Source organism: Toxotes jaculatrix, chromosome 8 (assembly GCF_017976425.1).
Source record: "Toxotes jaculatrix isolate fToxJac2 chromosome 8, fToxJac2.pri, whole genome shotgun sequence".
Taxonomy (NCBI): Eukaryota; Metazoa; Chordata; class Actinopteri; family Toxotidae; genus Toxotes; species Toxotes jaculatrix.
The window spans coordinates 23,906,132-24,149,317 of NC_054401.1; the positions used below are offsets into that span (position 1 = coordinate 23,906,132).

At 40.1% G+C, this 243,186-nt stretch overlaps 2 protein-coding genes across 3 annotated transcripts; one reads left to right on the forward strand and one right to left on the reverse strand.

Annotated features, from left to right (window-relative positions):
• The first annotated feature begins 49,548 nt into the window (after positions 1-49,548).
• LOC121185948 (low-density lipoprotein receptor class A domain-containing protein 4-like) lies at positions 49,549-172,867 on the forward strand. Of its 2 annotated transcripts, XM_041044488.1 has the most exons (5): positions 49,549-49,721; positions 80,191-80,331; positions 160,078-160,232; positions 162,614-162,664; positions 165,762-172,867. In XM_041044488.1, exons 1-5 carry the CDS (start codon positions 49,682-49,684, stop codon positions 166,353-166,355), a joined length of 981 nt encoding a protein of 326 aa, XP_040900422.1. In that variant the 5' UTR covers positions 49,549-49,681; the 3' UTR covers positions 166,356-172,867. The 2 variants fall into 2 exon arrangements, with proteins under 2 accessions (XP_040900422.1, XP_040900423.1); XM_041044489.1 differs by lacking the exons at positions 49,549-49,721; positions 80,191-80,331 and adding an exon at positions 130,498-130,863.
• A 52,300-nt stretch (positions 172,868-225,167) lies between these two features.
• On the reverse strand, positions 225,168-232,796 carry LOC121186523 (uncharacterized protein C18orf19 homolog A-like). The gene is made up of 4 exons (XM_041045275.1): positions 232,654-232,796; positions 227,694-228,171; positions 226,694-226,805; positions 225,168-226,396 (listed from the first exon to the last, which is right to left on the reverse strand). Exons 2-4 carry the CDS (start codon positions 228,116-228,118, stop codon positions 226,115-226,117), a joined length of 819 nt encoding a protein of 272 aa, XP_040901209.1. The 5' UTR covers positions 228,119-228,171; positions 232,654-232,796; the 3' UTR covers positions 225,168-226,114.
• Positions 232,797-243,186: the final 10,390 nt, after the last annotated feature.

Consider the following 243,186-nt stretch of genomic DNA (forward strand, 5'->3'; position numbering starts at 1 on the left):
CTGTAGTCTGTCATATCAAACAGACAAGTCACAGCAAGAATGACTCTGTAATCACCTAATTTTACACACTGTCCATCTTATCAAGACAAAAATATTATGTAGTCTGAAGCCAGCATTAGACGGACTTCTTCAGCGTGAGTACATAACCAGTTGTAGGTATTTGTACTGTTTTTCATTGCTGTTTGCTTTGAGGTTCTCGCCTCTGTTACAGAAATGTTTACTACTCTTCCTGTCTTGCCTTCACATGTGATCAGCGCTAACAGGGCTTTCAAGCCATGGGTGCAAGAGAAAGAGAACAGAACAAGGTCGTTACTCTCAACTAAATTACTTTCACCTGAACTGAAACCTTGATGCCAGATACACTGACCTCCACAGCACGTGTCCAAAGGGGACTTTGGAACAGGCGCCGGTTACAGGTTATGACAGTGATAATTTAGCTGTAGAAAAGAACGTGAAAAGTAAGTTCTGGGCGTCTGTAATTTGTATTGTTGAGTTATGTAACACTCCTCTCTGATCCCACAGGGACATTAGTAAAAAATCTCAGTCATGTCAGAAAACATTAGAGGATTGGAAAAATGAGTCTCGTGCTTGTTTACGTTCTGATGTGGTTTGTAGGATCATTTGTTGCTTTTCATTTTCTTTCTTCTCTAGGCGACGTGGAGTACAGGCAATGTGCTCAGTGTATCTCTTTCTCTGGCATTTTCTGTCCTGCAAATCCGACCACACCAGATGAGGTCAGCTCAGTGTGGTGCCGACCAGACCATACCATCCCATGCCATTTTCAGCCATGCCAGTTTGTGCGTGTACATGCTCTAGCAGCATATGGCGGTAACTGTCAGGGGAGCTTGTCTCCTGGCCTGGCCTCCCCAGCCCTGGGACAGATGGCGGCTCACTGGGCCCTGAAGAGCAACTGTGTTGCTTTGAGATACTCAGGCTCGCTCTGTCCTCTTACCTTGGCATTTCCTGTCTGCCTAGCGGATGATTTTTTTTTTTTTCTTTCCCCAACAGTGCCTCTTCACGTGCCAAGACTCCTCTGTATGCAGGTGGATTTAGCTGGGTCTCCATCCGAGCAGAATGGAAAGGGCAAATTTCAATGAACGAAAGTTACCTATTCTCACAGTTTCATAACTCACCTGCGGCTGATGATACGCAGACTCAGTATTCTGCTAACACGTATATAATATCATTTATCCATCATGAAAAATATTCTTAATAAGATCATGATAATTAATCTCAGCCTCATCTTCCACACCAAACATGTTACTTGTGAGCTTGTGTTGTTCTTGTTTACAATCCCTGTCTTTCCTGGTGACGGGCCAACGTGAACCTACTGCTGTGATCACACCCTCAGTACCTTCCAAACACAGACGGGGCCTGTCTGTGTTGTCTCATATATTTAAATCTGTCCTCTCAGTTGACTGGTTGTTATAGCTGTGCTGTGAAGACTATATAATTCACTGTATTTTTCGTAATGCCACCATGTTCCCTTGATGAATATGCACTGTCACTGCCACTGTACAGCCAGTGGACTGGGTGAAGCTGCATGTTTCAGGCATAAGTCCTCACCAGCTGATGGTCCATATAGACATGGAAATAAAGCAACAGCATTGTTCTTGTTTCACTCTAACATAACCCTGATTAATTTACACACTTGGACAAGTAAGACAGAGATTAGATTTATGTTTGTTTAATGTTTAACTAAACTCTGATTGTGTCCATGACTGGCTTCCGTACACATATTACGTAGTGACATGTTGTAGTTGTGAACAGGGGTTTGTAATGTAGTATCAAATGCTGCTGGTCTTGGAGATAAATTGAAGTTTTCTGGTTGTTCAGCTCCTTGAGAATTTGTACAAGTAGCTTTACTCACCATGCCTCCTTATCTTTATTAGGCCTGTGCTACAAATATAGTTCGGTTGTAGGATCCATGCTTTTTAAAGCATAATGTAAGTGCTCTCATCATGTCTTGTGGAGACACACAAAGCACGTCCAAGGTCAGCTTTGGTTTTGACACATAGTTCAGGACAGCAGGCAGTAGATGGTTCCATGGTGCAGAGTACATGATGAGCGCCAGTCCAAGGACTCCTCCACTGTAAAGAGAAAAAAAGAAAAAAAAGAAAAAAAAAAAAAGACCGGAGCGAATCCTCAGCAATGTCAAGTCACCGCTCGCCTCTCTTGCTCTGTGTTGTCAGGCAGCAACACAAAGACTTTGTCTTTGAACTCGACAGAGGAGCAGAATCAGTCTTAAAGTTCAAGTCTGACTGCACACATACATTTTACAGATGTGCCACACACTGCTACAGTCTCACACACACACACACACACACACACACACACACACACACTTCTGTAGCTACTGAACTTTCTCCCATACACAGATATTTTTTTTCTGTTTTCGCCCTGTAGCAGAACTGATCCGTTTGATTCATGTGTGATTGAGCGGTGTAACCTGCCTTCACCTTGTGCGCTCTATAAGAAATGTACTGTTTTCTCCCCCTCGCTTCTTCCTTTTCCTTCTTCTTCTCTCTGCTTGCTTTTCCCTGGTCGTGGCTTTTACGGCTCCTCACTCGCTTTCCTCTTTCTTGGTAAATGAGCGTATCGATAGCTGCCTGCTCTGTCTGGTGTTTCAATTCAGTAAGAAGGGATAGTGAGGGAGAGTAAAAGTCCTGTATCTTTTTTTTTTTTCTTTTTCTCTTTTGGAGAATATTTCTGAATGTATGAGTGGAATCTCAATGTGTTTATTTGGCACAGCGAATTGAAATTCAGATTCAGACTCCAGTCAGCTCTGTAGCTTGTCATCGAGACACACACACATTCACAGACTTTGCGTACGCACACAGGGCTCCCTGCTCATTACCCTATCTCCATTGCTACCCATCAGTAGCGCCACCTCGAGTAGCATGCATACATCACTAGCATACAGCACACTCTGTCATGTGTGAAATGGGCTGTGGTTGATCCCTGCCCTGGGAGAGTGTTTCAGCAGACGAGATGAGAGTGGCTCTCTGAAGAGGAGGAGAGGGGAAAAAAAAAAAGAAAGAGAGGATTTGCAGAAGGGGACATGAGGGGAAGAAAGGGGAGTGGGAAGACGAGGCAACGGAGAGGACGGAATAACAGGGTATGATAGATGAGTGGGCAAATTTTTTAAAGAGTAATGAGAAGGAGATGAGATGAAAAGAAGTAAACAGAAAGTTGATGTCCAACTATTTTGATAATTGGTCATTTATTAGGAAAAAAAGCCAAAATCTGTGGTGTCCAGCTTCTTAAATGTGAGGATTTTCTGCTTTTCTTTCTTTAACATCTCTGAAACCTGAGTGTCTTTAGGTTGAGGACAGTTGGTTGACATGTCTAATTATTCTGAACTATTTTCTGACATGTTATAGACCAAATGATTGATTGATTATTGAATGCATTATCCTCTAGTTTGGTGTTGTACTCATTTAAGGCTGTTTTGTAATGGAAAATTGAGCTGAGTCAGGTTTGCATCTGAGCATAGCACGGTTTTTAAGTTAATTTCCAGAAAATAAAAGGACATCTGAATGAATGCGCATTTCTGTCCACTACTGTCCCGTCAGGTGCCGTCCCATCCCGTCAGGTGGCCATTAAAGCACTGCAGGAGAAGAGGATGCATTGAGACGACGTAATTAAAAGAGTGTCGGTCAAAGCTCAAGTGGTGATTTAGACAACATAATGGGGAAATAACATTTAGATTTATTTTCTGTATTAATCTGAGTGATGTTGCTTTCATCGATACATCAACTTTTCCACCTCAGCCAAGCATAAAACATATTTTACGATTTTATTTTTATTTTTGAGCAAATTGAAAATGTACATAGAAACAGGTGCATTTTAACACCTGTCTCAAAGAACAAGATATTTTCAACACAGTTGTTCATCTTCTGTACAAATGGTTCAGCTGGTTAGAGTTTCATGTGCGTCCAATGCCTGGAAGCTCTCCAGCTCTGAGTCACAATGAAGGAAACTTTAACTTCCAGAACCAGGTGCACCAAAAAAAAACTCCTCCCACCTTACAACTCTGTGCCAAAGCCAAAAATCTCAATCTGCATGACAAAGCACAAAAAGAAAAAAGAATGAAACGGCACTTCAGTTTGATTATCAGGCTGCAAAAAAAGAGGTGGACTTAAATATATGGGCAGAAGAAAGGAGGAGTGGAAGAGGGTAGATGAGACGGGGGGAGAGACGAGGAATTTGACAGGAACTGGGAGGATGACAGGAACAGAATAGCAAAGCCAGGAGAAAATTTCAGATGAAAGCAAATCAAAAGAGGAAAAGGAGGAGGAGTGCAGGACAGATGTGGGAACGAAGGAGAGAAGCAGTGTGGATGTAGAGGAGATGAGAGCAGCTGAAGGTGGGATGGGGAAGAAAAAGGACATGAATATGAAGAAGGAGGAGGAAGACGGGAGTGTGTTAAAGAGAAGAGGGGAGTTTTCAGAGGGGTGCGAGGGGATGGAGAGAGTACGACGGAGAGGACGGCTCGAGAGGAGGGGACGGATGTGGAGGAGAAGAGAGCGAGCGAGTGAGCGAGCACTGAGAACAGCACAGACAGACAGAGAGAGAGAGAGAGGGGGAGAGTGTGTGGCACTGCGCCACTCTGCCGCAGCAGCACTGACTGACTGACTGACTGACTGACTGACTGCCTGTCTATCTGTGCTGGCTGGCTGATTGACTCGCTGACTGGTTGGCTGGCTGAATGGATGCAGCAGTGTCCCCACAGCTTTGCCCTTCTCCCCACCTCCCTCCTCCTCCCCCCCATGTCTCTGTCTGTCTCCCTCCCCTCTCCACGTCTCTCAGCAATGCAGCATGAAGTTAGAGAGAGCACTTATGAATCGACTTTTTTTTAAATAGCTGTTAGTGATGCTGTTTTTCAGGCCATGTAGTAGTAAACAACATCTCTCTGCTGAATGTCTCAGCAGTGCAGCACAGGAAGTAAAATGTAAGCTGGAGAGGTCTCAGCATTGTCTTTTCTCAGCCTTTATATTATAGACTGTAATATCAAATCCGTGCCTGTAATTTCTCGCTGCTGCCTGCTTCTTTTACTCGTCTAACCTTGAGCCTGTGTCCTTTTGTTCTCTCCCAGCACTCTGTAAACTTTGTCAATTAACGTGATACAAATAAAGTTACCACCATCGCCTCCGACGCTCGATTCGCCACTGACGAGATTAAAACACATTTCATCGCAGCTGGAAAGCAACGCTGCTCTCAGAGTGACAGATAACCCGTAAACGCACGTCTCCTCGTTCCCCTTTGCTCGTGCATTGTTATCCTCTGCGGTGAAGGGAAAGATAAATGACGCTGATGATGCGACGGCAGACTTACAGACTGATAAAGAGGCCGTAATGTGTCTGACCATGTGTCCTTCTTCCTCCACTGGGGCATACATTATCATCCTCAGAGTGAAGGGACCTTTAGATCATTCTCAGGACCGTCACAGCAAGCAGGGCCCCAGCTTCACAAAGTACTAACATTTGTTGGTCCTACTACTGCAATGCAGCACTATGTCACCCTCTCCGCTCCTCTGCTCTCTCTCTCTCTCTCTCTCTCTCTCTCTCTCTCTCTCTCTCTCTCTCTCTCTCTCTCTCTCTTCTTCTTCTTCTCTCCCTCACACTGTCTCTCACCCTTATCTCCCTGCCATAACACACCACTACTGCTTTACTTTCTTTGTTCAAGGGAGACCCATGTATAGAACTGACTCTAACATTAACCGCAACTGGAACCTGTTGTGGTGTTTCATGTAAATAGCAGTGTAATGTCTGTGTGTGTGTGTCTGTGTGTGTGTGTGTGTGTAGGAGGGATGTTGGAGAAACGCAAAGCCTGCAGAGATAAGCCGGGTTAAATTGTGCGTATAAGCCGACTTTGGTCTTTGAGCGAATGCACTTTTGTCATGGTCTTTCTCTTTGGGCATCTCCTCCATGCGGTCTGTCATGTTAAATCAATGGACTCGAGACTCCTACACAACTTTGTCTTTACGTGGGAGTTTATTAAATACAGTGCAGTTAATCAGTGATCGGTCACAGACAGTGGCTACAATAATCTTGAATCAGAAAGAAGGGTGCAGGCATCTCCATGCACGTAACTACAAACAACTGTAGAAGCCTCGACTAAGGGGCGAGAGTTGAAAATTAGCAATAGCTATAAACACTCTCTCTGTGCAGCTCATCATGTGCTATATTAAATTGCATCGTCCATATTAAATAAAATAAAATTCAGATTCATTTCAAAGTCTCTGCTTAATCATTTTGATGCCATGGGCTCTTTACTAAAGGTGTCGCTGGCATATCATCATCTACTAAATGTCAGAATGTTTCTCTGACTAAGTGAATGTCTGCTTTTCTGCGTGTCTCACTGCGTCTCACTGTCAGTCTCTTCTGTCCATCTGTCTGTCAGGAACAAGAGGCAGCCTCCATGGCAGAGTGCTGAAGACAGACATCACTTTAGCCTCACTTTAGCTGCTAAAAACTCTCGGGTGGCATTAAATTCTGATCTAAAAGTCCCCAAACTCTATCAAGAAAGGGACAAAAAAACTTTTTCCTCACAGCAGTGGTTCATTTGATCATTTTAGCATTGTCTTGGTGGCAAAAAGACAGTTCACAGGCTCGATCTGCTTGATTGACAGATGTCTCATCGTATGATTATTAACTGTAGCGGTTGTCACTTGCATATTCATCCTCACAATAACCATTCAAGCCTTTGTCCAGATTAGAAGGTTTTTTGTTCCAGTTACTGACAGAGGTGGTGGAGAGCAGTGAGCCCAAATTCAAACTTCCAAACACACCAGTCAGGGCATGTGTTTCCACGACAAAGAGGACAGAGACAAATATAAAGAAGTTACCAGACTGAAAAACAGTAACAAATACTACATCATTGGACATATTTTCTAAAAGCTTTATTTTACTGTCCTAGCTGAAGTTTGAACCTACAGAACAGCTTTAAATGTTTATAATTCATGTTATTAAAGGTCCCAGTATTCATTGTTGAGCTACATGTGTATGTGTACAGACTCCAGTAAGCTCCATAGACTGCCCACAATATACAACCGTCCACCCAGGCACACAAACCCTATATAATTTAGTAAGGTGAGATTAATTGGAAGAGAAGAACATGCATGTATTGAAGCAAGCAGCAGAGTTTTGGTGATTAGACTGTCGATGTGAAGCATCTTCATTACGTGTAGGCCCAAATTAAGATAAGAGACAGCACAAGATCCCCCAGAGTCTAGAGGCTGGTGTTGGTGCAGTAGAGCCAGCGGGTGGCTGATGCCTTTGGATATTGTGGAGGTTGTGGTGGTGATGGGGAGGAGGGAGGCAGTGGGTCTGGAAGGCACAGCAGCAGAATCGCAATTACATGTAAAGAACAGCATCCAGTGATTTATTGGCTCGAGGAACGTGGGCAGAAAGATCAGATACAGTGACGTCGGGATTATGAATGGAGGGATTTTACAGAGTGGGAAAGAGGAATTGACGGAGAGAATCAGATCGGGCGCGTAAAGCCGGCACTGACCCACCGAGGAACGAGATCCTCCTTACTGAACCTTTGCCAAAGCTTTATTTACTATTCACCTTATTTATTGTTGTAGGACTCTACAGCTGTCAGTGTTGACAAAGAAAACTTCTCTGCTGTTTCTTTTTAGTCTTTAATGTCACAAACATGCCATTTTCAAACTTCGGCGAGTTTTTCCAAAATGTTGTGCTTCTCTTTGTCACTAACCGCCTGGCTGCACTCGCTCATGAGCCGAACAGTCTCGGGTTTTGGTCCGTCCTTCAAAGAACCATTTTAATAACACAGTTTTTAACCTTTGGCCTTGGGGAGTTGCTGAAGAAGTTGCGAGTCAAAAAGCCAGCGTCCAGCTGAAGTCACAGAGCAGTGCGTGGGTATTCAAGTCAAAGTCATTTTTGATGCTATCACATAAAAGGTCTTCAGGTTCTTCTCTGGAAGTCTTAAACTCCAGCTCCTGTGAGTCGAGTCCACACCTCTGCACACAGCACACACGCCTGCTCGGTATCTTCCTTAATGATAGCCTTAGGTCACGCTGGCTGCGAGAGCTCGCTTTCCGCCCTATCTGTCCATTCCCACCCACCTCTGTCTGCCCGTCCCTCCCCTCCTCTCTGTTTGCCACCATCCTCACTCCCTTTTTTTATTCTCATTATCTCTTCCTCTGTCTCAGTCCCTCTTTTTCTCACTGTGTCACTTTCCCTCTGCCTTCTTCTGTCATTATTCTGCCCACATGTCTAGACTGAAGAGAAAACTTTTGCCGCTTGCATGTGTGATATCTGTGTGTGGCAGTGTACATCTGACACTTACTGTGTGTGTGTGTGTGTGTGTGTCGTGCTTTGTTTGTGAGCACAAGTTCAGTCTTCTTTTCACTCTGACTGATATTCAGTCTGTATGGAGCTGAACACTCGCGCTATATGAAGGATTCTCATAATCGCTTGTAGCTAAATGACCATCAAGGCTGTTTCTATTACAGCAGCAGAGATAAATTAAAGCCTGTCAGTTAGTGTGAGGTACTTAATGATTCTATAGCTGTACATGGTTTAAAACACACACAGCCATTTTCACAAATGATTGGTCTTTTATACAGATGGATATGCTTGATGCTTATTGAGGAAAATAAAAGCATGAACAATTTTCACTCAGGCTATGATTTTAAAACGGTTTTCTATGTTCTGAATATGTGAGTGCTGATACAGGATCATATGGAAGGATTTGTGTTCTGGACACACTGAGCCTGGTCTGACAGACTGTCCCACTATGGGTGAAGCTCAAATGAATCATGATAGGGTGGATCCCCTGCTGAGCTGCCAGAGCAGTGTTGTCGTGTGAATCCAGATACAAAGGCCACTGTTTTCTTGTTGTCCATGTTACATGGGCAGTAAGATTAGTAAGATAATTTAAGATATTAAACCTTATTTTTTTTTTAGCACCAAGAAATTATGTGGCAACAGGGTTTGGCTGTTTGATTAGACTTTAACCAACACTGGATATTAGAGCTGATATTGATATCGATATTGAGAGTAAGAAAAATCTGAGTGTCACAGCAACAACAGTGTTCTACTTTTTACATAAATATATGTGACACAGCCACTTACCCAGTGGGCAAACCCAGCCCACTGGGTGAAAGGCAGGGTACACCCTGAGCAGATCACCAGTCTGTCACAGGGCTGACAAACAACCAATCACTCTCACTTTCACACCTATGGACAACTTAGAGTCCCCAGTTAACCTAATCTGCATGTCTTTGGACTGGAGGGAGGAAGCTGCAGAACCCAGAGGGAACCCACACAGGCACAGGGAGAACATGCATCAAGACTCAAAGATGACAGTAGAGCTGTACTGATAAATTGGCCAGGCCAGTATATGGGCTATTATTATATTACAGATATATTGGTATTGTTGTTCAGTGATGCCAGTATATCAGCACTTTGGGTGTTTAGATTCTCATCCTTCACCATCAGGGAGGATGATGGAGGATGACCTCTGAACGGTTCCAAATTCATTCTGCAGCAAGACAACAACCCCAAACATACCGCCAGTGTCTGAACTGTCTTAAGAGACAAGAAGAAGTCCAGCAACAGATGGCCTGGCCCCCAGAGAGCCCTGATCTCAAAAGCATGGAGTCAGTCTGGGACTCCATGAAGAGACAGAAGACACTGAGTCAGCCTCAATCCACAGAAGAACTGTGGCAAGTTCTCAGAGATGCTTGGAACCACCGACCTGCCAAGTATCTGCAAAACTGTTTTCAGCGGCTGTAGTGACTGTGACGGGAGCAAAGGAGGAAGTTTGGTGATGCAGTGAATAGAGCGAGGTCCACGTTAGGTAGAGGGTTGGGGTGGAAAGATGGGTCAGCGAAACACCATCACACAGAAGACTGCTGTTCAATTCCCACGTGAATGCAGTAGTTGATATTGTTTCGTTTATATAGGACAGTTTGACAACCTTGACCAGGTGTTTTATTATTGTAACCATGACAACAAGGATCCTCTGACCTTGAGGAAGTGCTTATTTTAACCCAAAGCACAATCTTTTCCAGACTAACTAAACTAACCAAACTGTGGCTGTTCCACAACCTTAATCACATGTTTACGACGATTATCATGACAACAACCACAGGTGCAGTTCCAGCTAGCTGCGTGAACATGTTGTAAATAATACAGCCCACAAAGTGGCTCGGCACTAACCTGTGAGCTGTGATACGTAACACTGTAAAACTCTCTCTCTCTCTCTCTCTCTCTCTGTTGTTGTGTCATGTTACCAGTACATTACATGACTCCCAGCTCGTGTGTTCCCCAGACTGTTACTGCTCAAGAAATGCAGGTGTGATCATTTGAGCTAATGGATTGTTGTTGATAATTACATGTCGCTGTCACCTGCGGAGCATCAGAAAGCCCATACTGTGTGACCAAACTGAGTCAGGGCATCTGCTTACCAGGATAAAAGTCCATCTGTAATGTGGGGGGTTATTTCATACACTGAAGACAGAGACAGAGAGTGTGCAGCTAAAATAGCCAAGTAATGCTTTGGTACTGAACCGGTGCGCTTGTGTGCAAGGACATAAAGATGATAAAAATAATAGTGACTTTCTTAAATAGAAGATCCTTAACAGAAGTCTTACTCTCGTGCAGTAATACAGAAAAACCCTTTTCTGCTTTGTAGCAGTGCATTGTGTGTGTCGTCATATCCAGCACAATACACCTCAGAGACCAAGTTAAACACAAAGAGTTGCATGTCAGAAAGCATTAAATGAAGTTGAAGATAAGGTGAAACAATTCTACATCCATTAAAATAGCAAGAAAAAAAAACCAAACCAGTCTGAGCCAACAGTGCTGCGTGAAAAATGCATTCATCTGATGCCTTATTCATTTGAATGGGACCTCTGTGGAAGCAACAGGTGTGCTGTAGCACAGCAAAACACAGACTCGCCTGGCAAACAGGTTGAACCTGGCTCAACTTTTACCGCAGCGCGGTGCGATGTCGAGCAGGCAGGACACTGTCGCTGCCAATTAAAACTGTGCCAGCACGCATTCCCTGTAGATTACTGTGTAGGGCGGCGTCTGCACAGGAGGTGTTTCAGCTGCATCTGACAGAACAGATATGCTTCTATTTATATCCATCCAGCTGTCTGCAGAGACTTGTGCAACATCTTCTGTTTACATGTGTATAGTGGGAGTTAATGCAAGACGTTGAGCTTCAGGTGTATCTTCTTCCATTTTATGCACATGACAGCGGGGGTGGAGGGGGGGGGGGGGGGGGGGGGTTGGGTCTTCAGTCAGGCGAGAGGCGGGGTACACCGGCCTGAACAGGTCTCCAGTCTGTCACATTCACACCTATAGACAATTTACCAGTCACCAGTGAACCCAATCTGCATGTCTTTGGACTGTGGGAGGGAGCTGGAGAACCCAGAGGGAACCCACACAGGCACAGGGAGAACATGCAGACTCCACACAGAAAAGCCCCGACTGGCGGATTCAAACCCAGAACCTTCTTGCGGTGAGGCTACAGTGCTATAACCACTGAAATCCTTCCCTGTAACATTAGAAACCACTGTGCAGCTTTTTCACGTCTTATAAACCTTCAGCTCTTGGGTTTGTTTTCACTCAGACTTCATGGATTGTTTTTCATGTCTCAGCAGTGCCTCAAACAACATTCCTGCATCAACGCAGGGCTCTTCTTGGTCTGAATTTCCTTTTAATAAATAGCTAAAGCAGGAACCGAAGTCCTCACTCCACCTCCGACCGGTACACAAAACACAACTTTCTGTACTACAGTATGTATTATTCTGCCCCGAGATAGGTTTTGGCATCGGCGATCTCAGCGATTGCCTAAGGCGGCAGCAGCTGGAGGAGCTCCAAGTGGAGGAACAAATCCTTTGAAATTAATTTCAGATGCCCTTTCTACTTCTACAAGTTATTAGATTGTTAAAATAAAAACCCCACTTCTCACTCTGTAATAAACAGAGAAGCCTGTGTCCAGGGACACGATCAGGGGCTGATGCTTGCTGACAGATCATTAACCTTCCAGCTGCTTCTGTAAGGATCACGTATGAATAACCAGGTTTCTCAGGACCAGGTCAGGACCACTTCAGGCATTTCGATTAACAGTTTTAGGTTTTAAGTCTCCAGGTGTTTTTTTTTTCCCCCCCTTGAATGACAGCTGTCAAAAATACCCCCTTGCGCTGCGTTACAGCCCTGTCCATGTAGCTTTGGGAGCTGCAAAGACCTGAAATGTAAAATCGAAGTCCGTAGTTACTCAGTTACATTTTGTGCAAAAACACCTGTGACAAACCTCCACTGCTGTCACACGTTAGCAGCAAAGAGCAGGGTTATAATGAAGACAGCATGTGACCATGTTCATGAGGTGTGAAGTTTTCTCATAAAACTAATTGATGTGTTAGTGAATAAAGTTTGAAGGACAGTGAAACAACAAAACATGGAACAATAAGTTCTCTAAACTTGAAAGTGAACTGGTGTGACTTTTTTTTTTTTCACTTGCTCTGTTTTGAAGTTTAAAGCAATTTAGCCAAGTTCAGCAGGCATTGTGTTGCTGATTACAGGCTTTGAGTGACATTTTCAAGCAGACATTAATTTGGGATTTGTTATTTTGCTGAAATGTGCCACTGACATGTTTTGCTTGAAGGAATACCATGGCATTTTGGATTGAACCTGTTTTTTTTTTTTTGTTTTTTTTTTAGCTTTAGCTTTTGTTTTTTCTGTTTCCAGATTTCTTTACCCAACACGGTATAAAAGAAATCGTGTGCCTTGACACCTCAGTAGGGTCATACCATGAGTACTGCTAGCCTGCAGGCTAGCAGTATTGCTTTGAATGAGAAATGGTAGCAGTGGGTGCTGAGGGGTGTAGACACATTTTCCCTGCTTTATCAGAGACGCCTGAAAGCAAACTGACTTGTTTTGGTTGTGTATTGCTGCAATAGTTTGCCTACAGGTTGGAACTGCTGTTAAAAATTTGACTCCACACAAAATTAAACAAACTTTTTACCGAGTTATAAACGTGATGTGTATGATGCAGTGCTCTTACAAACAGCCTTTTCTTTTTCCTTCACACTATATTACCTGCAGCTCAAAGGCTAACTGTTGGCTTTTGTTATGGCCTTGTGAGAATCTTTTACTGCAGCTATAAAAGAGCTGATTTTAAAATGCATGCACCAAGAATAATTCATTTATTACAAGATTAAAGAAAAGAGCAAGTCATAATTAAGGAATTAAGGAGTTTACAACAAGACAAAATGTGTGTTCCGACTGTAGGTTAGGGCTCCAACAGCAGGGACATTATTATTATTGTTGTTATTATTATTTTTTGTGTCTTTGAAATGTTACCTGTTATATGTATTTTTTATAATCCTTATTTTTACTCATATTCTTCTTAGTACTAGATTTTTAGTACTAAACGGTCACAGTGCGTCACCACGGCATTGCACAGCACATACTGAAAGTATGAGTATATCTTTAAATCTTCCGTCTCTTTTTTTTTTTTTTGCTGTTACTTTATTAACTTGCAAATGTTGAAAGCTGAGCCTTATTAGATTTTATTAGGGATTTGAAGGGATTGAGTTTTGATAAGCAGATTTGTTTCTGGATTTGGATCCAATGAAGTACTCTCCACCTTTAACAGGGGTGAGGCAGATTTTAGAGACAGTGAAGTACCATAAAAGGTCAACGGAAATAGATGATGAGGACATGTCCATGTCATTTGTGGTGCTACTGAATTGTAATTGACAGGTGTTTAAAATATTTAGTTTGCCCTAATTGATGATATAAAGGGGGGTAGACAGAGATGCTAGAAACACAGATCGATATAATGCAGTTCAACAGCACCACAGCCTCCAAAGTGACCATAGAGATGAAGCAACACCTCTGTAAAACACGATCAACAAAAACTGAACATTACAACCTTCATGGTGGTAGGATTTATTACAGGCCTGTTATATGAGATTGTTTTCATTTTTAGTGAAATGTACCTAATAAACCTGCAAGTATAAATGACAAAATTTCATGGAAATCAATTCAGAGGTTGCTGTGATAATTCAGTACATGTGTTAAACAGCAGATCAGCTGATATTATCAGCCTTACACTGAAACACACTACCACACAGTTTTAATGGTAATAGTACTAGTGGACTCTTACATGAGGAGCAACAGCTTGAATGTAAACAAGGTCCAGTATATTTTTCCTCTGATAGCACACTTGACATGGTGGATTTTTGGCAAAACACTGCTTTTTTTTTTACATGAATGAACAGTAATGACATAACTCCCTCATCACATAGTATGGCTGCCACTTCACGGTGATAAACTCCACCAGCAGAGTGTCTCTGGACACAAACACAGCATCTGTGCAGCTCTCCTTGTGGATACAAACAGAAGACAGCGATGATACCCTGTCCTTTCAGTCGCTGGTCCATGTCTGTGTCTGAAATGTTGCAGTGTGGCCATGTTGCAGTGGTGTGTGTGGTGTGTGTGTTGTTGTGTGAGAGTGGCTGTGGCAGGATGACAGCACAGTGTGATATAGTACTTACTCTATGATACTAAAAGATATTGGGTGAGGGTGGGAATAGACTTTGTGTGTACTGGATGTGTGTGTGTGTGTGTCTGCCTGCTGGGCCTACAGGTGTGTTCTCTGGTCAGGGGGCTTAGTTGGGTTTTATTACACATGTCCGTGAGCACAGTCCTGTAACGCACACGCAGCACGATCACCCTGAATGACGGGGCAGACAGAGAGACAGTAAAAACTTTATGGATCTTTTGATGGCCCACATTATTTTGTAGGAAACTGCTGATCAGATTGATTTACTTATTAATGGAAGGTGCCGTTCTGGATCGTTCCGGCCCCTGGTTAGCACTGTGTCTTCACTTTAATGCTGTCACTGGGGGGAAAAAAAGCTTTTCTGAAATAAAAACAGAAATAAAAGTTTGAAATTTAGAAAGGAAAAATTCTATTGTGAAATGAAAATAAGCACCTATAAACTGTTATTAAAATAAGAATGACAAAATTACATTCATAGTACTGAACTGAGTGTTAGTAATTTGTGATTTATATATATTTTTTATGTGATTTTATGTTTAGTGTTTATTTATTTAACTCTGAACACTTTGGGGCTTCAGTAGCCATGGGCCATAAATCCAAGTGTCTTATTTTATAAGACAATTAGCGTCTAAGTATGTGTCATATAAAATATCAGACCTGCCTGACAAAGAAACACTCATTTTATTTCATTCTACTTGAGAGGCCTGATCAACCACCCAACAGATTCCATTCTGACATTCATGAATATTCATGAAAAGCCCTGCTGTGCGTGTGCGTACACATTTTTCTGTACGTCAGACACATTCACCCATTGGTGTGTTCCTGACTCAAGACATTTATGAATAAATAAGAGTTTATGTTGAGTCTGCCGATGAGGTCATACTCTAACATTTGAATGTTAAACACCAGAAACTGGACCACTGAGGTGCAACCAGATTCTTGCAACCCCCCCCGCTCGTTCAGATCTCCACTGCTCCAACACAATGCTGTCTTTAATTAGCACTTGTCAAAGTAGAACTCTTATGACATTTAACTACAGTAATATAGGATGATTTGTGACAGATACTGTCAATCCTGGAGTGTTGCCATAAACACATAGTTAATCATGTCATAGATGTTATGATTTACTGTGAGTCAGTTTGATTTATAGTTTTGCCTCCTGGCAATACATCTCCCAACTTTGTAATGACGGGTGTGTTAACTATGAGATTTGAAAAAGTTCTAAAAACAACCTCTGAACACACACTGAGCGTCTGTCTGCTGGCTCTTTCTCATGCAATACATGTGGGAAAAAAATAATTTGCTCATGGACTTTTTTGGACATTTCAAGTCCATAGGTGATTATCAGGCCTGTCAATCATATGTTTCCAGTTACATCTAAGAATGATAAGTGGGTGAACTGCTAGCCTTTGCCCTAAGTGAGCGTCTGATCTTCTCCAGCCCTAAAGACGTTAGCAGATCCAGTATCTAAATGGTGCAGGTGAGTTCCAAATTAGAAAAATAACACTTTCAAGGAGCATAGTCAGAGCCACTGACCCTCTGGAGACCCGTGAAGGGAGAATCAGTCGGCAAAACACCCTGGAAGGCGTTGTAAGAACTGAGTGAAACAGCGATGCCATATACTGTATATGCAAAAGACACTTTATTATTATGTCCCCAAATCTTTCTGCTTGGGGACAGGTCCAGAATTGGTGGGTTAAGGGAGGTCAGAGCAGTTTAGCATCTAGTGCAGATGGGGTCGACACTGGTTTGGCTTCAGACCAGTGCACCCAGTGGACAATTTTGAGCTGCATCAAACGATGTCTGGTGTTGAAGGAATGTGAAAATATCCTGTCCAGTCCAATCAGTCATGGTCTGAATGTCACAGTCTGAGTATTGTTGCTGACCATGTTCATCCCTTCATGGCCACAGTTCACCATCTTTTAATGGCTCCTTCCAGCAGGATAATGCTCCATGTCACAAAACTAAAGCCGTCTCAGACTGGTTTAATAATAGTGAGTTCAGTGAACTTCAGTGGCCTCCCCAGTCTCCAGATCTGAATCCAGTAGAACACCTTCAGGATGTGGTAGAACAGGAGATTGGCAGCTTGAATCAGAATCAGAATCAGATTTATTGGCCAAGTTTGTACATACAAACAAGGAATTTGACTCTGGTTTTTCTTGCTCTCATGCGGTACAACAACAACAACAACAACGCACAACCGACGGAACAACATTTTTTTTTTTTTTTTCCCAGTTACTAATCGTGCAATGGGACAGTCTGAATGTGGGTAGTGCAATTTTGTTTTTCCAGAAGATAACTATTTACATGTATATAAATATATATTCAGACTATTATACATGTATATGCGGCTGTGCAGAATGTGCAGCTGATAAATCTGCAGAGATGATGTGATGCAGTCATGTCAACATGGAGCAGAATCTTAACCCTGTGAGCCCGTACGTATCATATATGATACCCACATTTCTGGGACTCATTGCATCACCATCAAGCATAAACTTTGCATTTAACCCTTTTAGATGAACTCTTATGCTCGTATACTGACTCCTGGTAGACACTCCTCACTTTTCTAAATGTTTTGACATGTGTGATACAAACAAAAAATATACTTAGAATTTTTTTTTTTTTATTTTTTTTTTTTACATTTTGTCAAAGGGACAAATAAAGAGTTCATATTTGAAAAATTAGAATTTTCTGACCATTCTTTCATAGTTCAGGTCTCACAGGGTTAAAGGAATGTTCCTAATAAAGTGCTCAGTGAGGGTTTATTCCTGCACAGGGTGTGGACAGCCAGAAAGACCTGAGATGCTGGAAAAGGATGGAGACTTTGAGACTGTAGATTAAATCTGAGAACTGTGAAAGTCTTTGTTGTTGTTTTAATCTCTTATTTCTCTCACCAACCTACCCTACCACCCTTACTACACACACACACACACACACACACACAAAATCCCTACCTCTGTCTCCTATCCTTGTCCTCTTGTGTACTGACGAGTTGACAGGAGTCTTTATCAGCCTGTAATCAAACCCTCAGTAGTGGTTCATTTTCTCACACACGTACAGAAACGCTCACGCACATACATGCACGTGCGTAACTGCATACAAACCACAATACCTTACACAGTGGGTTTATTGTGGTAGTGGGTGTGCCCATGTTGTCAGGCGTGCTCGGTAAGCAAAACACAACAGGATCACACACACTTGTAAACACACGTACAAACACACAGTCTTAACGACTCGACAGCTGACTGTGTCATTTATTACAGTAGGTTTGTGTAAAGATCTGCTGGTTTTTAGTTCCTTACTCAAGTATTTCAACATAGGAACTGAATAAAGTAGAAAAACAAATGGAACTTTCATGTAAACTAGCAAATCCCTTGTTTTGAACTTTCACTTTTCTGTCCCCAAATCCAGCTGCATGCTGCTCTGGCTCTGAACACAAAACAAATGTGGTTACATGAATGCATGAGTTAACAGTGGTTAACACAGGCTACCAGCCCAGCGGGGCCAGGTACTGTTAGCATAGCTAACGTAATTCACATTACTAACTAACTAACTGCCTCCACTTCTGTGGTCGGGACACAAAGGGGAAAAACGCCCCCCAAAATGATTAAATAAACAATTATAAAATAAACATTTACTTACTGAAAAAAAACTGGATACAAGAATCCTCAGAGGGTCTGTCTGTACAAATCCTAAAGGATCATATTATAAGATATATACATATCTTAGCCCTTTAAGATAAATAACATTTACTTTCTGTTCCAATAAGTCATTTTTCAAAGCATCTGTTTTATATTGCTTAAAATATTCTTCCAATCCACCAGTGAACTGTTGGTTTTGATTTTACTTTATTGCAGTGTAAAAATAAAGTCTTCAAGGTGTAGGTTTGTGACACAAAGATATCAGCAAATTTCACGCATAAATAAACATTCTGAATACTGATACCTATTTAGTGAGTGATTCAAAGCTACACCTATAGTTAAGGTTAGTGGTGTAGTAAAAAAATGTTACAGCCATTTGTTGCCCTTTTTTTTTTTGACCAAAGGTCTGAGTCCCAGCTCTGCATCTCCTTTCAAACCAGTGCTGTGTTTTCTCTTGTCGTACCTAGTAAAGCTTGGACGAGCGTGATCGACATCAGCTTTCTTAGTCATAGTCTGCTCGATTCTTCCACGCAGCACTGTGCTGCTGCAGCTTCCCCCTCAACCCTGAAGTCCTCCTTGTGTGGTTAAATTTTCAGTATTGTTGATTTGCTGAGATCTAAATGTTGGTGTATGTAAATTTACATCTGTCTCTGATGGTGTCTCTTTGATATCCTGACTGATTCAGGAATAATTTTGAGGCTGATACTGATATCAGTATTGGGCAGTTTAAAATTTTTAAACACAAACAATCATGACACTAATTGCAACTAAGACACAGACTGAGCAGGACATTTGACCGGGTCAAAATAAATATGTAGATGGTCTCTCATGGACAAACTATGTAAAGATGACTGTTTCAAAATGACCTTAAACCTAGTTTGGCACTTCTGTCTTACAGTTTCTCGAAACCTACCTATCGGCGAGCATAAATGCCAATAACGATACATTGGTTTAACTCTACTATGGTTATGTGTTGATTCAGGGGATTAGTGCTGTTTGACATAGTAATGACACAATGCTGAGAGACCATACATAATAGCAGAAAAGAGTTTGTGTCACCATAAAATTAAATGAAGCTGTATTTCCCGTTGAGAATACAAGAAGGTCAATATCTCGTTGATTTCAACAAGTTGTAAAGTGTTTTTCACATTTCTCCCATCAAAGAGGTCAGAGATCAAAACTTGCTGCAGAGCTGCGAGTGGGTTGGGATTCATAATGACAGCTGAGCACAGAGAATGGTTTCAGTGGTAAACAGTAGGACTTGAACCTTCATCTACAAGGTCCCTCTGCTGTTAGCATTTGAGAGTATTAGAAGCCTTCAGTTAATTTGAGAGTATTAGAAGCTCTCTGTATTTAAAGTATTTCAAAATTCTGCCTAAAATGTTGAAAACAAGCCAATACATGCTGTATGCTGAATTCAGCTGCGTGTGCCTTGGGTATATAGAATAGATGTTGTACACTAAGCTTGTCTTTGATTTAGTTTATCTGACTCTGGACTTTCATGAGCCTCTCATTGTGAACAGCAACAGGCTGAAAGAATGGTTTGCCACTTGTCCGTCCATCGGTCCCATTCTCGTGAACGCAATACCTTGAAGGAATTAATTCAAATTTGGCACAGACGTTCACTTGGAATCAAGGATGAACAGATTAGAATTTGGTAGTTAAAGGTCAAAGGTCAAGGTCACTGTCATATCATAATTTTCTGCAAACACACTTTTCTGGCCATTCAACACATAACTCAGGAACAGAAGGCCGGATTGTGACCGGAGGCCAAACGTGAACTCATACAAGGAGTTTGGCTCTTTGACTCTTTTTTTGTTTCTTTCAATGAAAGAAAGCAAAACTTAACAAAGTCAAATCTATGTATATATGTGTGTGTGTGTGTGTGTGTATGTGTATATATGTATGTATGTATGTATATATGTATATGTATATGTATATATCTCTATACATCTCTATATATATCCCTACATCACACACAATGTTTTGTAACAGTGTTATTGTATTAAATGAGTTTGGACAGTCATGGATGTAAACTGCAGCTTGACTTGTCGGTGGAGGCACGCAGCTGTGAGGAGGCAATTCTCATTTTTTTGTTCTTTCACTTCTCGTGGTTTCACTTTTGTTCATCAGGGACGTTTTGTTGAATAGGCCATTCATCAGCCCTTCTGATGCTGTTAAACACACAAAGGCTGGAAACTGTGCATTCAGCCTTTGAGAACCACAGAAGTAAAGTAGCCCCTCAATCCCCAACCAACATAGCTAATCAGTTTCATTCTTCCAGACAGAATGTCTCCTACAGGCTATATCCCATGTCTTCCCCTCGCACCAATGAGCCGTATTGTCAGAGCTCACCTGGGACTGTATTGCATGTGGAAAACGTTTACGTCTGTTTACCAGACAATGGGTGCTCTTTAGGGGAGGATAGTCGGCATATATATGTTAAAGCTCTTCAGACTTAGATTGTTTACGATCTTATTAAGACTTTCCCTGAGTCGGGGTTTTTGTGTGTTTTCAGGGTCTGAGTGCAGTCCCACCTGAAACAAATTGCTAGACAGATGTCAAGAGAAATAAAAATACTCCAGATATACATACAGCACCATAGAGATGAGAGATGAAATGAAAAAATCTTGAATGTACCCCTGGAAACCGCAATCGTTGCAGAAAGCGTCTGAATCAAACATGGGCATAGAAAAGTTTAGGGCTTTTCAAAAGTGACTGGACAGAGATATATGAAGTCAAACAAAATCGTCATATTAACTATTTTGTGGAAAATCCTTTTCAGCCATTGACCTCCTAAAGTCTTCAGTGTGTCAGTTCCATTGGCAGCTGTACGTGCCCAAGCCAGAACCAGCACCATGTTTGACAGATGAGGTGGTGGCTTTAGGTCATGAAGTCTTCACTTGATCGTTGATAATATACATTTTTGTCTCAGGTTTATATTCATTTGATACAAGTCATTCTCTCCACGTGTGTATTTGTGTGTGCGCACATGTGCACATGAATGACAAAAGACAGGTGGAGAACAAATGCAGGTACTCCACTGTTTATTTTGGCTGGCAAAAAAAAAAAAAATGCCCCAACCAAAGATAAAACCAAGCCAAACACCTCCAATCAAAGTCGAGAGTCAACAGATGTAGACAGTAAAAGGAAGAGAGTAACACGTCCACATTCATGTGTTAAATAAACTGGAAAGATCAGTATTATCCTCAACCTGAAACCATGTCTTAGTTTGCAGTTACCTTGATCACTTTCCATAAATAAGCTGAGACAAAAGAAATGTTCCATTGAATTTTGACCAGCTGGTAATAATAACAGGTGGCCACTTGCTAAAGCCTCTGGGTAATTCATATTGTTTAACAGGAAACAGTGTTAAGGATTTCCTAAACCATTTCCAGTCTGTGCAGTGTGATTCAAATGGACAGACCAAAGACCTTTGCAGTATCAGAAAAAGATGTCCTGTGCTCTTCAGTGGCTTGGAAAAAGTCCCCTCAGAACAAATGGTGGAAGTCCAGTTGGGCAGCCTGGAAGTGCATTGGTCAGCACATCCTGTTTCTGTTCAGTCAGGTGGCTTAGTGCGTGGTCTCTAGTTCACATAATACCTTTAGAAGTGATATGATCACAGCCATAAATACAACAACATCAATTTAGTTGGGTGCTTTATCAAGTTTTAGGATTCGTGAGCTCTACCAGTCTCGGTTGTATCTTACAGCTTTGTTGTGGGATTTTTAGTGATGATAGTTGCATGGTTTTTGGGATGTTGGTCAGTCTATCACTGGCCCAGACAAAATGTCTCAATGGCCTGCCATGAAATTTGGCACAGATACCCATGGTGCCCAGAGGATGGGTCACATTCATGGTTGCCAGATGACGTATCCTGACAGCTTTGTTGATCCCCTCTTGAAATGTCTCAACAATGTTATGCTAAAAAGCAAATCTAAGATAGTAAACATCAGCATTTAGCACCGTCATTCTTAGCATGCAGATGGTAGCATATTGTGCTTATTATATAAGATGAAGGTGAACTCCTTATCGTACTGTAAGAATACACACATACTCGTTCTTCTACACACACTCACACACCCATCCTGACAGTGTGTCTGTTTTCTACCCAAGCCACGTTCTCCTGTACTGCAGATTTGCCTTCCTGACAACTCTGATAATACCAGGCTGCAAAAAGCTGGAGCAACACAAATCATTTCTCTCTCTCACACACACACACACTCAGGATTACTGTATGTAGGCCTGTCTGTGTGCGTGTAAATGTGTGTGTGCGTGTTTCATGATGACATTGATTGGCAAAAGCTTCTCCTTGCTCTGGCTTCCTGCCCGGCCCTATCAGATCTACATTTGAACCTGCCTGCCGTCGATGCATGCGACTGCTAGAAAAGGAAACCGAATGTCTGATAGTGATCCCTCTCTCCTTCTCGTGCTCTGTGGTTATCTTTCATAAATATGATGCATTTCTGTGCGAGGAGGAACAGATCCGCTCCTTAGCGGAGATGGCAGACAGTTCTGAGGCATTCCACCGTCCTAATCGTTATCATTGGGTGATTTATTCGGTCGTTCAGAATGCAGCTGTTCAGAGCAGGGTTAAGTTGAGCTGCTCTTTACTGCAGCAGAAGAGAAGAATCCGGGGTCTGGCTGCTGAAATGAGGCACGTCCTGTTCTGAACTCCTTGGTATGCAATGGCAGAATAAAGATGGAGAGGAGAGGACAGAGAGAGGGAGAGGCTGAAGATGATAGGTTGTTAAAAAAGAGCTGTACAGAAGGAATCCTGTCATTAGCCTCGTGCTGCAGGTTTAGTCATACTTTCAGATTTTGCAGAGGGCTTGTAGACAAAGAACACAGCGAGAAAGGACAAGATACACTTTGGCTGATTTGAGGAGCGATTGGCCTTGTTAGGATGAAAATCCTCCCTGACAGAATTTGCTGAGGATCAAAGCCGTCGCCACGAGTCCAAGGCTATATTAAACATTGTAAAACCATAGTTCGCTGCAAAACAAGACAGTGTGACCAAAGCTTGTGATTCACTTGTCCATCAGGCATGAGAACTGGGATTTAAGGAGGGGAGCCGGAGTATGTGTGATGCATGCAATTTAGAGGTCATGCTACTTTCAATCACTGCGAGGTTTCACACAAGGCTTACACACCACAGCACCGGGAAAGGTCAGTCGAACCCAATGCTTTGTTACGCTCTGCTAGTATTTCGGAGGTTACAAACGCAACACTCAGTAGAGTCAAACATACACGAGCTCTCAGAAAGCCTATGTGAAACACAGAGGTCTCCCTTTTTAAAGCGACCTGTTTGAAGTTTTCAGATCCGAGATGAAACATGAAGAGAGATAAAAAAGTGAGGGGTAGAGAAGAGACAGCAAGGTCTGAGTGGAGCGATAAGGTGTGGCGAGGTCAACGAGGCCCGTTTGAATCAGAGCAGGAAGAGGCTGTTCTTCAGGAGAGAACAGAGGGGTGAGCGTGGGAGAGAGGACTGGACTACAGATGACAAGTTCATACTGTTTTTCTTCTTCTTCTTCTTTGCAGCAGCAGCAGCAGCAGCAGCAAGCCAAGAACCATAAACATGGTCATGTCATCCTGCTCCAGCGACCCATTCAGGGAAATCAGATTCCACAGACTGATTGCAATGTATAAAGCACATTATGTCTACTTTTGTTAGTTGAAAACTGTACTAACTACACATTACTCACTGGTCAAGTAATTCAATTACTGATTACTCAGTGGCAAAAGTCAGCTGTCAGCTCTGTCAAAGGATCCTCACATGTATTTAACATGTAGAAATAGATAAGACGCTGCAGTTTGAAAAGCAGTCAGTCGTACAATTTGATCTGAGCATTTAGCAGCTAGCCTAGCTCCGGTGACTGCACACAGCTTTCCAGGAGTCCTGACCTCAGAAACGTGCTTGCACACCCTCCAAATCTGAAGAAGAGGTGACTCCTGAATTTAAGCGTACCTGTGGCATCCAACATTTGCTTTCCAAGAACGCACATGACAGTTTTAGGTACCACTCGTGATTTAGTGGCGAACAGTAAACTAGTAGAGTGAATGATTCTTCTGCCAAATCTGATGAGAGGCCGCCTTGTGAGCTGATCTGTTCTCAGCCAATCAGAGTGTTTTGCTGATGAATAGTGGGCAGTTACTTCTGCCTAGCAACAACGTCTGACTGTGTGCAGCCTGGACAGAAAGAGGTCCTCAGAAAAGTGAGGGAAAATCTAATCAGTGTTTTTTTTTCTTTTGTTTTAAATGGTACTAATTTAACTATAGGCCGAGTGTTACAGTATGGGACATTTAAGGTCAAATTCTACTTTCACATTCCATTTAGTCACAGTTTGTGTTTGATAATATCATTTTCATCAACGTCTTGTTTTCACTTTGGTAATAGAGTTTGTTCATGGATGTATTTCGTTACAGTTTTAATTAATGAAAACAACACCACAATGCAGCCCTGTGATGTGGGAAAATGGCTGCTAAATAACTGGAGACAGTGCGGCTTTCTGGTTAGGTGTAACAGCTGTGGGAAAGTTGGGCATCTGTCATCAGTATTGACTCAGACTCCACCCATCCTCACCTGATGACAGGGAGCCTCCACGTGACTGTGAGAAAGGGTGGGAAACATCCACAAACCACAAACTGCCTTTCAGCGTCCTTGTTTTTAATTTGATGTTTTTAAATGTGCTGAAAATGAGACAGGGACGCGCAGACCAGCCAGAGGTAAAGAGAAGAGCGCCTCAGGTAGTCATGAAACAACTGATGAATGCCAGGTCTCAGGCAAATGTTCATGAATGTTTAATTCAACTCTCAGGTTAATTGAATTAATCAGGAAAGGCTGAGAATTTCTCCTACACTTATGTTCTTGTAGGTTTACCACCACTCTCCCGAATAAACTGGACCCAATAAAATGTACACTCATCCCTGAGGTGTGGAGGAGGGGGGCAGAGTCATTTTTCATCCGGCCCTACCGAGGGATAAAATCATCTCTGATCTAAAGACGTGCTGTGTATGTGTGAGTTATGTGAGTGTTTGGGAGTCAGCTGTGGGTCTGGCAGACGACGACATTGTGTCAGGTAGCGGGATTCAATATCGAACACCTGTCGGAAGCCATAACGCGCACACGCATACACAGACAGGTACTCACACTGATGACAGGGTCATTGGCAGGGCAGGACCACAGTCAAGTGTGAAAGAGCTCCCCAGTTGCTCCATTACACGCCTCACACTCCTCAATTCTACCTTCTGCTCTTTTCCTCCTCTCTCCGCCCATGTCCTCCACATTCCCTCTCCATCCTCACACAGGTTCTCTGTCTCTTTTTTTTTACTTGCCACCACTTTTTCTTCCTCTCATTACCTCTGTCTGTTTCTCTGCACCATCCTCCTTCCACCAGGTGCTGTATCCAGCTCGCTGCAGCCTGTGCGGGGCTGATAAAGCCCGGTGAGGTTATAGGGAGAGTCAGTGGGGCAGAAACAAAACGCCGTGGCTGGGTTTTAAATCTGAGCGCTGTCACCCGGGCACCGCCAGGGAGACTGCTGCTCAGGGATACGCTGGCTGGCTGGTGGGGAGGGCGGCTCTGTGGTTGGGTGGGTGAATAGCTAACCTGCGTCATGCTGACAGGACAGAACTCTGCACCGAGGGCCTCATCACAGTTATATTTCTTTTGGAATAAAACAATTTGAAATATTATGTATTTATGTTCCAACATACAAACTGTGTATGACGCTGAATATTTAGGGGTTTACTATGCAGTGATATGTTATTGCAAATACAACTACTTACTATCTTCTTTTTTCTATTATCTTTTATTGTTGCATGCCATGTCCTCCTGTTCAACACCTTTCCATGTTTCTGACTAACCATACATGGCAGTGCAGAGTCCACATAAGGTTAATAGAAGATAAATGTTTTCAGGCTACAACCGATGAGTCTTTATTATCTATTATATGTCAGTTTAATAGGATGTTTTTCTTTAATCTACCTACATCGGCCACTAAATGTCCCTTAAGGTGTTAGCAGTTCACAGATCTCTTTCTTGGATGTCATTTGCGCTGAGTTTTAGCTCAACATTGTAAATGACCTTTCCTTTGCGAGTGCTCAGTCGCATCAATACCCGCTCTTACAGCTGTGGCAACAGCTTCGAGCACTCACACTCATTTCCTTCAGGAAATGCAAATGAGCCCAGTCTATCATTTAATCTATTAAAAATGTCCATCACAATTTCCCAGAGCCTATAGTGATGTCTACAGATGCTTTATCTGTCCAACTGTCCATAAAAACCCCACAAATACTCTGTTTACAGTTATACAAAACAGAGAAAAGCAGTAAATTCTCATATGGCAAAACTGTTGTTGATTAATTTTCTGTCATTTGATTATTAGGAGTGATTCAGACAGCAAGCCCTCCAATCCAAATGACCATAGGAGTTATATTAACCCACAGGAGTGGTCATTGCTTAAGAATACATAATTATGTTGGTGGTAAAGGTTTGAATGGATTTAGGGACAGATCATGGTTTGGGTTAATATAAGTGCTTCATTAAGACTGATGTTGTCTCATGTGACAGCTTCATGTCACTATGGGTCATAATAACCTGCTGACTGTTTGATTCACTCTCGCCACTTTCATCAGTGTTGTTTTCAGCAGCAGCAGCAGGTGAAACGCGACTGCAGTGGTATCATCCAGTGTTCTGACCTCATGATCAAATGTTGTCTTTCACATTAAATTAAATGCACACATGCAGCAACTGTGGTCTCCTGCATCATGTCCAGCTGTTTGCTATAAATCCCACGTGCATGGGTACATGGGACCCACACAGTGACTGATAATAACCCCCCAAAAAAACTGCTGTACAGAAAAGTAGAATGCTAATACACTGAATGGCTATTGCTGAAAACACTCTGTCCTTGGATAGCATAAAGGTTTGATGTAATAAAAATCTTAAAAAGCTCAGAAAAGATGATTTCTTCTTTCAAATCTTAAGTATTTCTCAGTAACATTAAACATTCATCACTAAATTTGCAATAATCAAAGCTCTGAATAAAGAAAAAAAAAAACACCCTCAGGAATTATTTATTAAAAGTTTAACGCTCAAAAATTCAGCTCATCTGCTTCTGTTTGAGTGTGCTTTTTATCAGAACTGACTGACAGCGCCGGCACGACATCGGCAAACAGCCACACAGCTGTCATCGCAATTTGTTTCAAATGTTGTTAAATATTGATCGCTACGCAGAGATTTCTGACATCACCTCTTCTCATTTGCGTCCCTCCCACTTCGAATGAGTGAGAAAAGCACAGATAAAAACATAAATGCAAACAATCTCTCCTGTGAAATGACAGGAAATGACAGAAGACTGTTTAAGGTTTAGCAGAAAATGTGTCCATTGCAGGACCCATCTTTCAGTAAGAAGCTGAATGAGAAAATGTGTTTTCAGGGCTTTTAAGAATAATAACTGTAACTAGTCTCGTAAGGCTTTATAATATACACTCACTGATTTATTAGGAATGCCATACTAACACTGGGTACCTCCTCCCTTTGCTCTCAAACAGCCTCAGTTCTTTGTAGCATTGATTCCACAAGATGTTGGAAACACTGACATGACTGCATCACATCATCTCTGCAGATTTATCAGCTGTACATTCAAGCTGCCAATCTCCTGTTCTACCACATCCCAGAGGTGTTACTACTGGATTCAAGTCTTAAGAAGTTCACTGAACTCACTGTCATGTTCATGAAACCAGTTTGAGACCAGTTTTGCTTTGTGACATGGAGCATTATCCTGCTTGAAGTATTAAGGGGTCTCTAGTATGACTCTTCCATCTGCTGCCTAATCAGAAATACAGGTTCATCAGACCAGGCTACATGTTTCCGGTCTTTGACTCTGTGTCCACTGCAGCGTCAGATGTCTGTTCTTGGCTGACAGGACTGGAACCTGATGTGGTGTCTGCTGTTGTAGTCCATCCACCTTAAGGTTTGCTTCCCTCTGCAGAGCTTCTGCTTCACTGGATGATTTTTGTTTTTGGGTCCATTCAGAGTTAAACTCTGGAGACTGTAGTGTGTGAAAATCTGAGGAGATCAGCAGCAAACACTATTATATTACATGGAAGTGGCTTATATAATGTTTCAACCACAGGTGGTATTCCTCAGGTAAGAGTGAAGAGGTGAACACACCTGATTCATGATCTAACGTGTCCTCATTATCTCCTAATGAGCCTACATGAGTCATGAGTTGTCTTCACTCTCGGTTTTCTTATTCGGTTAAGAGCTGTTTTAACGGCTATACCCTCTGTAATATGTTGGAATTATGCAGGCCATAAATGTGTGTCACACTGTTGTGCATTACATTGTGTTCACTAACATTGGAGACTGATTTCGCCACGTCAGTAATCTTACTGTCCTTACTGGAATTATGTGGAGGTCTAAGGACGCCGTAGAAAGTTGTTGACACTTTATATTTCCTTTTCTGACATTATAGACACTGTCCATGCATATCTGATTTGCAGATTAATTTCCAAATCATAATATAGGAGACAGCAAGTGAAAAAAATGTTGTCATAGATTATGACATTAATGTAATATTCTCATAGGAATGTTTTTGAGCGTATAGAAAAGACAAACACATGAAGACAGACTCATTTACTGACCAACAGGTGCTGAGGGGATAGCACAGACAGAACGACTGACACGCAGCTATTATAGCAGCACAGGGTGCCTTCGTATTAGAGGTGATTTACTTTTGTCTGGGAGGAAAATGAGGGGAGGGAGTGGAAAAGTAAAGAAACAGCAGACACAAAAACATCAATGTAAAGTGGGATCCCTGTCGTAAGAGGCGGCCAGACAGAAAATGACAGAGAGACTCAGACAACCCTCCCCGTTTGCCCTCACCCCTTCCTCCCCCTACTCGCTCTCTGCAGCCCCTCCCCTCCCTCATAAATGTTAACATGCTAAAGAAAACACAGACAAATGCTGAACCAGATGGTGTGTACGTGTGTGTATATATATCTGTGTGTGGTGAGAGTCTTCATATTTACACACACACACACACACACACACACACACACACAAACAGGAGCCAGACAGTGTGTATGAAGTGCAGCTTCAGTGAGTCCATCAAGTGTAATGATTGCAATAAAATCCCTCCTGGCTGCTTCTCTCAGCATCCTCTCCTCCGCTGCACCCCTTCATCAAACTCTCCTTCCTCTCCTACATCCACCCCCTCCACCCTTTTCTTTACTCTTCTTGCCTCTCCTCTCTTCACCTTTCCTTTACTTTTACTTTCCTCTCCTTTGTTCCCATTTCTTTCCTAAATTTCCTCTCCTTTCCTTTCCTCCTTCTCCTTTTCTTTTACTTTACTTTCATTTCTTTTCTTCTATTATCCTTTACACTCGTGTCCTTTCCTTTAATCTCCTCTCTCCTTCTCTTCCATCTTCTTCCCTGTCCTCTCTTTTACTCTCCTCTCATCCCTGGTTCATTACTTTCCTTTCCCTCACCTCCTATCCATTCTCCTCTCCTCCACTCCTCTTATTTCCCTTTTCTTTCCATCCCCTATTCTTCTTCCCCCTTCTCCTTTATCTTTTCCTCTCTCTTTTCCTCTTTTCCTTCTCTCTACTCTCACCTTTCCTTTCCTCTCCACTTCACTATCTTCTTCTTTCCTCCCCTCCTAACACTTGTCTGTTGCTTTTCAGTCCTGACAGTGTTAAAACCCACCAGTCACAGCAACATGTCTGATGTGTGACACTTTGCTGAACATTGGTTGTGTTGATGACGACACGTCCTCTGTAAGAGTGGAGAGAAGTCAGACAAAATCTTTCCACAGGTGCTGGGTAGAGAGAAAAAAAATCAAAATGGAAGAAAATAAAGTCTGATCTGTGTTTCTAAAATTTCTCTGGAAAATATTGAATTTATTTAAACCCCAGGGGTTCTTTGATGAATTAAATATTTGTTGGGAGCATTTTTCTCGACAGTCAACAGACTCTGGGATCCTCCATTTGAAAGAGTACCAGCAGGTTAGCTGCCTCTCCTCTAGTCTTCCCCCTACCTTCTGTCCTTCCCCCCTTCTCTTCATCTTTCACTCCTTTTTTTTTCCTTTTTAATGCCCCCCCACCCCTCTATCTGACTTACACACACACACACACACCTCCATCATTCCCATCCCTTCTTCCTTGTGGGCAGATAAATCATCTGCAGAGTGGCAAAAGCTGCAATGACTCACCTACCATCTAGACCACCTCAGTAAGGGAGAGAGACATAGAGAGAGACAGAGGGTGCCCAAATGGAAATTAATGGAGTGAGAGAGGAAAAGTCAAATGAGTAACAGCAGCTGTGAATACTAAAGTCAGCCAGAGAGAGACAGAAAGAAAGAGAGAGAAAACTAGAGTGGAGGGGGAAAAAAAATCTGAAGTCATGGTCATGGTGTGACAGATGAGGCTCAGAATGAAAAGGAGGAAAGGTGGAGAAAGGATGGAGAATGCCCACAGAGAGATGATAACACTGCAGCTTGTGTGTCTGTGTGTGAGAAGCAGTGTGTGAGGGAAAGATGGACAGACAGAAGGCAGGAGAATGAAAGCAGATGTATGAGAGGGGATGGAGGGTGAGGAGGGGGGGCGTCACCTCAGAGACAGACAGAGAATGGTGTGATTGACAGCTCTGCTTCTGACGGACTTCTACAACACGGCTGTCTGCTGCCTTACCTGAGAGCTGCAGTCTGTGTGTGGTTCAACACTCTCACACTCACATACACTCACCCAGCACTTTATTAGGAACACCTGTGCACCTGCTCATTCACACAATCATCCAGTCAGCCAATCATGTGGCAGTGATGCAATGAATACAGACACAGGTCAGGAGCTTCAGTTAATGTTCACATCAAACATCAGAGGGCTGAGGTGAAGGGATGTATAAAGGGGGGCCCACTGAGGCCTGCATAACATGCATCCTCATTCCTAGAGGAATAGAACTACAACATGAACACAGGCACACACACACACACACACACATACACACACAGCCACACACTGAGGTTATATGTGTTTGTGTCAGAGAAAGAGAGATGGAGGGCAGGCGAGAGAGTTAAAGTGGGGGTGTATCAACTCGTAAAAGTTGTAGAGAAGATGAAAAAGCGACGCAGGCGCCCAGGCTATTGCTCTGGAAGACATTTTTAGTCTGTTTTTCAATTTACAGTTAATGAGATTTTCAGCAGCCTCTCTCTATTCTGTTGTTAGTGTTTATCCTCTCCTGTCTCCACAGTCCCATCTTTTATACCTCTGCAGTTCACCCTGTCTGAGCTGGATTGGCTTGTTTGTATAAGTAGCTTACCGCCGCAAACCATGAGTGTGCCTCAGTGTGAATATTTTGTGTTGTGCAGATATACTTGTCTGTACATATGTGTATCTGTACTGTGCGATATGGGAATATGGGTTGCAGCCCTGCCTTTGGGTGTGTGTTTGTGTCTTGTAGCAGCATGCACTGAGGCATTTCCTTGTGTCCTCTTATCATTCTCCTCTCCTCTACAGCAGCCTGACATCCAGAAGGTTTTTTTCCCCATTTATCAACCACCCAGACTCCACTACAGCAGCTTGAAGTGGAATTTCCTACATTTATTCAACCCCTGCCCTTTAGGTTGGTTTCCTTTATAGCTACTCATTACTGTCGTAGTTTACATTAACAGAAATGAGGTAGTTATTGTGTTCTGGACCAAAAGTCTTTCATTTGCAAATAAGAAATCATATCTAGTGAAATATCCATATAGAAAGCATCAGAACTTCAAACTCAAAGAACAAGCAAAAAAACAAAGGTGTCAGATGTTTAGATTCTTGGCTCTGCGATACAACCTTAATCACTCAATCAGAATCAAGTGAATGTCAGGAGTAATTTATTATACTTTGACTCAACAGATGAAAGGTTGCTGTTTCCCAAAAGAAATGTCTACTGGGAAAACAATATTAGGATGGTTGTGCTACACGATTGGATCTCTGGAGTATCCTGTCAGTGTGTTCATGCATGGTAAAGGACCAGTGTGTAGGATTTAGTGGCATCTGGGGGTGAGGTTGCAGATTGCAACCAGCTGAATACCCCCTACCCTCACCTCTCCTTTCTGAGCGTGTAGGAGAACCTACGGTGGCCCTCAGGTGATGTAGAAACAAGAAAGGTCCTCTCCTGAGCCACTGTTTGGTTTGTCCACTTTGGGCTCCTGTAGAAACAATGGCCATACAACATGACAGGCTTCGTGGAAGAGGACCCACTCCTTGTGTAGACAAAAGCGCTCATGGTAAGGTGGAGAAGCCAAACCAGCCTGGACTGGTTAGTGTAATAAAAGATACGTTGTTAAGGTGAATGTTCAGGTAACAAGTGTCTGCACAGACAGTAGATAGTGATTAGACACCAGGACAATTGTGCAATCATACAGTTTGGTGAATAAAAAATAAATGCAGTAGACAATGCATGTATGCTTGTATCCACTACGCTAAGTGGATGTTAGGAGTTGGTTCTTCTAGAAAGAAAGGTGGTGGTGATTATACTCCAGTCATGTGCCATTAAACCGTGACAGAAGGGCACAAGGAGAGAGACAGTAAAACCTTAAATGGTGGAAAACAATGTAGAACTGTATGGGAGCATGAAAAACACACTCGTACATACCCATACTAGGTTGAGATCCTGTAACTGTAAAGACTATAGCATATGATCCACATATTTCCTCTGATTTGTCTGTACATACCCTAACATCCGACTCCTCTCCCATCCTGTTTGAGAGGTTTTTCCCCTGAGATCGGGAATGGTTCAAAATGTGATGGAGACACAACGGGTTCTGTGGCCCCTTCTAGCCCATGTAGTCTCCCAAATTAGTCATTCATCTTTACACCTGCAGAGGGTGTATTCTGCATACATCTTATACTACAGTGCACCTCTGAAGGCAGCGTCCCAGTGTTTCTTCACCTCATAGTTAACAATACAACAGCGACAAAAGTCTACTTGTTACTGTTTACAAGATATCAAATACAATGACAGACGTATTTAAGTTCTGAACAGAAATGTTAGTGCCACTGTTTGTAAAATGTGTTTCCTTTTTAAAAGACATGCTTAACACAGTAATTCCATGTCTTACACTCTCAATGTTCCTCTATGTTCAAACACACCTGCTCCTTCCTCTCCCATTCTATCTTCACTCTCTGGTGGATGTAAAAAAAAAATCTATAGCTGCGCATAGTGATGCCATAGCCTGCAGTGATCACTAATACATCTCTGAACCTTTGTTATGGTCACGTACGAGCCCTGTTTATGTATGTGAGATGAGTTGTATGACTCAGACTACTGGGAACAACCTGTGTTTTGTGTGTGTGCGTGGGCTTGTTTTACCATATTCATGGGGTCAAGCTTAAATGGTTGTTTGAGAGTTAAGACTTGGTTCAGGTTGTAATTAGATTTAGGGTTAGGGGTTAGGGAATGCATCCTCACAAAGATAGAAGTACCAGTTTGCGTGTGTAAATGAAGCCTTTCGCCACAGGCACATGAACGGACACACACTGCACACAGTCCCATTGAGGGATTTGTTACTGGGAAAGCATACTGTATCCTTACTAGGGTCCTAGGAAGGTAATGGGAAACAGAATAAGTCATCCCACAGGATGTGATATCTGTGTGATACAGTGTGACTGAGGCAGCAGTTTAGTTCAGATTTCTAATTTCTTAGTACAAGTATTAAAAAAATTAATACAATGACAAGAAAAAAGTGTTGGGAATTACACGGTTTTCTGCATTAACTGGTCATAAAATGTGATCTGATATTCATCTAAATCACACGTATAGACAAATACAGTGTTCTCCTCCTCCTCCTGTGGCTGTGGATCAGACCTGCACAACGTTCAGGAGAAATTTTGGACCATTCTTCCTACAGAGCTGCCTCAGCTCAGCCACGTTCTGGTCTGACGTCATTCCACAGCTTCTCTGTTTGGGTTAGAGACTGGGCTCTGACTGGACTGGTCCAAAAGGTGGACTTTCTTTGTTGAAGTCATTCTGTAGTGGATACAGAATAGCGGAGTCCAGAAGGGATTCATTTTGATTTGATTTGTGATGATGACCAATGCTGCATAAAGCTCTTCTCAGAATTTATCCTGCAAAGATTATTTTGATCTACATTCAGGAAGTGAGCAACACGGTTGTTTCCTTGAATGTAATAGTTGTGTAGCATGCATAGTATCATAAAACTGTGGACCATGGATTTATTTTCCTTGGCAGAATGACTAAAATGTGATTCATCTTTGTCTTTTAGGCCTTTGTGTGCAACAGTATTAGCAAGACTAATCAAAAAGCTGCACCCAGGTAGATGCAGTGATGTCATTTTTAATATGCTCTGTGTTCCAAAGCGTTCAACTCAGAATAAAAAAATAAACCAAAAATGAAAGTATCCTGGTGAACAGACAGCAGGTAGAGCGGCAGACAGGGGTAGAGAATCAGGCGGAGGCTAGTCTGTACAATTAGCCAGCGTGGTTGAATTAGATTACTGTGCTGAATAAAGCCTAGGGATATGCTGGCCTAGTTGGCACACAACCACACACACACACACAAACACACACACGCAAAGTACTACCACAGTTTTTAATACATGACAAGTAATCCGGACTTACGTAATTGTGTGCTCGTCACCGTGGACAGACAGGTTGTCTAACTGTCAGCTGTGTAATTGTTTCTACAGAATGACAACAGTAAACTGCGGTCAATCAGGACTCTAACGTCCAACAACAGTCGCCCTCATTAGTCATTAGCCGGTATTGTCATCCCAGACTTGACGACGGGAGAATCTCAAACGCTTGTCCAAAATAACTTCTTTCAAATAAATGAAGCGTGAATGATAAATTTCTCTGAGGATTAGATGCTAGGTCGTGATTTGTAGCTGAACATTTTCAACGTTTGTATTTTGCTTGAGAAATCAGGCACAATGACCTTGTCTGTTTTGATTAATTATATTTTTGGAGGCTACTGTTTTGTTTTTTTTTTTGTCCCTCAGTATAAAAGCCACTCTTTGGATTTTGACTGAATGATTGTTACGTCTTTGGCATTTTCAAAATTCCTTTGATTTTTCCCAACTGAGATGCTGCAATTACAGGTCAAAACAAAGTGAATTATTTGTTTCTGATTTTTTTTTTTAGGTGGGTGATAATGTTGCCTTGATTATCAACAGTCTGCTTTAATTGTTGATAGAATTGCAGTGGAAAAGCAGCTGCACAGAAGGGGGCAAAACTGTGTTTACATGTTCTGTCCCAGATAGCTGCATTTTAAGGTTTTATTCAGCATGAGCGGCACCAGGGATGAAACTCAGGATTCTTTTCATTACCAAATAATCTGTTTATTTTCTGATTAACTGATTGTAATTAAGTGTAATTTACTTTAGAAAATGTCAAACAGTAATGAAAATTCCCCCAGCACATTTTCCTACAGCCCACATTCAAATTGTTGACAAAACAATTTAAGCTAAAGGTCCATTTAGTAGCTGTCCTACAGCTTTCAGTCCTATCATGTGACCTTCGCCAGCACAAACACGTTTGCCCACTTGGAATGGATTTTTTTTTTTTTCTCCCCAAGCACTTTAGATGGTAGGTTCACATTTTTTCAAGTCCGCTATAAAACAACAGTCAGGTAAGTCAAGTAACAGGACAAAAATGTAAATAAATCAAATGGAATTAAAAATTGCTGTATAAATACAGAATACCTTACCTGAGCTTGGAGACTCAAAATATATTAACAGAAAGCCCTTGGTATAAATTTGCTGCATGGAGTGTTTACCAGGGAAAGTCTGACAAACAAAACTATGGAGCGGCATTATGGGATTCATGATTTTTGGATCTTGACCGATACTAATGATTGAAAGAGTGCGCTCCTAAATAATATTCTCAGACTCACAATGAACAAATTAGAGAATTAAAAAAAAAAAAAAAAAAAGATACCAAAGCAGAGATATTATTGACCAGAAAGAGTTTTTGGGGTACCTCAGGCACTTATGGTTTTTAATAACCAGGACAGGATTCTAACCCATGTGATTTGATTTTTACATATACCAAATCAGTGACAGGATACTGGCAGACATGCAACACGAGTCAGGATGAACTTAGCCCCAATAAAACTTTACAAAGAAACTTCCCTGAGTCCATTTTCCTACATAAAGATATGAGCATTATTCAAGCTTCCAGACATGACCTCAGTCTGTGCTCAGCACAGGACTGCAGCGATGCTTAAAAGGGGAGATTTTCAGTTATTGCATTTAATTTTCACTCTGCACATTATGCAGATACAGACACAAAGGCTTCAAACATGGAACAGACATTCAGAGCTGTCTCATAGGTTGCCTGAATTTCTCTTCAGTGTGTGAAAATGTTAAACGGTGTCTTATCCTTTGTGGTCTGGTGCTGATGTCAACATATGGTCAGAACTGGTGATATATTTAATGAGCCTGGGTCTCAGAACTACAGAGAATAACCCTGCTTATTAAATTGTACGATTTTTTAAATTTTTTTTTCGAATGTACAGTAACAGTGACCTTTGGTTGATTAATGCAGAGTGAGATCAGTGTGCAGTGACTGGGAAACTCCAAACGGACTCGGAGCTGAAGCACTTTAACTGCATTATTATCACACTCATTTTCCTTAGTCAGCTCCTTGCTTCACTGCGGTTTTATGGCTGCTGAGAGACTGAACTTGGAGATTAAGGACTCATAACAAGTTGTTTCATGTATAGTGTCACCTCTAATGTCATTTTAGAGCAGAATGGAATGAACCATTAGGCCTGACCTATTTACCCTGGTCTCTCTTACGATTCTGTTTGAAATGTCACTGTGGTCTGGTACAGTTTCTGGCATGAAGCAGAGGCTCAAGGGACCTCCAGGAACATGGGGGGATCCACGGGTCCCCCTATAAAATGAGGAACACTTGCATTTGATGCTGATTTTTCTCATATAAAGAGAAGCTTAACATGCTGAATGTTTATGTAACACATACCTTCACATATTCAAAATATGGACTCAAGTGCAGAGACCCCTGCAGTTACCCCACAACCACCGGCTTCTCCCACCAGGTCACAGATGTGACAGGACTGTGCTCCAGTATCCCTCTGTATCCCCTTTCAGCTGTTGGTTTCAGCCACGCTTTTCAATTGTCCTCAGTTTTAAGCACTACAGCTGTCTACACAGTGGTGGTGTAATGGCTTGTGTTTCACTTGTGTAACATAAGAACTATCAGCCATCACTCTTGATCTCTTTTCAAAGCCCAGCCCTGAATGATTGTTAGAGTGTGTTTGTAATATTTCTACTGTCTGGGGTAGATCTGACATAAAATGTTATAATATGGATAGTTTCACACAAAGACTCGACATACACAACCTTGGTTTCTGACATTTTAGCTTAGCTTTTCATGGCAAACTGTGGTATCTTGTTTGTTCAATCCACACACAAACTGAAGTGTAAAAATGACAAGCTGCAGTTTTGCAGGTGTTAAGTGTGGGGACTATTTCTTGGCCAGGCAGAGTGACTTCCTGTCTTTTTTTTTCCTGCAGTCTTTTTGAGTGTTATCTTTGCAGAAATCCAGGCTCACTGCATCCCACTGTTTTCAGTCTGAATGCTAAGCTACACTAACTGGCTGCAGCCTGTAGCCACAGATTAAATGGATGGATCTGACAAAATTCTCAAGTGTTGAGAGTTGGTGTGCATGTGGAGGCTTTTATCATGGGTGACCTATGTGTAACTTGAATGTGCATTCATATTGCATTCATATATATATATATAGGTTTGAGTGCAACACGGGTGTGTGTGTGTACATGTTAATATATGCACTGTATGTCTTAGCATCCTTCTTTGTGCTGGCGTGTGTTTGGTCTGAGGAACTCATCCTCTCCTCAGACAGTCAGTCAGAGCTCTCTCTGCTGAGGTGGGTTTGCTCTTTTTGACTGTGCTTTGCTGTCGGATTTTCTTTTTCACTCTTTTTTTTTTCCTTTTTTTGTATTTTATATTTTCCCCGGTCAGAGGGAACAAGATGAATTTTTGCCGCATGACTGCAGGATGTAATGTCTCTGCTGCCTCTACCTGCTGCTCCTGCACATGCTGTTCCTCTCTGTGTGATCTTTCTCTTGTGTGTCTCTGTATTCAAATATACCTGCAAATTTTCATGTTTACATTCTTCTTCGAAAGCCGTGCGAGGCTGGATCCATGTGTGTATTTTTATATGAAATCGTGTATTCACTGTAGAAGAAGGCCAAGTGTTTGCTCTTTTCAGAGGGGCCTTTTAAGACACTGGCGTTAGTGTAAAGGACAGTAGTTCCATTGTATTCAGCCTTTTTCCTTTTTTGTTCTTAATTTTATTTTCAGGTGCATTTGTCACAGTATTGGCTGGTTTAAATTGTGGTTTTGTCAAAACAAGCTTGATTTTCCATTTAATATTATGGGATAAGACTTTAGGAGGGTTAAAATATACAGTAGGGGCAGTGTGTTTAGTTTGTATAATGCCTACTGTCTCCTCTCAGCTTTTTCTGTGTTCCCAAACATGCATAAAAGTCAGTGAAAGTTCAAGAGGTAAAAAGTTCATGACCTGATAGTTTTTAGTTATTTTTTATGCAACTTCTTTTTCATAGTTAGGATTTGCCCTTTAGCTATAGAATTGGAAGTGAGACACTGGAGTTTTTTTCTGCACCATTTGGAAGTAAATTTGGAGTGAAAGGAGCATAAGAGATGTTAACATAACCACTTTAAAACTTCAATCACAGTCCATCCATGTAAACACTGTTCGAAGAAACTGTTTAAAAATGGTTAAAACTCTGAGCCCAGACACAATTTAAAGACCATAAACTTCACGCATTAAGTTCATGTTTACCAGCCCATCAGCTGTGTGTAACTCTATACAAGACTGTCAGGAAGAATGACCACATAGGTCATTTGTGCAAGCGCAACCTTTGTTGTTGAATGCCGTCTAACAGAGCCACGATACAGCGTGGATACAGTTTATATTTAAGTTACAGAGCGCTCTATTTTTGAGAGGAGCAAAGGAGAAAGTCATGTGACCTTGTCATAGTCCCACAAAGTCAGAGTAAGGAGGAGGTTGGAGTGGATGGATGGGTTGACTAAACATTGGACTTTAACACAGGGGTCTGCTGGTTTGTTTTAACCATCTATCAAGGTCCCATCTATCCCGGACGGTTTTGAACGCACAGAATGGAATATATTTGTCCATCAGACAGACCTGGAGGTGTACACTTCATCTGAATTACCATACATTAACTACTGCATGGACCATGTCTCTGTTAGCAAAATGATTCAAGAAAGTCAAACAGTTTCTCAGTCGTGTGCCGACAACAATTTGGTCTCAAACGCCAAAAAGACCAGGAGATTATTTGGGATTTTAGGACTACCAAGAAGATCACAGACAATCCTGTCACAAAGGCTGCAGAGACAGTCCCCATGCTCAGGCTCCTGGGAGCCCACCATCACAGAGGACCTCTCCTGTGCGGACAACATTTTTTCAGCGGTGGGTAAGGCAAAACAACGCCTTTATTTACCGAGGAGGCTAAGGACAGCCAACCTCCCACAAAAGCTGCTTGTCAACATTTCCAGATGCACCACAGAGAGCGTCCTAACAAACTGCGTGACAGCCTGGTGCAGCAGCTGTACCAGAGCTGACAAAACGGAAAAAAGCCCTCCAGTGTGTAGTGGATCCAGCACAGGACATTGTTGGCATTGAGCTGCCATCACTAGAACATCATCACAGCACTCACTGTGTGAGGAGGCCTAAGAACCTCAGTCAGACAAGACGTGCAGTAGTTATTTACATCTCTTTAAGCTGCAGATTATGTGCAGTATTTCTACACCGAACACACTTCATCTAACACCCCTATACATCAACAATCCAAATCTGTCACACCACACCACAGCTGAATGTTTTTGCACCCTCGTTAGTTGTATTTTTTATATTTATTGTTAATTGTATCTTATACTGCTTAGACTCTGTACTTTGTTTTATCTCTGATATCTTATATTTCTATCCCATTCCTGTATTATTTATTCTTATTTATTTTTTTTGTAAATAGTCTTAAATACAGTGCACAACGTTGTGTTTATTATTGTAACCTAGAGGATGGAGCTTCTCTGACCTTATGGAAGTACTTATCTGATCTCAAACCACAATCCCAAACCCTTCCTGCTGCCGTCGGGGCGCTAGAGTTGTATCAGAAGCTAGGGACAAACATGGTTGTATGGTCTTTTAGGCTTGAGCACTCGCTGCTCTATAACACGAGACACGCAACACACCAAACACCCGTCTACACTGGCCTGGCCATGCAGCGAAAGCCCGTTATGCTCAGCAGACTTTCAACTTCACACAGAGCGACACAAGCATCGCTCTTGACTTTAAACTTAAAAAGGCACTTCAGGTCTCAGCTTTGTGCGTTAGCAGCAGGACACTACACGGCCATTGTAGACACTGATCAAATAAATTCAGCTCTGACCCCAGGTTTGCTGACTTCTGTACGCCGTGTTCAGCGGCGTTCTGGCAGTCAGGTGGTGAAATTATATTGGTGCTAAATTTGACTTCAAAGAAGAAGAGAGATTTAAAGCCACAATGTGTAGGATTGTGACGCTGTGGTAGACAGCAGTGCATGGCAGCGATGCAGATCAGTGCAATGCATTTTCTCCTGACAGCAATGGCATTGAATCACACCCCACCCTCATTAGATTTCCATCATCATGCTTGTCTCCAAATAGGCATGTGTGTTGGTGTTGGCATGTTTCCATCTATCAGATGAGTGAAAACATTTTCTTTTGTCCTCCATTTTCACACAAAAGTCAAAATTCACACTCAGTTGATTAAAAAAACAGATAAATAGAAGGAGACACAGACTGTGATTATTACCCGGGTGAGGGTGAAAAATCACCCACGTACACATGCCAAAAAAATCACAGACCAGGGCAGGTAATGTTCAAATCCCCCCCCAAAAAATAAACTCAGTTCCATCTAAATGGGAGATCCAGGAAAGAACTCAATGGGAATATTCAAATATCCAAATATCAGCTATGCACCTGCGATCCAGGCAGATTCAGGAGATTGCCACCAGTTAACTTGAACACACGTTCATTTGAAATACTGGTCTGTTTGGTAGCGTTGAAGTTCGGTGCTTCACTATGTTAATATTCTGGTTATATTCCCAAATAATTAAATCCAAAATCCAAATCCACTCAAAACCCTTAGTCTAGTCTAGCCTTCTTAAACGGACTACTACGGAAACGATTTTGTATTCCCCTCCTCACGTTCAGGCAAGTGGCAAAGATTTCATGCAACAACAACAGAATTCACTTTGGACAAATGTGGTCAGTCTGCAGCCACACAGCAGGCCACTCTTCTCTTCTGTAGTCTTACTTTGCCTTTTAAAATAAGACAGATCACTTTTACATAAAGTCCTTTCAGTTGTTGCTATGGCAGTGGAAGTAGTTAACAGTATCGCCAGAAGCAAGCGTGTGCTGGTGGCTGTGTGTAACAGCCTCTGATGGTAGCCAGGTCCTCTGCAGCTCATCCCTTAATGCTGTTTATCTCAGTAGAATAACCTCATCTGTATGAGCACAGTGTTCATGCCTATAGACATTCTCTGTTTTGATTTTTCCCATCTTGTGTCTTGATTTGATGGCCGGGACAGTTAGCCAATCAGCCCGGTTACTAAACAGCGCATTAGGAGACATTGTCAAGAAATCCTTGGAGAGCCCTTGAGCAAAGGCCTTTGATCAGCTGTCTCTTGTGGACTAATTTCGCCAGATGGCTCTTGTTTCTTTATAGTCTTGCTGTCAGCCTGTCTGGCAGTATGGATTGTCAGATTAAGTCCTATAGATTTTGAACACATCTGCACTTGTTTATACCACACACCACACATTTACTAATTGTAGCCATTCACTCTGTGTTTAATGCTTTACTTCTTCACTATTTTCGTCATCAGTGTCTGTTCTCGCTCTTGATTTACGCAGCCTTTTTTTTTTGTTCTGTTTTTGGTTTTTTGTTTTTTTTTTTGCTCTGACTGTAAGAAGTCAAACATCCACATTAATGCAGCCACCTGTCAGATTTAAAGGAGCCCGAGTCCGTCAGTGCAGCAGCTGACACTGCCAAGCTTTTCCAACCTTCCAACGTTACAGACATTAACTGCCCCTCTGTCTCTTTGCCATCCTCTCTGCGGCGGATGTCGGTCAGTCTGTCAGCATCGCCGTCCCTCATCCTGTCTGTCTGTGCGTCCGGACTCTCGACACTAGAGTTGATGCATAGCCAGATTAAGCCTGTCAGATTTGTCACACTCGGCTGGCAGTCAGCGTGACACAGAGCCAGATCAGACGAGGATATGACAAATGATGCCTTCAGCCTACCTTTGTTTGCTTTTGCTTTGCCAGTCATTTTGTGCATCATTTCACACTTTCAGATGTTATTTTTTTCCCCTGCAGCGAATGATATATTAGATAATTCCTCCAAAAGGAAAAAAAAGCTTATTTTTTCCAGTCCTTTCTGCTTTATTACCTAAGAAAGGTAGAAGATCATATGCATCAGTGATGTTTTAAGCAGTGCTGGGCACGTTACGTAAAAACTGTAATCAACTGCTCATGACACATCACTCATTACTTTAATAATTACTCAGCAGCAAAAGTGATCAGTCACAGTTTGAATCTTTTGTGTTTAATGTGTATAAATAAAAAACAAGACACTGAGTTTTAATAACAATCTGTTGGGATTTACTGACCATCCTACAGCTAACTAAACCTCAGTGACTGCACACAGCTCTGCCAAAGTCCCAACCTCGGATGTATGGTTAAACTCCTCAGTGTACACGTACCTGTAGCTAATGTTTGGTACATCAGCCAGAAAAGAACACACACAGTTTATATAAGACACCTATAAGACACCATAAGACAGAGTTGCATTTCTAATGTTGGTAAAGACTGTTGTCTTTCCTGCATATTAATCATATCCCAGACCAGTCTGCCCACTGAACAAGATTTTTATAATGAGACCAACAAAACATCCCAGTAATGAACTATTCAGTCTGTTTAATTCACTCCAAAGTATGTTCTTTGCCAAGTCCAGGCTTACCAAACTAAGGGCCATAATAGATAGATAGATATACATATATATGGTACATACTGAATATTGAACAAAACATTTCAGTTCAACAAACAATCCAATGATGTTAAAAGGGAAAATTGCTCCATTGCTGTGATTTATCCACCTACAAACAGTAACTTCAAAATACTGTCCTTGGTTTCTGCCCTTGTTAAACAAATAGTGGGCTGAGTCCTCACCGAGGTGTGAGACAGTGGCTGCTGGGCTCGACCTTAAAAAGCCTTTGTTAACTGCAACCTGGCCACGAGCCAAGCTCGTCAAACTGGAGTACAGAGTGGGTGGGACTAATGAAGCAGGCTGAAGTGGATCTTCCATTAATCATTTGGGGCCTCGTATAATCTTCATCTATCCATGTGCGACAGAGTGACTGTGTCCTTAACCAACCTCTCATCTGCCACCAGCGCACACATACTGTACATTATCAGAAGGTTCTCATGAGCAAACGTTGCTCTTTAAGTACACACTCCTTGTCCTGACGTAGACCAAATATTACTTAAGGCTGCTATACGATCATGGAGTAACTCAAAGGTACGTTCACTGACTGAGCAATAATGGAAATAGCACGAAATTAGTCTTTTTAAAGCTTGTTAGACTCCATATTTAATCAAAACCAAGACATTTAAACTTAGTTTTACTCCCTACTCATAAAACATTATTGACTCTTGTGATGTAAAATACTGGACCATTTTAAAAGTGTGGCTGGTTTTCCCTGTGAATGACCTGAATCCAAGCGTACTGAACAGTGCCGTCCTAGGCCATATGTATGGTTTCAGAATTGGATCAGTTTATTTTTGATGATTATGAAACAGTTAAACTGGTTGTAGAATTAGGAAAAAAAAGCAGATACATTAAATTGCTGCATCATTAATACACTAAAGCTTTGAATGAGGTTAAAGTCGTTTTTGAGTGCTGAGTAATGCCTGCAGGCTGCACCACAAACCTCTGATAAGAAAATAGGATGGACTGTTTGTTCCCTGAGAGGCAAAATCTTGGGCAAAAAAAAGCTGGCAAAGCATTCACGCTTCTCTTTTCTCATCTGGGTTTTGGTGACTGGACAGATAGAAAACTCTATTTAGAGATATTTTAGTGAATAAATCAAACTGAAGCCGTAGGGGTGGGGGGGGCAAAAAAAGGGGTTTTGAAAAGTGTGGGGCAATGCGTCACCTCATCCTGAGTGGAAATTACATCTTCTGTGTGATTAATCTTGTACACTTTTGAGCTAACTCTAGCAGTGTCGTGTTTGAGGACTGTCACAGCTGTCAGGATGTGTGCTCAACCTGGTTAAAGTTTTACTCTTTTGGAAGGCAAGGGATCAAAACATTTTTTCAGCATCCAAATCAGATGACACTGCCTGTAGGGCTTATTCAGCAGTCTGTGTGTGTGTGTGTGTGTGTGTGTGTGTGTGTGTGTGTGTGTGTGTGTGTGTGTGTGTGTGTGTGTGTGTGTGTGTTTGGGTTTTTTTTCTCCGCACCATGTGAATGGAAACACATGCAGACACACACACTGTGTCCACACTTGCCCTCATATTTTGAATCCAAAGAAATAGAATTAAATATTACCCATAGCTGTTTATAATCCAGATACCTATGTTGTCTATCAGTGAGGTGTTGCATATTTCCTCTGACTGATACTCTTAGATAAACATCAGACCATGTGTGAACAGTCCATGAGATCTACGTTTTTATGTGAGTTTTTTCTCCTCCTCGGTTTCAGCAGAATTCTGAATCACGTCAGTGGCCCCCAGTTCTCGGTCTGTTATGCAATCACATTCTTAGCATGCTTGAATTTTCAGCGTAACAGATGCGACCAGCCCCATGGTTAAATAGTCTGTTCCCCAACCCGTGTTTGTCTGTCTGACTGCTGTCTCACTGATAAGCACATGTCCCTGTGTGACCCAGCGGAGGAGTCGGAGCTGGCTGTTAGAGCTGCTAGCTGTCCCCATATGTTACGGTGACAGGCAGATAATACACACAGATCTATACTCCAATTCTAGTGATGCTATAATGGAAACTTGCCTTCCTTTACCCTCTCCATGGAGGTCAGAGGTCAGAGGTCACATGCAGCTCCCTAACAGCAGGGCTGGAACTGGTAAAGCTTCAGTGCTCAGTTTAGGAACACTAACTGATAGAGTATATTATCATCATGAGGGTTTGTGTACTCAATTCTTCAAATGCAGACTCTCAGCTCTATAGCGGTCATAACATACGGTGCATGTCACAAACCTTCAGATAGAACAACATTAGAAATGGCCCAAAAAAGGCGATTGTTACCTGCTGTTTGACAATAAATACACAAACAGTATTGTGACTGTTGATCCTCAGATTCAGGAGGAACTCAGATTCTGCAGACTTGGAGAAGGCCATGTCCCTCTTAGAGTCTCATGGGGGGTAGTGCAGGAGTATGGGGTACCAGTGTCATTGCCACAGTCTGTCCAGTCCATGTATAACTGAAACAGAGTCTTTGCAGATGATGCAGGAGTCGTCTTTTTGCAGATGATGTGATTCTGTTGGCTTCACCAGACTGCGGCCTTCGGTATGCAGTGTGACGCTGCTGATATGAATTTGGGGCCCGGTCAGGGGTTAGGTTAAGATGGAGTTTGAGCTTGACAAGTGGAAAAGTGCAGCATCCGCAGTAATGCGGGTGTTGTAAAGGACCGTTGTGTTGAAGAGTGAGCTGAGCTAGAAAGGAGAAAAGCCTTTGATTTACCAGTTGATCTACTGTATGTTCCAACCGTCAACTATGGTTTTGAGTAGAGACTGAAAGAATGTGATTGCAAACATATAAGTGTCTGAAATGAATTTCCTCTGTAAGGTGGCCGGGCCCTGATATCCTGATATCTGGTGGAGCCCCAAGGGCAGTAGAGTCGTTGCTCCTTCATGTCAAAAGGAGCCAGCTGAGGTGGTTTGTGCATCTGATCAGGATGCCTCCTGGGTGCTGCCCATTGGAGGTTTTCTGGGCACATTCAACCGGTAGGAGACCCTGGGGTATACCCAGAACACACTGGAGAGATTATATATCTCATCTGACCTGGGAATACCTCGGTATCCCTCAGGAGGAGCTGGAAAATGTTGCTGGGGAAAAGGATGTCTGGATTGCCTTGTTTAGCCTGCTACCACGGCGACCAGAGAAAATGGATGGCTGGCTTTTAATCAGTAATTACTGATCCTAATTGCCTCCGCCTGTTTCCGGACAATATCTTTTCATTGATGTTTCAGAGATGCTGAAGTATAATGCAGCTGCTGTGAGTGAGCAAGTTGCACTATTTAAAATTAAATCTATAACACGTTAAAGTGTGCAAAAGGTGAAGGGGTCTGAATACTTTCTGAAGCTGTTTGTGTTAAACTTTAGTGGACGATGCAAAAACACTGGATTTTTAAATGATCTTTGGATCAATGTAAGAACAGACATACCTGTATTATTATTATGTCCATAAACCATTTCTGAATTGATCCTCCATTCAATGTTCTATTACTAAAATGTATGAATGTCATGTCTTGACATGCCAATATAAAATCACATATACTGTGATAGAAGATTTTATCCATATCCATGTTTTACTGCCTCCCCCACCTACCCATCTTCATCTCCATAATGCCAGACTCTATTTAGCAAGAAATAATGAAAAGTAAATCCTGTTAAGATGGTGGTTCCTGAGGACAGAATCTTATTTAACGTGGGTTTGAGGCTCACTATCCAACCATCCTCCATCCTTTTTAAATTTGAGCAGACCTGAAGAACACATTTTTCTGTCTGTTAGGATAAAAAAATTCTCTAAAACCTTTTGAATAATCTAGAATGTTCTTTATTATAAAACTTAAAACAGTTTAAATAATCAAAACACAGCCCCACATGGTTAAATACGATCTACTCAGATCAGATTAGACTTGACTAGAAAGAAAACAATTCCAGGTCAAAGCTTGAAGCAGTTTTTTCTTGTTTCATGAAAAGTTGACTGCTCCTCTCAATATCAAACACAGGATTAATCGGTGATAATTCTGCTCTAATGCTATAATTGGTCCTGTGTGGCGTCTTCTCCCTTCCTTTTCTTTCCTTTTTCTCCTCTTGTACTTCCTTTTATTCCATCTTCTGTCCTTCCTTTCCCTTCCTTTGCTTTCCTCTTTGCTCCTGTTATCTCCTTTCATCTTTCCTCTTATTTCCTTTTCTTTCCTTCAAACTCATTCACATGGGAGTAAATGAGTGGAACTGCTTTCTTCCTTTCCTTCTACCCTCTCCTCTACTTTGTGTTTTTTCCTTTCCTTTCCTTTCAGTCACAGGAGTACTTTGATTGGCTAATCTACAAAGCTCTACAAAGCCAAAGTGGCTAATTTGAGCTCATTCAAGGATTTGAAACTGTTACTCGTGTAACTTCCCCAGAATTATTTCAATCCATTTTCTTCTCCATGGACTCTGAAAGACTCTGGGCACTAATTTTGCTTAGTCACGAGCAGACAAAACGATGACTCATAAGAAGGGCACATAATCAAGTAAATATCCCTCTACGTCACGACAGCCTAGTCCTCCTTCTCTTTACTTTTCCATTTGTCGTGGCCCGAGCCGCTGTGTGTATCTTTGCCACGATAAGCCTCGATAAGAACAGGCAAACGGAGCAGAGATAAGACTAGCTAACTGAGATCTGTCGAGCCTTTCCAAACCTCAGACAGGGTGTGTGTTTGTTTACCGTCTGTCTGCTTTGTTCAACAGCAAATTCCTCCCGTCCTTCTCTCCTCCCGTGTCGCTTCTTTTCTTGAACTTTTTTAAACTTGCGTCTCCGTATCTCATGATTGATTTCTGCCTCCTCTCCTTTTCTTTTCATGTGTTTCATCTTTTTCTTTCTTTCTTTCTTTTTTTTGTTGCTTTTCATAGTTGTTGCTGTGGGTCGACTCCCTCCTTTATTCTGTTTCTTAACACATGCTGTTTTTGTGATTTCTCCATCTCCTCCCATCGCGCTCCATCCCTTTATGTGATCTATCTCTCCTACGCCCTCACTTTAACTTGTATGTTCTCGACAGCAACAAAAAACATAGTTATTGTTACTGTTTTATCAAAACTGGTCTTCCTCGGATCCCCTCGCCCTCCTCCCCCATCCTCTTTTTTGGATTTTATTCCTTTCCCAGACACAAAAAAGCAGCACTTGGCACTTTTGAAATGTAAATAAAGTTTTGTTGTTTCCTCAGCCGTAGCCTCCTCTAGCCCTGTTTATCAGGCAGACTTCAAAGTGGCACACTGACATGTGGCTCTATCTCTCCCCTGCTCTGTGAAATAGGGTCACAGGCGGTGCTTGGCTTTCAGAAAAACTTTTCTCTTTCATGTAAGAACCTAGTGGGTGAGAGGAACTAACGGGGGCCGTGCCAGCCAAACAGCCAGCCACTATCCAAAATGAGACACACACTGTGGCTGTGAGTGTGGGAGTGTGGGCGTGCGCGTGGGTGGATGTGGATGAGTGTTGTTTTTGTGCACTTTTTCTTTGTCATTGCAGGCCAGCAGTTAGCCCAGCCCTTGTTTTGCTTGGGTGTATTTATTTCGCCTGTTGTTTTTCGGTATCTCATGATTTTATTCACTGAGTTTCTGCCTCTGTCTGTGTTCTTCTCTCTTTTCTCTAGCTGTTGTGCGAATGTGAGAGCACCTCAGCAGCCCGTGCTGAGCTGGAGACTTCAGCAGGGGGACAAAAGACATAGAGGAAAGAGGAGGACGGGAGAAAAGAAGATACTGGGACCAAGCCAGAAAAAAAGAACAAGGACAATTCATGGAGACAGCATGTTGATCAGAGCTGGGTTTAAGAGACGAACCTGACTCTGGATGAGACAGAAAGACCAACATATAGATCATTCAAATGCTCACCTGCAGCAGACGGGTTAAGAAGTTCAGACACCTGGCAAAACTGGTCATGGCTGTAGGCCTGCACCTGGTAGGACAGAGTTCAGATTAAACACATCCACACTGCAACTCCCTCAACTTACATCTGTCCAAAACCCTGCATCTCCTCCCTTTATGCTCCTCTTCCTCTTTGCTATCACTTCACACCCTAAGTCTTGTACATTCACCAGTAGCGACACTGTCAAGACAGGTCAACCATCACTCTCAGTCTAGTAAACCAGGCAGCCGCGTACTAAGCGAACCACACGAGCCGTCGCCGTGGAGTAGAGAAACAATCGCCTGTTCCCAAGCCTGACAGGCAACAAACTTTTATCACCACACATGGACTGTTGATGAAGAAAGATGGCAGCGAGACTGGCAGGCACCACCCCTTCCTCTCGGCCACCCTCCCTCCCCCCAGTGGCCGCAGCTCGGACTGGTTAAGGTTTGGTCCATTGGCATCCATCGCAGCATCGGCAGCAGCTGACAGAGTGCGGGAAGGAGCAGTATGCAGGAAACTGACTTACCAGCCACAAATGCCTTCAAAGGTAAAAACTGATAATACACAGCAGTGTGTGTGTGTGTGTGTGTGTGTGTGTGTGTGTGTGTGTGTGTGTGTGTGTGTGTGTGTGTGTGTGTGTGTGTGTGTGTGTGTGTGCGTGTGCATCCAAGAAAAAAATGTGTGCCGATGTAAAACAGAAAATCATTTCCAGCTGGTGTCAGGTTTGAGTGCTCAGCCTGTGAGGGACTTCATCAGCCTCTAAGGTGTGTCTTAATAATAACATTTTAACACAAGCACCTTATACATTTGTATTGTGAGTGGGAGCGTTGCCCAATCCCATCTTGTTCTTATGGCCACACTATGGTCACCTCCTTGTGCAGCTTTATCCAACAATCTTTCGATACAGGATTTTAACAGGGAGGCCCCAATTTCAGCCAGTGACCACTGATTCCACCATCAGCAACTTTACTCAGCTGTAGCTAATAAATATTAATGCCAAGAGTTGGCCAAGCTACAGCTGTGTCTGAAATGACTCCCCATTACTAAATAGGGCACTATATTTACCCTCTGCCATTTTGGGTGTCCAGATTTTGTGTGTGAAATTAACGCTCTACATAGTGCCCTCAAAAACAAGAAGAAGTAGGGTCAACAGTACAAACTGACAATTATGTTTAGTGTTATATAGACCGTAAGTATCTGTGTTTTTTTTATTCCCCAGGCTCCAGTACATTCAGTTTGAAATAAAATGATGGATAGTACATTAAAGTACCAAGTCACAGCTTTAATATGAGTGGGTTTATGTCAATATTGGAAGAACTGTGTGTGAGATATGGCTCTTTAAACACACAGTGCCCTAATTGTAGGGTCCAAAAGTAATTGTACACTTTGTTACTCTATGTTCCTTTGGCAGCTGTTTGTTGTTTCAGCTTCACTAAAGTGCATGAGCTAACACTGATGAGCTCATGCTCACACGTGGCTTAGATTTCTATTTAGAGGAAAGAAATGACCAAGTGAAGAAGATACTAATGAAGCAAAAGTCTAACAAAAATCTGTTAGTTTGTTGGTTGGCAGGTGTGCACAGGATAACTAGAAAACAACAAACGGCCTGGTAGACCGAGAAGGCTTGTGGATGATCAGAAAATCATTTTCATGGTGAAGAAAAAGCCCTTTATGACTGCACAGCAAGTCAAGAGCACTCACCAGGATGCAGGGGTACATTTTTCTTTGTCGACAATTATGAGAAGACTTCATGACCATAACCTCAAAGGGTTCACCACAGGATGCAAACCCCTGTTAAGCCTCAAAAACAATGAAGCCACATTCCAAAAAGAAACTGGTAGAGTTTTGGAACAAAATTCTATGAATGTTGAAAGAAAAATAAAACTCTGTTAAAATGATTTAAAGTTTGGAGGGAAAACAAACAGCTCATGACCCAGAGCCACCACCTTATCATTTAGTTATTGATGATTTCACTGCTGCCAGAAGCAACAGGGTGAATGCAGAGGTCTACAGGAGCACTCTGTGCTCAGATTCAGCCAAATGCATCAAAACTCACTGGACAGCATTTCATCAGTCAGCAGCAGAACAGTCCTAAACACTTCAACCAAAGGGCTGTTTAGAGTGAAGGGGTGAAATAAATAAATATCTACCTAAAAACCTATATCTAGACCAAAGGCAGAGAGAGACGCCACAACAAGAGAGCTGGAGGTGGCTGCAGTGAAGGCCTGGCAGAGCATCAGCAGGTATGAGTGCGATGGACATACTGATCACACATGCATATAAATACATGCTTTTCCACAAAAAGTATGATGATTTTCTCTGAATACATGTGTGTTTGTCCACTTACTTTTGAACCCTTAAACCCTGAGCACTCTGTGTTAAAAGGGGCTACATCTCCCACACAGCTCTTTCTATATTGACCTAAGCCTGCCTATATTAAAGCCTGCCTTTATTAAAGCTGAAACTTCATGTACTATCCATTACTTTATTTCAAACTGAATGTGCTGTAGCACAGAGCCTGAAGAGCAGAACTGTCCAAATACAGGCCTGGAATATGATCACAGTCATACTATTAGTCATGTTCTTTGTCTTTTTTATGTGAACACTCCACAGTCCTGTTATTGAAAAAAAAAAGTTTAAGTAAAATGCTTCGCACATTAGAGTATTAATGAAAAGAGACTTCAAGCATAACCTCAGTACCCCAGAATGCAGTGCAGTCACAGCTCGCCAGATGCGTGGTGTATTGTGTGAAAAACCTTCTACAACAATTTTTTCTGTAACTAAACGCTCTTGTATGATTTGCTGATTCACCTGTATCCTCCTCTGTGTGCAAGAATGACTTTCAACTATTTCCGTGAGAGTGTGGACATTTATGAGGAAATCAGACAGGTCATTCTCTTTGAGGAGAATAGTTCAGAGCGCTGCAGAGGGAAAAGCCTTCCTCAGTGGGAATAAAAAGGCACCGTGCTGCTGATAGTATTAGCCTCTGTAGACTCTAGCTTAACGGTTTCTCATTAAAACATAATCACTTACCCTAATTATGATTGTTGTAATTGAAGTCCTATGGAGGCTTACAGAGGAAGCTGAGCTCTTCTACTGGGGAGGAGTATCCCTCCTTTTAGCTGAAGCACTACACAAACTAAATATCCAGCAGCACTGGTTAATGAAAGGGTTAAGACTTGCGACGCGCTGACTTGCCCCGGTCAAAGCACGACATGAAATCTGTTTCTTTTAGTCACATTGTAGTGCTTTAAGAAGAATTATGGAGAGCAATTCCACAGAGAAGAGCTGAAAAGGGGTGCCGCCTGCAGTAAACTGATGTTTATCTAGACATGAAGCAGATACAGCTATAAAAATCCCACTATTTTTAATTAAATCTACCAGAGCAACAGCACTAACAGAATTATCACAATGGATTACAGTGAATAAATAACTGAAGAGTACTGAGTCACAGGCAGTTGTCTTTGTTCTTCCCTTATGTTGAGATTTCTAGTGTCACAGTCTTTTTTTCCCCACTCACCCGATTTTTTATTTTTGTGATGAGACACGTTTAAAATTTGTATTTTTCCTGTTTAACAGACATAAACAGATAATGTGACATGTCACACTAGGAGAAGCACAGGTGTAAATCGAGACGCTTGAAAAGAACGGAGCCATTTAATGTGATTAGTAACACCTATACTTTTCCTACTAAGAGAAGTCAAAACGTGTTCTGTGCCAAAGGCCTATTGTAACCTGGTGTCACTCCCCCACATTGATTGGCAGGTCTGTTAAAGGCCCTGTGTACCTGCACAAGCTGTTACGGCTAATTAGGCCTCAGATATGCAATAATTTTGTGATTTAATCAAATTCCATGTGCCAGTGAGGAGAATAAAGGTGTAATTTGTCCAACCCTGCCAGGTATGACAGAGAGTGAGGGAGATGTCAGTCATGTGTAGTGTGTACACACCCACACAGTCCTGAAGTCTTATCAGCCAAAATAATTAAATCACCTGTTTGGATGTATAGGAACTTTGGAGGGTTGGTTCACCTCAATTACTAAAAAAGAAAAAACACTCTTAATTTGATGATAATTAATCATAATATTTTTGCATACTACTGATAGTGAAAGGTATCTGTGAAGCACGATTTAATAATATAAAGAATACTTTAGTAAAATGATTCTTTTGTTCAGATCATATAGAACCAAATCATAACAGGCATTACCTCTGGGCCCTTCAGTGCTTTTCAGTGCTCTCGTGTCGCTTTCTGTACAAGAAAGTGATAAGAAAGTATAAAACTTTGGGAAAGGGAAGAGGTCAAGGTAGTAACATATATTAATGGGATATGAATGAGTAGAGCTAGAGAGGGAGAGAAGAAGAGAGGAGCTCAGTGCATCATGGGAAGTCCCCCGGCAGTCTAGGCCTATAGCAGCATAAATAGGGGTTCAAGGCAAACCTGACCGCAGTCTATGAGCTTAATCAAAAAGGACAGTTTTTAGTCTACTCTTAAATGTAGAGAAATGTTAGGTGGGTAACAAAAAACAGGATAAATTAGATCATTATTGTTATTATTATTATTATTGTTGTTGTTATTATTATTTGCTAATGTGTTTCAGTGGTTCAGGGCCAATTACAGTTTTATCTCTGTTTAATAGCAGAAAAATAGTGGTCATCTGGGTCTTTTTGTCCTTATGGCATGACTGAAGTTTAGATAACCGATTTCATCTGGCTTCACTGACAAGTACAATTGAGTATCGTCCGTCTGCATATCAGTGAACGTTTATCGAGTGTTTCCTTATAATGTTTCCTAAGGGAAGCATATATAAGGTGACTAGAACAGGTCCAAGCACAGAGGCTTGTGGTACTACATGTCTAACTTTTCCATACATGGAGGATTTATCTTGTACAAGCTGAAATTGATCTGTTACGTAGGACTTAAACCAGCTTTGTGCGGTTGCTTTGATTCCAATTAAATGTTCCGGTCTCTGTAATAGGCTGTGATGGTCAGTTGTGGTGCTACTGCTTCCAAAGTGAAGTCATCCTCTATGTGTTTTCTCTCATACGAACAAACAGCTTCTTCTGACAAAGTTATAATATTGCCGTGAAGGTGACTGATTAAATACTCAGCAACATTCTCTTACGTCACCCCCAGTCCAAATTTTCAAGCCGCTGTGGCGAATTTCACATTTTTACCATTTACTCTTTTTGCTGTTTGCTGAGAGTTTGGAGTCCTGCTGGGATGTTTCCATTTGCTATGTTAAGCAGAGCACACACAGGAATGTGCCTCTTCCACTCACTACCAATATGTCAAAGCAATTGGACTTGCATCTGGAGTGTGCTCAATCGAACAATCGAGAGCATGGTGTGGCTGAAAGGGTCTTTATTCTGAGGAAGATGGGATCTCTGAGACAGACATCTCACTCTAACCCTAACCTTGTTTTCTGTTGTTCCCTATGAGTTAATTGACTTAACATAGACCCAGGAGGGGCTACCATGCAGTGTGTGTACTTTCTGGTTAAGCTTATCAGTAAATATGTGTATACATCCAACTGATACCTTTACTGTGGTCAGCTGCTGCAGATGTGGAGAAATCCCCCCAGAGCAGAGCCTTCTCTCTGTTCTCAAAGCAAATGTGTTGCATAATTCATCACCTGTGTGAATGAGCTTGTGTGTGTGTGTTTGTGGGTTGGCTCTGGTCAGTCTCCGCTGAGGCCTGGAGGCGGTGAGGAGGGGAATTAAGTCATCGAGCGGTAAGAAACAACAGCACGCTAACATTCAGATGTAGCCAGACACTGGTGGTTGAGCTGCAAGGTTAACGTAAGGTTTTATTTAATGCTGGGGTTCCTGTCAGGTAAAACACACACACAAACACACACACGTATGATCGCACACACAACCTGTTAGGTCTTCCACTCAGCCCAGTGGGGTCTGTCCGTCCGTCTGTCTGCATATGTGTTCAGTGAAAGTTAATCCACACTGATTTCCACAGTGAGCTTGTTACTGTATGTGTTGTGTTCTCAGGTGAAGTGTGTTCAGCTGCTCAGGCAGACTCAGGCCAAGGCCACGTTACCAACACTGGAAAATATTTTTTACTCCCATCACGCTCTTGCTTCTCACTTGTTTTCTTCCCGTCAGTATTGTTTTTCCCTTGTTGACTTCATCCTTGCAGCTAACCATGATTGCTTCATCTCTCCTTTTTTAATGCCTTCCTTCCCTCAATGTCCTCCCCACCATTTCTTTGAGGAGGTGTTTTCTACCTCCTTATCTTTTCATGTTATTTTTGTCATTCTTCCTTTTGCTCCTTCTTTCCCTTCTGCATTTTTTCTCCCATTTAATCCCTCATTCATTTTAACCTGATTTAACCTGATTTCCTCCTCTCCCACCCCCCATTCTTACCATCCTTTTCTTCAACCTTTTTCAACCTTGGCTTTCATTTATCACTCCTAAATAACCTTTTGTAATTTTCTTTCTTTCTTTGTAAATATTGTTCTTCCACTCTGCTTCTTCTTCTTTCTTCTTCAGACAGTCTTGCACTCCTTTTATGTCACCTCCTCATTCACCTCTTAAACTGTTCTCCCTCCTCTTCTTCTTTAGTAAACCTGCCCAAGAAAATAATACAGTATTACGAAATGTAATATTTGGAGTATAAAGCTAAAGGGAAAACCAGCAGTGATGTTAAACACCAAAGCACAGTAAAGCCATGGATCCTATGGACAGTGAGCTGAGATGAGTCAGCTTCTGTCTGATTTAGCTTAGCAGAAGATCGATTGATCATTTGCAACATACTTTGGCTATGTCATAATTAATATGAGCAACATATTACAATCAAAAAGTTGTGGTGGAAAGATGAACTGACAGGTAGCAGAAATGGGGCCACAAGAGTTTGGGATCCAGCTACACAACTATAGATCCAACTCAAATTCTGCATGAAATATGGGGGAAAAAATAACTGTCTAAGTCTTTCTAAATATTTCTCTCTGCTCTTCATGTCTGCTTTAAGCCATTCACAGCATTCGCACGCTTCCCCTGTCCTGTTGTCCTGGGGGAAACCTTGTATAGTCAACAACAGAGCTGACTATACAGAGTCTCTCTCAATCCCAGTCCACCTCCCTCTTTCTCATCCTCCTGTCTTCTCTCTGTCTGTATCTGACACATTTTCTCACTCGTCCTCTCTCTCTTGGTGTTCACCTTTTTCTGTCCCTCTCCATTTATCTCACTCTGTCTGTCATCCCTCTTTTCCTCCCTCCTCTGCTCCGTCTCTCGTAGTGTGGTCTCCCACCACAGTCAAGCTGTATTGAGCTGTACTAATGTGGATCCCTTTCCCATCCATAAAGTGACTGACAGCTCAGGGTTATTAGAGGAGGACCTGCTGCTCCTCTGACCACCTTCTGCCTGGGGCTGAGGCCTCACATGCATTGGACGTCTGTCTGCCTCTTTACCTGCCTATGCATTGGTGCACTTATACATACCTCATTCTAATGGAGACTGAGATGTAATATTGATTTTTTCTGATTGACTTTTAAAGATGTCAGACTGACTGAGGTGCAACCATTCGACCCAAATTAAGGCATGGCTTTTCTGAAATGATAATTCCAGTTTTTTACAACTTATGTCGTATGTTTGTACTCTAAATTGTTTCATGGGATTGTTAAAAAAGTCATGGGGCAAAACTCACAAGCAGTCAGACAGTCACACAGGTTTTAAACAAACGCCCAGCCCTACTTATTCTGAAGAGAAAACCAAGAAGATATTACTGATATTATTATTATTACACATATTACTGCCTGTTGAAATCATCCATCAGTTTACAGAACCACTCTGATCGAATGTACCATACTATAAGTGTGTGCGTGCAGTTTTCCTGCACAATTGAGGTGTTATGATGTTTTCATGTTATATAGAAGTTACTGTAATTACCACTTTCCAAGCTGTTAGTACAATTCAACATTCAAGTCATAATCATGATCAATAAACTATAAAAGCTCTATTATATCTGAATTTGCAGTTAAAACATACATAACTGCCTTTAAGCCAGGTGAACATAGATGCCTTATATCAGCTGATGCTTGTTGTTTAAAGTAATAAAAGCCAAATGTAGAGGTTATGGTGCTATATTGGCAATCCACTGTATTTTTAACCTTCACACAACCAGTTCTGCGGTTATTCAACTTGAGTTGTTTGATGACATGAACGGCAGCAAGTCATAAACATGGGATTGTTGCATCTCCAACATCTATCACTTGTATACAGAGTTATTACTAACATTTCTGGGACGCTCACTTTTAATTTTGTTCCCAGATAAAGTGCGAGTCTACCCAAACTGATGGTTTGTTTAAAACCTGTCTTATCATTTGACTGTTGTGTAGCAGTGTCGTCCTCTGCCCAGCAGTTACTTTGGTGAATACAGTGTTATAAAAAAACCAACAGCCTGTCCCTGGCAAGTAACACGTTATTATGTGTTACAGTAATGTGGCTGGCCACCATGGTTCGCTCAGCAGCTGCAGTAGTCCTGAAACTAGCCCTGCAAATGATCACGATGTCCCCAAGCTAACAACCACCTATTTTGTAAGGATGTTTTAGCTTAGTGGAGTGGAGTGGAAATAGAAGAAGCGTCGACGCTGACAAACATAACCAAAGATTTGACCCAAATTCTGCATGAAGGTTGTGGAGAGAAAAGTGATGTGATTATTTAAAGCTAAATCTTTCCAAATATCTCTCTCTGCACTTGTCTGGCCATGTTGCTCTGTCATCTGCTGTAAGCCACTCGCTTCCTGTGCTTACCACCTCTGCTGACTGTTGTCCTGGTGGAAACTGAGCACAGCCAAGAAATGAGATCTTTTGTGGACTCATGGTGCATTTTGTCGGGAAATCTACTGAATCAGAATGTGTCACAAGGAGAGAAGAGGGTGGTCTTCAAGTGCAGTCGTGAAAGAAAATAATGTCTAGCAGTTTATTGTCTTTGCAATAGAGGAAGAAGAGAAGCAAGGTCCTCTCAAAGACAAAAAGAGATACAGCCACTGTGCCATATACATGTGGGAATGTCAGTCTCTAAATCTGACCAGTGTGAATTCTTCTTCAAGAACACCTCCCCTGAGGCAGCTGATATACAGAGAGACAATACTGCAGTCTCTCTCAATCCCAGTCCACCTCCCTCTTTCTCATCCTCCTGTCTTCTCTCTGTCTGTATCTGACACATTTTCTCACTCGTCCTCTCTCTCTTGGTGTTCACCTTTTTCTGTCCATCTCCATTTATCTCACTCTGTCATCCCTCTTTTCCTCCCTCCTCTGCTCCGTCTCTCGTAGTGTGGTCTCCCACCACAGTCAAGCTGTATTGAGCTGTACTAATGTGGATCCCTTTCCCATCCATAAAGTGACTGACAGCTCAGGGTTATTAGAGGAGGACCTGCTGCTCCTCTGACCACCTTCTGCCTGGGGCTGAGGCCTCACATGCATTGGACGTCTGTCTGCCTCTTTACCTGCCTATGCATTGGTGCACTTATACATACCTCATTCTAATGGAGTCTAAAGAGAAAGAATACATCTTCCACTAACTCCACAGTTGTCTTTATCACATGTGGTGTCTTCTTAGCAAGCTCGCTCACTGCTGGTTAGCCTACATTCAGGAATCACATCTGCTTTGTCTCATTTTGGAAATTTTTGCACTGTGTACACTATGTACTTGTGTAGTGTGTGAATTTTGACAAGATAGTGAACGCAACCTTTGTGCACTTAAACATCTATGATTTTGCTTCTAGTTGATTAGTAGATTGTTCAGAGACAGTTCCCAGTGTCTTTAGGCTCCTTATATTCTCAGCACACCTGTTTTATAGCTCTGGAAAGAAAACTTGTTACCCAGTGTAAGCAGGTAGCTGAGGCTTGTGGGAGCCCACAGGTCATGAATGTTGAGAGGGAGGATAAGGTGTGATTCACGAACACAAACAAACTATTAAAAGACAATCAGGAGACAGCTTTCTACCACCACACACACAATCACACACATGCTTAAAGGTAATCGATTAAAACTGCATTATCTGCTGAACTATCTGAAGAAGAGGAAAACATTTTCCAGCATCTACTGTTGATACTGTGTACTAGTCTAAAGTCTGGATTCTCAAAAATGCAGTTACAGCATAGCACAAAATATATGAAACCTTTAATAAAAAGGTAAGTTTAGAGAAGAGTATAGTAGCTAAAAGGCAGATTTTGCGTGTGTGTGTGTGTGTGAGTTGCTATGCACTCTTGTATGAGAAATACACATCACACGTCCAAAGAATATGACAGAGCTAAAGCAGCTCTGTTCCTGGTAACCATAGCTTGACTCACTCTTCCAGAGTGGTACAGATAGTGTGTTTTATATTACGAAAGTAACTGTTGGTCACATTTCCCATTACTGAAAGTGGCTATCATTGATATATTTATGAATATGAATGAATCAAATGACAGTTTCAACAATGTGACAATGTGAAAGGAGTCACTTGTAGTGATGAACCCGCAAAGAGAAATTAATTGAATCTGCAGCTTCCCAGAGCTTTGCTGGGTCATTGTGCATTTCAGTTCATTGTTTAGCCCCCACCGCCACCACAGAGCTTTCTTTTTCAGTAAAGAAGCTTTAAAAATCCAGTGTATGCTACCTACTCCATACCAAACAGCAGACATACACACACGGTTTCATATTTAACAATGTCCAAACCTGGCTCTCCAGACATTGTCCGGAGTTTCTCTTTCACTCATGCAGCACACAACAGAAGATTATATTGGTTTAGGTTAGGGGTTAGGGGTGGCACCTGGGTAGAGCGTGCAGGAGGATGGACAGAAATGTCATCAACTCACTTGCTGTGGATTCGCCGAACAATGACCGGCTGTATTCACACATCAGTACACAGGCTTTGTACTAGGGAGCTGGCAGGGTGAAGTCCATTAAAAGTCAAATCCAACAGGTTTGGACATTTACATTCAAACATACAGCTTCTCTTGGTGATGTCTAGGAAGGTTCAAAGTTAAAGTGAATGTGTGAAAATGGCAGGTGAACAGAGTAGAGCATTAAACAGCTAAAGAGGAGGTGGTGGAAACCAAAAACAGAGCAAAAAGAAAGCGAACACAAGCAGGGCTCCAAACTAATGTTAGTGTATGTATGTAACTGCTGGATGTGTAAATGAATGCCTGATACTGTAGGTCAGTGCCAGGGGCCAAAAAATCATAAATTGCAGGTTAAAAGAATTTAAATTTATAACCAGGTTTTCAAAACATCAGTAGCACTGCACAGTGTAAGAGTCCAGGAGTGGATGAAACACTGCTCCATGATACTGGCTAGTGGTCGGGATCTGTGTGTGTGTGTGCGCGCATGCGTGACATGCAGATTGTGCATCCATATTAGTTTGATATAATTGCAAGATGTATGACAAGATAATTGCACGCATGTGTGTCCGTGCATGAGTGTATTTATGTTTGGCTCATATAATTACAAGATTTACGACATGATAATTGCAGGCATGTGTCTGTGAAAGTGCACATATGTGCATTCATATTTATTCATTATAATTACACGATTTGACACAAAACGTGTGTGTGTGTGTTAGTGTTTATGGCAGAAACACACTAAATCAGAGACACAGTGAGTCATCATCCCCACTGAATCTTTATTCTGTGATGTTTGTGTGTGTGTGTGTGTGTGTGTGTGTGTGTGTGTGTGTGTGTGTGTGTGTGTGAGTTGCTATGCACTCTTGTATGAGAAGTGTGTGTTTACTAAGGCCTCTCAATTATGGCTAAAACCATTATCAAGACTATTTTGGTAATTGTTGAGATCACAATTATTTAACACAATTACTCATTGACTTTGGAAACATAATGCATTTATTGACCTTTAAAAAAAACACTTCTCTTTTTAACAGATTTCCTTGAATTTTATATATAAATCAACTGAAAAACAAATTAAATAAATGTTAAACAAAACATAAATATATATACACATTAAAATAAATTATATAAAAATAATAAATAAAGGAGAAATAAGATCAAAATAAATAAGATCATCACCATGTTGTAGTGCACTGCCACAACTTATTGAAGAGGTCCTAAACATATATTCAACACATTCCAGTCAGTAACTCAGTCCAGGGAAATTACAGACTGGCCCGGTGTCTTGAGTTTCATGAGTCCCGTTTGCTAACAGTGTTAACTGGGCACACATCTTTTGTTAGGAAGAATGTGGTGACATCTGTTATTTCTTTATGTCTTTGAGATCTGGCTGAGTAGCCAGTTGCGTTATAAAGATGGTTTTACCTTTACTGTTGATCAGATACTCAGTTTCCATCAGCTCGGTGTGAGCTGATCTAAACATGCTGCAGTCTGGCTGAGAGGGCTTTTAGGGTGGAGCTAAAGAGCACCCCTGCAAAGGAAAGAGGTGTTCTCGATTTATAACAAAAGACAAAAATCAGATCATTGTGAAGTGGAATGCAGCACAGTAATCGTTTTATCTCGATTATCGTGTCTTCATAATCATTGAAAGCCAAACAGATTTGATTAATCACAAGCCCTGGTGTTTACCTTGTCTCTCTATGCATGGCTGCCTGTGGTCTGATTTGGTCTCCTTCATTTTCTTGTCATCCAGCTTATTTATTCATCAGTCAGACATTCACCCAACCCACATTTACACTGACCTAAATTGGCACATCAGTTGGGTGGTAGCGTGTGTCTGGTTATCTGTGATCATGTCTGTGTGTTTGACCTCCTCGTCTATTTGTACCTGTAACTACAAGAGTGAATGTATGTGTGGGTCAGAATGTGTGTGTGTGTGTTGCAGCTCAGTGTAGTCAGTAGCTGCATTGAGGCGGCTGTCATTGTCACTGTGTAGCAGCCTTCACATTAATGCTTCGGTCTCTGCTCCTCAGACAGCAGCGAGCCTCCATCGAGCTGCCTCCTCGCTCACGCTCCATTTTCTTCTGCTCCTGTTTGAGCCATGACACCAGGACAGTTTCCCTAAATCTGACAAATGTCAGCTGACATATAAGTAAACATGAGTGAGAAATAAATTCAGCTCCAGGTAACATGCTTCAGGGTTGCCCACCATCCAGAGAACACAGAAACTGAAGCTTAGGAGTTTTTTGTTGACTGAAATTATATTTTATTTTTGTTAATGAGTTATTGACTTTTTGGAATCAGTAGCCACTTTCCACACAAACCACAGTATTGGTTTGTGCAGTCATCAAGATAAAGTAGTGTTTGAGGTGTTTGCATATTGGTCGGCTGAACTTGGGTCAAGTCTGGTTGTGTTCTGAATACATGAGATTCTGTTTGTTGTCACCACAGTGGCAGGTTGGATAATAAGGACACCACACAAGCTTAAATGGTGGATTTAAAACTTGTTTTTCAGTTTCATGCCCGTCTGTATTGCAGAGCATGTGGAAAAAGATACAAAGAAGGGTCAAAAATCATGCTCCAAAACCCACACTTCCCATAATGCAACTTGATAGCATTTATTGTTAGACCTTCCCTGTCTGCTAATCACAAGTTTTTCAATAGTTTTTCCAAGCCTAAGCTAAAATAACCATGATTACATCAGTGGGTTTATATGCATTCAGGTAACCATAACATAACATAACCATAATAACTCAAATATTAATTTTCACAAAGTCTGCTGCCTCAGTTTTTATGATGGCAATTTGCATGTACTCCAAAATGTTATGAAGAGTGTCAGATGAATTGCAATTAATTGCAAACTCCCTCTTTGCCATGAAAATGAACTTAATCCCCCCAAAAAACCATTTCCACTGCATTTCAGCCCTGCCACAAAACGACCAGCAGACATCATGTCAGGGATTCTCTCGTTAGCACCGGTGAGAGTGTTGACAGGGACAAGGCTGGAGATCACTCTGTCATGCTGATTGAGTTAGAATAACAGACTGGAAGCTGTTCTTCTGTTGACCATGGTTACCTGCAAGGAAACACGTGCAGTCATCATTGCTTTGCACAAAAAGGGCTTCACAGGCAAGGATACTGCTGCTAGTAAGACTGCACCTAAATCAACCATTTATTGGATCATCAAGAACATCAAGGAGAGATGTTCAATTCTTGTGAAGAAGGCTTCAGGGCGCCCAAGAAAGTCCAGAAAGAGCCAGGACCATCTCCTAAAGTTGATTCAGCTGCAGGATTGGGGCGCCACCAGTGCAGAGCTTGCTCAGGACTGGCAGCAGGCAGACGTGAGTGCCTGCTTTTGGAGGATGGCTTGTTGTCAAGAAGGGCAGCAAAGAAGCCACTTTTCTCCAGGAAAATCATCAGGGGCAGACTGATATTCTGCAAAAGGTACAGGGACTGGACTGCTGAGGACCGGGGTAAACTCACACTCACAATTTTGCCTAAGAACACAGCCATGAATAAAGAATGGTAGCAAAACATCCTCCTAGAGCAACTTCTCCGAACCATCCAAGAACAGTTTGGGGATGAACAATGCCTTTTCCAGCCTGATGGAGCACCTTGCCATAAGGCAAAAGTGATAACTAAGTGGCTCAAGGAACCAAACATCGAAATTTTGGGTCCATGGCCAGGAAACTCCCCAGACCTCAAACCCATTGAGAACTTGTTGTCAATCCTCAAGAGGCAAGTGGACAAACAAAAACCCACAAACTTTGACAAACTCCAAGCATTGATTATGCAAGAGTGGGCTGCCATCATTCAGAATGTGGCTGAGAAGCTGACTGACAGCATGGCAGGATGAATTGCAGAGGTTTTGAAAAAGAAGGGTCAACACTGCAAATACTGCACTGTCAAGAAAAGCCTTTGACACTTATGAAATGCTTGTAATTATACTTCAGTATACCATAGTAACATCTGACAAAAAGCTAATTTCAATTTAGCTAATTTCAGATGATTGAACAAATTGGATGATGGTGGACAACAGTGTCTGAAAATGACTTACAACCTTTTCTAAACATCACCTGCCCAAACCGCTGTCTTCTTTGAGCATCAAGGACACATCTTTTTCATGCCATGCTTATTTAACCAGCTTTGATTTGTTTAGCTGAACAGCCAGTCAGACTACCTACCTGCTTTGATTCAGTTGTTGATATGATGGCTGAGGTTACTGAGTTCAAGATCTTATTTTGGTTCAGCCTGTCGGCACTGACTGCCTGCCTGCAGAGATCCTCTGCTAGCTTGGCTAGGTAGCGTGTGGGTGTGTGTGTGTGTGTAACTATGTGTGCATGGGTATTTCTTTGTGTGTGCCTTTGCGTGAGTGTGTGTGTGTGTGTGTTTCACGTGTATTTGTCTGTGTTGCGTGCACATGTGTGTCTGTCTGTACCTTATCCATGTGTGTGGGCGTATGCGTGGGCAGAGCGTTAAAGCTGACAGTGAGCAGGCAACCTGAGGACATATTTATGAGGTTTCTCACTGTCGACGCTAACCAGTGAATATTAACCTGATGCTCTCTCAGCACCTTAAGCTGCAGAGCACATAGAGCCAACATTTTCAAATCTTCTCTCTTGTGTGAGTAATGCTCTGATTTGTCTCTTACGGAGGAAGGTGCACAGAAAAAATGGGAAGAGGCCCAGGTCAAACTGTGCTATTGTTCCTGTCAAGTGATTTCATCATGACAAAGACATCATCCATCTTGTATCTAAATGGATGCAGAACCATGTATTTTCCATTATGTAGTACCTCAAGGCTTCATAAAGTGCTGCATGAGGCCATAAACTCAACAGAACTGTTGGATTTGTTCATTGTGTCAAGATTTTCAACTTATTCCCATCTAATTACAGCAAATGACAGATTGCCCCTGCAGCTTAGGCCCTGATGAAAGGGGTGAAAAAGACAGAAGGCAAGGCAAGGTTAGCTGTATAGCACATTTCAGCAACAAGGCAATTCAGACCTGCAGTTCTCTGGGAGATTGTTCCAGATATGTGGAGCATAAAAACTGAACTGCTTCTCCATGTTTAGCTTTGACTCTGAAAACTTGGGACAGATCTTTAAAGGTTCATAACGTAGCAGCAGGTCTAAAATGTATTTCAGTGCTTTATAAACCCACAGCAGTATTTGAAAGCAGTATTGAAATCAATTCTTTGGCAGACAGGAAGCCAGAGTAAAGATCTTTCTTGGTCTTAGTGAGGACTCGAATGACAGCATTCTGAATCAGTTTTTCCAAATCTTGCTGAGACTTCAGTCCTTTAATCCTCTATATGTCTCTTAAGGTGATTGTAAGCTAATTTTGTAATTGTCTTAAAGTGACCTAAAAATTCAGGTCTTGAGTCCATGACTAAATCAAGATTTATGCCATGGTTTGTGGTTTTTAACTTTACAGACTGAAGGTAAGCGCTGATTTTTTCAGTGTTCTTACTCTTTTTCAGTGATGTGGTTATGTATATTTGTGTATCATCTGCATAATTGTAGTAACATATTTTGCTGTTTTCCATAATCTGAGCTAGTGGGAGTATGTAAATGTTGAACAAAAGAGGCCCCAGGATGGAGCCTTGGGGAACTCCACATTTTATTTTTTGTCTACTCAGATGTGTAATTGCCTTTAGGTTAAAAGTAATCCCTTTAAGTGTGCCAGAAAGTCCCACCCAGTTTTCCAGTCAGTTTAGTAATGTGGTGTGGTCAATTGCGTCAAATACAGCGCAAATACATCACTACAACACAGTATTACAGACCCAGTAACACTAAGACTGAAATTCTGCTACTGTCTGTGTTTAAGTGGGTGTCATTGAAGACCTTAACCAGAGCAGTCTTAGTGCTGTTCATTAGTGGTGTCTAGACTGTTCTTTTTTAAGAGTGGCTTGATGACGGCAGATTTGAGGACCTATGGGGACACACCTGAGGAAAGAAACGTGTTGAATGTTTGTAGAAGATCTGAAGCAATGCAACTAGAAACATTATTGAAAAAGCCTGTTGGCAGAATATCAGAGCAGCAGGAGGAGGATGTCAGATGTTGTGTATATATGTTGTATATCCGAGTTTTTTGTGGTTGATAGGATTAAATTGTGTCATGCTACTTGAACTGATTTCAAGTGGACACAGGGGCAACATATATCCTATACCTGGTAGGGAGGTACTGACTGCTTCTAATTTTCAGGAGGGTTTATTGGCCTGTCGACAGTAGCAAATAATGTACGTGTGTCATTAATGTTTTTGGCAATGATGTCAGAGCCTTGCATTTCTCAGTTCCACACTATAAATGAACTTAAGCTAAGTCTGTCTTCATAGATGTCATAATGAACCTGGAGATTTGTTTTCCGGTGCCTGTGTCCAGCTTTTCAACACACTTTTATAGTTTTAGAACTGAAATGGTCTAGAAGCTCATTGTCCTGAGGGGTCATGAGGAAGAGGTTTACCTGGATGGGTTTGTAGGGGTGAAGAGGGTGAATCGTCACAGGTGGATGTTGGGGAGGGGGGTGCAGCATCCTCTTCCTCTTTGCTCTGATGTCTCACAGAATGGCACTCAGTACAGAGCATACCTCGACCAAGGCCAAACAATCCTACAAATGTCTCTCTAGCTTTTATAGTAGAAAAACAAAAGGAAAAAGGAAGTAGTCTGAAAATGATTTGTCATAAAACATAGTACAGCTCTGTGTGTAACCGCATCCCTCCACGAAGATTGGTGCAAATTGGTTCAGTACTTTCTGTGAAATCCTGCGAACAAATAAACCAACAAGAAAACAAACAAGGTGAAAACATAACTGAAGGCTGTAACATTTTACCTCCATAGGGCTGAAGTGATTATGCTCTTCTGCTCCATTTACGATATATGTACAAACTCAAGGCAGGTTGAAAGTAAGTGTACGTGATCACAGTGGAACAAACTCTCATTGTGCTGATACCATCTGTCTCATTTTACTCTGCCGTTCATTTTTACTTTATCATCATTACAACTGATGATTCAAATAAGCACCTAAATGTTTTGTCTTGTTTCGTATTGTTTGACACTTTGAAGGTGTTTTTAAAGCTACACTGTGGAGTTTCCATGAGAAACAAACACAGTTTTCTTTGCATTCAGTGTCTCTAAACAAACTGTATTCTATCTGTCCTCAAAGGTGCACTCACACAGTGAATGCATACATCTGCAGACTGTATTGTTTCCAGTGTAAATACATCTCTTCCTGTCCTCAGCATCTTTCTCTGTTAAGCCAGCCACCTGCCTGTCCTCTCTCACCACATCCATAAAACCCCCTCTCAGCCTTCCTCTTTTACCTCTTGCCTGGCAGCTCCATCTTCTGCATCCCTCTCTGAATATACCCTCCATCTCTCCTCCGCATTTGTCTAAACCATCTCAGTCTCACAAAAATAGTTTTATATTATATCTTGTATGTAATAGATTTATTTTGCTAAGTGCCATGAATGCAGCATGACACATGCTTTTATGGGATTTTCTACATAGTGTCAAAGTGACAAGAAATATAGTAAGAGAGCAACACGACCTTCTTTCCCACGATCCTTCCTTTGCATGTGGGGAAATTCAGGTGGAGTGTCCAGAGTGTGAGACCAGGCCAGCAGTAGGTAGGCCCCAGGACAAATTAGATGGAGAGGGTTCAAACACGGTGTAACTTTGCTGCCATATAGCATGACTACATCTCCCCGAGGCGTACACAAGTACATTCACTTCCTGCTCAGACTCACACACGCGTGCACACACAGCAGAGCAGCAGTGATGCATTGTCTGGACTGCAGAAAGGAGACACAGCCTGAAGGTCTCTCTCTATTTCTCTCCCTTGTTCTGTCACTGTTTCTCTCTCCCTTTCCCTCTCTCTCTCTCTCTCTCCCTCCCCTTCACTATGAGTGTCAATTGTGCCAAGTCAGCACAATTCTGACATGCTTAATTATCCTGGTAGTGCCAGTGAGAGGAGAGGGGAGGAGAGGAGAGGAGAGGAGAGGAGAGGGGAGGGTAGGAGAGAAGAGGAGAGGAGAAGAGAGGGGAGGAGAGGAGAAGAGAGGGGAGGAGAGGAGAGGGGAGGGAGGAGAGGAGAGGGGAGGGTAGGAGAGAAGAGGAGAGGAGAGTGGAGGAGAGGAGAGGAGACGGGAGGAGAGGAGAGGAGTTTAAATGGGTGAATAAAAAACCCAGACTGAAGCTGTCAGCTCTCCAAAGACAACAAGGAGAAGGGGAACTTGGTGTAGCTAACCTCCAGTGGTATCACTGGTCTTCTTGTGCGTCTCGTAGCCCAGTGGAAGAGAACACTGTGCCGCCTCTCAGCTTCCAGGGTCTGCTCTACTGTAACGCTTTCACTCAAACAATCAAGAAAGAAGTTTGGTTTAATTGTCACTGAAGTAACGTCCACCTGGCGTCTTGCCGAAAAGTGCTGCAAAATTTTGTCTAACTGGTGTCTTCACGCTCCCATTTTTCATAACAATAACCTCCGACTGGGAAGCCAACCAATTTCATTTCCTCAATGGAGCAGTAAAGGGGTGTACACCCTCTGTGACATTTACCGAACTGGCACATTTTTCTTTTTCTGTCTCCAATTCCACACAGCAGGAACACACAATACCTCTCTCCACACATCCATTTCATACAGCTCTGACCAACACCAGGGAATGAGGCTCGACAATATATTCCTTCTTGCATAAGACTTCCTGTGAGCTCCTGTCTGTTGACACTGTAGAAAGCTGACCTCTCCTCAAATAGCTTCAACCCAAATTGGAAACTATTCTGGCAGAACGTGCAACTGTTTTCCAGGAACCCCCGACCATAAAGCTGTTCATTTTAATTTCATACACAGGACAGACTTCACTCACAGCACAATGCATAAAATGAAAGCTTTACCGTCACCAAACTGCACCAAAATGTGCTGGGCGCAGTTTTTCATATGGTGTGGGAGCACCCAAGGGCTGCAGAGTTCTGGAGGAGGGAATCAAAGATGCTATCAAGTCTGTTGTCCGGAACAATTCTGTACTCGCCTGTTACTTAACAACAACTTGAAACTGTGTTAAGCAGAGACAACTCTGGCTAGCTGACCATACAGCTGCCAAGCAGCTAATGGACTGTAATGGGACAACTGCTCACTCTGCTCCTCAATGTACAGAGATGGCTTCTTGTTTTCAGACGTAGCAACAGAGACAGAATGGGACCCCATGATAGTGATATGATAATATGATCAAGAATACAGATGTGCACAGATGTGCACATTAAAACAGTGTTCTCTTGTAAAAGTCAACATGTGTGGGATGTGTAGTAGTGAACAGGTTCAAATGGACATTGTGGCAGTCCCATCCTTGTCTTCTTCCTTTTGAATCCATCTTGGAGGACAGTCCATTCTTGTGTATGTGGTTCCATGGGGGCTGAAAGACAGTTGCAGAGGTTAAAGCAGAGCAGCACAGCCGGGTGACTCCCTGCTGCCGGCAGAGCCTGTGTGAGTGCAGCCACGGCTCTCCAGGGCCGTTTGTTAATTTGTTCTTATCTTCTGCTCCCTCCAAGAGGTCTTTGATTGTCCTTGAATGTAGACAGTGTTCCAGGTTTGGTATCTGGTCCAGGCTCCCGGCTGGTCTCACAGTTAATTTACAGCTGTGAGAATGCATCACACCTCACGCACAGCTGTCTCCTGTGTTCTCCTGATTTCCTACATCCATGTCCATAAGATCCAGGGTGGGGTAGATTCGTCTGCTTTATTTGTGATCCATTAGCTTGCAACCCCCACCCCTAAATAATCATGTTTAAATACCAGTATAAAGCCTGGGCAGATGCAGAAGCAGAGTAGACAAAAGAAGAACCAGAGACAGAGGCAGGGAGGAGAGCAGAAAAGAGTTGTGAAGAGAAGAAAAAGAGGAGTGGAGCAGAGGGACAGCAGGTTGGAAAGATGCCCCAGTTCTTCATGGCTCACAGATGCATCTGCAGCACATTTATTACCTTACTGCCCTGCAAACCTGCTGCTGCCTCATATCAAGGATGCAGGCTGGAGGGCAGAGAGAGCATAGAGCAGGGAGGAAGGCTGAAATACAGAGCGTGATGAAGACCAAGGGACATTAAACACTCCAACACAGACAATTCACAGTTACCAGGGAAAGTGCAGAGCCCAGTGCCTGATGACTCTGCAGCATGGAGCAGCATTTTAATGTGCATGATACTCAAAGTAATACAAACAACCTTGATCAAATAATGAGGTAATATTTCAGTTTACAACACAGAACCCAGAAATATTTGACCAGGATTTCATTATCTCATCTAACAATACCTAAGTTAACTGAACAAGTTCAATAGACTTTTCAACAACCTTTCAGTCAACCTTACTGACAGGAAGTTTGGAAGTGGCTTAAAAATAAAAAACTAGAAATTTTAAGGTAAATTAACTTGAACTAATGTAGTTAATGACGAAAGATCAGTTGACTCGACTAAATTCCTATATTATCTTTTACAGTGCACCAGGGGACTAACAGTCAAGATATCTGGACATCTGGTGTTTTCATTTTGAACTTTTTTTTAAAAAATGTATCTGCTGCAAATCCACCAACTTTACAGCCTGTACATGCAAGACTGACCAAGTAACAAGAGCAGCCCTTTGAAAACAAGGTTAAAGCTGTGTCCTTAATCCCTCCATATTCTGTATGCTGCTGAATCAAATATGGATTTTTGCCAGTGTGTATTTAAGTGTGAAATTTATGTAAATGGTGCCCTCAGAGAGTGGTGTCTATAACTAGACTACCCCTGTGAGTGATTAGGAATCATAGGCTTTAATCTCAATCTGCTGCAGTAGAGTGGGAGAAGAAGTTACTGTATAAATGGTAGTGACCCTGTATGGTTGCATGCTAACAACCAAGTCATCCAGTTGTTTTTCATAATAAATTTCAGTCCAGACCAAAGTGATAGACCAATGAACTGATACTGATTCTGGCAAATGTGGCTAAAGATCCTTTAAGATCAAGCTCTGACAAGTGAAGGGTATCTCACAGGATAAAGAAAATGAACAAGGCTATTACAGCTTTGAGAGGAGGATAATGTAAAAATGATCATCTTCAACTCCTCATCTTCAACTCCTTCTGAAACACATGTATCACTTGAAGCGTTAGTCCCAACATTAATGTCAGCACTTCATTGAATGATGAAATGACTCAGTATAATTCTCTCCACATAGAAAATCAATAGCAGGACTCTTTCAGCCTGTCTGGTGAGATGGTGAAATAGACGGACTTGAGCATTAAGACTGGAGGACATAGAGGGGTCCGTGTGTCCTTTAATGGCCCTACTTATTGCCTTCATACAGTCTGTGCTGTTTGAGAAGTGTGCCACAGCATGCTAGGTCGTAAACAGCCTCTTTTTTTAACGCTTCATAATGCTGCTAGTCTGAGAGCGGCGGCTGCAGCAAAAGCAGTGAAAGCAGTGCGATGGCTCTCATTTACTCACACACACACTTAAACACACACACACACACACAAACGGACGCCCCAAGGACACTTGCATACCCAGAAACACACTGACAAACACGCACACAGCTAAGAAACAAGATTCTGGCCCCCGGTCTGTCACTGGCAAGTGACGACTATAACACTTTGTTATGTCACAGGCACAAACACACACACTTAGACACACACACACACAAGAGCAGTTCATGCATACATTTTCTGTTTGAGTCTGTGTGAGCCGTTTTCTTCCCCTCTGCAGGATTTGGTTTTGCTTTGTTAGAGAAGGATGCAGAGGTTGAAAATACCAAAAACAGACAAACCGAAGCCCTCTCTCTCTCTCCCTCTCTCTCTCTCTCTCTCTCTCTCTCTCTCTCTCTCTGTATCTCAGCGGTCAGGTCTTTGAAAGTGAAAACTCCAGTGCAGTGAATGAGCTGGTTGAAAGTCAGTATCACACGTCCTGTAGTTCTCCACTGGTGTCTTAAATATAAAGGTCACACCAGTGTGGTTTTAATGGTAATATCAGTAGTTTTACTTTTCCTCTCGCGCTCCATCGCCTCATACTTGTTCTCTTCCTCTTCCTTCTCCCTCTCCCACTCCTTATCATAACCTAATTATCACTTTCTTCGTCAGAGTTCTGATCACCCACAATCCTGTCGTCATCATCATCACCATCCTTCATCTCATCAGCTCCTTTCCAACTTCCTGTTCCTACTCTTCACTTCCCTTTCCTCTGTCCTCTTTCCGCTCTTCCTCTTCTTCCCTCACCTTTTCCTCCTCTTGCATAGCTTTTCACAGTCTTCTCTCTCACCACAGAGGATCAGCTGACTGAACGGACCAGGATCACAGCCGTTTGTTGTGTTTTGTTCCAATAGAAAGCGACACCAGAGAACTGGTTCAGTCTTATTGCACACTGCCTCAGGACTGGCTGCACATGCTCTTATTTTGGTGTTAATATGTTGCATGCTGTCAATCCCATGTTTTAGGAACTTGGGTGGGTGTTTGGCCAGTAACTGGTGAATCAGTTATTACCAAGTGCTTTGATGTTCAGACAGCATGAAATATGACACCAGCTGATAATAAAAACATCAATTTCTTTCAGAGTTCAAAAATAAATTCGGCTTGAAATTCCCTGAAATACTGTAAGCAGGGCTCTTTTATGTAGCTTCAAAAATGGGGCGAAATGTATTCGCTGCCAATGGTGAATCAACCTCATTCACCTCATTCACAGGAGTTCAACATGGGAAATCACAAGCCTCTCAGATCTCCCCGGTTTGACACAGGATGGTATCGCTGCTTGGCTGCATAGAATGCAAGTACAACACCTGAGGTTAATGATCACTGTGTCATTTCAATTTTTTGTTTAATTGAACATATAAACAAAAATGTATATTTTTGTTCTCATCAGTCTTTTAATGCCATTTCATTGCTACTCTCCCCCTCAGTTGCGCTGTTTCCAGTGCAGTTCATACAGATTAGAGCTTTCATCTAATCAGATTTTCCACCTGTGCTGTCTCTGGGTGAAAAATCTACCCTGAGGCCTTCGGTGTTGTAAGTGAATGCCCTCTGCTGTTGAGGCAAATGGTGATGATGTTGATGATCTTGAGTTGGCCATTGGCCGTTGGGCGTATTCTTTTTACGCCACAGCCTTCAAGCTTGCCAAGCTTCCTACGTTAGCATTCTTTGTGTGGTGTGATTGGAGGACCAGTTAGCTAACTGGAGTAAAATTAGCTTAATGTAGGGTTATCTAAGATTTATTTACATTTCTGTTTGTATTAGAAGGAGGAGAAGAAATTGATATGGTGGCGGATTTACCAGCAAAGTCTTTTTTGAAAAGCAGCTTTCAAGAATACCTGGAAATTGTGAGGAAGAGTCACCTGACCCTGCAGCTGGCAGCCATGTCCCACCCAGGGCTTCACCATGCTCTAAGAAGGGGCACCCTCCCCAATGTTGTCACCATGTCCTTATGGACCTCCTTGAGTGATAAACCCTTGAGACCGAGGTAGCGGATGACTGCACAAAGGCCCGTGATGTCTGTTTTCTCGTACAGAGCTGACTTGCAATTTTCAATTACCCAAAACAGAAATACAACAGGAGTTATTAACTTCAACCGTTCTACAGAATCACTCAAAGAGTTGAACTACATGTGCATTTAACAGGAGCTGTATTAACTCATCTCCTTCTAACCTTAGGCCATGAACATATCCATCACCCTCTATCGTTTGGCTGTTGTTTCAGAACCATGGACAGCACTGTTTGTTGTGTGTAGGTGTTGCACTGTCCGTGGTGCTGAAACAGAGAGAAGGAGATCCATAGACAGATTTTATCCTGTCGACAGACCTGTTAATAGCTTATTATTATTAATATTATTGTTTCATGCTTTAAACCATTGCTGCTGGTGTGAATGCTGTTCAGATTCAGTGGCCCTGGCTGTGCCTTTGGAGACATGTATGTATGCACAGCAGCACGGCTGGAGTCTGTGTCATTTCTGTTTTACAGCATTTTTGCTTGTTTAGTTAGTTGTCATATAAATAAGTGTGAGTTTGCTCTTTGGTAACGACACTGATTTGGCCTGTGACTGTTTGTGATGGAGCATCCTGTCATTCTGTGTAGTCGTGGCAGTGTGAGCATAGTGCTGGATTGTTGTTGGTTTGCTAGCCATGATGGAGTAGCTGCTGCAGCTTCTGGTTACTACCCAAAACGTGCTGTCTCCTGACAGAACCCGTTTGAATTTGTTTTGCCGTTTCTTTGTTGAGGTCAGTTGTTCACAGAATCTCGCAGGAATAATACTCTAAGACATCTAATTATTCTTTTGCGCTATTTTAAAATACGTTTTAGCCTAGTTGCAGAGGTAACACCGCAGAGTGCAGCTGCAGGCTAACGTTAGTCACGCACAGAGCAGATGCAGCTGTGAGGAGACACTTGTTTTCAGATGTGAATACAGTTAAACATAACATTGGTTAATACCACCTGGTTTAGGACTCATTGCAATTTCCAGAAGGTAAACGTGTGTATTTCAATACTGTGCCAATTTGAATCAGTTTGTTACATACAACTGTAATAAGCCTGTTAGCATGTGTGAGACAGCATGCTAGGATGCTAATCATGAATAGCACATTAGCATAGCTCTCAGTGTGGTAGTGTGTTTGGTGTTAGCTGAGACCTGCAGCTCAAACTACCACAGTCTGATTTCAGAGCTTTTGGTTGATTAAAGGGACTGAGGGGGGCGATATTTGCTCCTCGTATGGTCCCTGTCCTTCCCTGGCCCATGCTTCATGGACATGAACATTGTATGTATGTATGTGTGTTGTACTTTGGTAAAGCAGCCATTTGTTGTAGAACATTAGCCTGCACTGTTTTATTTGTGTTTTAAGGGAAACATTTTTACACAAGTGGTTGAAATATAACTGACTCCAAGAACTTGACATTACAGAAACATATATCGTATGTGAGTGCAGATTTTTAATGTATTACTGCTAAACATAAAGCTGTGGCTTGATGGTCTCACACAGACTGCAGCCACAAAAATGTCTGTCAGTCCATCCGTCTCTTTTTTATTTTCTATAAAAGATCCTGTGTGGCCAAGAAACCAACACATTTCTGTCTTACAGATAAACAAAGACTTCAGAAGAACGAGAGCAGAGTGGCTGCACAGACCAAACCCCAACGGGGAGCAGTTAGTCAGTTTGAGGACTGCTCAGTCAGTAGCTGATCAGGACTTCAGTGACCTAACACCTCATGAATGAGGTTCCTCCTGTGTAGTGTACTGTGGATGTGGACCGCTGAGCTAAAAGTTAAAAATTCACTTTACTCAAGTGAAAAACAACTTCATCACTCAGATTACAGTGATTAGTGAAATCAGCTGGACACTGAGATGTAAGTGAAGTACACTCATAAAATTTAAGAAATGTTCAAACTACATCACGTTTAATTATTCAAACCAAAGCCTTTGCTAAAATGCTAAAATTTGTATGATTTCACACATACTTCCCACAAAAAGCCCCAACATGTTTGGTATCTTTGGAAACGTTGGGACTATAATTCAAAGTAAAGTTGTGTGGGGGGTTGAACAATGTTTTGGCCAAACATTTTTTTTTTTTTTAGATGTTTAATAAAACACTGTGGCTCCACAGACTTTTTGTCTAATTAATATCTGCAGATCACAGGGTTTGACGCAGCAGCAGGTGGAAGAGTGTGCGTTCACTTCACTTTAAATCCCCTTGACATTTGGATGGAAGCACAGCCTGTAGTCACAACAGTGGACAGAAGATGCTAAATGATTAAAGATAACACTGAAAGCAGCTTTGCACTGATACAGTTTAATCAGTTCTCATACTTTCTGCTTTCTATTACGTAGTTTAAAAAGTTTTTTTTTTTATCTCTATCACTCTCTATCACTTATGAAATTATGCAAACTATAATGCATGAAAATGAAAGGCTAAATCATTTCAAAATGTAAGTCAGTGTTTTATCCTGTCAAGGTTTTACATTGTGATGAAGAAATAGTGTTAAACAGCCATAAAAGATTTTTGAGTTTTTGAGTAAATAATGACTTCTTTCTCTGAAGTATCTGTCCCCTGTGACCTCTCGTATAATTTCATTTGAGCTGTCATATACAGTAGACCTCTTCTTATTTGATGGTGTTCTCATGAGTGCTTTTGTTGGCCTCCTGCTCATTTCTTCATGCTTCAGATTTAAGTATCTGCTGATCAGATCTTGGCAGAACTTGGGGGGCATCGTTTATCTCTCTCCATTCTGTCTGGCATTTTCAAATCGCACTAATTAACCTGGGTGTCTGTGGCTCGCAAAAAAAGCGGGGTCTGCACAACTCACAGCGGGAAGACAGCTTTACAGTTGCCCCGCATCTTCCGACATTTTTAAAGGCTTTGCTTCAGATTCATGTGGCAGGATGGGGGCCGGAGACAGAGAAGACAAGAAGAGCAGCGGAGAGAGACAGGGGGTGGCCAGAAGACGGGGAGAGTGAAATCAAAGACACAAAGTGAGAGGATGGACCGAGGGGAGGAAGACGAGATGGGGTAGACAAGTTGGGAGAGTAATAAGAGAGTAATAGAGCTGGAGAGGGGAGGATAGACAGAAGATTAGACGAGACTGAAAAAAGGTGGCTAGACAGACGATCAGAAATAGATGAGACAAAATGAAAGACAGAGCGGGGAGAGGAGAGGCCGGGCAATTCACTGAGGCTTCACTAATTGCCACTCACAAGAAGGAGAGAGGGCTCTTTCCAGAGAATGGTCATACTGGTCTGTTCTTTGAATCAGAACTCTTTCCCTGCCTCCCCCATCCCCCACCCCCACCGTCTAGACAAGAGCAAGAACAAGCTGTTCTTGTTATGGGAGGAAAAGGAGAAAATGTGCAGTGTCACTAGGTCGCTCGCTGCCAGCCGAGCGAATCCGAAGGACTCGCAGCAGGAACGGCCCTGTAAGGTGTGCGCGTTGTGTACTGTGTGGTGCGTGCAGGTACGAGCCAACTGTGTCTGAGTGTGTTGATTAAACACAGCTGCTTCCTCCTCCCTAACCACTCTAATGAACTTCATTAAAATGTTTCCTTCCTCTTTCCCCTGTGAAGGATTACTTTTTGCCTCCATCTTCCATCTCTTGCCTCGCCAAGGACAAAAATAAAAAAAACTCCAAAAAAAAAAAAAAAGAGAAAGAATTCTGAGCAGAAGTGTGAGGAATCTGGCGCAGACTTGATTACAGTGGTCAATTAGACCCGTGTAATCATTTTAAGTAATGAGTTTGGCGCACAGGAGTCAGGCTGATTTGTTGATGTGCCAGGGACATCAGGTGACTGCATGTTGTAGTGGGAATCACTCTCCTCACATACTGTTCACATATGAAAGCAGGATTCGTTTGTGAGGTGAAACATGTGAAACGATGCTGGAAAGAAAAATCTAAAATAACACTTCCTTTTCTTTTCTTTTCTTTCCTTTCATTGTTCCGTGGATTCAGATCTGATTCTGTATCCTGGATCTTTCTTAGTTACTCGGTTTCTGAAAATTCAGCATCCAAACTGAAACCTTTGGCTTAATTCTGTAGCCATTTTATTTGGACCACAAGAAATGAACATGGAAGGAACATGAATTGAGATTTTGTCTCTTTCTATGCTTGATGTACTACCTGGCCTCAGGTTAGCTGTATGGTAGACTAAAAAACAAATTTTACCACTAGTAGCACTATGCAGCAGTGTTTCAAAGAGTGGGCTGAATGCATCCATCCTAATTTGCTTGCATGCATTTGTTTATGTTGCACGTTTCCCTACTTCAGGAAGTGACAATATAAATTCAAACAAACCAAGAAAACCACCAAATAAGTGATTGTTATAACAAACATGTTCACTGAATAAACAACAGTACTGTCACTGTACTATTTCCTTCAGTGCAGCACAGACTAACAGTCAGGATATCTCGTCTTCTGCTGCTTTGATTTCGACCAGTGTTGTTTTACTCTGTCTCTTGTGAGCTCTCCAGTGTTATGGAAGTGCAATAGTAAATCACTGGAGTATTCCTGTAAGCCTGGAGTTCTGGGGGAGCTCTGGGATTTGCTAGTCCAGCCTTCCAGCCCTGAGTTGCTCCCTGGTGTCTTGGTTTTTCATGTCACATGACACTTGTGAAGTTTATGGGAGGATTTTTCTTTTTTTTTTTCATTTTCTTTCTGTGTCATCAATCTGAGAAAAACTATTTTTGTCTCTTAGTTAGAAGATTTATCCATGGAGATGGCATGCAGCACTGTCAACAGCAGCACTGTCAACATCGCTGTTATGAACCCGCCTCCACCGTTCACCGGTTGTCTGTTAAAGTCGGTGTGTTCTTATTACAGTAGTAATTGTGTTGGATGTGATCCGTTAAAGTGAACTTTAAGGGAAACTTTTCCTAAGATGAAGTGTTTGTTGAGTAGCTGTTCAGGTGGGAATGAGGGCTTTCAGAATATTAAAGGAAATACTCAGGACACCTGAAGGTTGCTTTCAGGCTACATTATAATTGTGTTATTCAAACACTGTGTTGATTTGTCACTACGACCTGTTTGCCCATTTAATTATTAAATAATATTCCACTCTGACTGCTGTGTTCGTGTTGAGTGTAAGTGGTGAAAACTGAAAAGCAGGTCACCCTTTACTTCTTTTCTGGAGGTCAGCTAATGGTTTTATGTGTTTGTGCTCTGAGATAAAAAAATAAAAAAAAAAACAGATTCAATACCGAAAAGGGAGAATTTTATATTGTATGTTCATCTAAAAGTTTTTTTTCAGCTTTGAACTAAAGGAGGCAGGTGAAACATCTTCAGGTGTCAGAACCCAGTGTGTTTGCCCTCCATTCAGCTGTTCTTGGATGTTTTTTTCTTATGGTTAATAGTCTTCCAAAAAGACGCTGGGCTTTAAGGCTGTGTGAAGTCATTTGAAGACTACGAGTTTGAAAATGTGAGGGGTGGAGTTAGAAAGAAGTAGCCCTTCTCCTACTCTCTAATCGACGCTTGCACCTTGAGAATACATTAGCTGCTACTAGTATAACACACCTGAATCTCTGCCCGGACAGTTGGTGGCTGAGTTGCATTGTCTTTTAACTGTCCTTCATGAGTCCGACTGTGTTCTACAATTTCTTTATTCACTTTGACTTAAAGAGAAATTATCCAGGGGCCAACATACAGTATGAACACCGAACATATGTGCTGTCATAAACCCAAACAAACTCTGCTTCTTCATAAGCTGCTTTTTTTATTTTATTTTTTTTTTTAGAATAAATCATTTTGCATCTGACTCTTAACCGTCCAAGTTTCATTTATTTCCTTATCTCTGCAGACACTGTCACTTTGTGGATCAGTCGTGGGCTCAGTGTGAGTGTAGCTCTCAGCTCTACACCACACAAATCACACTCTGGGACATACTAATGTGGCCTTGCTTTCCGGCGCATCAAACACTTCGTTGTTATTTTCACTTATTATGATTAAAGTTCAGCGTGATTATTCGTTCCCTCCAGAATATATACATGCATTATACTTTTCACTTTCACATTTATAGGTTTAAAGGTTTTTTTTTCAGCTGCAGAACATCAAAGACCTGTTTGAAAAAGCTATTTATTTATTTGTTGTTTCGAACGGGAGACCACTTTTTGTCCGACCTTGTTTCTGTGTGAACTCAACACATTAACTCTGCTTTGTGTCTGAGCTTACAGGTAAAAAAAAAAATCATTTCACATGACCTTGCACATTCTGAGGCGCAGATAACGGTTCGAACTTCACATAACAGCCCAGTATTTGAGCGTTTTGTTGTTGGTACAATTTATCAGTGCTTTTACACATTTTAGAGTGTGCCTGCTTGCACTACTACTGCAGTGACACTGGTGTAGGTGTGTGGGCGTACTTTTTTTTTTTTACTTTTTTTATTTTTTTAATCACCTCTTGTAAACATGTATTTTTATCAAAATGTTGATGTTTCTATTTTACCTTTCCATCATTGGCGTTTTTTTTTTTAAAAAGGCTTCACTGCTTTTTACCACAGAATTCTGCACCTCAGTGCTTCAGCTGCATAAGAAGGAACATATTAATCCTTTTATCGTTCCTTAAAAGCAATAATGACTCTAGGACCTTGAATCAACCCTGATGTTCAGACTGTGACACATCTCCATTCACAGACCTACACTTTTGAAATAGTTGTGCTAATAAATGACTTCTCTTTCTTCTTGCCCATCCTCCCCTTCCCTCCTCCCCTGCTGAACAGAGTGCAAGTTCCACTGCACCAATGGGAATTGTTTGCGTCTGGGCTCGCTGATCTGCAACCAGCTGAATAACTGTGGGGACAACAGCGATGAGGAGAACTGCCCCGTGGTCACCCAGCACCCTCCACCAGGCATCTTCAACTGTGAGTCCCCCTGGGATGATGCTATATACCTCTGTGGCTCCCTGCTCTGTACCTCAGTGTGGGGAGCCACAATCCCTCGCTCTCCTCTCCCTCCTTGTCTTTCCTCTCTGTCGTTTTCTGTTCTGTTTCTCCCTGAGGTCTCTCTGTCGATCCTCAGTGAGCAGGTATGATGTGGATGCTGAGGTGAAAACTGATGCTCGCAGTCTTTTTTGGGCCTTGTACTGCAGACAAACTTTCCATATAATGAGTGTTTTTGGATGGATTTTCTTGGTTTGAACTTTTGTGGCATGTAGATATGAAAAGTGATGAACTCCATTACCATCATGGTGACATATCAGAAAACACTCATCACACAAATGGTTTTTGCAGCAGAAACAGGTTGTTTTAAAAACCACTGCCAACTTACCTGTGACTTGTTAGTTTTACAGTTATGTATTAGATTATATGCTTAGATTTTAAACTAATACGTGGACCTTGTATTTGTCCTTCGTCTGTTTGCAAAAACGTATACAATCAGCTGAAGCTCATTACTGATGAGCATGGAGAGAGCCCTATGCTGCAGCTAGAGGTAGATATACCACAAACTGCCATAGGGTGCGATGAAAGCCCAGCTGAGAACACCTAGAGATGAATCACAGGATTTTTTTTTTCCCCTTTCCATTTCCTTTCAGTTTTTGTTTGAATCTCTTTGCTGCTTTCATAAGCAGCCCCGCCGCCCCATCAACCACCTCCTTCTACCTCCCACTGAGCCGCACTGTCCAGGGAACGAGATGAGAGTGTTCCCTCGACTCATCACGATCAATGGAAACAGAGAGAGAGTGAGAGAGACACGGAGACAGAGAGAGGGAGAGAGACAGGGAGATAAAGAGAGAGGGTGAAGGACACCAATGGGCTCCGATGGCTGTCTGCCAGGCCGCTTTGATGTGCTGCAGCATTCTCTTTCAACAACTTTTAGGAGAAGAGGGAAAACTTTTTACAGCGGCAATTTCATCCTTGGCACCGTTGTGTATGTGTCTGCTGGGTTTCTTACCTTCCCCTCCATCTCTTCTTCTCATCCCCTCCCTCTCTCTCATTCACTCCCCCACCTCCCCACCTCAAATGCGCTTCACCTCTCAAACCCCTATAACCTTGTTGTTTTGTAAATTTTTCTCACTTTGTTCCTCTTTCTGTCTCCCCTTCTTTTACTCCAGAGGCATGGGGGAAACAACCCTTTTTTTTTTTTGAGAGTTGGGGTGGGGGGGGGGGGCTCATTTCCAATGGATGGAATCCTGAGCCGGGTACTTCAAATATTTAGCTGTCTAGAGTGAATGTTAATGTAAGTGTCTGCTGCCGGGCGTTGTGGGAAAGCTGTACAATGATTCTAATTTTCTGAGCCGGTGCACATTTTCTGGTGACGTCTGAGAGATGCAGAGAGAGGCAGGGATGGGTGTGGAGGGAGAGGAAAGGAAAGAAAGAGAAAGATAAAGTAAAGGGGGAGACTGCCAATAAAAAAAAAAGAGTGGCAGGGGATTGCAAAGATTGCGAGGGAGGAGGGGGGGTGTTTGGAAGTGAGACAGAGGGCCAAGCAAAAATATGGAGGTGGACAGAGAGAGAGAAAGAGGAAGAAAGAGGGGAGATGGAGAGGGACATAGAAAACGTTTCGGTGGTAATGGAGTTTGCCATCTTGTTGTAGCCGCTGGCTGTTGCTGTGGCAGTGGCAGACAGATGGATCATGAATACTGTCTAGACACACTGCAGCCTGACGCCCTGCATCTCACTCCCTGCCTCTCCTCTCCCCTCTTCTCCTCTCCTTTCCCTTCCTCTCCTCTCCTCTCCTCTCCCCTCCCCTCCTCTCCTCTCCTTTCCTCTCCCCTTCTCTCCTCTTAAATTACTCACAACTACCACTTGGAGTTTAGCACAAGGGTCAGAAACAGAAATTTTAGGTGATGAAATTCTATTTTATTTTGAGAAATTGATTTAATTAATAATTGTTTTAAATAGCATGTAACGCTCCGATCTGACAGGACACAGGTTTTAGTCATATCGTTGCTGTGGCAGACATAATGTTAACATTAGCTTTGTTCCCAGTGTCCCAGTGAGTTATTCCACTTCTCCAGCATGCACAATGCCAGGTCCTCAGAACTGACTTCCCTAAATTCAGTGCAGTCATCAGTGCAGTGTTGTACATATTCTGGTATGACCAGTGGCTTCTAATGCTTGCTAATGACAGCAATGTTAAAGTAAATGTTACTCCATAACAACACTGAGCAGTCGGCTCATTTCTTAACTGTATTGCATTTATACTGGTTACTGTTACAGTAGGATTTTACATTAGAAGCTGCTCTGGAGGCTCACAGTGACCTGATAACTACTTCATTTACTTAATGTAGGTTTTTCCAACATAAAGATTTGTCACCTGAATGTATCATGAAATCTGCAGCCTCAGCACTATGAAGCAAAAACTGCATATTGATCTGTATGTGTAAACGTGTCATAATCACCCTTCCAAGCAGCTGTTGAGTCTGAACAGCTGTTTCAGGGAAAGACCTGAACAAGCTTGCAGTGTTGCCGAGTCATCAGTTGTTGCTTCTCTACCTTTGACCTCTCAGTTCATTGTAAAATAGAGACAACAGCAGTCGGGAGTTGCCACCAGTCCTCCAAGCCCCATGCTAACATCCCAGCATGCTATGGTGCCTGTATGGTTTGGTTTATACTGCACTGTGTAATCTAGGATAGGTGGATGTATTTACACTTGTACTGCTGGCTTCTACAATATGCACCTACATTAATCAATATACTGTAGGTCTGTTGCTTGAGTTAGCACGTAATTCGTTCCAACTAATTCCAACACAACCCACACAAGTATTGTATCAGCCCCAAATCTGAGATCTCAGATGTGTTGTGGTGGTGGTGGTGGAGTTAAGCAGCTGCTTTTTCCAAAGTAAAACAAACAGCCTTTCATTTGTTGGCAACTTTGCAATCTACACTGAAGAACCCAAAATACACACTGACCTGACCTGCAACAAAGGTTGGTAGAAAGACTCCTGATGCCGTGAATATGAAGCTAATATACTTACGTCTCACAGCTCAGCCATAGAGCCCACCTGCTGCTTTTCTTTTCTGTTATAAGCCAATAGAAACTGATTAATAACGTCTCCCAGAGAAGGAATGCTAATTAGGGTTGGATTTCCCTCGTCCGTATCAAACTTTATCAGGATTACCTTAAAAGGATAAACTGATCCCAGATCTGCATTCCTTCTCTGAGACTCTTTGTACCACAGCGCAGATTAAGAATCCTTTTTGAAAAAGATCTGCTCTGCTGGAGTAGTAGTAACCCTGTTAGTATGGAGGCCTCCTGAGAACGTCTGCTCCTGTAAATGTAGAGTACTATAGCAAATGTGAGTTTCTTAAAATGTCAGTTTCTTTTAAACATTGAGTTTTCTCAGAATGAAAGTGATCTGGTGTTTGAATACAGTTAAAAGACAGGTGCACGTCAGTCTGAAACACAAAGGTACAAAAAGTGAAATGATATGAGAGAGAGCGCCACTTTCCAAGGATGCACAGGAAAGGTGGGTGAAAACACCCGCACATAGCTTTGTTCTTTTTAAACTCAAACTTAGATTTTACTAAGCTTAGATCATAATAATTAATCGCAATCACAGCATCAGCATGTGGAAGACTTTTACCAACCAAATGCTCTACCTACTGACTCGTAGATGGTTCTACCTGCTTCTGTCTACTATTTTTGCCCTCAACTACGTTGGGTGATGGGCAGCACATGAGTAATGGCTGTCTAAAGCACCATTTAGTCCACCAAGAATCTGTGTGTGTTTCTAAGAGTGTGTTCCACTACCGATCAAGGGGTGAACGCTGCATGCTGCTGTTTCACTTCAGCCATGCTTGCCTTGGCTCTCTTACCTTGTTAGGCTTCACTGAAGTGTGAGGTGGGAGCAGGGAAGGAGGCCAGAGGATGGATTGGGTCGATGGTCAACTCCAGCTCAGCCATTGATCCTGGTCTAGTGTGAATAGCACTTCAGTAGCATCTAGCAAGCCTTCAGAATTGCTGATTGATTCTGTTTGTGTTGGACATTCATAACCCTGTGAAGGCTCATCCTCCATTCCAGACTGTCTTACTGCCACTGATAGCTTCAATTGCTTTTTTTTTCTAAGGAAATAAAGTTTTTTTTTTCTATTTAAAAAAAAAAAAAAAAAAAAATCGAAGGTCTCTGCTGTGTTGGCAGTAACTTTATGGTGGGAGGGAAGGTTCCTGCTTCTTTTTCCCCTTCTGGGCTTTAGTTAAGATTCTGTCTTATGATTTTTTTTTTCTTTTATCCATCTGCATATGAATCCAATCTGTCAGCACATTCTTGTTTTTGGAGTGATCATAGCAAGGTGTGTGATTTTGTCTGGTTAACAATTTCCTGTCAGTTTCACAAAAATTGAAAAGGATTATCAGAACTGTAAAGAGTTCTAAAGTATGAATTGAACACATTAAAAAGAGCTTTATAGAATTTATTTATTATTACTATTATATTATAACTAATTATAATTATTTTGATGAAAATTGATACTAATGCATCTGAAAATGAGGTTGATAAGAGAGTAGTTTAACCAAAACAGTGAGCTGAAAGAGGCTAAAGAGCTCTGTAGACCTGAGGGGAACTGCAAAATGAGGAGATAAATTTTTGTGGTTTCATCGACGGCACAGTCATGTGACCCGTTGGGGGTGCCATTATCCTGTAGTTACTGGTTGTGGCCACTGTAGCGCTGTTTGGTAAATGTTACATCGTTTTGATACAATAAAACAAAACAGGAAAGAAATTGAAATGTGCAGCAGAGTATGGTCTGGAACTAAGCAAATAAAATGCTAATAGCAATGAATATAGATTTGAATTCCTGAAAGAGCGTGATATCTTTACCCATAACGTGGTATCCTTTTGTTTTTCCTTTTTCATGTACTCATTGAAGGTTTTGTTGAGTTCTTTTTATCGTCCTTGAAGTTGTCCGTTATTTAGCTGTTGATGTGCAGACACCCATGTTAATTTGATGTTTCGACCCTGAGAGGGTCTCGGCTGTATGCTGTGATTGAAGCTGACAATGTTCAGATCCGGCGCTGTGGTCGTTCCTGTCCCAGTGTTGGCTACTAAGACTGTGGAACCGTATCATCTTGATTTCTGCTCTCACCTAGCCCATACTGAAAAACAACCTGGAAACATTTTTCATCCGTCTTCTGTGCTTTTTCCTTACCTGAGGCTCCACAGATGTGTCTGTCTCCATTTCCTGCTTGCTTTCATCACTTAGCCTAATCTCATGGTTGAACAACTCTGCGGTCATCTGTCCTCTCCTTTCCCTTCTCTTTTCTTTATTATCTCTTTTTTTTCCATCCTTCCGTTCCTCTGTTCTGTTTCGCTCATCTGTTTCTTATTCTCTCATCCACTCTGCCTCCTTTTCTTACCTTTTTATCTTCCTTCTCATCAAGTTTGGACCCCAAAGCTCATGTTAGGTGACTGTTATTAGAGTGTCAGTATGGTGGAGGCTCACTCTGTGCAGATGTTGTCATTGCCTGGACTCAATCTCCACTGAAACTCAGAGGTCAATTAGGCAGCAAATGAATGGAGCGGCAGGATGATGCTAATTGAATGTGCAGTTGTATTTAGGCATTGATGGCAGGGGGATGGATGATGAGCAGACCGTCGCTGTGGTTTCACAGTGGTGACATGTTTGTCTCTGTGTATTTGTACAGTACTTGTATCTGTGGTCTGAGCCTCTGTGTAAGTCCATCATAATTATTTACCTATTTCACCTTCATCAGGGTGGTGACAGACGTCTCCCTTTTCTTTTTATTGCAACCCATGAATCAGTCATGTGACTGTCCAAAATTCTGGCAACAAAACATTTGCATTTGTAGAAACCTCAAACCTCAATTTTCAGATGTGTTTAAATCTATTTCTCAAAAATGGCTTCATTTTATTATCTCTGCTTTAAAGTGCCAAAATTTAAGACTTTTATTGTGAAACATCATCAGTTACCAATATATATGTTTAAATGTGCCAAAAGTTGTGTGATTATTCCTATGGAGGCCCAGTATTCAGGTGTATTTTGAGCCTCAGGCTGTGCAGTCATACATCTGCTGAGGCCTCTGACAGGTGACACCATTCAGCCCTAACCTAACGTACCTTTGGACCCACTTCACCGAGAAGGCTCAGCAGTGTGCTCCAGCCTCCTCTTTACCTGCACCCACACACTCAAGACCACATTCACTGTATCCTCCAGTAAAACCTGAAGGCAGATGATCAGCCTCTGAGCCAGAGAGCTGAGATCACATTCAGCTAAACTGATGATGAATTAGGTCTGTGTGTCCTAAGTATGAGTGCACTGTAGGACCGAACATCTCATCTGTGTGTGTGTGTGTGTGTGTGTGTGTGTGTTTGTCTCAGGGGAGTGGGGGGGCTCATTAAGATTCAGACTGGTGAAGTTGTCCAGTTGTAGTCCTCGGGCTTTCTGTTGAGCAGCCTGGTTTCCATGTGGTTAAAGGATTGACTCTGAGCTGTCACAACATGAGAAACATTAGGTAAAGCACTGGATAAACACGTTCATCGGGACCTCCCTCTCTCTCTCTCATTCTTTTTTTTTCTTCTATAGTAGCTTTCATCTGTCTTTCAGTCTCTTTCTTTGTCTCTCGCTTTTCCTAAACCCTGGCGGCAGTCTTTGAAGCCTACTTAATGCTTTTTCTTTTTTTTTTCCTGGCGGCGCTCAGGTCAGAGATGAGTGGCGCCTGGCTGTAAGTCTGCTGGGGCTGGTTTAAAGCTGACGGCAGCTGCAGATGCTTAAGGCCGCGGCCGCCGTCACCCTCGTCACATCGCTGCTTAACGACAGCAACTTGAACTCCCGTCCTTCCATATGGTCAACTCCAAAGGCAAAACCGCCCATTGAGTCAGACAGGGGTGATCTGGCAGAGGTGGCTGAAGTGATTGTTGAATCCTTTTTGGATATTCATGAGGGTTTAACATACGAGATGTGCTTGATTTATTTTACTCAGTGAGACACTGGTCAGTGTTGAAGGGTGGTGGAGTGTGTAGTGGATTGAGTGCACTCCAAAATATCTCCAAAATGATGCACATTTCCAAAATGCCAACCAAGGAAAAAAACAGGCTTATGTTGCCTGAATGTCATTCATTGTTAAGATCGCTGAAGGGTTTTGAGAGCGTTTCATAAGCTTTAAGTGTTTTAGAATTTTTTCTCAGCAGATGACCACGTGTTCTGTAAACTGAGGGCGAAACGCAGAAAACCAGAGAGCTGTTTTTTTTTTTAGAAAGGCATTAAAGGGGCACTCCGCCAGTTTTTACACATGAAGTGTAATACTGAGTTAGCATGGGAAAACAGTTGTCCACTGTCCTCTGTGACTCTGAGAGAAGCTTTCTGAGGTCTGATAAAGTAACCCTGGGATTATCTCAGACCGAGCTTGAGACTTGAAATTCCCCTTCAAAGACGCAGCTGAGTTGCATTGTAAGAGTTGTAGGAGCTGGTGTTTTTGGACGTTGTGGGCCATACCAAACATACCAAACATCCCTGTATCTCAGCTTCTGCTGCTTCTTGATGAGTCCCTCAGCTTTAATGGAGGCAGAGCACAGTGCTAAATCTGTGGAATGCCACCACCAGCCTAAGCTTTCCAGTTCACATCAACACTCTTCTTTTGCTGCACGTATTCATTATCCAGGTGTAAGTCATGTGTTGTCCCTCATAATGTCATCCTGCTTTTGAAGCTCCGAACACAAACATGAATAATGGCCAGCAAATGTTGAACTGTGTGTGATTTTTCTGTGTCGTGCCACCCCACAAGTCTTCAACAGATTGGTGCTGGGTGGTTGTGGAGGTTTTTTTTTTTTTTTTTAATCCTCCTACATGTGAAGCATAATGAATATTTTATATCTTGTAGTTGAATGTGACTGTGTAGATATCAAGGAAGGTGAAAATTAAATTTAGAGAGAAAACATTTGAGTCACAGGTGAAGCTGGAATTGTTACTCGGTGGCACAAACTCATCTTGTGTGTGGATGTACCTCAGTGAGAAGGAAAACACTTCTCCTCTGTGTTTTCCTTTCAGCATAGTTTACATTCCAGCGTAGATGTAGGATGGAGGAGTCCATCAGCAGCTACGACTGTAAGAAAACAAAATGTGCTGTGATGTTACTGTCCGGCCGGCCCCCACCGAGTCGTTAGTATGCATAACAAGCACACTCCGGTGAACAGGTCGAGGTTGGAGGTCAAGGGTGAGTGGAGCTAATGCTTTCATGCTCTTGATTCAGCTCCTCTCGGGTGTAATACCCGCCTGTCAATTTGTTTGAGCTGCGGATTTACATAATGAATTTATATTAGCCAGTGTTCTCCACACACTCCCTCCTTCACTCCCCTCTCTCTCTCTCTTCAGTTCGTCTCTCTCTCTCTCTTAGCATCGCAATTACTCCCCTCGCTCTTTCCCTCTCCCCTTCTCTCCACTCCCCCTCATTCTCTCCACCTCCCCACTCCACTCCCCTCATCCTCCTCTCATCAAGTTTACCAAGTGCTCAGAGATCAGAGTGTTTAAATGCAAACGAGCTTCGTTTCCAAACTGACGCCACAGCCCAAGTATGCCTCACATACAACAGACTGAGCCCCGCTGAGAGGCTTCGACAACAGATGGATGGATTGTGATGATGGAGAGAGGGAGAGAGGGAGGGGTGGAAATGGAAAGAGGAGTGGGGATTCTTGGAAGTAATGTGTGAGCATAAAATAGGATGCAGAGCAGCAGGGCAGCGGAGCTCGTAGGTGTCGGGAGCTATTGGCATTCCTGCCAGAGAAGAGGTGATGAGCAAGCCACTGTCTTGTTAGTCATAACATTCCTTTCACCACATAATGATGCATTTTTAATTTATACATCGGCTTGTGGCCAAGTTCACCACCAGTGTAGTATTTTCTGTTTTTGGACTTTCAGTAATATTATGTTGTGTTTCCTTTGTAGTTTGTATTTGAACCGTGTAAGTCCTGATGATTACATCCAAAGGTGTTTAAATGATTGCAGAGTGAAACATTTAGTGGAATTACATAATGAAGCTACTGTCAAGAAAAACAACACTTCCTACAGATGTTTCACAATAAACCCCCAAAATGTGGCACTTACATCCAAGAGGATGAAATGAGAGATTGGGTTTGTAGCCACTGTATTACAGTTGAAACCATTTGATCACAGTATTTGTTTAACTGCTGTTCAGAAGCTTTTTATCATCACACATCTTTATAAGCAGATGGAGAGGTGTCTCGGTGTCAGTGTTTTTCTGCACACTTAAAGGACTTCCCCATCCACGTTAGCTTAAAATCTGAAGGTCAAAGCTTATTCTTGACCTCAGAAACAGCAATTGAGCTAGACAGACTTAGAATTAGTGAGGGTTATCTATAAGTATTAAGAAATGGATGAGATTTGAGTGCTCTGAGGTTTGGCAAGAATTTGTATTACAAAAAAGAAAGTTCCTTCTATTTAATTATTTCAACCAAGGATTTGGAAAAGTTGGTTTTGATGTTATAAACCTCCTACTTATGCACATTTGTATTTTTCTTGTAAACCTTTTTGTTGTGTAAGAGTAAATATTAGCTAGCAAAACATTTTGAAAATACAGTATAATAAATTGGACAAGAGAGAAGACTTTTAATGTGAAACATTTGCACAGGATGTGTTGAGTTGACTGACCAGAGCTTGACGGCAAAAACAAACAGAAGCAACAAAAAAAAAAAACAAAAAAACAGCAAAGTAGGACCAACCACTCAAAACCAAAAAATCACCTTCATGTTGGTGCTTCATGTTGGGACATTGCTGTCCCTATAAAGACGCTGCAGGTTAACAGTGTGATCGAATGTGCTTCTAAAAGCAGAAGTAAAGAATTTTTTCTCCATCGACCACGACCATTTGAGAATTTGCATTATGTGTGACCGCAGAGTCCCCAATGTCTGTCCCACACACGTTGTCGTCCATCCGCCCTTCTGACCACTCTGTTAGGGAGATGTGAGGCCATTCACCTCCTACCATCCACACACACACACACACACACACACACACACACACACACACACACACACACACACCTGACAGCGACAGAGGCCTTACATCACTGCTCATGACAGGGCGCTACTGTAAAACTACCCTGGAGGCCCTGTGTGTGTGTGTGTGTGTGTGTGTTGTGTGTGTGTCACAGTGAGTGTGCAGTTCACTAACATGCCTTGTAGTTAGCTTGCTTGTCTGTCTCTTCTGCTCCCCTTCCTCTCCTCCTCCTCCTCCTCCTCCTTTTCTTTCAGTTCCTCCTACTGCAGAATGTATGCAAGGTAATGATGAGTGCCCCCCCCCCCCCCCCCCCCCCCATACTTAGTTTGATAGACTTGTCTATCCTCCTCCTCCCTCTCCCTCACTCTATTTGGGCCCAGTGTGTGTGCTAGGTAATGATGCAGCTGGGCCATTAAAAGCAGGGGGCTATTTGACAGCGCCCCACGCCTTTCATTCCCCACACTCTCCCCTCCCTCCCACACACACACACACACACACACACACACACACACACACACACACACACACACAGGGCCTGAAAGGACCCAAATGAACCCCCACAGGAGTAAATGGAGCCATCGCCCTAACACTGAGTATTTCTCTCTAGATGAGGATTGTGCATTTGTTTTGAAAAAGGAGAGAGGGAAGGAGGGAGGGTGTGTAGAGAGAGCTGATGTTAGCTCTCTCTCTCTCTCTGGTGAACCACCGACGGTCTTTCTCTTCTCTCTCGGCCGCCCTCCCTCTCCGTCTTTCGGAGGTTGTGTATGCACGTGTTTGAAGTCTGTCCATTTGTCTTAGGGGATTGTGCAGAGCTTGTATTGACTGTTGAGTATGTGAGTGTGTGTGTGGATGTGTGTGTGTGTGTGTGTGTGTGTGTGTGTGTGTGTGTGTGTGTGTGTGTGTGTGTGTGTTGGTGGAGGAGGAACTAAAGGTGTTAAAGGCTTTATGTGAATGGTCTTCATGCGTCAGTCACGGAGGTCGGCAGGGTGATACTGAGAGTCCTGGGTGGTCCAGCGTTTTCATTTAAAACACCTGCCATTCATACACACACATTTGTCTACTGTAAGAGATGGGTGGGCGGCTGAGTGTGTAGATGCACATACACACACACACACACACACATCTGTGTATGTATGACTCAGAAGGCTCTGCATTCAAGATTACAGGTACAGAGATATTGGGGATAAACTAAGGCTTATAGCTACAATCAGTTGTTAGATTAGATCAGACTACATGAAATGCACTTTCCCCTGAAGACATTGGGTTATTGCAGTTATCTAATTATCAGTCAATCATGTGGCAGCAGTGCAATGCATAAAGTCATGCAGATACAGGTCACAAGCTTCAGTTAATGTTCACATCAAACATCAGAATGATGACTGTGACCTGATTGTTGGTTTGAGTGTTTCTGAAACTGCTGATCTCCTGGGATTTTCACACACAACAGTCTTCTTCTGAGTTTAACTCAGAATGGAGCCAAAAACAAAAACCGTTGAAAGCTCTGGAATTAATAATAATAAAAAAAGATAATTTGGTAAACTACTAATTTTAAGTCTGAAATGAACTTTCATGCTCAGAGAGCCCTGACAATCTCGTCTGTCCAGTCACAGATATTTGCTTTGTGTTAAAACCTCGGACAAAGAGACAGAAAACCTGGACAACAATTTTTTTTTGTGTGTGTATAGTACATAGTACCACTTCCATACTATAAATAACTGTATTTCTGAGCCTGAGCCTGAAAATAATAGTATGGCATGCTTAGCTAAAGCAAGCATGTAAATTAAGGGAGTGAAAACAGCCTAGGGTTCAAATGGTTTTAAAGAATTCATTTCTTTCAGGGTGTGTTCTTTTAGGATAGCCACTGTGTGTGTGTGTGTGTGTGTGAGTCAGGACGCTTGCAGATGTGGTGTTTAGCTGCCTTTAGCATGCTGTTAGGTACGTTTATGTAGATAATTATCTTAGCATCGCTCAATCCGTGGTTTGATACTAAACACCTTGAATAACAAGTCTCTCTGGAGGCTAATCTGCTCAGTACACCATTATGTTCAAATGAAGAGTGACTCCTTACAGCGAATCCCCTCCGTCCATGCATTTACATACATTACTGTTTGTTTGTTTGTATTGTCTGTAATATAAGGGGATATGTGCGCTCACAGCGAGGATCCTGCTGGAGACACGAATGTCTCTTTCTCTCTTGTCTGGTGTGGACATTTTTTATTTATTTATTTATTTTTTTAAACTTTTTCCAGCCTTTTCACCTGATGAAACCCTGTTGAAACTGTTGAGTATCAAGGCTTTTGCATATGTGACTCTAAAAGTGTCACTAATGTCTGCATAATTTCGCTTTCTTTATTTTGATTCAACGTGCAGCTGAAGGACGCAGTTTGTCTTTGAAAGATTTTTTTTTTTTCTTTGAGTGATGCTCAGGTGCACACTTACCCTCATTAGCAGGAAATATCTCTGGTGCTTTTGTTCTTAAGGTGACTAAAGATGTCTTTATATACAGAGGAGCCTAAAACGAGGCTTTTCATTTTGATGATTAGCACCATTTAATAAGTCATTTAACGAATGGTCTTCAAAAAAAATTCCTTTCGTAATGACAGTATTGGAAATATGGCTAAATGTGTTCAGTTTACTTATTTTAAGTCAATTACTACGCCTTCATTTGTTGTGACATGATGCCATGGGGGGAGGAAAAGACTCAGAAGGTTATTTTTGATGACTTTGCTTGAATTTCTCCTGGTTCACTTTCTCCAGTCCTCCAAATTTTTATGGATGGACTAAAAAAAAAAAAAAAAAAAAAAACTAAGAGACTCATACAATACTGGAACATTATGTATGAATTATTTATGGCCTAAAAATGTGATAACAGAAGCTGAAAATTAGGAAAGCTGGAAACTGACATCCTTTTACACCAACGAGGGAAAATAAGCCCTACAGGGTGCTTCTCTTCTTTTTTTATTTCAGACTGGTGCACAGGCCTAGATTTTAACTGGATGCCATTCAACCCTGGAACTGTGTGTTGGTGTGTGTTGGTGTGTGTGTGTGTGTGTGTGTGTGTGTGTGTGTGTGTGTGAGTGTAGAAGCAGAGTGATAATTATAACTGTCTGACACCTCTGGGTTCCCAGACTGGGAGGCCTCACAGAACAGCAGTCAGTCAGTCAGCCGCGTGTGTGGGAGTTGCGTGTGTGTGTGTGTGTGTGTGTGCATTTTTGGTGTGTGTGGCATGTTTCCATCTGCATCCTTCACTGTCACATTGTCATAGAGAGACAGAGAGAGTCCCCATGGACACCACTCAGCCACAAAATGTCATTTTTCCTCTCCCTCTCTCTCTCTCTTTCCCTCTCTCTCTCCCTCTCTCTCTCCCCCTCTCTCACCACCTAAGATGACAACCACTTGATGTTAAAAATGTGCATGTGCTATACAAACCAAACGCCACTGTGGCTGGGTCTGTAATGACTTGGCGTGTGTGAGTTCTTTTGTCCACGATTTATCAGATGAAAATGTGACAGCGTGATGTTTGATTGGCTTCAGTGTCAGTGAACTGCCACTTCCACGCAGGAAGTGAACTCTTGACGTCTCCACTGACCAGCATCGCTCCATCTCAGTCACATCCAGCTGCATTACCGCTGCAGACAGTCGGTTTCTAACATTGTAAAAAAACTTTATCGATCCAGGGGAACTGACTGAGCAACATATCCTGCCTCACAGTCACCTTCTGCTGACTTCAAATAAAAGTTTTCTTCCACTGGCCTCTGAGTAGCTCCACAGCAGCAGTGCAGACTTGAAATATAAGTCGTGTTTGTCACAACTTGGGTCTAATTTTTGTAGTTTCGGTCATCATTTTAAGGACAAAGCACATACGAGGCAGAAACCTGCTCCAAATACAAAAACACGCGGGGAAGTTTATACAAGCTAGTACATAGATAGAGTGTTACTCCAATAAGACACTAGAATGAAAGCAGTGGAGCAGCTCTCCTACGTTTTATATTGCAGTACACCATGTGACTGCTTTGGAGTAAAAGTTATGGTAGCCCTGGCTTAAATGGTTTTGGTTCAGCAATAGGAAGATTTAATGATTTGTAGTCAGATTGATAATATATGACCGACAATAACAGACAACTTGCGGTTCTTACAGAACATTGATGACGACCGCTGTTCATCAGAAAGAGAGACTCTGTTCCTTAATTTGAAGTAACAGGCTTGCCATCCTTTTTCCATCTGCCAATCCTGACAAGTGTGTGATGCAACGTGACAAAACCCCGCATCTCCATCCTCCATATGCCAAAGCTTTGCTCTGTGCACCAGTGTCCATAGCATCCAACTGTATCACGTTCCAGCTCCATGGCAGCTGCAGGAGACAATTCGTTGCCTGTGTGTGTGTGTGTGTGTGTGTGTGTGTGTGTCCACCTGGTCTATGAGCCACGCTCTTTTCACCACCTTATGGTTACATATTTAGTATTTCTGCTGGGGCAGCTTGTGTCTCTGAAGCATGAAATTCACTTGTGAATGTATAGAAATGCCTGCAGTTAATGGACGTTGACATAAAGTTAATTTGTAATTATGCATTTCATAATTACTGACTTTGTCTTAACACATATACAGCAAAACTAGTTTTTCACATTTGTAATTAGAGTTTCCCCCCCCGCCGCTCTCTGTCATCACACATATTGTGTTTTAAGCCAACATATGCTGAATTGTTTTTTCGTTTTCTTTTTTTGTTTCTGTAGTCAGACATCAGATGTTGTTAGAAGCAGTGTGAAATTCAATCGCAGGTCATAAATGCTACCTTACCTCACTCTAGGTTTGTGAGGAGCTACATATTTAGTGCAGCTACCATAGAAACAACACAAGCAACATAAGTGAACTAAGCCAACTGCAGATTTTACTTTGCCTTATGAAGATCAGAACAATGCAACTGGCATTACATTTAGAAAAGAATAAAACTAAATGAAAATTAGGCTTAACTGTGTGAATAGTCCTTTAAAGCTTTGTTTCCATTTAGTGATCACCTTCATAGTAAACACCATAAATACATAGTACCTCTTTCCCCAGTAAGGTAAACACAAAGATTTGGATAAAGAAGTTCTCCTAAAAATAAAACAGAATTAGAATTGACCATTTGTCAAGAAATTACTGCTTTACTGGTCACTGAATAATCAGTAGCCATTTAGGAGGGAATTATTTAAAACTCCACTTGAGAAAATTAATTCTCTTTTTCCTTAGCAACAGTATTAATAGCTGTTACTATCCAACAGTAAACTTTAAGCCTCAATAAGTTTCTTTTTGACGTTTAACATTTGCATAGAACAAAATAGTCCTGAGACATCAAAATTACTTTGTTTCCAACACACAACAAAACTAATAGAACAGTCCTGAGAGTTTGGTGAACCAAGACAGGAGAAGTATGGCTTAACAACCATTTAAAATGAAAATATCATTCCTGACATCCCAGCAACTTCTACATGGAAACCTTTTCATTGTTATTTCATGATAAAAGCATTAACTTAAAACTTAATTAACTTAATATTCAGTTTGTTTATTTCTGTTTAACCCTGTGTTCACCTGGGAAACATTGTACAAACTACACTGTCTGACACACATTAATGACTGTACTGTGACTGTACTGTGAGAAATACCATTATACTTTCTTTGCATGATTACTTGTTTTTGACTCTGCATCATATGCAACAGTTACTGATATTTAAAACGACATCTGTAGAGACTCTGATGATTCAAGAAAAGCTCAGATGATCAGGCAGGTTGAGAAAGGTTTCTGTATTCCCAGATCTAACAATTCAAAAAAAAACTTTTTTTTTCAAAAAGTTTTTATTACCGGTAGAAATGAGAGCTAAACTAAGAAAATGACACCCAAGTGTGTGAAACTGGAATATGGCTTTAAGTGATTTTTATGAAAGGCAGCTAAATGTTTTTAGGGATAACTGGTGGACATTGTTTCCAGTTCACGTTCTACCTAGTTTTTTGTGTTTTCTGGCACCAGAACTAGAATAAAATGTTGAATTTCCAAACACTTTCAGCATCAGTAGAGATGGAGTCCAACATTATGTGCAGAACAGAAGGACTAATAGGACTTCAAGATTAATCTGCTGAAAACAAAATGATGAATGATGAATTATAAAATAAATCATTAACTTTGTCTTCTCTGTTCCAGCAGACATTTAGTGTATTTGAGCATTTGTACTTTGCTTTTGACTTAATTTTTCTTCTGTGCCAGAGACCGTGGAAGATTAAAGTCTGTATCGAAATGTTCTGACTATTAACCAGTTTAGTTCTTCAAGCTGCTCAGGCTGTAAATTATAGAAACGGCACAGCAGTTTGTAACAGATGAAAGAAGAAAAGAAAAAGGCAGAAGTTTACTTCGGCTCTTGACATTGGACTGAATCAGTAAGAACAAAGCGCAGCTGAAAACGTGGTGATAGCATCAGACCAAAACTAACATAAAACAATACATTGATTACAGAGCTGACTGGAATGTCGATTCAACATTAAAACCTTGTTCCCAAAGTTAGTTAAGAATGTTTGCTCAGCACCTTTGACAAAAAACATACAAAATGTTTGAGGGAAATAAAGAGACAACACAAAAATAAAACCTTATACACTAACTGCCCAGCACCAAGCAGCAGACAGAACTTTAGCAGCCAAGAGATTAGCGACTAGCTGGTGAACAAAATGGAGCATTTAGCTGCTAAAGAGCCAGATGCTTCCGTCAGGAGTTGGTGGAAAACAGAACAGAACTAAAAGAGAAGTGAATGTTGGACTTATTTCACTGCTAACATCGCTCTGTGTCAGCTGGATGTGTGAACAGGTAACTGTTTTTAGTATATCCGCCTTTTTTTAACCACAGAACTGTGATAAATTTTTAGAAAATAAATTTATAAATGCAGATTTTTGAGGTCACAAGTGTGGATCTGTGACAGCATCACATACCTTTGGGATCTCTGTGTGTGATCTCTGTGTGTAGAGAAATAAGAGGATAAAGAGGCAACACGTGTGTGTGTGTGTGTGTGTGTGTGTGTGTGTGTATGTGTGTTTGTGTGGATGGTGTACTGTAAACTGGTGTAGCTGGGTTGTAATTACAGACTGCAGATTAAAGTGCAGGCGTTCTATCATCAACTGTTGCTGCTGGGCTGAGCTCAGCCACACATAGGATGCTGCCTTTGCACACACATGCAGCGATGCCATATACACACGTACGCATCACAGCACAAATGCTTAATCTCATATGGACAGCATGGAAACTGTTGAGTCTCATCTTCACAAACACACACACACGCGCGCACACACACACACACACACACCACTTACTGACAAATACCATTCATCACTGTAATTAAAAGGAAGAGGATGTCCAAATAAGAAATGAGACAAACTCTCCTCTAATCTCATTGTGGGGAGAGAAGGGAGGTCCACCAAAAAAAAAAGGCCCATAATACTGTCACCTCCCTTTGTCTCTCACTCTGCAACGCACACAGACACACACATCTATCTCTCTCGCTCCAGTCCTCTTTCTTAGTCTATGACTCTCTTTCCCTTTCTCTCTGAGTTGTTCTTTTTGGACAGAGTTGCGTTGCCCTTTTCAAAGTTATTTTGAACGCCTAGGGCTCTCATTAGTATTCAGCTTAACACTGGTTCTCTTTGTTTCAAGGAGAAATTGCCAACTCTTAGACTAAATTTTGCAATAAGACACTGGCAAATGGTCTGCAGCCCAGACAAAAAACGATGATTCACCTGGGCACCTCTCTCTCTGTTCTTTGCTTTTTCATTTCTTTCTTTCTTTCTTTCTTTCTACCCATCCTCACATCCCTCCTCTCACAGCGGCTGTCGTTATGAATTGATTTGGTGGAGGTTATTGTCGTCATGAGTGGCTTTTGAAATTTGTTTTCTTCTGAAATTGGATTTTGGTTGGCCCTTATTTTTCACATGCAGGCAATATGCCTGTGTTATGTTGACCCATCCATCCATCCATCCACCCCAACCTCCACCTAATGCATAACTTTTTTTTTTTACTCTATGCGCTCCGTCACCCAACTACTGCTGCCGTCATGATTAACACAGCTTCTAGAGGTCACCTAACAATAAAATGGAACTATGGGTCATAATAAGCAACTAGCACTGATGGTTCGGGTTGTTCTTTCTTTTTTCCCGGGAGGACAACTCAAACATTTAGCGTTGCCACCTACTGGCAGGTTAAATTGATACCTCCCATGGGCAACAGAGAGGAATCAAGCTGTTTTTATAGAACTATGGCTGCTTTAGAGAACAATCCATGTGTTGCTGTACATTTCGACTGTGAGAAGTATCCGAATTGTTCTTTGGAGAGTTTATTTATGTACCATGTACCATTTATGTAGCAGGTGTGTCGCTGTGTAAATACAGCAATTATTGTGCCTCAAGTTAGTTTCCCTCTTTCTTGTCTTGGTTCTTGCACACTGATATTAACATGTCTGTCTTAGATGTTCAGGTTATATAAAGGTTTTATGCTTAAGGATGGCCAAAGTGTCCAATTACTCGTCTCGCTCCTGTTCAGTCCAATATTAATAAAATGCTGCGCCAGTGGTAATCAGCTGCCATCTCCTGCTGAAGCCACTAGGGATCACAATTGGTTTCTTGGTTTAATTCACCCGGTTATGGGCTATTTCCCAAGAGTTTTGTAATGAAAAAAACATTCTAGGTTATTTTAGTCTTTTTTTTTCTCCTGCTCCCATTAGGGGTCACCACAGTGGATGAACATCCACATATGTGGTTTGGCATAGGTTTTTACGCCGGATGTCCTTCCAGACACAACCTGGGTTCGGGTGAACCAGGGGTCGAGCCGACAACCCAGGGATCAGCAGGCAACCTGCTCTGCCACCTTAACCACGGCCTACCTTTGTTTTGGTGTTTTGTTTTTTTGGGGGGTTTTTTTGGTGCAAATATTTATTTAAATGTTTTCTTTATACTTACTCAACTTTGGTTACATTAATGCCACCTCCATAATCATAGCTGATTTATTTGTTGATATAATTTGAGTGCATTGCCAGTCATTTTCAGTCAGTGAGCTGAATTGATTTCCCTTTTTTATTTGCTTTCGTAGAAGCACACACACACACACGCACACACAGAGAAAAACTCAGGAATGTGTAGGATTACATCTGTGTTTGTGTGTTAGAAGGAAAGGCAGATCTAACAAACTCTTGTTCATGGAGACCTTCTCATCACCCTCCCTTATGCCCATCCATCATAGAACACTGTGTGTGTGTGTGTAGAAGGTTACACATATGCACGTGTAACCTTCTGCTGTCTCTAGCAGACAGTCTACATGAGACAGGAGTGAGTTCATCACATACTCGCTCTCTCTCTCTCTCTCTCTCTCTCTCTCTCTCTCTCTCTCTCTCACACACACACACACACACACAGACACCTACACGATTTTGAACTGGAGAATCAATGTGAGGCAGGTCCGGCCTGTGATGCTGTCAGATATTGACTGAGATGTGTGGGTGCCTGAGGTGGTATGTGTATCTGTAAATGTTGTGATGGATTTGCAGCATCCTGTAACTGCTGTTGCGTTTTTTTTTTAAAGCAGGCAGCACAGACAGACACACAGACAGTTCAGCAGTGATGATGACTGAGCTCTGTCAGTAGGAGGTTTAAACAGTGACTCGGCACGTTGTCAGAAATGTCTGGAAGCTGAAGTATTAAAGTGCTTTTGATACCAGTATTAGATGTCTTAGTTCTCAGCATTCAGTGGCCGATTAAATTGGTATAAAATTCAAATCCAGGGATCATTAACCACTCTTTGAAATGTTTTGATTTGGCTGTGGAATTTGCAGATTTGAAAATCCAGATTTTGAATTATCTTGCTTTTAAAAATATCAAATGTCATTTTCCTTTATTTCTGTTTGGAAGAAAAATAGTTATAGCTATTCACAGAGTCTGTTGACCTTTCCAGTTTCTAAGACATATTAATCTTTGAAGCTGACAGCTGTCGTCTTTTGCATAGTCAATGTTTTCCAGATATGTATTAATCTGCACGATGGGTGATAAAACATTTAAAAACCAGCAAAAGCTCTTAAATATATCTTAACTAACTTGACAAACTCGATGTTAAGCAGTAAAAATGATCCTGTTCATGGTGTATCAGCTAGCTTGGTTCTTTAAACGCAGTTTAAGGTTTGATTTGTTAATAATTGATGGAAGTTATCTTGAATAATAGCACATAGCACAATAGCACAATGTTTTGAAATAAAGACAACTCAAGCACAAAGTCAAAACTATGATCAGTTATTTGGCTGAGTCCTGATTATATTATTGACTTCACGAATGGCCATTATGACAGTGTGGCAACAGACGGCTCATTTGTGCTGCATCCGCAGTGGTTAATTTAAAGAACCATTAAACAGCCCTTAACTGTAGAGTTAAGGGCTATTTGACTGAACAACATAAGAATCCACAAACTGTCATCAGATTCAGATTCAAATAAATGCTGACTGGGGTATGTGACATCATGTTTTCCTAATGAAACAACAACGACTTTAAACCAGTGAGAGGAGCTCTGAGAAGTAAATACAGAAATCTGTCAAAACTGTTCCAACTCTGGCAGAAGATAGTGTGTTATTAAGAAGGTTATTGGGAAAATGGGCCTCTACATATTCTAACTATGGATGAAACCTGCCCAAATCTCCTAAAAGATTGTGCTAAAAATCATGTGATGTACTTTTGTCTTTGTAGCATGTATTTTGTACTTACTGTATTTGCTTCTGAAGCCTGATTGGTTTCATATACATTTGTTTGGCTGAAGGTTTGATAGAAAATTAGCTCCATAATGTTCATTGTGGAATCCTGGATCCTGGAAGAGAAATGTAGATTCTGTCCTGGTCGTGGAACAGTGGACCAGATTACTACAGTTATCTACATGGTCTACATGTGTTTTGTGTATTTGGAGTTGGCTGTTTCACGGTGTACCTCGGGGCAGTGAACCGCCCCCTCTGGGTTGGCAGTGAGTTTCTGCCCCAAGTGCAGGAGTTCAAGTATCTCTGGGTCTTGTAAATAAGCAAGGATTAAATGGAGCGTGAGACTGACAGGTGGATTGGTGCAGCATCAGCAGTAATGCGGGCGTTGTTCCAGACTGTTGTGGTGAAGAGGAAGCTGAGTCAAAAAGCAAAGCTTTCAGATTTACAGTCGATCTACGTTCCAGCCCTCACCTGTGCTCATGAGCCCTTGGACAGTGACAGCAAGAATGAGTGTGAATGTGACTCAGCCGCACATCAGCAGCAGGAAGCACATGGATGGGTGGATGGATGAATGGATGGGTCGGTGTTTTCTATTTTCATTAGTCTTAATCAGCAAATTAGTTTTCTTTTGTTCTATTGGTCCCTGTAATAAACAGGGACCAATTATTTTCATTCAGTGGCAGCTTAAGCAGGAACACCTGTACAATCAGTGTGTAAATTAAATTAAATGTTTACTATTGAGGCCGTAGTTAGAGGTGTGATTTAACTCGAGTGGCACAACTCCACCATCTTTGCTTTTCGGCATAATTTCAGTTACAGTATAATGCGCAGAGCATTTCAGATGACAGCTGCCAGAGAACTTTTAGCTGGAATGAGACGCTGCCACGGAAAATAACTGAATTAAATTCACACAACAATGATCAAACACAACTGGATAGACTTCATTTCTTTGTTCTTATACATCTCTGCACAAGATCATTGAATTTAAAATGTTGTTAACATCACCATACAGACGGAGTGCTGCTGACATAACGAACACAGTGACATAAATGACCTGAAACCACTGCTTAAGAAGTATAAGGCTTCATGTGGGAAATTTTGTGTTGTTTGTTTGTGTATTGGTATGTCGTGTTCCTCTGTCTCCCTGAGTATCACACCTTGGCGGCAGTGGTGTGGGCGGCAACTGTGTGCAGTTTCCAGGGTGACAGACTGATCATTATGGGCTGTGGGACGCCATCATCTCCTCTTTATGGTCCAGATGTTAGTCAGAGACTGACTGAGATGGGAAGGACGTGAGAGAGAGAGAGAGAGAGAGAGAGAGAGAGAGAGAGAGAGAGAGAGAGTGTGTGTGTGTGTGTCTAAGGGAACGTCCTTGCTTGTTTGACTTTGTAAGTGTTTTATGTCTGTGTGACTGCTTGTGTGTGTGCGTTCCTTTTTCTGTGTCTGTGTGTGTACATATAAGCCTCTTCCTCTGTGTGTGTGTGTGTGTGTGTGTGTGGCAGCAGCTGCATAGGGGACGCCAAAAAGAGTGCTGATGAGCAGGCAAAGAGTTGCTGACTGAGACGCAGAGCTGAGCTCCATGTTTGGAGGACAAAACGCAGTGTGATACAAACACGCACACACACACACACACACACACACACACACACACACACACACACACACACACAGTCGTGTAAACAGACTTTACATATATTATTACAAGTAGTCACAAACACACACACACCGTTTTTGGCACACACATATACACATATACACACATATACTCTTTACATATACTCACCGTGTTTATGTGCATATTAGGTAGAAACATGGTCCTTTAATCAGAGGACCAGGGTATAACCCAACGCTGAACTTTGAATGAGGCTGAATCCCTGCACTTCCAGTGCATGTTCTGTAGTTGATGGTGACCTTTGACCTCCCTATGGAGATGACCAGGACGACAAAGAAGTATGTAGTAAACGTAGTTGCCCTCCGAGGGTGTAATTTTCACTGGAGATGCACTGAATAAAATCCAATTTAAACTGAGTTTAAGTTTGATTATGTCACTACAATCTCTCTGAACAATATCACAGTACTGTCCAGCTGTTGAAATCCAGAGGAGTGATAACAGGAATTGAAAAAAAATGTTGATATTTTGATTTTTCAGCCTTTCTAGCCACTGATTGGTGCAACCTGCAGTCTGAGAGAAAGAAAATAATAATGATAATAACTGAATGTATCTCATTATTTGTTGTCATTATTCTCCTTAACAACAAACTACTGACACAAACATCTGTCACAAATAAGACAGTAAAGGACAGAGCTCTTTTTAGTAATGAAGCATAGAACATTTTTCTATCATGAAGTATCAGGTCTCTATTAATGAAAACTTTAAATAGGCACTGCCATTATGATGTGTCATTTGCTAAATTGATATATTGATAAATATATAAACAAAGCAAAGCATTGACATTAAAGCATTAGCATTAACGTTTGCTTTGTTTTTTTTTTTCTGAAGCCACTTGTGAATCGTGCTGACAGTCTAAGTGCGGTGCTTTTTTATGTTTCATTGCTTTTCAAACAATGAAATCTGCAGTTCACATTTATCTACTTTAAAGACACAATGGATGTCAGGTATAATTGGTTACCAAGCTCCTACAGGGCCATGATTTATTTATCTGAACTCTGACCTCTGCACTGTCTGTCTGCCTTTCTCTCTCACCACCTGTTATCCCATTGTGCTCTCCATGAGGGATCCAACACTCCTCATAGAAAATGAATGAAAGGCTCAGCCTGGGCGGCTGCATTTGGTCGTGTCTGTACAGTGTGTCCCCTCACCCTGCTCCTCTGTCCTCTCACTGTCATTAATTTGAAGAAGGCTAAGAGTCAGCAATCTTAATATAAGGTGATTTCTTGAAATTGCTTGTTTTGTCCGACCAACAGTCCAAGATCCAAAGATATTTAAAGCAGAGAAGAGCTTCAGATTGTCATATCTGAGAAGCTGGAACAAGTAAATGATTTGTGTTTTTATCCTGTGGCTCCAGCACTTTGGCCTATACTGAAATATCCTGTCAAATTTTGGATGGATGGCCATGACATTTGCTACTGACAAATTCATACATATGTCCACCTCAGTTTAAATTGTAATAGCCCATCTGACTCTTCATCTAGCACCGTCAACAAAAGTTTATTTCTCCAATACTACAAATTTGGTTTATGACCAAATGCCTGTAAAATGAATGACACTCCTATTTTTGTGCTAATTAGCAAATGTTAGCATGCTAATGCACAAAGCTGAGATGTTGAACTTGGAAAACATTATTGCCTTACTCGGTTTCAGCAACAGTGAAGTGCTCCGACTCCCTAATTTTGTCTAAGTTAAGGGGGGGGGGGGGGGGGGGGCATGTGTTTTGCTGAGTAGATCTGCTGCTTGTGATAACCCTGCAGCTTTATTTTATCAAATATCTCAGCAGGTTTATCCAACGTTCAGCATGAAGGACTAGAAGAGGTGTAAGAAAATGAGAGACTTTCTTCTACAGCGGTCTGGCAAACATCCTCAGCTATTTACATAACGGTGCTAATTAGATCGCTTTTCCCACACAGCGTCGGGACCAATGTGGTCTTGTTTCTGTTATAATAATCCTGGTGACTGATCAGAATGTGTTGATACTTGTGTTTTATTGTGTGCTTATAGCAAAGTGATATCATTAGCAGGCTGTCTGAATGCATCCAGCACGGAGTTACACTGGAGACTCATGTAGTTAGTTACACTATTACACACAGGCCAGTCGTTTTTTCCTGTGACATGGAAATGTTATTGTGTAACAAGCTAATTATTGCAAATTATATGACCAGTAACATATTTTATATTTCATAGTTGTGTGAAGAGATGTGTTTTAATTTGTGCTGATAAATCAGATTCCAGAGGAACAACATAGAAATCAGCTGGTTTACTGACTGTTTGTGAAGAACGCAGATGTTAGTAACTTCAGCTATGAACAATAACCTTCATCATCCTTAATAATCAGTTTGCATCTGTGCTCTTGAAATGTTTCACCACAGAAACATCAACTTGAGAGCTGCATGCATGGCCGTAGACTCTTATTCTGGTTGACAGATAAATGACTTTTCAATTAAAAATGATCAAAAGTGTCGTGGATTATTTTTCTTTTGATTAACTTATTGATTAATCAACTGATAACTTCAGCTCTAGCTGAAACTAGAGAGATGCTGAGTGAGTGTTAAAAGCATTAAAACTATTTGTGTGTTTGCCACAAAGCGATCTTTTTTTTTTGGTGTCACAGATCAGTCCTGCAGATCCAAATCCGTCACACAGAGAACAGCCGTTTCAGAATGGAGAACAGAGGTATTTCCCTTTTGAAACAGCCAAATAAACTGCAAGAAACAGAAGCAACATCTCAGTGTGGGTTGTGATTTGGTTGAAGTTTATCCAGTATCATCCTCATCTTGTCTTGTGCTCTGTTTGGAGGTGATGTTGCATTTCATACTCAACTTCTGAATTCCTTGTTACCTGTGAATATGTCTTTTTCTTTCCAGTGTCAACACATCTGACTGGCTTATCCACCTCTCTTATTTATCCTTCTGTGTTTTCCTGTCATGCATGAGAAAGAGAATCCTTGTGGTATCATGCTTACCGCTGTTTCCTAGCTTGATTTAGATCAGAAGAACAACTCAGACAGGGAAAATGTCATTTATCAGAACGTGCTTACTGCTGTAATGAGCATAAATGTCACCCTTCAACTATCAGTCATATTCCAATTGGGTTACACCACTAACAAATCCGCTGTAATTACAGTACATTGAATTATCAGAGCTGCATCTCTGTCACAGAAGGAGGGTTTGTGCTGTATGTATGTTTGCCAGGAAACAGATAACATACAGAAACATAACATATAGCAGACACTGTGTTCGTGAGCAAAAAAAGGAAAAAAGTTTTTTTTTCTTTTTTTTTTTTTTTTTTTGGTCTGTGGAATCAGAGCATTAACCAGCTGATTGGTTGTCTTCGACTATAAGTGCCCATTATTCAGCCCAACAAAATGCATATCAGGAATATTGTAGCCTGGCCAGCTTATTTGCCTGAAGTGCCGCTGCTGAGATGCTCTGAGAGCAAAATGAAAGAAAATGGCCTGTGCTCATGGTTTGAAATAATACAGAAAAAGGAGAGGGGAAAAAAAGTCTTGCACTCCCTCTCTCTAAATGCAGGCCTGTTTTATTGTGAATTAAATTGAAGTGGAACACAAGAGGAGGAAGAGTTTGAAATGCAGAGAGCAGAGGAAGGGCAGGGAGAAGGGAGAAAAAAGGGTTGAGAGGCTTAGAGACAGGAAGAGAGCAGAATGAGTAGGAAGCATGGAGGCAGGGAAAGTAGTGGGGGGATTCTGAATCAGAGAGGAAAGAGAGAGATGCTGCGATAAGTACTGCAGAGAGGAAGTGGGGCTGTCAAGATAAAGACAAACTTAGGCAGAGGGAGAAGGAGATTAGAGGCAGGCTTTGACATTTCGAAGAACGATGAAGGAGAGAAGGAGAGCAAATAGAAAAACAAAAAAAAAAGAGCAACAGAAAGAAGGAAAGACAGACATAGAGAAAGAGAATGAGACCAAAGAAGTGTCTTCAGGGTGCCAGCCAGGAGGAAGTGCCAGTGGCTGTAACCATGGCAGTGGCACTGGTCACTATGGGAACCAGCAGGGCCGCAAAAACAGAGTCCGGTCAACAAGGCCAAACTGACTCTATCCTTCCTTCTCTCAGGGAAGGAAACATGAGGAGAAATTATCTAAAGCAGTATTCTCTATTTCTAACCTTTTGGTATTTTATCCAGAGTCACATGATCACATGATTTTTTTTTTCACTTTGAATCCTACTTGTGAGAGTAATGCATTAGTGGAGAAAAAAATAGCATGTAGGACATACAACCTGCAGCACATGTCCACACTTATGGGATGATTGCTGTGACATTTTAAGGACAGATGGCGGAAGCTGCTGCCGTAGCTGTAGGTCAGTGACTAGAGAGTTAGAGGGTTATCTCACCCCACTACTTACAAAAACTGTAGCACTTAGGCTGCATTGAGATCCACTGTAAAAATCCTCCCAGGCTGCATGTGTCCTGCAACACTGCTGAGTGGAGCAGCTGAGGTGGTTCCTGTTAGAAGGCGCTGTATGAGGATTATATGCTGTTCTGTATCAGCATCAACGTTTTTTTTTTCTATAATGCTAAAATAATAATAAAAATAATAATAAAATGCTAAAGCAATTTAAGCAAGAACTCAGATGACAACATTTTTGTTAACAGTAAAAAATGCAACTAATACACAGAATCTGCTGCAGGAAGCTAAACGTCCTGCAGCAGACAGCACAAGAAAAAGAAAAGAATTACTAGAGAGAAATCAGATTAAATAAAAATATTTTCGTATAGAAGAAATATGTATTTTTGATTCTCTCCTGTGTATGGATTAAACAAGTACAAATTCACAGGTGAGCTTTAGAAGTGCTGGTCAGTGGATTTTGTTGCCTTTGGACAGAGTCAGGCTGGCTGTTTCCCTGTTTACAGTCTTTGTGCTAAGCTACGCTAACCAGCTGCCGGTGGTAGCTCCGTGTGTAGCACGTTGACATGAGAGTGGTGTCGGTCTTTGCATCTAACTCGAGCTTGCTGTCAAACTATTCCTGCAATTCGGTGAGCACATGGGAGAAATCACATCATTATTATGGCCAAAACTGTAGCACGTAGCAAACCAGAATTATTAAGCCTGGCTTTAGTCACAACACCACCATATAGCTTGTAGGAGGTGATCTGATGATGTACATTCAGGACTTAAGACAGTTATCCATATTGATACTGTGTGGTTAATTTCCCTTTATTTACAACAGTGACATGAACACAAATTAGTAAGGAAGAACACAAGCTACTCTGAGAACGGTGTTGCTTGTGCATATCAGTTGATCTGAAATTGAATCTCGATGTGACTAACGGCCGGCGGCTCGGTTAGCCTGGTGTGTACGCATGTGTTTGTATGTGCATGTGTGGCTTTGTGAGCGAGACAGAGAGGCAGAGGTGAGCGGAAAGAGAGAGAAGGAGGGGACCAGCCTGGATGCTGTGACTCGTCCTGTTCAGATTCAGACAGCAGTCAGGGACCCTGCAGCCTCCCAGCAGTGCAGCGTGACACAGCTACTAACTCTCTGCTGCACACACACGCACACACACACACACACACACACACACACACACACACTTGTCCCATCCAGCCCAGCGGGAAAAAAAAAGAAAGGAAAAGAGAGCAAGAAAGAGAGGGAAGTACACAACACATAAGAAGAAACAGAAGATGGAAGATGAAAGAATGACGAAAACAAAAATGCAGATAAAGAGATAAACAGGAAGACACACATACACACACACATACGTACGCACAAATCAGCCAGATTTGATAGAGACAGTACATTGCGTGATCTGTTCCCCAGTGCACTCATGGTGCCAGTGGAGTTGCTGAGTGTTTTTTGGAAACTAGGTCATTGTTCCTCCCACTCAGCCTGTCTGATCCGGCACATAGCCCGGCATTTTTTTTTTTTTTTTTTTCAACATTAAGCACCTCCCCTGTCTCATCTTTTTCGGGTGCAGGGGAAACAGAGAAGCAGGATTGTTAAAAGTCAAGCACTTTTTAAATGCGGCCACACAAACGCGTACACACGTGCGCATAAAACACTGAGACAAATGGTGTCACGTCGACTGAAAACGCACACACAGGTGGTCAAAGAAGCTAACTGCATCAGGTGTAGACTGCTCCTGAAGAATGTCCAATATGTCCAGCAGTGCTCTCCTCTCCTGCTCGTCTGCAAATGGCTCCACACTGATAGATGAGCTCAGAGGCTTTTAAATATTCAGCCTCTGCATATTGACCAGGCTCAGATTGTGTTATACAGTCATTTATTCATCACTCATTTCACACGAGAAGGTGCGACGCACTGTTCTCATAACAATCTGTGAGACATGCATATGCACACACATGGCCACGCACACTTACGCATACGAGCACACACACACTGGGGGTTAGAGCAGACAAGAAGGGCAGAGAGGCTGAGGTTCTTCTATCCAGGATGAGTAATCATCGCAAACTGTGCCAGCGGAGAAGAAGCACGAGGAGTGAGATGGGCGGGTAGGTGGAAAAGGAGTGGAAGAGGGGGAAAAGAGCAAGAGAGGATGGCAGAGGCAGCAGGAGAGAAAAGAGGCACAGCAAGGAACGGAGGAAGTGAGGGAGAAAGGAGAAAGAAAGGAGAGGGCGGGAGCTAGACAGGAATGAAAAGAGCGAAGCATGAGTTAAAACAAGGAGAAAAAGTTGTGTGACTCAGTGCGAGTCACATTATAGAGTCACTCAGTGCTGACGGGGAGTCCAGTCTGTCGACTGCCCAGGCAACACCAGTCTGCACTCAGCATTAAAAGGTTGAGTCAACTTACATGGAGGCTAACAGCTCAGAGGGTTGAGCTGTTTTCTCCAGACGTCTCCCAGCAGCTTTTACCCACACCAACAACACTGTGGTGGTAACAGACAGGCCAGCTCAGCCCTTGCTTCACACACACACACACACACAGCCATCAGAGAAGCGCAGCTCTGTCCTTTTAAATCTGGATCACATGTCCTCCCTTGAATGCTTAAAGGCTCAGTCATACCAACATTCATAAGACAGACTTAAATCAATTCATTTCAATGGAACCGTCTGCTGTGGACTCTGTGAGTAAATCCACTGATTCATTCAGAAAGATTAAATAAATCTGTGTAGTGCTTTCACATACAGTTTAACTGCAGTGGACTTTTACACAAAGATACAATCCATTGACCGTTAGCAAAAGGTCTTAACGTGGCTGATCTTTGAGGGAACTGTGAGAAATGAGGCAGGCAGTGGAATTAACTGTGTTGACCATCCAGTTTGTAGAACCGTGAGAAGTAGCACCTACTACTCAATTCAGAAGTTGTCACTGTGACACCAGAGTCCAGCAGTACTTATTTCACAAAGACACGTGAATAAATTTCGCAGTTACTTTATGATTTGACTGAACCCTCATTCTCCAATGGATGTCCATTCAAAAATGTGTTGGAGCAGTGTGATACATTGGGTTGTGATGAAGGTGTGGTATGTGTTTAAGTCATGGATGCATCATGAAAAGAGAATATAGGAGTCCAAGATGGCGCCCATTCAGTCAAATGAAGATTGCTCACCCATCGTAGTAGGTTAAACGTTTTCTTGCCACCTGATTTGTTTCTGTATTGTATTTGTTTTCATATTGTATTCATGGATTAAGAATTCATAATACCAAGAGCTAGGCTGTACACATAAAAGTAGTTGTTTTAAGAATGAAAGAGCCAGAGACAGAAGTTCAATCCCTGGCGCCTTCCTCATCTCTGCACACCTCTGCATGGCGTGAAGAGGGTGTCAATGTCAGGTTTACACAAGGTGTGAGGGACATGGTTTCCAACATTTCGACACCTGAAGAGGCATACTGGCAGTTTAAGGGTGGGGGATGTTGTTTGGGTTCCAGTGGATTTCTTAGTTGTAATACCTTGGTTGACCACTAATACAAAAATGGTTTAAAAAGCTCCTTAAAGATCCTCTTGAACTGGTCCAGCCAGTAAAGTCATCACAAATCTTTTCCCCTTCTATCCATCCCATCAAATACCGTTCTCTAACTAATAATTATTCGTCTATTGGTTTACATTTAAAACTCATTCCTCACTGTCTAATCTCCCAATCCAGCTGTTTCAGCAGATTACATTACATTAAAGATGTAATAATTTGTAGGACCTCGTGGATCCACAATGTACCTCGCTCATGGATTCACTCCTTAATTAACTTACTGTTCTGATTTGCCTATTTGCCCCCAGTTGACTATTAGGAGACATGTCACTGTCTATAAAGTTGACTCACTGTATTCACTCACCTCCTCTGGGCTGAATTCACCAGCCCACTTTACATCTACTCTTGGAAAAATAAAGCTGCTAACTGAAATGGAAAGTGGGTCTTCAGAGTGATGCCATGGATGAACTGTTTCTGATCCCACAAAGAGCCTTTCTGGAAATGTGTGCCTCAGAGAACGGTCAGAAAATGGGCGTAGGACTGAGCAGAGACCACCATACCCTGAGACCTGGACTACCTCTGTCAGCCTTACAGCAGACACAGACAGCCACAGGGTGGAGCAGATGCGACTGTCACCAGAGCACACTAAGACACCTGCCACTAAGATTCAAACCCAAGAGAAATCTTGGTGTCCACCAAACAGTAACTGCAAAGAGCTGCAAGTCTGTTCACACAGTCTCTAAAAATACCAACAAGGATGCTTCAAGAAAACATTGCAAATGGAAAACAATTCAAGTGTACTGACCTTTCTCCAGTTCATTTGGCCATTTACAAGCTGTTTGCCAAAACTGAGAGGACATGTGGCAAGTGAAGAAGACTGTTCGTGTTCCATTGCCACACATCACAATTTCTCTCAGTTTCCAGAAAGACCATGAATAGGCCTCTGTATAACCCCCAACTGGAAATTTACATTTAACTTTTAAATGGGTAACTGAAACAAGCTGTGTACATTAATAAGCATATCTGGGAGTTCCTGAGTTTAGTTCCCCAGACTCTTTGGTAGAAAAGACCCAGAAGTACATGTACTGTTTATAAACCCATAAACCCACCCTGCTGTGTGCCAGCCCACATTACAGGCTGATGAAGTGATTGTATGGTGGTCTCTCCATACTAACCTGGACTTGCACCGAGTGATCTGCATCTCACTCTGTCCTGCCTCCACAGAGCCGGGTGATAAAAGAGCTCTGTGTCAGTGGGCTCCAGAGGAGGGGGGAGAGATTCAATACCTGACCTGTGCTGTTGACTGGGACACCATTGACTCTGACAGCTCTGTAATGCTCCGAACACAGAGAGAAGTAGATAGATGACTGAGCTGAGAAAGAGGGGGCTAATAGATAAAGGAGAAAAGAAAGGGGTGCAAGAGAGCGATAGAAAAGTGAAGAAAAAGGGGAAAGGGATGAAAAGCAGGGCATATAGATGTGAGGAAAACAGAGAGAAAGTGCGGGGACAGATAGATTAGAGAAAAGTGCAATCAAGGGGACTGATAGAAAATGAAGGAGAAACCAAAGATATGTTTTCATCTAAGTGTCAAGCTAATTTTACGCAAACCTTTGAAATGCCACTAAAAAATGTAAATGAAATGCGTTTCCATTAGTTAGTTTGGAGTGGATCAATAGTGCTCCTTAATTTGAGACTCACCAGAAAAGAGGACAGAGTCTTTCAGTGATTGTCTAGTGAACTATTGGGCAAGTTGTTGTTGTCCTTTTGCCTGAGTTACTGCTGGCAATATTTCATGCTTTCATCTGAAGATGAAAATAAAGAAATGCACCTGGCACTATTCTGCTCTACCAAGTAATGCATAAAACCTCAGTAGGAGCCTAATGTACAAGAGTCCAAAGAGTCCATTTCTGGGAAGATGTTTTGGGCAGATATTTCAATACCTTTCCAACTTTGTACTATTTGTTAATGCAACAATGTGAAAGTTACATCATTATTTGTTGAACAAACCTGTTGAGGTTAAGCTTGCTAACAAGATGGATCATTTTAGCTAGCTAACGAGATGTTTAGCTAGCTGGCACTTTGCCAGAGGTTTGATTTGTTTGACTTTTGTTTGACTTATTTTGCAGTTAATACATTTTAGAACTGGAAGCGAAAGGAAAATTACAGGGTTTTGAAACATGAATCTTAACTCCATGTCTACACTGCAGGGTTGCCAGGTCTGTGTGAGAAAACCAACCCAAATACCAGCCTAAAAAAACATGTCTCTGCCAAACTATACACACTGCTTTTAAAGTCCCACAGCATTGTGAAATGTATTGTAATATTTACAAAGAAACACCATAAATGTTTTAGTGTGAGAGCATTAAAAGCGGTTTTCCCTAAACAGTTCTTTTGTCTAGGCCCAGAATGGCCTTGTTTAATTAGATACAGTATTTTATCATGAATAAAATATAGCTCTGTGGTGTAGACCCGTGGTTCTCAATGTTTTTGTAGTCTCAGAGAGCATTACAGCACGTTGTGTGTGTGTACTTTGGTGGTGTGTTGTTGTGTGTGTACACGGTGATCTGGAGTCAGTTTGGTACAATTTGGGGATAATAAATTATTTAATTTATAATATGGGTTTGTATTTAGAGATATAATTCATGCAATGTTCATGTAAAATAGCTGTAGCCAACCAGTGGACAAAAAAATTAAACGCTTCAAAAGTTGCTCAATTCCACGGGAAAATCGCGGCAAACCTGGCAACCCTGCTACACTGGAGGCCAAGCGTGAGCAGCTTGTTAGCGGAGCAACAGGAGCCTCAGCAGCTGTCTGTGTCCGTACCTTATACATTCAGGCACAGCACTGGATGTAGGGCGGCTGTGTTTTGGCAGCGCTCAGATCGCAGCACACAGTCACTGTCGTTACGCAAATCAAATAGAAGAAAATAAACTTGAAGCTTAAGCATACATTTCAAAGAGAGGTGAGCATGCCGGTTTGTGGTTGGATGAAAGTAGGGGAGAGGTGGTGGAGAATTAGTGGGAAACTGAGCTTGACTAAGAAGGCATGTGCAAGGATGTAGTCTTCCTGACTGAACTTATGCTAAGCTTCAGCTGTTACAACACCTGTGTCAACAGCTGTACTGATTCAAGTCAGAGCGTATCTCTTCCATCGGACATGCGTGAGACCAACGACAGAAAAATGCAGCTGAAAGTTATTTGACACTATGTTTGATGTTTAAGGCCAATTCATGGTTTCTGTGTCCACGTGGCCTCATGGGTCCGTCTGACATAAATTTTGTCATTTGCTTTAGTCCTTGAGGTTCCAAGTGCAGGGACCCTTGTGCAGACCCTCGCGTGCAGCTCAGAATTTGAGACCATGCAAACTGTCCGCACTACAAGCATGTGGACTGTGCAAGCCCCTGGAAACTGGTCACTCATCTTGTGCACTGCATGTGTACAGTATTTCTCATCCTTGGTCCCATTTTTGTTAAGTGGTCACTCACACTGTTTTGACCTTTTCAGTTTGTTCAGCCAAATACAACAAGCAAGCTCTTCCTCTTCCTGTCAGGAGGTTGGCATCATGTTTTCCAGTGCGTGGCATCATGTTTTCCAGTGCGTGGCATCATGTTTTCAAATCTGAATCCAGGTCCAAATCTGTTTATCAAATCCGAATCCGAAGGGGAACAAAGATTTTCGTTAGCTGTTCGGTCTGTTTTTGTTTCCCTATTCTGCAACAAAAGATTAGAACTTGATATTTAAACTAGCTATCTACTGTTGACATTAATGCATACATGGACATAACACAATACTATACAGTAGCACAACTGATCATTTTGATTGTGATTTAGGGACCAATAACCAGACGTGCACGGCACTGACACTAATAAAAACTATGGTAATTAAATATCAAACCTAAACCATGGATATTCATCTGTGCTGACGGGGTGTAAGCTTGTCACCATGTATTTTGTCACGGCTCTGCGACGTTCATTAACCTTGTCCCGACTCATTTTTCCTTTTGCTGTGAGGGGAATCAGTGTTTGCTCCTCACTGGGGTGCTGCGCTGCAGCTGCAGGAGACGTGGAAGCTAAAGTAAAAGTGATTCTACTTTTTCATTAGGTAAATATCAATTAAATAAAGTGCTTATATTTTTGCATGCAAAATGGCTCGAAACTTCATTGCTTAAAAAAAATGGATTTATTCCAATCCAGTGAGAGAGGCAGGATGAGAGAGAGACAGAGATAATGAGAGAGATAGTGTAATAGATGGATAGAAGCAAATAAAGATACAGCTGTACATGACACAGCTCCACACACTCTGTGGATTACTGGAAAAGGACAAAAAAAAGAGAGAGAGAAAATGGGTAAAAACTGTGCTCCATCGACAACACACACACACACACGCCTACACAAAATCACACACATGCACACACACTCGCTAATCTGTCAAGGCAACAAAGGGAGGCAAGCCAGGGCCACATTAGCATGACAAACTGGCCCTGCTAGGTTGACTGAAGAGAAAACAATTTTAGGAGACAGGCTGACTGTGTGGTATGGTGCCTGCCACCTCTGGGTGGGCCTCAGGATCCATAATCGGAGTGTGTGCGTGTGTCTAGCTGGTTGTTTTGTTTTTGTGTGTGTGTGTGTGTGTGTGTGTGTGTGTGTGTGTGTGTGTGTGTTTGTGTGTGTGTGCGTGTGTGCGTGTGTGTGTGTGCATGCGTGAATCTCTGTTCTACCTTAATCCCCAGATTGCCAGAGCTGAGAGTTCAGACATACGCTGGCCTTGTTGCTACTGTCAGCCTAATCTAATCCTATCATCACTCTAAAACCTTGTCTGGGTGAAATCATACACACACACACACACACACACACACACACACACACACACACACACACACACACACACACACACACTCTGCCGAAAGATAAAATTGTTGCCCCTGATAACTTTCCAGCATTGTCAAATCTGAGCAGTGAGTTTTACAAATTGCTGTGGTGTTTTATAAGCCTTCAAAATCATGGAATCTGTTACTCAAATTAGTTCCCAGGTTGGGTCTCTGGTAAGGAAACGGTTGTAAGTACAAAACCAGGAATACCTCTGAGGAGAGACTGTCCATAAAGGTGCGTCGTTATCCCACGTTCATATGGTTCAGTGTTGCATGACCACAGAGACACACAAAAGAAATAGATTTCTTGGAGAGCGATCTTGGTGGACAGAACGATGCAGCCAGGAGCAGGCTACATGAGTGTGGTCATTCAGAGCAGATATAAATACTTCTGGTTGTAGAATTGATCAGATGATATGTTAAAAGACTTTGTTTGAAGCACACTGAGGCCTTCTTCTCGGGATGGGCATTGTTTATTTCTCTGAATTTCATTCCTGCAACTTACCCGAGCCAGAGAGCTGCCCTGTGCTGGGGCAGATGCACGGAACATGTGCAAAATGGAACAATTAGGTCTGCTTTTTCTGGAAATACATAGAGAGCTAATGTAGCATAGTTGTAAAACCGCATTTCAGCCTTACCAGCCATAACTTTCATTATTTAGCAGTTCTTGGGTTGAGATTCAAACTTTTCTTCCAGTAAAAATGGAGCCTGTAGGTCATATGTGCAACCAGCTTATTAGTTACAGTTTTTTGGTTTAGCAACCTCTAGCAACCTCAACTTCTGTAAGACATGCGTCTTTAGGAAGTTCTTATTTGAACTGAAACCATGATCTCACCTTAATCAAGTAGTTTTGGATATAGGAAAGCACCTGGAAACCCTTCTTCTCTCCACTGTGGCTGTGTGTATCGTCTCAGTGTGGAAACTCCTCAGGATCAGCTGTGTCTGACGTTGAATGGCACATCAAATCAGTCTAATTTTTTTCACCCCAATGTCCGCATTGACGACGGTTATGACGGTTGATTAATCACATTGCTTTTGATCATAAATGAATTAATGCAACTGTTTTTGAGTAAATTACTATATATTTTGTCCCTAACACTGCTGCTCAAACAAACAATAATGAGCAAAACCTTCATTTCCCTTTACCTTTTCTGTTACTACGGAAACACCATGTTTAGAGCAGAGGACCAGGTGAAGAGGACAGCCCTGTTTTTGGTTGGAATTTAAGTCCAGCGTGCACTGAAGGGCCTTAAATAGTCTTCCATGTAACCAGGTGAAACTGCATGAATTGAGGATTAGGAGGCCGAAAGGATGAACTGAGGTTTTCCGACACTGTGGCGTTACACCAGCTTCCAGTTCAGCTGCAAGTGGCAAAGCCCTGTGACCTGACTTCCACTCCATCTGCATGTGTGTGTGTGTGTTGTGGTTGTGTGTCTCATTAGCTCTAGGTTAAGGCGGGGAGTCCTGGCGGTGACAGGTTTATTAAATATCTCAGGGCCCACAGTAGACATGGCAGGGAGGGAAACCCCCACTGCTCATGTAATTAATGTAGCCTCTCAGTGCTCATGTTTTGGAGCCTCTGTGCGTGAGAGAGAGTGTGTATGTGTGTGAGCCTTTATGCTTTTTACTTCACCAGTGTGAGCATATTTGTTGTTGTTGTGTGTGTGTGTGTATGTGTGTACGTGTGTGTATGTGTGTGTATGTGTGTGAGCTTGGACGGGTTGTTTTCCCTGTGCCGTGGAGGGACAAGGGGGCTTTTCTGGGGACCGAGGCGAACTTCCCTGCTGAGAGAAAGAAAGAGAACAAGAGAGATAAATGAGAGATGAAGAAGATGATGGAGAGAGAGGAGGAGGAGGATCTGAGATAAAAAGAGAAAAAAAAATGCTTGGAAGACTCAAAAACACTTCTGTCATGATTGATTACTCAAACTGTTTTTCATGTTTGACTTACTCAGGTTGGTCTTTTCACACTGTTTCATCCACCCAGAAAAAGAAACAGGTCAACAACACCACATAACAACACACAATGGTGAGACACTGCCATGTCTCTCTGCTGCGTGCCATATCTTTTATATTCCTCAGATGGACAAACAAACCAAGATGGCCTCCTACCAGTTTTCACTTAATCTGGTTCCTTGCAACAATCGACAGATGGATAAATATAACAGAGGTGGAGAGACCGAAGGCAAAATAAGACTATTATCCCTTTAAAAAGTGCTATACTTTACACGAGGTCAGGACGAACTGTCAGACAGTGCGGGGCAGCTGGGCGCCAGAGGTCGTCACAGCAGTGCCAGAGTCAGTCAGTTTAACACTCCCTCTTGTTATTGCTTAATTAAAAGAGGATTTGAGCTTTTTCACCAGCCACATGTCCAGATTAATATGCAATCATTAAGAGCACTATGCAGAAATATTCACTGTACGTGAACACTGGCACTGACTGGTGCACTAATTATCCATTGTCTGTTTAAGGGCTCATTTATACTATGAACTAAGAACTTTTTAATCACTGAGTTAAGTGTGACCTGACAGCTTTATTTCTGTATTTTGGTCATGCATTGGTAATCAATTTCGAGTTTCATTTAACACATCATCCGACATTTCAAATCTTTAAAATTTTAAATCTTAGACCTGGTCCTGTCCTCTTGAAAGCACTGAAAAAAAGTACTTTAAAAAAAAGTGAAAACAAGTCAAATATATACCAAACATGAAACATGGAGGTGTCAGAGAGGAGAGCTTCATTAGTGGCTTGGAAAAAAAGAAAAAAAAAAGAAAAGAAAAAAAAGTGAATGACAGAGATTGGACGGTAGCGAAAGCAGACAGAAAACGAAATGATGACATGGGCAGCTCTCCCACCTGCACAGACAGGCTGTCTGGCCAGCAAACCAATCACTCTCTGAGGAGGCAGCCTCTCTCATGGTGTCACTGGGCAGACAACAAGCACGCACACACACACAGACTCACACACGCACACACACACACACGCACACACACACACACACTCACAGGGGCGTCGCACAGAAATCTGAGCCCCTTACACAGGCAGTGTCACTGGGCCCCCCTTGCCTGTTTAATAATCCATTGCTACGCCTGTATGAGTAATTAAGCCAACAAGTGTTCACCCACGCATTTGTAGTGTTTATCATGTCTGTACAATCTAAAACTTCAACCTATTTCACCCTCTTTTCTCTACATAGTGTCTTTACTGTGTGAAGCTTTCACTGTGAGGTCTTAGACTATTACATAGAAGTAGCATAATAAAACTCTGAAGACACAGTCCATAGATGTTAAACCTGAACTCTGCTGCTGTCACTCTCAAGCTTCAAATTTCAAAATTGCAGATAAAAACAATGTTTTTATGTTGGGGTGCTCTGGTTACTTTATATTCAGCCCACTATGACGTCCCTGCCCACACACACGCGCGCACACACACACACACACACGCACACACAGAATCGGAGGACTTTGACTAAATCAGTGCTCAAATCATCAGTCAGCTCTGTGTCACTGTCCATCTGGATCGTGTCACTGTCTGCTTCAGATCAGATATCAGATTTTATATGTTCTATATCTGCAGCAACACGCCAGTTACACATGATTTATGCATGAAAGAAAAGTGTGTCGCTGAAATTTGTCTCTACAGAAAACCAAATTTGGGGCGGGGGACATCACAGTACTGACCACACGCTATCCAGACTATAAGATTTAAGGCATCTGGAACAATAGCTTGTTTTATCCCATGAACTATGTCATAAGATAAGATAACAAATGCAGCCTCCTCATAACATCTCAACTAAAACACTAATATGGCAGAGTTATTTTTTCCATCTGTTGCTTAGTTTGATATCTTCTACGTGTTCTGTGACAGTGACACACATGAGAAGGTGATTTTTCATCTGCAGAATGGAAAAAAGGAAAAAGAAATAATGTTTTATTTCATTTCAGATTGGTGTGGGTCCAATGTGGAGTCTGTGAAGTCATGGCAAGACTTTTATTTAAGCAACAGCTCACAACAGGCCTTGATATGTTGTGATCATATTGTAGCTAACTCAGTTATACATAGGGCCAAGCAACACATACAAGTAAGCACATACAGTCTCAGAGACAGTGTGTTATTGTGTAGTCAGAGTCTAGCATAAGGTCATGTTGCAAACCCATTACCAGAAAAGAACATACATGCTGAATAATTCTGCATATCCCTCGATGACAAGCAATACCTACATGTTTACATTCTGTGCCAACATTTTTCAAAAGTCCTGTTTTCTACATTATCAGCACATGTTAACTACTGCATAGTTAAGGTCAGGGAAAGTTTGTGGCCACTAAACTATGATACAGGTATGGTTAAGCAGCCGGTACACGTCATCATGAGTGCTTGTCGGACGTTCAACTTCAGAAACCCACTCCGCCCCCCACACCTTCCCTTTGTCAGAATTTGGAGAAGGGGAGTGTGTCCAAAAATGCTGTAACTTTCTGACACTGACGATCTGGCAATCGTATCCTTCATGCCTTCCTGAGGAGACTGTTTGAAAATGTGCCCTCCTCTTTATAACGACTGACTTGTCACCCTACCTTCGAGTGTGGCTTTTAGAAAAGCTGTAAATTTGCCACTCTCAACGCCTGCAAGGATGAAGAAGGAGCGGTGCAAGAATGCAACAGCAATGCGCATTTAGTGCCAAACATGGAGATATTTAGAGGTTACTCCTTTCTCTTTCACGCTCAGTCACCAGTAAAAGGTTTAGGCAAAAAAAAAAGGGGCAATCTGCTTTAGAACATATTTCCTCTGTGAATCAGACGGTACAGATTCTTCAGGTTGTGGCCCAGCATGGCAGCATCTGTCAGTATTCCTCACATATGGAGATACCGATCAAATATTCACCATTTTTGCTGCTAATTCCACCCTGTCAGACATGTTATCCACCATGAATGAGATACCACTGCCGACTGGATGCGGTGTTAATGTTGTTATGTAGCCTTGCCTTTGGTTTTAGCACCTCAGCGGTGAACGCTGTGGTTACAAGCTGTTGTGGGGTGATCTGTTGACTCCCCATAGTGCCGCTTGCTATTACTGTAACGGGAAGCTGAGGGGTGGTGGGGGTGGGTGGAGGGAGGGGGCTCCGCTAGCGCTGCAGGCTGTGAGGGGGGACGCTCACTGCTCTGGTACAAACTGTTAACTCCCTGGTCCTGCTGCAGAGCTATAGGATGGCAGCGAGGCAGACTGTAGGGCCTGGTGCAAGCTGTCACGGGCCGTGCTGTTTACGAGCTGTATGGCGGGAGGGTATCAACCTGGGAGCTAACAAAGCTATGTGGTAATAACATATGATGTGTGTGTGTAAAATCCAAGCAGTGCAGCCGTGGGGGGGGTTGGGGGTCCACTGGAGGCAGCTGTGTTAGTGTAGGCAGCATTAGCTTCGCTGGTCGTGCTAACCTGTGTGTCTCTGAGTTCTGCCAGGGCGGTAGCAGGTCTGGGGCGCTGCAACATGTTCCCTCTACCGTCCATCTGTCAGGCCTTGCTCCAAGCACAGCATCTCACACCTAATGTTATGTTTTCATTATATTCCTTGATATGGGAGCTATAGCATTTTGTGTGGTGTGGCCAGGCACGTAGAGAGGAGGAGTCCTTGGAGTGTTTGGATCGCTGTAGCTTGTTCATATGAGCGTCCATCTGTTCCAGACCTGCTGCCCTCACAGTCAGTAGCTTCTGTTGTGACATTCTCAGATGTATGTAAGGGATGATATATGAAACTGACACCTACGCTGAGACAGGCACTCAGGTTGGTGATCTACAGATTTCTTGACATGAAAATGATAAACAAAGCACCTGGGCATAGATTACACTTCATATTTCTATGGTGACTTATACATTAGCATTAGTGGAAGAAGGATTTCTGTTCAATCCATTCCTATACTAAGAAAAACATCAATTGTAGCAAAGCTGATCCTAATTTGTTCTTACAATTAAAGTTAAATAAGTCTCCATAAAACATCCGCATCATTTTGGATCAGGCAGTGTTTTTTTTAAAAAAAATATTGAATGGCAGTGAAATGTAGTGGTAGCTAATTATTGTGTTTTCTGGTGTCACTGAAGTGCTTGGTTTCGTTGGAAAATAAACTCCAATGTATCGCCCAAAAAGTATGTCTTTTAAAGAGAGGAAAGATGAAAAATAAATAACCTTTTTTCAAATCAGAGTGGAGAGAGGTGATGGTACTACAGTAATAGTGAAAATGGACAACATAACCATATAGTGTCTGTGTGTGTAGGTCATGGGTGAGAGAGAGGTGGGATGGGCAGAGGCCCAGGGGAAGAGGATCACAGACAGTGACTGATCAACATGTGACTGCAGAACATGCAGACAGATGACAAAATATTATTGTGACTATTGGTTATGTAAACAGAAAACAGTGTGAGAGTCAAGTGACATGGTGGTTGGGTAACAATGGGCATTTCAGTCTATTTGCTTTATTTTGATCACATCCTGTTCAAGATGGTGAACTGGCAGAGGGTGATCTGGGTCACGCTGTTAGGTTGAATTCTGACTCATGTCATGTCAGTGATACCAAATACTGATTATCTTGAAGTAAAAAAAAAAATGTAAAGGATAATTCTAATTCATTCCATGCTGGGTATGATTTTTGTAGTTTTTGCCATCATACCTATATTAACACTGCACTCCTCAAAAGTTTGCCAGATTATTAGGAAGAGAAAGCAAAGGTGAGATGTAAAATTATCACCTAAACCAGCTGTCAACCATCACAGCCAATGCAATGAAGGCGATTATTCCCATCGTTTCAGATGCAGCTACTTTGTTTTACCACCAAATAAAGTGGTAAAGTTTTATTTGGATCTCAGCAATTACTTTGATGAGAACAATGTTATCATAACTGATAACAGTGATGTCCGTAACTATGAAATTAAGACCCAGGTTGTAATAAAACTGAGATTTCCTTTAAATTAATGTATTGTAGTTGCTTCAAATTGAGTCATCAGGTCATTTAACTAATTATTCACACTTTACAGGACACAGCCTTCTGTGCACATTGCATACTTTATAGCAGCAGTCACATTTACAAACAAGTCATTACACAGGATGATATGTAAAAAAGGGTAAATCAAAGTTTTACATAGTTAACTGCTTAATTAGGTTTCTAGGTCAAAAGATGTCAATACATTTTTCACAAAACTAAAATGTCTACAGCTCTTAGGCACAGAAGTGCTTTAAGCTAAATGCTAATGCAGGTATAATATTTAGCATGTTCACAATCTTAGTTTAGTGTGCTAGCATGCCAGCGTTGGCTGGTTAGCAGCTGAGGATGATGGGAATGATTTTTAATCCAACTGCATTAAAGTCAGGGAGTCAGCAAAGCTGTTACTCTTCATTTACTGGGGAACTTTTATCTGTACAAAGTTTCACAGCGACCCAGTTGGTAATTGTTATCCCTTTATTAACTTTAGTCTGATACAAAGTTGTAGATCAGCTGTGACTACACTGATCCAAAGAAATAAATGGCCTACGCATCATACAGATGTCTTTGACAAGGTTTATTCTTGTCTCTCTCTCTCTCTCTTTTTCTTCATCCGACACTGTGAAAACTATGAAAAAGAAAAAAGGTTTGAAACCATACATTGCTCATGAAAACAATGCTGTGTGCGCCTCTTGGACCACCACCACAACTTTTTTTTAACCAAACATTATATTTTATATATATCAGAAACATTTACACAAACATCTGTAAGAAGCCTGTCTCTGAGACAGTTACACTGACTGACAGACCAGCTGACTGCAGTCTCATGAGCCATGTCGACATCATGGCGAAAAACACAATCAGTTTCACTGTATGTATTTGACTGGGTTAAGTTGTATCTGTTAAAGCTGGTCCCTGGCTGCCCATTGTAATTCATGTATTACACCTCTGTTCAGTCAGACACCCCTCTGTGTCTTACTGTGCCTTTTTGTTTTAGATGCAGATTGAATTCACCACGGTTCAGAGGCAAACCAGGGGATAATAGAGCAACAATATATGATGATAGTTGCTGTGAAATGTCTGCAGTGAGAACAGCTGTCACACTGAGTGATGGGGCTGAGGTCAGGGCTCTGTGCTGTGATATTAACAATAACGTCCATTGTAACAATAACTGTCCATTTGAAAGCAAAAACAAAGTGAAAAGGGCAAACCACTGAAACTCAGTGTTGTCCAACACTGAATATTTACTGACTGAGCAAATTGCCTATCTTTACATTTACATATTAACATGTGACAGTATGTGACACAGACCTGGTGTTTGGAGATAAGGAAAGACTGTGTGTATGCACAGGTATGCATATGTGTATATTTATGTATGCTGATGCATATGTACTGTATATATACATCACTTCATTTCATGTTTGAGCAATGACTGTGTTTAGGTGAATGCATGTGTGTGTGTGTGTGTGTCTGTCTGTGTGCTGGTAACTATATGTATGGACTCTTAACGGCAGGAGGCTGTAACCTGCACCATCCACACTCTGTAATCACTGCTGTTTATGACTGCATAAAACAACTCACACACACCCACACCCACACCCACACACACACACACACACACACACACACACACACACACACAGTATCTCTCCTTCACTCAATTTTACACACACACATTTATAGCTGCTGTCTGTCTCACTGGCTGTGTGATTATTGCCGTCTGGGTCGGGGCTCTTATCAGTGTTGAGATGGAAGTGGCTGATGGACACACACACACACACACACTCACACACACACCTTCACCCTTCCCCGGCTCTCTCCGTTTTCTTTTCCTTTATCTTTTCCTCATCTTTCTTCTCCTCTCCCAGCTGTTCTCTTGTCTGTCCTCTGTCAGAGCAGCAGTGTTCTTGTTGTCTCTCAGCTGCGCTCCGTCCTTCCTCTGGTAGAGTGGCAGCGTTGCGGCGCTGCGTCTGTACTCACCCTGCCGAGCGGTGTGCCAATTCAGGAGATTGGCGTTAAAGCCAGACATGAGCTCATCGGCCCAGCTGGGCAGACAGCCCATTACAATGCTCAGCAGGGCCCTACCGCAGGGGTGAAAAGAGCTCAATACCTGCTGATTATCTACTCTTTCTCTCTGTCTGTGTTTCTGTGTCCCTCTCACCCTCACTTGCTTTTGCTTCCACTTTATTTCTTCTTCTTCTTCTCTCTCCTCTCCTCTCCTGTTCCCACCCCCCTTCTGTCTTCTCTCCTCTTTTCTTTTTCTCCTCTCTTCATTTATTCATTCGTTCAGTCAGGTATGCTCCACCACACGTTCTGTCTATCTCTTCCTTGATCTTGTCTGGCTTTCTGTCATCTTCCTTTCTCTCTGTCTTTTTATCTGTCTCCAACACACACACACAACTTTTCAGTAGGCACTGTGGTGTCATTGCAGTGGTGCCTGCAGCAGTAGGAGAAGTAGGGAGGGTTGGTTTTTGAAATGACAGGGGTGGAAGTGAGGTGGATGTGTGTGTGTGGATAGAAATGACTGGGGTGGGAAACCAGACAGCTGGTGCACCTGTGCGGACAGGATATGACACGGCACTACAGCCAGACAAGGGCAGGAAGCAGCAAATATGATGTGGCATGCCAGACGGTTTTATTGAGCGCAACTCTCTGTTCTGCAGTCTGACTGTCTGGAGTGGCCTTTCTGTTACTTAGCTCTCTTCTGAAGACGCCGGGCTACAGTCGATGCCGGAGCACCGCTCGCTCTCCCTCTTCCTCCCTCCCTCCCTCTCTCTCTCTCTCTCTCTCTCTCTCTCTCTCTTTCTCTCCCCTTCACTCTCCAGATTCGTCAGCTGGCGAGATGCATTGCGGTTAATTCATGAATCTCATTCAGCCTCGGTATTAAGACTGAGTCATATCCATCTTTTGTTCAGGCTTTTGGAATGGCATTCAGTGATACTGACTCCACGCAGAAGTCACAGGGTGTTTCAAGTCATTGGTCTGACTGAAAATGTCATGTTAGAGTTGAAATGGATCATCGTCATGTGCGAGTACTTTCATCACACAAGTCCCATGATAGAGGCTGTGCCCACAGGTGGAACTGTTTGGATAAACAGGCATTAGTGATGTAGGATAGATGTTTTACTGGAGCTTCCACACTGGCTGTAAGTGCACTGTGTAAGTTTGCAGTGCAGTGAAGGTTATTTCAGGTGCTCTGTGCTCAAGAAACCTCTGTAATCTGTCTTTGTTTGTTTTGTCCAGTGTTTTTGTTTCTTCATATTTTACATGGCCAAAAGTATTGTATTGGGGTATTGTCATGTTAAAGGTTGCTCCACTGATATTGCATTGCACTTCTACAAAGTTCTTACTAAAGCCAGAATTAATAAAAGAATGCGTCAGCTTTGAAACAGTGGAGGCTGAAATGCCCCTGCCTTTAGTCCTCGGCGTTGGTCAATCTCTGGATCCTACGTTTCCCATAATACAACTCAATAGTTGTTGTTTTTTATTAAAACCATCCTGTCTCCTAAATACTCAAATCTTTCAAACCCCACACTGACATTTTGTGGGTTTTCTGTTAAATTTTTTTTAAAATGTCTCGTTCTCAGACAAACCTGGAAATGAACCCTGATGATGTCAACTGGGGGATTTTTTTTTTTCAAACTTTGAAAAATTCCCTCAACACCCACCGAAGACGTGACACAGCTGTTCCCAGAGGCTGAAAAGGACTCCCTGTTACGAGAAAACTGACCTTGTGTGAAACGTGTAAAATCGGTGCATTGCACAAAACAGGAAAAGCCTTCCCCAGACTGTTGCTGCAAAATTGGAAAAACACACTGGTGTCTAAAATTTCATTTTATGCGGAAACATGAAGATTTTCCAGAACCTCCTCAGTCTCAGACTGAAAGAACACAAAACCATGTGGATAAAGTGTCCACATACTTTTGGCCATTTATTGTTAAGTGTTGGTCCTTTTTATAAAAGAAAACTTCTATATTTATGGGGTTCTTTTTTTGGTCTGTGTCTTTCTTTTCTTTTCTTTTCTTTTCTTTTCTTTTCTTTTCTTTTCTTTTCTTTTCTTTTCTTTTGCACACTGTGATCCACAGTAAATCTGTGCTCTCACCTTGGCTCTTGAATACTTTACTGTCCTCATCCTTCCAATCTCTGCCAGGACAGAGAGCACTTCTCTATAAAATAAGCTGCAACATGAGACTCTTTCATTTACTCCTTCGCTTTCTTCCTTGTTTCCTTCCTTTCTGATGAAGACGAATCAGAGCTCAAACCTGCGCTTGGTTTCAGGGGTAATTAGGTGACAGAGAAGGGACCCGAGGAAAACTGAAGCAGAGACCAGAGAAGCATTAGAGTTTTTCCGGTTCTTGTATGAGATGATGCATAAAACAGACTTTTCCTAGCTGAGCCACAAGATGGCGCTATGAAGTAGCCTGTAATTTAGCTCCACGCTGGTTCAGATGGAGAAGTTGTTCTGGAAGTCATGGGTTCTTTTTAAGGAGGGAAGGGATGGAGCTTTATACCACTGAGGCCTTTTACTGTGCTGCTTTTTTTCTTTTTGTCTTTTCCTGTATCGGCCTGATCACATCAGTGATGCGTTCAAGGTCTCATCAGCAACATTCAACATCTCAACTAAAATTTCAAGCATAGGAAAATACTTCTGTTGCAAGAGGGTGCAAGTGGCAGCTGGAAACCTCCTCCTAAACTTTACCTTCAAATACACCGCACATCTGAACACACACACACACATACACACACACGCACACACAAGGCAGACGTCCAGTGTCTTCAAATGAGCCTGGAGTGGTGTTGGTTGTGCACAGACACATGGTGGTGGTGTTTCCTTTCCTGTCCTCATTTAAAATAAAAAATATCTTTTAGATCTGAAATAGCATGAACCATGCTTTGATTGAAATGGTCAGGAAAAAAAAAAAAAACAGCAGCGGTAACACACAGTAAACGTATCAGTAAAATAAGCGTGAAACCCCCGTGTGAGCAGGAGGACAGCCCCACGCAAAGTTTCCAAAAGAGACACACGCACTCGTGCCGAGCGTGATAAACCTTTCAACCTCTCTTATTCCTCAAAGACACAATGAGACAGACACAAAGAGGCTGCGTGTGCAGAGCAGAGTCCTGCACCGCCACGAGTAATACACTAAAAACACGTTTGTATTCATTCATGCGTTTGTGCACAGGTAAAAAAATGAGGTAAATGCAGGAAGGCAGCGGGTGAAATAAACAAAAATAAAAGCAGCTTTTTTTTTTTTTTTTTAAATCAAGCTTAATTAGCCGAAGATTTTTTTTTCTGTGAATATACCTCTGACAACTTCTCACCTCTCCGTTCATCATCGTTCCATCCAGAGATGAGAATGCAGCTGACTGAAAGCTCTTTAGGTATGTGGATCGGAGAATAACCAGTTTCCTTTGTGTTATTTTGCATTACATCAACAAGTAGGGAGCTGAACTGAGCCACTGCTTTGCACATCTGAACGGGTTAACACACACACACAAACAAACAAACCACCTCAGACAGCCATCAGGCGAGTCCTGCGTAAAGACAGCCTGGATCAGTTTTAAAGTTGAGTGGATGTGTAGTCTGTGTGTTTAAATAACGCCAGGCATTCGGGTCGGTTCCTGTACCGGTTTGCAAAATTGGACTCTGGTGCCGTGTGTACGTTCGTGCGTGCGTGCATGTGTGCAGACTGCAGCCAAGAGAGTGGGTGGGTGGTGGTGGTAGGGGGAGCTGGTAGACTAGAGTGCATTTGGTATTCAGCCGTGCCTAGTATTTATCTGTCTGTTGGCTGTCTAGTCTGGTCTGGCCTGTTAGTGGTGTCACCCTGCGCTCCCCGGGGGACTAAATTGATGATCCAGACAGACTGTGCGTGCGTGTGTGTGTATGTGCGTGTCTGAGTGTGTGTGTGTGTGTGTGTGTGTTTAGTGGTGGTGGGGGGTGGAGGGGTTATTTGTGAGTGGATGGTGGTTTGTCGCAAGAGTGAGAATCGATGTGTGTCTGAGTGTGTCTGTGTGTAGGAGCTCGTCTGGGTTGTGCGTGCATGTCTGGAGTGTGTTGTTTTTACGCGTGTGTCTCTGTGTGTGTGTGTGTGTGTGTGTGTGTGTGTGTCTGTGCGTGTGTGTGTAAGGACATGACAGTGACCTCACATCAAGACAGAAAAAAAACTCAGTGTCTGGACTGATATTGCTGCATTAGCTGAAAAGACATCGGTGTCTCAGTTTGTTGCTTCAGTAAAATGATGACAGCTGCCCGCCGTTTGTAAATTGCGTCAGGGTCATGCGTCTATTTTTTTTTTATCCCCTCCCGAAATTGTCAGTTCGCTAATGGAGGAGTGAGGAATTCATTGCAAGCCGTCAAGAAAAAAATATTTGTGCATGATTGGATATAGAAATTGGCTTGTGACGCGGCACTTAATGCATAACATCTGTTGAAGGTCTTTTCCTTCACAGGTCTCCATTTGGTTTTATTGCCTTCGGTTACTGTTGTTTTCAGAGTGGAAATGGACGGTTACTCTCTGGGTCTTATGCAGAGATGAAACAAAAGCTAAACTATACTTAACGTGGTTTGCTTGGACATTGGTTAAGGACTTCTGAAGGTCCCTAGACCGTAGTTTGGGAACCTGCTGATCTGGAGTGGCTTTCAGAGCCTCCCTCAGATTTGAACCGCCTGGTTTATTTATAGACTGCGCGGTCCTGTGCTAGAGTGTGTGCGTGTGCGCGTGCGCGTGTGTGAGGGTTGCACTGTGAGTTATATTCAGAGGGAGGTGTGTTGGGGTGGAGGGGCTGCACGTGCCCCTGAACCATAGGACTGGCGTGGGGGGGGGGTTACCTCAAGGTTAGCCAATTCAAAGAACCGGCTATATTGGCTGCGGCCGCCGCACTCCAAGTGCTCTCCCCTCACACCAGACCGACCCCCCTAACCCCCCGCCCCCTCCCTGCGCGCTCGCTCTCCCACATTCATTGTCAACCAGGCCCTCTTCTAGCCTTCTGAGTGAGGTCAGCCCCCCCCCCCCCCCCCCCCCCCACACACACACACACACACATCTAACCCACCCATGTGCATCCACCCCCTGCAACCCAGACACACATACATACATACATACATACATACATACATACATACATACATACATACATACACACACAAACATATAGCCTAACCCCTGTCCCATCCCCTCTCCGCTGCTGCCTTCAGGTCCTCCTCGTACAGCTCTGTTTGATAGTTGTGAAAATGTGTGTCAGTGTACATTCAGAATTGAGTAAAAATAACGTGGACCTTGCAGTGAAAGTTGTTTTATTTTTAGTGGAATGAAGTACCATAATTTAACGCTAAAACAATAATAAACCAGGCACGCATTGATGAACTGGTGGACTTCTCAAAATTCATCTTTGTGTGTTTTTGGTGCTCAAAGCAAAGAGTCCAGACTTAACTGCATAGATACCAAACCAGGCACAACAGTCTAGCCTAACATTTATGAACAGTCTACCAGCACAATAGACAATTAATGCATTCTGCTGCTAATTCATGCAAGGGGCTTCATGATTATTAACTGCTGACACCAGACAGCAACTATATATAGCTGAATAGTTATAAAACATGGATTTGAAATTTGCACCATTCAACCCACTTTTCCATATTGTCAGCACAACATGTGGTTCAGACGGTTCATATACTGTTCAGAACGCGTAAACACGCCCTGACACTTGTGTCACTGTAAATCCGGACTTTCCTTGTTTGCTCTTAACGGGGAGGTGTTGGATTATATGGTGTTTTATTATGTTTTTGGCCGGTTGAAGTCAGAATTGTGACATTTCTGTCTGCTCCTGAAGGCAGCACCGCCTTCCCCCCTCCCCCCCTCTCGTCTCTGTCTGGCCGTCCTCGAGGGCTCTCTGATTGGCCGGAGCGGCAGTCTGTCAGCGTGTGGGCGGGGCTTGAGCCCGCTGTGTCTGCTCTGCTGTAGTAGAGGAAGGACAGCTGCTCTCAGCGGCGGAGGAGGGAACAGAAAAATCTATACAATGCGTTAGACACGGGCAATGGCTTGTCCCCAGACCTCTTATTAATTCGCTTGCCCCGCCGCTCCGAGAGGAATATGGCGTGAGACAAACCGTGGAAAATAAGTGCGAAACTGTCGGGAGTTTACCGGTGGTGGCGGACCCTGCTGCCACTGCCTGGAAGTTTTTTGTGTTTTTTTTCCCCGTCGGGGGGGCCCCGACGGTGGCGGCGGCGGCGGCGTCGGCTCTCTCCCCGGAGCGGTGTCCCGGTCTGCCCAGCCCCATGCAAAACCTAACGGCCCCAGGCGGCCCCGGCAACTCCAATGTCACCTGCTCCTGCAACTGCACCGCTTCCCAGCCACAGGGAATGGAGATATGTGAGTAACATTACTTGCGTTTCTTCTGACCTTAAAAACCTACCGAGGGGACTGTGGTGCCTAATCCGTTTTAAGTGCACTCTCCGGTTGTAGCAACAGAAAGGCAGCACAGCAGACTTAGTATTCATCTAAGACGGTAAACTAATTCTGCTATTAATTCGCCATCAGCCGTTTCCTTCAGCAGGGATATTCTGGATAGTGTTCCTATGATTCATCTACAGGGACTTAGCCTACATTACGACCAGGCTTTCTAAAAGAAACTTTATGGTTGCCTCAGTGTACTTTCTGGTATTTCTGATTTCCTGTTGCGTGTATGTATTTGACTTGAAGCTTCTCTCTAGCACATACTATTTTATAGCGGTTATATCATACTTTGTGAGTTGAGTAGTCATTCATTTCATTTCATTTCATTCATTCAGCAAACAGAAAGAAGACTCTCTCATATTCGTATAGCATTCTCACTAACTTCTACTTCAGCTTTCACAATGTATTACATATTTCCAGTAATAAGAACTCCTCTTATGAAAAACAGTTTCCTTTTACTTTAAGTTTCCTGCTTTACTTTTTTTTCTACACGTGTTCTGCTACAGTGGTTGGTTTTTAGATGAGTATTTGGAGATTCAGCCCTATAGGCCTGCCTGGGCTGTGCACATGCTCTGAGGGATCACCACAGAGGGTTAAATAGTTTGCCTGTCAGCACAGACAGGAAACGCTGGAATGGTATGTTATGTCTGTCTGCCTTCTGAGCAGCCCAGAGAGAAACTATCATTATCAGCTCTGCCCTAATGCTGCTGCCTGCCAGATCCACTGCAGCCGTTCCACTTTATGACTGAGGCAGAGCATTCAGAAAGGCAGGCAGACAAACACATGCAGGCAGACAGGTAAAAATGCAGAGGACGGCCAGACAGGGTACGTATCCAGCCTGACAGATCTGCAGACAGACCGACGAGGACAAATAAACAGGAAACAGGCACATTGCAGACATTCAGACAGGCGGGTAGATTCACAAGCAGACAGCGAGAGAGGTACCGATAGAGATATGGACAGACGCATCCAAAACCAACCAGACAGACATATTGACAGACAGACACGCAGACACACAGACAAGCTACAGACTTACGGACAGAGTTACAGTGAAGTGTAATTTCCATTGGGGCCGAGGCCAGGCCTGGGCAACGTGAGGTGAACGCAGGATATTAGATTTAGATTTGGCAGCAGAGTGTGGTTGCACTGACGCCACATTGTAACCAAGAAGTGGGTGTCTGTGTTTGTCTGGCAGACATGCTGGTGTTCCACCATTCGTTTTTTTTTTTTTTCTCTCTGTGGCATCATCGTATTGCTAGCCAGGAAAAAACACACACACACACACACACACACACACACACACACACACACACACACACACACACACACACACACATAATCAGGCATGAACTGGTGCATCCACAGACACAGTGATACAGCAGAGAGAGCCTAATGAGATAATCCAGTAGAACTGCCTCAGACTTGTAAAATGAGCAGACAAGCAGCGCTGCAAAAAAAAAAAAGTCATATAATTGAGTTGATTGATACTTGCAGTGTATTTAAGTACAAAACAAACTGTGCAGTGTATTTAAGATTATGCACGCGTCTGTGCTTGGCACTTTGGCCTGGTATGTTCTGTGCATTTCTCGTCATCTGAACGTCTCGCTAGTTGGTGGCAGTTCCATTCACAAGTGGTTTGAAATAACTGTGTCCTACTGTAGTGACCGTCTGGTTTGAAAAGAGCTCTTGTTTGTCAGCTGTGTTGTCATGCAGACTCGGCAAGGCTGAATAATGTAGCTCATGCTTTGATGATTTCTCTGGCTGGAGAAAAGAGCTACAGTCTGCCTTTTTTTTTTTTTTTTTTTTTTTTTTTTAAAGCAGAGCGGGAAGTCTCACTGGTGTGCTTTCTCATTATTCAGACAAGGAGGAAAATTGAAAGGGACTACAAGCATAGAGAGAACACAGCGCAAACAGTGTGTCACGGCCAGGAACCAAACCTCAGTCTACACACTGGGATCCACATGTTGGATGTGAAAGGCAGAGACCATTAACAGGTGTTAGTCTCTAGCTGTTGCTGTGCTTGGATTCATTGTGTCGTGCATTTATCTTGTATTGTAGGCGTGGTATTATAAAGTCCTCAGATATTATGAAGTCCTGAGGTCAAACACCACAGCTTCACACAGATGTGTTGTAGTTGTGTATTCTTTAGCTTTAATCTACAGTTAGCAATCACAGAAAATACTCAGAGGGTGGAGATTCCTGTGTGAAGCTATAGTCCCTTCAGGGAATTTTTGCTTTTGGTCCTCAGCAAACATTACTCTTTAATCTAGTATTGACTCTTAGTTCTGTCAGTCCTTTATTTCTTAAACTAGTGGGGAAATACTATATGCCAACAGCCTGAGGATATTTTACTTACACCTAATGCACATACCTTATCAGTGGTGTGTTTTCTAACACGGGTTCTAGAAAATGATTGAACAAAAGTGCTGACGATCAGGGAAATTGACTGGAAAAGTCTGGTATAAGCTTTCAAAAATAGATTCAGTGATTTAACCTAAGTAGTAACAGCATTTTTTTGCACTCAAGAAGTCCTCTGCTCCCCCTCCTAATCAACTAATTGTTGCAGCTCTGTATGTTTATGAATCTCAAAGTAAGATATCTGGAAAAAATATATGAGATATTTTAACCAAAACTCAAGTGTTTTATCAGTAGTGGTAGTAGTATCAAAAAAAAAATCAAATCATACTGAGGCCTAACCATGGAAAAAAAAGTTTTTAAATGTGTCTCTCCCCAGAGGAAGCACTCGAAAGCCCTTGTATGGAGTATTCCTAGAATATCTTCATCATCCTCCCGGTCCTTTAGATGTACACATAGTAGAGATGCAGTGCTCTTGCCTCTTGGGAATGGGTCCATGTGTCAGAGACTTGAGTGGCTATCTGTGTCTGTGTGTATGTAACAGTTAGCAGGGGCCAGCCAGCCAGACGGATGTAAACAGCCTGATCTGTAATCCTGTGTATGAGTGGTGTTAGTGTGTAGGTGGCAGCAGGGTCATCTGTCAACTACCTCAGGCCAAACACACACATGGCTACTTGTTGACTCTCAGACACATACACAAAGATGTACACATTGGCACCCACACACACACAGACATTTACACCTAGATATATGCATGCACACACACACATACACACAGGCACTCTTAGGCTCAGCCAATATTTACCCTGCAGTCTCCAGCCAGACAGCCAATCCAATCTCTCACTAAGCTCTTTGTTGTTTGTTTGGGGTTTGTTTTTTTGCCTCTTTTTTTTTGTATGGTTTGTTTGTGGAGGTGTTGTTGATTTGGTCTTAGTTTGGTTTTTATTTAGTTTTATTATTAATGAATTCCAATAATGAGCCTTGAAAGAAAGACTTAAAACTCAGAGTGTGAATAGAAATTGTGGGAGCTCGGGGAGGGGTGTGGCAAAGACAACCAAACAACAGCATTTAAAAGAAAGAAATCTTTGTCTTTTTTTAATCTTTTTTTTTTTGCCCTCCTAGACAGATTTTGCAATCACTGCTCCTGTAATTAATTTCACAGGGAATTTCTACACTTGTGTTAGTGTCTCTCAGTGGAGCCTTATTTAGTCTGCCACCTCTCCTGAGCTGAGGGGTTTTAGCAGTGAACAGTGGTGCTCAACTTGCGAAGGCTAAGAAAGAGCTTGTTGTTTTATTTAAGGAGGTGATGTGAGAGGGGTCCCCAGACCCAGATTTTACGCGGAGGAGCTGACCGGCAGATGCACTCTGCTGGCCCAGGTGACTTTGGTGCGTACTCTGGTGCAGGGCACGCTGCAGAAATATCCATATGGTAAAGTAATTTGGGGAAAATACTGTAGCATCATATTAGGAGACTTTGCAATACATGGATTTGCAGCATTGGGTTTTCCCCTCCTATTTCAACTTTAAGTAGAGTCATTTAATCTGTCTGACAGAATCACATATTAATTTTATAAACTTTTAGGCAACTATTTTCATAATCAATTTGTTGTTTAGGTCACATTTTTAGACTAAAAAGCCTTTTGCCTGCAGTTTCTCACTTGTAAACATTTATTGCTTTTCTTTATCTCCTGTGATAACAAACATTGTTAGCCTGAATCATCGTGAGCATTTTCAGTATTTTCTTCATTTTTATTTTTCTTGATTAATCGACTAATCAGGAAAAAATAATTAGCTGATTATTTTTGTCTTCGTGTTCTTAAAAGACATGAAAACTGCTGGGAGGGGAGGACAGTTTCTCTTGTGAATGAGAAAAGGATGAACTTCAGTGACGATATTAAAGCTGCACTCCACAGTTTTTGACCATGTTCGGTGCTGTGTTTTCATGAGCTGGCTCCCGCTTTGTTTGTCTACGTTCATTGTGTTTGTTGGAGATGAAGGATAAACACTGTGTGTTTTGGCAAGAAATTCTGAATATAAACATAAGTTTTGTTTGTTTACAGCTTAATTCCACAGGGCACCTTTAAGTAGAATATTTGTTGTAGCTGTTTGGTTGATGTGCGATTCCCCTCATTTGTTTGGGCTTAGTGTGTCTTTGTTTCTGTGTGTTAGTTAGCCTCACACTGGTGTCCAGGATGTTTGACTGTATATTACAGTGTATATCTTGTTAACACAGCAGGGCTAGTTTATGTCATGGCTTTTTTTGTTATGTTTTCCTCTCTTTGGAAAAAGCTTGTCCACCATTCACTGTTTTTGTTTTCTTGTTTTTTTTTTTTCCTCCACCGTTCTTATCTTGCGGCCATGCAACCCAGTGTTTTTGGAATCAAACTGACAACCCTTAAAGCTACAAACACTGTAGAAATGCAGCCTAGAGCAGCTCTGCTCGATTCGGCTGAGCAGGTCCAGTTGAGGCAGCAATTTCCAAAGTCCAAAGCAGTGAGAAAGGTCAATCTGCGCGTCCTTCCGCTTGTCCTGGCAGCACCTCCGCTGCTTACTGCTCTAGCACCAGCAGCATTCACAACCTCGTCACTGGCTGCTGGGACTCCCTTTGTGTCTAGATTCTGCATCCCCAACCCCACGTACGCACCCACACACAGACACACACACATACACCCTAGACGTCCTCCATTAGTTCCCAAAATACCCTTGGGACCAGGGCAGATTTGTAGACCTAGTGTGTTTGAAGACAGGCCATCCGTCAAGTGTGTGTGACGGTGGTGGTGGGGGGTGGTTAGTAGTCTGCTGTCTCGGTCAACATCTATTTACGCACAGTTCAACTGTCTGAGATGGTAAAGGGCTCCAGTGAGTGAATCAGTCCCGCTGTCTGCTGCTCGTCCACTGACTCCAGATCTGTAGGGACATATTACAGGACATTGAGGTGCTGTGATCCAGACACACTTTGGCGGAGAGTACACAAGCACACTATGCCCCCCCCCCCCCCCCCCCTTTTTTTTTTTTTTGCCTTGGAGCTGATTTGTTTTTCCCAGCATTCAGACAAATGAAATGGTTGGCATGTTTATTACCCTCTGTGAACCCCATCTCACTGCATGTCTCATCCCCCCACCCACCCACCCTTACATGAAACTAAGCAGCAACCATTGCTTTGAAATTACAAATGCTGTTTTGCATCGTGTGAGACAAAAACAAAACAAAACAAAAATCAAGCAGAAACGCTGTGGTGCCTTCTGTTTGTCAGATTTTGGGTAATCCGTTTGCTTGTGTGTGCTGGAACACCCATGCAGTGGAATAATGACATGTCTCTTCAAGTGGTTTGCAGGGTTTTCCTTGGATTTTGACTTTGATCTTTTTACATGGTAAAGTCTCCAAAGGGGCGGCACTGGTATTGGGGGTGGTTTAGAAGGCTCCACAAGACCACTTCAGTAGGGGGACGTTAGTCCATAGGTAGTATTTAAAAGCCCCATTGCAAAAAAGACACACATGGTCAGCCATTTTCATGCCATATACAAAACAAATCCCATGCACGATTCCCTGACATTCCAATTGTCTCTTGCACAAGCTGAAGAAAAGACTTTGAGAGGCTATGTGCTCTTTTTCAGTGTGCAGTAACAAGCGCAGTACACTTAATACTGAGAAATAAATGAGCTGAGAGCTGTGTGGCATTGCGATTATTTTCAGTGTATTATTTAAGTTGTTGTTGACAGTATTTAACCTATCACCTGAGATAAACACACGTGAAGGAGCTGTGTACTTGCTGTCCTCTTCACTGCTAGAATGAACACACCACAAAGGACTCCTGTGTATCAACAGCAGCTTAGACTTTGATGAAACAGGATTCGTTTTTTAACCTTGATAGGTCATGGAAGCAGTGAAGTGGTATAATTAAGAGTGTTACGCGTTAAAGAATCATACTAAGACACCTGCTGTCATTTAAAGGGAAACCTATCACTACTATGCATCAAAGTCTGTTTCCAGGTGCATGTATAACAAACCTTTTGTGGCTCCAGATGGAGTTGTGGGAAATCTGATAAATTTCGTCAAGTGATATTTCTTGAGTCAGCGTTAGCTGGGTCTGAAGACTGCAAGTGTGAAAATGTAAAAAAAAAAGAAAGGATCTGGGGGTGTGACGTTAGAAAGAAGTGAACTTTCCAGACCTCTGCAGCCCGCTCTTTTATCTCTGCTTGAGGCTAGATTAACCGCTGCTAGCATAACGCACCTGAACATCTGACTGAACCGTCAGTGTTGGAGTTGCATTGTGGGTAATGCAAATGGACTGCAGCTATATGGCGATTTTCTAGTCTTACCTGCCACTCAAAGTGCTTTACTCAACAAGTCACATTCACCTGCTCACACACGCATTCATACAGAGCTTTACTAACACACACACTCACACAAACCAATGATACATCGGGGGCAATTTGGGATTCAGTATCTGGCCCAAGGACACTTTGATGTGCGGACTGGAGGAACCGGGGATCAAACCACCGGCCTTCTCATTAGTCGATGACCCTGAGCGACAGCCGCCCCCCAACATGTTTTGACAAGGAAGCAGAATGTGTATAATAAAAAAGATGCATTGTTTTTTATCCTTTTTTTTTTTTAAACTGTCCATCGTGAGACTCAGAACATTAGAGGAGTGCAGTGCTCAGTTGATGGAGGTGTAGCAAAATGGATTTTGAGCCCTTTCTGACCACGTCATAAGATCTGAAGAAGCATCCTTGGTGATCAGGCTGCACCGTAGGTGTAAATGCGCACAAAAAGGTTTGTCAGATACAAAAGTGACCTAATGTATTATGTCTCCACATACATAAATATTCCAGACATCAGGCAAATTGTGTAGAAACACATCTCTCAGAATGGTGGGTGTAACACCAGTGGCAGTGGGAAAGATTCATCAGATTTTCTTGTTTGTACTTGGAGATGTATCTTACTGTCTGGTTTTAAAGTAATAATAACACAGTTGAGAAAGTAAACACTTGATAATTCCAGGTGGGAACGGGGGGGCTTCATCAGGCTTCATTTAGGTTACTTTGTTTTTTAGGGAAATTTTACATGTGTATGTCTAAACACCGTATGGTATATATAATATATATGATGCTTAAAAAAGCAGCAGTTTAATCAGTTTAAAAGCAATTTCACCTAGACGCTGTATTATGGTCTCACACGCCCAAAAGTTGTCGCTACCCGCTGAAAGAGGACACTGATCATGCGTGAATGAGTGAACAAGCTTCCCCTGTGACCATAAGTAGTTCTTGTTGCTGTTTTTAATTGCCTGAATATAACTGCTGCTCTGTGTAGTGACTGACAAGCAATTGCGTGTTGCCTAGCACCGCCACGACGCCTCTCAGTGCAAAAAAAACCCCAAAAAACACCTCAGTTTGACTGCAATCTTAGCTGCTGGAAATAAAAAGCACTCATCGTGGTTTTTAGTATAAGCCATTGTTGTGTTATTTTTAAATGCTTTATATTGTTTATGGTAGTTAGTAGCAACAAGGCTGTTACTGCAGAATCCTGTATGTGGACTGCAGCCACCTATGCTGGTTGCTGCATTTATTGTGACTTCATTTTGACTAAAATAGCCTGTAATTTTAAAAGTTTTAATGTGACACACACTAACATATACAGTTTCCTTTTTTGAGGTAGAAGAACTTTCAAGTCAACAATTTTAAACTTTTTCCCAGCAAGTGTGTTTGCAGATGTCAGTCTCATGAAGTTTATTTTTTTCCCCCATAACTGTGTATAACAGCGTGCAAACACTCCGGGCCATGCTGTGCCATCTCAGCTTTGTTGTCACTACCATACGGCCTCTTCACCTCTGTGCTACCCCTTCCAAGGGGGTAAATCCACAGCCCGTGCCAGCTGGGGCTGCTGGTTGCACCCTAAGAGAGCCTCGCTCTGGATCTGACCTTATCACAGGAAATTGCGAGGATTGCTCCAGAGGCAGAGAAAGAGAGAAGGAGATAGAGAGCGAGAGAGATGGAGATAGAAAGGAGAGAAAGTATCGTTTGTGTTCACATGAAAAGCAACACACCAACCCGGGGGCGTTTCTCTGTGGGTAGCTATTATACCCGTGCACCAATGGGATTTAATCTGGCGTTCGTACTGTACATATATGTTGGATGTAGGTAATGGAAGTAATCCAGATGGTAGCTATATAATATACCCAGAGGGAAGACAGCACTCTGCCATACCTCTCAGCTGTAGCTGAACATTCTGTTGTGGGCAAGTGTTGACTGTGGGGTGTTTTATTTTATTTTTTATTTTTTTAAAGCATTTTAACCCAGTTTAACCTCTCAGCCTGAAGTCAGACAGCACAGGATGTGTGTGGGAGTCATAAGAAAAAAAAAGCCACTGGTTCACCCAGATCCTTCTCCTTGTCGTCCTCTCCTCTCGTCCCTCAGAGCTCCTCTCTCTTCATTAGCGATTCAGAGGCCAGTCTGATTTTTGGTCACCCCCCTCTCTACCCATCCAGACACACAAGACAGACAGCAGTGTCTGATACCTACCGCCCCCACCTCTCCCCCTTTTTCCCCTCCTCCTCCTCCTCCTCCTCTCCCCTCAGCAGCCACCAGCTGACCCCAATCAGGCACAGAGCCTGCTCTATTGTTTGGCTGGGGAGAGGGGGACTCTTGCTGGCACACACACACACACATACACACAGACTCAGACAAGGGGTCAGAGGGAGATAGAGGCTGTCTGGTCTGGTCTGGCCTGCCTCTTTGACTCCCAACCCCCAATTCCTCTCCTCTCCATCAGCTCCCTTTACTCTCCTCTTTTTTTTTTGCTGCCCTGCCTTCATGCAGACTCTGTGGAAGTCCCAGATGTATCTGAGGCTTGTTATGCAAAGTGCTTTGGATTGGCATTGTCTTGCTAACTGAGTTATCAGATGTCATCATGTAAATGAATTCATGTTCGTATCTGCATTGTCAGCTTTTCAGACATATGTGATGTATTTTTGTTTTCTGTCCATGAGACAGAAATATGAACTTATTGTACTTATTGAACTTATTGCCTGATTAAAGTATGAAGCTACATTTATGTTTCTGCGTTCATGAGCTACAGCGTACCTGTGGTGGCCACGTGCAGAGGCTCTGAGGTTACGCCATAGGTTGCACCATAGGCTGATGTGACTAGACATTAGGGTGTGAACAGAGATACCACATGTGGACTGCAAGAACTGTGATTGGCTGCGTGTTTTCTCCTACATGTTTCTGTTGTTGGGAGTGAGGACAGCATTTATACAGTTACAGAAAGACTCAGTAGTCTTCATTTTTCTTTCAGAAACAAACATCTCAGGAAGCAGAGACACTGCAAACCTTTTGCTATGTTACCTGGACGTTAACTCCAGTTCAGTAACTCTACGTGTGTAACACACCTCCATCCTGTCTCACAAATGAAATTAACAAATGTAAACACAGTTACTGTGGGCAATGTGAAACATGATATGGCCTGATAACACATGCATCTAGTATAGTGGGGGTGATATCACTGGGTGAAATCCATTGTTCAACTATAATGCAAAGCCTGTACCTTAGGTACCTATGGTGGGAACCTCTTGCACTGAGTCTAAATCCAGCTTAAGTCTGGCATTGTTCTATATTTTCTTTACTATCAAGAAATCTCATGAAAATACCAAAACAAACAATGAACGTATCCTACAAGACATTATACTGAGTGCCATAGACAGGGAAGAAAACACCAGGCTTATCCTCTAAAGGTTTTTTTTTTTTTTAAATCAAATTTAGTGAACTATTTTTAATCATGTGTGTTTCTGCAGACGTGATCACAAGATGTTTACTAGTCTGCTATGCAGGAATATTCAGTCTGTTGTGGTGAATCTTGTCTCTCCACGAGGTTCTGTGTCTCACCTATGTGAATCAAAGCCTTTCAGTTGACAGAATGGACAGTGTTGAGCATTATTTTCCTTTTATCATGCATCTTGTGCAGTAAAGATTGCTTCTATTAAACTTATAATGGTGTGGAAACAAGTGGTTGGTGATCATACTGAGACTGGTTGTCATGGAAATAACAAGATGAATGTGTTGGAGATATAGAGATCTTAAGAGACAAATGTATCACGTAGGCCACCTGAACGTATTTGACTGAGAGTTTAAGTGGCCTTTTGTGTTAACACATTGACCACACACTCAGCCTTTCTTATTAAATGAGAACTTTTTTTTGTAAAGTGGGTATTTTTAGTTTTAATTTAGACTCATGGAAAGTAGAGAAGAAGAGGGGGATGGCATACTTTCCAGCTATGGTCTGCCTCTGATCTTCACGCTTGGCATTCTGCTGGAAGCTAACGTGGCTCCTGGCTGGCGTTGCTAATGATGATTAGGGCTCCTGCTCCATGCAACATGGAGATCTTGTGTGTGAATTATTAATATAGGTCATAGTCACAGCATCCGGCTTGGCCCAGCCCAGTGCCATCCCGGCACTATCGCAATACACGGGGCCCCTGCCTACCCCGAGCTTACCCGCAGCCTGCCCCATCTGTCGGCCAGATTAACCCAGGGGATAACCTATACCAAAGTGAGTGTGCGCCGGGTGAGGCTTCATGAAAAGGTCCACACCAAGAATGGTCCACCTCTCCCAGCCGTCGTGTGACAGATGCTTTTATCTATAGAGTCCAACTTCCAAAAAGTTCTACCCTAAAATGTGTTCATTTGTCAGAAACGTCAGCCCTTTTGTGACAGTAATTCTGATTCTGTCCATAAACACACAGTCCCCTACAGGTACAGGTACGGCACCTTGGGCTGCTCATTTACAGCAATTATATTTTCATGAGACAGGGATCTTAATGAGAAGAGTTTATGGGTCCTCATAAGAACTTGCCTCCCATAATGAATTGCATCCATATACGTGTGTGAGCAGGGGTGGTGGGGGTTTGGGGGGGGGGGGGGGGGGGGGCCTGTGGGAGTCCCATTTCAAGAGCCAAATTGCTTTCCCTCAATGCTTCCCCTAATATGTGACTGTTGCTGCAGTGAGTGTCTGCTAGTGTGGCTGAATGTCTAGGAGCCAGAGCAAAGAGAGAGAGAGAGTGTGTGTGTGTGAGAGAGAGAGAGAGAGAGCGAGAGAGAGAGAGAGTGAGTGCCTGTAAGCCCTAAACAGAGACAGACATGCCCTCTCAGCTGTTTTTTGTCTGCAGGAGCACACAGAGAGAGAGAGAGGGAGAGACAGACTGCAGCTCCATGCAGTGTTGAATGGCTGTGAATCAGCCTCAGTCCAATATTTTCTAAGTCTGCTTGAAAATTTTTACCCAGAATAAACTCTAAATTGCAAAAAAAAACAAAACCTGAAAACACCTAAAAACATTTCTTCAAAGCTGTCCAATGAATTGGGCTAAGTGGCAACTCTCAGTGATCTTGACCTGACTTTTGACATCTGACAAGAAAGAGAAACCACCATGAGCACACGCAGTCCTGAAAAGATTAGTAAAAAGATATAAAAGTGTGCGTCTATGCGTGGGTGTTGCTAAGTTGTTGATATCTCTGGTTACACTCGGTCTTTGTGTCGTCCAAAAGAGTTTTATCTCATTGAGTCAGGAGCTTTCTTTTCATTCCACAATATTCGCCTTGAGCTGAACTCCCCAAGTGGTACTTCTACAGAGAGACAGAGTGAGGAGAGAAAGAAGGAAGTGGGTGGTGTGGGTGGGAAGAAGGAGTGCAAGAGGGAAGGCAAGAAAAAGATATAAGAGCGAAGGAGAAAAGAGACTAGAGAGGAAGAAGAGAAGGAAGGAGATGTCAATTCTGTGTTGTTCGGCTGCTCTCTGCGTCGACTCTGGAAAATGAATTTTCATGAACGTCTCCTAAAACACAAAAGAAAAACGCTTCATTTAGTATCATCTACCTGACCTCAGCTGGAGCGGCCCATTCTCTCATCAACATAGCCACACATTAAAAAAAATCACATGCACAAGAGCAACAGTTTTATTTGAACAGCTTGATTTTTTGTTTCTTTTTTTTTAAGAAAAAGAAAAAAGAGTCCTAGCACTCTTAGGCTCAGCTCACCCAAAGTACTGAAAATGTATTATTTCTTTTCAAGCAGGTGACATTGGTTTAATTTCTTTTTTTTTTTTTTTTTTTTACCTGTGTCCAGTATGCTTTTCAAATGCCTCATCAAATCTAATTCAGTTTTATTTTCAGAACATGAAAATAATTAAGCTTATATGTGAACTGTAATGACCTTTTGCTGGTTGAGGGGACAGAAACAGAAGTGGCAGAGCTGAACAACCTGAAAATGAGAGGAATAGATATTATATATTTAATGTTGATTAAATATGTACAGAGAAACAATTAGAGATGAATCCATATGTCCACTGGCAGAAAATAAACCAGCAAATACCTCGAGAAAAAAACATCTCACACTCCCGAGTTTCAGCTTCTCCAATATGACGATTTATCCATTTTTCTTTGTATTAAAGCACAGTAAACAGAGTGTCATCAGGCTGTGGTCAGCTTTTGGACATAAACAGTTTGCAGACATTGCCTTGACTTAAAAAATTAATTTAAAAAAAGCATTGTGACAGGCATTTTTCACTCTATCCTGGCATTGTATAGATCAAACACTTAACTGATTAACAGAAAATAATCTGCAGGTTAATCAATAATGACAATAATCTTAAATATGTATAAGACAGACACATTGAACGGCTGTAATGTACTGACTTTTGCGCCTTGAGGCTCTGTTTCAGAACTATCAACGTGCTAAACATAAAAGTTTAGCTTAGTTATTCACATCAGAGAATACTGAACAAGGATCCAGATCCAAAATGGAATCGTCTCTCAAAACCTAACCCTAAACCTGCCCAGGTTTTGAGGAATATCCATTTCAGAGACTTCTGTCTTCACCCCAATACTGGCAAAAAGGAGGCGAGTGAAAATGTGTTAATGTTGCTCAAAGCTGTAGAAAAAAAACCCATGTAAACACCCCATCAGTGTGGATTATCCACAGACCACGCTGTTAACAGGTTAACAGGGACTGCAGTATTTCTTTGGCAGAAAGTAGCTCCGCTGAAAACTGTTCAATACAGTCGGCTGATGTTTGAGATGGATATTTCAAAGCCTTGGTGTATGAAGCCAATATTATTTTGGTAGTTACCATGAGAGGTTGGTGAGAAAATATGTAGAAGCAGAAAGGAGGAGATGTAGAAAATATGTAAGACATGTTGGAAATAGTTTTTGATAAATTGGATGAACCACTCTTATAAATTCTTGGCATTACTGGTACAGTGTCAGTCAAGGACAGCTGTCAGCTGTGGAGGTGTGGATGTACTGTAGTACTGCAGCATCTTGGCTGGTCTTATGTCCAAAGGACTTGAGTTTTACTTTTTTTTTTTGGAGAGACTCAAACTGCTCTCCAAGCTTAACTATCCTCTCTTCTGTTTGAACCCTTTCAGTCCCCCCCCCCCAACCCACCCCTGCAGTCCCAGGTCTATTTATACCTCTGTCCCTCCCTCTGCAAGCCTAAAACATCCTGGCCATCTCCAAAACACCACCACCATTACATAGAAAATAGTTCTTCCCAGCTCTTCCCTCCTGCCCCTTGCCCGCTTCTTCTTCTTCTTCTACTTCTACTGAAGCTTCTTTTCTTTTTTAGTAGTTTCCTGTGTTGTCGGCAGCTGTTGCTCAGCACCGCATCGAAGTTCAGCCTGCGGTCATGGCCAAGTGTTCCAGCGAGGAAAGAAAAGTTTTTTGATAGGACTTTTTTTTTTCCCCTAGCGTACTTCCCTTAATCTTTCATTTTTCTCCTTGTAAACATGCACAACTTGCTTTTTTCCCCCCCTCTATCACTGACGTTGCTTCTCTCTCAGTCTTGCGCTTCTTTTTATCCCGGTCTCACTTTCACCGTCTTTATCTTTCCTTTCGGTCTCCCGTCCTCTTCTTCCCTCTTCTTTCCTCTCTTTTCTGTCTCTGTCTCTTGCTCCTGCCTAATCCTGCCTGCCAGGCATTGCTTCATGGTTGTTAAGCATCTCAACCTGAAGGAGGGAAAAAAAAAAGACTGAAGGAGGGGAGGAGGCGCTAGTCATCGGGTGAAGCCTATTGAGCAACTTAAGCGTGGTTGTTTTGCTCTGTTGGCTCGGCACAATAAGACTGTATGTGGAAGACATGTTTACAACCCTTCATCTGAGAGTCAGAGGGAGTGGGAGAGGAAGAAAAAGTGGGAGGGAAGGTAGGAAACAGAAAGGAGGTGGTATAAGAGAGAGGGAGGCAGAAACGATGACAAAAGTATATATAGTGAAGTGAAAGAGAAGAGGTGGGATACAGAGAGGAGGCTGAAAGAGACAAGAGGAGGAGGAGAGCAATAAATGATGAAAGAAAGAGGACGGATGGATTAAAAATGAGACAGAAACAGTTGGATGAATACAGACTGAAAGGAGAGCGAGAGTAGTGTGACGAAAAGTGGAAGAGACAGACATAAAGAGAGAGAAAGAGGAGAAAGACAGACTAGAATAAAGAGACGGTCCATCTCGGTGGAGAGACAGTGAGTGTGACAGTGAGTCATAGCAGAATAAAACACCATGCAAGCATATGCTGCTGTTGAGAAGCCATCTTTTTCCAAAATGGAAACCATGATTTGTGGGCAGCGATGAGAAAAAAAACAAACAAAAAAAACACAGCCAAGCAGATTAAACTGAGTTATTACAAACAGACGGGGTGTAATTACACACCGGAGAAGGAGGCCATTTGTCTTTTGTTGTGTTTTTTTGAAGACACAGGGTTTCTCTGTTTCTTAATTATGTGTTTTAGCTACTTTGTGCACATATTAAGTTTTTTTGTTTTTAGTTTACCTCAGTGAGGTGTGAAATTAGCCCGCAACTACTGTTAAAGATCCGTTGTCAATTCATCTGGTGAGTATTTTCTCGGTCGTTCAGTCTTTCATCAAAAATTAGTGGAAAATTCCTGACACAGTTTCCCAGAGCCAGTGATGTTTTTACATCATTGGCTGTGTCTGAGGCATGGTTCAAAACCCAAAGGTATTTAATTATTGAAACTGGGATTATAGAATATTTGTTAAAAGAATAATAGTCTGTCAAAACTGTTCATTATATGTTTGGCTGATTGACTGATTGATAAGTAGTTAGTGTGAAAACCTTCATGAAGTATTAAGCTATTAAAGCTCAATACTGTCAACGCATACTATGTGACCAAAAGTATGTGGACACCTCTGACACAACGTGGAATGGTATGGTAGACAGTAGTGTGTTTAATGTAGAGCTGTAACTAAGTATTATTTTTCCTTTTCAAATAATCTGTTGATTAGTTGATTAATCATTTAATCTCTAATGGCATTTTATCATTTCTCATAGCCCACAGTGATGCCCTCAGTTTGCTTGTTTACTGTCCTGACATTTGAGAAGCTGGAACCAGAAAACATTTGGCATTTTTGCTTGAAAAATGGCTGAAATGATTAGTCAGCCATCAAGTTGCCAATTCATTTTCTATTAACTACCTTAATCGCAGCAGTTCTGTTTTGAAGCAGAAGCACGTTGTTGGTTAATTCCTTAGCTGAATTAACAAGAATTTAAGCAAAAATTCTGACAATCTCTCTGTTTCTTCAGCCTGAGCTATACTCTCCTCGTCCCTCTGTCTTTCTGCCTGACTCTCACTCTTTGCCATTCTGGCAGCTCGCTGCGATCAAAACCTGAATGAAATTAGACTCTTAAATGATAGCAAACTGAGCATCTGTGGATTTTAGACTGCTGGATATACAAAAAAAGATAAACTATAGAGGTCACTTTAGCCTTAAAACACGTGAAAAGGCATTTTAACTATTTACGGACCTTTTATAGACCAGATATCGAATGTATACATCTAATGTAATCAGTTAATCGAGACAATAATTGGCAGGTTCACTGATTATGCAAATAGGTGTTGGTAGATTCTTTCCTGTTTCATCATGACAGTTCCCCAGTGCACAAAATCAGCTCCATACAGACTGGACCAGTTAAACTGACAGACAGAGTTAAACAGACCTGGTGAAAAGCCTGAAATCAAAAGAGTGGATAGTGTTATATATTAATGCACGAGGTTATGGAATGAGATGTTCAACAGTCGTATAGGTACAATTATGAAGTGTCCACATACTTTTGGCCATGTAGTGTTCAAGCAGAGAGTTCCCAGCATCAAAAAACATATGAAAACACATTACCATCATGGAGGTGGGTGACACTGCCATATCCAGTACCAGCCTGGTATGTCTGAGTAACCCCAACAGACGATTCTGCTTCAGTCTGGATGTGTCCCATGTGTCCCACCCTGTCCCTCGGTGTCTCTGTTTGGCTGATCACAACAGGCGCCGAGAGTTTGCAGCACATATGCGGCAAGCAGCCTACGTCTGGGGGGGTGTCTGCTACGCCTACTGATGTTGAAAACCCACTTTAGGGTTTGCATGGTAAAATCTGCCTCTCTCCCGGGAGGGTGAGGTGTGCGGTGGTTAGAGGGAAGCAGGGGATTGCCTGTTCTATCTAATGAACATGTGCCACGAAGCACGCAGACAAGACAGAGACAGACAGACAGACAGACAAAAACCCACTCGTCTTTCTTCCTCTGCCTCCTCCCCTCTCTCATCTCTTCTGTTGTGTTCTTTTTTTTTTTCCACGGCTCCGCTGTTTTGTTGTTCAGTCTCAGAGATGAGACACAAGACGCCATGCTTGGCTGTTTGTCTGCCTTTAACATCTGTCTGCGTTTACCACCCTCTCCCTGCATCAACTAGCTCTTCCTCTCCTGACTTCTTTCCACCCGTCTGTCCTTCCCTGCTCTGATCTTTGTTCCCGTCGCCTCCTTGTGTCCAGTCTCTCTGTTTCTTCAGCCGGAGCTGTACTCTGTTTATCCTTCTGTCTTTCTCCCTGACTCTCTTACTCTTTGCCACTCTGGCAGCTCATTGCGACTTATTTTGTTTTCTTTCCCTTTTCTCACTTGTTCTGTTCAGCCAGACCTCAGCATGACGTTACCTTTTTTCTTCAGTGCCAAGCCTATGAATTGAAAATGAAAATGCCAATGAAAACTTGTTGGTACTTGTTTTTCTACAGTACTGTATGCACCATAGGTACCGTATGTGCTGTATGTGCTGTAGTTGCTGTAGGTTATGGAGATGTGATATCTTGGGGATTGATGAGGGCAGCAAAATAACCATACAAGTGTTGTAGTCTGGTGTCAAATGCAAAGAGAAAAGGAAGGAGGGCATCTTCAGGGGACAAGGAAACACCTCAGACTTATCAGAGCACCTCACAGACAGGCATCTGTACACGCAATTCAGGGTTAAAATTAAGAGTTTCACTTCTTAATTTTACCCTGTCGTCAAAATGCTCTTGGCCTGATTTGTGAATTGCGATATCTGGCATCTGTAGTAACAACAAAGGCTAACGTTATTTGTGTAGGCTGACATAGCGCTAGCTCACAATGCGATCTGGATGCTGGTAACGTTAGTAGGCTGCTGTCATGTAGGATGACACTGACTGTTTAAATGAATATTTTCACACCGACATCGGTTTGTCACCATTAGCTTAAAGTGCTGCATGCACACTAATTATATGGATGTATGTGTGTGCGTGTATTCTCGCTAATATATAGTTTCATTTCAAAAAAATCCATTGGAAATTATAGCTCTTTGCAGATGTTTCTCAAGTAGGAGGAAACTACTGTTATAGGGAACTATTTTCAGCTGTGGATTAATGCACATTTGGTTCTCTAGTGAGTATTTGTGGCAGCAGGATGTTTCTTTTGCAAATTGCAAATGCGATGGTACTGTGTACATCAATAGTACATAATATCAATATCAGCTGCATCCATCTGTCTGCCTCTTGGTCTTAATTTGCCAGTTCGGCCTTGGGTTGCATGTGTGCTCGTGTATGTCCTGTTGGCTAAAATCCTTCCCCTAATGCTGTCACAACTGCCCACTGCCATGTGTCTGTCTCCTCTGACTGTTGTTGATGAGGATAACGACGGCGATGACATGCACATTAGCGACGAGGCTAACGGAGCCTGTCGTTGCCAGCCACTGTCAAAGCTCTGCTTCCAGGTTAAAGCGCACCACTACACCCCCCCGGCCCTCTTAAACTGCTCCAGGTTATTATGGTCTGTCGGACAACATTGTTTGATGTTGCTCCCACCCCCCACCCTCCCCGCAGTACCCTTCAATGTCATCCCAGTGTCTCCATCATTTGTTGCCTACCTCCTTTTGCTTGCTGAGGTGCTTGTAGGGCTTTGGGTCCAGACTACTCTTGTCTGTTCAGACAGTTCGCCTTCGCTTTTATGTCTTTCAGTCATTTTCCCACAATGTCCCTGCAAACAGAATACTCAGAAATAATGAAACAGACTGTCCTGAAATAATTGTTGTATTTGTCATCATCATCCAGCAACTAGACACACACAAAGTTGCTTTCAAGTGGACTAATACTACTACTGCTTCTATTTTTCTGTACCAGATACTTCTTAGTGATGGAGAGTTCTACATTTCTCTTAAGTAGAATCACTACTCTGGAAGAAATGTCCACCCAGCCAACACACACACACACACGCACAGACACAGACACAACCACAAGTTGAAGTTTTGAGCAACATGCAAGGCCAGGCTGAACTCTGATCACACAAAGTGCACCACAACAGCCCCCCCCCCCCCCCCCCCCCCCCCCCCCACACACACACACACACACAGTCACACACCGACCCCAGCTGACCTGAGAAAACACATTCATACACACACACATGCTTTAAACACGACATTAGTCTGACCCTCCAGTCTGGTTCAATCACTCAGAGAGAAAGAGAGAGAGAGAGAGGAGTCAGTCTGGCTTTATGGCAGGGTGGTGGTGGGGGGTGGGGGTGAGAGGGTTGTCTAGACGCTATCCTGTCTGTCTGGCTCTGATAATGTACACACACACACACACCTGAGACGCTGCAGTGTGCGTTTGTGTGTGTGAAGTGACATGTTGAGCCAGCCGAGCATCCACCATCTCGCCGGCTGGATGAATACTTTAACACCGCTCCCCTCTCTGCTTTACTGCCGTTCATGAATATTGCAGCATCGGAATATTGATAACATTAGACTATATTGTAATATTCATGGTATGTTATCACAGAGCCCTGCGTTTTTTTTTTCGTTTTTTTTTTGCGTGTTTGTTCATGTTATATTCATGCAGGTGGAGATGATATGGCTAAGTCAGTCCTTTGGAGGGGCTGAAGTGGAGATTTATTGCTGGCTCAGCGCTGGGTCTCATCGTTCAGGCCTACCTCAGCAATAATCCAAATCAGGCTGTGTTCACAGAAGATGAAGTAAAGACAATTGCAATGACGCAAAAGATATGTTGAGAATGAACATACTTTCATTCATGAGACTGAAAGTGGTCTAAAGACAAAAGTGTATGAGCAACAAGCAGGACCATGACCGAGCAGTCCGGGGACCAGTTTGTGTCTTGTGTTAGTTGCGTAATACTGGCAGGTGTGAATGTAATGATAATGAATGAGTGGAACAGTCTGAGGCTAAATGTTTCCCTTTACCTTGCATCAGCGTTTTGTTTGTCTGTGATGAGGTAATTTTGACACAAGATTGTGATTTTGTAAAAGTTTATAGCCTCATCAACAGCTCACGATGATCATGACTCTGTTATTTTGTCATACATCCGTGGTCTTAGTTCCATCAGTAAAAATAATATTTTAAGTGAGAAGTTAACAGTTTGATTTTGGGAATGTGGTGACGTCTCTGAAAAGAAGTGCAAAGGGGCCAGAAACACGAGCAGTCAGCCAGATTTTTAAACAAACCCTCAGGCTTATTTGAAAGAGAAAATGAATGTGAACCATAAAGTTTTATTTTAACAGACAGACTTACCGGTTCAGCTTTGATCTGCTTTTATGTGTCATAGCTGTGCACCCACAGTTTTCCTTTGAATTGAAGGATTAAATGGAAATTTCATTACCAAAACAAATTTTGGAGTTTGTTGTTGTAATGTCTCAGATCTCACCAACTACTCTGAATACAATATTATCAGAATCATTAGAAATATTTGCATGTCCACATTTGAGTTTTGCTTCTTGTTTTTCATCTCCTGAAATGAAAATGAGTCATTAAGAGCGAGGGTGCTTGCAGATGGGCAGATAGAGAGGTAAAACTGAAACCTAACCTTTAACTTATTCCATGTGATTCAGTGCAAGTAGGTGTGAAGCTACACATCAGGCCGGAGTCTCTGCTGACTGTGAGAAGCAGGGTGACACCTGTCGTGAATGGGTCCAATGCGGGTCGAACAAGCGTTGAGTAGGCCCGCGTCATATGTGGGTTCTTTCCCCCTGTCTGAAAGTGGTATTAGTCTCTGTGGTGGAGCACAGACAGACCCATTGTGGGGGATAGGGAGGGATGGATAGAGAGAGAGAAAGAGAAAGAGAGGAGGGAGAGTGGAGAAAAGAGACAGAGCTGTAATTGTTTGCTCTCTTGTTGCCCTGAGTCCCCATAGCTGATACCTCCTGCATGCTGTGTCTCACACACACACACACACACACACACACACACACACACACACACACACACACACACACACACACACACACACACACACTGTGGTTGACTGTAGTTGACACTGTTGCTGCCAGGCTGATACGTCTAGACGTAACAATGCATGTCTCCCAAGGGAGGTAGAGCAGTGTGTGAGCCTGTGTGTGTGTGTGTGTGTGTGTGTGTGTGTGTGTGTGTGTGTGTGTGTGTGTGTGTGTGTGTGTGTGTACCTCATTTTCTCTCTCTACATGTCTCCTAACTCTTTCTGTCCCTTCATTACTGAACTCCCTCTCCTTCTCACTAATTGTACCCGTCTTTTAAAGTGTGTGTGTGTGTGTGTGTGCACACTATTCACTTCCTCTCCCTCCTTGTCTCCTTCTATCTTGCTCTGTGCCATCGTGTGTGTGTGTGTGTGTGTGTGTGTGTGTATGTGCCAGCCAGGTCGCTGCCATGGTGCCCCAGCAGCTCCGGGCCTTGTTGATCACGGCACCGTGCCCAAGAGTTACCATAGCAACGACAGTGGCAGCAGACAGGGCTGTGTGTGTCTATGTGTGTCAAAGGAGGACTGTGTGTGTGTGTGTGTGTGTGTGTGTGTGTGTGTGTGTGTGTGTGTGTGTGTGTGTGTGTGTGTGTGTGTGTGTGGGCCCAGTGTGGTGGGCAGCAGGCTGTGAACTCAGCAGGCCTCTAGCTGGGCTGGAGCTCTCTGGGCAGCAGGAGAAGGATGAGCAAGTTGGAGCAAAGAAAGTGTCGTTTATTTTAGTCCTTCTGGTTGGTTCTGGTCTAAATCAGGTTTGTGGTTTATGGTTGCACAACCAGGCCAGAAAACCCACAGGTTGAGCGCCTGGGGACTTGGGGATGCAAACAGTGACACAGCACTTGCCACGCTTCCTCTGTCAGTCATGGAGGAAGTGCTGCATTTCACAGTAAAATGCAGTTTTGATTGCCAGGTGTGACCATGACAATGGTTTTTTTGGGGGTTGGGGGGGGGGGGGGGGGGTTCCATGGCTGAGATGTAGCTCTGGAGTGCAGCAGGGAAGCGGAAATGACTGCAGAGGAAATAAGCCAGCTGGAGGGTTTATTGAGCTAAGCTTGGCTAGGTAAAATAAAAGAATAAAAAAGCACCTTTCTTGCTGCCTCCACATTTAGCCAAGCTCTTAGTTTCTAGGGGAACACATAAATCCCAGTCATTTCAGTGAAGATCCTGCTGCCATTTCCTGTTTTGTGCCATCATGTCATCTCCCAGAGAACGTGCCTGATCGGGCTGCATTCTTTTTTTACTGACTGTGGTGGCCATCCCGTAACCTGCTGCTTTACCTCTGGGGCTGTGTGCTGCTTGGCTGCAAGATAGGATTCATAACAGCTGAAGCTTAGTCTCTTTCGTCTGGGAGAAAAGGCATTTCCTTTGCTGGTGGGAGTAGCTCTCCTACTCCGAATTTGCAAGCAGCTAGGGAGCCGTTCCCTGCACACACTCTACGCTCTACTGTCAGCACACATCTACATTCAAGCCTGAATCACAGAATACGTTCTCGTGGCTTTGGACAAAATGATGCTCCTCTGTGCAAACTGAACTAAACAGGTCTTGTTTTTCTCTCGGAAGCGTCTAAGGGCACCCAGGCTCAAATGTTAAGTTTATTGAGCAATAACAATGTTAGAGGCACCAGCTGAGTGTGTGAAGTCTCTATAGATAGCCATTAGCCTGATTTTCATTTCAGGGCCAAACGGGGTAAGCCTGTACGCCCTCATTAGTCACAGAAGTGAGTTTTCACCAGCATTAACTGTTTCTTATTGCCAGAAGGAATGAATTTAAATCAGACATACAGTATGAGTGGGTCCAAGTTATGGAGAGCTATGCACTGAAAAAGACTGTTACTAACCCAGAATACGATATAGAGGCAGACAGCCCTTAGAAGAAGTTTTGTAAGTAGTTACCTCATCAGTCTTTCAGCCAATCAAACCGATCGTGGTCTCCATTACTGTTATTATTCATCAGAAGGTTGGGTTCAGTTGCTGATGCCACTGTCTGCAGCCATATCACAACAAAACCATTTCTTTGGTGTTGGTTTTATCATGGAGAAAAATGACATTTAAAATTTGGCAACTCCATCCAGAAATATTGTCCTGGTTTGTCTGGATAATTCACAGAACGCCCTGTCAGCAGTAGTCGATGGGCACTGTTTCTTGGGGAAAGAAGTGAACGCACGCCCATGTTACTGACTGTAACATGTAAATGAGCCATGATTCATCATTGACAACCTCGGGCCTTTCTACATGTTGGAATGCGTCCTCAGACAGTGTTGTGCTCTTCATAGTGACTGCCGTCGTGTGTCTGTTTGTCTGCTGCATGTCTGACGGCTTCTTTTCATTGGCAGGTCAGCTGAACTGTCTGACCTCCTGTTGGCCTCTCTCACACTCTCGCACACACATACACACACACACACACACTCCCACACCAAGGTCAAAGGGCCATCATTGGGTCCCTGTGTGTGTGCACTGCCTCTCTATGCTGTTTACTCTCTCTTTGTGTTTAGCGTTTTGAATTGGGACAAGCTGCGGCAGCTGTGATTGGTGGCTGTGTGCTGTGATTTGCTGATTGTGTCTGATAGGGACCAGGTATCAAACCTCTGTACTTTTCAGCACCGGCTGATACATGTCTGTAGCACAATCTGTCAAGTAGTGAAAGCCGGTATCCTAGGGTTCAAGTCCAGCTGCAGACCTTTGGTGCACATCATCCCTCCTCTCCCTGCTCTCATTTCCTGTCGCCGCTCCTTTGTTGACTGTCAAAATAAAAGCGATAAAAAAACACAGGGATATGTAGATATATAGTTCCATCCTCTCAGATGGGACGATTCACCTCTTCTCTTTGTCACATATCATAGTAAACATAATACCAATGTAGCTTGATCAGATTATTTTCCTTAATAAAAATGGCTTTTCATAGTTAATACCTTCACTACAGAGTAGCCTTACCTTTTGGGGGAAAACAACCCTACAGATACAAAACAAACCCAAGTTATCAAAAAGTGCTCAAACAGTTTTTAGTGATCCAGTTGAATAAAAAGCAGAGAACCTAAGTCTTCCTGCAGCACTGCTGTCAGCAAATTTAGGTAGATTCTGCTTCAAAAGAAGTTTTTCAGACACTGTGACAGTATATATGATTTATATTCCTCAGGTTAAGCAACTTTTCTGTATGTCTTGCTTTGTAGCTGGTAAATTACTTAGTAAATGGCTGATTGTTGTCACATGTTTGAAGGAGTTGTAGTTTAACCCTGTAGTTTAACCCTCTGAACGGTCACTCTCATTTTAATAAACTTGATGGCCTGTCTCCTCACTACAGCACAAAAAAAACCAAAAAAAAACTGACAGAGTGGCTGGCTTGCAATGCAAATTATTCAGCCTGCTGAGGGAATAAGAGTGCTGCAGATGCCGGACTGATATTGTTTTGACAAGTGGATTACTGTTGTAATAACATCAGACTGGTGCTGGTAATGCAGACTGCCAGCACACACTGTTCTTTAGCCCTCTGCAAGAGTCTGTGCTGTACACTGTGTTCTGGAGCCTCTGAACTTGGATGGATTCTGGGGTTCAGGCAGGATAGGCCACCCCTCTCCCCTGCCTCTTTTCTCTCTTATTTAATCTCTCCTCCACCCCACACTTCCTTCCTCCCTTCTCGACTCCTCCTCTGGTTTCCTTCCTCCCTGACTTTCAGAGGAGGGGCCATCAACTGCAGCACTTTTATTTTGCTGTAAAAACATCCCCGCCTGTGCTTTCGAAGACAGCTTTGAGTCAGGCATCTGGTTTGTGTGGTTTTACAACAGCAGAAGGGCAGAGTGTGTGATATTTATCCAGCAGGCTTACAGAAGAGCCTGGATGACTTGGTTTCCCAGAATGCTGTTCTCTGAATGAAACCCTCCCTCAGTCCCCTCCCTGTGGCTGCTGCGGTAAGCACACAGGCCCAGGCTGGTAGTGGCTGAAGTTCCTGAATGAGATGTGCAGCCTGGTAGTGTTAACGTCTTTGCAACACATTTTCTTTCCATAGAGAGCAGTGTCTCCTAACCTGGGGACCGGGATTTGAGCCCAGCAGGTACAGGACTCTTAAGGATGATGCCGATTTCAAAATGAGGGTTTAAAAACTGCAGTGAGGACCTTGGCAAAACCTTCAGCTTGCTCCTCTTTAGTTAGTCCACTGTAGATTTTGAGGTGTGTCTAGAATCATTATCCTGTGGTAGAAGTCATCCTCTTTTAATCTTCAACCTTTTCCTCAGCAGACAGTATGATGTGTGCCTCTAGAATTTGCTGGTATTTAATTGTGAATCCATTCTTCCCTCTGCCAGTGTAATGTTCCCCACCGTGTGCCACTGGCTGCAACACAAGCCTGAAGCATGATCGATCCACCCCCGTGCTTCGCAGTTGGGCGAGGTGTTCTTTTCATGAAATTCTGCTGCCTTTTTTTTCTCCCAACATACCTTAACTCATGGCGACCAAAAAGTTTTAGTTTTAACTTCATCAGCCCACAGGACTTGTTTCCATAATGCGTCAGGCTTATGTATATGTGTGTTGTGTGTATACAAGTCTGTCAACACTATGCTGATGATGTTTTACAAGTAAACATAAAATGAAGTCAACAGGCTATAGCCCACGTGTTTGCTGTCAGGCTTATTTAGGTTATAGAACAGGAGAGATGAGGGGTTGTGGCTTAATAGCATTCCAGTAATGGGTTGCACATGAAAATGAGCACCTTGTTTTTGGATTTTCACATACTTCTTTCTTGTCTTTACCTGGTTCCGTCCCTTTTATGTCCAAAAGTGAGACACATGCACACAGACAGTTTTGGGTTTTTTTTCTTTCTTCTCTAAAATTGCTGGTTGGCAGTGTCAGTGTGTCAGCCTTGCTGTGGTCCAGACTGAAATAGTTCAACAACCATTGGATGAATTGACAATGAAATCTTGTGCAGACATCTATAGTCTCCAGAAGACGACTCCTAATGACCTCAGTGATCTCCTGTCTTTTTAGAAAGCACCATCACCTTGGCCAAAAATTTTCCCTCATCCAATGAAATATTTTTTCCTCCATAACTTGTAATCATCTGACATTTAACTTAATGCCATTATGAGGTCAAAATTTCAGTTTATCCAATTGTTTGATTCATGACCAAACAGATTTAGATATTAGCATGCTAACACACTAAACCAAGGTATTGGTTTACAACATCAATGAAAAACATTACACCTGCTAAACATCAGCATGTTAGCACTATCACTGTGCTCCTGTTATAGTATTTATGTTAGCATTTAGCCTCATGGTTGTAGTGTTTCTCATGAAACAAGGTATAGTTTTACCTCATCAGGTCTCTTAAAACAGTCTGATGTGGGAACTTCCATTCTTGGTTGAACTGCTCAGAGGTCATACACTTGCCTTATGACTGTGGGCCATGTGTAGGCATCACTTGGCTTTTAATGTTCACAGGCCTAATCAGCGATGTAGGGAATTACCAGACCTGAGCAAATCAGGTGGAAGGCGTTATATATAGGTTTTCAGATACTGGTTCCTGGAGTGTAACCTTACCCCAGCCCTCTCCCTCGTGGTTTGTTAGGTGAATTTTTGGCTCTACAGGCCTGGTTCACTGGGGTTTTTTTTTTTCAGAACGCACCTCTTCTTTGATCTTATGTGTGGTTGATGATGTTATCAGAGGGTAATTTAGCTCAGGTTTTGGTTCTGTACCTTGACTCTCCACTTTGTCCCCTCTGTTCTACTTGTTCCACATTAGGTGACTCATATAGTGACGAAGAGCTCAAAAACTCAGTTTCAAATGTCTGGTGTGAGTAATGGGTTGGGTCAGGCCATGATTTCCACCTTAGATACTAAATGTTGGACCGAACATGTTGTAAATTGATTTAAAGGGCAGTTTAGTGAATTATTTTGTTGCTGTTGTTATATCATTGTAGTAAATGAATCAATGAGATGAGTTTCAATCATTTGTTTAACTCTTCACCACTTCACAGTATCTTTCATTCTTCGGAGGAGAGAAGTTGTTGAGCTCGTTTTGCACTGTAAGCGCCTCCTCTGCTCTGTGGTGGTTAATGTCAGTTGGTTCAACTGTCTCCATTCACAGCATTTTTTTTTCTTCCTTCCATGTGGTTTGTGCTAGTTGGCCTTCCTCCTCACAGCCTTACCCCACCCTGTCCTCTGTGGCTGCTGTGGTGGAACAGAGGCAGGTTTGGGTCGGTTTACGTTACAGCTCAGGCTCGACACTAACCCACCCTAATGCAGACAAATAAGCTGGGAAGGATTACTGAGGCTGGGGAGACTGGGATAGGTTGGCTTTAGCAGGACTGTGATGGTTCCTTCTTTAATGTTTTGTTTCTTGCACGTTGTCATATTTCTCATAAAAAGTTATTTTTCCCGCAGTAATCAAACTTCTAACTCTGACCGTCTCCTCTTGTTTTTGGATTTTCTCACACTGCTTTCTTGATTTTACCTGATTTCATCACTGTGGTGTCAAAAAACAGTCTTCAGGTGGCTTGTGGGTAACACACTCCAAAAATTGTACAGAGCTTTGTGGAGAAAGTGTCTGCCAGCATCGAGGCAGGCATTTTAGCTCAGATAGCTGAGTGTACGCTGTGTATTGTTCTTGCAGAGCTTCACGTACGCACAAGGACACAGACTGTACAGATGCACACACAGGAAACTACACACACACACACAAGTGAGTGAGTGTCCAGCCGTGAGTAAGGGTGTGAGTCAGAGGTCAGACTGGGTGCCAAGACCAGACAAGGTCAAGACTTCTGCTCAGAACAAACCGACAACACATGACAAAAGAGTCTCAGACTGCAGACAGGGAGGCAGGGAGGGAGCGGAGGAGACAGAGGAAGGAGGGATAGGCCGATGAAGAAAGTGGGAGACAATGAAGAATAAGAATCGCAGGGAAGGAATGATGGTGGGTGAGAGAGGAATGCAAGAGGCAAGACTGATGAAGGCAGCGAGTGCAAGAACAGAAAGAACAAGGAGGATGGAGGGAGCAGGTTAGAGAGAGATGGTGGGCAAGTGGTGACAGGGGAAGGGTTCAGAGAGACAGAGTGGGTGAGAGTGTGTGTGTGTGTGTGTGGGGGGGGGGGGGGGGACTAAAAGGATGAAATGAAGAACAAGGGACCAGCAGCATGGGAGGGAGGTCATCCCAGATCTGTATGTGTGGGATGTATCACAGATTGTTTTTTTGTCGTTTGTTGAGGACAGACACACCACAGTTATTCAGCGTGTCCACAAAGAAACCACTGTACGCTGGGACGGACACCACAGTCCCGACACTCATCTTTCCTGTGATTTGTTCTGTACAAGGAAGGCACACACACACACACACACACACACACATCCAAACCACGGATACACTCAGGATGTGACAGACTGACTTGGAGTTGACCTGTGCTGCTCCCTGCTGGTGAACATGTGTTAGAACAGTGGCTCCTTAAAAAAGTCTTTAATATTTTCTGTTAAAACCCTAAAACATTGTTCCCCAGTTGAGAAAAACAATCTGACCATGAGGGCCATTTAGTAGCTACTCTGGGGCTTTTGATCATGTCTCATGGTCATCATTAGATGAAGCCCAGGTTCCTCAGTTGTCATGGAGTTGAAGAATGCTTTCTCTTTCATCTTATGAAAATAACAGAGACGGTAAACAGTGACAGTGTGAATACCAGGACCCTGAAACCAAAGCAGCTAAATTACACCTGTGCTTTTCCTACTGTGGCTTGTCAAAACATCTTCTGTGAAAAAGACTGAGAAGATTGTATTGGACTAAACTTTGTAATTGTAGATTGGTCAGGTATGAAGGGAAAAAAGCAGTTATGTTTATTTTTTCTCTCATCTTTGCTGTATTCTCATGAAATGCTGAATGCCCCTGCTGGTTTCTAAAAGATTTGATAACTGGAGAAGGTAAACGTTTGTGAAAGGTGTCTTAAGTTGATTTTTGCTTTGTTCCTAAGATTCACAAGCCAAAAAAATTTGCCAAGTACTGACGACTGTTAGCATTTTTTTCTTTTAGTTTGAACTTTTTGAACAAGTATAAAAACCAAAGTATTCATAGATTTGCTGTTACTTTTATACCACACAGATAGCCTAAAATGAGGCTGAAATTGTGCGTAACATATTAGGTGAAGTTGGTGATGTTATTTGAAATGTACCTTATTGTGTTTGTTGTAATGATGTGGGTTATTTTGAACCTGCATCTCCTGTAAACATCTGATAGATTCTCATCCACCTCTCTCCTTTTGTGTGTTTGTGCAGCTGAACTGGAGTTTGTTCAGATCGTCATCATTATCGTGGTGATGACAGTGATGGTGGTGGTGATCATCTGCCTGCTCAACCACTACAAGCTCTCCACCTGGTCTTTCATTACAAGGCAGAGTCAGGCCCGCAGGCACGACCATGCCCTGCAGCAGGTCAGTATGACTTTGTGTGTGTGTGTGTGTGTGAAAGAGAATAAGACAAAAAGAAAGAAACCGTATCGGGTTGTATTTATCTGCTCTGGCAGTGCTGTTCTCTCAGCATCCATGCCAGTAACATTTTGATCTCAACTGATAGTGAGTGGAAAAACTGTGCATGTGTCTGTCTGTTCATCTGTTCTCGCTGAATATCCCTGCATAGTCAGTGTGACAGTACATTCTTTATTTCTGCAGCAGGACAAACATAGCTTACCAGTTTGTTCCCAGTAAAGCTGCACTGAGCTAAATGAATCCTTTCATCCCAGTCAGAGTCTCTGTCCCAGTTTCACTGAGGTAACAGCTTTGCTCCAGTCTGTTAGGTGAACTTGCTGAATTGGTTCCTTCAGAGCCAGACTCTGTCAGACCTTGATGTTTAATTCACTACAGTGCTGTCTAGACAGCAGCGGCACTGCCCCCATACTGACATGGCGACACCCTGGGACAAACACACACACACGTACACACTTGCATATACGCACACTGCCAGACTGCTCCCACTGAAATAGGCTCAGGTACAGAATATGATATATGATGCAGAATTATTGGTCCATTGATATATTCAGCTTCTAGACCAGTATCTAAAAAAAAAAGGATCAGCCTAGTTACCCCATTACAGATCATTTAAATTCATCTAATAACCCCCTCATCTCCTCTTTTTCATCTCTCCTGTCACTCTGCTGTGTAGCGTCCAATCATAGCAAAAATTATGCAAACAGAAGCAGACACCAGAGTCCCATATATTATATGGACATATATAGACATTGAGGGGTCAAAAACATAGCTGGTCACGTGACTCGTGTAGCTTCAAATAGTTCCTTAGGGAAGAAACAGATCAGATTGAATATAAACCATAGGGGTTACCCCATCCTCTGTGATAGCTCAGTTTGTTTACATGGTATAGTTACCTGGCTGTGAGTGTAATTCTATTGATCTTTTATTATGGTAAAAGACAGGTTTTGATAACATGCAAAAGTTGTGTCACTCAAACCATTGTACAGCTGAACAGGGTCAGTATGAGACGACCATGCACCTTCACAACAGAAATGACAGACATTTATCTTGTAATGGTCTGCTCAATTCAAAAGTGGCGTAAAGACAATGCTTCCTGTTTCCCATCGTCTCACGTACCTGAATACACTTCCAGTAATTTAAATCCAGGATACACATCTAGCAATTGACTTCCATATCCATTATGTATGTATGTGTATCAGCCCTATAGTTGACTCATTATAACACTGCAATACTGACAGTAGAAAAATTTTCAAACAACTTTTGGTGGTGACTGTCAAATATACCTTAGCTCTAATAACCTTAGCTGGCAAACTGTGAAGCCTGTGCTCAGTCAAATATAATGTACGTCCTGACTGTGGCTGATTTCAGCTTCTTAACATAAAAAGCACATTGAAAACCCTGCGACACTGCAGCGCTGATGGTACTGTCTTTCAGTGTATGGAAATATTCAGCGTCTCCACTGTCCGCCATTGCTGAAAAGAAACTTACCTTATAGAGTCAATGGAGATTTGTCACTCTCCCTCTCTTAATCCACTCCGGCAGACAAAAGCAAAAAAATAAAAATAAAAAATAAAATGCCGTAAATGCAACATCAGAAAGCAACAAGCTGACAAAGCCCTGCAGCAGTGAAAGTGTAATTTGTTAGAACAGTGGATGGCCCTTGCCCCTAAATAACCAGAATTTATATGTTTGTCTTCCTTTTCAGGTTTCTGTTTTTCCAATAAATACTGTTGACTGTGCCGTCTGAGAAAAGATCCTCAAGTTAAATGTAGACTAAGGGAAACTGCAATTATTTGATAGTTGCGTTTCTTTGTTGTAGCTTTTATCTTTCTTATTTTTAAGACGGGAGCCGTCTGCCTTTGGATTTTGGGTTTGAGGCCACCAGGCGTCTCTCAGCATTGCTGTTTCATCTTTTGTGTTCTCATTAAGTTGTTTCATTTTGGTGTGTATATGTGTGTGTGTCTGTTTTTTTTTTCTCCTTCCCTTTTTGTAAGGGAGAAAGTTTTGTTTCGTCAGCTTAATGGTCTCACATCAAAAACCATCACCGATGTAACAAACAACAAAGCTGTAATGGCTGTTGATTTCTAAAGCTTTATCACTATCAACAATGAATCTAACATGCATTAAACACATAATGTCAAATACGTGTTAAATGTTCAAAAAATGCATTTTATCAACATTAGAAAATAAAGATATACTTTCTTTACATATTTGTTTAGTAACACAAATATGTGAAAATCCCCCTAAAGCTCAAACACAAACTTGTTTACAAGCTTCAGCTTCTGAATCTTAGCCTCTGTCTTTGTTTTGTCTGTGTCGATGTTTAGGACGGGTGTCTGTGGCCTTCAGACAGCGGCTCTCGACAAGGTGCCTCGGAGGTAAGACCACCGTTCCCCTGACCCCCGTTAAACCCATGGCCAAGCCTTAATCACAGTGGGGCTGTGGCAGTGTCTGATATTTATAGCCGTGGTGACTCTCAGCGCCGTGAACTGTTGCTCTCAAAAATGTATTTACCTCGATTCAGATATTTACAGCACCATGACAGCTGGATTATCAAGTATTGAGTAGGGCTGATATGATCCGCGATTTATAGCATGACAAGTTGACGCGTTTACTACATCTCAATAATGATAAATGTAGCATTAAGTTTATATCTATATTTTACAAAGAGTAACCTTTCAGTTCTAGTTGAGTGAACGGCCTGATTGCACTTTTAATGATTGGGTATTGTAACTATTTATCAATTAAAAACTGTGGTGGTGTGTGGCACAAACAGACAAATCTGCTTTGAACAATACACAACATTACTGTTATCTGTTGTGTTAACTGTCACACCGAAGGCTTTAGTTTAAAAGATGCTGGTTTCAGTCAAATCATCATGTAGCTTTGGAAAAAAAGATCATAAGGATTTTTTTTTTTTGGTGGTCTATGATTCATGCTAATGGTCACATTCAAATTTTTCCTAGCCCAGTATTACCATGACTTCATGGATTTCTTCCCAGTGTGTCTGTTCTCCCACCTCTGTGGCTTCACTGAAAAGCTTCATTATGTAGGATTTTTTTTTTTTTGTGCCTTTGGGAGAAAACCTGATGGCCTCTTGTTCTGAAAGAGGAGCTCCTCCTTCCTGTTTTGTGCCATAAAACAAACTGTGCTGTAAAAATGTTATAATTCCTTTAAAATCTAATTTGTACAGCTTGTGGAAATCACTTTAAGATGATAACTTGCTGCAGTTTGACATTCAGAGGCAGTGCACAAAGTGTAGGCTATAAAGGTGGCAAATGAAATGAATTAAACTGAGAGAAAGAAGACCTGAATCTTCTCAGTGATCTTTTCTGTCTAATGTTCCCTCTCTGTAATAAAAGAAATCTCTGTCTCTTCTTAGTTCTTCTTTGTTTCTTAGTTTTTTAGTTTTTTTTTCTCAGAGCTCACCCTTGTACAATTGCTCTGTGGTGACAGAGAAAACTCTTAGGGCGCAAAGATCTTGGAATTTTGGGGGTTTGTAAATATTTGATCATCCACGACTTGAAGCTTTTGTAGTTGCACTGGGTACAGCTGGCAATATACTCCAAACAAAATCGCAATTTGGCAAGACCCGTGAATACATAACCACGAACAAATGCCAGTACACTCACTGTGACTGGTGATCTGTTTGCTTAATGGCGTCCATGCCAGATGGAAGAGCTTACGAGACACGGTGGGAAGAGACGCACTGGGAAAACAAAGAATACAGAGTTCAAAGAACACTCCAAAACACAACCGATCACATGATAAGTTGACGACGATAGTATGTTGAGGCTGCGTGAGAAGTTTTAGCTGGCCGGTCTGCGCACACTTTGGCAATCGGAGCCAAGTGTAGCACTTGGTGTGGGCTAAAAAGGGCATGTTTGCACCAAAACAAACACACCAAATTTTCTGTCATTTGGAGTATGCTGCCAGCTAAAACCATTGCGTGTAAACACAACTAAAGGAGGCGAAGAAAGAGACACAAGGATTGGATAGAGAGAGAAAAACGGGAGAAGGCAGGTAAAATGAGTCAGAAGGGAAGAGGTGCAAGAGGACAGGGAGGGAGGTACAAAAAAAAAAAAACAGTGTCAATGTTAAAGCACCCAAAGAGACCTGGAAAAAAAGAAAAGGCCATGGAGAGACAAACACAAGGGGAGACGCAGCCAATGAGTGTGGGTGGCTGATAGATGCAGTGATGGGGGCTGTGTGTGTATGTGTATGTGTGTGTGTGTGTGTGTGTGTGTGTGTGTGTGTGTGTGTGTGTGTGTGTGTGTGTGTGTGTGTGTGTGTGTGTGTGTGTGTGTGTGTGTGTGTGTGTGTGTGGCAGGGGGGGGTGGACGGATTTTGGTGCATCATTAATCAGCAACACCTCCCCTGACACTGTCTAGACAGCCGTCTGAGAGCTGCCCTGCTCTGCTGCGCTCTGTTCCCTCTATCAGTCATACACCTTTCTCTCCCCCTCCCTCTCACTCTGCCTATTTGTCTGGGTCTATACATTTTCTTTTTTTTTTTTCCCTCTGTTCCGTTTCCTTCTGTCTTTATCTCTCCCGCTCTCCTTTACTCTCCTTCTTCTCTTTATCTCCACAGCTCTTTCTTCTCCTCTCCTCTCTGTACTCCATCTTTCCTTCTCCTTATCTCAGTAGTCAGGTCTTTTTTTTTTTTTATATAATCCTTTCAGTTCCACTCTTTCTCTTTCTGTCTCTCAATTTCAGTTACCCTGATCCTCTGTCCCCCCGGGTTTTGTTTTTGTGTGTGTGTGTGTGCTTTTTTTCCTTTCCAGTCTGGTGGTCTCTCCATTCCCACTGTCATTGTTAGTGGAGGGTTGACCATTGGAGCCACAATCACTAATTCAAATAGATTTCCTGTGATAGTGACTCGTCTCAGTAGAAATGTGTTGAATTGGACAGAAATGTGAGAAATGAAGAAACAGATGATGCAGTCACTGTCTGAAGAGCATGAACCACAGTATGAACCAGTGTGTTGAATGTTTTAGCAGATACTTTGAATCTTTTCTCCTTGTGACTGTCTTTAACAGCTGATTGGTGGCACATCATCATCATCATCCACTGGACTCTGAGTGTTTACACTGAATTCAGTTCTACTTTTTAATTTGTCATAGAAAATCTAAGCAGTAAACAGTAAGTTAAAGCCCGGGATTCAGGACTATTGATGTATCAAGAAAGTGGAGATACCTTGTTTCAAGATGGTGGCACATTCATCAGGTGATATGGTGACTGTTTAACGGGCACTGAGAGCAAACATTCAGCATCCTCTTCTGGCTGAACAAACACAGATTACTCATACAGCTCCTCTCAAACGTAGTCTGCGGTCAGTACAAGTCAATCAACATTTATCTCATCCTTCTCCTCTTCCACACCCTCCCTCACTCCTTCCCTCCCTTTGTTACACTCTTTCCTTCCACCATCACTCCTTCTTCCTCACCCTTTCTTCACCCCTCTCTGTCTTTCTCAGGTGTTATACGCTCCCCAGGCCAGGGATCGCTTCACCGCTCCCTCCTTCATGCAGCGCGACCGCTTCAGCCGCTTCCAGCCTACCTATCCCTACCTGCAACACCAGATTGACCTGCCGCCCACCATATCGCTGTCGGATGGCGAGGAGCCCCCGCCGTATCAGGGGCCCTGCACCCTGCAGCTCCGTGACCCCGAACAGCAGATGGAGCTCAACCGCGAGTCGGTGAGGGCGCCGCCCAACCGGACCATCTACGACAGTGACTTGATCGACATGGGAGGAGGCGGGAGTCTGGGAGGCGTGGGGGGAGGAGGGGGTGGCATGGGAGGAGGCGGCCCGAGGCCGCCTAGCAGTAACTCGGGCATCAGCGCGGCCAACTCCAGCAACCACGGGCGCATGGAGGGACCGCCACCGGCATACAGTGAGGTTATGGGCCACTACCCCGGCTCTGCGTTCTTTCTACACCAGCACAGCAATAACCAGAGGGTGGGGGGATCAGGGGGGCCGGGGAGCAGGACGATCCAGCAGCAGAGCCAATCAGAAAGCACAATAGTACCTGCCAAGGCCAAGGAAGGCCAGCCGGAGGACCTGGTGTGAAGAAAAAGGGGGCCGCCCACCCCAGACTGAAAACTGTCTCTCTACTTCACCCCTGATCACCTGTAAGCAGTGGTCTCGCTCACTCTCCCTCTGTCTCTCTGATGTCCTCTTTCCACACTCTCATGCACAAATAAATATCAGACCTTAGCTACAACAAAACAAGGAAAGAGAGGAACCGAGGGTTGATTTCATTTCAGTTTCTTTCCGATGTTAGTCACTCAGACAGCTAGCACTGCTGCGGCAGGATGTATGCACTGCGTGGAGACTTTTTTTTTTCTCCTCTCCATCATATGAGAAAGAAACTCTCTGCTAGCACAGATTGAAACGATTTGCTTTTTTGTCCCCCTCGGGTGATGGCTCTATCTGCGGGGAACTGAGGATGATGTTTTGCTTTTTTCTTTTTTTTTTTTCTTTTTTTCATATACTTTTTTTTTTTCGGACCGGGATCTGTGCACAAAGCGAGAACTGAGCTGAGTATCAAGGACTTACAGAGAACACAACAAAACAAGAGACTCACAAACCCAAATCTTAGTGCCAAGGTTCATGAGGAAGCAAAACAAAGGGGGAAAATGACTCATTCTGATATTGAAAACACACAAAAAAAAGAAAAGTTGCACTATCTTTTTGCTGTAAAAGAGAAGAGGGAAACGATGCTATGTGATGATAATAATGATGTTTTTGTTTTTTGTTTGTTTTATTTTTTGTTTGTTTGGGGTTTTTTTTTTTGTCCTTTTCATGAATGGACTGAGTGACTGAACTTTGGCTCCAAAGTTGTTTAAACAGTTGGGAGCAAGAAAAAAAAAACAAAAACAATAAGTATTAGAAGCTTATGTCCTTCCTTTTTTGAAAACCACAAGAAATACTTGTACCCAGCCTACAACATCTCTGTCTGCTTACACCACAGGCACAGTGAGACTTAGTAAGAGAATAACCTTGTACTGCTTCACGTCTGAGTACACTTCAGCCTAGTGGGGATGATATCTGCCTCGTAACCAGCCGTTGGGTGGACGGAACATTTCTTACTTCTTCTGGTAGTGTGTTCTAAGATGTGGACTCTTAGAAAGACGAGGGCTGCTTGGCAAGACCAGGCGTACTCCATACCAAGAATTTGTGGAAATCTGAGCAGCTGGTTGGATGTCAAGTTAACCAAAAAAACAGCATCATTCAATAACAAAATTTAACAAAACAAAACTAATCAAAAAACATGTCTTAGTGTCCATCCAGCAGCCTGGTCGCAGCAGATTCTTCTTTTCCCAAACCCTGTCCTGACCTCCGAGCACTTGACACTTCCTCTTTCCTGTTTCCTGCGTCGATAACCTCCTCCCCCTGCCCCCCACCCCTCCCCTCCCCCCTCCGCCTCCTCTCACTGCTCATCTTGACATGCACAGTGCATTCTGCCAACAGCCACACTGAACTCGAACCCCGCCACCATAACAACGAAAAACACAAAACAACAACAACAAAAAAGAAGGCTCATCTCTCTGTCTTCTTGTCTCTAAAGCCACAAAAAAAAAACACAAAGAAAAAAAAAACCCCAAGACGTCACAAAGTGAAGATTCCTGTCTGCATCCGCCAGCACAGTGATCAGGGTTTAAATGAAAATCGTCTGTGGTCAAAGTGAAAGGGCTATGGGAGGGTTTGTTTTGTAAAAGAAAAAAACCTTTTTGAAAATCTAGCCTTTCTCTCTGCTCATTGTTGCCTTCTCCTCTGCTCTCGCGCTTTCTCTGTCTCTCGCTCTCTCCGTCTCTCTTGGCTTTCTAACGGTGTCTCTGGTTAAACACTGTTCTTCGTCCCCTCCTTTCATCCGTGTGCAGAAAAAGTGCGTGCAAATGATGCAGAGTCCGCCAAGCCCTTTAAAGTGGAGACTGGAGTGGAGACCTTGTTTGGCAGTGTGCTAGTGCTGTCCTCTCCTCCCTGTCTGTGTGTACGTGTGTGTGTGTGTGTTTTGGTCAGACCTTTCAACAACACAGAAAAGCACTTAATGCTCCTGCAGGAGCATTGTGTATGAATGTGTGTGTGTCTGTGTGTGCAGCTGAGTGATTTATTAGTCAACTTGTGTCTGAGTTTAGAGACTCAAGGACACATTACTTATTTGGCACTGTCCATATTAACACATTGTTAATTAAGCTTTCATTGGACTACAGTAGAGTGTCTCTTTAAAAAGCCAGAGATGCATGATGGTTATTATCGCGGTGTAGGGGTGACGTCAGTGTGAAAGCCCCTCACAGTCCACCTGATCGTGGACTGTGGTGGACTGAGTCCCAGTTTCATACTACAGGCTTTAAGTATAATGTGTTCACACTGACAACTGAACATTGAAATTCAGAGGGGCTCCTCCCAGCTGCAGAATATTAAAATACATAGTGAATGTTGGTGAGACAGCTCAAGCAAGATCTGGGAAAGTGAAATACAAAGTACTAAATCTCTGATTTTGCTTTCTCTTTGTGAAGATTAGAGGAAAATGCTGGTGTCTTTTTTATATTGTCACCAAATCCCATAGAAAGATGATGTACAAACCTACATGTTCGTCCGTCTCTCAGTGCTTTCCAACCTGTCTGTGGCTCTCAGCTGAAAGCCACTGGACCTTACTTTACTTTTTGTAAAAAAATTGTGTTATTTTAATGCTGGTTTGTGGTGGTGGTGTTGGACATAAGAGATTCACATCCAATGCCAAAACCCATCTTTGAACAGAGAAAGGGATTACAGTCTGTCCCCCACACACACAACCACCTGTTATCACCAGAGCTTCATAACTGTGTTTTCATTAGTGTTGGGACGACAGTGGAGCTCCGAGGACACACGGGAATAACATACACACTCAGTACGTGTTGCTCAGATCAACACATTCTAGGTTTTGATCTTTTTTTTTTTATGGGATTTGCTGACAATTAGAAAAATATAGAATATCACCAGACTTTAATCTGCAGTGTTGTCCCACAGTCACAGATACACATCTGTTAGTACACTTCCTGTATCACTTCAAATAAGAAGAGCATTGATCTGTTTTTATACCAGCTGAAAAAAACCTGCATCCTAAGACAACTGGTATGTAGTTGATACCTTCATGCTGTTGTTATGTAGTATGGAAGTGGAACACAGCTCCTATTTACAGTCAGATGAAATCATTTGAACATGATTTATATGGAATTCAGAATGTGAAGCTGCTGAAAGCGCAGCCGCATTTGAAGGCATGTAATTCTAACACAGCAGCTCTGAGTTCCAGTTGAAACAGGAAGCTTTGTGCGCTTACAGCACACGTCTGATTTTACATGCCGATGAGATCAACAACAAAAGCGTTAGGTCCGTTTGATTGGAAACCCTCTGATTCTGTTACCATCAGTGTGTTTGAAATGTTTTGCATGTGTTGTTTTCTGGCTCTACGGTTGTGTGTGTGTGTGTGTGTGTGTGTGTGTGTTACTACATCACTGCTGCTATTGCTGTTGCTGCTACTGCTACTATTGTTGCTACTGCTGCTTCTCATGTCCCCCACCCCACCCCGCCCACCCAGTCCCTCTGTCCTTCTGTCCGTCCTGTCCCTTCAAACTCACCCATAACTAGAAGGAGAGAAATCTGACCCTCTGCAGTCAAAAGCACAAGTATTGAGACAAAACGTGGCGCTCTCTTTCTCTGCGAGGCCCACACCGAACACATTTTTCATTCTGTTACACAGAAAAATCTGGGTGAAGACACTGTCCCAACACTTTGGCCTTCGACTGTACGGACCTGCTTAAAAAAAAAAACTCAACACCTGGGTTTCTTCCCTCTGTTTCTTCCTTCTTTCTGTTGTTTTCTCAGCTTGTTCTTGTCTGCGCAGTCATAGCTTGTAAATGGAGGCTATAAAGATGAATTTTATGTTTTCTACAAGGAGGTTTGCATGTTACTATTATGTGAGTAAATAAGGTGCCTAATGTTCATGTTTGAGCAGACCACACCTCAGTTAAACTGCTGCTTGGAATCTTTACAGCTGCTTTAGCTCTGGGCTGGACCCCCACCCCCACCCCTCCACCCCACAGTTTGGCACAATGGAACAGAAATACATGATGAAGGGTCAGGACTGCCCAAATGATCATTTCTGTCGTTTTGCAAAGTTGTTACAGCGCTAAGATGATTTTGATTTTGGGAGCCTTGTCCGACAGTTCTCATTCAGGTCTTGAGCTCCTTTTTGGATCCGAGACTGAACCGGATCCTGCAGGAAAATAAACAGAGAAGAACCACATTTTGTTTAAGATCTACGTGGAACTATAAATTTAGTGACCATAGGATCAGCAGAGTGTGTGTGTGTGTGTGTGTGTGTGTGTGTGTGTTTCCATGTCAACAAAAATAACTCCAACCTGTGGTTCAACCTTGAGTATTCTTTTTTAGCTCTGAGTTGCGGCCAGTTCGCCCCAACAGCGTTTACGAGCGTGCCCACCAGCCTGCTCGCCTCCGTTGTGCCAGACAGCAGCTCTCACCCCCCTCCCCCTCCCGCTCCCCCCACCCGTCCTGACCCCAGCGAAGCAGCTGAAGTCATTTCAACCAGTAATTTGGCCCATGTGTGGAGCAGACATAGGAACCCACTTGCACTCAAAAAGCTCCCACCTTCGTTGTGCCTCACTTCCAACGGTGCTTTTTTCAGTAGTCTGTCTTTCTTTATGTTTGTTTGTAAGGTGCTGTATATAACTTGAATATATTATGCACATATCCTACCCAATGGGTAGAAACCACAAAAAATGTTGTGAATAATGTAATATAATGTATAGACAATATAAGAATTTTAAGAAGGCAGCATCAAATTTGTAAATGCCTACAGTTAAAAAAAAAAAAACGTACTTTGTCTTTTTTTATGAGAAAACATGGTTTGCAAATTATGCTTAGAATATGGTTGCAACACAAATACAAACTTATAATATTTTGCTATAAATAATAGTGTGTTATGATAAGGATGAGATAACCTCTGGATTAAGGAAGTTGTTGAGAAAAGATATTATTCACTCTGTTTTTTTTTTTTTTTTTAATTCCTCTTCTAAGAACAAGCCTTCACAGTGCTTGCCATCATTTGGGTACTGGCTGGTGTCTTTTTTTTTTCCCCACCACCATCATCTAACAAATGTATAGTTGAATTACACAGATCTTTTAAGAAAACATATATCACAGGCAGATCAGTTGGTGTTTATGCCACAACTTCAGCTGGGTCGCAGTCGAATTTCAGCTCACTTTGTAAATCGCTGAACAAAAAAGCAGAAGCTCTCTAGTTTTTTTTGGGAGACGTGTCACACGACGCACTGCACACGAGAGCCATCAGCACTTCCTAAAACGGAAGGCTGCGTCTGCATTTCGTTGATCTCAAAGATATTTGAGTTCATTTCAGCTGTAGTTTTGTACATCTGCCAAAGTATAAAACTGTGGAGCACACTCAGAACTGCTGTAGATCTGGCTGGATGTTGGATGCTCTGCTTATAGCGTTTCAGCTCCGTTACAGGAGGACCATTGACTTTCCATCACACGGTTGCTGAACCGAAAGGACGAAATTTCCCTCTTTTTTTTTGGTCAAGATTGGAAAGTTGCACCAGCGTGAAACGTGTGAAAAATGCCGTTAAAACTGTCATTTAACTTTTCTCTCTTTACTTTTTATTTTATTTTATTTTTTCTACATTACAATGTTATATTTGGCACAGTATATTGGAACAAAAGTCATGTTTAATCTGCAGTCATTTATTTACAGTATGTACTGAAAATAACTCCACTGTACAATAACCGCAGAGCATGTTCATTCTTATCTATAGATGATGTACATAGCAACGTGCCATTTTCTCTTCAAAGCACCAAATAAGAGGCAGTTATGTAGTTTTAATTTGGGAAAAAAAGTCTCTATTGTAACTTCGGTTAGAGCTTGGCTCTCGTTCTTCTTAATAGACCTGTTTTTTTTTTTGTTTGTTTTTTTCCCTTTTTTTTTTCCTGCACTAGCTTGAAGAACTAGCTTGGGCTCAGACTGATTTTCATTTGATTTCTGCCCCCGCAGTGTGCTCCCTCTTTCCACTTATAAGAATTCTGTACTCAAATGCTGACAACAAGTAGCTGTTTTTATTGTTCCAGATTTTAATAATAATGATGATAATAATAACAACGATAGCGTCTCAACAGTTTGGTATTCTCTCTGTCTTGACAGTTACCATAGGACTGCTTCCATCATGGGTTTTGTAACATCGGTTTGCTTTATTTACAAAAATGAATTCTACTCGTTCCCCTCTCGCCCCTCTGTGCTTACATATATATGCATGTATATATATTTGCATATATACATACATAAATACACAAACACAGAGATAAAATTGTTGTGTATTTTTGCCTCTTTTTATTTAAGCAATTGTGATGTAATAGGTTTTAGGCCTAAGGTCTGTTTATTGCAATACTTTTACAGAAAAGAAGAAAAAATTCAAAAAATGTTGCTCTAAGTGCTGTTGTAGTCAAAGATTTTATGCTTGTACTTATGCTGTAGTCAAACTGCAGCGTAATGAATAAAACTTTAAAAGTGATTACTCCGGTTTTCTCCCTGTATTTTTCCTCTTTGTCCTTTACAGATAATAAGTGTTTTGTAATGTGATTAGTGGCTTCAGTGCGAGCAGCGGTGACACTCAGTTCTGATGCAGCCAAATAACATGATCAGGGTTTAAGGCAGATCAGCAGCTTCTCAGACTTGTTAGCCTGGTTTCTGTGTTGTTCAAATGATGCAGGTTGAGGCCTGATACACCACCACGTTCTGAGAGGGTGAACGTGTTTTAGTGAGTGAACCTAATGTGCTTGGACTTAACCTGGACTCAATGTAAAGGACACTGACAAAAGGTCAGTGTGTTGCCCAGTTTTTTGTTGCCCAAAAAATGTAGCAATACCACAGTGCAGAAATACTCTGTCATGTAAAAGTCCTGCAAAATATACTTAAAGCATAACATCATCAGAGATTACTTTCTCCTCCAGAGCTACTGGAGCCTTCATACAACTCTTTTCAAGTAAACTGACTTTCACATCTAAAATCTGTGGAGTTCCATCTTTAACCAAATCAAACAGTGCCATTTGAAGAGTTCACTGGCATCTGTGAAGAAAAGATAGGAACTGGTCTCTTCTGCTGCAGCGTCCATCCAGCAGCTGTGTCTCTGCCGCCGCCAACAGTGCAGGAAAAGTTACATAAAAAGAGAGCACTGCACAGTTACTTCAGTCCCTCCCTTCTTTCATGTGTTCGAGGAAGTCTGAGTCTCTGGTGAGCTTCAGGTGGGGCTTTTAACCCCCATCATGCAAATCTGCTGAATCCCCTTTGTTAGAGCAGCACAGTAAAGGTCAGATCTGGGTTACATTAAAAAATCTCCATCATCTTCATTGCCTTTTTTTTTTTTTTTTTTTTTTTGTTAAGGAGTCTTTGGCAACCGGGAGCAAATGACTCACTCTGCCCCATAAAGTAATGAAATGCATAAAACATAAGTTTCTTTATATTTCAGCAGCAAGACCGGTTTATTTATAGACAGACCCCATCTGGTAACTTGTCATACCATTCACAGGAGTGAAACAAAGCTAATGTTCAAAGCACTTAGCCTCGCTTACAAGTGCAGAGGGAGGGTGGGCCCCCCACCCACCCCCTGTCCTTTCTGTGAACCTCCTGCTGCTAAACGCTGTAAGAAGCACAACCCCGTCCCGATACTGTTCACATTGCCTCCTGACTCACTTTCTCCAGACAACACACACACACACACTCATCTTGAGAGCTGGCAGAATGGTGAGGCCATGCAGAGGAAATCATGCATACATCAGCTGCAGTTTGTTCAGAGATGAGACATGATGCAGCTTGAGAGTCTGAACGTCTGCCAGGCTTTTTAGAGTCAGACAGGAAACAGAAGAGGAGGGGGGGGGGGGGGGGGGGGTGAGTGCTTTCTAGTTTTTCACTTCCATTCTTTAACAGGAAGCAGCCCCTACATTGTTCACTCCTGTTTGAAGGAAACATAACTTCGGCAGCTTTAACTCAGTCGGTGCTGTAGCAGATTCTTAAACTGCATCTCTGAGTTAGTGATGATAAAAAACAGGACCTGGTACAAGAAGGTCAGTTTGTGATGAGGAGCACAACCCAGCAGAGAAATTGCTGTATAATGTTTTATGTGGCTCTGTCAAGGTAGAGGAGCTTTGTCAAGTCTCAGACAATAACCCTGATGATGTCATCAGGGTAATCTCAGTTTGGGCCAGAATTAAAGTATTTATAACAGAAAGCACACACAAAAAAACTGGTGTAACCCAGTCCTCTAATGTCTCTGTACATACTTAAAGATTCATGTGTCACAGCTGAAGGCAGCAGCAAGCAGGCACAGCCAAATGGATAGCAGCCTATGAAAAATGATACTGAGGTCCATCATCTAAAGTATAGTGTTTTGGGACCTTGGCTCACACTAATGACTAAAAACTGGGAAATCTTGACCTCTGCTGCGAACTAATGGAAGTGCAATACTAAATGACTGGAGTATAAACTTAGAAGGCTGGTTCCAAAAATTCTTACCCTTGTTGATATCTGGCCAAAGATCAGGGAGGATATTCAGAGCCTTGAGAGCAACTTTCTAATGCACACACAGTCTATCAGCTAAATCAAGGACAGTTCCACTGACCTTTTACAGCAAAAGATGTAAGCCAGAAAAAATTATTGACTTTAGACAGTTTGGACAGATTTTCTCCCTCCTGACCTGCGCTTCACCTCAGGCTTCCCAGAGACATCTTGACACTTGAGTCATGTTCGGCCACTGACTCACACCTGAGGAACACAGATTGTCTTTTCCCTAAAATAATTTCAGGAATCACACCGCCACTCTGCCCTCTGTGTCACACTCATTATGTGAGAACAGACAGGTGTTTGTGTGTGTGTGTATGTGTGTGTGTGTGTGTGTGTGTGTGTGTGTGTGTGGGGGGGGGGGGGGGGGGGGGGGGGGCGTGAACTGCATAAACAGTTGTTCATTAGTTTGGACAGCAGAGGTCATTGCAACTCTCACACGCTTCACATCGGCACCAAGTAAGACCATCATATTTACATATAGATAAGGTTCATAATGAAGGAGGCAGGCTGGAGCGTGTTAAAGGTGTGACAGCCTGATGCTTCCACCTGCTTTCTGGACACTGACAGCTAAGAAAACTAAGTGTCAAACTGCACTGGCTCTTCAGTAAGAGGTGTTGAAACTGTACGGCATCATGACTGAAAATCTACTGTATGGAGCAGTTTTTATTTCAAAACTTTAACTGAAAGTATAGTATTTAATAAGGTTGACCTTTCAGTCGTACATTGAAACAGAATCAGAGGGGGCTTGAAATTGAGTATGCTTAGTATTGTACTTAAATCTGAACTAATCAATATCTTTATTTCAACAATGGGTCAAATCATTGTGTGTAATGTAAAAGCTGTTTCCCGTTGTGATGAACTATCATCACTCTACTCTGCAGTTTCCCTGGGTTCTGTAACATCTTTCAGCCCATTGTTTTGATTTTATGTCCCACAGATTTGCAGTTCAGTTCACACTCACCTGCTCTTATCATCCTCGTTTTCAGCAGCACTAATCAGATACCTTCACCAAACATGCTCTGATAAATCTGATGTAATAAACCAAATGGCAAACAGATAAAGTTTGTGACTAAATGGTGAATTTCGTGGAGCGCTGAGCGCTGAAGTCTTAAATTTTTCTCTAGAGTTTGTAGAGTCCAGAACAGAGCTATAAGGAGGATGAATATTAAACTTAGATTCAACAGGTGGCCAGAAACATGACTTCAACTCAGTAATAATGTGGCCAAGGTTAGCCATATCAACTTTATAAGGTGATAACATGTCAGTGTAGTGTTTACAGCATGTTCAACCTTCCCCAAGCCGCAAAAAACCTAGAAATGGTGCTTTAAGTGCAATTTCATGGTACTTATACTATAATCATGTTTCTACCTCATGCTGCTTTATGCTTCACTACTTTCATGGATAGATTACAGCAGTGGTGAGGTAAAGAAAAGAACAGCTTATTTTACTAGTTACTTTGCAAGTCACCATTAAAAACACAAAGTACTCTGTATGGTCACATTATAAAATATAATGCTATGAATTAAACTTCCCAGCCATGTATAAAGTAGGTACAATTAGCTCCTCCTTGACCAGCTCCAACAGTGAAATGTTTGCTCTCATTAGTAAACCATTTTTATCTGTACAAGTACTTTTACTTTTGATACTTGAAACTGCATTACATGACATGCAGGAACTAACCCAGTTAGTTTGCCGTTCTCAATATTAATGTCCAATCAGCAGCCTGAATATCATTGTCCAACGATCAGCCTGAACATCATTGTCTAATCAGCAGGCCTTTGGGGCGATTTTGGTCTGATTGAAAATCGCTCCTGGCGCTCTCATAGACTTACATGCAAAGTTTTTTGTTTTTTTTTTCAAACTGTAGACCCTGCAGTACATTTCTATGGTCTCCAGGAAGGCTTGCCCCAACATGCTTTTGTCATATGCACTGCTGAAGTCACGTGCTCCTCAGCGCGCATATGCATCGTGTTCACATTCAAGATCAACATTGCTAGCAATGTAGTGATGGGAATTCTGGCTCTTTTAGAGAACCGGCTCTTTTAGCTCGGCTCACTTAAAAGAGCTCTTTCGGCTCCCAAGCAGCTCTTCAGATTGTGTTGTTGATTAAATTAAATGACATTTTGAGGCAATAATAAAGTAGGACATTTTTTGACCTATTTTGAAGCCTTACTATACTATGACCATTTTTATGACATTTTGAGGCCTTACTGAAGTATGACCTTTTTTGGCCTATTTTGACGCCATACTATACTATGACGTTTTTATGACTTTTTGAGGCCATAGTAAAGTATGACTTTTTTTGGCCCATTTTGACGGCATACTATACTATGATGTTTTTTGGCACATTTTGAGGTCATACTAAAGTATGACTTTTTTTGTCCCATTTTGAGGCCATACTATACTATGACTTTTTTTGGCACATTTTGAGGCCATACTATACTATGACTTTTTTTGGCCCATTTTGACGCCATACTATACTATGACGTTTTTTGGCCCATTTTGATGCCATACTATACTATGACGTTTTTTATGACTTTTTGAGGCCATACTAAAGTATGACTTTTTTTGGCCCATTTTGACGCCATACTATACTATGACGTTTTTTATGACCTTTTGAGGCCATACTAAAGTATGACTTTTCTTGGCCCATTTTGACGCTATACTATACTATGACGTTTTTTATGACTTTTTGAGGCTGAAAAAAATTTTGACTTTTTTTGCCCGAAAAAAACGCCATACTATACTATGACGTTTTTTATGACATTTTGAGGCCTAAAAAATTTTTGACTTTTTTTGCCCGAAAAAAACGCCGTACTATACTAAGAGGTTTTTTGGCACTTTTTGAGGCCATAATAAAGTATGACTTTTTTTGGCCCATTTTGACGGCATACTATACTATGACATTTTTTATGACTTTTTGAGGCCGAAAAAAATGCCTTACTATACTATGATGTTTTTTATGACATTTTGAGGTCAATTTTTTTTTTTGACTTTTTTTGCCTGATTTTGACGCCTTACTATACTATGACGTTTTTTGGCATATTTTGAGGCCATACTAAAGTATGACTTTTTTTGCCCGAAAAAACGCCATACTATACTATGACGTTTTTTATGACATTTTGAGGCCATATTAAAGGATGACTTTTTTTGCCTGATTTTGACGCCTTACTATACTATGAGTTACATTTTGAGGTCGAAAAAAATGTTGACTTTTTTTGCCCGAAAAAAATGCCATACTATACTATGACGTTTTTTATGACATTTTGAGGCCGAAAAAAATGTTGACTTTTTTTGCCCGAAAAAAACGCCATACTATACTATGATGTTTTTTATGACATTTTGAGGTCTATTTTTTTTTTTTACTTTTTTTGCCCGAAAGAAACGCCATACTATACTATGACGTTTTTTATGACATTTTGAGGCCGAAAAAAAATTGGACTTTTTTTGCCCGAAAAAAACGGCATACTGTACTATGACGTTTTTTATGACATTTTGAGGTCTATTTTTTTTTTTTTTGACTTTTTTTGCCCGAAAAAAACGCCATACTATACTATGACGTTTTTTATGACTTTTTGAGGCCGAAAAAAATTTTGACTTTTTTTGCCCGAAAAAAACGCCATACTATACTATGACGTTTTTTATGACTTTTTGAGGCCATACTAAAGTATGACTTTTTTTGCCTGATTTTGACGCCTTACTATACTATGACGTTTTTTATGACATTTTGAGGCCGAAAAAAATTTGGACTTTTTTTGCCCGAAAAAAACGCCATACTATACTATGACGTTTTTTATGACATTTTGAGGTCGAAAAAAATTTTGACTTTTTTTGCCCGAAAAAAACGCCATACTATACTATGACGTTTTTTATGACTTTTTGAGGCCGAAAAAAATTTTGACTTTTTTTGCCCGAAAAAAACGCCATACTATACTATGACGTTTTTTATGACTTTTTGAGGCCATACTAAAGTATAACTTTTTTTGCCTGATTTTGACGCCATACTATACTATGACGTTTTTTATGACATTTTGAGGCCGAAAAAAATTTGGACATTTTTTGCCCGAAAAAAACGCCATACTATACAATGACGTTTTTTAAGACTTTTTGAGGTCTATTTTTTTTTGTGACTTTTTTTGCCCGAAAAAAACGCCATACTATACTATGACGTTTTTTATGACTTTTTGAGGCCGAAAAAAATTTTGACTTTTTTTGCCCGAAAAAAACGCCATACTATACTATGACGTTTTTTTATGACTTTTTAAGGTCATACTAAAGTATGACCTTTTTTGGCTGATTTTGACGCCTTACTATACTATGACGTTTTTTATGACATTTTGAGGTCTATTTTTTTTTGTGACTTTTTTTGCCCGAAAAAAAACGCCATACTACACTATGACGTTTTTTATGACATTTTGAGGCCGAAAAAAATTTTGACATTTTTTGCCCGAAAAAAACGCCATGCTATACTATGACGTTTTTTATGACATTTTGAGGCCGAAAAAAATTTGGACTTTTTTTGACCGAAAAAAACGCCATACTATACTATGACGTTTTTTTTTTGACATTTTGAGGCCGAAAAATTTTTTGACTTTTTTTGCCTGAAAAAAACGCCATACTATACTATGACGTTTTTTATGACATTTTGAGGCCGAAAAATTTTTTGACTTTTTTTGCCCGAAAAAAACGCCATACTATACTATGACGTTTTTTATGACATTTTGAGGCCGAAAAAAATATTGGACTTTTTTTGCCCGAAAAAAAACACCATACTATACTATGACGTTTTTTATGACTTTTTGAGGCCATACTAAAGTATGACTTTTTTTTTGCCTGATTTTGACACCTTACTATACTATGACGTTTTTTATGACATTTTGAGGCCAAAAAAAATTTTGACTTTTTTTGGCCGAAAAAAAACGCCATACTATACTATGACGTTTTTTATGACATTTTGTTGCCGAAAAAAATGTTGACTTTTTTTGCCCGAAAAAAACGCCATACTATACTATGACGTTTTTTATGACATTTTGAGGTCTATTTTTTTTTTGTGACTTTTTTGCCCGAAAAAAACGCCATACTATACTATGACGTTTTTTATGACATTTTGAAGTCTATTTTTTTTGTGACTTTTTTTGCCCGAAAAAAACGCCATACTATACTATGACGTTTTTTATGACTTTTTGAGGCCATACTAAAGTATGACTTTTTTTGCCTGATTTTGACGCCATACTATACTATGACGTTTTTTATGACATTTTGAGACCGAAAACAATTTTGACCTTTTTTGCCCGAAAAAAACGCCATACTATACTATGACGTTTTTTATGACATTTTGAGGCCGAAAAAAAGTTGGACTTTTTTTGCCCGAAAAAAACGCCATACTATACTATGACGTTTTTTATGACATTTTGAGGCCGAAAAAAATTTGTACTTTTTTGTCTGAAAAAAACGCCATACTATACTATGACGTTTTTTATGAATTTTTGAGGCCATACTAAAGTATGACTTTTTTTTGCCTGATTTTGACACCTTACTACACTATGACGTTTTTTATGACATTTTGAGGCCGAAAAAAATTTGGACTTTTTTTGGCCGAAAAAAAACGCCATACTATACTATGACGTTTTTTATGACATTTTAAGGCCGAAAAAAATTTTGACCTTTTTTGCCCGAAAAAAACCCCATACTGTACTATGACGTTTTTTATGACTTTTTGAGGCCATACTAAAGTATGACTTTTTTTGCCTGATTTTGACGCCTTACTATACTATGACGTTTTTTATGACATTTTGAGGCCGAAAAAAATGTTGACTTTTTTGGCCGAAAAAAACCGCCATACTATACTATGACGTTTTTTATGACATTTTAAGGCCGAAAAAAATTTGTACTTTTTTGCCCGAAGAAAACGCCATACTATACTATGACGTTTTTTATGACTTTTTGAGGCCATACTAAAGTATGACTTTTTTTTGCCTGATTTTGACACCTTACTATACTATGACGTTTTTTATGACATTTTGAGGCCGAAAAAAATTTGGACTTTTTTTGGCCGAAAAAAAACGCCATACTATACTATGACGTTTTTTTATGACTTTTTGAGGCCATACTAAAGTATGACTTTTTTTGCCTGATTTTGACGCCTTACTATACTATGACGTTTTTTATGACATTTTGAGGCCGAAAAAAATTTGGACTTTTTTTGCCCGAAAAAAACGCCATACTATACTATGACGTTTTTTTATGACATTTTGAGGTCGAAAAAATTTTTGACTTTTTTTGCCCGAAAAAAACGCCATACTATACTATGACGTTTTTTATGACTTTTTGAGGCCGAAAAAAATTTTGACTTTTTTTGCCCGAAAAAAAACGCCATACTATACTATGACGTTTTTTATGACTTTTTGAGGCCATACTAAAGTATGACTTTTTTTGCCTGATTTTGACGCCATACTATACTATGACGTTTTTTATGACATTTTGAGGCCGAAAAAAATTTGGACATTTTTTGCCCGAAAAAAACGCCATACTATACAATGACGTTTTTTAAGACTTTTTGAGGTCTATTTTTTTTTGTGACTTTTTTTGCCCGAAAAAAACGCCATACTATACTATGACGTTTTTTATGACATTTTGAGGCCGAAAAAAATTTTGACATTTTTTGCCCGAAAAAAACGCCATACTATACTATGACGTTTTTTATGACATTTTGAGGTCTATTTTTTTTTGTGACTGTTTTTGGCCGAAAAAAACGCCATACTATACAATGACGTTTTTTATGACATTTTGAGGCCGAAAAAATTTTTGACTTTTTTTGCCCGAAAAAAAAACGGCATACTATACTATGATGTTTTTTATGACATTTTGAGGCCGAAAAAAATTTTGACATTTTTTGCCCGAAAAAAACGCCATACTATACTATGACGTTTTTTATGACTTTTTGAGGTCTATTTTTTTTTGTGACTTTTTTTGCCCGAAAAAAAACGGCATACTATTCTATGACGTTTTTTATGACATTTTGAGGCCGAAAAAAATTTTGACATTTTTTGCCCGAAAAAAACGCCATACTATACAATGACGTTTTTTAAGACTTTTTGAGGTCTATTTTTTTTTGTGACTTTTTTTGCCCGAAAAAAACGCCATACTATACTATGACGTTTTTTATGACATTTTGAGGCCGAAAAAAATTTGGACTTTTTTTGCCCGAAAAAAACGCCATACTATACTATGACATTTTTTATGACTTTTTGAGGCCGAAAAAATTTTTGGACATTTTTTGCCCGAAAAAAACGCCATACTATACTATGACGTTTTTTATGACATTTTGAGGTCTATTTTTTTTTGTGACTGTTTTTGGCTGAAAAAAAAGCCATACTATACTATGATGTTTTTTATCACATTTTGAGGTCGAAAAAAATGTTGACTTTTTTTGCCCGAAAAAAACGCCATACTATACTATGACGTTTTTTATGACATTTTGAGGTCGAAAAAAATTTTGACTTTTTTTGCCCGAAAAAAACGCCATACTATACTATGACGTTTTTTATGACTTTTTGAGGCCGAAAAAAAGTTGGACTTTTTTTGCCCGAAAAAAACGCCATACTATACTATGACGTTTTTTATGACATTTTGAGGCCGAAAAAAATTTGTACTTTTTTGTCTGAAAAAAACGCCATACTATACTATGACGTTTTTTATGAATTTTTGAGGCCATACTAAAGTATGACTTTTTTTTGCCTGATTTTGACACCTTACTACACTATGACGTTTTTTATGACATTTTGAGGCCGAAAAAAATTTGGACTTTTTTTGGCCGAAAAAAAAACGCCATACTATACTATGACGTTTTTTATGACATTTTAAGGCCGAAAAAAATTTTGACCTTTTTTGCCCGAAAAAAACCCCATACTATACTATGACGTTTTTTATGACTTTTTGAGGCCATACTAAAGTATGACTTTTTTTGCCTGATTTTGACGCCTTACTATACTATGACGTTTTTTATGACATTTTGAGGCCGAAAAAAATGTTGACTTTTTTGGCCGAAAAAAAAACGCCATACTATACTATGACGTTTTTTATGACATTTTAAGGCCGAAAAAAATTTGTACTTTTTTGCCCGAAGAAAACGCCATACTATACTATGACGTTTTTTATGACTTTTTGAGGCCATACTAAAGTATGACTTTTTTTTGCCTGATTTTGACACCTTACTATACTATGACGTTTTTTATGACATTTTGAGGCCGAAAAAAATTTGGACTTTTTTTGGCCGAAAAAAAACGCCATACTATACTATGACGTTTTTTTATGACTTTTTGAGGCCATACTAAAGTATGACTTTTTTTGCCTGATTTTGACGCCTTACTATACTATGACGTTTTTTATGACATTTTGAGGCCGAAAAAAATTTGGACTTTTTTTGCCCGAAAAAAACGCCATACTATACTATGACGTTTTTTATGACATTTTGAGGTCGAAAAAAATTTTGACTTTTTTTGCCCGAAAAAAACGCCATACTATACTATGACGTTTTTTATGACTTTTTGAGGCCGAAAAAAATTTTGACTTTTTTTGCCCGAAAAAAACGCCATACTATACTATGACGTTTTTTATGACTTTTTGAGGCCATACTAAAGTATGACTTTTTTTGCCTGATTTTGACGCCATACTATACTATGACGTTTTTTATGACATTTTGAGGCCGAAAAAAATTTGGACATTTTTTGCCCGAAAAAAACGCCATACTATACAATGACGTTTTTTAAGACTTTTTGAGGTCTATTTTTTTTTGTGACTTTTTTTGCCCGAAAAAAACGCCATACTATACTATGACGTTTTTTATGACATTTTGAGGCCGAAAAAAATTTGGACATTTTTTGCCCGAAAAAAACGCCATACTATACTATGACGTTTTTTATGACATTTTGAGGTCTATTTTTTTTTGTGACTGTTTTTGGCCGAAAAAAACGCCATACTATACAATGACGTTTTTTATGACATTTTGAGGCCGAAAAAATTTTTGACTTTTTTTGCCCGAAAAAAAAACGGCATACTATACTATGATGTTTTTTATGACATTTTGAGGCCGAAAAAAATTTTGACATTTTTTGCCCGAAAAAAACGCCATACTATACTATGACGTTTTTTATGACTTTTTGAGGTCTATTTTTTTTTGTGACTTTTTTTGCCCGAAAAAAAACGGCATACTATTCTATGACGTTTTTTATGACATTTTGAGGCCGAAAAAAATTTTGACATTTTTTGCCCGAAAAAAACGCCATACTATACAATGACGTTTTTTAAGACTTTTTGAGGTCTATTTTTTTTTGTGACTTTTTTTGCCCGAAAAAAACGCCATACTATACTATGACGTTTTTTATGACATTTTGAGGCCGAAAAAAATTTGGACTTTTTTTGCCCGAAAAAAACGCCATACTATACTATGACATTTTTTATGACTTTTTGAGGCCGAAAAAATTTTTGGACATTTTTTGCCCGAAAAAAACGCCATACTATACTATGACGTTTTTTATGACATTTTGAGGTCTATTTTTTTTTGTGACTGTTTTTGGCTGAAAAAAAAGCCATACTATACTATGATGTTTTTTATCACATTTTGAGGTCGAAAAAAATGTTGACTTTTTTTGCCCGAAAAAAACGCCATACTATACTATGACGTTTTTTATGACATTTTGAGGTCGAAAAAAATTTTGACTTTTTTTGCCCGAAAAAAACGCCATACTATACTATGACGTTTTTTATGACTTTTTGAGGCCGAAAAAAATTTTGACTTTTTTTGCCCGAAAAAAACGCCATACTATACTATGACGTTTTTTATGACTTTTTGAGGCCATACTAAAGTATGACTTTTTTTGCCTGATTTTGACGCCATACTATACTATGACGTTTTTTATGACATTTTGAGGCCGAAAAAAATTTGGACATTTTTTGCCCGAAAAAAACGCCATACTATACTATGACGTTTTTTATGACATTTTGAGGTCTATTTTTTTTTGTGACTTTTTTTGCCCGAAAAAAACGCCATACTATACTATGACGTTTTTTATGACATTTTGAGGTCTATTTTTTTTTGTGACTTTTTTTGCCCGAAAAAAACGGCATACTATACTATGACGTTTTTTATGACATTTTGAGGCCGAAAAAAATTTGGACTTTTTTTGCCCGAAAAAAACGCCATACTATACTATGACGTTTTTTATGACATTTTGAGGTCTATTTTTTTTTGTGACTTTTTTTGCCCGAAAAAAACGGCATACTATACTATGACGTTTTTTATGACATTTTGAGGCCGAAAAAAATTTGGACTTTTTTTGGCCGAAAAAAACGCCATACTATACTATGACGTTTTTTTATGACATTTTGAGGCCATACTAAAGTATGACTTTTTTTGCCTGATTTTGACGCCTTACTATACTATGACATTTTGAGGCCGAAAAAAATTTTGACATTTTTTGCCCGAAAAAAACGCCATACTATACTATGACGTTTTTTATGACATTTTGAGGCCGAAAAAAATTTGGACTTTTTTTGGCCGAAAAAAACGCCATACTATACTATGACGTTTTTTATGATATTTTGAGGTCTATTTTTTTTTGTGACTTTTTTTGCCCGAAAAAAACGCCATACTATACTATGACGTTTTTTATGACATTTTGAGGCCGAAAAAAATTTGGACTTTTTTTGCCCGAAAAAAAACGCCATACTATACTATGACGTTTTTTATGACATTTTGAGGCCGAAAAAAATTTGGACTTTTTTTGGCCGAAAAAAACGCCATACTACACTATGACGTTTTTTATGACATTTTGAGGCCGAAAAAAATTTGGACTTTTTTTGGCCGAAAAAAAACGCCATACTATACTATGACGTTTTTTATGACTTTTTGAGGCCATACTAAAGTATGACTTTTTTTGCCTGATTTTGACGCCTTACTATACTATGACGTTTTTTATGACATTTTGAGGCCGAAAAAAATTTGGACTTTTTTTTTGCCGAAAAAAACGCCATACTATACTATGACGTTTTTTATGACATTTTGAGGCCATACTAAAGTATGACTTTTTTTGCCTGATTTTGACGCCTTACTATACTATGACATTTTGAGGCCGAAAAAAATTTGGACTTTTTTTGCCCGAAAAAAAACGCCATACTATACTATGACGTTTTTTATGACATTTTGAGGTCGAAAAAAATTTGGACTTTTTTTGGCCGAAAAAAACGCCATACTATACTATGACGTTTTTTATGACATTTTGAGGCCGAAAAAAATTTGGACTTTTTTTGGCCGAAAAAAACACCATACTATACTATGACGTTTTTTATGACATTTTGAGGTCTATTTTTTTTTGTGACTTTTTTTGGCCGAAAAAAACGCCATACTATACTATGACGTTTTTTATGACATTTTGAGGCCGAAAAAATTTTTGACTTTTTTTGCCCGAAAAAAACGCCATACTATACTATGACGTTTTTTATGACATTTTGAGGTCGAAAAAAATGTGGACTTTTTTTGGCCGAAAAAAACGCCATACTATACTATGACGTTTTTTATGACATTTTGAGGCCGAAAAAAATTTGGACTTTTTTTGGCCGAAAAAAACGCCATACTATACTATGACGTTTTTTATGACATTTTGAGGCCGAAAAAAATTTGGACTTTTTTTGCCCGAAAAAAACGCCATACTATACTATCACGTTTTTTATGACTTTTTGAGGCCATACTAAAGTATGACTTTTTTTGCCTGATTTTGACGCCTTACTATACTATGACGTTTTTTATGACATTTTGAGGCCGAAAAAAATTTGGACTTTTTTTGGCCGAAAAAAACGCCATACTATACTATGACGTTTTTTATGACATTTTGAGGCCATACTAAAGTATGACTTTTTTTGCCTGATTTTGACGCCTTACTATACTATGACATTTTGAGGCCGAAAAAAATTTTGACATTTTTTGCCCGAAAAAAACGCCATACTATACTATGACGTTTTTTATGACATTTTGAGGCCGAAAAAAATTTGGACTTTTTTTGGCCGAAAAAAACGCCATACTATACTATGACGTTTTTTATGATATTTTGAGGTCTATTTTTTTTTGTGACTTTTTTTGCCCGAAAAAAACGCCATACTATACTATGACGTTTTTTATGACATTTTGAGGCCGAAAAAAATTTGGACTTTTTTTGCCCGAAAAAAACGCCATACTATACTATGACGTTTTTTATGACATTTTGAGGCCGAAAAAAATTTGGACTTTTTTTGGCCGAAAAAAACGCCATACTATACTATGACGTTTTTTATGACATTTTGAGGCCGAAAAAAATTTGGACTTTTTTTGGCCGAAAAAAACGCCATACTATACTATGACGTTTTTTATGACTTTTTGAGGCCATACCGATTTTGACGCCTTACTATACTATGACGTTTTTTATGACATTTTGAGGCCGAAAAAAATTTGGACTTTTTTTTTGCCGAAAAAAACGCCATACTATACTATGACGTTTTTTATGACATTTTGAGGCCATACTAAAGTATGACTTTTTTTGCCTGATTTTGACGCCTTACTATACTATGACATTTTGAGGCCGAAAAAAATTTGGACTTTTTTTGCCCGAAAAAAAACGCCATACTATACTATGACGTTTTTTATGACATTTTGAGGTCGAAAAAAATTTGGACTTTTTTTGCCCGAAAAAAACGCCATACTATACTATGACGTTTTTTATGACATTTTGAGGCCGAAAAAAATTTGGACTTTTTTTGGCCGAAAAAAACGCCATACTATACTATGACGTTTTTTATGACATTTTGAGGTCTATTTTTTTTTGTGACTTTTTTTGGCCGAAAAAAACGCCATACTATACTATGACGTTTTTTATGACATTTTGAGGCCGAAAAAATTTTTGACTTTTTTTGCCCGAAAAAAACGCCATACTATACTATGACGTTTTTTATGACATTTTGAGGTCGAAAAAAATTTGGACTTTTTTTGGCCGAAAAAAACGCCATACTATACTATGACGTTTTTTATGACATTTTGAGGCCGAAAAAAATTTGGACTTTTTTTGGCCGAAAAAAACGCCATACTATACTATGACGTTTTTTATGACATTTTGAGGCCGAAAAAAATTTTGACTTTTTTTGCCCGAAAAAAACGCCATACTATACTATCACGCTTTTTATGACTTTTTGAGGCCATACTAAAGTATGACTTTTTTTGCCTGATTTTGACGCCTTACTATACTATGACGTTTTTTATGACATTTTGAGGCCGAAAAAAATTTGGACTTTTTTTGGCCGAAAAAAACGCCATACTATACTATGACGTTTTTTATGACATTTTGAGGCCATACTAAAGTATGACTTTTTTTGCCTGATTTTGACGCCTTACTATACTATGACATTTTGAGGCCGAAAAAAATTTGGACTTTTTTTGCCCGAAAAAAAATGCCATACTATACTATGACGTTTTTTATGACATTTTGAGGTCGAAAAAAATTTGGACTTTTTTTGCCCGAAAAAAACGCCATACTATACTATGACGTTTTTTATGACATTTTGAGGTCTATTTTTTTTTGTGACTTTTTTTGGCCGAAAAAAACGCCATACTATACTATGACGTTTTTTATCACATTTTGAGGTCGAAAAAAATGTTGACTTTTTTTGCCCGAAAAAAACGGCATACTATACTATGACGTTTTTTATGGCATTTTGAGGCCGAAAAAAATTTGGCCTTTTTTTGCCCGAAAAAAACGCCATACTATACTATGACGTTTTTTATGATATTTTGAGGCCGAAAAAAATGTTGACATTTTTTGCCCGAGAAAAACGCCATACTATACTATGACGTTTTTTATGACTTTTTGAGGCCATACTAAAGTATGACTTTTTTTGCCTGATTTTGACGCCATACTATACTATGACGTTTTTTATGACATTTTGAGGCCGAAATTTTTTGTGACTTTTTTTGCCCCAAAAAACGCCATACTATACTATGACGTTTTTTATGACATTTTGAGGTCGAAAAAATTTTTGACTATTTTTGCCCGAAAAAAACGCCATACTATACTATGACGTTTTTTATGACATTTTGAGGTCTATTTTTTTTTGTGACTTTTTTCGTCCGAAAAAAACGCCATACTATACTATGACGTTTTTTATGACATTTTGAGGCCGAAAAAAATTTTGACTTTTTTTGCCCGCAAAAAACGCCATACTATACTATGACGTTTTTTATGACATTTTGAGGTCTATTTTTTTTTGTGACTTTTTTTACCCGAAAAAAAAAACGGCATACTATACGATGACGTTTTTTATGACATTTTGAGGCCGAAAAAATTTTTGACTTTTTTTGCCCGAAAAAAACGCCATACTATACTATGACGTTTTTTATGACTTTTTGAGGCCATACTAAAGTATGACTTTTTTTTGCCTGATTTTGACGCCATACTATACTATACTATGACGTTTTTTATGACATTTTGAGGCCGAAAAAAATTTTGACTTTTTTTACCCGAAAAAAAAAACGGCATACTATACGATGACGTTTTTTATGACATTTTGAGGCCGAAAAAATTTTTGACTTTTTTTGCCCGAAAAAAACGCCATACTATACTATGACGTTTTTTATGACATTTTGAGGTCTATTTTTTTTTGTGACTTTTTTTGCCCGAAAAAAACGCCATACTATACTATGACGTTTTTTATGACTTTTTGAGGCCATACTAAAGTATGACTTTTTTTGCCTGATTTTGACGCCTTACTATACTATGACGTTTTTTATGACATTTTGAGGCCGAAAAAAATTTGGACTTTTTTTGGCCGAAAAAAACGCCATACTATAGTATGACGTTTTTTATGACATTTTGAGGCCATACTAAAGTATGACTTTTTTTGCCTGATTTTGACGCCTTACTATACTATGACATTTTGAGGCCGAAAAAAATTTGGACTTTTTTTGCCCGAAAAAAAACGCCATACTATACTATGACGTTTTTTATGACATTTTGAGGCCGAAAAAAATTTTGACTTTTTTTGCCCGAAAAAAACGCCATACTATACTATGACGTTTTTTATGACTTTTAGAGGCCGAAAAATTTTTTGACTTTTTTTGCCCGAAAAAACGCCATACTATACTATGACGTTTTTTATGACATTTTGAGGCCGAAAAATTTTTTGACTTTTTTTGCCCGAAAAAAACGCCATACTATACTATGACGTTTTTTATGACATTTTGAGGTCTATTTTTTTTTGTGACTTTTTTTGCCCGAAAAAAACGCCATACTATACTATGACGTTTTTTATGACATTTTGAGGCCGAAAAAAATTTGGACTTTTTTTGCCCGAAAAAAACGCCATACTATACTATGACGTTTTTTATGACTTTTTGAGGCCATACTAAAGTATGACTTTTTTTGCCTGATTTTGACGCCATACTATACTATGACGTTTTTTATGACATTTTGAGGCCGAAAAAAAGTTGGACTTTTTTTGGCCGAAAAAAACGCCATACTATACTATGACGTTTTTTATGACATTTTGAGGTCTATTTTTTTTTGTGACTTTTTTTGCCCGAAAAAAACGGCATACTATACTATGACGTTTTTTATGGCATTTTGAGGCCGAAAAAAATTTGGCCTTTTTTTGCCCGAAAAAAACGCCATACTATACTATGACATTTTTTATGACTTTTTGAGGCCGAAAAAATTTTTGGACATTTTTTGCCCGAAAAAAACGCCATACTATACTATGACGTTTTTTATGACATTTTGAGGTCTATTTTTTTTTGTGACTGTTTTTGGCTGAAAAAAAAGCCATACTATACTATGATGTTTTTTATCACATTTTGAGGTCGAAAAAAATGTTGACTTTTTTTGCCCGAAAAAAACGCCATACTATACTATGACGTTTTTTATGACATTTTGAGGTCGAAAAAAATTTTGACTTTTTTTGCCCGAAAAAAACGCCATACTATACTATGACGTTTTTTATGACTTTTTGAGGCCGAAAAAAATTTTGACTTTTTTTGCCCGAAAAAAACGCCATACTATACTATGACGTTTTTTATGACTTTTTGAGGCCATACTAAAGTATGACTTTTTTTGCCTGATTTTGACGCCATACTATACTATGACGTTTTTTATGACATTTTGAGGCCGAAAAAAATTTGGACATTTTTTGCCCGAAAAAAACGCCATACTATACTATGACGTTTTTTATGACATTTTGAGGTCTATTTTTTTTTGTGACTTTTTTTGCCCGAAAAAAACGCCATACTATACTATGACGTTTTTTATGACATTTTGAGGTCTATTTTTTTTTGTGACTTTTTTTGCCCGAAAAAAACGGCATACTATACTATGACGTTTTTTATGACATTTTGAGGCCGAAAAAAATTTGGACTTTTTTTGCCCGAAAAAAACGCCATACTATACTATGACGTTTTTTATGACTTTTTGAGGCCGAAAAAATTTTTGACTTTTTTTGCCCGAAAAAAACGCCATACTATACTATGACGTTTTTTATGACATTTTGAGGCCGAAAAAAATTTGGACTTTTTTTGGCCGAAAAAAACGCCATACTATACTATGACGTTTTTTATGACATTTTGAGGTCTATTTTTTTTTGTGACTTTTTTTGGCCGAAAAAAACGCCATACTATACTATGACGTTTTTTATGACATTTTGAGGCCGAAAAAATTTTTGACTTTTTTTGCCCGAAAAAAACGCCATACTATACTATGACGTTTTTTATGACATTTTGAGGTCGAAAAAAATTTGGACTTTTTTTGGCCGAAAAAAACGCCATACTATACTATGACGTTTTTTATGACATTTTGAGGCCGAAAAAAATTTGGACTTTTTTTGGCCGAAAAAAACGCCATACTATACTATGACGTTTTTTATGACATTTTGAGGCCGAAAAAAATTTGGACTTTTTTTGCCCGAAAAAAACGCCATACTATACTATGACGTTTTTTATGACTTTTTGAGGCCATACTAAAGTATGACTTTTTTTGCCTGATTTTGACGCCATACTATACTATGACGTTTTTTATGACATTTTGAGGCCGAAAAAAATTTGGACTTTTTTTGGCCGAAAAAAACGCCATACTATACTATGACGTTTTTTATGACATTTTGAGGCCATACTAAAGTATGACTTTTTTTGCCTGATTTTGACGCCTTACTATACTATGACATTTTGAGGCCGAAAAAAATTTGGACTTTTTTTGCCCGAAAAAAAATGCCATACTATACTATGACGTTTTTTATGACATTTTGAGGTCGAAAAAAATTTGGACTTTTTTTGCCCGAAAAAAACGCCATACTATACTATGACGTTTTTTATGACATTTTGAGGCCGAAAAAAATTTGGACTTTTTTTGGCCGAAAAAAACGCCATACTATACTATGACGTTTTTTATGACATTTTGAGGCCGAAAAAAATTTGGACTTTTTTTGGCCGAAAAAAACGCCATACTATACTATGACGTTTTTTATGACATTTTGAGGCCATACTAAAGTATGACTTTTTTTGCCTGATTTTGACGCCTTACTATACTATGACATTTTGAGGCCGAAAAAAATTTGGACTTTTTTTGCCCGAAAAAAAACGCCATACTATACTATGGCGTTTTTTATGACATTTTGAGGTCGAAAAAAATTTGGACTTTTTTTGCCCGAAAAAAACGCCATACTATACTATGACGTTTTTTATGACATTTTGAGGCCGAAAAAAATTTTGACATTTTTTGCCCGAAAAAAACGCCATACTATACTATGACGTTTTTTATGACATTTTGAGGCCGAAAAAAATTTGGACTTTTTTTGGCCGAAAAAAACGGCATACTATACTATGACGTTTTTTATGACATTTTGAGGCCGAAAAAAATTTGGACTTTTTTTGGCCGAAAAAAACGCCATACTATACTATGACGTTTTTTATGACATTTTGAGGTCTATTTTTTTTTGTGACTTTTTTTGGCCGAAAAAAACGCCATACTATACTATGACGTTTTTTATGACATTTTGAGGCCGAAAAAAATTTAGACTTTTTTTGGCCGAAAAAAACGCCATACTATACTATGACGTTTTTTATGACATTTTGAGGCCGAAAAAAATTTGGACTTTTTTTGCCCGAAAAAAACGCCATACTATACTATGACGTTTTTTATGACTTTTTGAGGCCATACTAAAGTATGACTTTTTTTGCCTGATTTTGACGCCTTACTATACTATGACGTTTTTTATGACATTTTGAGGCCGAAAAAAATTTGGACTTTTTTTGGCCGAAAAAAACGCCATACTATACTATGACGTTTTTTATGACATTTTGAGGCCATACTAAAGTATGACTTTTTTTGCCTGATTTTGACGCCTTACTATACTATGACATTTTGAGGCCGAAAAAAATTTGGACTTTTTTTGCCCGAAAAAAAAAACGCCATACTATACTATGACGTTTTTTATGACATTTTGAGGCCGAAAAAAATTTTGACTTTTTTTGCCCGAAAAAAACGGCATACTATACTATGACGTTTTTTATGACTTTTAGAGGCCGAAAAATTTTTTGACTTTTTTTGGCCGAAAAAAACGCCATACTATACTATGACGTTTTTTATGACATTTTGAGGCCGAAAAAATTTTTGACTTTTTTTGCCCGAAAAAAACGCCATACTATACTATGACGTTTTTTATGACATTTTGAGGTCTATTTTTTTTTGTGACTTTTTTTGCCCGAAAAAAACGCCATACTATACTATGACGTTTTTTATGACATTTTGAGGCCGAAAAAAATTTGGACTTTTTTTGCCCGAAAAAAACGCCATACTATACTATGACGTTTTTTATGACTTTTTGAGGCCATACTAAAGTATGACTTTTTTTGCCTGATTTTGACGCCATACTATACTATGACGTTTTTTATGACATTTTGAGGCCGAAAAAAATTTGGACTTTTTTTGGCCGAAAAAAACGCCATACTATACTATGACGTTTTTTATGACATTTTGAGGTCTATTTTTTTTTGTGACTTTTTTTGGCCGAAAAAAACGCCATACTATACTATGACGTTTTTTATCACATTTTGAGGTCGAAAAAAATGTTGACTTTTTTTTCCCGAAAAAAACGGCATACTATACTATGACGTTTTTTATGGCATTTTGAGGCCGAAAAAAATTTGGCCTTTTTTTGCCCGAAAAAAACGCCATACTATACTATGACGTTTTTTATGATATTTTGAGGCCGAAAAAAATGTTGACATTTTTTGCCCGAGAAAAACGCCATACTATACTATGACGTTTTTTATGACATTTTGAGGCCGAAAAAAATTTGGACTTTTTTTGCCCGAAAAAAACGCCATACTATACTATGACGTTTTTTATGACATTTTGAGGCCGAAAAAAATTTGGACTTTTTTTGGCCGAAAAAAACGCCATACTATACTATGACGTTTTTTATGACATTTTGAGGTCTATTTTTTTTTGTGACTTTTTTTGGCCGAAAAAAACGCCATACTATACTATGACATTTTTTATGACATTTTGAGGCCGAAAAAATTTTTGACTTTTTTTGCCCGAAAAAAACGCCATACTATACTATGACGTTTTTTATGACATTTTGAGGTCGAAAAAAATTTGGACTTTTTTTGGCCGAAAAAAACACCATACTATACTATGACGTTTTTTATGACATTTTGAGGCCGAAAAAAATTTGGACTTTTTTTGGCCGAAAAAAACGCCATACTATACTATGACGTTTTTTATGAAATTTTGAGGCCGAAAAAAATTTGGACTTTTTTTGCCCGAAAAAAACGCCATACTATACTATGACGTTTTTTATGACTTTTTGAGGCCATACTAAAGTATGACTTTTTTTGCCTGATTTTGACGCCTTACTATACTATGACGTTTTTTATCACATTTTGAGGCCGAAAAAAATTTAGACTTTTTTTGGCCGAAAAAAACGCCATACTATACTATGACGTTTTTTATGACATTTTGAGGCCATACTAAAGTATGACTTTTTTTGCCTGATTTTGACGCCTTACTATACTATGACATTTTGAGGCCGAAAAAAATTTGGACTTTTTTTGCCCGAAAAAAACGCCATACTATACTATGACGTTTTTTATGACATTTTGAGGCCGAAAAAAATTTGGACTTTTTTTGGCCGAAAAAAACGCCATACTATACTATGACGTTTTTTATGACATTTTGAGGCCGAAAAAAATTTGGACTTTTTTTGGCCGAAAAAAACGCCATACTATACTATGACGTTTTTTATGACATTTTGAGGCCATACTAAAGTATGACTTTTTTTGCCTGATTTTGACGCCTTACTATACTATGACATTTTGAGGCCGAAAAAAATTTGGACTTTTTTTGCCCGAAAAAAAACGCCATACTATACTATGACGTTTTTTATGACATTTTGAGGTCGAAAAAAATTTGGACTTTTTTTGCCCGAAAAAAACGCCATACTATACTATGACGTTTTTTATGACATTTTGAGGCCGAAAAAAATTTTGACATTTTTTGCCCGAAAAAAACGCCATACTATACTATGACGTTTTTTATGACATTTTGAGGCCGAAAAAAATTTGGACTTTTTTTGGCCGAAAAAAACGGCATACTATACTATGACGTTTTTTATGACATTTTGAGGCCGAAAAAAATTTGGACTTTTTTTGGCCGAAAAAAACGCCATACTATACTATGACGTTTTTTATGACATTTTGAGGTCTATTTTTTTTTGTGACTTTTTTTGGCCGAAAAAAACGCCATACTATACTATGACGTTTTTTATGACATTTTGAGGCCGAAAAAAATTTAGACTTTTTTTGGCCGAAAAAAACGCCATACTATACTATGACGTTTTTTATGACATTTTGAGGCCGAAAAAAATTTGGACTTTTTTTGGCCGAAAAAAACGCCATACTATACTATGACGTTTTTTATGACTTTTTGAGGCCATACTAAAGTATGACTTTTTTTGCCTGATTTTGACGCCTTACTATACTATGACGTTTTTTATGACATTTTGAGGCCGAAAAAAATTTGGACTTTTTTTGGCCGAAAAAAACGCCGTACTATACTATGACGTTTTTTATGACATTTTGAGGCCATACTAAAGTATGACTTTTTTTGCCTGATTTTGACGCCTTACTATACTATGACATTTTGAGGCCGAAAAAAATTTGGACTTTTTTTGCCCGAAAAAAAAAACGCCATACTATACTATGACGTTTTTTATGACATTTTGAGGCCGAAAAAAATTTTGACTTTTTTTGCCCGAAAAAAACGCCATACTATACTATGACGTTTTTTATGACTTTTAGAGGCCGAAATATTTTTGTGACTTTTTTTGGCCGAAAAAAACGCCATACTATACTATGACGTTTTTTATGACATTTTGAGGCCGAAAAAATTTTTGACTTTTTTTGCCCGAAAAAAACGCCATACTATACTATGACGTTTTTTATGACATTTTGAGGTCTATTTTTTTTTGTGACTTTTTTTGCCCGAAAAAAACGCCATACTATACTATGACGTTTTTTATGACATTTTGAGGCCGAAAAAAATTTGGACTTTTTTTGCCCGAAAAAAACGCCATACTATACTATGACGTTTTTTATGACTTTTTGAGGCCATACTAAAGTATGACTTTTTTTGCCTGATTTTGACGCCATACTATACTATGACGTTTTTTATGACATTTTGAGGCCGAAAAAAATTTGGACTTTTTTTGGCCGAAAAAAACGCCATACTATACTATGACGTTTTTTATGACATTTTGAGGTCTATTTTTTTTTGTGACTTTTTTTGCCCGAAAAAAACGCCATACTATACTATGACGTTTTTTATGACATTTTGAGGCCGAAAAAAATTTTGACTTTTTTTGCCCGAAAAAAACGCCATACTATACTATGACGTTTTTTATGACATTTTGAGGTCTATTTTTTTTTGTGACTTTTTTTGGCCGAAAAAAACGCCATACTATACTATGACGTTTTTTATCACATTTTGAGGTCGAAAAAAATGTTGACTTTTTTTTCCCGAAAAAAACGGCATACTATACTATGACGTTTTTTATGGCATTTTGAGGCCGAAAAAAATTTGGCCTTTTTTTGCCCGAAAAAAACGCCATACTATACTATGACGTTTTTTATGATATTTTGAGGCCGAAAAAAATGTTGACATTTTTTGCCCGAGAAAAACGCCATACTATACTATGACGTTTTTTATGACATTTTGAGGTCGAAAAAAATTTGGACTTTTTTTGCCCGAAAAAAACGGAATACTATACTATGACGTTTTTTATGACATTTTGAGGCCGAAAAAAATTTGGACTTTTTTTGGCCGAAAAAAACGCCATACTATACTATGACGTTTTTTATGACATTTTGAGGCCGAAAAAAATTTGGACTTTTTTTGCCCGAAAAAAACGCCATACTATACTATGACGTTTTTTATGACTTTTTGAGGCCATACTAAAGTATGACTTTTTTTGCCTGATTTTGACGCCTTACTATACTATGACGTTTTTTATGACATTTTGAGGCCGAAAAAAATTTGGACTTTTTTTGGCCGAAAAAAACGCCATACTATACTATGACGTTTTTTATGACATTTTGAGGCCATACTAAAGTATGACTTTTTTTGCCTGATTTTGACGCCTTACTATACTATGACATTTTGAGGCCGAAAAAAATTTGGACTTTTTTTGCCCGAAAAAAAACGCCATACTATACTATGACGTTTTTTATGACATTTTGAGGTCGAAAAAAATTTGGACTTTTTTTGCCCGAAAAAAACGCCATACTATACTATGACGTTTTTTATGACATTTTGAGGCCGAAAAAATTTGGACTTTTTTTGGCCGAAAAAAACGCCATACTATACTATGACGTTTTTTATGACATTTTGAGGCCATACTAAAGTATGACTTTTTTTGCCTGATTTTGACGCCTTACTATACTATGACATTTTGAGGCCGAAAAAAATTTGGACTTTTTTTGCCCGAAAAAAAACGCCATACTATACTATGACGTTTTTTATGACATTTTGAGGTCGAAAAAAATTTGGACTTTTTTTGCCCGAAAAAAACGCCATACTATACTATGACGTTTTTTATGACATTTTGAGGCCGAAAAAAATTTTGACATTTTTTGCCCGAAAAAAACGCCATACTATACTATGACGTTTTTTATGACATTTTGAGGCCGAAAAAAATTTGGACTTTTTTTGGCCGAAAAAAACGGCATACTATACTATGACGTTTTTTATGACATTTTGAGGCCGAAAAAAATTTGGACTTTTTTTGGCCGAAAAAAACGCCATACTATACTATGACGTTTTTTATGACATTTTGAGGTCTATTTTTTTTTGTGACTTTTTTTGGCCGAAAAAAACGCCATACTATACTATGACGTTTTTTATGACATTTTGAGGCCGAAAAAAATTTGGACTTTTTTTGCCCGAAAAAAACGCCATACTATACTATGACGTTTTTTATGACTTTTTGAGGCCATACTAAAGTATGACTTTTTTTGCCTGATTTTGACGCCTTACTATACTATGACGTTTTTTATGACATTTTGAGGCCGAAAAAAATTTGGACTTTTTTTGGCCGAAAAAAACGCCATACTATACTATGACGTTTTTTATGGCATTTTGAGGCCGAAAAAAATTTGGCCTTTTTTTGCCCGAAAAAAACGCCATACTATACTATGACGTTTTTTATGATATTTTGAGGCCGAAAAAAATGTTGACATTTTTTGCCCGAGAAAAACGCCATACTATACTATGACGTTTTTTATGACATTTTGAGGTCGAAAAAAATTTGGACTTTTTTTGCCCGAAAAAAACGGAATACTATACTATGACGTTTTTTATGACATTTTGAGGCCGAAAAAAATTTGGACTTTTTTTGGCCGAAAAAAACGCCATACTATACTATGACGTTTTTTATGACATTTTGAGGCCGAAAAAAATTTGGACTTTTTTTGCCCGAAAAAAACGCCATACTATACTATGACGTTTTTTATGACTTTTTGAGGCCATACTAAAGTATGACTTTTTTTGCCTGATTTTGACGCCTTACTATACTATGACGTTTTTTATGACATTTTGAGGCCGAAAAAAATTTGGACTTTTTTTGGCCGAAAAAAACGCCATACTATACTATGACGTTTTTTATGACATTTTGAGGCCATACTAAAGTATGACTTTTTTTGCCTGATTTTGACGCCTTACTATACTATGACATTTTGAGGCCGAAAAAAATTTGGACTTTTTTTGCCCGAAAAAAAATGCCATACTATACTATGACGTTTTTTATGACATTTTGAGGTCGAAAAAAATTTGGACTTTTTTTGCCCGAAAAAAACGCCATACTATACTATGACGTTTTTTATGACATTTTGAGGCCGAAAAAATTTGGACTTTTTTTGGCCGAAAAAAACGCCATACTATACTATGACGTTTTTTATGACATTTTGAGGCCGAAAAAAATTTGGACTTTTTTTGGCCGAAAAAAACGCCATACTATACTATGACGTTTTTTATGACATTTTGAGGCCATACTAAAGTATGACTTTTTTTGCCTGATTTTGACGCCTTACTATACTATGACATTTTGAGGCCGAAAAAAATTTGGACTTTTTTTGCCCGAAAAAAAACGCCATACTATACTATGACGTTTTTTATGACATTTTGAGGTCGAAAAAAATTTGGACTTTTTTTGCCCGAAAAAAACGCCATACTATACTATGACGTTTTTTATGACATTTTGAGGCCGAAAAAAATTTTGACATTTTTTGCCCGAAAAAAACGCCATACTATACTATGACGTTTTTTATGACATTTTGAGGCCGAAAAAAATTTGGACTTTTTTTGGCCGAAAAAAACGGCATACTATACTATGACGTTTTTTATGACATTTTGAGGCCGAAAAAAATTTGGACTTTTTTTGGCCGAAAAAAACGCCATACTATACTATGACGTTTTTTATGACATTTGGAGGTCTATTTTTTTTTGTGACTTTTTTTGCCCGAAAAAAACGCCATACTATACTATGACGTTTTTTATGACATTTTGAGGCCGAAAAAAATTTTGACTTTTTTTGCCCGAAAAAAACGCCATACTATACTATGACGTTTTTTATGACTTTTAGAGGCCGAAAAATTTTTTGACTTTTTTTGGCCGAAAAAAACGCCATACTATACTATGACGTTTTTTATGACATTTTGAGGCCGAAAAAATTTTTGACTTTTTTTGCCCGAAAAAAACGCCATACTATACTATGACTTTTTTTATGACATTTTGAGGTCTATTTTTTTTTGTGACTTTTTTTGCCCGAAAAAAACGCCATACTATACTATGACGTTTTTTATGACATTTTGAGGCCGAAAAAAATTTGGACTTTTTTTGCCCGAAAAAAACGCCATACTATACTATGACGTTTTTTATGACTTTTTGAGGCCATACTAAAGTATGACTTTTTTTGCCTGATTTTGACGCCATACTATACTATGACGTTTTTTATGACATTTTGAGGCCGAAAAAAATTTGGACTTTTTTTGGCCGAAAAAAACGCCATACTATACTATGACGTTTTTTATGACATTTTGAGGTCTATTTTTTTTTGTGACTTTTTTTGCCCGAAAAAAACACCATACTATACTATGACGTTTTTTATTTTATTTTGAGGCCGAAAAAATTTTTGACTTTTTTTGCCCGAAAAAAACGCCATACTATACTATGACGTTTTTTATGACATTTTGAGGCCATACTAAAGTATGACTTTTTTTGCCTGATTTTGACGCCTTACTATACTATGACATTTTGAGGCCGAAAAAAATTTTGACATTTTTTGCCCGAAAAAAACGCCATACTATACTATGACGTTTTTTATGACATTTTGAGGCCGAAAAAAATTTGGACTTTTTTTGGCCGAAAAAAACGCCATACTATACTATGACGTTTTTTATGATATTTTGAGGTCTATTTTTTTTTGTGACTTTTTTTGGCCGAAAAAAACGCCATACTATACTATGACGTTTTTTATGACATTTTGAGGCCGAAAAAAATTTGGACTTTTTTTGCCCGAAAAAAACGCCATACTATACTATGACGTTTTTTATGACATTTTGAGGCCGAAAAAAATTTGGACTTTTTTTGGCCGAAAAAAACGCCATACTATACTATGACGTTTTTTATGACATTTTGAGGTCTATTTTTTTTTGTGACTTTTTTTGGCCGAAAAAAACACCATACTATACTATGACGTTTTTTATGACATTTTGAGGCCGAAAAAAATTTAGACTTTTTTTGGCCGAAAAAAACGCCATACTATACTATGACGTTTTTTATGACATTTTGAGGCCGAAAAAAATTTGGACTTTTTTTGCCCGAAAAAAACGCCATACTATACTATGACGTTTTTTATGACATTTTGAGGCCGAAAAAAATTTGGACTTTTTTTGCCCGAAAAAAACGCCATACTATACTATGACGTTTTTTATGACATTTTGAGGCCGAAAAAAATTTGGACTTTTTTTGCCTGATTTTGACGCCTTACTATACTATGACGTTTTTTATCACATTTTGAGGTCGAAAAAAATGTTGACTTTTTTTGCCCGAAAAAAACGGCATACTATACTATGACGTTTTTTATGACATTTTGAGGCCGAAAAAAATTTAGACTTTTTTTGGCCGAAAAAAACGCCATACTATACTATGACGTTTTTTATGACATTTTGAGGCCGAAAAAAATTTGGACTTTTTTTGGCCGAAAAAAACGCCATACTATACTATGACGTTTTTTATGACATTTTGAGGTCTATTTTTTTTTGTGACTTTTTTTGCCCGAAAAAAACGCCATACTATACTATGACGTTTTTTATGACATTTTGAGGCCGAAAAAAATTTTGACTTTTTTTGCCCGAAAAAAACGCCATACTATACTATGACGTTTTTTATGACATTTTGAGGTCGAAAAAAATTTTGACTTTTTTTGGCCGAAAAAAACGCCATACTATACTATGACGTTTTTTATGACATTTTGAGGCCGAAAAAAATTTGGACTTTTTTTGGCCGAAAAAAACGCCATACTATACTATGACGTTTTTTATGACATTTTGAGGCCGAAAAAAATTTGGACTTTTTTTGCCCGAAAAAAACGCCATACTATACTATGACGTTTTTTATGACTTTTTGAGGCCATACTAAAGTATGACTTTTTTTGCCTGATTTTGACGCCTTACTATACTATGACGTTTTTTATGACATTTTGAGGCCGAAAAAAATTTGGACTTTTTTTGGCCGAAAAAAATGCCATACTATACTATGACGTTTTTTATGACATTTTGAGGCCATACTAAAGTATGACTTTTTTTGCCTGATTTTGACGCCTTACTATACTATGACATTTTGAGGCCGAAAAAAATTTGGACTTTTTTTGCCCGAAAAAAAACGCCATACTATACTATGACGTTTTTTATGACATTTTGAGGTCGAAAAAAATTTGGACTTTTTTTGCCCGAAAAAAACGCCATACTATACTATGACGTTTTTTATGACATTTTGAGGCCGAAAAAAATTTTGACATTTTTTGCCCGAAAAAAACGCCATACTATACTATGACGTTTTTTATGACATTTTGAGGCCGAAAAAAATTTGGACTTTTTTTGGCCGAAAAAAACGGCATACTATACTGTGACGTTTTTTATGACATTTTGAGGCCGAAAAAAATTTGGACTTTTTTTGGCCGAAAAAAACGCCATACTATACTATGACGTTTTTTATGACATTTTGAGGTCTATTTTTTTTTGTGACTTTTTTTGGCCGAAAAAAACGCCATACTATACTATGACGTTTTTTATGACATTTTGAGGCCGAAAAAAATTTAGACTTTTTTTGGCCGAAAAAAACGCCATACTATACTATGACGTTTTTTATGACATTTTGAGGCCGAAAAAAATTTGGACTTTTTTTGCCCGAAAAAAACGCCATACTATACTATGACGTTTTTTATGACTTTTTGAGGCCATACTAAAGTATGACTTTTTTTGCCTGATTTTGACGCCTTACTATACTATGACGTTTTTTATGACATTTTGAGGCCGAAAAAAATTTGGACTTTTTTTGGCCGAAAAAAACGCCATACTATACTATGACGTTTTTTATGACATTTTGAGGCCATACTAAAGTATGACTTTTTTTGCCTGATTTTGACGCCTTACTATACTATGACACTTTGAGGCCGAAAAAAATTTGGACTTTTTTTGCCCGAAAAAAAACGCCATACTATACTATGACGTTTTTTATGACATTTTGAGGCCGAAAAAATTTTTGACTTTTTTTGCCCGAAAAAAACGCCATACTATACTATGACGTTTTTTATGACTTTTAGAGGCCGAAAAATTTTTTGACTTTTTTTGCCCGAAAAAAACGCCATACTATACTATGACGTTTTTTATGACATTTTGAGGCCGAAAAAATTTTTGACTTTTTTTGGCCGAAAAAAACGCCATACTATACTATGACGTTTTTTATGACATTTTGAGGCCGAAAAAAATTTGGACTTTTTTTGGCCGAAAAAAACGCCATACTATACTATGACGTTTTTTATGACATTTGGAGGTCTATTTTTTTTTGTGACTTTTTTTGCCCGAAAAAAACACCATACTATACTATGACGTTTTTTATGACATTTTGAGGCCGAAAAAAATTTTGACTTTTTTTGCCCGAAAAAAACGCCATACTATACTATGACGTTTTTTATGACATTTTGAGGTCTATTTTTTTTTGTGACTTTTTTTGGCCGAAAAAAACGCCATACTATACTATGACGTTTTTTATCACATTTTGAGGTCGAAAAAAATGTTGACTTTTTTTGCCCGAAAAAAACGGCATACTATACTATGACGTTTTTTATGATATTTTGAGGCCGAAAAAAATGTTGACATTTTTTGCCCGAGAAAAACGCCATACTATACTATGACGTTTTTTATGACTTTTTGAGGCCATACTAAAGTATGACTTTTTTTGCCTGATTTTGACGCCATACTATACTATGACGTTTTTTATGACATTTTGAGGCCGAAAATTTTTTTGACTTTTTTTGCCCCAAAAAACGCCATACTATACTATGACGTTTTTTATGACATTTTGAGGTCGAAAAAATTTTTGACTATTTTTGCCCGAAAAAAACGCCATACTATACTATGACGTTTTTTATGACATTTTGAGGTCTATTTTTTTTTTGTGACTTTTTTTTTCCGAAAAAAACGCCATACTATACTATGACGTTTTTTATGACATTTTGAGGCCGAAAAAATTTTTGACTTTTTTTGCCCGCAAAAAACGCCATACTATACTATGACGTTTTTTATGACATTTTGAGGTCTATTTTTTTTTGTGACTTTTTTTGTCCGAAAAAAACGCCATACTATACTATGACGTTTTTTATGACATTTTGAGGCCGAAAAAATTTTTGACTTTTTTTGCCCGAAAAAAACGCCATACTATACTATGACGTTTTTTATGACTTTTTGAGGCCATACTAAAGTATGACTTTTTTTTGCCTGATTTTGACGCCATACTATACTATACTATGACGTTTTTTATGACATTTTGAGGCCGAAAAAAATTTTGACTTTTTTTACCCGAAAAAAAAAACGGCATACTATACGATGACGTTTTTTATGACATTTTGAGGCCGAAAAAAATTTGGACTTTTTTTGCCCAAAAAAAACGCCATACTATACTATGACGTTTTTTATGACATTTTGAGGTCTATTTTTTTTTGTGACTTTTTTTGCCCGAAAAAAACGGCATACTATACTATGACGTTTTTTATGACTTTTAGAGGCCGAAAAATTTTTTGACTTTTTTTGCCCGAAAAAAACGCCATACTATACTATGACGTTTTTTGACATTTTGAGGCCGAAAAAATTTTTGACTTTTTTTGCCCGAAAAAAACGCCATACTATACTATGACGTTTTTTATGACATTTTGAGGCCGAAAAAATTTTTGACTTTTTTTGCCCGAAAAAAACGCCATACTATACTATGACGTTTTTTATGACATTTTGAGGTCTATTTTTTTTGTGACTTTTTTTGCCCGAAAAAAACGCCATACTATACTATGACGTTTTTTATGACATTTTGAGGCCGAAAAAAATTTGGACTTTTTTTGCCCGAAAAAAACACCATACTATACTATGACGTTTTTTATGACATTTTGAGGCCGAAAAAAATTTGGACTTTTTTTGCCCGAAAAAAACGCCATACTATACTATGACGTTTTTTATGACATTTTGAGGTCTATTTTTTTTTGTGACTTTTTTTGCCCGAAAAAAACGGCATACTATACTATGACGTTTTTTATGACATTTTGAGGCCGAAAAAAATTTGGACTTTTTTTGCCCGAAAAAAACGCCATACTATACTATGACGTTTTTTATGACTTTTTGAGGCCGAAAAAATTTTTGACTTTTTTTGCCCGAAAAAAACGCCATACTATACTATGACGTTTTTTATGACATTTTGAGGCCGAAAAAAATTTGGACTTTTTTTGCCCGAAAAAAACGCCATACTATACTATGACGTTTTTTATGATATTTTGAGGCCGAAAAAAATGTTGACATTTTTTGCCCGAAAAAAACGCCATACTATACTATGACGTTTTTTATGACTTTTTGAGGCCATACTAAAGTATGACTTTTTTTGCCTGATTTTGACGCCATACTATACTATGACGTTTTTTATGACATTTTGAGGCCGAAAAAAATTTGGACTTTTTGTGCCCGAAAAAAAAAACGGCATACTATACTATGACGTTTTTTATGACATTTTGAGGCCCAAAAAAATTTTGACTTTTTTTGCCCGAAAAAAACGCCATACTATACTATGACGTTTTTTATGACTTTTTGAGGCCAAATTTTTTTTTGACTTTTTTTGCCCAAAAAAAACGCCATACTATACTATGACGTTTTTTATGACATTTTGAGGTCGAAAAAAATTTTGACTTTTTTTGCCCGAAAAAAAACGCCATACTATACTATGACGTTTTTTATGACATTTTGAGGTCTATTTTTTTTTATGACTTTTTTTGTCCGAAAAAAACGCCATACTATACTATGACGTTTTTTATGATATTTTGAGGCTGAAAAAAATTTGGACTTTTTTTGGCCGAAAAAAACGCCATACTATACTATGACGTTTTTTATGACATTTTGAGGCCGAAAAAAATTTGGACTTTTTTTGGCCGAAAAAAACGCCATACTATACTATGACGTTTTTTATGACATTTTGAGGTCTATTTTTTTTTGTGACTTTTTTTGCCCGAAAAAAACGGCATACTATACTATGACGTTTTTTATGACATTTTGAGGCCGAAAAAATTTTTGACTTTTTTTGCCCGAAAAAAACGCCATACTATACTATGACGTTTTTTATATTTTGAGGCCGAAAAAAATGGTGACATTTTTTGCCCGAAAAAAACGCCATACTATACTATGACGTTTTTTATGACTTTTTGAGGCCATACTAAAGTATGACTTTTTTTGCCTGATTTTGACGCCATACTATACTATGACGTTTTTTATGACATTTTGAGGCCGAAAAAAATTTGGACTTTTTTTGCCCGAAAAAAAAAACGGCATACTATACTATGACGTTTTTTATGACATTTTGAGGCCGAAAAAATTTTTGACTTTTTTTGCCCGAAAAAAACGCCATACTATACTATGACGTTTTTTATGACATTTTGAGGTCGAAAAAAATTTTGACTTTTTTTGCCCGAAAAAAAACGCCATACTATACTATGACGTTTTTTATGACATTTTGAGGTCTATTTTTTTTTATGACTTTTTTTGCCCGAAAAAAACGCCATACTATACTATGACGTTTTTTATGACATTTTGAGGCCGAAAAAAATTTGGACTTTTTTTGGCCGAAAAAAAAACGGCATACTATACTATGACGTTTTTTATCACATTTTGAGGTCGAAAAAAATGTTGACTTTTTTTGCCCGAAAAAAACGCCATACTATACTATGACGTTTTTTATGACATTTTGAGGCCGAAAAAAATTTGGACTTTTTTTGGCCGAAAAAAACGCCATACTATACTATGACGTTTTTTATGACATTTTGAGGTCTATTTTTTTTGTGACTTTTTTTGCCCGAAAAAAACGCCATACTATACTATGATGTTTTTTATGACTTTTGGAGGCCATACTAAAGTATGACTTTTTTTGCCTGATTTTGACGCCTTACTATACTATGACGTTTTTTATGACATTTTGAGGCCGAAAAAAATTTGGACTTTTTTTGGCCGAAAAAAACGCCATACTATACTATGACGTTTTTTATGACATTTTGAGGTCTATTTTTTTTGTGACTTTTTTTGCCCGAAAAAAACGGCATACTATACTATGACGTTTTTTATGACATTTTGAGGCCGAAAAAAATTTGGACTTTTTTTGCCCGAAAAAAAAAACGGCATACTATACTATGACGTTTTTTAAGACATTTTGAGGCCGAAAAAAATTTGGACTTTTTTTGCCCGAAAAAAACGGCATACTATACTATGACGTTTTTTATGACATTTTGAGGCCGAAAAAAATTTGGACTTTTTTTGCCCGAAAAAAACGCCATACTATACTATGACGTTTTTTATGACTTTTTGAGGCCGAAAAAAATGTGGACTTTTTTTGGCCGAAAAAAACGCCATACTATACTATGACGTTTTTTATGACATTTTGAGGCCGAAAAAAATTTTGACATTTTTTGCCCGAAAAAAACGCCATACTATACTATGACGTTTTTTATGACTTTTTGAGGCCATACTAAAGTATGACTTTTTTTGCCAGATTTTGACGCCATACTATACTATGACGTTTTTTATGACATTTTGAGGTCTATTTTTTTTTGTGACTTTTTTTGTCCGAAAAAAACGCCATACTATACTATGACGTTTTTTATGACATTTTGAGGCCAAAAAAAATTTGGACTTTTTTTGGCCGAAAAAAACGCCATACTATACTATGACGTTTTTTATGACATTTTGAGGTCTATTTTTTTTTGTGAGTTTTTTTGCCCGAAAAAAACGCCATACTATACTATGACGTTTTTTATGACATTTTGAGGCCGAAAAAAATTTGGACTTTTTTTGCCCGAAAGAAACGCCATACTATACTATGACGTTTTTTATGACATTTTGAGGCCGAAAAAAATTTGGACTTTTTTTGCCCGAAAAAAACGCCATACTATACTATGACGTTTTTTATGACTTTTTGAGGCCATACTAAAGTATGACTTTTTTTGCCTGATTTTGACGCCTTACTATACTATGACGGTTTTTATGACATTTTGAGGCCGAAAAAAATTTGGACTTTTTTTGGCCGAAAAAAACGCCATACTAAACTATGACGTTTTTTATGACATTTTGAGGTCTATTTTTTTTGTGACTTTTTTTGCCCGAAAAAAACGCCATACTATACGATGACGTTTTTTATGACTTTTTGAGGCCATACTAAAGTATGACTTTTTTTGCCTGATTTTGACGCCTTACTATACTATGACGTTTTTTATGACATTTTGAGGCCGAAAAAAATTTGGACTTTTTTTGGCCGAAAAAAACGCCATACTATACTATGACGTTTTTTATGACATTTTGAGGTCTATTTTTTATTGTGACTTTTTTTGCCCGAAAAAAACGGCATACTATACTATGACGTTTTTTATGACATTTTGAGGCCGAAAAAAATTTGGACTTTTTTTGCCCGAAAAAAACGGCATACTATACTATGACGTTTTTTATGACATTTTGAGGCCGAAAAAAATTTTGACTTTTTTTGCCCGAAAAAAACGCCATACTATACTATGACGTTTTTTATGACATTTTGAGGCCGAAAAAAATTTGGACTTTTTTTGGCCGAAAAAAACGCCATACTATAGTATGACGTTTTTTATGACTTTTTGAGCACATACTAAAGTATGACTTTTTTTGCCTGATTTTGACGCCTTACTATACTATGACGTTTTTTATGACATTTTGAGGCCGAAAAAAATTTGGATTTTTTTGGCCGAAAAAAACGCCATACTATACTATGACGTTTTTTATGACATTTTGAGGTCTATTTTTTTTGTGACTTTTTTTGCCCGAAAAAAACGCCATACTATACTATGACGTTTTTTATGACATTTTGAGGCCGAAAAAAATTTGGACTTTTTTTGCCCGAAAAAAACGCCATACTATACTATGACGTTTTTTATGACTTTTTGAGGCCGAAAAAATTTTTGACTTTTTTTGCCCGAAAAAAACGCCATACTATACTATGACGTTTTTTATGACATTATGAGGCCGAAAAAAATGTTGACATTTTTTGCCCGAAAAAAACGCCATACTATACTATGACGTTTTTTATGACTTTTTGAGGCCATACTAAAGTATGACTTTTTTTGCCTGATTTTGACGCCATACTATACTATGACGTTTTTTATGACATTTTGAGGTCTATTTTTTTTGTGACTTTTTTTGCCCGAAAAAAACGCCATACTATACTATGATGTTTTTTATGACTTTTGGAGGCCATACTAAAGTATGACTTTTTTTGCCTGATTTTGACGCCTTACTATACTATGACGTTTTTTATGACATTTTGAGGCCGAAAAAAATTTGGACTTTTTTTGCCCGAAAAAAACGCCATACTATACTATGACGTTTTTTATGACATTTTGAGGTCTATTTTTTTTTGTGACTTTTTTTGCCCGAAAAAAACGGCATACTATACTATGACGTTTTTTATGACATTTTGAGGCCGAAAAAAATTTGGACTTTTTTTGCCCGAAAAAAAAAACGGCATACTATACTATGACGTTTTTTATGACATTTTGAGGCCGAAAAAAATTGACTTTTTTTGCCCGAAAAGAACGGCATACTATACTATGACGTTTTTTATGACATTTTGAGGCCGAAAAAAATTTTGACTTTTTTTGCCCGAAAAAAACGCCATACTATACTATGACGGTTTTTATGACTTTTTGAGACCAAATTTTTTTTTGACTTTTTTTGCCCAAAAAAAACGCCATACTATACTATGACGTTTTTTATGACATTTTGAGGACGAAAAAAATTTGGACTTTTTTTGCCCGAAAAAAACGCCATACTATACTATGACGTTTTTTATGACTTTTTGAGGCCGAAAAAAATGTGGACTTTTTTTGGCCGAAAAAAACGCCATACTATACTATGACGTTTTTTATGACATTTTGAGGCCGAAAAAAATTTTGACATTTTTTGCCCGAAAAAAACGCCATACTATACTATGACGTTTTTTATGACTTTTTGAGGCCATACTAAAGTATGACTTTTTTTGCCAGATTTTGACGCCATACTATACTATGACGTTTTTTATGACATTTTGAGGTCTATTTTTTTTTGTGACTTTTTTTGTCCGAAAAAAACGCCATACTATACTATGACGTTTTTTATGACATTTTGAGGCCAAAAAAAATTTGGACTTTTTTTGGCCGAAAAAAACGCCATACTATACTATGACGTTTTTTATGACATTTTGAGGTCTATTTTTTTTTGTGAGTTTTTTTGCCCGAAAAAAACGCCATACTATACTATGACGTTTTTTATGACATTTTGAGGCCGAAAAAAATTTGGACTTTTTTTGCCCGAAAGAAACGCCATACTATACTATGACGTTTTTTATGACATTTTGAGGCCGAAAAAAATTTGGACTTTTTTTGCCCGAAAAAAACGCCATACTATACTATGACGTTTTTTATGACTTTTTGAGGCCATACTAAAGTATGACTTTTTTTGCCTGATTTTGACGCCTTACTATACTATGACGGTTTTTATGACATTTTGAGGCCGAAAAAAATTTGGACTTTTTTTGGCCGAACAAAACGCCATACTATACTATGACGTTTTTTATGACATTTTGAGGTCTATTTTTTTTGTGACTTTTTTTGCCCGAAAAAAACGCCATACTATACGATGACGTTTTTTATGACTTTTTGAGGCCATACTAAAGTATGACTTTTTTTGCCTGATTTTGACGCCTTACTATACTATGACGTTTTTTATGACATTTTGAGGCCGAAAAAAATTTGGACTTTTTTTGGCCGAAAAAAACGCCATACTATACTATGACGTTTTTTATGACATTTTGAGGTCTATTTTTTATTGTGACTTTTTTTGCCCGAAAAAAACGGCATACTATACTATGACGTTTTTTTATGACATTTTGAGGCCGAAAAAAATTTGGACTTTTTTTGCCCGAAAAAAACGGCATACTATACTATGACGTTTTTTATGACATTTTGAGGCCGAAAAAAATTTTGACTTTTTTTGCCCGAAAAAAACGCCATACTATACTATGACGTTTTTTATGACATTTTGAGGCCGAAAAAAATTTGGACTTTTTTTGGCCGAAAAAAACGCCATACTATAGTATGACGTTTTTTATGACTTTTTGAGCACATACTAAAGTATGACTTTTTTTGCCTGATTTTGACGCCTTACTATACTATGACGTTTTTTATGACATTTTGAGGCCGAAAAAAATTTGGATTTTTTTGGCCGAAAAAAACGCCATACTATACTATGACGTTTTTTATGACATTTTGAGGTCTATTTTTTTTGTGACTTTTTTTGCCCGAAAAAAACGCCATACTATACTATGACGTTTTTTATGACATTTTGAGGCCGAAAAAAATTTGGACTTTTTTTGCCCGAAAAAAACGCCATACTATACTATGACGTTTTTTATGACATTTTGAGGTCTATTTTTTTTTGTGACTTTTTTTGCCCGAAAAAAACGGCATACTATACTATGACGTTTTTTATGACATTTTGAGGCCGAAAAAAATTTGGACTTTTTTTGCCCGAAAAAAAAAACGGCATACTATACTATGACGTTTTTTATGACATTTTGAGGCCGAAAAAAATTGACTTTTTTTGCCCGAAAAAAAACGGCATACTATACTATGACGTTTTTTATGACATTTTGAGGCCGAAAAAAATTTTGACTTTTTTTGCCCGAAAAAAACGCCATACTATACTATGACGGTTTTTATGACTTTTTGAGACCAAATTTTTTTTTGACTTTTTTTGCCCAAAAAAAAACGCCATACTATACTATGACGTTTTTTATGACATTTTGAGGACGAAAAAAATTTTGACTTTTTTTGCCCGAAAAAAAACGCCATACTATACTATGACGTTTTTTATGACATTTTGAGGTCTATTTTTTTTTATGACTTTTTTTGTTCCAAAAAAAACGCCATACTATACTATGACGTTTTTTATGACATTTTGAGGCTGAAAAAAATTTGGACTTTTTTTGGCCGAAAAAAACGCCATACTATACTATGACGTTTTTTATGACATTTTGAGGCCGAAAAAAATTTGGACTTTTTTTGCCCGAAAAAAACGCCATACTATAGTATGACGTTTTTTATGACTTTTTGAGCACATACTAAAGTATGACTTTTTTTGCCTGATTTTGACGCCTTACTATACTATGACGTTTTTTATGACATTTTGAGGCCGAAAAAAATTTGGACTTTTTTTGGCCGAAAAAAACGCCATACTATACTATGACGTTTTTTATGACATTTTGAGGTCTATTTTTTTTGTGACTTTTTTTGCCCGAAAAAAACGCCATACTATACTATGACGTTTCTTATGACATTTTGAGGCCGAAAAAAATGTTGACTTTTTTTGCCCGAAAAAAACGCCATACTATACTATGACGTTTTTTATGACTTTTAGAGGCCGAAAAAAATTTTGACTTTTTTTGCCCGAAAAAAACGCCATACTATACTATGACGTTTTTTATGACTTTTAGAGGCCGAAAAATTTTTTGACTTTTTTTGCCAGAAAAAAACGCCATACTATACTATGACGTTTTTTATGACATTTTGAGGTCTATTTTTTTTTGTGACTTTTTTTGCCCGAAAAAAACGCCATACTATACTATGACGTTTTTTATGACATTTTGAGGCCGAAAAAAATTTGGACTTTTTTTGCCCGAAAAAAACGCCATACTATACTATGACGTTTTTTATGACATTTTGAGGCCGAAAAAAATTTGGACTTTTTTTGGCCGAAAAAAACGCCATACTATACTATGACGTTTTTTATGACTTTTTGAGGCCATACTAAAGTATGACTTTTTTTGCCTGATTTTGACGCCATACTATACTATGACGTTTTTTATGACATTTTGAGGCCGAAAAAAATTTGGACTTTTTTTGGCCGAAAAAAACGCCATACTATACTATGACGTTTTTTATGACATTTTGAGGTCTATTTTTTTTTGTGACTTTTTTTGCCCGAAAAAAACACCATACTATACTATGACGTTTTTTATGACATTTTGAGGCCGAAAAAAATTTGGACTTTTTTTGCCCGAAAAAAACGCCATACTATACTATGACGTTTTTTATGATATTTTGAGGCCGAAAAAAATGTTGACATTTTTTGCCCGAGAAAAACGCCATACTATACTATGACGTTTTTTATGACTTTTTGAGGCCATACTAAAGTATGACTTTTTTTGCCTGATTTTGACGCCATACTATACTATGACGTTTTTTATGACATTTTGAGGCCGAAATTTTTTTTGACTTTTTTTGCCCGAAAAAAACGCCATACTATACTATGACGTTTTTTATGACATTTTGAGGTCGAAAAAATTTTTGACTATTTTTGCCCGAAAAAAACGCCATACTATACTATGACGTTTTTTATGACATTTTGAGGTCTATTTTTTTTGTGACTTTTTTTGCCCAAAAAAAACGCCATACTATACTATGACGTTTTTTATGACATTTTGAGGACGAAAAAAATTTTGACTTTTTTTGCCCGAAAAAAAAACGCCATACTATACTATGACGTTTTTTATGACATTTTGAGGTCTATTTTTTTTTATGACTTTTTTTGTTCCAAAAAAAACGCCATACTATACTATGACGTTTTTTATGACATTTTGAGGCTGAAAAAAATTTGGACTTTTTTTGGCCGAAAAAAACGCCATACTATACTATGACGTTTTTTATGACATTTTGAGGCCGAAAAAAATTTGGACTTTTTTTGCCCGAAAAAAACGCCATACTATAGTATGACGTTTTTTATGACTTTTTGAGCACATACTAAAGTATGACTTTTTTTGCCTGATTTTGACGCCTTACTATACTATGACGTTTTTTATGACATTTTGAGGCCGAAAAAAATTTGGACTTTTTTTGGCCGAAAAAAACGCCATACTATACTATGACGTTTTTTATGACATTTTGAGGTCTATTTTTTTTGTGACTTTTTTTGCCCGAAAAAAACGCCATACTATACTATGACGTTTCTTATGACATTTTGAGGCCGAAAAAAATGTTGACTTTTTTTGCCCGAAAAAAACGCCATACTATACTATGACGTTTTTTATGACTTTTAGAGGCCGAAAAAAATTTTGACTTTTTTTGCCCGAAAAAAACGCCATACTATACTATGACGTTTTTTATGACTTTTAGAGGCCGAAAAATTTTTTGACTTTTTTTGCCCGAAAAAAACGCCATACTATACTATGACGTTTTTTATGACATTTTGAGGTCTATTTTTTTTTGTGACTTTTTTTGCCCGAAAAAAACGCCATACTATACTATGACGTTTTTTATGACATTTTGAGGCCGAAAAAAATTTGGACTTTTTTTGCCCGAAAAAAACGCCATACTATACTATGACGTTTTTTATGACATTTTGAGGCCGAAAAAAATTTGGACTTTTTTTGGCCGAAAAAAACGCCATACTATACTATGACGTTTTTTATGACTTTTTGAGGCCATACTAAAGTATGACTTTTTTTGCCTGATTTTGACGCCATACTATACTATGACGTTTTTTATGACATTTTGAGGCCGAAAAAAATTTGGACTTTTTTTGGCCGAAAAAAACGCCATACTATACTATGACGTTTTTTATGACATTTTGAGGTCTATTTTTTTTTGTGACTTTTTTTGCCCGAAAAAAACACCATACTATACTATGACGTTTTTTATGACATTTTGAGGCCGAAAAAAATTTGGACTTTTTTTGCCCGAAAAAAACGCCATACTATACTATGACGTTTTTTATGACATTTTGAGGTCTATTTTTTTTTGTGACTTTTTTTGCCCGAAAAAAACGCCATACTATACTATGACGTTTTTTATGACTTTTTGAGGCCATACTAAAGTATGACTTTTTTTGCCTGATTTTGACGCCTTACTATACTATGACGGTTTTTATGACATTTTGAGGCCGAAAAAAATTTGGACTTTTTTTGGCCGAACAAAACGCCATACTATACTATGACGTTTTTTATGACATTTTGAGGTCTATTTTTTTTGTGACTTTTTTTGCCCGAAAAAAACGCCATACTATACGATGACGTTTTTTATGACTTTTTGAGGCCATACTAAAGTATGACTTTTTTTGCCTGATTTTGACGCCTTACTATACTATGACGTTTTTTATGACATTTTGAGGCCGAAAAAAATTTGGACTTTTTTTGGCCGAAAAAAACGCCATACTATACTATGACGTTTTTTATGACATTTTGAGGTCTATTTTTTATTGTGACTTTTTTTGCCCGAAAAAAACGGCATACTATACTATGACGTTTTTTTATGACATTTTGAGGCCGAAAAAAATTTGGACTTTTTTTGCCCGAAAAAAACGGCATACTATACTATGACGTTTTTTATGACATTTTGAGGCCGAAAAAAATTTTGACTTTTTTTGCCCGAAAAAAACGCCATACTATACTATGACGTTTTTTATGACATTTTGAGGCCGAAAAAAATTTGGACTTTTTTTGGCCGAAAAAAACGCCATACTATAGTATGACGTTTTTTATGACTTTTTGAGCACATACTAAAGTATGACTTTTTTTGCCTGATTTTGACGCCTTACTATACTATGACGTTTTTTATGACATTTTGAGGCCGAAAAAAATTTGGATTTTTTTGGCCGAAAAAAACGCCATACTATACTATGACGTTTTTTATGACATTTTGAGGTCTATTTTTTTTGTGACTTTTTTTGCCCGAAAAAAACGCCATACTATACTATGACGTTTTTTATGACATTTTGAGGCCGAAAAAAATTTGGACTTTTTTTGCCCGAAAAAAACGCCATACTATACTATGACGTTTTTTATGACATTTTGAGGTCTATTTTTTTTTGTGACTTTTTTTGCCCGAAAAAAACGGCATACTATACTATGACGTTTTTTATGACATTTTGAGGCCGAAAAAAATTTGGACTTTTTTTGCCCGAAAAAAAAAACGGCATACTATACTATGACGTTTTTTATGACATTTTGAGGCCGAAAAAAATTGACTTTTTTTGCCCGAAAAAAAACGGCATACTATACTATGACGTTTTTTATGACATTTTGAGGCCGAAAAAAATTTTGACTTTTTTTGCCCGAAAAAAACGCCATACTATACTATGACGGTTTTTATGACTTTTTGAGACCAAATTTTTTTTTGACTTTTTTTGCCCAAAAAAAACGCCATACTATACTATGACGTTTTTTATGACATTTTGAGGACGAAAAAAATTTTGACTTTTTTTGCCCGAAAAAAAACGCCATACTATACTATGACGTTTTTTATGACATTTTGAGGTCTATTTTTTTTTATGACTTTTTTTGTTCCAAAAAAAACGCCATACTATACTATGACGTTTTTTATGACATTTTGAGGCTGAAAAAAATTTGGACTTTTTTTGGCCGAAAAAAACGCCATACTATACTATGACGTTTTTTATGACATTTTGAGGCCGAAAAAAATTTGGACTTTTTTTGCCCGAAAAAAACGCCATACTATAGTATGACGTTTTTTATGACTTTTTGAGCACATACTAAAGTATGACTTTTTTTGCCTGATTTTGACGCCTTACTATACTATGACGTTTTTTATGACATTTTGAGGCCGAAAAAAATTTGGACTTTTTTTGGCCGAAAAAAACGCCATACTATACTATGACGTTTTTTATGACATTTTGAGGTCTATTTTTTTTGTGACTTTTTTTGCCCGAAAAAAACGCCATACTATACTATGACGTTTCTTATGACATTTTGAGGCCGAAAAAAATGTTGACTTTTTTTGCCCGAAAAAAACGCCATACTATACTATGACGTTTTTTATGACTTTTAGAGGCCGAAAAAAATTTTGACTTTTTTTGCCCGAAAAAAACGCCATACTATACTATGACGTTTTTTATGACTTTTAGAGGCCGAAAAATTTTTTGACTTTTTTTGCCAGAAAAAAACGCCATACTATACTATGACGTTTTTTATGACATTTTGAGGTCTATTTTTTTTTGTGACTTTTTTTGCCCGAAAAAAACGCCATACTATACTATGACGTTTTTTATGACATTTTGAGGCCGAAAAAAATTTGGACTTTTTTTGCCCGAAAAAAACGCCATACTATACTATGACGTTTTTTATGACATTTTGAGGCCGAAAAAAATTTGGACTTTTTTTGGCCGAAAAAAACGCCATACTATACTATGACGTTTTTTATGACTTTTTGAGGCCATACTAAAGTATGACTTTTTTTGCCTGATTTTGACGCCATACTATACTATGACGTTTTTTATGACATTTTGAGGCCGAAAAAAATTTGGACTTTTTTTGGCCGAAAAAAACGCCATACTATATTATGACGTTTTTTATGACATTTTGAGGTCTATTTTTTTTTGTGACTTTTTTTGCCCGAAAAAAACACCATACTATACTATGACGTTTTTTATGACATTTTGAGGCCGAAAAAAATTTGGACTTTTTTTGCCCGAAAAAAACGCCATACTATACTATGACGTTTTTTATGATATTTTGAGGCCGAAAAAAATGTTGACATTTTTTGCCCGAGAAAAACGCCATACTATACTATGACGTTTTTTATGACTTTTTGAGGCCATACTAAAGTATGACTTTTTTTGCCTGATTTTGACGCCATACTATACTATGACGTTTTTTATGACATTTTGAGGCCGAAATTTTTTTTGACTTTTTTTGCCCGAAAAAAACGCCATACTATACTATGACGTTTTTTATGACATTTTGAGGTCGAAAAAATTTTTGACTATTTTTGCCCGAAAAAAACGCCATACTATACTATGACGTTTTTTATGACATTTTGAGGTCTATTTTTTTTGTGACTTTTTTTGCCCAAAAAAAACGCCATACTATACTATGACGTTTTTTATGACATTTTGAGGACGAAAAAAATTTTGACTTTTTTTGCCCGAAAAAAAAAACGCCATACTATACTATGACGTTTTTTATGACATTTTGAGGTCTATTTTTTTTTATGACTTTTTTTGTTCCAAAAAAAACGCCATACTATACTATGACGTTTTTTATGACATTTTGAGGCTGAAAAAAATTTGGACTTTTTTTGGCCGAAAAAAACGCCATACTATACTATGACGTTTTTTATGACATTTTGAGGCCGAAAAAAATTTGGACTTTTTTTGCCCGAAAAAAACGCCATACTATAGTATGACGTTTTTTATGACTTTTTGAGCACATACTAAAGTATGACTTTTTTTGCCTGATTTTGACGCCTTACTATACTATGACGTTTTTTATGACATTTTGAGGCCGAAAAAAATTTGGACTTTTTTTGGCCGAAAAAAACGCCATACTATACTATGACGTTTTTTATGACATTTTGAGGTCTATTTTTTTTGTGACTTTTTTTGCCCGAAAAAAACGCCATACTATACTATGACGTTTCTTATGACATTTTGAGGCCGAAAAAAATGTTGACTTTTTTTGCCCGAAAAAAACGCCATACTATACTATGACGTTTTTTATGACTTTTAGAGGCCGAAAAAAATTTTGACTTTTTTTGCCCGAAAAAAACGCCATACTATACTATGACGTTTTTTATGACTTTTAGAGGCCGAAAAATTTTTTGACTTTTTTTGCCCGAAAAAAACGCCATACTATACTATGACGTTTTTTATGACATTTTGAGGTCTATTTTTTTTTGTGACTTTTTTTGCCCGAAAAAAACGCCATACTATACTATGACGTTTTTTATGACATTTTGAGGCCGAAAAAAATTTGGACTTTTTTTGCCCGAAAAAAACGCCATACTATACTATGACGTTTTTTATGACATTTTGAGGCCGAAAAAAATTTGGACTTTTTTTGGCCGAAAAAAACGCCATACTATACTATGACGTTTTTTATGACTTTTTGAGGCCATACTAAAGTATGACTTTTTTTGCCTGATTTTGACGCCATACTATACTATGACGTTTTTTATGACATTTTGAGGCCGAAAAAAATTTGGACTTTTTTTGGCCGAAAAAAACGCCATACTATACTATGACGTTTTTTATGACATTTTGAGGTCTATTTTTTTTTGTGACTTTTTTTGCCCGAAAAAAACACCATACTATACTATGACGTTTTTTATGACATTTTGAGGCCGAAAAAAATTTGGACTTTTTTTGCCCGAAAAAAACGCCATACTATACTATGACGTTTTTTATGACATTTTGAGGTCTATTTTTTTTTGTGACTTTTTTTGCCCGAAAAAAACACCATACTATACTATGACGTTTTTTTATGACATTTTGAGGTCTATTTTTTTTTATGACTTTTTTTGGCCGAAAAAAACGCCATACTATACTATGACGTTTTTTATCACATTTTGAGGCTGAAAAAAATTTGGACTTTTTTTGGCCGAAAAAAACGCCATACTATACTATGACGTTTTTTATGACATTTTGAGGCCGAAAAAAATTTGGACTTTTTTTGCCCAAAAAAAAACGGCATACTATACTATGACGTTTTTTATGACATTTTGAGGCCAAAATTTTTTTTGACTTTTTTTGGCCGAAAAAAACGCCATACTATACTATGACGTTTTTTATGACATTTTGAGGTCTATTTTTTTTGGTGACTTTTTTTGCCCGAAAAAAACGCCATACTATACTATGACGTTTTTTATGACATTTTGAGGCCGAAAAAAATTTGGACTTTTTTTGCCCGAAAAAAACGCCATACTATACTATGACGTTTTTTATGACTTTTAGAGGCCGAAAAATGTTTTGACTTTTTTTGCCCGAAAAAAACGCCATACTATACTATGACGTTTTTTATGACATTTTGAGGCCGAAAAAAATTTGGACTTTTTTTGCCCGAAAAAAAAACGGCATACTATACTATGACGTTTTTTATCACATTTTGAGGTCGAAAAAAATGTTGACTTTTTTTGGCCGAAAAAAACGCCATACTATACTATGACGTTTTTTATGACATTTTGAGGCCGAAAAAAATTTGGACTTTTTTTGCCCGAAAAAAAAAAACGGCATACTATACTATGACGTTTTTTATGACATTTTGAGGCCGAAAAAAATTTTGACTTTTTTTGCCCGAAAAAAACGGCATACTATACTATGACGTTTTTTATGACATTTTGAGGCCGAAAAAATTTTTGACTTTTTTTGCCCGAAAAAAACGCCATACTATACTATGACGTTTTTTATGACTTTTTGAGACCAAATTTTTTTTTGACTTTTTTTGCCCAAAAAAAACGCCATACTATACTATGACGTTTTTTATGACATTTTGAGGTCGAAAAAAATTTTGACTTTTTTTGCCCGAAAAAAAACGCCATACTATACTATGACGTTTTTTATGACATTTTGAGGTCTATTTTTTTTTATGACTTTTTTTGTCCGAAAAAAACGCCATACTATACTATGACGTTTTTTATGACATTTTGAGGCTGAAAAAAATTTGGACTTTTTTTGGCCGAAAAAAACGCCATACTATACTATGACGTTTTTTATGACATTTTGAGGCCGAAAAAAATTTGGACTTTTTTTGCCCGAAAAAAACGCCATACTATAGTATGACGTTTTTTATGACTTTTTGAGCACATACTAAAGTATGACTTTTTTTGCCTGATTTTGACGCCTTACTATACTATGACGTTTTTTATGACATTTTGAGGCCGAAAAAAATTTGGACTTTTTTTGGCCGAAAAAAACGCCATACTATACTATGACGTTTTTTATAACATTTTGAGGTCTATTTTTTTTGTGACTTTTTTTGCCCGAAAAAAAAGCCATACTATACTATGACGTTTTTTATGACATTTTGAGGCCGAAAAAAATGTTGACTTTTTTTGCCCGAAAAAAACGCCATACTATACTATGACGTTTTTTATGACTTTTAGAGGCCGAAAAAAATTTTGACTTTTTTTGCCCGAAAAAAACGCCATACTATACTATGACGTTTTTTATGACTTTTTGAGACCAAATTTTTTTTTGACTTTTTTTGCCCAAAAAAAACGCCATACTATACTATGACGTTTTTTATGACATTTTGAGGTCGAAAAAAATTTTGACTTTTTTTGCCCGAAAAAAAACGCCATACTATACTATGACGTTTTTTATGACATTTTGAGGTCTATTTTTTTTTATGACTTTTTTTGTCCGAAAAAAACGCCATACTATACTATGACGTTTTTTATGACATTTTGAGGCTGAAAAAAATTTGGACTTTTTTTGGCCGAAAAAAACGCCATACTATACTATGACGTTTTTTATGACATTTTGAGGCCGAAAAAAATTTGGACTTTTTTTGCCCGAAAAAAACGCCATACTATAGTATGACGTTTTTTATGACTTTTTGAGCACATACTAAAGTATGACTTTTTTTGCCTGATTTTGACGCCTTACTATACTATGACGTTTTTTATGACATTTTGAGGCCGAAAAAAATTTGGACTTTTTTTTGGCCGAAAAAAACGCCATACTATACTATGACGTTTTTTATGACATTTTGAGGTCTATTTTTTTTGTGACTTTTTTTGCCCGAAAAAAACGCCATACTATACTATGACGTTTTTTATGACATTTTGAGGCCGAAAAAAATGTTGACTTTTTTTGCCCGAAAAAAACGCCATACTATACTATGACGTTTTTTATGACTTTTAGAGGCCGAAAAAAATTTTGACTTTTTTTGCCCGAAAAAAACGCCATACTATACTATGACGTTTTTTATGACTTTTAGAGGCCGAAAAATTTTTTGACTTTTTTTGCCCGAAAAAAACGCCATACTATACTATGACGTTTTTTATGACATTTTGAGGCCGAAAAAAATTTGGACTTTTTTTGGCCGAAAAAAACGCCATACTATACTATGACGTTTTTAATGACTTTTTGAGGCCAAAAAAAATTTGGACTTTTTTTGGCCGAAAAAAACGCCATACTATACTATGACGTTTTTTATGACATTTTGAGGCCGAAAAAAATGTTGACTTTTTTTGCCCGAAAAAAACGCCATACTATACTATGACGTTTTTTATGACATTTTGAGGCCGAAAAAAATTTGGACTTTTTTTGCCCGAAAAAAAACGCCATACTATACTATGACGTTTTTTATGACTTTTTGAGGCCGAAAAAAATGTTGACTTTTGTTGCCCGAAAAAAACGTCATACTATACTATGACGTTTTTTATGACTTTTTGAGGCCATACTAAAGTATGACTTTTTTTTACCTGATTTTGACACCTTACTATACTATGACTTTTTTATGACATTTTGAGGCCGAAAAAATTGTTGACTTTTTTTGCCCGAAAAAAACGCCATACTATACTATGACGTTTTTTATGACATTTTGAGGCCGAAAAAAATGTTGACTTTTTTTGCCCGAAAAAAACGCCATACTATACTATGACGTTTTTTATGACATTTTGAGGCCGAAAAAAATTTTGACTTTTTTTGCCCGAAAAAAAAAAACGCCATACTATACTATGACGTTTTTTATGACATTTTGATGCCGAAAATTTTTTTGACTTTTTTTGCCTGATTTTGACGACTTACTATACCATGACATTTTGAGGCCGAAAAAAAATTGGACTTTTTTTGCCCGAAAAAAAACGCCATACTATACTATGACGTTTTTTATGACATTTTGATGCCGAAAAAAATTTGGACTTTTTTTGCCCGAAAAAAACGCCATACTATACCATGACGTTTTTTATGACATTTTGAGGCCGAAAAAATTTTTGACTTTCTTTGCCCGAAAAAAACGCCATACTATACTATGACGTTTTTTATGACATTTTGAGGCCGAAAAAAATTTTGACATTTTTTGCCCGAAAAAAACGCCATACTATACTATGACGTTTTTTATGACTTTTTGAGGCCATACTAAAGTATGACTTTTTTTTGCCTGATTTTGACGCCATACTATACTATACTATACTATGACGTTTTTTATGACATTTTGAGGCCGAAAATTTTTTTGACTTTTTTTACCCGAAAAAAAAAACGGCATACTATACTATGACGTTTTTTATGACATTTTGAGGCTGAAAAAAATTTGGACTTTTTTTGCCCGAAAAAAACGCCATACTATACTATGACGTTTTTTATGACATTTTGAGGTCGAAAAAAATTTGGACTTTTTTTGCTCGAAAAAAAAACGCCATACTATACTATGACGTTTTTTATGACATTTTGAGGTCTATTTTTTTTGTGTGACTTTTTTTGCCCGAAAAAAACGCCATACTATACTATGACGTTTTTTATGAAATTTTGAGGCCGAAAAAATTTTGACTTTTTTTGGCTGAAAAAAACGCCATACTATACTATGATGTTTTTTATGACATTTTGAGGTCGACAAAAATGTTGACTTTTTTTTCCAGAAAAAAACGCCATACTATACTATGACGTTTTTTATGACATTTTGAGGCCATAATAAAGTATGACTTTTTTTGGCCCATTTTGACGCCATACTATACTATGACGTTTTTTATGACTTTCTGAGGCCATACTAAAGTATGACTTTTTTTGGCCCATTTTGATGCCATACTATACTATGACGTTTTTTGGCATATTTTGAGGCCATACTAAAGTATGACTTTTTTTGGCTTATTTTGACGCCATACTATACTATGACATTTCTTATGACTTTTTGAGGCCATACTAAAGTATGACTTTTTTTGCCTGATTTTGACGCCTTACTATACTATGACGTTTTTTATGACATTTTGAGGCCGAAAAAAATTTGGACTTTTTTTGCCCGAAAAAAACGCCATACTATACTATGACGTTTTTTATGACTTTTTGAGGCCATACTAAAGTATGACTTTTTTTGGCCCATTTTGACACCATACTATACTATGATGTTTTTTGGCACATTTTGAAGTCATACTAAAGTATGACTTTTTTTGTCCCATTTTGAGGCCATACTATACTATGACGTTTTTTGGCACATTTTGAGGCCATACTAAAGTATGACTTTTTTTGGCCCATTTTGACGCCATACTATACTATGACATTTTTTATGACTTTTTGAGGCCATACTAAAGTATGACTTTTTTTGTACTATTTTGACGCCTTACTATACTATGACGTTTTTTATGACATTTTGAGGCCGAAAAAAATTTGGACTTTTTTTGCCCGAAAAAAACGCCATACTATACTATGACGTTTTTTATGACTTTTTGAGGCCATACTAAAGTATGACTTTTTTTGGCCCATTTTGACACCATACTATACTATGATGTTTTTTGGCACATTTTGAGGTCATACTAAAGTATGACTTTTTTTGTCCCATTTTGAGGCCATACTATACTATGATGTTTTTTGGCACATTTTGAGGTCATACTAAAGTATGACTTTTTTTGTCCCATTTTGAGGCCATACTATACTATGACGTTTTTTGGCACATTTTGAGGCCATACTAAAGTATGACTTTTTTGGCCTATTTTGAAGCCTTACTATTACTATGACAATTTTATCACATTTTGAGGCCATACTAAAGTATGTTTTTGTATGATTAAAAAGTGTGTACATAGTTCTACCGGTGGGCCAGATTTTACAGCTAAGTTACAGTCACTGGTGATTCACAGTGATTGCTTTAAAGTGATAGTTGCTGATAACAGACTGATTAAATTTACAATCATGTAACACTTATGTGTCTGATCATAGTAGACCAAGGCGGTAGCAGGAAAACCTTGTTAAGAGGTTGAACAAGTTTAACTGATTATGTAGAAGTAGAAAATTGTGTTACCTCCTCTTTCAGAAGCTACATAGCCTAACATCTAGTACAAACACAAGCAGTCTTTATTTGTTGTAAAGTCTCACATGGCCTGTAAATGTAGCACACACACTTTGATGATTAGCCTTTCACTTTATTCATTTGTGGTTTGAACCACACATCTGTTTGAAATTCTGACATTTGTCTATTTACCAAAGTGCCTAAGACGTTTGTTTGCAAAGTTGTACACTGTGAACATTTTATTAGGTCCATGTACACAGTCTTTCCTCTGTTCATACATACTACTGTATGTACTATAGAGTACCCACTGGGTGTTTACATGTATGACTGACGACTCATTAGCCTACATGTAAACTGACATGTACTGCGACTATTTCTGTCCCATGAGCAGCCTCCAAACAATCATCTGACTTACACATACACAGCTTTCAGTCACTACATAAAGTGGTACAGACACCAAAATTATGTAATATATTAGTTTTGGCTATCAGATAAAAATACATTAGAAAAAAATCTTTTCTTTCTCATTACATTAGAAAAGACACAAGGTGATACCTGGTCTTCAGAAAGGCTTCAAGTTTTATTTTCCTTACAACCAGATGCATTAGTACTGCTTACTCCCCATACAGTCTTTAACTGTATGCTTCTTTTAATACTGTTTTTACACAGGCAAATGAAACCTAGACCTCCTTTCCCCCATATATACATATTTAAAGAGAAATGAGAACATGCCTCAACCAAGAGGTAAAGTCCAGATCACTTGAGCCTGTGTAAATCCAGCCAGAGGTGACTGAGCCAGATTGTAGCATTGCCAGGAGTCTGCTAAGCTGATGTCTAGTCTACACTCAACAGTGCATCGTGGCAGGGTTTAGGCAATGAGGGACAGAGTCTGACACTTAGATAGACAACAGGTGATAACTAGGATGTGTGAGGTGACATTTCAGGACAAAAGATAGTGCAATGTCTTACTCTTCTTTCCAGAACAGTCTCAGAAGTGCTGTTTGTTACTTGCCCCGGGTTCACTGATAACTTAATTCGGGGCCACCACATGTAAATGTGATCTGCTAATCGTTTTTCTTTCTAAAAAATGCTTTTCCCTCAGAGACTCTGTCTTTGGTTTCCTGCAGTTTCTCAGAAAGTTTGTCCTTAGTCTCTTCCATTTTCTCAGAGATGAGCTCCTTTGTTTCCTCCATCTTTTCTGTAAATTTCTCCTTCGTCTCCTCCATTTTGTCCTGGAAGTATTCTTTGACTGGTGGTGGTGTGGATAAGTAGCCGTGCTTACGGAGATACTGAACAGATAGTGACGTGCCGCCCAGAGTTACCGTGTATCTTGCAGGTGTGGCAATCTGTGAGAAAACAAAGGAAAAGACTCAGTAGAGCAAAATGATTTCGCTAATTTTGTTGCAAATTACTGTGTAATGACAATAAAGTCTATTCTTCTAAATGAACGCCTGAATCCATCCCTCGTAGATCACTTGTTAGATATACTGTATCTCCTTTATCAAATGTAAACTGACTAAAACAAAGCCTGACAGTGGGTGTGCCTCAAAATAACAAAACACCAAAATGACAAGGATCAGTGCCTCAATGAAGCCAAATTATTCAAAAACAATAAAACCCCAGAGGATCCTGGGTTAAATTACCTTGTACATGGCGTACGCAGTCAGAGCGTAGCCACTCGAAGAGTCTTTCAAAAGGCCAACTAATGACTCTGGCAGACCAATCATCTCCAGGAATGGTACCACATTCACACCTCTGAGGGGAAAACATGAAGAGAAGAAAAGAAAGATTTAAAGTGGTTTCCAACACACACACACACACATACTGCAAACTGTTCCACTCATCTTAGTGTGACGGTATAAGTCTACAATACTATACAATACTATGTGTTATTCATACTGTTGTCACATTACTGACAGTGGGCGCTCTATCAATCAATTCATATCAGTGGCATGCTCTTTCCGTGGTACTGAAGTGATGTTGATTTATTTCACATTTTGCAGTTTACTGTGTGGATTACTGCCATACATGGCCCCTGGTTTTTCAGTAACATCAGACCGGGTGTGCTGATCCTGAGTTGGGTGTTTTACAAATCAGATTTGGCTACTGCAGCAGCACCTGTGACTGACAGACAGTAACCCTTTCCCATTATCTTGAGAAACACTAGAATCCCTGTGTACAATATTATACAGATGTATAATATGTGAAAATTATCAAAAGCTACAAAACTATGTGCATTATTATATGATTTAATGAATCAATACTTAGATAATTTTGGCTAAGGCACAAATTATGAACCCACAGAGCAAAACCATGTTACTAGATGAATATTTTAAAGTGATTTTAGAAATTACAGGCTTGAGTTATTATAAGTGGCACAGTATTTTAATCTCACAGTGAGTTACTAAACTGTACCATGTGTTCCACCAGAGATATTAGGAATTTTATAGTAATATTAAATGGCTTAAAACCTTTGGCAATTTTTATACTGCGTTTAGGAAAAAATTACTGATTTATATTATCCAGTGACTGGGGAAGAGGGCCCACAAACAAAGCCTCTCCAACCTTCCGGCAGCAGGTCTGTCCCACCCCTGTTTGGAGGTCAAATGCAAAGCCATAAAGTAAGGACACAAGCAGACTCACTTCATAGCAGCATAATAGAAGGTTCCAAACCAGACGGAGGACGTAACCAGATGTACAGGGATCATCACCTTCCCATATTGTTTGAAGGTCTTTTTAAACCTCTGGAACAGACCGATGGACTTGTCCTGCAGGGGGTCCACCTCTGCAGCATCAGGCCCAGGTTCCCATTTCTGGTCCACCTGTGTTGGAGGTACAGAGCTGGACTGTGGATCCTCTGGAGGTGGCTGGTGTTTTGGCTGATGCGCTGCCCTGCTGGAGGCCGAGGTTGAGAGCCAGTGCCGGCCCGTAGGTGGCTGTGATGTCAGACGGAGGGCACAGCAACACAGTGCTACTGCTGGCTCAGGGACGGCAACGCCCACCAGCAATGGGCGCACGGCTGCCATCCGCCACAGTGCCCCGCGAGTTAGGATGCGATGCATTATCATCCTCCTGTTCTCCTCTCCTCCTTCTTTCTGCTGCTGTGATGTTCAACCACAGACTGTGGGGTCAGACAAAGCAAAAAATTATTTTCTTTAATAAAAGATTAATAATTTTTTAATAATCACAATAATACAAATGTAATTATATAGTGTCAATCCAATTAATGTCTTTGAGCTGCATGTTTTGTCTCACTAAGTGCCCAATATCTTAAATATTCAATTTCCATGGAAAACTAAAGCAGGGATCAAAACAATTACAAACACATTTGATTTCCATAAACTGGCCCTAAGAAAACCACCAAAAGTTGATATTTGAGAACTAAAACCAGCCAAAAATCCACCTTTGCCAAAAACATAGTTTACATGTTGTGACTCAGGAAAAGAAACCTTGCAGACCTTGAAATCTTGTAGAAGAGGAATCCTAACATCCATAGCACTCCAGTAACTATTTATTTACATCTATGATAGGATGCGATATAGCAAAAATATCATATCACGATTTTTTAATAGTAAAATCACGATCACGATTTTATCACAGTTCATTTTTACAGTGAAGTTAATTTAGAACCAAACTACTCTCTATGTAAAAATGTAGCCCTAAAGACAAAAAAAACATTAATTTTAATTAACTGTTTATGCAATGTTGCAAACATGTGCCAAGTACCATGGACATTTGGAAAGAATGTAAACATACTTAAGATACTTAATATTTTCCACCGTTTGCTACTTCTCTCATATGGCGTGCTTTTATCAAAGGCTTGTGTTATAGCTGGTTGTTTCTGTGTAATGTCTTTAGCCGTTACCACTGGCTGATGTGTGGTTGGCCTCGCTGCTTGGCTCTCAGCAAATTGTTTCGGATGCTGCCTCTTCAGGTGGTTAAAGAGGTTCGTTGTGTTGCCATCCGAAGCTCGAACCTTCTCTGTGCAAACTTTGCAAATGACAGCACCGCTCGTACTTCGCAATGATTGGTTGGTCATGTTCATGTGAAGCGGGCTGTTAGTTGCCCAAGGAAAAAAAAACTTCTCATGCGTCTATGCGCAAGCGTAGAGCTGCAATTAATAGAATGTGCCCTATAGACGATAATACGATCTCTCTCCTCTGGCAGATCGACAACACTTTCTAATCCTTCACGATCATCATATCGCACACCCCTAATCTATGCTCTTTCCTACATACAGTTGGAGACAAAAGTATTGGCACCCCTGTCAGTTTGACATGTTTTGCATAAAGCAAGGGTTTAATGCAATTTTTTATTGAAGCAAACTAAATGAACATTTCAAAACAATGATGTGATCAACAAATAACAAGAAATTATTTTGCAGTCTGACAGAAATTTTACAAAAACATAATTGGTTGGTGACAAAAGTATTGGCACTTAGCAGTTAGTACTTTGTATGTCCGCCTTTGGCCTTTACAACTGCTTGTAATCTGTTCTTGTAGCTTGATATCAACTGCTGACACCACTGCACAGGTATTTTGGCCCATTCTTGCTGGCAGATAGTCTTCAGTTCAGTCAGACTGGAAGGCTTTCTTGAAGCAACTGCAACTTTCAGATCTGCCCATGACATCTCAATTGGGTCGAGATCTGGGCACTGGGATGGCCCCTGTAGAACAGAAATCTTCTTTTCCTTCAAAAATTCTGTTGTTGATTTTGCTGTGTGCTTTGGATCGTTATCATGCTGAAAGTAGAAACGTCGACCCAGTAGCTGCCTTGCTGATGGGAGCATTAGATCACAAAATATTTCTTGATACATGGTGGCATCCATCATTCCTGCTATGATGTGAAGAGTCCCTGTGCCTGCACTACTGAAGCGTGCCCAAACCATGATGGAACCGCCATTGTACTTTACAGTAGGCACCAGATGCTTTTCGTCCAAGGCTTGTCCTGGCTGTGTCCAAACATAGCGAGGGCTGTTAATTCGGAAAAACTCTATTTTTTGACTCATCTGACCACAGTACTTTTGAGAAGAAGCTGTCAGATTCACTTACATACTTCTTAGCATACTCCAGTCGCATCTTCTTGTGGACAGCTCTCAGGTAAGGCTTTTTGATGGATCGACATCTTCTGTACCCGTTTCTGCTGAGTGTTCTCTGTACAGTTCTTGCGTGTACAAATGTTCCAGATGTTTCCAAGTTTTTCCTGATATCCTTGGCTGTAAGTCCAGGGTTCTTTTTGACCTCTCGCACAACTTTTCTAGCACTTCTGTTCTCAATCTTTCTTGGACGTCCACATCTAGGCCTGTTTTCAACTGTAGAAGTCAGGTTGAACTTCTTGATAATTCCTCTCATTCTTGACTTAGGCATTTCGAACTTTTCTGCAATTTTCTTGTAACTGCACTTTCTAACTTGCAAACTGACTTCTTTAGACTTCACCATGATGCTTGGCTAGAGGGCAAGTGCAAGTTGAGTAAAACTTGGCTGTCCCCCTTTTTATCTCTGGATAAAGCCATCTAACAACTACCGACAGGTGTGTCAACACTTAACAACCCTTTCACACCTGTCTGCATGATTCAGTCTTGAAAAGTTAACAAAATATAAGAGGTGCCAATACTTTTGTCACCGACCAATTACATTTTTGTAAAATTTCTGTCAGACTGCAAAATAATTTCTTGTTATTTGTTGATCACATCATTGTTTTGAAATGTTCATTTAGTTTGCTTCAATAAAAAATTGCATTAAACCCTTGCTTTATGCAAAACATGTCAAACTGACAGGGGTGCCAATACTTTTGGCTCCAACTGTAACTTGGATACATTGCAGTTGATCCATTTCTTTTGTTGATACATCAAACATGCAGCCAGTAAATCACATTAGAAATAGCTGCTGTCTATCCTGTCTGCCTAAATCACAGTGATAACTGGGTGGCTCTCTGAACTTTATATGACCCCACTGCAAAATGTATGGAGTGCTGATATAAGGACACTTCAAGTGCAGTTTAAAATTCAGGACTTTGTGTGGTCGCTGTTCTCTCATACAACCATTGTGACATTACTTTGCTGATCATTCAGAAGCCTGCATGCAACCTTAGGTCTTCGGTTAGTGGTCTTTTGGTCACTCCTAAGTCTGGACTGTTCACTTAAGGAAGCTGAATCTTCAAGAACACAACATTCACTCAGCTGGCAGTTTATTAGGTACAACAAACTAAAACTGATGTAGTGTAATACAACAGTCCTTCCATATATTCTACCTTTATAAAGGTTATAATGTTTAGTTTGATTCAGCTGTGTGGTCATGTTGTTTGTGCTGCAGTTGAACTGTAAAGATTAAACAGAGAGGTCAATGTGTAATTTAGCACCTGCTTGTATAACACAACACAATTCAGCAGCACTGCAAACTGCAGCCTCCAGGATGACCACAAAGTTGAATCATCAAGTCAAAATAATCTTAGCACAAGCTGAACATTATAACCTTTATGAAGGAGGATTTACTGAAGGACTGCTTTATTAGACTGTATTGAAATTTCAGCTAGGTGGACCTAATAAACTGCCACCTAAGTGTATTATGAATTATGATCTGCTGCATTTCCTCTTATCCCCCATTTATGTTGCTAAATAGCCATATTTCTATGCCCTGGCTGTTCTGATTAAAATGTAAATGGGAGTAGCTTTTTTTTAGATAAACACTTGCCACATACATGTTACCATTCCACACTGCAGCTAGCCTCTGTGTTATCTATGATAAATACTACTGAAACCACCAAATCAACCGTAACACTGAAAAAAAATAACAGCCTTGACCTACATTCCTTCATGCACTAGCTGCCTCTTTATCTCCCCTTTCATTCACGGACCACACGGGTTATATACGGCAGATTAAAGGTCGTAAACATACCTGTATTATGATTGCACAAGCTTAAATGCAGCACCTCCAGCAAAACAAACGGGTGGGTCAGATTCATTAAGTCCAAAAATGTTCGTCTCCAAAAAATTTACTCGAAATTACGTTTTAAAAGATGCCCGCTGTACTCCCGCTGTAGATAAGAAATCAGGGCAAGGTTTACAATTATATTAGAAAACTTACTCCTAGCAGCTAGCCAAAATACTGCTGGAGCTGTGTGAAATCGCCACAATAACACAGGAAGCAGTTACACTTATCTTCAAAATAAAAGTATCCAGATATATGGTAGGGAAAGGTAGACAGTTGGAATTTGCCTTTGTCTTATTTTACAAGTTCCAACCGGAAGTGCGAAGCTTAATTCATGCTATCCCTACACTGGCAGCTATTTTAGGCTAGTTGACTTTGGCCAGTTTTGTCTGAAGGACAAGAGGGAGCCAGCTTTTAGTTCCCAGGTTGCTGGGACACAGTTAGCGGGAGGCAAAGCGAGCTTTCATCTCATTAAAGCAGACAGTGTTCCTTCTTTAGAGACTGACTGGCAGACGGATTTGCTCAGACCAGACTCTGAACTGCTGCCAACTTTGGCTTCTGACGCCTGACGTTAGCTAATTAGGTGTTAGCTAGCTGTGCTGCTAACCCACAGACAAGCATGGAAACAAGTCGTGAAGCATAGTAAAGCAAGAAGACGGGAGGCAGACAACACTTACGGTTGAAGTTACGTGCTGGGCTTAAGATAGAATTGTACTCCTCATCCCTGAGGGCCATGCGAAGGTGTCCGGGCTATGAGTCGTTCAAGGATCACATTTATCTTAGCAGCAGCAGCGCGAAGTGCGTGGAAAGCAGCATGTAACCCCTGCTACGCAGAGTACCATGGGAAATGTAGTTCGCGTGAGTCCGGTAGTGACGCTGCGAACGCTGGGAGAAATTAATCTCCCAGCATGCCTAGCGCAAGTCATTCTCGGGGGCAGGGGTATGGAATTGTGTGGCAGAGTGAACCTGTGAATGTGTCTCTGCATCCGAACTAGGATTCTTTACCTGTCAGTGGATCATCAATCATTTTTTGTTTTGTTTTTTTTAATCAGTTTGAATAACCAGCTGAAGTGTCCGTTTTACACAACGACACAGTGTCAAAATGTCCCTTACCCGATTCTCACATACAGCAGAAATTAGCCAAATAAAACTAATTTTGTTAATTGTTTGAACGCGCCTAACATGCAGTTGGTCTTTTTTCGCATTACCACCATTCATATCGCACCCATACCCAAGGCTGGCAAGGACCATGCGCCCAGACACCCTGCATTACATGAGTTCGACCAGCAGAGGGCTGTCTGTTTACATTCCTCAACCTGGACTCTCTTCTTTACCTGGCCATGCATTATAGAAAAAAGTCAGTTAAACTGCTAACCACACAAAAAAGAAGAAAAAGAAAAGAAAATCCTAGTGAGGTTAGTGTTATGATTTTGACTAAAAATCTATCTTTAATTAAAAATATGCTAAGTTTCAGCTTTGTTTTAAATTACCACCTGATGTGAAACTCATAACAGAAATCATTCCTGAAGTTAATTAGGATTCAGGATCATGCTCACTGATACTCTGCACAGCAGATGCTTGTTGACATAGGGGTTGAAACCAAGTCCTCCAGTTGAGGAAGAGCCCTCTCACCACTAAGCCTCCCTGGCACAGTGGAGCCATTTTCTCTGTGTATTTATGTGTGCACATTTGTTTCAGTTATTTGTATTTACCTGAGATTAAACTCCAAGCATAACCTGGGACTCGGTACAGATCAACCCTGCTGCAAGAGCCACCTGCTCAGCTCACCGGACAGGCTAATCCAACCAGAGGGAGGACCAGTCAGATCAATTCTGTGTTACAGAGCTGAAATCCATATTTGATGTTTGTTGTGTGTCCACCTGCCTGTAGAATGGGTTCAAAAGGGGAGATTGGTCATTCCATAAACACCAGTGACTGCTGGAGCAGTGTGGTACCTGAACTCAAAGAAGAACACCTACAATCAACAGCTACTCCACTGAATATTTTCATATTAACCATGGGTCAAATTATTGTGTGTAATGTGGAGGTGTTATTTGTAATGATGAACCCACAGTGATTAATCCCCCAACTGTAGTTCCCCTCAACTGTCTTGGTTCAGTGTTCCTACTTGAAAAAAACCTTCAAATTGACTTCAAATCACATTCATCACAGTCTCATAAGTGTACCTACTTTGTCCAGTTTAAGGTCCAAGAGAAGTTGCAAAGCCATCACATTATTTGAATAATAATAATAATTATTATTATTATTATACTGTTATTTTAAAATGTTGCGACATATTATCCCATCACAATGACACAGCTATTTTCATAACTAGTTTTTCCAGGTGTTAGCTTTTTACAATTATTATATATTTGTGAATTAAATGAATGAAAAGTCATAAGGACCAATAAACCTGAAGTATATTCACCTCCAATCTGAAATGTAATCTTGGCTTGTGTAGGTATTGTTTTGGACTAAACAAACTATTATTACATTGAGTAGAGTATGATCACACAAATTGTGGAGATAGGTTTAATGTATGGTTAGAACTTTATGAATATTTTAATAAACAATAAAAATGTGTGCAGTGCTGGAAATGACAGTTAAGGAACATGGGTGTAGTAAATCTTAGAAAACAGTAGAAACATATATTTGAAACATTTTTTTTGAACTGCAAAATATGGCACAGCAAAAATGTATATAAGCAATAAATAAATCAACATTTGTGAGAGTTTTATTTTTAAAATATGTAATGCGTAATGCATGTATGTCAGTGTGTGTCAGTCTACCATTATACAGTCTAGTCTGGCCCATTATAAACAGTTACTGTTGGCTGCACATCGTGTGTGTGTGTGTGTGTGTGTGTGTGTGTGTGTGTGCACATGCAGCACACTTGTTAGTGAGTGTCTGAATGAAATTCAAATCTAATGTTGTCTTAAACAGACAAAAAATAGCAGTTTTCCGTATTACTTGCAGCTTATCAGCATATATTTCATTTCCATCACACTCCCTCTGTGGGGGAAATGACATTTCTACAGTACTTTGTGAAAGACAGCAAGCAGGAAATTACATAACACTGTGGTGATCCTGTGACACAGATATGTTTTGTGTAAAAGATCATGTTGACGGTTTCACAATAAATGCTAAAATGTTTTCACCTTGTTCTGTTTAACCCGATGTTTAAAATGTTTCATCCATTCATCCATGTAGTAGAGTTCCAGAGACTCTGAATATCTACAGGTGACTACAGCATAACACGAGAAGCGATCAGTGAGAAAACTGTAATGATGATGTTTTGCCACAGCATGTATGCTCCTAAATAAAGCCATAATAAATTAAGCTGACTGTCAAAGTGGCTGTGAATAAATATAACTAACAGACTCCTAGCATCTATTAAAGAATTTGTGACAATTTCTCCTCTTTTATTGCAAGGCTGTCATCAGCCTGTTTACAGTGGCTATCACTGATACTTTTATAATTACAGTGACAATATAAAACAGTGTGACACTGAGAATACACATAGTGATGAACCTACAGAGAATTACCTGGATCGGAGCTCAATAGCAACATTCACAGCAGTTTTTCAAGGTGATGTTCTTGCTAAACCGATCCCTGCAATTTAGCCAAGAAAACCATAAAGCTCTTACTAAATCACATCTCACAGCATCATCATTATATCAGCGAAACAATCTGACAGTATAAAACCAGCATGGTGAGGAGGAAATCAAGATAACTGCACTAACAGCCCAGAGTCATCTCTAACAACAAAACCACATTTTTAAGTACTGCTGTTGTTTGAAAGCTGGATTTGAACTTTTGTTCATGCCAGAGAGGCAGCCTGAGTCTGATCCAACCTTTGGACACAACCGATCAATAGGCCTATACAGACAATTTACTACAGGATGCTGTACAGAATATAGGAAATCACATGGAAAAATTGCAGCCGCTATTTCCAACAACACAAACGACCAGTTAAAAAGGAAGCTGCCGCGGGAAAATGGTATTTCAGGTCGTGGCTAAAGAACTCAGAGGGGAGCTATACAATCTCAAACATGAAACAGTGTCAGTCTGCTTCACAGAATTTAAGACAGTATTTTGTGTGCAGATGTGATATTGTTGTGGAGGTTCTTCAGTAGGTGGCATTCAGACAGCGTTGCTCAAAAGGATCAAAATGAGTCTGTGAGCCGTTCGTCACCTCTTCTGAAACCCACTCCAACAGGCTGGCTTTAGATTCTGCCTCTCAGGTTTACCATTTGCTTTGAAGTGGCCACATACTGCAGCTGAGATGGGTTGTTTACTGGTGCAAACCTTTAGAATTCAAGTGTTTTCATGGCATTTTCTGCTGCGCCAAACAGTGTTGGATGAATAAAATGTCAAACTTTTTATTTTATCTGCTTTGCTTTCCTTCTGTACAAAGCTTCCGCAGTCAGGCTGTTCACAGTAACCACAATATCATAACAATAAGATGTTCTGTGCTGCAGCAAGACACAGCTGCTGCTGGCGTACTTATAAACAACTTAGTGGATGACTTGTACTATTTTTTAAGATGTTTCTAACAGCCGATGGAGGACAGTGATGTAAATGATCCATTGGTACAGTCACTGATAGAGAATTTATTGGTACTGGTGTTATGGATTTGATTTTAGCATTGTGTTTCTGGCCACTTGTTGAAGTCTAGTATTTACTCTTAATTTAGTTCTGTTCTGGTATCCACCAGAAAATCCTGAAAAAAATATTTGGCACTTTAGCTGCCAAATGCTCTACTGTGTTCAGTGGCTAGCTGCTCTGTCTGTCTGCTGCTTGGTGCTGAGCAGGTACACTGTACGGTGTACAGTGGGTTTAACAGAGCTGCTTCATTGAAAATAGCTGCATGCGGCTGGAGCCACACTGATGACAGCAGTGAGAAAGAAATATAAAGCACTCAGGTTGAAAGCTGTAAAACTAAAACAGCTCAGTGAAAGAGGTTAAAACACTCTGTAGAGCTGAAGGGAACTGCAGGGCTGGATAATAATTCTCTGTGGGTTTGTCACTCTTTTCACATTACACATACTCATTGGATTCACCGTTAATATATTTATTAGTGCAGCTTTAAAAATACTCTGTACTCAGTAAATCCTAATGACAAGCAGCACTAAGTAGTTTAAAGGAAACAAGACAGACAACCAAGCAGAACTAGCTCTGTGCAGAGAAGTTGTTTTCAGTGTCCAGAATCATTAGAATCCATCCATCCATTGTCGAAGGGCAAGGGGGCTAATCCCCGCCGACACTGGGTGAGAGGCGGGGTACACCCTGAGCAGGTCTCCAGTCTGTCACAGAGCTGACATACAGAGACAATCAACCATTCACACCAGTCCCAGCTGGTGAATTCAAACCCAGAACCTTCTTGCTGTGAGGCGACAGTGTTTACTTCAGTAGAATCAGTTCATTAAAAAGATTTGTTCAGTGCTTGACCTGAGCTTCAACTGCGTAGCATCATTCCTCATGATCTGTGGTCTCCAGAACCTGAAGTACTGTTACTTTGACAAACACTCAGACTCTGTTTATAATTCTTGAAAGTTTATAAGTTTCCTTGCTGAATATTGGTGTTGAATGAATGGGTTTTAGTGACTTATAAGTGAGACTCTGGTGGTTTGAGCTGCTGACTATGACTCAGGGCTAACGTCCACTGTGTGAGACAGTCTCAGGGGCCTGAGTTTTTTGCCATTTTTAAAAACATTTTTTTTGTTCTTCATACTGTGTTCTGCCATTTATATATTTATTGCCACGCACATATTCTGCAGACACTTATTTATATTTAACTTTCATTCATATTTACTGCAGTAAATCAGATCTTTAAACAGTATTCATAATTTTGTTGGCATTCATATATTTTTTTTTCCTCCCACTAATTTTTTTTTTTGCTCTACCATGAATCTCTCACTTATATTTTCTTCTACTGCAGCCTATTTCTGTACGATACTCCTGATTACTCCTGAGTTGTTTTAATTTCCCACGTCCACAGGAATACACTCACTTCCAAAGTGCCGCGATTGAAGTCACGGATTCATTTGGACCGCGCGACTCACGTTCACAGGGATACACTCTCTCACACAGTGACTCAGCATGCATAAAGTCAAAAGCCTCGTGATATGAGGGTGATTGCTGTTTTTTCACGCCTGTAATGTAAGCATTATGGGAGCATAGTTTTCACTGCATGTTTATTAGCTTCTCATGTCAGCTGAAGACAGATGAGGCATTTCATTGTGTAACATAATGTCCTGTGAATACAAGGCTCAATACTTCCTTGTTTCATCTCTAGCCTCTATTTAGTCTCACAAGAGACTAAATAATGATATCCATTTAGTGAATAAACATGTTTTTCTGTGCTTCTGATGCAAGTTACCAAACTGGCTCAGCCTTCTCTTGAGTTGTAATTTCAAAATACCAAATCATTTATTTGGCTTTACCAAATAAATTTTGGTGTCTGTCTTACCTTGCCTTTTATGGCAGCCCATTAATTCCAATAGGAGCTCTTACAGTAAGACACAATAAGTGTCACTTTGAGATTTTCTTGCCATGCATGTCAAACTGGCACCCGGCTCTTTCTAAGATCCATCAGTGCTCAAATACCAGCACCTGCGTTCATTTCACCCACTGTGCATTGTTTCTGGGTCTTACCTAGAGTCAGATGCTTATTTTGATTATTGCAGACCTTTTCAGTACAAAGTGGCACAGCCAAGTTGTTCGATCGTTTCCAACTGCAGTTGGCCAGGTCACAGGGGCGACTGCCACCCAGTCCACAATGCACCAAGGTTCTACTGCACTTCCCACGGGTAGTGGGCCCATGGGAGGTGGTGCCGCCCAGAGTGAGACTCAAACCCACGACCCCGTGCCCTACCAACTGAGCTGTCTAAAACATGAATGTTTCAAATGGTTTTTTCAGTGGTTTTTTAAACCACTGAAAGAACCAGATGAACTGAACCTGTTCCAAAAGCAGCTAATCTGGTCAAATACTGAGTGACAGTTGGCTCCTGTCTGCAGCACTCAGACCACAAAGCAACAGTGCATACACAAGATGAGACAAAGACGAGCCACAGTTGTATTGAAAGAAGTAAAACAGAAAAACAGCGACAACAAAAGTCCAGTTTTGAATTTGTATTTTGCTAATTAGCCTCAGTCATTATCTCTCAATATCTACATCACTACAGTTCATTTGTGCTCAGACAAATGACTTCAATGACATCCCAGACGTTATCCACACACAATCCCTCATGACAACATAAAAGTGACGGGTCAGTCAGGCCTGCAGGGAGAAACATCGTTTCAGTTTGTGTGAGAAGCGCTGTAGTGTGTAGTTACACCTAATTATTCTTTTGTTTCCCACACACTGTCTGCTCCACTCTCCCTTTTGCCCCAACTCTGCTGCCAATACAGAAGCTGCAACTGTTAAAACTGTTATTTTGCTCACTACTTAGTGAGATACAGTTAATGAAATCATTTGAATGTAGATTGTTGTGTCCCCACTGAAAGCCTCTCAGAAATGGATGTGACATGCAACAATCAGCTTGTCCCAGCTCAGTCTCTGGCTCCAGCTGTGTCTTCCTCCGTCCATCTCTGGCTCTACAGCCTCACTGTGTTTTCTTGGCCCATCGAGACCAGAACAGGTGATGAGTTTGGATGAGTTTAAACGGAGATCACTTTAAAATAGCCAAACAAAGTGGTAACTACCTCTGGAAGAAAACGTATGTGGATCACTGACATCATTCAGCAGCTTTCTCATTGGCTCAGTTCATGTGATGTACTTCATTGTAACTCATGACCACCTAAAGGCAAATATCTGTCAAATATAATGTTGTCGCATGATACTTGAAAAATTTACGAGTTGATGCACCATCATGGGAACTGGGAAAAGGCTCAAAATGGGCAGTGCTGTGGGAGGCTGGGGTTATTTTTTCTTGAAATGTTGATTTTGGAGGATGCATCCCCTGATTTGATACACACACACAGATGGTGAGCAAGTAACCTAAGGCAAACACATGTGTGAGGTCATCATTCTGACCACAACAACTCAGACTGACAGTAAATGAGGCTCTGGAGAGTTTTAGCCCTCAGTGTTTGGAGACAAGGATCACTGTTGCTTCCTCCCAGATAAGGCTGGCCTGGCCATCTGGACTCGCCACACAATATGGGCCATGCGATGAAAAACACACAGACATGCACAAGCACATGCACAGGCCATTGCACAGTGGCTAACAATTGGTGACTGGCCCAGCTGAGTGGGCTGTCTGGCACAGTGGGCTTGTGGGTGACTGTCATCTTTCTCACATCTATCTCCTCATCTCTCTCCCTCCACCTGTAATGTTTGGTTACCTGGATGGGTAACCAAACATGATGGATGGGAAGCATTTTATAAAATCTTTTTTTTTTGTTACTGGCCTAGCTTGCTATTGGCTGTTGCTGACTTACTTTACATAACAAAGCTAAAGTTATTTATTCCAAATTGCCCAGTCAGAAGGATCACAACAAACTGATTTATCCACAAGGCCTTCAATCATTCCCATCAATAACATTCAAAGAGAGGCATCAGAAAACAAGTAAGGCTAGGAGAATTTAGCAACTCCACTGCGTAAACGTACTGTATTTCCTTGGAAATCACAGCTCTCTGTCTGTTCATCTTGCATGCTCATTTGCACCCGTGGCATCTGTACACCTGCTTATTCATGCAGCTATCCAATCAATCATTCCTCAGCAGTGCAATGCATAACATCAATCAAATACAGGTCGGGAGTTTCAGTAAACGTTCACATCAAACATCAGAATGGGGAAAAAAGGTGATCTCAGTGACTTTGCCTGACTTGGCTGTTGGTGACAGTTTGGCTGGTTTGAGTGTTTCTGAAACTGACGATCTCTGGGATTTTCACACACAACAGTCTCTAGAATTTAACACAGACTGGTGCGAAGAAGATACACCATCCAGTGAAGCAGCAGCTCTGAAGACAGAAACAGCTTGTTGATGAGAGAGGTCGGAGGAGAGTGGACAGACTGAACTCACATAACCACTTTCCAACTATGGTGAGAAGAAAATCATCCCCATCATCCCAAGAACAGAAATCTGAGGCTGCAGTGGACACAGACTCACCAGAACTGGACAGTTGAAAACTGGAAAACGTGTTCTTGTCTGATGGATCTGGATTTCTGCTGAGGCTGCAGATTGGGTCAGAATCTGTCAAACTACCATCCCTATGATTAGTGGCCAACCTACCACAGCAGCCAGTGTGGCTCAGGTTAGCTACAGACGACAGACACATGTCTACCAACTAATCAAAGTGCTCAAAGTACTTTGATTGTAAGATTAGTTCAGAAAATACTTTTTGCACAAGGACTCAGTAGAATATTAAATATTGTTGATTCACTTACAGAATACGGTTGTAGATACTTAGAGATACTTAGTAGTCATAGTGAACTGCTTTTCATTAAAAACACCATAGAATCTGATTTGACACTGTGTAAGCACCCACCTTGGCCTTATAGAACAGGAGAATCACATTATTCAGGTAGTTGTTATAATCACACAATCCCTTTTTATGACGCAGAGTGGAGGTGAATCTGCAAATGGGTTCTGAACTACTTGTACTTTCCTTGACTATATGAATATTACGCTATTTTATACTTTACCTCCACTATATCTCACAGAGAAATATTTGCTTTATACTCTATATACTACATTTATCTGACAGCTTCATTCATTATTTGATTTTTAGTTGAAGATTTTAAACATAATCAGCATTTAACACATTATACAGTAAATTAAACCACCCAACAGTATATAAGATGAGTAAAATTATTATTAAAATGCTGTTTATATGTTGGACAATGAGTAGTTTTACTTTGATAATTAAAGTATATTTTGCTCATGATACTTGCTAAAAAAAATTGCTACTTCTACTTAAGTCTGAATACATCTCCCTCTTCTACTTCACTCCTGGTCCTTTCTGATCCCAGAGGATGATGGAGGAGACTCATGGGTTGCAGTATTGTCTAAACACAACAATAATCACAGTGCACAAATCATGCTCACTACATTCTTGCATCTTTCCTGCATTTGTGCAGGCCTCCGTAGGAATTTATAGAAAAATAATTAAAATAATTAACTTTTGTGAAGTAGAAAGTTGAAAGTGGGGTTGTCTGCTAATGGTCTCTTCTGCTTTCCTCTGCAGTGCTGGTGTTCTCCTTTGGGTCCTCATAGAGTTTACCGAGATGAACACTACTGGACAAAAGTTTTAGAAGGCCCCAGTTTATCCAGTTTTTCATGAAATTTCAGCTGTTCAGGTCCAGTGAATTATCTTAATTGGCAAAAAGGTCCATGGTAAACTGCCCAAGGTAAGAAAAAACAGAGAGTTTAGGTCACCAAAAACTGAAAAATAATGAACATTTCATTTAAAAAAAAAAGGCCTTTTCAAGGATTAAGAAACTGGTTAATTTAAGCCTTGAAAGTTAATGCAAACAATTCCTATAGGAGCCCCATCCGTTGTTGATAGCAACCCTCTGTCTGCACAAAGGCAGTGTTGGAACAAACTGTGTTACTACACCTGCTTATGCACCATAAGGACAATGCTGTATTCCAGGAGGTAACACTGTACATTTTTGAATCATAATGGTGAGAAAAAGGCAGTAACAGAGGAAGACAGACAGGTTGGTCAAAGCTTCATCTTACAGCAAGATAATGAACCAAAACATTAGAAGAACAGAACCAGATGGAGACTTCACATGATGAAGTTTAAGTCTCCAGACTTAAACCACATGGAGCTGGTCTGGGATAAACTGGACAGGAGGTGAAAACAAAGCAGACTACAAGTGCAAAAGATTTGGATGATGAACTTTCCAAACAATAGTTCATTTCCATTATAGGAAGAGCGTCACAAGTGTGTTTGGCTGCAGAATGAGTCACAAAAAATTTGATTAAATTTGGGATTTAGACTCATGACTCCTTTTTTAAAAAATAATTTCAGAGTACACTAACACAGGCTGATGGGGGAAAGAATGGTTAAGCAGATTCTATTATGTTTCTCGTGTGTAGAGTCCAATTCTTGGGACCAAAATTAAAACATTAATTTAAGTCAACAGAGACTGGCCAGAGAGTCTCTGCAATCAATTTTAGTGATTACCACCATTTACGTTTCCTGCACCGGAATCCCAAAGGGATGTTTCCAGCATCTTGCTGAATCCATACC

Bases quoted from the DNA above. Each gene is read 5' to 3' on its own strand.
- LOC121186523 (XM_041045275.1), bottom strand. From the start codon at position 228,118: ATGATAATGCATCGCATCCTAACTCGCGGGGCACTGTGGCGGATGGCA. The intron at 226,806-227,693 runs GTGAGTCTGCTT...TTTTCCCCTCAG, and splicing joins TTCTATTATGCTGCTATGAA to AGGTGTGAATGTGGTACCAT. The intron at 226,397-226,693 runs GTAATTTAACCC...GTTTTCTCACAG, and splicing joins CTGCGTACGCCATGTACAAG to ATTGCCACACCTGCAAGATA.
- LOC121185948 (XM_041044488.1), top strand. From the start codon at position 49,682: ATGCAGGAAACTGACTTACCAGCCACAAATGCCTTCAAAG. The intron at 80,332-160,077 runs GTGAGTCCCCCT...GTGTTTGTGCAG, and splicing joins TCCACCAGGCATCTTCAACT to CTGAACTGGAGTTTGTTCAG. The intron at 160,233-162,613 runs GTCAGTATGACT...GTCGATGTTTAG, and splicing joins ACGACCATGCCCTGCAGCAG to GACGGGTGTCTGTGGCCTTC.